Here is a 288,358-nt window from a genome sequence, read left to right as displayed (position 1 = left end):
ACCAGCAAGCTACAGTGCTGCACACCCTGTACCAAACAACTAGCAAGACAGGAATGCAAAATCACCCATTAGCAGGGAGGCTGCCTAAAATCATAATAAGTCCACAGACACCCCAAAACACACCACCAGATGTGGACCTGCCCACCAGAAAGACAAGACACACCCTCATTCACCAGAACACAAGCACTAGTCCCCTCCACCAGGAAGCCCACACAACCCACTGAACCAACTTTAGCCACTGGGGACATACATCAAAAATACCGTGAACTACGAACATGCAGCCTGCAAAAAGGAGACCCCAAACACAGTAAGATAAGCAAAATGAGAAGACAGAAAAAACACAGCAGATGAAGGAGCAAGATAAAAACCCACCAGACCTAACAAATGAAGAGGAAATAGGCAGTCTACCTGAAAAAGAATTCAGAATAATGATAGTAAAGATGATCCAAAATCTTGGAAATAGAATGGACAAAATGCAAGAAACAGTTAACAAGAACCTAGAAGAACTAAAGATGGAACAAACAATGATGAACAACACAATACATGAAATAAAAAATATTCTAGATGGGATCAATAGCAGAATAACTGAGGCAGAAGAACGGATAAGTGACCTGGAAGATAAAATAGTGGAAATAACTACTGCAGAGCAGAATAAAGAAGAAAGAATGAAAAGAACTGAGGACAGTCTCAGAGACCTCTGGGACAACATGAAACACACCAACATTCGAATTATAGGGGTTCCAGAAGAAGAAGAGAAAAAGAAAAGGACTGACAAAATATTTGAAGATTATAGTTGAGAAGTTCCCTAATATGGGAAAGGAAATAGTTAATCAAGTTCAGGAAGCACAGAGAGTCCCATACAGGATAAATCCAAGGAGAAATATGCCAGGACACGTATTAATCAAACTGTCAAAAATTAAATACAAAGAAAACATATTAAAAGCACAAAGGGAAAAACAACAAATAACACACAAGGGAATCCCCATAAGGTTAACAGCTGATCTTTCAGCAGAAACTCTGCAAGCCAGAAGGGACTGAAAGGACATATTTAAAGTGATGAAGGAGAAAAACCTGCAACCAAGGTTACTCTACTCAGCAAGGATCTCATTCAGATTTGATGGAGAAATTAAAACCTTTACAGACAAGCAAAAGCTGAGCGAGTTCAGCACCACCAAACCAGCTCTACAACAAATGCTAAAGGATCTTCTCTAGGCAAGAAACACAAGAGAAGGAAAAGACCTACAATAATGAATCCAAAACAATTAAGAAAATGGGAATAGGAACATACATATAATTACCTTAAATGTAGATGGACTAAATGATCCCACCAGACACAGACTGGCTGAATGGATACAAAAACAAGACCCATATATTTGCTGTCTACAAGAGACCCACTTCAGACCTAGAGACACATACAGACTGAAAGAAAGGGGATGGAAAAAGATATTCCATGCAAATGGAAATCAAAAGAAAGCTGGAGTAGCAATTCTCATATCAGGCAAAATAGACTTTAAAATAAAGACTATCAGAAGTGACAAAGAAGGACACTACATAATGACCAAGGGATCGATCCAAGAAGAAGATATAACAATTGTAAATATTTATGCACCCAACATAGGAGCACCTCAATACATAAGGCAAATACTAACAGCCATAAAAGGGGGAATCGACAGTAACACATTCATAGTAGGGGACTTTAACACCCCACTTTCACCCATGGACAGATCATCCAAAATGAAAATAAATAAGGAAACACAAGCTTTAAATGATACATTAAACAAGATGGACTTAATTGATATTTATAGGACACTCCATCCAAAAACAACAGAATACACATTTTTCTCAAGTGCTCATGGAACATTCTCCAGGATAGATCATATCTTGGGTCACAAATCAAGCCTTAGTAAATTTAAGAAAATTGAAATTGTATCAAGTATCTTTTCCGACCACAACGCTATGAGACTAGATATCAATTACAGGAAAAGATCTGTAAAAAATACAAACACATGGAGGCTAAACAATACACTACTTAATAACAAAATGATCACTGAAGAAATCAAAGAGGAAATCAAAAAATACCTAGAAACAAATGACAATAGAGACACGATGACCCAAAACCTATGGGATGCAGCAAAAGCAGTTCTAAGAGGGAAGTTTATAGCAATACAATCCTACCTTAAGAAACAGGAAATATCTCAAATAAACAACCTAACCTTGCACCTAAAGCAATTAGAGAAAGAAGAGCAAAAAAACCCCAAAGTTAGCAGAAGGAAAGAAATCATAAAAATCAGATCAGAAATAAATGAAAAAGAAATGAAGGAAATGATAGCAAAGATCAATAAAACTAAAAGCTGGTGCTTTGAGAAGATAAACAAAATTGATAAACCATTAGCCAGACTCATCAAGAAAAAAAGGGAGAAGACTCAAATCAATAGAGTTAGAAATGAAAAAGGAGAAGTAACAACTGACACTGCAGAAATACAAAAGAACACAAGAGTGTACTACAAGCAACTCCATGCCAATAAAATGGACAACCTGGAAAAATGGACACATTCTTAGAAATGCACAACCTGCCAAGACTGAATCAGGAAGAAATAGAAAATATGAACAGACCAATCACAAGCACTGAAATTGAAACTGATTAAAAATCTTCCAACAGGGCTTCCCTGGTAGCGCAGTGGTTGAGAGTCCGTCTGCCGATGCAGGGGACACGGGTTCGTGCCCTGGTCCGGGAAGATCCCACATGCCGCGGAGCGGCTGGGCCCGTGAGCCATGGCCGCTGAGCCTGCGCGTCCGGAGCCTGTGCTCCACAACGGGAGAGGCCACAACAGTGAGAGACCCACGTACCACAAAAAAAAAAAAAAAAAAAAAAAAACTTCCAACAAACAAAAGCCCAGGACCAGATGGTATTACAGGTGAATTCAATCAAACATTTAGAGAAGAACTAACACCTATCCTTCTCAAACTCTTCCAAAATATAGAAGAGGGAGGAACACTCCCAAACTCATTCTACTAGGCCACCATCACCTTGATACCAAAACCAGACAGGGTTGTCACAAAGAAAGAAAACTACAGGCCAATATCATTGATGAACATAGATGCAAAAATCCTCAACAAAATACTAGCAAACAGAATCCAACAGCACATTAAAAGGATCATACATCATGATCAAGTGCGATTTATTCCAGGAATGCAACGATTCTTCAATATACGCAAATCAATCAACGTGATACACCATATTAACCAACTGAAGGAGAAAAACCATATGATCATCTCAATAGATGCAGAGAAGGTTTCGACAAAATTCAACACCCATTTATGATAAAAACCCTGCAGAAAGTAGGCATAGAAGGAACTTTCCTCAACATAATAAAGGCCATATACGACAAACCCACAGCCAATATCGTCCTCAATGGTGAAAACCTGAAAGCATTTCCACTAAGATCAGGAACAAGACAAGGTTGCCCACTCTCACCACTCTTATTCAACATAGTTTTGGAAGTTTTAGCCACAGCAATCAGAGAAGAAAAGGAAATAAAAGGAATCCAAATTGGAAGATAAGAAGTAAAGCTGTCACTGTTTGCAGATGACATGATACTATACATAGAGAATCCTAAAGATGCTACCAGAAAACTACTAGAGCTAATCAATGAATTCGGTAAAGTAGCAGGATACAAAATTAATGCACAGAAATCTCTGGCATTCCTATACACTAATGATGAAAACTCTGAAAGTGAAATCAAGAAAACACTCCCATTTACCACTGCAACAAAAAGAATAAAATATCTAGGAATAAACCTACCTAAGGACACAAAAGACGTGTATGCAGAAAAGTATAAGATATTGATGAAAGAAATTAAAGATGATACAAATAGATGGAGAGATATACGATGTTCTTGGATTGGAAGAATCAACACTGTGAAAATGACTCTACCACCCAAAGCAATGTACAGATTCAATGCAATCACTATGAAACTACCACTGGCATTTTTCACAGAACTGGAACAAAAAATTTCACAATTCGTATGGAAACACAAAAGACCCCGAATAGCCAAGCAATCTTGAGAAAGAAAAATGGAGTTGGAGGAATCAGGCTCCCTGTCTTCAGACTATACTACAAAGCTACAGTAATCAAGGCAGTATGGTACTGGCACAAAAACAGAAAGACAGATCAATGGAACAGGATAGAAAGCCCAGAGATAAACCCAAGCACATATGGTCACCTTACTTTTGATAAAGGAGGCAGGAATGTACAGTGGAGAAAGGACAGCCTCTTCAATAAGTGGTGCTGGGAAAACTGGACAGGTGCATGTAAAAGTATGAGATTAGATCACTCCCGAACACCATACACAAAAATAAACTCAAAATGGATTAAAGACCTAAATGTAAGGCCAGAAACTATCAAACTCTTAGAGGAAAACATAGGCAGAACACTCTATGACACAAATCACAGCAAGATCCTTTTTGACCCACCTCCTAGAGGAATGGAAATAAAAACAAAAATAAACAAATGGGACGTAATGAAACTTCAAAGCTTTTGCACAACAAAGGAAACCATAAACAGGACAAGAAGACAACCCTCAGAATGGGAGAAAATCTTTGCAAATGAAGCAACTGACAAAGGATTAATTTCCAAAATTTACAAGCAGCTCATGCAGCTCAATAACAAAAAAACAAACAACCCAGTCCAAAAATGGCCAGAAGACCAAAATAGACATTTCTCCAAAGAAGATATACAGATTGCCAACAAACACATGAAAGAATGCTCAACATCATTAATCATTAGAGAAATGCAAATCAAAAGTACAATGAGGTATCACCTCACACCAGTCAGAATGGCCATCATCAAGAAATCTAGAAACAATAAATGCTGGAGAGGGTGTGGAGAAAAGGGAACATTCTTGCACTGCTGGTGGGAGTATGAATTGGTACAGCCACTATGGAGAACAGTATGGAGGTTTCTTAAAAAACTACAAATAGAAATACCATACAACCCAGCAATCCCACTACTGGGCATATACCCTGAGAAAACTATAATTCAAAAAGAGTCATGTACCACAATGTTCATTGCAGCTCTATTTCCAATAGCCCGGAGATGGAAACAACCTAAGTGTCCATCAACAGATGACTGGATGAAGAAGATGTGGCACATATATACAATGGAATATTACTCAGCCATAAAAAGAAGCGAAATTGAGCTATTTGCAATGAGGTGGATAGACCTAAAGTCTGTCATACAGCGTGAAGTCAGAAAGAGAAAGACAAATATTGTATGCTAACACATATATATGGAATTTAAGAAAAAAAATGTCATAAAGAACCTAGGGGTAAGACAGGAATAAAGACACAGACCTACTAGGGAACAGACTTGAGGATATGGGGAAGGGGAAGTGTGAGCTGTGGCACAGCAAGAGAGAGGCATGGACATATATACACTAACAAACGTAAGGTAGGTAGCTAGTGGGAAGCAGCCGCATAGCAGAGGGAGATCAGCTCAGTGCTTTGTGACCGCCTGAAGCGGTGGGATAGGGAGGGTGGGAGGGAGGGAGATGCAAGAGGGAAGAGATATGGGAACATATGTATATGTATAACTGATTCACTCTGTTATAAAGCAGAAACTAACACACCATTGTAAGGCAATTATAGTCCCATAAAGATGTAAAAAAAAATGTAAATGTCTTATTTCCTATCCATTCCTACTTTGAATCTATTTGCCTATCTGAAGTCAAGCAGCAGTTGGTGATGGTGAGCCACTGAGTATAAGTAAGATACTGAGTTCTGGAAAGGCCTTGGCAGAGGAAATAATGTTGGACCATTTCCAACATGGGGCAAGCATGAGTCTGAAAACCAAACTCAGAGACCCTCAAGATTAAGTTCACACTTGGTGAATGCTGGTGAAAGCTTCAAAGTTCTGTGCACCCCCTAGTATTTAAGGTTAACGTGGTCTCTTCTTACATTTCTTAGCCTGACTGAGGAATAGGCTAAACTTTCAATATTTCTGAGGGCAGAAAGTGTGAGTGGAAAGAGGAGCAGGAAAGATTCTCTCTGCTGTCTAGATAGAGTCTGGCTGTCTACCTGCTGTACAGTCCTTCAGGGAGTTAGACACAGGATGCCTTGCTTATCACTAATGAAACCATTGACACTCCAAGTTCTGTACTCAACTCCACAGCAAGAAAAATAACAACCTGAAAGAGAAAGATCAAAGAATAAAGGTTGCCAGTGAAACAGAGCTCCTGGGGAGATTAATGACAAGTTGAACAAAAAAACTTGAAGAGCACTTTAGTACAGCACAAACACACACACAATCTAAATATGTATTTAAATCTAAACAGATAATGGCAGGCTGTATGGGAATGTGTTTTTAAAAGTACTAAATGAGAATTCTTAAAATGATACTCTAATGAGTTTACAAGTGTTTACCTCAGCAAAACCTAGAAATTAGTGACAGGGGCAAGGTGGGATTGAGATGAAGAGATTGGGGAATAAAAACATTCCAAACTTCTCATCTGGTGGGATGCAGTGCAGAAGATAAGCAAGTGAAAAGTATGCTTACGGGCATATCTTGTTGGAGTGAGTGGGATAATAATTAGAAGTGGAATGCCTTCGTAGAAAAAAAGACTGGTCTCTCCTTTCACAACGTATACGTATATCAAAGAATCACACTGTACACTTTAAATATATTATAGCTTTGTTTGTCAATTATACCTCAATAAAGCTAAAAAAAGAGCGAGAGAAAGCAGAAAGGAGAGAGAGAAAGAAAACAAGAGTCTAGTGAAGTATTAATTTCTTCATCCTGCTGTACCTTTTGTACTTCCCTGTTCTATGAGTCAATATAGTTCCTCCTGTGCTTAAGTTTCGGGACAAAAATCCTAGGTATCTCGTTTTTAAACAATAGTAGCAGAGGAATATGTGTCTAACTTCAAGCAGCCAAATAGGGGTGCTTAAAGGGGTGAAGGGGAATGGAAAGAATAGCAACCTGAACAAACCAGGGAAATAAGAATAAATTGCAAATAATAAAGTAAAATAAGAGGAAAAATTACGGAAACAAATGAAAAGTATCAGATGATATGCACAATGTCAATGGACCATACACTTCCATTAAAAGATTCAGTCATGTAACCAGAGGGTAGACAGCAGAAGCAATAAGAACTACAACCCTGCAGCCTGTGCAAAAAAACGCACATTCACAGAAGGATAGACAAGATGAAAAGTCAGAGGGCTAAGTGCCAGATGAAGGAACAAGATAAAACCCCAGAAAAACAACTAAATGAAGTGGAGATAGGCAACCTTCCAGAAAAAGAATTCAGAATAATGATATTGAAGATGATCCAGGACCTCAGAAAAAGAATGGAGGCAAAGATCTAGAAGATACAAGAAATGTTTAACAAAGACCTAGAAGAATTAGAGAATAAACAAACAGAGATGAACAATACAATAACTGAAATGAAAACTACACTAGAAGGAATCAATAGCAGAATAAATGAGGCAGAAGAACAGATAAGTGACCTGGAAGACAGAATGGTGGAATTCACTGCCATGGGACAGTATAAAGAAAAAAGAATGAAAAGAAATGAAGACAGTCTAAGAGACCTCTGGGACAACATTAAACGCAACAACATTCACATTACAGGGGTCCCAGAAGAAGCAGAGAGAGAGAAAGGACCTGAGAAAATATTTGAAGAGATCATAGTCGAAAACTTCCCTAACATGGGAAAGGAAATAGCCACCCAATTCCAGGAAGCACAGAGTGTCCATACAGGATAAACCCAAGAAGAAACATGACAAGCCACATGGCAAAAATTAAAGACAAGAAAAATTATTGAAAGCAGCAAGGGAAAAATGACAAATAACACACAAGGGAACTCCCATAAGGTTAACAACTGATTTCTCAGCAGAAACTCTACAAGCCAGAAGGAAGTGGCATGATATACCTAAAGTGATGAAAGGGAAAAACCTACAACCAAGATTACTCTACCCGGCAAGGATCTCACCCAGATTCGATGGAGAAATCAAAAGCTTTACAGACAAGCAAAAGTTTAGAGAATTCAGCACCACCAAACCAACACTATAACAAATACTAAACGAACTTCTCTAAGTGGGAAACACAAGAGAAGAAAAGGACCTACAAAAACAAACCCAAAACAATTAAGAAAATAGTAATAGGAACATACATATCGATAATTACCTTAAATGTGAATGGATTAAATGCTCCAACCAAAAGACACAGGCTTGCTGAATGGATACAAAAACAAGACCCATATATATGCTGTATACAAGAGACCCACTCCTACCTAAGGACACATACAGAATGAAAGTGAGGGGATGAAAAAGATATTCCATGCAAATGGAAATCAAAAGAAAGCTGGAGTAGCAATTCTCCTATCAGACAAAATAGACTTCAAAACAAAGACTATTACAAGAGACAAAGAAGGACACTACATAATGATCAAGGGATCAATCCAAGGGGAAGATATAACAATTATAAATATACCTGCACCAAAATTAGGAGCACCTCAACACATAAGGCAACTGCTAATGGCTATAAAAGAGTAAATTGGGGGGGACCTTGAAGATGGCGGAAGAGTAAGACGCGGAGATCGCCTTCCTCCCCACGGATACACCAGAAATACATCCACACGTGGAACAACTCCTACAGAACTCCTACTGAAGGCTGGCAGAAGACCTCAGAACTCCCAAAAGGCAAGAAACTCCCCACGTACCTGGGTAGGGCAAAAGAAAAAACAGAGACAAAAGAATAAGGACGGCACCTGCACCAGTGGGAGGGAGCTGTGAAGGAGGAAAAGTTTCCACACACTAGGAAGCCCCTCCGCGGGCGGAGACTGCGGGAGGCGGAGGGGGGAGTTTCGGGACCGCGGAGTAGTGCACAGCGACGGGTGCGGAGGGCAAAGCGCGGAGATTCCTGCACAGACGATCGGTGCTGACCAGCACTCACCAACCCGAGAGGCTTGTCTGCTCACCCGCCGGGGCGGGCGGGGCTGCGAGCTGAGGCTCGGGATTTGGTTTTGGACAGAGCTCAGGGAGAGGACTGGGGTTGGCGGCTTGAACATAGCCTGAAGGGGTTAGTGCACCACAACTAGCCGGGAGGGAGTTCGGGGAAAAGCCTGCACCTGCCGAAGAGGCAAGAGACTTTTTCTTCCCTCTTTGTTTCCTGGTGCGCGAGGAGAGGGGTTTAAGAGCGCTGCTTAAAGGATCTCCAAAGACGGGCGCGAGCCGCGGCTAAAACCGCGGACCCCAGAGACGGGCGGGAGACGCTAAGGCTGCTGCTGCCGCCACCAAGGGGCCTGTGTGCGAACACAGGTCACTCTCCACACCCCTCTTCCGCGGAGCCTGTGCAGCCCGCCACTGCCAGGTTCCCAGGATCCAGGGACAACTTCCCCGGGACAACGCACGGCGCGCCTCAGGCTGGTGCAACGTCACGCCGGCCTCTGCCGCCGCAGGCCCGCCCCGCACGCAGTGCCCCTCCTTCCCCCATCCCCCAACCCCCGGCCTGAGTGAGCCGGAGGCCCCGAATCAGCGGCTCCTTTAACCCCGTCCTGTCTGAGCGAAAAAACAGACGCCCTCCAGCGACCTACACGCAGAGGCAGGGCCAAATCCAAAGCTGAGCTCCTGTGAGCTGTGAGAACAAAGAAGAGAAAGGGAAATCTCTCCCAGCAGCCACAGAAGCAGCGGATTAAAGCTCCACAATCAACTTGATGTACCCTGCATCTGTGGAATACCTGAATAGACAAGGAATGATCCCAAATTGAAGAGGGGGAATTTAGGAGCGAGATCTATGATTTTTTTCCCTTTTCCTCTTTTTGTGAATGTGTACGTGTATGCTTCTGTGTGAGATCTTGTCTGTATACTCTTGCTTCCACCATTTGTCCTAGGGCTCTATCCGTCCATGGTTTTTTTAAAAAATTCTTTTTCTTAATAATTAAGTTTAATTGTAATAACTTTATTACACTTTACCTTCGTTCTTTCTTTCTTTCCTTCCTTCCTTCCCTCCTTTAGACAACGAATCACCCCAAATTGAGGAGGTGGTCTCTGGGAGCAGGATTTATGATTTTTCCCCCTTTACCTCTTTTTGTGAAGGTGTATGTGTATGCTTCTGTGTAAGATTTTCTCTGTATAGCTTTGCTTCCAACATTTGTCCTAAGGTTCTATCCGTCCCTTTTTTTTTTTTTCTAAATATTTTTTAATTCAATAACTATATTATACTTTATTTTATTTTTACTGTATCATCTTTCTGTCTTTTTTCCTTCTTTCCCTCCTTCGTTCCTTCCTCCCTCCCTCCCTCCCTCCTTTCTTTCCTTCTTTGCTTCTTTCTTCCTTCCTTCCTTTCCTCCTTTCCTTCTTTCTTTACTCATACTTCTACTAATTCTCTCTACTTTTTCTCCCTTTTATTCTGAGCCGTGTGGATGAAAGGCTCTTGGTGCTCCAGCCAGAGTTCAGGGCTCTGCCTCTGAGGTAGGAGAGCCAACTTCAGGACACTGGTCAACAAGAGACCTCCCAGCTTCACATAATATTAAACGGTGGAAATCTCCCAGAGACCTCCATCTTAACACCAGCACCCAGCTTCACTCAACGACCAGCAAGCCACAGTGCTGGACAACCTATGCCAAACAACTAGCAAAACAGGAACACAACCCCACCCATTAGCAGAGAGGCTGCCTAAAATCATAATAAGGCCACAGACACCCCAAAACACACCACCAGACGTGAACCTGCCCACTAGAGAGACAAGATCCAGCCTCATCCAGCACAACACAGGCACTAGTCCCCTCCACCAGGAAGCCTACACAACCCACTGAAACAACCTTAGCCACTGGAGACAGACATCAAAAACAACGGGAACTACGAACCTGCAGCCTGCAAAAAGGAGACCCCAAACACAGTAAGATAAGCAAAATGAGAAGACACAAAAACACACAGCAGATGAAGGAGCAAGATAAAATCCCACCAGACCTAACAAATGAAGAGGAAATAGGCAATCTACCTGAAAAAGAATTCAGAATAATGATAGTAAGGATGATCCGAAATCTTGGAAGTAGAATGGACAAAATGCAAGAAACAGTTAACAAGGACCTACAAGAACTAAAGATGAAACAAGCAACGATGAACAACGCAATAAATGAAATTAAAAGTACTCTAGATAGGATCAATAGCAGAATAACTGAGGCAGAAGAACGGATAAGTGACCTGGAAGATAAAGTAGTGGAAATAACTACTGCAGAGCAGAATAAAGAAAAAAGAATGAAAAGAACTGAGGACAGTCTCAGAGACCTCTGGGACAACACGAAACGCACCAACATTCGAATTATAGGGGTTCCAGAAGAAGAAGAAAGAAAGAAAGGGACTGAGAAAATATTTGAAGAGATTATAGTTGAAAACTTCCCTAATATGGGAAAGGAAATAGTTAATCAAGTCCAGGAAGCACAGAGAGTCCCATACAGGATAAATACAAGGAGAAACACGCCAAGACACATACTAATCAAACTGTCAAAAATTAAATACAAAGAAAGCATATTAAAAGCAGCAAGGGAAAAACAACAAATAACACACAAGGGAATCCCCATAAGGTTAACAGCTGATCTCTCAGCAGAAACCCTACAAGCCAGAAGGGAGTGGCAGGACATACTGAAAGTGATGAAGGAGAAAAGCCTGCAACCAAGACTACTCTACCCAGCAAGGATCTCATTCAGATTTGATGGAGAAATTAAAACCTTTACAGACAAGCAAAAGCTGAGCGAGTTCAGCACCACCAAACCAGCTCTACAACAAATGCTAAAGGATCTTCTCTAGGCAAGAAACACAAGAGAAGGAAAAGACCTACAATAATGAATCCAAAACAATTAAGAAAATGGGAATAGGAACATACATATAATTACCTTAAATGTAGATGGACTAAATGATCCCACCAGACACAGACTGGCTGAATGGATACAAAAACAAGACCCATATATTTGCTGTCTACAAGAGACCCACTTCAGACCTAGAGACACATACAGACTGAAAGAAAGGGGATGGAAAAAGATATTCCATGCAAATGGAAATCAAAAGAAAGCTGGAGTAGCAATTCTCATATCAGGCAAAATAGACTTTAAAATAAAGACTATCAGAAGTGACAAAGAAGGACACTACATAATGACCAAGGGATCGATCCAAGAAGAAGATATAACAATTGTAAATATTTATGCACCCAACATAGGAGCACCTCAATACATAAGGCAAATACTAACAGCCATAAAAGGGGGAATCGACAGTAACACATTCATAGTAGGGGACTTTAACACCCCACTTTCACCCATGGACAGATCATCCAAAATGAAAATAAATAAGGAAACACAAGCTTTAAATGATACATTAAACAAGATGGACTTAATTGATATTTATAGGACACTCCATCCAAAAACAACAGAATACACATTTTTCTCAAGTGCTCATGGAACATTCTCCAGGATAGATCATATCTTGGGTCACAAATCAAGCCTTGGTAAATTTAAGAAAACTGAAATTGTATCAAGTATCTTTTCTGACCACAACGCCATGAGACTAGATATCAATTACAGGAAAAGATCTGTAAAAAATACAAACACATGGAGGCTAAACAATACACTACTTAATAATGAAGTGATCACTGAAGAAATCAAAGAGGAAATAAAAAAATACCTAGAAACAAATGACAATGGAGACACAACGACCCAAAACCTATGGGATGCAGCAAAAGCAGTTCTAAGGGGGAAGTTTATAGCAATACAAGCCCACCTTAAGAAGCAGGAAACATCTCGAATAAACAACCTAACCTTGCACCTCAAGCAATTAGAGAAAGAAGAACAAAAAAACCCCAAAGCTAGCAGAAGAAAAGAAATCATAAAAATCAGACCAGAAATAAATGAAAAAGAAATGAAGGAGACGATAGCAAAGATCAATAAAACTAAAAGCTGGTTCTTTGAGAAGATAAACAAAATAGATAAACCGCTAGCCAGACTCATCAAGAAAAAAAGGGAGAAGACTCAAATCAATAGAATTAGAAATGAAAAAGGAGAAGTAACAACTGACACTGCAGAAATAAAAAAAATCATGAGAGATTACTACAAGCAACTCTATGCCAATAAAATGGACAATCTGGAAGAAATGGACAAATTCTTAGAAATGCACAACCTGCCAAGACTGAATCAGGAAGAAATAGAAAATATGAACAGACCAATCACAAGCACTGAAATTGAAACTGTGATTAAAAACCTTCCAACAAACAAAAGCCCAGGACCAGATGGCTTCACAGGTGAATTCTATCAAACGTTTAGAGACGAGCTAACACCTATCCTTCTTGAACTCTTCCAAAATATAGCAGAGGGAGGAACACTCCCAAATTCCTTCTACGAGGCCACCATCACCTTGATACCAAAACCAGACAAGGATGTCACAAAGAAAGAAAACTACAGGCCAATATCACTGATGAACATAGATGCAAAAATCCTCAACAAAATACTAGCAAACAGAATCCAACAGCACATTAAAAGGATCATACACCATGATCAAGTGGGGTTTATTCCAGGAATGCAAGGATTCTTCAATATATGCAAATCTATCAATGTGATAAACCATATTAACAAATTGAAGGAGAAAAACCATATGATCATCTCAATGGATGCAGAGAAAGCTTTCGACAAAATTCAACACCCATTTATGATAAAAACCCTCCAGAAAGTAGGCATAGAGGGAACTTTCCTAAACATAATAAAAGCCATATATGACAAGCCCACAGCAAACATCATCCTCAATGGTGAAAAACTGAAAGCATTTCCACTAAGATCAGGAACAAGACAAGGTTGCCCACTCTCACCACTCTTATTCAACATAGTTTTGGAAGTTTTAGCCACAGCAATCAGAGAAGAAAAGGAAATAAAAGGAATCCAAATCGGAAAAGAAGAAGTAAAGCTGTCACTGTTTGCAGATGACATGATACTATACATAGAGAATCCTAAAGATGCTACCAGAAAACTACTAGAGCTAATCAATGAATTTGGTAAAGTAGCAGGATACAAAATTAATGCACAGAAATCTCTGGCATTCCTATATACTAATGATGAAAAATCTGAAAGTGAAATCAAGAAAACACTCCCATTTACCATTGCAACAAAAAGAATAAAATATCTAGGAATAAACCTACCTAAGGATACGAAAGACCTGTATGCAGAAAATTATAAGACACTGATGAAAGAAATTAAAGATGATACAAATAGATGGAGAGATATACCATGTTCTTGGATGGGAAGAATCAACATTGTGAAAATGACTCTACTACCCAAAGCAATCTACAGATTCAATGCAATCCCTATCAAACTACCACTGGCATTTTTCACAGAACTAGAACAAAAAAATTCGCAATTTGTATGGAAACACAAAAGACCCCGAATAGCCAAAGCAATCTTGAGAACGAAAAAAGGAGCTGGAGGAATCAGGCTCCCTGACTTCAGACTATATTACAAAGCAACAGTAATCAAGACAGTATGGTATTGGCACAAAAACAGAAAGATAGATCAGTGGAACAGGATAGAAAGCCCAGAGATAAACCCACGCACATATGGACACCTTATCTTTGATAAAGGAGGCAGGAATGTACAGTGGAGAAAGGACAGCCTCTTCAATAAATGGTGCTGGGAAAACTGGACAGGTACATGTAAAAGTATGAGATTAGATCACTCCCTAACACCATACACAAAAATAAGCTCAAAATGGATTAAAGACCTAAATGTAAGGCCAGAAACTATCAAACTCTTAGAAGAAAACATAGGAAGAACACTCTATGACATAAATCACAGCAAGATCCTTTCTGACCCACCTCCTAGAGTAATGGAAATAAAAAGAAAAATAAACAAATGGGACCTAATGAAACTTCAAAGCTTTTGCACAGCAAAGGAAACCATAACCAAGACCAAAAGACAACCCTCAGAATGGGAGAAAACATTTGCAAATGAAGCAATGGACAAAGGATTAATCTCCAAAATTTACAAGCAGCTCATGCAGCTCAATAACAAAAAAACAAACAACCCCATCCAAAAATGGGCAGAAGACCTAAATAGACATTTCTCCAAAGAAGATATACAGAATGCCAACAAACACATGAAAGAATGCTCTACATCATTAATCATTAGAGAAATGCAAATCAAAACTACAATGAGATATCATCTCACACCAGTCAGAATGGCCATCATCAAAAAATCTAGAAACAATAAATGCTGGAGAGGGTGTGGAGAAAAGGGGACACTCTTGCACTGCTGGTGGGAATGTGAAATGGTTCAGCCACTATGGAGAACAGTATGGAGGTTCCTTAAAAAACTACAAATAGAATTACCATATGACCCAGCAATCCCACTACTGGGCATATACCCTGAGAAAACCAAAATTCAAAAAGAGTCATGTACCAAAATGTTCATTGCAGCTCTATTTACAATAGCCCGGAGATGGAAACAACCTAAGCGCCCATCATCGGATGAATGGATAAAGAAGATGTGGCACATATACACAATGGAATATTACTCAGCCTTAAAAAGAAATGAAATTGAGCTATTTGTAATGAGATGGATAGACCTAGAGTCTGTCATACAGAGTGAAGTAAGTCAGAAAGAAAAGGACAAATACCGTATGCTAACACATATATATGGAATTTAAGGGAAAAAAATGTCATGAAGAACCTAGGGGTAAGACAGGAATAAAGACGCAGACCTACTGGAGAACGGACTTGAGGATATGGGGAGGGGGAAGGGTGAGTTTTGACAGGGCGAGAGAGAGTCATGGACATATACATACTAACAAACGTAGTAAGGTAGATAGCTGGGGGGAAGCAGCCGCAAGGCACAGGGATATTAGCTTGGTGCTTTGTGACAGCCTGGAAGGGTGGGATGGGGAGAGTGGGAGGGAGGGAGACGCAAGAGGGAAGACATATGGGAACATATGTATATGTATAGCTGATTCACTTTGTTATAAAGCAGAAACTAACACACCATTGTAAAGCAATTATACCCCAATAAAGATGTTTAAAAAAAAAAAAAAAAAGAGTAAATTGACAGTAACACAATAATAGTGGGGGACTTTGACACCTCACTTACACCAATGGACAGATCATCCAAACAGAAAATTAATAAGGAAACACAAGCTTTAAATGACACAATAGACCAGATAGATTTAATTGATATTTATAGGACATTCCATCCAAAAACAGCAGATTACACTTTCTTCTCAAGTGTACATGGAACATTCTCCAGGATAGATCATATCTTGGATCACAAATCAAGCCTCAGTAAATTTAAGAAAATTGAAATTATATCAAGCATCTTTTCTGACCACAACACAATGAGATTACAAATCAATCACAGGGATAAAAACGTAAAAAACACAAACACATGGAGGCTAAACAATACATCACTAAATAACCAAGAGATCACTGACAAAATCAAAGAGGAAATCAAAAAATACCTAGAGACAAATGACAATGAAAACACGACGATCCAAAACCTATGGGATGCCGCAAAAGTAGTTCTAAGAGGGAAGTTTATAGCAATACAATCCTACCTCAAGAAACAACAAACATCTAAAATAAACAATCTAAACTTACACCTAAAAGAACTAGAGAAACAAGAACATACAAAACCCCAAGTTAGTAGAAGGAAAGAAATCATAAAGATGAGAGCAGAAATAAATGAAATAGAAAAAAACACACAATAGCAAAGATCAAAAAAACTAAAAGCTGGTTCTTTGAGAAGATAAAATTTATAAACCATTAGCCAGATGCATTCAGAAAAAGAGGGAGAGGACTCAAATCAATAAAATTAGAAGTGAAAAAGGAGAAGTTATAACAGACACCGTAGAAATACAAATAATCCTAAGAGAGTATACAAGTTTCTGCTGACAAGCAACGCTATGCCAATAAAATGGACAACCTGGAAGAAATGGACAAATTCTTAGAAAAGTATAACCTTCCAAGACTGAACCAGAAAGAAATAGAAAATATGAACAGACCAATCACAAGTATTGAAATTGAAACTGTGATTAAAAATCTTCCAACAAACAAACATCCAGGAACAGATGGCTTCACAGGTGAATTCTATCAAACATTTAGAGAAGAGCTAACACCCATCCTTCTCAAACTCTTCCAAAAAATTTCAGAGGAAGGAACACTCCCAAACTCATTCTATGAGGCCACCATCACCCTGATACCAAAACCAGACAAAGATACTACAAAAAAGAAAATTACAGACCAATATCACTGATGAATATAGGTGCAAAAATCCTCAACAAAATACTAGCAAACAGAATCCAACAACACATTAAAAGGATCATACACCATGATCAAGTGGGATTTATCCCAGGGATGCAAGGATTCTTCAATATACGCAAGTCAATCAATGTGATACACCATACTAACAAACTGAAGAAGAAAACCATATGATCTCAACAGATGCAGAAAAAGCTTCTGACAAAATTCAACACACATTTGTGAGAAAAACTCTCCAGAAAGTGGGCATAGAGGAAACCTACCTCAACATAATAAAGGCCATATATGACAAACCCACAGCAAACATCATTCTCAATGGTGAAAAACTGAAAGCATCTCCTCTAAGATCAGGAACAAGTCAAGGATGTCCACTCTCACCACTATTATTCAACATAGTTTTGGAAGTCCTAACCACAGCAATCAGAGAAGAAAAAGAAATTAAAGGAATACAAACTGGAAAAGAAGAAGTAAAACTGTCACTGTTTGCAGATGACATGATACTATACATAGAGAATCCTAAAGATGCCACCAGAAAACTACTAGAGCTAATAAGTGAACCTGGTAAAGTTGCAGCATACAAAATGAATGCACAGAAATCTCTTACACTCCTAGACACTAATGATGAAAAATCTGAAAGACAAATTAAGGAAACACTCCCATTTACCATTGAAAAAAAAAGAATAAAATACCTAGGAATAAACCTACCTAGGGAGACAAAAGACCAGTATGCAGAAAACTATAAGACACTGATGAAAGAAATTAAAGATGATACAAACAGATGGAGAGATATACCATGTTCTTGGATTGGAAGAATCAATATTGTGAAAATGACTATACTACCCAAAGCAATCTACAGATTCAATGAAATCCCTATCAAATTACCAATGGCATTTTTTACAGAACTAGACCAAAACAATCTTAAAATGTGTATGGAGACCAAAAGACCCCAAATAGCCAAAGCGGTCATGAGGGAAAAAACAGAGCTGGAGGAATCAGACTTTCTGACTTCAGACTATACTACAAAGCTACAGTAATCAAGACAATATGGTACTGGTACAAAAACAGAAATATAGATCAGTGGAACAGGATAGAAAGCCCAGAGATAGACCCACACACCTATGGTCAACTAATCTATGACAAAGAAGGCAAGGATATACAATGGAGAAAAGACAGTGTCCTCAATAAGTGGTGCTGGGAAAATTGGACAGCTCCATGTAAAAGAATGAAATTAGAACACTCTCTAACACCATACACAAAAATAAGCTCAAAATGGATTAGAGACCTAAATGTAGGACCAGACCCTATAAAACTCTTAGAGAAAAACAGAGGAAGAATACTCTTTGAAATAAATCATAGCAAGATCTTTTTTGATCCACCTCCTAGAGTAATGGAAATAAAAACAAAAATAAACAAATGGGACCTAATGAAACTTAAAAGCTTTTGCACAGCAAAGGAAACTACAAACAGGATGAAAAGACAACCCTCAGAATGGGAGAAAATATTTGCAAAGGTAGCAACGGACAAAGGATTATCTCCAAAATATACAAACAGCTCAATACAAAAAAAACAAACAACCCAGTCAAAATATGGGCAGAAGGGGCTTCCCTGGTGGCACAGTGGTTGAGAGTCCGCCTGCTGATGCAGGGGACACGGGTTCATGCCCCGGTCCGGGAAGATCCCACATGCCACGGAGCGGCTGGGCCCATGAGCCATGGCTGCTGAGCCTGTGTGTCCGGAGCCTGTGCTCTGCAACGGGAGAGGCCACAACAGTGAAAGGCCCGCGTACCACACAAAAAAATAACGGGCAAAAGACCCAAATAGATATTTCTCCAAAGAAGACATACAGATGGCCAAGAAGCACATGAAAAGCTGCTCAACATCACTAATTATTAGAGAAATGCCAATCAAAACTACAATGAGCTATCACCTCACACCAGTTAGAATGGGCATCATCAGAAAATCTACAAACAACAAATGCTGGAGAGGGTGTGGAGAAAAGCAAACCCTCTTGCACTGCTGGTGGGAATGTAAATTGATACAGCCACTAAGGAGAACAGTATGGAGGTTCCTTAAAAAACTACAAATAGAGCTACCACATGACCCAGCAATCCCACTACTGGGCATATACCCTGAGAAAACCATAATTCAAAAAGAGTCATGTACCAAAATGTTTACTGCATCTCTATTTACAATAGCCAGGAGATGGAAGCAACCTAAGTGTCCATCATCGGATGAATGGATAAAGAAGATGTGGCACATATATACAATGGAATATTATTCAGCCATAAAAAGAAACGAAATTGAGTTATTTGTAGTGAGGTGGATGGACCTAGAGTCTGTCATACAGAGTGAAGTAAGTCAGAAGGAGAAAAACAAATACCGTATGCTAACACATACATTTGGAATCTAAGGCAAAAAAAAAAAGGTCATGAAGAACCTAGGGGTAAGACGGGAATAAAGACACAGACCTACTAGACAATGGACTTGAGGATATGGGGAGGTGGAAGGGTAAGCTGTGACAAAGTGAGAGAGTGGCATGGACATATATACACTACCAAATGTAAAACAGATAGCTAGTGGGAAGCAGCCGCATGGCACAGGGAGATCAGCTCGGTGCTTTGTGACCAGCTAGAGGGGTGGGATAGGGAGGGTTGGAGGGAGGGAGACGCAAGAGGGAAGAGATATGGGAACATATGTATATGTATAACTGATTCACTTTGTTATAAAGCAGAAACTAACACACCATTGTAAAGCAATTACACTCCAATAAAGATGTTAAAAAAAAAAAGGCACATGCACCCCAATGTTCATTGCAGCCCTATTTACAATAGCCAGGACATGGAAGCAAACTAAGTGTCCATTGACAGACGAATGGATAAAGAAGATGTGGTACATATATACAATGGAATATTACTCAGCCATAGAAAGGAACAAAATTGGGTCATTTGTAGCAGCGTGGATGGATCTAGAGACTGTCATACAGAGTGAAGCAAGTCAGAAAGAGAAAAACAAATATATATTAACACATATATGTGGAACCTAGTAAAATGGTACAGATGAACCGGTTTGCAGGGCAGAAAGAGAGACACAGATGTGGAGAACAAACGTATGGACACCAAGAGGGGAATGTGGCAGGGGGATGCGGGGTGGTGTTGTGATGAACTGGGAGATCGGGATTGACATGTATACACTAATATGTATGAAATGGATAACTAATAATAACCTGCTGTGTAAAACAATAAATAAAATAATTCAAAACTTATAAAAAAAAGCAAATAGCAACTGAAACGTATCACTGTTAAAATTTTGCTAACTATCCTTCCCCAAGTATCCCTGTTCATTTATTCATTCATTCCTTCATTCAGCAAATAATTTTTGAGTGCCTACTGTGTGCCCTGCAACTCACAGTCTGTGTCCGCAAGGTGCTTCTACTCTAGTCATATATCTGGTAGTAAAAGTTTCAATGAAGAAAAATAAAGAAGGGTATTAACGTTAGAGAGTGAAGATGTTATTTTAGATGAGATCATCAGGGAAATTCCTTTCTGATGTGGTAACATTTGAGCAAAGGTGTGGTGGTGAGAGCAGGAAGATGGGGACATCTGGACAAAGGGGTCGGCTGTGCTATTAAAGTTGTGAGACGGGACAGTATCTGACTAACAGTGAGGACAGAGGACCAGTGTCCCGAGGGAAGGGGAGAGTAGTGTGTCATGAGGTTAGAGAAGTTACAGGGGCCAGATTCTACTCTGACTGCAGTGGAATGCCACAGGAGAGTATTGATCAGAGGAGGCTCGCGATCTGATTTCTTTTCAAAGACCCACTCTGGCTGCTGCTTGGGGGATGGACCGTAAGAAGGAAAGTGTGGAATAGGGAGAAGACTGTGGTTGGAATCGAGGTGAGAGCTGATGGTGCTTGGACTAGAGTGGAGCAGTGGAAGAAGTATATATACATACAGGTATAGCCATATACTTACACCATTTTACAGAAATGGCACCATATCTATGCTGTACGTGTGGTTCATACTTTTCTTATTTACTCCTTTTTCTTTTGTTTGTCTCCCCATTACCTGATCTCCAGCCCACACCCCTCTGCTCCTCCCTTCCAGTAACTAACACAAGAAGCCAGCCAGATATGCAACCTTTCAAATTTATCTCCATTTTTAAAAATCACACATGGAGGACTTTTTGATAATATCTTTCTTTACAAAAACTGAATCATACTATCTTACTTTGCTGTGTGAATTGCCAATACTTTTGATAACTTTTCTATTTGGTTGTTTGCCTTTTTCTTACTTTGAAGGCACATTGTAAGTAAGTATTGACTCTTTTTGTATAATTTATTACAAACATTCTTTCTCATTTAGCATATGTATTCTGACTTTATGGTATTTTGCCATACTTTAACAATATTTTGCATAATAAATTATGTCTATCCATCTTGTAGTTTCTTGGCTTCCTTTCTTTCTTTAAATCATCTCACCTTAGCCATACATATATTCCAAATTTTCTTCTAAAATTTACTTGATTTTGCTGATTAAAGTGTGAAATAAAAGTCTAATCAATACCTGATTTAATTCTTTACACAAACTCCATTTTGAGTACCAAAAATCTTGTTTTTCAGTTGGTTTCAGTTGTTTTTTAATTAATCATGACACCCAGATGCCATTACCAAAGGTCAGCAATTTTTATGCCAGAAAGTGTTCTCTCTCCACTGAAAGTGGTCTCTCCTGTATAATGGTTACCTCTATGTATGTCTCCTTTCCTCTACTGCAATGTAAGCCCCTTGAGGACAGATTCTTGACATTTATCTTTATGTCCCTGTGCTGATTTTGAGTTTGTTTGCCCTCAGGTCCATTTCTTATCTCCAGACTAGGAGACTCAAGAGGAAGAGGGCTAATGTCTGCTGCCTGCAATTCCCTGTTCCCTCATCAACCGCCTCCAGCTGGGTTCCATTAATAGGAAACACTAGGTGAGATTAAAGAGTGGGAGGAAGGGAGAAGCCAGGGCATTCCTCTCCTTTTCTGAGTCAGCCAGCATCTCTGGAGACAGCAACTCTCCTCCATGATCCCAGTTCTGTAACCCTGGCCCCCAAACCCCTATATGATCACCCTCTCCTTTTGCATACCTAGACGGTAGCAGCTTCCTAATGTTGCCTTACTGTCCTCTGTCTGGCTTCTCAGCTCTTCCATCATCTAAGTAAATCAATTCTCAGCTTTAAATTCCCTATATTTACTTGATTCAGCCCTGATACATTCTCCAGTAATATTTAACTGTGCCTTAATCAGAAGAAAAGCTCAACTTTTTTTAAAGCAATGAATATCATGATGGCCTTCCACACAGTAACACAATTACTGGGAACTGCTCATTCTTACCGATTCAGCACCAAATGCAATTTAATTGACCACACATTGCTAATTGAGTGTCACATAGCCACCACCTCCAGAAATACAGCATCCCGTTTTTCCATCACCACAAGCAATGATACTATCTTCATTCACAGATTCTGCAGACTCTGGATTTAGTTCACAGTATCTCTGTTCTTCCTTGCCCCTCAATAGCATCTTTTCACTTATGATTCCACTAAATGTATAGATTATTAAAATCTTTCCTCTTTGGGCCTCCATGCTGTCAACTATCCAAACTGATCTGTCAAATTTATAAAGCAACTGATATCTCTTGAGAGCGCAGTATCTGCCAAACAGTATACAAACCAGAAGCTACAGGGTTACCATGATACAGTCTCTCTGAAATCTCAGTAAGCTGGTAATTATAATTCAGTGTGATAAAGGATGTTTTGGTAGGCAGAATTCTGAGATTCCCCAAGATCCCCTACCCCTGGTGTACACGCCTTGTACAATCCCTTCCCCTTAAGTATGGGCAGGATTTGTGAATATGAGGGGGAAGTCCCTCCCTTGTTTAGGTTACAGTATACGTCAAAGGTAATGGGTAGTCATTTCTGCTATTATGTAATGTTACGTAAGACTGAGTCTTAGAAGACTGAGAAGAAAGATTCTCCTGCCGGTCTTGAAGAAGCAAACTTCCGTGTTGTAGAGAGGGCCATGTGTCAAGGACCTGACCTGAGAGTGGGCCCAGTTAAGAGCTATTAAGAAAACAGGGACTTCTGTCCTACAGCTGTAAGGAAATGAATCCTGCCGACAACATGAGGGAGCTTGGAAGCCTAACTCTCCCTAGTCAAGCCTCCAGATGAGGACACAGCCAGCCAACATCTTGATTTTGGCCTTAGATCCTGACCCACAGAAACTGTGAGAAAATAAATTTTGATTCAAGTGCTACATTTGTGGTAATTTGTTACACAGCAATAAACAATGAAAATAGATTTGACAGAGGTAAGCAAAGGATATTAGGGTACAGAGGAAAAGACCTAGTCCAGCCCATGGCCAGGGATGACTTCCTGAAGGAAGACCAAAAGTTGAGACCTGAACACTCTGCCAGGTTTAGTCAAGCAAGGGGAGGGAAGCACAGAAAGGAGGGATCAAGAGATAATTCAGATAGAGAATCCTAGAAGTGTGTGTGTGCGTGTGTACGACAGAGAGAGAGAAGCACAGACTATAAAATCTTTCTCATTAGGTCTCTAGTAATTTTATCATAAATTTTACCATAATATCCTAGGTGCAGAGAACAGCTTCTTTGACTCACAGTAGGTCTTCTCCATCTGCTTCACATAACAACTGTTTCATCATCTCCAGGATGCCACCTTAAAGTACCTCCTCTTAGCCTCTACCCAGAATCTCACACCTCACCGCCAACAGTGCATTTGTGTAACAACCGTGTGAACCCCTGTTCATGGTATCCTTGGCTTCTCGAGGGCTGGGACCACGTCCAGTTTATGTTCTGTCCTGTTTTAGTTTCTGTTATCATATCATAAACACCTGCTGACTGGCTAATTTATTTTCTGGCTAGCAAGGCTTAATGATATCTGAGCTATTCAAAGTAGAAAGAAACCTCTCTCATCCCCAGCCCCCAGACCACCATTTAGGTCTCCTACTCTCATGGGATACTGAGGGGTTTGGAAAAATGGATAATGGGGTAGGAATTTCATTTTTATCTTTGTTACCCATCAAGTGTATGTATAGTTAAGCTTTTTTTGAGTGCACATTATGTGCCCAGCATTGTGTAAAGCACTTTACATGGATTACCTCATCCTGTGCTCACAACAAACCTACAGATAGATGTAGCAGTATATTCCCCATTACACAGACATGGAAACTAAAGGTTAGGGAGATTTAGTAAGTAGCAAAGCAGGGATACCAGCCCCAGCATTGTGCGTCTAGAGCGCAGGCTCTCAATCACTATAGTATAGTGTTTCTTCAGGTCTCAACTTGGATATTACTCCACCCAGGAAGTCCTCCCTGATCACAGATGTACCCAAATGATTTTGGACATGGGAAGCTGTCTCCTCCTCAGGGGATTTTATGTTCAGGCACAGAGCTGAATTGACACTGCTTGGATTTAATCACAGTTCTGCCATTTATCAACTTTGTAATCTTAATCCCTTGAGAAAATATGATTACTCTTATTCTGATCCCAAGAGAGCTGAAGCAGGTACGTATACTTAGAGTAGTGCATTTCCTACTATCTGGAGACAAATGAAAATGAAAACACAATGATCCAAAATCTATGGGATGCAGCAAAAGCAGTTCTAAGAGGGAAGTTTATAGCAATACAAGCTTACCCTGGGAAACAAGAAAAATCTCAAACAATCTAAACTTACACCTAAAGGAGCTAGAAAAAGAACAAACAAGACCCAAAGTTAGTAGAAGGAAAGAAATCATAAAAGTCTCAGCAGAAATAAATGAAATAGAGACTAAAAAATAATATAAAAGATCAATGAAACTAAGAGCTGGTTCTTGAACAAGATTAAAAAAAAATTGATAAACCTCTAGCCAGACTCATCAAGAAAAAAAGGGAGAGGGCCCAAATCAATAAAATCAGAAATGAAAAAGGATGAGTTACAATTGACACCACAGAAATACAAAGGATCGTAAGAGACTACCATGCCAATAAAATGGATAACCTAGAAGAAATGGACAAATTCCTACAAATCTACAATCTCCCAAGACTGAACCATGGAAAAATAGAGAATATGAACAGACCAACTACCACTAACAAAATTGCATCAATAATTTAAAAATTCCCAACAAACAAAAGTCCAGGACCGAATGGCTTCATAGGTGAACTCTACCAAACATTTAGAGAAGAGTTAACACCTACCTTCTCAAACTATTCCAAAAAATTGTAGAGGAAAGAATGCTTCTGAATTCATTCTATAAGGCCAGCATCTCCCTGATATCAAAACAAAACAAAGATATAATAAAAAGAGAAAATTATAGGCCAACATAACTAAATAACATAGATGCAAAAATCCTCAACATAGTTTTAGCAAACTGAACCCAGCAATACATCGAAAGCATCAAATACCATGATCAACTAGGATTTATCCCAGGAATGCAAGGATTTTTCAATATCCACAATCAATCAATGTGATACACCACATGAACAAATTGAAGAATAAAACCCATATGATCGGGGCTTCCCTGGTGGCGCAGTGGTTGAGAGTCCGCCTGCCGATGCAGGGGACACGGGTTCGTGCCCCAGTCTGGGAAGATCCCACATGCCGCGGAGCGGCTGGGCCTGTGAGCCATGGCCGCTGAGCCTGTGCGTCCGGAGCCTGTGCTCTGCAACGGGAGGGGCCGCAACGGTGAGAGGCCCTCGTACCGCAAAAAAAAAAAAAAAAAAAAAAAAAAACCCATATGATCATCTCAATAGATACAGAAAAAACTTTTGACAAAATTCAATATCCATTTATGATAAAACTCTCCAGAAAGCAGGCTTAGAGAGAACATACCTCAACCTGATAAGCCCACAGCTAACATCATACACAATGGTGAAAGCTGAAAGCATTTCCTCTAAGACCAGGAATAAGACAAGAATGCCCACTCTCGGCAATTTTATTCAACATAGTTTTGGAAGTCCTAGCCACAGCATCAGATAAGAAAAAGAAATAAAAGGAATCCAAATTTGAAAGGAAGAAGCAAAACTGTCACTGTAGATGGCATGATACTATATACACAGAAAATCCTAAAGACACCTCCAGAAACTAGTAAAGCTCATCAATGAATCTGGTAAAGTTTCAGGATACAAAATTAATATACAGAAATCTGTTGCATTTCTATACACTAATAACAAACGACCAGAAAGAGAATTTAAGGAAACAATCCCATTTACGATCGCATCAAAAAGAATAAAATACCTAGGAATAAAACTACCTAAGGAGTTAAAAGACCTGTACTCTGAAAACTATTACACTGATGAAAGAAACTGAAGACAACACAAACAGATGGAAAGATATACTGTGTTCATAGATTGGAAGAATTAATATTGTTAAAATGAACATACTACCCAAGGAAATCTACAGATTCAATGCAATCCCTTGGTACCCAAAATACCAAGGGTATTTTTCACAGAAATAGAACAAGTAATTTTAAAATTTGTATGGAAACACAGAAGACCCCAAATAACCCAAACAATCTTAAGAAAGAACAGAACTGGAGGAATCACACACCCTGATTTCAGACTGTGCTGCAAAGCTACAGTAAGGAAAAGAGTATGGTACTGGCACAAAACAGACACATGGATCAATGGAATAGAATAGAGAGCCCAGAAATAAACCCATGCACTTAAGGTCAATCTACAACAAAGAAGGCAAGAATATACAACGGAGTAAAGACAGTCTCTTCTAAAGTGGTGTTGGGAAAACTGGACAGCTCCATGTAAAAGAATGAAATTAGAACATTCTCTAACACCATATACAAAAATAAACTCAAAATGGATTAAAGACCTAAATGTAAGATTGGAAACCATACAACTCCTAGAAGAAAACCTAGGCAGAACACTCTTTGACATAAATGGCAGCAATATTCTTTGGATCTTGTCTCCTAAAACAAAGGAAATAAAAGCAAAAACAAACAAATGGGACCTCATTAAACCTGAACGTTTTTGCACAGCAAAGGAAACCACTGACAAAATGAAAAGACAACCTACTGAATGGAAGAAAATATTTACAAATGATATGACCAATAAGGGGTTAATATGCAAAATACATAAACAGCTAATAGGGATCAACATAAAACAACAATAACAACAACCCAATTTTAAAATGGGCAGAAGACCTGAATATATATTTTTCCAAAGAAGACATACAGATGGCCAATAGGCGCATGAAAAGGTGTTCAACATTGTTAATCATCAGAGAAATGCAAATTAAAGGTACAATCGGATGTCACCTCACATCTGCCAGAATGGCTATCATCAAAAAAAACATGAATAACAAATATTGGCAAGGATGTGGAGAAAAGGGAGCTCTCAAATACTGCTGGTGGGAATGTAAATTGGTGCAGCCACCATGGAAAACAGTATGGAGATTCATCAAAAAACTAAAAATAGAACTCCTGGGTACATATCTGAAAAAAACAAAAACACTAATTCAAAAAGATACACACACCCCAATGTTCACAGCAGCACTATTTACAATAGCCAAGACAGGGAAGCAACCTAAGAGGCCATCAACAGAGAATGGATAAAGAAGGTGTGGTGTGTGTGTGTGTGTGTGTATATATATATATATATATATATATATATATATATATATATATATATATATATATATATACATACATACACATATATATATATATACACACACACATATATATATATACACACACACATATACACAATGGAATACTACTCAGCCATTAAAAAGAATGAAATTTTGCCATTTACAACAACATGGATGGATGTGGAGGGTATTATGCTAACTGAAATAAGTCAGACAGAGAAAGACAAATACTTATGATATCTTTTATATGTGGAATCTAAAAATTAAAACAAACTAAAGAATATAACAACATAAAAAACAGACTTACAGATTCAGAAAACAAGCTAGTGGTTACTAGAAAGTGGGGAGGGACAAGATGGGGTAGGGGACTAAGAGGTACAAACTATTATGTATAAAATAAAAAAGCTACCAGGATGTATTGTACAACACAGGGAATATAGACAATATTTTATAACTACAAATGGAGTGTATCCTTTAAAAATCGTGAATCATTATGTTGTACATCTGTAACATATATTATACATTGACTATACCTCAATTTAAAAAAAAGAAAAATATGATTACTATTATTTTGATCCTCAAGGGGGTTAAAGCAGGCACATGTCCTTAGGATAGTGCATTTCCTACAGAGAAATAGAAAAATTCCTCTTAAGTCAAGCATTCCTTTCCAGGCATTAGGATGATAAATGTCAGGTATGTTGAAAGTTGAAATGTCCTTTGAAACATTACCTTAATGATACTTTTTAAACTATTTATAATAACCAGAGGGAGAAGGGACTATAAATGAGTATTTTTACATTTGTGATCTTTAACAGTGAACTTTAAATAACACTGTTGTAAACTATGAAAAATTTCAGCTGATTCCCAAATCCCCAATAACTTCGCAGTAAGGTAAAAAGGATGGTGTTCAGGAGAGAAGCTCTGAGCAGCTATATATGCAATATAGCAGAGGGTGAGTAGTATGTTCAAGACAGGAGGTCAAATTGGCTCTTTCACTATTTTCGATGCAGCCAATGAAGGGCAAATCTCAAAATGTTCAGCGCTCCATGACTTTTCAGATCAACATTGGAAGTTGTGAGTATAATTCATGTCAGATATTGATTTACTGAAAAATACAGATGTAGAGAGAAAATTTCAGCATTTTAATCTTTTCTAAATATGGTCTCCTTGAAATACAGCGGGAAAGGTCTCGACTGTGAGCCAAGACATGTGGGCTCCAATGCTGGCTCTGCCTTAACTAGCTGTGTGGTCTTGGCAAGTCCCACCGTCTCACTGGGCTTAGCATCCTTGTCTTTACAAATGAGAGGATGGGGAGCCTGACTGGAGGACCCCACAAGTTCCTTCCAGCTTTAATAGCAAGTGGAATAAACGACTTGGTATCTTTTATTTATTTTTGGTATCTTTTATTTTTAAAGCAGATGATCATCTTGGAGAGCATACACTTTAAATAAAGCAGTGGTTTAAGGCATCTTGGAAACGCATTTTCATGGCCACTGGCTAGAGGAAAATAGACTGCAATTAACATCTGGAGTCAAGACAAAATTAAGTGACATAAGAACAGTACTTAAATATTTTCCTGAGCATAGAAATGGAACTTTCAGGATTATCATTTTTAAAATTGTAACTTTTCAAAATGTACATGATTAGTAACCATGTGAAAAAATAAGTACAGCATAGTGTATATAAAACGTATTTTATAGAAACAGACTCACAGATTTCGAAAACAAACTTTCGGTTACCTAAGGGGAAATGTGTGGGGCGGGAATTAGGAATTTGGGATTAACATACACACACTACTATATATAAAATAGATAACCAACAAGGACCTACTGTATAGCACAGGGAACTCTCTCAATATTCTGTAATAACCTATATGGGTAAAGAATCTGAAAAAGAGTGAATGTATCTATATGCATAACTGAATCACTGCTGTACACCTGTAGCTAACACAACACTGTAAATCAACTATATGCCAATTAAAAATAAATAAAATGTATTTTACATGTAAATCTCAACTATAGAAAGCAAAGCCTTCTTACGAATTATTTTTGAACATTCAAATTAGATTTTAATTCATAACAGCCAAAATTTCCAATGAACTTACATATATTTGTATATTCACATACTAATATATATGAATTATTGCTAATCGGCTTAGTGAATTTCTAAGCATTACACATTTTTTTAAAACTAGGCTTCAATGTAATTATACTTCTTGTAACTCATCGGGACATTTTTGCTTCAGAGAGCTATGCAAGCCCAGAGAAACCCTTTATGTCTGAGTTTCACACATGAAATGGGAATAAAGTAATACCATATTTCCCTAAATCTTTACAGAGTAGTATATTCCACCAGAGTAAACTGGAAGTAGGGACTGAAAGTGCTTGTCAATGGTCTAACAGCTAATGGAAAGTCATTTCAAAACTGATGGAATGGCATTTCCCTTGGGAATTCGTGTGAATTTTACTGGCATGCTCCAAAATCTCTGACTGACTCCTGGTTTACGAATCAAGTTTTTGTTTTCTGTTGCTGTGTTGATACTTATTTGTCTTATTTATTTTTGTTTCAGTTTTCCCTCTCCCAGGAACTCTTATGAGCAAATGTGATGATTTGTAGGCATATTTTGAAACTGCATCTTTCGTATCACTGCCAGAAGATTATCTAATCCCTGATCTAAATTATAATACAAATGCCCAATCTTATTTTTGTCCTAGTGAAATCAAACAGCTCAGAGATATCTCTCAAATCCATTATCTATCCTCTCTGCATTCTTCAAGAGACATAAACTAAATTGCCAAACCTCTCCCTGAGAGTCGGTAAACAATGAACAGGAAGAAGGTACCCCAACAAATGAGAGGGGAAAAAATTAGAGAGATTCTACACACTGAGCACACATACACACACATATACACACACATGGATGCTTATCTATGTTTTGACCAAATGCCACATTTAGAAAGTATTAGAAAAATTTATGTACGCTATATCCCTGTTAAGCATGGGATTACTGTGAATAATTCTAATTCTGCAGTTACCATTAGTAAATGGCAATTGTGTGTCTTCCAGGTGGTCTTGACAAAGAATGGTCTTGGTCTCCTCTGAATGGAAGGAGCTGCCTTCCAACATGGGTGATCTGCTACTTCTGAGATTTTTACTCTGGTTGCTCTGGGACGTTTAATGGTCATTTAATCAACCGTAAAGTACTCCTTGAACTAGCTCTAACTAAACATTGTGATTTAAGTGGTGAGATTAGTGAGATATTGCTCCAGGGAAATTGATGTTTTGAACGTTTCTAGGGCAACAGTTAATCTCTCTCAGCAGCAAGTCTGTTGGAAAATAAGTGGATGGGAATATTCAAACCCTTTTAAATTAAAGGAAACACTATATTTGAAGATTAAGGTCGATGGAGAGATGCAAACACATGCTAAGGATACGAAGGCTCATGCTGTTTACGTAATGACACAGTTACTCAGGAAAGCAGAAATCAAGACAATTTCACTTGATTAGTTTTTTGTTTCGGTAATTTTGGTTTGCTTTGGTTTGCTTTTTGGTAAGTTACTTTCTGTGGTTTTTCAATACAGTTTAACTGCTGATCTGCCTAGAGGTTTGGCTCTAGGAGAATCTGAAATAACTGTGTAGCCCTTATAGCAATAGACAGGAATCTATGTGCAGAGCTGTAAAATAAGCAGATGCAGAGGAGAACAAAGGCAACTATTTATTTGCCTTTCTTTTTTTCGTTTTCTATGATCCTACCATTCTTTTTAGAACTACCTTTCCTCTCTATTATTTAATGTCCGTTATTGATGAACCTGGAAAACAGATATTCCTCTTCTGTAACAGAATATTTTCAATTATAGTATTTTTTTATTCCTTTCAAAATCTGCAAAGGCTGAATCAGGGACTAATAATCTCGAGTGTCATTTTTATATCTTTTTCCTCTCATTCATGTTGAGCAGGGGGTTGGGAAGTGGAAGACACAGTAGTTTTGGTTTCATATGCTTTACTGGGGGAGGAAGGAAGCCTTTCCACCTTCAGGAATCCTGCTGCATAATGCAGATATGGGTAAGAAGGATCAAACCTTTATCAACTGACATAATATTTCTCTAACTGATGACACTCCAGAGAGAAGAAGAAATTCAAAAAGGCTTTACAGAATAATGAGGGGTGCTAATGAAATGCCCACGGTCACGAGACCCCTCCACAAGACCACCAGAGACAAGAGTAAAGCCAAACGGCAAGGGTCATTTATTGCAGGTTCGAACCTGGACCTCTGCGCACTCGTTGCCGGTGACGCTAAGAGGTCCCGATGGAGTTTAGTACAGCTCTTTTATAGACAGGTACAAACAAGCTCGCGACCTTCAGGGGTGGGGGGTACTGATTGGCTAACTTTTAAACAAAGACACTAGTCACTGATTGGTTAACTTTTAAACAAAGACACTAGTCACCGTCTGATTGGTTGGATGGTTGCAAAAGGGGATTCAGCAAGCATAGTTACAGAAGCGAGAGCGGCTGGTTAAGTTTCGGTTTCCTGAGGCTTTGTTTTTCAATTAGGAATATTAAGACGGGGCCATAGTTACAAACAGTACAAACAGGAAGATCGATGCAATCCTAGCAGCGCTACGGCCTAATGGCAGGGCATCAATTCAGTCCTATTTCTACCAAAGTAGAACACAGCCCTTCACTACTAAAGGAAATCTGGGAAGAAAATTAAAGGGGAACAAAATCACACCTGTAATCATATAACCTGCTAACCACCTGATTAGTAACCTCCCTAGATGGGTAGTTTGTTTGTTTACTGTTTGTTTTGGTGGAGAGGGGTCAGACTGTGGAGAGGGTACAGTTCTAAGAACATGAGGTTCTCCATTCAAGGAAAAGAAGAGCTCACTGAACACTTAACACTTGTCCTTGTATACACTAGTTTAGTGTACCAGCTTACCCCACCTTCTTTCCTTTTAAACAAGTTCATGTTGTACCATGTTCTCTCCTCCAATATCCACCAAGAAATGATTTTCTTCCTTTCTTACCAAATTAGCTACAGAGAAGTGCTTTATTTTGTTTAATAGAGTAATTTGAAAAACAGGTCCCTGAAGAATCAGAGTAATCTCAATATACATAGAAAGAAAAATATAAGTGAATGGAAAATTCCCAACAGCGCATTGTGTGACTGGCTGACCTCAGCAAAATGTGTATTTGCTTGTTTTTAACAAATGTGCTATTTTAACACCTACTCACTAATGAGAGCTATCAATGTTTCCAACTGACAAACAGCCAATGCAGAAGGATTAAGAAGAACATGGATAATAATTTCCTTGTAGGTAGAAAGAAAAATTATCACTCATGGTGTGTTTAAAGGCGGTCTTTCTGCCAGTGTTAAGTTCCTTGGGGAAGGGAGAGCTCCCAGTGCTTTACAAAATAAAATTTAAAAAATCAATGTGTTCAACTTGTTTTACCTATCTGAGCACATTTTGATGACCTTCTCAAGAAAAGTGTCATTTTTCTAAGTTTTCTCTGATACAATATTTTTTTAGAACTACCTTTTCTTTTCATTCTTCTAGATATCACCATTTTGCTTCTCCTGTGTTAGAGCAAACACAAACAGATGAGAGAAGATTTAGCAAGTTAAAAGTAATAAGCACTTTAAAAAAAAAAAAGAAGACTTGGTAAGGATTATTTGATTATGTGTTCTTCAGTGAATCTATTTCTTGGCTACACCTATTAAAAAAAAAATCACACCCAAGGACGATGTTAGAGTACAACTATTGTGAAAGTACTCTTTATCAGCTGCCAATTGAAAAAAAAAATCTCGGCAGGCAATGAATTCAGTCAACATAGACCTTCTGAGTTTCAGACCTGACCTGCTGAAAGGAATGAATAAAGTTAAGATGCTTTTACGTATAACCTTTAATTCTGCCAGATTAAACACCTACATCTCTTTTCCCTAAATTATTAACATGTCTAGGTAGGGTGAGATTATTCAGAGGTTATTTTTCAAAAAATTTCCCAAACTCTGGCACAGGACTGGCAATATCCCTGTAACGTTCTTTCATTTAAAGAGTGGTGCTGAAGGAGAAAAAAATCATTTTAGTTACACATTGTAAACTGTCTAGCTGACAAAGAGCTTTCATAAGGATATTTGTTTCGGTGAAATAAATTGGTACTGATGCAGAGAAACTGATTCCAGAGAAAAGGATGCCAAAGAGGAAACAATGGAGGGATATAAATCAAAAAGTAATATAAGGAAGAGATTTAGTGACTAGCAGTAAATTGCTTATTCATGGCCATTTATTGATATTATACTTCCAACAAGATGCTATAAGTAATACTAAAATCTTTATATTTTAGAGGCACATTTAATATTTACTCAAAGTCTTAAGGAACTCTTCACTCTATTTAATATACTTTTTTGCATATCTGATATAAAATTATAGCAAATATAGTGTATCAACTGAAAAAAAATACACAACCTAAAAGTTGAGAATTATGTTTTATTCAGTGGACTTTCTGAGGACTTAAGCCCAGGAGTCACACTCTCAGATAGCTCTGAGGGACTGTTCGGAAGAGGTAAGGGAGGAACCAGGATATATAGGAGTTTTTACAACAAAAACCAGGTAGTCAAAACATCGAAAGATTACTGTTAATTAAAGAAAACCAGACATCTCAAGTTAATAAATTTAGCACTTTTCTGTATATGGGAAGATTCAAGAGTCTGGGTTCATTGAGATCATTCCTTTGATATGCACCTTAACTATCTAGGGCCAGCGTCCTGGTTTTTTCCATCCTGAATCCCCTCAAGGGTGCACAGTCAGGGCAGCTGCAGTAGCTGAGGGCTAGATGGCCCCAACATCCCTTGTTTACTGACATGGCAGGCGACATTCTTATTACACAAGCAAAACTATCCCATTCTTATCCCTACTGTTTTCCCTTCCCCTACAGGTATTTGGAGTGTCATAAGGCAGAGTGTTTAAGATTTCATGTCCACACTTGGTAACCAGTTTGACAACCTCTTAAGGTCCGAGGATTATTTTATGGTCAGTACAAATTTAGTCTTAGCCAGTATGCCAGAGCTGGCTCATCCTGTCTGTAAGACCCAATTATTAAACTTTCAGGAGGTTTTGGAGCCAACCAACAGCACCCTGGTAGTTTGAAATTGGCTATGTGGGAGTATTTACACCAGTTAATTGTCTCACACACACACACACCCAAGCCTGAGAGATGGTTAATAAACATTTACCAGTACACTACTGGCCAGAGCTATTCTTTGATTTTTTCATAAAACACCAAGGAAAATAAAACCAATTATATAATTCAGCTTTGACCAAAAAGCTCTCTAAAACATTTTATGTGTTTTTTTTAACCAATAATTTTAGAATTTCAGGAATTGGTACTATTAAATTTAAAGAATATAGGCCAATCAAATCATATTAGATTAGGCTTATCTGTAAATAATTCTATTTATTTTAAAGCTTGAAATAATGTATTTCAAAGAAATATATTCATTTTATGCAGATGCATTCAGTTAAGTGAGTTCCATGAACTCCAATCCCTTCCTTCTGTCCCTCGTCTGTTTTGAGGATTCAGCTCTATTGATTCCACAATTTGACATCCTCAGAATACATTTGTCTTATGAGTAACTTTATACATAAAAAAATATATTTACATTATTAGCCATTTGGGATTATTCCTCTTGAAGAAAGACCAAAAAAAGTCAGAAGACAATATAGTTGACCCTTGAACAACACAGGGGTTAGGGGCTCCAACCCCTGAGCAGTCAAAAATTCATTTATAACTTTATGTCAGCTCTTCATATCCATGGTTCCATATCCAGATCCAACCAGCCAAGGATTCAACCAACTGCAGATCATATAGTATTGTAGTACATATTCAGTGAAAAAAATCTGTGTAAAAGTGGACCCTCGTAGTTCAAATCCATGTGTTCAAAGGATAACTAATTGTAGTCAAATCGATAGAAATCAGAGTGACTGTAAATGTGAAATGTAAAATCCCCTGAGGAGGAGAGAAGGAGACAGCTTCCCAGGCTCAACATTATTTGGAGACAGCTGTGGTCAGGGAGGACTTCCTGGATGAAGTGATGACCAGATTGAGATCTGAAGGGACACCACACTATAATGATTGAGACACGAGCTCTCATAAATTCCTAATGGACAATAAAAAGATAGTAATACATCTGCACATGAACCTACTAAAATTTTCCCCAACTAAATTTTTATAGAAAAAACAAGGTTGTTTTATTCACTTTGGCTTTAGTTTCACATGTGAGGAAAGCACAATGCTGGTAAAGACATCTTCTCTTATTTCTCTGGTGAAAAATAGGCCCTGGATCTCTGCATAGTAAGTACTTAGCATCTTTGTGGCAGTGTCAATATAAACCAGATTCTGAGAGTATCGTCTACGTTTACAGGTGGACAGGGTTCACAGTGAGGTGAGAGAGCTTAAACTTTTCTTTTTTCCTGGGTTTGGCTCTTGCTTAGTATCCCTCAGGAAATGAGCTGTTAAGGGATGTGCTGCCACATCAAAATTCTGAAAGAAGATACCTTAAAACCATCGAAGTAAACCTTCCTTTGGATAATTCAGCAGGCTGATTATAGCACATTTCATCACTGACCAACAGAACAGAAATAAGTACTACAGCCAAAGGCTTGTTCCAGAAACATTTCTGACCAAATAGTTTTCTCGAGCTTTAGCTTTGTGGGTTCCTATTTAATCACTTCAGCACTTTGCTGGTTAAACTCTGATACGAAATGTGAATCCCAGAAAAGTGTTTCATCCCAAACAGCTGGAAAATTGGTAATTCCTTTTCCCCTACCACTTGCTGTAGATTCAAAAAGATCATTCCAAATTCCCACTATTTATTCTGCTCAATAAATTGTCTTGTTCTGTGGTTTTTCAGGAACTTTAACCAACAGTCCTAGTACCTTTTTGTAAATGTTGTCTCATTTTAGATAACTGCTTTAAACAAATGATCTAAGCTCAGAACCAAATTTATGGCAGCAGATTCAGACTCAAGCCCTCCAGAGCACTGGTATCTATACTCCACATAACACGTAAGGACAGAGTTTCCTAGGTCAGGTAGGACAAGACCTCCACACCAGTGAACTCCTACCTCCTCTCTGATTCACATCACCATTATGTACAATTTTTCTCTAAATCGGTTTCTTTTAAAATAAATCAAGTATCTTTGTAAAATTACAGATATTATAATACTACTGATTTTCTTTGTTAAAATATTACTTCAATGACACTAACGCTGAAAAGTTATAAATGGCAAATGGCTTTTTCTTAGAGCCTACAAGATACCAGATACACTGCTGCTTTCTGTGAACCAGTGATGTTCATGAACTTGATCAATGTATAATCATTTAAAAATCCATTAGGATAGAGTATGAGCCAGCTGGTGTGAATCTGGCTGTGTCCACCACTTTTTAACATCTGTTAGGGCAGTGGCCAAGTGTCACATACCACAGCTGGATTCTCTCTGAGTGAATGACAGTTGACCAGAGGGGAACTGAAATGCAAGGGTTCCCTGAACATATGCTCTTGACTCTAAATAATTTATTTGAGGCCCTTGTTTTATATCACTAAAACCAGAGTGTCCAGGTATGAGGGGGTCTAGCCCAGATGGAAGCCTAATCAAGTGAATCTCTGAGTGGGCCAAGCAGAACCAACCCCGTCCAGCCCTTTCCCCAGGATCTTAGAGCTGATGGTCTCAGAAAGTGCTTTAGCCCTACCTCTCCCTTTAGTTCTGGGCTCTATGTCCAGCTCCCTCATCTAGACTCATTTTTAAACTGCTAGGAAATTCTGGGTAGACGGCATATCCACGTGGAGCACACATCTGTATGATCATTCTCTGTATGTGTTTGGACCCTTTACTATGAAAAAGCCATCACAGGCCCCATTTAGCCATCTGATTCCAGGTTGGTTCCCTGTCAGACTCCAGGAATTTTGTTAAGCAAAGGAAGAAGCCTCTCCCAGTCAATCTTAACCTTCTGATGCAGGCATGTTAGCTCTAGATAGCCCCACAGACCTAAGCTACAGTAAGGCCATCAGAGCATTATATGATGCAGGGCCTTTCTTCACATTAGCAGCAATAGCTTAGATACTGAGAACAAGGACGGGTCTTTTTCCTCCTGTTGTATTACATATTTTATTAGTAATCTAATAATCACAATATTAATATGTTTGTGCTGCTTAGTCAATGCCAGTGAGTTTACACTGTCAGTATTTTGTATCACTATTTATCCTTAATATTTTTCTTTGGGAGTGCCTTTGAACTAAACAAAGAAGGATAATTCTTCCTGTTTTTCCATTTCCTTCTCCATCTCCCGTCCTTTGGGCTGCTGTTATACAGAACACTAATTTATAAAAAGAATGGTCTCTCAGAAGTGATGAAATACAAAAACGTTAAGCCCCTTAATTGCTATGTTTGTTTCAAGTCTTACAACACTGAATTCCAATTTAGTCTCAACATTCTAAATTAACATTCCAAGGATTCTTTTATCTAGCAATCATGCAAAATACCAAGTTGAGAGTCAATCACAAGAAGAAGACATACAATTTCTACATAATTTATGTTTGGCTCCGCATTCAGGCGCCTGGGAGAACACTAGAACAATAATGTTTGCCATTTTCAGGTAGCTTTAGTTTCCACTGTGCAATATAAAACCATTCGAGTAGGATTTTTAGCATTCTTTTCATTACTTATTAGACTCTCATTTAGTGAGACATAGTGTGTATATGAATATGTCAGCTTATTTCTCGTTTCCCCCAAATACATGATATTATACTTTCAAGTTACGGGCTAAAAGTAGAAAAAAGATTCACAAACATTGTTTGTTTGCTTTTGCCTGACTAATGGCAGTTGTATCACATGGCCCTGGCCAATGCTTGGGGAAGGCTGCCAAGTACACACAGACAGGCCAAACGTCACTAAAGATAAGCAAGTCACAATGCGTGGTTTGTGGTGGCACCAAACACCTGCTTAAAATAATTCATCAAAATAAAAGAAATTCACTTAAGGGAAACGCAGTTTATTTTAAGAAATTTTCCTCTGGTATATTTCTTCTTTTGAAATTTCAATAATATCTTGTTGGATAGTCATTTTTGTTTGGGCAGCTTCTCATATGAGGGCCATAAATCACAAGGAGACACAGACTTGATCTCCTCTGTCCCACACAAAGGCAACCTGGGACGCTTGATTAATGCTTTGCTTTCAAATTAATGCTAACTGTTGTTACATTAACTTGGGAATAAATTAAAACTATCAATAAGAAATAATAAATCTTAGAAACGAAACTGAGTTATTTGTAGTGAGGTGGACGGACATAGAGACTGTCATACAGAGTGAAGTAAGTCAGAAAGAGAAAAACAAATACCATATGCTAACACATATATATGGAATCTAAAAAAAAATGGTCTGATGAACCTAGGGGCACGACAGGAATAAAGACGCATACGTAGAGAATGGACTTGAGGACACGGGGAGGGGGAAGGGTAAGCTGGGACGAAGTGAGAGAGTGGCATGGACATATATACACTACCAAATGTAAAATAGATAGCTAGTGGGAAGCAGCCGCATAGCACAGGGAGATCAGCTTGGTGCTTTGAGACCACCTAGAAGGGTGGGACAGGGAGGGTGGGAGGGAGACGCAGAGGGAGGGGATATGGGGATATATGTATACATATAGCTGATTCACTTTGTTATACAGCAGCAACTGACACAACAATGTAAAGCAATTATACTCCAATAAAGATGTCAAAAAAAAAAGAAAGAATAGATCTTTAAAAATAACCATGCTCGCAAGGGGTAGGGGTTGTGGTGTGATGAACTGGGAGACTGGGATTGACATGCATACACTGATGTGTATAAAATGGATGACTAATAAGAAAAAATAATAATTAATTAATTAAAAAAATAATAATAACCACGCTTTAGTAGAATAAGCTGAGCTATCAAAGTGTGGCTATACCTAGAGCAACACTGCAGTGAATTTAACCCAAAGGAGTTACAACTTAATAAAGATATATGAGATGGCGTCAAAGCATTTTGGCAAAATATTTTCTGCCACTTTCATGTAGTTTATTTTAAAATATGTTAACTCAGTCTTCAGAATTTTAAAAAATATCTTAATATCTTCTATAATGTAACTGCTTAAATAGCATTAGCATTGGTACTTACTGGACTCTTTCCAACATTAGGGTTATGGGTTGAAATTATTGCTTTAATCTCTTGAGTTGAGACATCTCTACTTTCAGCACTTGAGGCAAAGGAGCAGGAATGGCGACACAACAGAGAGTACGCTGATTTTAGCGTTAACATGTGACTGATCTTAACCGACAAGTCTCTCTTGTCTATTATCACCGCTCTCACCCCATTATCTCTGTCTAGTTCCAACCTTCATTATTTCTAACATGGCCAGCGACAGTAGCTTCCTCTCAAGGCTCTGGGCCTCCAGTCTCCCTCTCCCCCAACCCACCCACTACTCTGCAGGAATCTGGCCATTTGATGCCTTTCCTTAAAGCTTTGGCAATTGTTCAACTGCCTATTGTACTTGACTCTATTAAGTAAACCAATTTTCTATTAGGTAAATCAAGTGATAAACCAATTTCTTCACAATTCATCTTTAACCTATTTCTTCAGCCTTATCTTTAACCATCCCTTATGCATTCTAAATACCCTGAACTGTAATTTTTACCACAATGGCTAAAACACAGACTGTGTGATCAGACTATCTCAGTTCTAATCCCAGTAGTACCACCTTCTAGACGTGCGAGCTAAAATTAAGCGCTTAATTTCTCTAAATTTCAGTTTTCTCATCTGCAAAATTGGTACCAAAAGGTTGTTGTTAATATTAAATGACACAATTACTCAATAAAGAGTAGCTAGTACTAATCACAGCAAATTAACACTTTATTCACTCTCACTTACACGTCTTTACCCAAAGCTATTTGCCTGATGTGACCCTCCCACCTGGCATCCTTTTTTCAATGAATTCCTATCTGTCCCTCAAAGTCTGGTTCAAATGGCAACTCTCTTTGAAAGCCTTCCTGTACCGTTTCACTTAGAAAAAGGTAGTTGCCCCCGCTGTGGTAATCTTACAGCATTTTGTGCATATTGCACTATTACAACATGCGTCTTCCTAGATCTATATATACCTTCTCCCCTACACTGTAAGATCTGCATGGGAAACAATAATATCTTTGCATCCTTGTATTATGGGTTGAACTGTGCCCTCAAAAAAAAAGATATATTTAAGTCCTAATACCCAGTACCTCAAAATGTGGCTTTATTTGGAAATAAGGTTGTTGCAGATATAATTAGTTAAGATGAGATAATACTGGAGTAGGACTGGCTCCAATCCAATATGATTGGTGTCCTTAGAAGAAGGCAGCAATATGAAGACAAAGAGACAGAGAAAACACCATGTGAAGGTGGATGCAGAGGTTGGAGTGACACATCTACAAGCCAAGGAATGCCAAGGATTGCTGGCCTTCACCAGAAGCTAAGAAGAAAGAAAGGATTCTGAGGGCCTTCAACCAACACCCTGGTCTCAGACTTCTAGCCTCCAGAACTGTGAGACAATAAATGCCTGTTGTTTTAAGCCACCCAGTTTGTGGTACTTTGTTATGACAGGCCTAGGAAACTAACACATATTCCCAGATTTAGGGAAAAAACTCCAATATATTTGTGTTGAAGAAACAAAAGGCTTTAAGAATTTCACTTAATCAATTTGGATTTACAAAGAAAAATAGGAGCACATGTAGATGGCTGTATTAGATCATCAAAAATTCTGGCTCTAAGAATCTATGATTCTGTGTGATTTCCTATTTTAGAGTCATATTTTAACTTCCCCATCTAAAAATTTCTAAGATGATAGATTCTTAGGACTTTGAAAACTTTGCTACATTCCTCCTTGCCCTGTAACCTACACTGATTACTCATAAAATGAAAATTATTATTAATCATCAAGGCAGAGATATAAAGTTTTTCAACAGATGATTCATAAAAGTCACATACTTATTCACCTTTATATGTTATCTGTAATCTAAGGATATTGCGTCTGAGATGCTAGAAAATTTTTCTCAAAGCATTTTTACTTACAACATATTTGCTCTTAGTGGTCTATTAATCTATTACAGTGTTATGCTGATATGTGCCCTACACCTAGAAATATTAACTTACACAGAAATAAGAGTGGAGTGTAAAGACAGATAAAACTAACCTTATATTTTAGGCCAGAATCAAGGTCTACTCTCTACTTTAGAAACTGTAGCTAAGAAAGAGGAAGAAAAAAACCTAGAAGAATTTGGAACGAGAAATGTAATTTCAGTCATTGTCGTTAGAAGGGATAGTCATTATATAACTAAAAATTCCAAAGTATACAAGGAAGGCAGAATGCCATACTATTTGTGCCTAAAATAACACATTATTATAAAGTAAAACAATTTCATTCTTAGAGCATCGAAAATCCAAGACTATGAAAATGTGCTTTCTGAGATCTCTCTAAGCCTTAACTTTAAGAATCTGCAGTGAAGGTGCTAAATCTGTCATAAAGTAGAAAGCTCTGCCCTCCCTGAGCCAAACAAATATCCAGTTTTCTGACACCTACATTTACTGCTGGCTCTAAATAAATATCTCATCTTTTATTGTTCAGGTCTGTGAGCACAAGAAGGAAGCCAGTTCAGCCAGCCGAAAGAAGAAAGCCAGAGTGACAGTCCAGTTCTCTGGCTTCTGGAATTCCTATGAGTGTACATGTTCTATTCAGTAATCCAATAATCCAACAGCCATGCAATAATCAATAATCACAGGTTATGTTTTATTCCAGGCCCACCATTAGTTTTCTGTGGCAGCTTTGGGTAAGTTGCTTTTTTTCTGAAGATCAGTTTCTTCGTTTGTAAGCCGGAATAATGACAGTGCCTGCTTCCCAGGATTTGTTGTGTGGATTAAATGAGAAAAAGCTCAGAGTGCTTAACATAGAGCCTGGCATATAATAATCACCCAATGAAAGTTAACTGTTATCTTCAACATCATTATTACTGGGGCGGGTAATAGAACCAGGAAGCAAGTTAAGGGTAGGACCATGCCTATTAATGGACACCTGATACTAACACTCTAGACCAGTGACTGGCAAACTAAGCCTGTGGTTCAAGTACAGTCCAAAGCCTGCCTCTGTAAATAATCGTTTATTGGAGCACAGTCACTCCTGCTCTTTTACATGTAGTCTATGTCCACCTTCCCCTGAAGGTTGAGTAGTTGTAAAAAAGACCATATAGCCTGCAGATCCTAAAATAGTTATTATTTGGTCCTTTCAAAAATAAATTTTCATGGCCTTCCCTGGTGGCGCAGTGGTTAAGAATCCGCCTGCCAATGCAGGGCACACAGGATCTAGCCCTGGTCCGGGAAGATCCCACATGCCACGGAGCAACTAAGCCCGTGCACCACAACTACTGAGCCTGCCCTCTACAACCCGCGAGCCACAACTACTGAACCCACGTGCCACACCTACTGAAGCCTGCGCACCTAGAGCCCGAGCTCCGCAACGAGAAGCCACCACAATGAGAAGCCCGCACACCTCAACTAAGAGTAGCTCCAGCTTGCTGCAACTAGAGAAAAGCTCTCGCGCAGCAACAAAGACCCAACACGGCCAAAGATAAATAAGTAAATAAAAATAAATAATAAATAAATACATTTGCTGATCCTGCACCAGGCCCTTGCTACCTCAGCATGTCAAAAATGTAGACATTCAGGTTCCCCAGACCTACTGAACCAGAATCTGCACATTTACACAACATCCCCAAGTAACTCACAGGCACATTAAAGGTTGAGATGCACTGGTCAAGGCCAGGAGTCAGCAAACTTTCTGTAAAGGCCCAATAGTAAATATTTTAACCCTTGGGGCGATGCATCTCTGTTGCACCTGTTCAACTCTGCCTTCCTAATTAGAGAGCAGCCATAAACAACATGTAAATAAATGGGCATGGTTCTATACCAATAAAACTATTTATGAAAACTGAAATTTTAATTGCATATAATTATCTTACGTCACAAAATATCATTTAAATTTTTTTCAAACATTTAAAAATGTTAAAACATTTTTTAGCTCATGGACCATACAAAAACAGGCAGCAGGCTGGATGTGGCCCATAGTCTGCATTCTTAGTCTAGGCTACTGGCATATCACCGCTGAGCCAATACTTTGCCCCTCCCCACTAATTCTCCCCAAGACTCTAAACACCTATTTACATTTTCTAGCTCATGTGGCTTTAAAGAAGTTACATGTTACTTATCTGACTTATCCTAGAATACATTTCTGTTCCTCCTATATAATTTCTAACTTGTAATATATTTCTGTAAATATTTCTGTCAAATGATGTGATGGTATACTGCATCTTTTTTTCATGAGCAGAATAGAACATAGCACAGAGAAGCTGAGCTAGGAAGAGATATTTATAGATCTATCTACCTATCAATAGATTTCATATATATGTGTGTGTGTATACACACACACACACACACACACACACACACACACACACACACACACCTGCCTCTGAAGGAATGAAAAATTGATCTTGATGAAGAACTCTTTGGCCCTAAATTTGAATCAACCACATTAAGCATTTCTAAATATGCCGTCAGGCTTCAAGAGTCCTTATTTTTTTTTTTTTTTTTTTTTTTTTTGCGGTACGCGGGCCTCTCACTGTTGTGGCCTCTCCCGTTGCGGGGCACAGGCTCCGGACGCGCAGACTCAGCGGCCATGGCTCACGGGCCCAGCCGCTCCGCGGCACGTGGGATCCCCCCGGACCGGGGCACGAACCCGTGTCCCCCGCATCGGCAGGCGGACTCTCAACCACTGCGCCACCAGGGAAGCCCAAGAGTCCTTATTTGATATGCAAACCTTATGATATACTGAGATTTTAAACAAATCAGTATCATAAAAGAAGCTTAATTCATAGAAGCCTTTAATTAATGTTTAAAGCTTACTGAAGTTGAGTTCAATAGAGACCTGTCACTAATAATGGGTAGATAAGAGGTCTTGGTTGAATTAACATAATATTAATAATTTAGGATCAGCAATTTAAGGAATGAAAGTACTCAAAGTTCATCAAGAGCACAATCTATACGAACTATTTGAACAACCTTAGAGGAAACATTTATATCTAAAATTTTTAACCTGAATGAATGTTAGAATAGGTTCTGACTCCTGGTCTAGGCTAGTGCCACATCTTTATATATACTTTTGTTTTTACCTTATTGACTCTTTTTTATCTTTCTACCATCATTCAGTTTTCTCTCTCCTTTCATTTGTTCTGTGAGACAGGCTAAGATAAAGACCTTTTTACTTAATCTGACAAATCCTTTAACTGTAAATCATTCACTAATGAAGTATTTCTCCCAGTGTATTAATTAGGAAGACTTCAGCTACAAGAAACAGAAAATCCTCGCCTAACAAGCTGAAGCCTTATGAAATTTATTATTTTATATAAGAAATTCTGAGATGAGGCAGCTTGGGGGTTGCTAAATTCAATGTCTCAACAACATCATGAAGTACTCAGGATCTTTCCATAGTTCTATACTGCATTCTTCAGGATGCAGGCTTGTCCTTAGGCCAACTACCTTATATCATAACCACACAAAATAACATCTAGTAAAAATAGTGTCTTTTTTTGTGTGTCTCCTTTTAATTGTGACAAAAATTTTCCCAAAGTTCCCCAGAAGATTTCACTTCTTGCACTAACCAGAAATGCATCATACCTATTGCTAAAATATGAACAGCCAAGAAGAATGGGAAAGCATATGGCCATATTGAAGAGGTTAAATTGTCTGCACAAAAATCCCATATTGGAAAGAAGGAAGGAGGAAGGGTGCAGGAGTTATTGAGTAGTCAAACAACACTAATACTGCAACTGGAATTTGTACTTAGCAAGTTGTCACTAATAAAGCATAACCCATTCATCAGCCAGAGTTAAGCTGAAGGTAGCTAATTAATTTTCAAGAAACAGATAACACTGGGAGAGTCTGACTGTGACCGTATAACCCAAACATTGGCGTAATATAGATCTGAAGCAGCCAAAATGTAATTACAGAATTAAAGGCACATACCACAGTCTGAGAACAGCTATAGAGTTTGGCAAAACCTAACCCTAAAACCTTTCATAGATCAACGTCCATCATGTGATTCAGCCAGCTGGTATCTGTAACCACCACTCTGGCTCCAGCCAACTTTCTCAACGATATGATCAGTTCCAATTAAAATAATTGCTAACCGATTAGAATCTGCATTTTTTTTAGATTCCTTTCCATCCAGCTCAGTCAAATGTTTGTATTTTAATAATATTCCATTGGTTCCTGAATTCCCCTCACATTTTTGTTGGCTCTTGATCATAAATTTACACTCGTCAAGAGCAACCAACACTTGCTTTTACAGGTGGGATATTAGGGAGCAGTAGGGGCTGTGGAAAAAATGAAGAGCATATGCTCCACTTATGGGACCAGCTGCTTCTCTGCTTAGGTCTCTTAGCTGATGCTAGTGATTTTCTATATGGTGAGATTTTCCAATTTTTCAAGAGAAATCAGGAATCTAGATGTTTAGGTAGCAATCTCCCAATTTGTCAGTGTTGGCAATTAATTGCTGGGTACTGATTACACAAAGATATTCATTTTGTGAAAATTCCTTGAGCTATACACTTTGATTTGTATATTATTCTGCATTAAAGTATAATATGTACTTGATCACAAAGTTTACTTTAAAACAAGCAAAAGCGAAAAACCAAAATAAAGCAAAGTTAAGTTAAAAACACTCCAATATGATCTACAGGCTATCAGTCCGTGACCACTGGGGAAGCTATCTCCTACAGCTTCATTTCAGGGTGCCCCAGGTGGGAAGAAACAAGGATTGGTCAATTCAGTGGCTGATGGGCGATAAGAGGACTAAAATAAAAAGAGAAGTTAGTGTATTCTCTTCCTTCTGTCTCTCACTGTCCATCCTTAGTGTCTACCCAGCAGCAGAAAGTACAGAAAGCTTGGTGAGAACAGAGCACTGTTTCTGAGACCCAGCTGGTGAAGGGGTAGCTATGCAGACTGTTACTGTTTATTTTTCCCAACTATTTCCTCAAACCAGGAAACAAAAACCTATTCTAAATATAACCTATTCTAAAACTACTCTAAAATTTCCAAATATAACATAGAAAGTTCTCAAACAAATTTCCTTTTGTGTAATTTAAAAGTCTAAATTAGAAACTGACTGATATTTGTTAATATACAGTAGGACCTGACATGTTTCAGAGATACTTATCTTACTTTCCTGTTATATTTTGCTCTTTTTCATAGGAATATAGTTATATGTTGGGTAATTTAGGATGGGGGTATCTCTCAGTGGGCTTCACAACAAGTAGTTTTGCTGACCTGCTTATTTTAAGTATTTTGCTGCTAAAAATGTGACATTTATACTTTCTTTTTCCCATGAATGTGGGAAGACACATTTAAACATTTCAACTTGTGAGAATCTGCTTACTTCCTCTGCAGAACATTGAAGAAAAGAAAGTTGCTACTTGAACAGAAAGATTGAAGCATTTAAATATGATCAGATATCTAGAAATAACACACTCCATAAAGAAATTGTGAGAAATCACAACATAAATATATTGTAAATGAACAACTCAGAAATGTAATATAAGAGAATAGGAACATAAGTGATGCTACTAAAGCAACCTTATTAGAATAAGCAAAACACCACCAGACAAATTCTATTGGCTTTTTTTTTCACAAAGACTAGAGGAAAAAATAAGATAAAAACTGGTGGTATTAGAGTTTGCCATTCTTTAAACTTAAGGGTGAATTGTAGCTTGAGAATTTTCTAAAGGTTTAATGAATAATTACTTCCCTTTAAATCCAAAGTTTTTCCCTAATAGCTTTTTGGAGAACTATCTGATCCTTGACAGTACACAGCCCTGGCTTATGAATAAGGCAAAAATAGTTTTGAGGGAAGGAGTCTTCTATGTATAGACTTGTGTGTGTGTACATGCTTAAACTGTTTACAATGGAAACGTAACCAGAATAAAGATAAAATTACCGACTGGATTCTTAAATGACATAACTACTGCCTCAGAGTCTTGGGAAAACTATTGCTCAGAAGCTTCCAGGATTCCAAGAAATCAACCAGGAAGTCTAAGAGAAAATGTAGGAAGATTTTAATTAAAAGTTCATTATCTAATCTAAGGTGATTTGAGTGCTTCTATAGATGTTTATAAGATTTTATCACCTGTCGTTAAGGTTCATAAAACACATCATTTATACACACAACAACCATATAAGTCAAACTCTCTAAACTTTCAAGTTACCATCTAGCTTAAGAACATCATTCACCTTGATTTAGTACATTGCTCTAGATTCTTCCTAGATGGAATAGACTAGATATTGGGAAAGCAGCTAAAGACACAGACAAGCTACTGACCTTTATCTTTTCTCTCTAAAAGGCATTTAAGGGCTTCCCTGGCAGCTCAGTGGTTAAGAATCTGCCTACCAATGCAAGGGACACAGGTTTGAGCCCTGGTCCGGGAAGATCTCACATGCTGCAGAGCAACTAAGCCCGTGCACCACAACTACTGAACCTGCTCTCTGCAGCCCGCGAGCCACAACTACTGAAGCCCGTGTGCCACACCTACTGAGGATCACGTGCCTAGAGCCCGTGCTCCACAACAAGAGAAGCCACCGCAGTGAGAAGCCCGCGCACCACAACCAAGAGTAAGCCCCGCTCGCCGCAACTAGAGAAAGCCCACGCGCAGCAACGAAGACCCAAAGCAGCCATAAATAAATAAATTTATAAAAAATTAAAAAATAAAAAATAAATACAAGGCATCTAACAGAACTTCCTGTTTCAGACAGGTAAGATGTTGGTTTATGTATATTTTCATCTATACTAAGTATTGAGGCTTTGGAATCGGAAAGATCATTTTGGTCTTTCAAAAAATGAAGGGAAAGTGAGGCAAAAGACATTTTGCGTGTGTGTACTAATCTGTTACTTTTGCTACTTTGGTTTTTGGAATGAAAGGTGAGATCCTATTGGAGACCAGACCCTAGCTTACTTCTTGAAGGCCCTTCCGATCCTGTGAAGTACATGACTCCATGAATACCTGCACAGACTCTAACAACAGCAAATTCAAATTGTCCCATAATAAGATGCCCTTCAGACAAACGATGACTCTTGTAGTCTATCTGACTTTTACTTCAAAACAAAATACAGGGTAGGAAATTTTCCAAGTTCTCATGCTAAAATTTATTGTCTGCTATTCACCAATGTTCCACATACCTTTATTTAAATCTTTCTTCTTATATTGAGAAAAGTTGAAACCTCCCCATCACCAGTATCAGCTGCTGTCATGAAGCTATAGTGAACAGCCTCCTGTGTTCACAAAGCACCTTACAGATCCCAGCATTCTTAAGCACTCCTGGTTCTTCGGCCTCAGACTCTTGTCCAAAGAGGTCACGAAGAAGCAAATTCACTGATCAACATTTAGTTTGTTGGTTTAAAAAGAAGACATTTTGTGATTTATAGAGAGCATTTCACCAACACTATAAACCATGCATGTGGAGTTCCAGAATACATAAAACAAAATCTGTCTTATTTTTATAATTCCAAATATCAACATGTGATAGAACAAACAGTAATAACAAATACCTATCCTGTGAAACGCAAATCAACACATACTCTCTCACTTCATGCACACTTCTGAAATTACTTCCATACTATCTAGTTCTGTAACCTTAAGCCCAATGGATGGGGGTGGGGGAAAAGCACAAACACGAAACCATCACTCAAGCAACAGAAAGAACATACCCCAGACTTACTTGTTGGTAAGATTTCTAAAAGCTAAGAATGGAAAGCGTAACAGGAAATAATAGTTTGTTTATAAACAGCTTGTTTATGGACCAAACGAGTCAGTCCATGAAAGTACTAATGTGGTCAAATCCATTGTTAAAATATCCCCTTATCTTACACAGCTTACAATTACTTCTAAATGTCACTCGCCTTAGTGACATTTCCCTTTCCTTGTTCTCTATCGCAACATGGTAAGTAATAATGAACTGAACCAGGACTGGAGGCGCCTAGTGACCCAGATGGTTTTCCCACTGGCTATGCCGGGGCACGGCTTCTGCTCCTTCTGCGACCCTCCTAGTTTTTGAGAGTGAGCCTGTCCCTTTAACCACCCCCCCATGCCCCCCATAACCAGGTCATCTTTTAAGTCCTGAAGCTCCTCCGTTTTCTTGATTCCTGCCCTTTTTTGGGGGGGCGGGTACGCGGGCCTCTCACTGTTGTGGCCTCTCCCGTTGCGGAGCACAGGCTCTGGACTCGCAGGCTCAGCGGCCATGGCTCACGGGCCCAGCTGCTCCGCGGCATGTGGGATCTTCCCGGACCGGGGCACGGACCCGTGTCCTCTGCATCGGCAGGCGGACTCTCAACCACTGCGCCACCAAGGAAGCCCATTTCTGCCTTTTTGAAGGAACTCTGGGTCCCAGTTTTTTGTTGCTGTTGTTTTGTTCTGTTTGGTTTTTGTTTGTTTGGTCCTCCTGGTCTCTGTGAATTTTCTTCGTATTTGACCCCAGGAATCTGAACTTCCCGCCCCCCCCCCCAGCGCCCCCCCTCCTTCCCACTTCAGGAGTGACTTAAATGACGGAAGGCAAAGTCCGAAAACGATCAAATTCCAACAGAGTCAGGGACCATTACAGACAGCGTTACAGCGGCCACACACCTGTGACTGTATCCGAGGGCACCGAAAGGGAGGAGGATGCCCTCGAATGCACCGTTGTTTGGAGGAGTTGCTTAAGAATGGCCAACTGGTGTTTTGCCAGAAATTCGGTTTTCCCTTCTATTTTCCTCAACGTGCGAAGGACTTAAGGGGTGAACTTACTCCTTCTAAAACATGTATGCCCTTTTTATCTCAACTAACTCTTCAAGCCTGAACTTGTCAAAGTCTTTTGCAAAAACACATATCCCCATCACGGTACCCCTTACCCACCTCCCCTGGAACATTCCGTCACCGAGCTGGCTGTGTTGCTCCCTAGACTCGTCTGATATCCACCCCTCCCCCACCCCCCGGGGGCAGGCAGGGCTAGGACACCAGACTTACCTTGGTCACAGGAAGCACGGGGCAGGTGAGGGTGGCAGGGACAGAGGTTTCTGAGTGCTCAGGAGCGGGTGGTGTTTGGAGGGAGCCGTCCTCGGTTAAGCGGCATGAAGAGGAGACGGAGAGCAGCGTCCTGGCTCCGCAGCGGGAGGGCTGTAAAAGCAGACAGCGCCGGCACTTGCAGGCGGGCCATTCCGGTGGCCTCCTGCCCCACAGCCCCTAAGTTTCTGATATTGGGAAGGAACGGTGGCCTTCCCATTGCTGAGACCTTCCTCGCTCCTTGACGGGCGCATGTGGGCGCCTGACCCGCTCTCTGCCCACAGGGGGCGCAGGGACTACGGGCTGCTGAGCGCCTTCAGCTTGCGCATGTGCAGTCTGCTTCCCGGAACTGGCCTGTGCCGGTCTGATCCTGTCACGGCCTGTTGGACCAGAGTCTGGCTCGGCACAGGTGAGCCTCATCCAGGAGGTAGACCCCACCCCGTAAGCCCCTTCTACCCATTGACTGGCGCAGCTGGCAGGATAGCTTGAGCCAGACCCCTGCTTGCCCTATCTGGGATGTAGAGAAATTGGAACCCATTTGGATGTGTGTGTGGCGGCCACTGCCCTAAACATCAAATTTACTGTGCTGTCCCCGCTTTCACTGGGGCCCAGCAGAGGGAACGGTTTTCACAGTACTTGGCGTGCCTCCCTCTCTATCAAGATTCTTTCTCATACCGTCAGTCCGTCAAACCTGTGGTCCATGGAAATGCAGACAGGGACAAGCACCGAGGAGAAATGGGAATCTCTCCTTGGGAGAACAGGAGGAAAAGGCTAGAGAACTTGGTACCCGCGATGTCTCATGCCCTAGGAGAACAGAGGTCAGGAAGCGGTCAATGCTGTCTGGCCCAGCGGGCTACGGGAGAGGAGGAGGATGGTGACTCCAGCACAGCTGGGCTTGCTGCTTAGGGGCAGAGATGTAGGGAAGAGGCTGGGGCGGTATCAAAGGAGAAGCTTTCCCTGCAGATCCAAGAAAGGAAATTATTTTGGGAACTGGAAAGGAAAGACCTGGGATCCTTTCTTCTTTTCCAAGGTCCTTAGGAGCAGTCATTTTTAAATTAATATAGTCGTCCTTCCAACGGTATTATACGAATTCAATATGATATATGAATTTTAAGAATATAATTCCATTTTTCTCTCTCATTCCTTGTGCCATAATTTTCATGCAATTTATTTCTACTATATGTTACTAATTATTCAGACACAGTAGCTCCTATGGTAAGTTTTTATTTAACTTTTTAAGAAACTGCTGAACTGTTACCCAAAATGAGTGTGACATTTTACATTCAGCAATACGAGGGTTCCAGTTTCTCTACGTCCCTGCCAACACTTGGAATTGTTAGCATTTTCAGTGTAAGCCATTTCAATGGGTGTATAGTGATGTTTAATGGTGATTTTAATTTGCATTTTCCAAATGATTAATGATGTTGGGTATTTTTTCTGGAGCTTGTTAGCCATGAAGTGTCCAAATCTTTTTCTTTTGTCCATTTCTTAATTGGGATGGTCTTATTATTGAGTTATGAGAGTTCTTCATATATTCTGTGTATACATGTGCGTTTACACACTTTGTCAGATATATGTTTTGCAAATATTTTCTCCCATTTTGCAGCTTGCCTTTTCATTAGCAGTCTTTTGACAAGTGGGAGTTTTGGTTTCGATGAAATCCAATTTATCAAATTTTTCATGTATTGCTTATGATTGTTTTATCTAAGAAGTCTTTGGCGAACCCAAGATCATAATGATTTTCTCACATGTTTTCCTATAAAAGATTTATGGTTTTAGCTCCTATAGTTACATAAATGACCTATTTTGAAATATTTGTGTGTGTGTGTATGGTTTAATGAAAGAGCTGAGATTCATTTTTTTCCATACAGATACCCAGTTATACTAGTACAGTTTTTGGAAAAGACTATCCATTCCCCCTCTGATTTTTTGATACCTTTGTTGAAAATCAGTTGATTATGTGTATTGCTCTGTTTCTGCATTATCATTTCTGTTCCATTGATCCGTGTCTATTCTTCACCATTATTATATTGCCTTGATTACAATAGCTTTGTAAGCCTTGAAATCAGATGATATAAATCCTCCAGTTTTGTTACAGTTGTCCATTGGTATCCACAGGGAATTGGTTCCAGGACCCCTGCCCCCCCACAGATATCAAAAGCCATGCATGCTCAAGGTGCTTAGATAAAATGGCATAGTATTTGCATATAACCTTCACAATCCTCCCGTATACTTTAAATCATTTTTAGGTTAATTGTAATACCTAATACAGTGAAATGCTATGTAAATGATTGTAAATGCTATGTAAGTAGTTGCGTCGCTAGTGCACGTCAAATTCAAGTTTTGCTTTTTGGAACTTTCTGGATTTTTTGGGGGGCACAGATATTTTTGATCCACAATTGGTTGAATCAGTGGTTGTGGAACCCATGGATACAGAGGGTCAACTGTATTTTTAAAAATCATTTGGAAATTCTAGATCCTTTGAATTTTCCTAAAAATTATTCAATAAGCTTGTCAATTTCTACTTTCACTCATTTATGAAAGATATATTTACTGGATATAGAATTTTAAGTTGACACTTTTCTGTCACCATTTTAGAGAGATAAGTCCAGTATCTTTAGAATTGCAAATTTATGACAAGAAGTCTGCTGTTATTTTTATCTTTGTTTTTCTGGATGCAGTGTATCTTTCCTTCCTTGATGCCTTTAAGATTCCCTCTTTAACACCTTTTCAGCAGTTTGATTATAATGAAACTTGGAGAGATTTTATTATGTTTATTTCACTCGGGCTTCATTTTGCCTTTTGGATCTGAGGGTTTATAGTTTTTTTTAATCAAATTTGAAAAGCTTTTGGCCATTGTTTCTTCAAATATTTTTCTCTTCCTTCCCTTCTTCCCTGGAAATTCAGTTGCAAATATGTTAAATCATTTGTTATTGTCTCACAGGTCACTGAGAACTAACTTTTTTTAATCTTTTTTTTTCTCTGTGCTTCATTCTGAATACTTTCTACCACTGTTCAATATGTATGTTGGATTTGTGCTGTTTAAAAGTTCTTGTCTGTTAATTAATTTTACTATCTTTTTCATTTTGGATCTGTTGTGTTGACGTTTCTCCAAGTTATGGGTCATGTTTTTCTGCTTCTTCAAATATGCGGTAATTTTGTCTGGATGCTGGACATCATGGTTTTATGTTTTTGAGTGCTGCATTTTGTTATATCTTTTAGGGTGAATCTGAATTACCTATAGTGCTTATTTAGCCCCACTCTTAAGATGAGGCTCTTCTGGGGTCTCTACTAAACGCATCATATATTCACGAAGGTCTCTTTACTTTTGATTATGGGAACTTGAATGATTCTCAGACCTGAACTCCAGAAATTTTTACAGCTTACAGCTCCCTGATAATTGTTCTGTCCTCTGATATTGTTTGTGTCCAATGATATATTTTTAGATTGATATTCAACCAAAGATTCAGTGGGACTCCTCTGAAGATATCTGGAGCACTTCTCCATAGCTCCCTCCTCCTAGGCAGTCTGTTCCACAAATTCTAGTTGCCTTGGCTTCCCAAGTGATAATTTCTGTCTCTTCAATTCACTGACATACCCAAGTTTTGTTTGTATTCCCCCCTTCTTCCTGTACTTCAGTGGAAGTTACTTCCAGGCAGAAAGCCTGGGGAACAGTAGGGCTCACCTAACCCATTTCTTTCTCTTTCATCCAGGATTACTGTCCTGTGTTGCCTACCATCAAGTATCTTAAAATAGTTATTTACTAAAATTTGTCCAGTTTTCTAATTGTTTTTGAATGGAGGGTGATTACATATCCTTGTTATCTCTCATGGCCAAAATCTGACATAACTTAGAATGGGGTTTGCTTTTAGAAAATTCTGAGATTTAGTACCTTTGAAATAGAATTAAAACATACATTTGGCTGTTTAAAAAAAAAATGCAGCTACCTTTATTATTTAATCTCACACATCCTCTGAAGTCTAATTCCTTCTACAAGCAGGAAAAGATAAAAATAAAATTGGACTAATAAAATTAAGTCAACTTCTTTTCATTTTAAAATATTTTGGGGAAAAAAATAAGTCAATTACAGGTTAGTCACAACCGTTTCTCCCCTCTTACAGAGACTTCTCTAAATCTCTTTCCTCTACAACTGGCTTGTGGGTCCAGGCCAACATGGTGGTATAGAGAAAGCTCTTTGGTCCACATGCTGTCTTTTTTTTGGGGGGGGGGCGGTACTCGGGCCTCTCACCGTTGTGGCCTCTCCCGTTGCAGAGCACAGGCTCTGGACGCGCAGGCTCAACAGCCATGGCTCATGGGCCCAGCCGCTCAGCGGCAGGGAAGCCCCCACATGCTGTCTTAAGCAATTTTTCCTTTCCTCCCTTATCACTGAATAGCCCACACCAATGCCTGCTGATGTATGACTGGTCTGGTCTTTTTCCATGGTTTCATCTGCCACTGCTGCCTCTGGATCTTATTATGTTCCCTCATCCTAAAGTCCTTATAGTGATTCTTTTCTGTTTTACGGATGGTCTCAATCTGTGACCTTTGTGGGAGGCCCAGGAGCCATCAGCAGATTTTCCTCACCATTTCACAATATGCAGAATTCTTTGAAGCAGTCTTCAAACATTGCCTCAGACATTGCTCTTCTTCCCAGAGACTACATAGCACCAGCACAATGCTAAATGTAGGGTTTGCTATAGAGCTTACAGCATTTCTTCTTCCCTCTCCCCAGGGCATTAGCACCCAAGCAGGTGAGTATGTCACTCATATCTATACTCTCCCACTTCTCTTTCTCTAGTTTTCAATTCCTGTTCTTAGTGAAAAGGAACTCCCCATCCTGTTATAAGGAAACTTTCCTTGCAGTATAGTCCTTGTTCTCTTCATGCTGTGGCTTATAAATACAATACTATAGGGTTGAGTGAACCAAACCCAGACTTTTACTTGTAAAGAGAAGCTTTTGAGCCTTATAAAACACTCTTGTTCTTTAACAAAGCATGACTTCATGAATAAAGTCTTGCAGTCGTTTAAAAAATGTCAGCTCTTAGACTCAAAAGAGTAATAAAAGACCTCTTTGTTCTGCACCTACTCTCTGAAGCAATAAATGCCATTGATTCAACAGATAGGGCAGGCATTAAACACCCAGGGACTAGGGAACAAAAAAATAAACACTGATTTAATACCTGAAAAAATATTATCCCTTTTACCTTCTTTATAGTAAATCTTTGCATGAGGATTGGCTTTCCTCATATCCTCTTCCTCTCTTCTAGCATCCACATGTTGTAATAATAGTGAGAGCTTAAATGTACTGATTGCATAAGTTACGTCAGGCACTTCTCTAAGTGTTTTAACTTCACTTAATCCCCATAACAATCCTATGTGGTATGTATTATCATTACCTCTATTTTACAGAAAGGAAAGCTGAGGCACAGAGAGGTAAAGTATCTTGCCCAAGATGACATAGACACTTTATCTTGGATAAAATTATGTAACCTTTAATTTTCAGAATTTTCATCTGTAGAATGAGGATAACAATTATAATAATATAAATGAGGCAGTATGTATAGCAATTAAGCAAAAGCTTCCCAGATCCAGACTACCTGAGTTCAAATTCTGTCTGAGTTACTAGCTGGTACCCTTGGGTTCCTTGAGCTCTCTGTACTTTAGTTGCCTCAACTATAAAGCAGGAAGGATGGTAAATGTATCTGCCTCTGAGGATTATTATGAGGATAAATGCATTAACATAAGTAGAGACTTGGACCCAAACATGGCACATTACAAGTTCTCAATAAATGTTAGCTTTTTTCAAAGGCTCACCCTACCTTATCTGAAATCCTGGAGACGAGGCAAATTTTAGAATTTGGAGACATTTTTTAGAATGGCAATATGGAACATTACCCTAGTAGGGTCTGAGAAACACCCCTTGACCAAACATTAAGACTTCTATAGCAAAATGCACAAATATTTGCTTTTAATGGGATAAATAAAAACTGAAAATATCCTCATGTCAGTTCAGGTCAGATTTTGCTGTTGAATCAATTATTTCAAGATTTTAGTTTTCAGAGATTTTTATTTTAGACTTCAGATGAGGTATTATGGACTGTATTATTTCATATTGTTCTGAGGATTAAATGAGGTGGTCTACGTAAGCTAAGTCAAGCACAAGGCCTGGCACATAGTAAGTTCTCTGTAAGTGTGCATTTGTCATTGTTATTGAAATTAATACCGTTAGTATTACTATTATAGTAAATCCACAAAATATTTACATCTAGAGCAGCAGCTTCATAGTTCCTTTACAGTATTCTCCTAGACAGTCTCACAGATAACTTCCTATGAAGTTCCTTGATTTCCTTATTCTATCATATTTTATGCCTGGGCATGAAACTCGGCTATCCTCTTTATCTCCTCCACCTTCCTTGGTGAACAGTCCCTTATTTGATCCCCCAGCCTTGTCACTGTCTCATCAAGTCACAGTGAATGAAAGAACACAGCCTCCTAGAAAAAGGAAGAAAGAAAGAATAAAATAATGCCTGTCGGGCTTCCCTGGTGGCGCAGTGGTTGAGAGTCCGCCTGCCGAAGCAGGGGACACGGGTTCATGCCCCGGTCCAGGAAGATCCCACATGCGGCGGAGCAGCTGGGCCCGTGAGCCATGGCCACTGAGCCTGCGCGTCCGGAGCCTGTGCTCCACAACGGGAGAGGCCACAACAGTGAGAGGCCAGCGTACTGCAAAAAAAAAATAATAATAAATAATGCCTGTCATTTGTTGAGTATTTGCTCTGGAATCAGTGCTAAGTACTTTATATAATTATTTTTTTATTGAAGAATAGTTGATTTACAAGGTTGTGTTAGTTTTAGGTATACAGCAAAGTAATTCAGTTATATATATATATATATATATATATATATATTCTCTTTCAGATTCTTTTCCTTTATAGGTTATTAAAAAATATTGAGTATAGTTCCCTGTGCTATACAGTAGGTCCCTGTTGGTTATCTATTTTATATATAGTAGTGTGTATATGTTAATCCCAAACTCCTAATTTATACTCCCTCCCCCCCTTTCCCCTTTGGTAACCATAAGTTTGTTTTCTGTGTATGTGTGTCTGTTTCTGTTTTGTATGTAACTTCATTTGTATCTTTGTTTTTAGATTCCACATATAAGTGATATCATATGATATTTGTCTTCCTCTGTCTGACTTCCTTCACTAAGTATGGTGATCTCTAAGTCTGTCTATGCTGCTGTAAATGATATTATTTCATTCTTTTTATTTATGGCTGAGCAATATTCCATTGTGTATATATACCATATCGTTTTTACCCATTCATCTGTCGATGGACGTTTAGGTTGCTTCCATGTCTTGGTTATTGTAAATAGTGCTGCAGTGAACATTGGGTGCATGTACTTTTTGGATTATAATTTTCTCCAGATATATGCCCAGGAGTGGGATTGCATGATTATATGGTGGCTCTGTTTTTAGTTTTTTTAAGGAACCTCCATACTGCTCTCCATAGTGGCTGTACCAATTTACATTCCCCCCAACAGGATAGAAGGGTTCCTTTTTCTCCACACCCTCTCCAGCATTTGTTATTCGTAGCCTTTTTGATGATGACAGTTCTGACCTGTGTGAAGTGCAAATCATTGTAGTTTTGATTTGCATTTCTCTAATAATTAGCAATGTTGAGCATCTTTTTATGTGCCTGCTGGCCATCCATATGTCTTCTTTGGAGAAATGTCAATTTAGATCTTCTGCCCATTTTTTGATTGGGTTGTTTGGTTTTTTTGATCTTGAGCGGTGTGAGCTGTTTGTATATTTTGGATATTAATCCTTGTCTGTCGCATCATTTGCGAATATTTTCTCCCAGTCTGTGGATTGTCTTTTCATTTTGTTTATGGTTTCCTTTGCTTTGCAAAAGCTTTTAAGTTTAATTAGGTCCCATTCATTTATTTTTGCTTTTATTTCTGTTACTCTAGGAGACAGATCCAGAAAGCTATTGCTGCAATTTATATCAAAGAGTGTCCTGCCTATGTTTTCCTCTAGGAGTTTTATAGTATTGGGCTTTACATTTAGATCTTTAGTCCATTTTGAGTTTTTTGTGTGTGTATGGTATTAGATAATGTTCTAACTTCATTCTTTTACATGTGGCTGTCCTTTTTTCCCAGCACCACTTATTGAAGAGACTTTTTCTCCATTGTATATTCTTGCCTCCTTTTTCATAAATTAATTGACCACAGGTGCATGGTATATAATTATCTTATTTAACTCTCTCAAGTACTTTATGGAGTAGGTCTTGTCATTCCCTCTTTACAGACTGAGAAACTGAGACATGGAGAGGTTAAATGATTGCCCAATACTTTAGAAAGAAGTTCCTGAAATTTTTCTTGTGCTTCCTCCTCCCCTCCTCCCCTGTGGGAAAGAATCATAGTTTAGTCATGTTTTCTAAAGGATGCAAACTGTTCCAAAGTATAAGAACCACTGAGATTATAGATATTATTAAAATAGTAGATATTATGGGTAGGATTAATGAGTGCAATCAGCTTCTAGATTCAAGTGAGATATATTTGCGAGTCCACCTTCCAACCTAGGTGGTGTAACATTGTTGACTCTGTGAAATGGGGATTAAAAGACGTCTCCAACAACATACAAGGCTGTAACCCTTTCTTCTCAGCTCACCTTCAGCATTTTCCCCACAACCTCTATCTTATTCCCTCCCTAAATCCTTTTTGTGTATTCTTTCCAGTCTGTCACCCTCACCAGATTAAAATCTCCTTTGAAACCAAGGGCCATGTCTAATTCTTCTTTCTATCCATCCCCAAACTACAATGTTTTACACATAGTGACTTCTTGATATGCTTTTGATGAAACAGAAACTAAAGCAATACCTCAGGGGAAATCTCAGACTGGCATTTCAGCCTCAACTGTGTCCTTATTTTACACATATACATCAGTCTCAAAATCAGCTACAGCCCTTACATTCCTTTGAGTTCCCAGAAACAGAAGAATCTGAGGTTCTTGTCAAATAACTATAAAAGAACATTTTAAACAGTATAGTATTTCTCCAGGCAAACATCCTCTTAATTATTCCTGTTCTCCAGTCTCAGAAATTATAAAATGCACTCCCCTTTTCCTCCAGTTTTGTGTGTATGATGCAGATGTGTAGAAATAGGCTGTGGATGGAAACCCTCAAAAATTAAGCCCAAATCAATTCAAGAATTAAAAAAGAAAAGAAATCCACAAACAATCCCTGTCATTTCTTTATTTTTCAGTATAGCTTTCCTATAAAACACACCTATATAAAAATGATACAATAAAAGATGTTTAAATGATACGACTTCATTCCAGTCATCTATGGAGCATATGCTATATAGCCATTTAATCTGAGTCTTTCTGTTCTCCAGAAAACCATCTTTGTCTCTTTTCATTTAGTAAGGACTTTATTTGCATGACAGTTTGGGTATTTGTGGGATACTGGCAATATTCTAGGATAGTGAACACTCAAATTTATGTTTCCATATTCACTTAAATATCTGCTGGGATCAGCATGTTCACATGGGGGATTGAGGGGCAGCAGGAAGTGGGGGGTGGGAAAATTAGGAGGCTTGGCTCATTTGTTTTTATCTAAATTACGTATCACAGATCAATGAAAATAAAAACTTTTTCAAAAGATGATTTTCATACAATTAAGAGAATGGTAATTGTTTAGCTGGTAAACATATTAATAAATTTGTGGAGGTAACTGGAGGGAGGGTTAGGGCACTAAAAGATGGTTCCCCAAGCCTCTTTTTGGCGTAGCCACCATTCATATGCTACTTTATATGTTAAACCACATGATTCCGCCTCTGAAAATGTAAATAAAATTTGAATTTTAAATTAATAAGCATTGAGAAGTAGAAGGCATTTCTTTTCTTTCTTCTTTCTATTTTTTTCAAGGGCATATCCATTGACCATGCTACATATTCTGGGTAATACGAAGATACCAGAGATTTCAGGGTAGAAAGTATATGCCTAGCCCAAACTTTGGCCCATAAAAGTCTTTAAATTGCATCTTATAACTGTTGTCAAATGAATTTATTCAAACAGCAAAATCAATTTAATCATATATTGTTTTAGTTTTTTGTTTTGTTTTTTTCTAATTTCTTTTTGGCTGTGCTGGATCTTCGTTTCTGTGTGAGGGCTTTCTCTAGTTGCGGCGAGCAGGGGCCACTCTTCATCACAGTGCGCGGGCCTCTCACTATCGCGGCCTCTCTTGTTGCGGAGCACAAGGACAAAAGTTTTGAGGAAAAGGAAAGTTTCTTTTCACCTTATTAATAGTAAATCCAAATCAACTGAATAAGTTAAGAAATTAAAAAATTCAATAAAGAGTTTCAGTTTTCATTTCATCTTGTATGCAATAAACATTAAATTCTAATTTAGAGAATTTAATTTAATCTAATCATCTACTATTTAATATTTGTAGATGACATTTATTTCTCATTTAAAAAAATTTTAAATAAAATATATCTAAATTAGATTTTTTTTTTTTTCTGTACGCGGGCCTCTCACTGTTGTGGCCTCTCCCGTTGTGGAGCACAGGCTCCGGACGCGCAGGCTCAGCGGCCATGGCTCACGGGCCCAGCCGCTCCGTGGCATGTGGGATCTTCCCAGACCGGGGCACGAACCCGTGTCCCATGCATTGGCAGGCGGACCCTCAACCACTGCACCACCACGGAAGCCCAGTAGATGATTTTTAAGCACTTCTATTTTGTATAATCAATTTTTAAATTAAAATTTTATAAAAAAGAGAAGAGAGCATTTTTAAAAAAATAAGGAAGACGGGTGAGACATTTTACAGTTTCTCAGTTGCAAGGAACAGCACTTCCTTTTCTCATGATGCCAAAAGCTCCCTGCGTGGTGTACTGTGTTTTATTAGATAGAATGTGTCTCTCCCTACAGCAGAGCAGTGATGTTACTTTCCCAACAGCTGATGGGGTCAGTCAGCCTCAGGGCACTCAGTGGACCACAGGTTATTACATTCCCAAGACTGAAGACCCTCCTTTTCTTTCCCCAGCACTTAATGCATCGTTTCTCTCTTTAGAAATTCAGGCTTCTTCCTCTGAGAAGTAATATGAAAGTCTGCTGAATTATGGCTCTTTCAAACTGGAGCTTGATCTATTTTTTCTTTTTTAATTCCTGGAGAGTAGATGGAAAAAATATGTTTAATTCCCAATGTAACTCTGACCTCCATTTAATAGAATGGACATTTGAAATTTTGCACTGAAAAAATTTGTTACACAGTTATTTTAACTTTGTTTCAAGAAGACTAGACTTCTGTTGGATTGAAAGTTATGGGTAAAATTGGGGAATAAACGATTCATTAACCAGGAATTGTCATTAACCTAGTTTATTTTAAATACTGTAGATTCTACAAGAGAAAAACATTCTCCTCCAGTTTACACAGTAATGAATGGAATTATGTATGGTGAGGGATCATTTTTGTGGCTCACAACTCTGGAGCCTGTGGAGCCAGAATGGACAAATGAAGTGAAGGTGCTTTGATGTCTAAATTCCATTGATAACTTTTAAACAAAAATAACAGTAGAGTGAGTTGTGGAAATAGCAGTGGAAGAGAGTGGATGTCTCAAGAAAAATATTCACACAATTGTTTAACATTGAACTGATCAAACAAAATAAAATTGTGAGCCATTTTCTTCTAAGGAAAATAGGATGTTTACATTCTTAATTTTTCTTTTTATCTGAGTCCAAGTATGGAGAATCTAAGAGTCTAAGGCTGGCTGGATCTCCCTATAATTCTCCTTCAGAGAAGCCTTCAGTGAGGAATTAAGAAAACCAATATTAGGGAAAGGGAGCTGTTTTAGTGGGAATGTGGAAAGCTGGGAGAAGGGGCTAAGAATATAAAACAATAAAGTCTAAAAGGGAAATACATCCAAAAATCTAAATTCTTTCTCTTTTGCTAGCTACTTGACTAGCGTCAAATGACTCAACTCTAGTAAATTTAAGGCAGTAGTTTATAATCAGGCATAAGCATCAGAATTACAGAGCTTTTTCATAACACAGTTGCCAAGATGCCACCCTAGGCTTTCTGAAACAGAAACCCTGCAAGTGGGACATGGGCAGAGATCTTTTTTTGAAAAGTTCCCCCAGTTACTCGGAAGCATACTTCAGTTTAAGAACTACTTTTCTCATATAGTCCATATTTCCCCCAGGCCTCACCACTCTGTGCTTACAAACAAAACCACAATAACAACTCTGATCACCCTCCAGGTGTAATTGAGGGTCTCATCCACCCATTTCCATAGTCCCTAAATGCATAGCACAGGGTTGAAGAGCACTCCTCCAAGATTTTTCTGCCTGTCCTCCCTTGCTGAGGTCCTGGCTAGCAGAGTCACTTGAGAGTGGTACTTAACACTGGCTCCCTACTCAGAGTGCTGACTCCCATCCTGGTTCTTGCAAAGTAAAACCCCTCAAACCCAAACAGGCTTTGTTATCTCAGAACAAGGCTGTGTTATGCCTAGACATGGTGAAAGGATGCTCCTTCACAGTCCAGAGGCACCGGCTCACTGAAAGACTGATACCTAATCACAGAACTAGAGAACTACTCCCCTCCCCACACACCTCACCACCATATTAATAAAGGTCTATTTACAGCAGTTACTTTTACCACTAAATCACGTTCAGCTCTCAAGAAAAATTACAAGGCATACCAAATGGCAAGAAAACAGTCTGAAGAGACAGAACAAGCACCAGAACCAGATATGGGGGGGATGTTGGAATTATCAGACCAGGAATTTAAAACACCTATGAGTAATGTGCTAAGGGTTGTAATGAATAAAGAAGACAGCATGCAAGAACAGATGAGCAGTCCTCAAAAACCAAAACAAAGAGAACAAAGAGTGAACAAAACAGAACAGAATATCCAGGGACTTAGGACAACTACAAAAAGTGTAACATGCATAATGGAAATACCAGAAGGAGAAGAAAGAAAGGAACAGAAGAAATATTTGAAATAATAATGACTGGGCATTTCCCCAAATTAATGTAATATGCCAAGCCACAGATCTAGGAAGCTCAGAGAACACTCAGCAGGATAAATGCAAAAAACAAAAAACGAAAACAAAAACCCTACACCTTGGCGTATCATTTGCAAATTATGAAAAACCATAGATGAAGAAAAAATTCCTGAAAAAAGCCAGAGGGGAAAAAACACCTTATCTGTAGAGGAACAAAGATAAGAATCACAGCCGACTTCTCCGAAGCCATGCAAGAAAGAAGAGAATGGAGCATAATATTTACAGTGTTGAGAGAAAATGATGTTTTTCCCTAACCTCTAACCTGCTTCATCACCTTGGCCCCTAAGCCACATGATAGGTGCCTTGGTGCCAGTGGAAACAGATTCATCTTGCAGTCCATGTCACCATCAGGATTCATACTAATTCCATAGGACCCATTAATAGAAGAGACAGCCTCCTGTCCACCCATATCCCTTTCCATTTCTGTCTCCAGACACCCTCCTCTTTGAAGATACTTTCCTTCTATGTAAACTACCTCACCAAAATAGCCTCTTTGAAATTTTAGCTGTACCTTTTCATCAAACACATACCAAAATTCCAAATCCCAGTTTAGGTTGAGATGAGATCCCTATTACACTACTAATTCTTTTACGACAATACCCTTTCTCTCAAGTTACCTAAAATCTAGCTAAGTCCAAGGGGATCGCAAGGTCTTAGATTAAGTGAGTTGTTAAACCTCTGTGGTTACCCAGAAAATGCAGTTAACATCTGTATTTTCAAACCCAAGGACCAAGTGTCTTTCGGATTGCCCCATGGATAAGGGGAGGGAAAAAGATTGAGAAGGCATTGGGTAGAAAATGTATACTCAGGTCTCCAATCTTAAAAACTATTTGAAAAAGTCTTTAAAAAATGATACAATGACTTTATCTACAAAACAGAAATAGGCTCACAGACATAGAAAACAAACTTATGGTTACCAAAGGGGAAAGGAGGGGGGAGGGCTAAATTAGGGATTTGGGATTAATAGATACTACTATATATAAAAGAGATAAACAACAAGGACCTACTGTATAGCGCAGGGAACTATGTTCAATATCTTGTAATAACCTATAATAGAACAGAATCTGAAAAAGAATATATATATATATATGAATCACTTTGCTGTACACCTGAAACATTGTAAATCAACTATATTTCAATAAAAAAATAAATTACAGAAACAGAAAAAATATTAAAAAAACAGAAAACAAAAAATTGCCTGTATCATATCATCAGTTCCTGATCTCCTTGCCCCCTGCAAGCCTCCTCTGCTCCCTGCTTCACCCCCACTTCCCAAATCTTCTTGTCAGGGTTTTTTACCTTTGCAAGTGTCTCCACCATCAGCCAGGTGTTCAAGTTAAAAGCTAGTTGTCAAATCTGGCTCTTCCTTCTCCTTCCTCTCACCTCCCACAATGGATCTATCACCAACTCCCATTATACTCTGAATTTCTATTGACTCTATTGTCTCTTTTTCTCCATCCCCACCATCTCTAGTCCAGACTTGACATCATGAAACTAATGCAATAAGCCACAACTGATTTCCTCAAGTCCACTTTCATACCCTGAAAATTTTTCTGTGGTACAAATGGAGTAATTTCTTTAAATGTCTGCTTCCCTCCCTATTAAAAATCTTAAAATCTTTTTTGAACGTCAGAGTCTTCAAATATAAATTGAGTATAATGATTTCTACACTGATGGTTATTATAGTAATTTGAGAGAATGTAAAATATATGTATAGACAACATGTATATTAAAAGCCTGATACTTTACTTGGCATGTATCAGAAGTTATTATTTTTTTCTCTCTAAGGTAATTGAGGGCATTGGATTAAATGGAAAAACAAAAGTCCTTTTCAGCTCTAAACTTCTATGATTGTATGTTACTAAAAGAAGCTGGATGTACCTAAATTTTAAATTTGATGCCATACTCTTGAGATTTTCTATTGGTAATAAAATACTGAACCAGATGGATACAGATATGACTCATAATAGGCTATGTCAAAGATGATAAAAATCACTCTTGTCTACATATTACACTTTGCCAGCCCCAGCTCTGTCATCATTTTTCTCCTGGGTCATAGGTTGCTGAAGGATTGCTCAGGCTAGGGAGTCAAAAGGAAAGAGTCAGAGCTTCAGATAAGTCAAGCCTTAAAACAAACTGAAATAAGAGATTTAATATAAGCACCACTCATCTTATCTTTGTCTCAAATGGGCAGGGGTTAGAGGGGACAAGTTTCCAAAAGTGGAAGTGATGGATCATGTTTTTCATGTTAACCCTGAAGAAAGGAGAAAGGAACAGTCATAGGCATAACAGATGGTCTTCTTAGAAAGCTTATACTTTATAATTTAATCGAACTGAATTGAATTTAACCCCCACTCCCATTCCAGGTTCTCCTCCACAGGAATCTGAGGGTCAAGACACTGGGGAATGAGAAATTTGTAGTATTTCCTCTGGTTCCTAGAACTATTTCATGTCTTCTGAACCTGTATGTATATATATGGTAGCTGGTGAATGGGTTGGCTCCTAAGTGTGGAGTAACTACTAGGCAAGGGATATGGATAAAGAATACAGAAGGAAAACGGTGTTTCTCGGCACCTTGAGATTCAAAATGGAGCTGTGAAACATACATCTATATGTATATATATAGTAGCTTCTTCCAAATGCATAAGTCTATGTTCTGCTCTTTCCCTGATCGTCTTCTCCACATTCTAAACTCCTGCTTCATCATTCGTTTCTTGAAAGGGACCCCTTGGATCAATGACCTATCACATACTCAGTCATTCCTGGAATTTCCGCAGACTTGGGAATCACACCATTTCCTTTTCAATCTGTAGTAGATAAACATATCTCTCTCAATGAATGAAGCATGAGTTTATTTGCTTAAGATAAATAAATAAATGAATGAATGAAGTTTGAGAACTCCCCCAAAAAGTTGGTTCTTACAGCTTGAATCTCAGAGTCTTCATCTGTAAATTGTGGGTAGAATGCCTACCTTGTTGATTGTCACAGGAAACTGAGAGTTAGAAATGAAAAACCTTATACTCTGCTTGGCAGAGAGTAGGCAGTTATCTTTTCGCTTAATAAAGCTCAGCGATATCCCAAATTTGGAAATTAAATTTGCACACAAATCCCTAGGACTAGCATCGTAAGGATTTTTTAAATAGTTCATAGCTCATGGTTCCAATATACATGTTTAAAAATGTCACATAATTGATGACATCCATTAGACTTCCAAGGACATACTTGGCTTTCTATTATGAATTCCAATACTTGAAAACCTTGGGGGAAAGTCTTCTGTAATAGGGTATGTCAAATACAAGCTCTGTTTTTGCTTATTTATACTAAATAGCCTGTAACCTCCGGTTCACTATGCTGTACGAGATTTATTTACAAAGTCTTCAGCCGGAGCTAGAGTTCCATGAGTTCTGAGTATACATGAACTTCCCTTTAGCAAATTATTTTGGGTCAGTTTCTCTGACGTGACTTTGATTTCAGCATGTTTGTCCACTTATGTTTAGAAACTACATAGTTATGAACAATTTTTTTCCAATGAGAGCTATTTTCTTTTAAGAGTATACTATTTACAACAAAAACTAAATTTATTGAATACATTCCCACTTGGGTTATAAATTAAATTCTGTAGACAATGATCATTACATCTTAAGCAAGTCAGGAAGTTATATAATTTTCAAAATGTGTAGTGAACTCAGTTGACCCATATTTTGAAAAGCATTCAGATTTCTCCCTGTGGAATAATATGAATCACACACAAACCCACATTTACCTAGCTTTTTTAAAATGTAGGAAAACTCAGGTTTCTTTTGCTAAGTAAATTACATGTTATTCTTCAAGATAATTGTCGTGTGACTGCTTTAGTTGGCTAACCTTGTGTTCTCACCCAGATATAATATTATTTTAAAAGAAATTGTTTTTATATGAGGTATGGGGTGGGAGATTCTGAAAGTACAAAAATCCGTACCCAAATCTTTAATATTTAATCAGGTTTTTTCAGCACATTCACAAATAAAGCAAGGTAAGCATATTTGAAAGTTACATTCATTCTTATAATTCATTTTGATACTATTCTTTGTAGAGCATTTATAATATTATTTCCAAAGTGACATGTTCACATATGAAACTTCATATACTGAAAATGCTACCTCCTGCAGAAATCTAACTCAACTACAGATTTAGTGATAAGCTGAGACATTGGCTTATCTTGAGACTATCAGGTGTGTGTAATGATAATGTAACCATAAGCACCTGTAGAACACTTTACACTATTGAAAGTGCTTTTACATTATCATTTAATCACAAATAGTTACAGACTTCAACAAATCTTTTTGGATTGGTCAAAATGTAGAAAAAAACCCTAAATTTATATCTCAAATAACTTCTATTAGTATTTTACTGATAAGGAGATAGAGCATTTAATCAGAAGAAATAAATACGGGTTATGAACAAATATGTCGGAAAAACGGTTTTTCATTTAACTATAAAAATGCATATACCATGACTACTTTCAATTCTACTGAGTTTACTCTTTTTAATATATAACTACATTATAACTTGAATGGGTTCAACAAGGGCACTGGCCAGATGCCACAAAGCTTAGGGACTAGAGCCTGACGTGTTAAAGCTCAGTTAGGAATTCAACAAGAAGGAGCCAAAATCCAGAGAGGAAATGGAGGGTGCAAATCATTGTTCTTAAGAAGCACAGTAGTCATAGCTGGGGAAACCAAGTATGTGTAATAGAACCACAGACTAGAGCAGGGCTGACCATGAGAGGCTGATCCAAGGGGGCAACAAACAGATCCAACTGGAATGGAACGGGATCCAAAGTCCTGGGATTACTGGGTGTGGAGTTGGAGTGTGAATTGTATGCCCTCATGGGTCAGCTGGTACTCAGTCAGGTACAGGAGGTAGAACTTACTTAAAGGTGCACATTAGGGAAGACGGATAAAATAGATCAAGTCTTGTTGGTCTTCACTTTGTGGTTATGAAACAGTAGGAATAGTGATGCAATTGCTGACTTCTTATTGATTTGGAATATTATTCAGACTGAATTTTTAGGAATCAGTTTCTGTAATTAACATTTATAAGTAATTAGAGAAATTAGAATGACTATTAAATATCTACTAAATTCCCAATAAAATTACTTTTAGGTCATTTTGAAGAGGATAAAGCTTAAATCCTCCATCCTGATTAATAGGAAGAATAAAAGTATTTCATAAAAGCTTTAGGCCTAGCACATTGACATGGTAGATATTAAAAATTATTTGTTGATTGAGCCTGCATTATTTCTGATTTGTTGCAGTTTGGGGTGACTCCTTTAATAGTCTTTTAGTAAGTGAAAATAAATACTGCAATTCAATATTGTTGTTTTTTTTTTTTTTTTTTTTTGCGGTACGTGGGCCTCTCACCGCCGTGGCCTCTCCCGCTGCAGAGCACAGGCTCCGGACACGCAGGCTCAGCAGCCATGGCTCACGGGCCCAGCCGCTCCGCGGCATGTGGGATCCTCCCGGGCCAGGGCACGAACCCGTGTCCCCTGCATTGGCAGGCGGACTCTCAACCACTGCGCCACCAGGGAAGCCCAATATTGTTTTGTTTTGTTTTCCTATTTACCTATGTGATTATATAATTCCAGCAAAGCCATTTGCAGGATTTTGAATTCTGATTTTAATTATACATATAGGGTCTTTTTTTGACTAAAAACTGTACTTAATTATCCCCTCTTTTGTTTTCACAGAGGATGTTTCTGCCTTATGTTAGTTTTGATCTTTAATACATACATTTTTCTGAAAAATGTTCTGAGACATTTTTGTGTCTCATGAGGTTAAGGGAAATAAGTCTCCATCAGAGGATGTTGGTTGATACAGGGAAAATAACATGGTAAAATAGCAGGTCAAAGGTAAGTTTTCAAAATGCACACCTCCATTGACTCCATGTGAATTTGTGTGATCCACAGAATCAAACTCTGGAACTGCTGGGAAGCAAAGAAACTACAGAGCAGGCAAAGGAGCAGAAATATGCCAAGGACTCAAGGGAAATTTCAGGCATAAAGAATAATGACATCTAAGGGCCTAAATAAAAAATCAAAAGTTGCACCTTATTGCATTTTGGCACCAGTGTGTGCCTTGAATTAAATATTTGAAATAGCATTTTATTCAGAGACAAGTATATAAATTAAAAAGTGAAATTAAAATGCCCGCAACTAATACCAATATAGAAAATCCATTTCTTCTCCTCTTCTCCTGACCCCTACCCCACAGTAGGAGGTTGACCTTCACTATTTGTTGGCTCAGGAAGAGAAATCACACATCACCCCCAGAAGTTGACCTGACCAGGGCAGGAAACATTTCTCCTGGGAATCATACAGCATTTATAAGTCTCTTGATAACTGCATCAATGGTGTCTAGGTTTGCCTCTTTTAGCTCCTATTTTTCTATGCCCTCCAAACCAGTGCAAGCAGAGAGGCTTTTTTCCTAGTCCCAGTGCGGCCCCAGAATGGCTGCTGTAGAAGTGAGAGATTGGGGGACATGATGTTGATTCAGTTAAGTCTGATAAGACTGGATTTGTGAGAGGATTTGGGGAGGTAGATTTCTCTTCTGTGCCCAGAACAATATGTTTTTGCACTCTTAGATGCCGCACAGTAAATTTAATGGTAACTGTGTGTTTATTTGTATGTGGCTAGGTGTTTTCCAATATCCTGAGAGAGTGCTGAAAAATACACACCCACATAAACCCATACACACTTAGTGGAGAGGCAGAAAGACCAACTGAACTGTAGTAAAGCTTAGCTTAATCTTCAAACTAGAGAAATGGCATCACCATCAATTTAAAACAAAAAACGTTCACAGTCAGACTGCCAGAAACCTCACCCAGGCCAAGGGTCCTCATCATGGCAGCCTTGGAGATCATCAGGAAAATCCTCTTAGAGACTTCGGCTGCTTAGCTCCAAGCGTCAACAGGGACAGTGATGTTATTTTTTAATATTTTTTTAAAATATATTTTTTGCATTTGCTTTATTTATTTATTTTTTTGCTGCGTTTGTCTTCGTTGCTGTGCGGGCTTTCTCTAGTTGCGGCCAGTGGGAAGAACTCTTCGTTGCGGTGCGCGGGCTTCTCACTGAGGTGGCTTCTCCTGTTGCGGAGCACGGGCTCTAGAGCGCCGGCTCAGTAGTTGTGGCGCACGGGCTTAGTGGCTCCGCGGTATGTGGGATCTTCCCAGACCAGGGCTCAAACCTGTGTCCCCTGCACTGGCAGATGGATTCTTAACCACTGCGCCACCAGGGATGCCCCAGGGACAGTGATGTTAATCAACAGTTAGCTGTCCCGCCTTTGCCTCACCTTCACCTGCCACCACACCCACACATATACCCACGTGTATTCATGAATAGGAACTGTTTCTCTACAATCCTTAACACCTTCTGTATTGAGGTGAGTGGTCCCACATTTGTCTCCTTTCTGCTCTTTCCTCAGACCAGAGTGTCAAGATATGAGCATATGTACACAGAAACACATGGCAATCTCCTAAATATTCATTTGGCTAACAGTCCAGCAAATTCCAGTACTCTGAGGATTAACTAGTCACTTTATTTCTTTTGGAAAGCTCTACTATAACTGAAGCCCAACATTTTGTTTATGTTCCACTGTTTATCTTCCAAGGAACATGCTCAAATGTACTCATCATGACAAAGTACCTGCTGTGGAAATACATTTTACAATTGTGAGACATGAAGACTTTTTTTGGAGGAAGAAGGGTTATTATCGAATTTTTTAAGATTTTTGATCCCTTGTACGAGTGAACAAAATATAAGATTCTTAGAGATTTTAAACAACCTAACTTTAAGTAGTGTTTCCAGCCCCTCTTTAAAGTTAAGCAGATCCACCTTTATGTTAAATGGATTATTTGAAACCTGTAAATACAAACAAGTTTCATTTAATTGTTTTGACCTCCTCCTCCTGCAACAGCACTTTTTGAAGAACTGCTAACAAACAGTAAAAGAAAGATTTGCATTTCAGAGCCCTTTCTTTCCCCAACCGTGCACTAGTGTGGGTTCTAATGAATAATGCAAAAAAATTCAGTGGCAGTAAGTCAAAAGAGAATAAAGAAAAGCAAAGATGGAGATAAAAAAACAACTCCACAAACTATCCCATTAATCCTTGAATGACTGGGAATTGATTATTAGTGAGCTCATTTTTTTTGTTTCAATTATTGACTAGAGAAGGCTGGCTTTGCCGAGCATCATAAAGCATGACTGAACAGAGGCTCTCTCAAAGGCTCAAGTCCCTATTTTTTCCCTAAATGGATGTTAACACTAGAACTATACAAGTCATATAACGTTGAGAAAAGAAATTAAGATTTTAGTTTCTTCTCTAAATATATTTTCATGAAAGTAAATTGGAAATAAAAGAACTCAGGGACTTTATTGCTTGTCTCAATGGCTAGATTTGGGGCATTTATATTTAAACAAATAACTCTAATACGATGTAAGTGCTATATTCAAAATATGTGCTATGGAAGACAGGCAATAAATTATATCAGTAGTAATTAAGATGTGTATTCTTAGCCTTTTTGACCCACATTTTATTCAATTATCAGCATTCAACAAATATTTGTTGAGCACATATTATATGCCAAACATATCCATCTAACAATGCCAACTATTATCTCCAATTCTCTTTTAAAACAAAGATTATTAAATAAATGGGGATTAATAGAGAGAGCAGATGATTTATTTGTCTTAGGAACATGAGAGGGAGAAAGAATTTAGAGACCTGGCTGGACCAGAGGTGTGATGATAAATGTTTAACAACTGGCTGTCCAGGGTTTAAAAAAAAAAAGGAAGCCCCGTTTGTAGTGTTTGTTAATTAATGTGGTGTTAATACCACCACCACATTTGATTTCAGTCTACCAACCTGACATCACTGAATGTGGAGTTGGGAAGAGACAAACCTAATCCATTCTCCTGATCCCTTATGAGCCCACTCTAGCACATCATTGTTAGTACTCAACAATGACTTTCCGGGGTCACCCTGAGAGCCTATCTATGACTATATAACAGGAAGAACTGGGAGGTTAAATAGCTTTGCAAAGTGACTCATACATGCCCATAGATATATTTATATTTGCCTACATTGTCTTTATCTGTCTTCTGTTAGAGCATCCAGTCTCAACAGCTGTCTTTCTTTAGCCCTCTGCTACACTGAGCAACTGACCTCTGCTACCACAAACAGAAAAACAGCTTCTGCTATGGGAAGCTGGCAGTAACTTTGAGCTACTTCTGCAATATGTTCCACCGTTTTGTCACACAATATTAAAAAGAGGTGTACTAGGGGATGAGATTTAATAAAATCAGTAAACGTTTCTGCTTCATCAAGGAAATTCTTAAATAAAACTTGCAGTTTTCAATGAGAATATGTTAAAATAAAGAATTCAATGACTATAAGCCTTAATTAGAGCTAAATTTCCAGAAGTTTACCCACTATTGCTTTTGTACCATCAGTACAAATGTCAAAACAATTTAAAGGGCCAATAATATCTTAGTTTTATCATGAAAATAATTTTTACCTTGCAGGCCTCATAAAAGCATCTCTGGGCCTGCTAGGGGTCCATGGACAGCACTTTGAGAACTACCACTCTAGTCTAAAGTCACAAATGTCTCTTGGTTTGGTTATTGCAGTAGGCTCCCCACATCCATTCTGGCTACCTTGTAATCTATTCACCAACAAACAGCCAAAGTGGACTTGTGATATGGCAAATCTAATCATGTCACTTCCTACTCAAAACCCTCTTATGACTTCCCATCACTCTTAGGATTAAATGAAAACCCTTATCATGGTTGACAGAGCCCTCTATGATTTGGTTCCTGCCTTACCGCTGCAGCCTCATCTCCCTCTGTTCTCCTCTTCAATCTGTTTGCAACAGCTACGTTAGCTTCTTTCTGTTCTTCAAACACAGTAGATTCATTCTAGCCCCCAGAGTCTGCATGTGCTCTTCTCTGTATTTGTAATGCTTTCTCCACTCTCCATTGACCTGATTAACTGGACTTATCTTGCAGCTATCAACTTAAATCTCACTCTTAAGAGGATTTCCTTACCTGTCCCTTGTTGGATCCCCTGTCGTAAAAGCTCACCTTCTTGTAACAGTATAATTACTGATGTACTTGTTTTTGAGATCTGCCTCTTCCAAGACCATAACTGTTCTCAAGGAAGAGACTATGTCTGTCACGCTCTCCATAGCAGATTAAGGGCTTTGAACGTTGTCTGATTTGATTGAAGGATGTTACCTAGTATGAAAAAGAAGGAATTGGAACTTTATCTACACATAAATGTCAGTCTTTCTGCTCCTTTCACTGTGTATAGCACTGACGGACCCTTTGGACCTCAACTGAGGGAGCAACAACCTTGAAAAGACTTTTATTATTTAAAAAACATGCAATCTGGAGGTGCAGAGAACATGTCCCTCATTGCCCCTAGGAATTAAGTTAGAGCCAGACCAGCATGGTTGTATTCAAAACTGAAACTCCAATAGTGAAGATTTTGTTATAGGGATAATTTTGTCATACCTAAATTTCTCTTTCCTTTAAGATAATGTCTTTCCAAGGAGATTTCTAAATTCTTCATTGAAAGAGACTTCAAACAATCTATAGATGTGTTCCAGCAAATATCTGAACTCTGGCAGTAAGCATAGCTCAAATGTGGACTTCCACTACACATTATCCAGTCATTTTATTATCTCATCCATTCCTCCATTTTAGTAAAAATATTGAAGTATGTACTAGCTCTGAGTCAAGTCTATAACTTTCTGACTTTCCGGAAAAATTATCATACTCCCAAGCTTAACACCACAGTAAGTCTTACCTCTAGAAAATATTGTAGCTCTCCTTCTATTAAAGAAAAGTGTGCCAGAAATTAACTCTAGGAGACTCAAAGTTCTTCTTTGGAGTATGCCCACTGTGACTTGCATGTGTCTTATGCCAGGTGGATGACCAGCAGGTGACTGTAAACAGCAGCCTAGGAAGGTACAATTAGAAGTTAAAAGTTTTAATTATTTTTGGTTGGTTCAAAATAAGGCACCAAAATAAGACTTCCCAAAATATACCTGTAAATATTCTTTATTAATTCTAGTCAAAATGAAATTGATGCATCTTACACAATGCAATGTATGAACAATTCATATTATCAGAATTCCTTGGTGATGAAAAGTGAAAGTTGTGGTTAAATGGCTAAATATTTTATTTAAAATGTCTCAACTACATTTAGAAGCATGTGAGACATTGTTTCCTTTTTCTGTTTCCTGCAGTATTCCTCCCAAAGCTAGAGTTTGTTTTAAAAAGATAAAGATTAAACACTGCAGTGAATTACGTCTGCGCTCATGTGCAAACATCTTTTTCTTTTTGCTTGTCTTTGTGAATATTTGAAATCTAATATTTATTACATTGTGTTTGAAAAAGAGACAGGTTAAAATGCAGCTTGAAAAAGAGAAGTTGGTAACTGTAAGAGATCTAATTACAACGAACCTCCCATAACTGGGTCAGCAAGAGGCTAGGAAATGAATTTATCTGTAATGGAAATAGGAACTTTTCTGGAACATTTAAATAGCTGATACTGTGCCATTGCCTTGGATGTAATCAGTCATTTTTTTAGATTAAGTTTGAGAAAGGAATCCCAGGTTGAAAAGTTCAGAGCAGAAGGATAGTATCTAGAGACGAGCTAGGAGTTGTGCTTGGAAAAGTAGACATCGCTGATTGCTGAAAGGAAGAAAGCAGCAGGAACCCCAATCCTGTAAGTGTGGAAGCATCAAGGAAAATTTCCATCCCCTGCAGCAGTTGGATGACATTGTTCCTGAATGGTTTGGAATTTACCTATGTCCTTTTATATTTACTGTTTCTAATTTCTTTTTCTATTTGTACTATTTGATTTTAGGCTGTTCACCCAACTGATGAGTCACATAGTGCTCCATAGTTCTCTTAGGTCTCCTCTAAGGAAATTTTTGCTCACAATAGCTGTAAGACTAAATGACTTATCTATGGTGTATTATACACAGATTTCTTGATCTCAAAAAAGCTGATGGCACAATTTGTACATTATCCTGCTTCTTGCTTTTGATTTTCTCCTTGCTTCCTTTAGGCATACTTTTCCCATGGTTAATGCCTTCTCCAGAGCTAGAGCAAGACTTCAAATTCATGCCAGTTATGTTATTAGATGAACACTTTGAGAAAGATATGGAAAATAAGAAAGTACCAGCAAAAGTGAGGTTTTTAAATAATCTATGAAGATAATTGATTCATATTATACATTCTTTCTCTAGAATAGCACTGTCCGGTAGAACTTTCTCTGACGGTACAAATGTTCTGTATCTGTGCTGTTCAGTGCAGTTACCATTGGTGCAACTGAGTAACTAAATTTTTAATTGTATTTCATTTTAATTATTTTAAATTTCAATAGTCACTATATATATAACTGATTCACTTTGCTGTACACCTGAAACTAACATAACATTGTGAGTCAACTATACTCCAATAAAAATTTAAACAAAATTTAAATAGCCACATGTAGCTAATAGCTACTGTACTAGTCAGCACAGCTCTCAAATATACCTTTCAGTTATCATGCTCAGCTATACAATGTCATTTCATTAATTCCCAAACTACCAATTTAGGAACCATGATTATTTGACTTGAACTAGTATATCACTGACTTTTTGAACTATGAAGAAAATGGCTGATAATCAGATTAATAATGTAAAAAATTTATAGATCAAAAGGTCAACTTTTATAGGGACAGGAACTCATTACAAGACCTAGTTTAGAACTATTAAAACTATTTATAAATTAATATAGATAATAAATTTGTTAGATGATGAATCACTTTTAGTATTCATTGATGTGAAGCAGGTCTAAATGGACCTTTACTTGGAAACACTCTTGTGATGGTTAATTTTATGTGTCAACTTGACTAGGCTAAGGGAAAGCCAGGTAAAACTTATTTCTGGGTGTGTCTGTGAGGGTGTTTCCGGAAGAGGTTAGCATTTGAATTAGTAGACTGAGAAAAGAGATCCTCCCTCACCAAAGCAGGTGGGAATCATCCCATCAGTTGAGGGCCTGAATAGCACAAAAAGGTAAAGGGAAGGCATCATTCTCTCTTCTTGAGCTGGGACATCCATCTTCTCCTGCTCTTGGACATCAGAGCTCCTGATTCTTGGACCTTATGACTCTGGGACTTAAACTATCAGCTCCACTAGTTCTCAGGCCGTTGGGCTCAGACAGAATTATACCACCAGCTTTCCTGTCTCTCCATAACTGCGTAAAGCCGATTCCTATAATAAATCTCCTATATATATATCTGTATATATTCTGTTGGTTCTGTTTTTCTGGAGAACCCTGCCTAATACAACTCTTTAATAGTTATTCATTTATTTGAACTGTATGCCAGACACTGGACTAGCGCTGGAGATTTTTAAAAAGACTTGCCTTCAAGAAGCTCATTTTTGTCCTAGAAATTAAATATGTATCTTTGACTTATTATAGTTTAATATTAACATAAATATAATATATTTACCACCTTGAAGATATGCAAGGACATTAAGCCATTTAATGTCCCCCCAAAAAAAGCTCATTTTTAAAGATGTCACCAGCACTTTATCTACTGTATGTCATATGTTTCTGAGCTTTTTCCAGATTAGTACAAAGTAATGTTTTCTAATATTTCATTTAATTGTATTTCATACTGATTATTATTTATATGATTTATAGTTTCTTTAATATATTAGCATATAGTATAGTATATATGTGTGTATAATATATATCTCCAATATTTAAAGTTTTGGCTACATTTTTAGGTAGCAATAAATTTAAAACTTTCCAATATTTAAACCGTGATTTAGTTTTATATATAGTATATAGCACTAATGTACTAGTGTAAGTACCATATTCCTCATAATAAGTACTATAAGTTTAACTATACTTATCTAACCATAAGAATAACTACATGTATTAAAATAGAGATAAGTAATAGTAATTTCACCTTTTAATTTCTTGCATTATTATTTTAACACCCTATATGTGCTATCATTAATAAAAATGATGAATTGATTTGCATTTAATGAAAGGGACTTAATATGTTAGCCTTTTCAGGAATATTGAGCATTGGCTATGGGGCCAGACTGCCAAATTGTTCGGTTCCTAGCTCTCTCACGTACTAAATAAAACCTTGAGCAAGTCATTAAGCTTATCCGTGCTTCAGCTTCCTCACTGGGAAAGTAGAAAATAATATTTGCCTCTTCATGGAGTCCTTGTGAGAATTACCTTAAAAGATTCATAAAAAGTGCTTTACATAGTCCCTGACACATGATAGTGCTCAATAAAACTTTATCTTTATTATTATTTTTTTTACTGCTACTACTATTGGGAGTATTGCAAGACATAGATACATTTGAGACCCTGTGTCACCTACTTAGAGGAGATATTTGAGGAAGGGGAGCTTGCCAATATTCATGTATTATTATAGTATACCAGGTAGTATCTGTCTTCACAGAAACTAAGCCAGAGTTTAAATATCAGAAGATTTTTACTCTAGGTATCTAAATTTGTAGATAAAATCTTCAAATATTTTCATTTCCTTATAGAAAGTTAATTTACTTATATTTTTCCTCTCAGTACGAGGTTAGAAATTCCACACTTTTGTAATTTTGTACTTTATTTTAAAGAATGTATGTTTAACATGGAGTCATTGCAGAAGATGTCTCCCATGTTGAAAACAAATTTATTTTTCTCTTAAGGACATGTGTAAATGAAGTTTGAAAATGTAGTATTTACCCTTATGCCTCTAAAGCCAAGGAATGGATATATTAAAAATGTGAAAAACTTCTAAGAAAACTTTTCCATAATAAATACTGTCCTAGAAAGGATGTAATACTTGAGAAAGGCTATGATCCAAAAGCATGATCAGAAATTTTCAAATAGAGCATTGAATTAGATCTCTAAATGCCACCATGCACTCAGTAAACAGATTTAGCTGGCGATGCAAATCAAATTGGGAAAACTGAATACCTCAGTAATGCTTGCCAATTTCTCAAGCCTCAAAGATTTGTATCTTTAAATTCATGCTTAAGTCAGTATTATAGTATATGGAATGTTCCATTAGCTTAGTTTAAGCCCTACATTACAAGGTATGTACTTGTAATTCCACTCCTCAAACTATATAGGCTTATAGGACATTTGAAGGAAATAATTGGCTCCAGATATAATCTATTTGCCCTGATTGATCTTAACTGTTTAAAAGTACATGCATAGAAAATAAATGGAAAGTAAATTTAAAAAAATATAATAATAATAATTGGCTACAAACTGGAGAGCTAAATAGGGAAATGTGAGCAGTAAGTGTGCTTTTGAACCCCTGTTTCTCTCTTTGCATTAATTTTGAGACCATTAGCTGCTATAACAAATAAACTTACAAATGTATGATAGCTCAAATACAGTAAACATTTATTTCCCACTCATGTTAAGTCCAAAATGGGAATTCTTGGTTGACAGATGGTCTTCTTTGAGCAGAATTCAGAGACCCAGGTTTCTTCCAGCTTTGGATCCATTATTTTCAACATGTTGTTTCAATATGTCAGGCTAGTCTTCAGCTAATCAAAATGGGATGGAATAGATATCATCAAGTGGAGTGGTTTCCTGGACCAGGCCTGGACGTAGACCAGGCCACTCCTACTCATATTCCACTGGTTGGAACTCAGTTACATGGCCACACCTCACTTCAAAGGAAGCTGGGAAATATAGCCCAAGATATGCCCAGGATGACAGGCAACAGTGCCACCCTCCTCTGGGTAATCTGTACCCTGCAGACTATAGTTTCCTCTCCTCAGTCACTAGTGCTCTCCTGGTTGTTTCCATCACCTCTTCAATTGCTGGAGGAAACTAGTCTATTTAATTCACAGTTATGTGTCAGCCCTGGAGGTGCATTTTAAAAGCAGAAGACTGGAGAATGATAACTCCATAAGAAGACAAATGGAGGAGTTTTGTTGTTTTCTTTGTTTTGCTTTTGGTTGTTATTTTGTGGGCTGGGTTGGTTGGTTGGTTGGTAAAACAGGATCAAAAAATAAGCAAGCACCTTAGTCTACAAAAAAAAGACAAATTCTAAAAACCAGTCAATTTTTTTGGAAAATTGTGGAGGGGAGGATACAAATGAAAGAATAGGTAGTATAAATAGCATCTATTTAATTCTGGCTTTTTTCTCATGTCTTTAGCTATTCACAATGTAAAGTACTGGCACATTGGTGTCTCTACTGGTATTAAGTAAAAGATGTACCTCATCAAGTCAACAATAGAGACCATGTGTCTTAATTCCTACACTGAGTTAGCATATATAAAAGTAGAAATTGTAAGTGCAGTATGTTCCAAAACTGAAATCTTGACTTTCTTTCACAAACTTGCTCAGCCCATAAACTTTCCCTTCTCTGTATTTTTTTTTAAATAAGTTTATTTATTTACTTATTTTTGGCTGCATTGGGTCTTCGTTGCTGCGTGCAGGCTTTCTCTAATTGCGGCGAGTGGGGGCTACTCTTCGTTGCAGTGCACAGGCTTCTCATTGCAGTGGCTTCTCTTGTTGTGGAGCATGGGCTCTAGGCGTGCCAGCTTCAGTACTTATGGCACGTGGGCTCAGTAGTTGTGGCTCGTGGGCTCTAGAGTGCAGGCTCAGTAGTTGTGGTGCATGGACTTAGTTGCTCCAAGGCATATGGGATCTTCCTGGACCAGGGCTTGAACCCGTGTCCCCTGCATTGGCAGGCGGATTCTTAACCACTGCACCACGGGAAGTCTTCCCTTCTCTGTTGATGAAACTTTATCCCAAAGTTGCACAAGACCAAAACTTTAGAGTTATTTTTGACTTCTCTCCTTCTCTCATACCTCTTATCCAAGCTTCTCTCTTCTCTTATCCAGGAAATCCTGTTGACTCTATATTCAAAATACCCAGAATATGAACACTTCACTGCTGGTTTGAGCCTCCATCCTCTCTCACCTGGATTACTGAAATAGACCCCTAACTAATTTCACTGCTTTTACTTTTGCCTACTCCCCATCATCTAGACCTCCATCTCCCCTACACACACTCAGAGACTACTGTCAGCCCATGGGGTGGGGGAAAGAAGCAAAAGTTGAAGGAGTGAGATTAGTTAGGATCTGCTGCAGTAATCCAGATAAGAGGCAATGAATGCTCCTACCACCTTCCCTCTCAATCAGTCCACTTTAGCCTGAATGTCCTATAAATATTTCATTGTGTTTCCCATCCTCCTACACAGAATTTCCAAAACCTCTTAAGCCAATTTTTCATTTTCTTTTTTTTAAATTGAGGTGTAATTTACATATAAAATTATGTTAGTTTCAGGTATAAAACATAATGATTTGATATTTGTATATATTGCAAAATGATCACTACAAGAAGTCTATTAACATCCATTACTACACGTAGCTACCAATTTTTTTTTCTTGTGATGAGTGCTTTTAAGATCTACTCTCTCAGCAACTGTCAAATATGGAACACACTATTTTTAACTACAGTCCCCATGCTGTGCATTACATCCCCGTGATTTATTTGTTTTATAACTGGAAGTCTGTATTTGTGCCTTTTGAGCCCTTTCACCCATTTGCCAGCCCCCACCCCCCACCTCTGACAAACACAAATCTGTTCTCTGTGTCTATGAGCTTGTGTTTTTAAATATTCCACATATGAAATCATATTGTGTTTGTCTTTCTCCGTCTGACTTACCTCACTTAGCGTAATTCACTCAAGGTCCATCCATGTTGTAGCAAATGGCAGGATTCCATTTTTTTAATGACTGAATAATATTCCATTGTATGTATAATACCATATATTCTTTATCCATTTATCTGTCAATTAACATTTAAGTTGTTTCCATGTCTTGGCTATTGTAAATGCTGCAGTGAACATGAGGGTGCACATATTTTTTTGAATTGGTGCTATTGTTTTCTTCAGGTAAATACCGGAGAAATGGAAATGCTGGATCACGTGGTAGTTCTATGTCTAAGTTTAGGAGGACCCCTCCATACTTTTTTCCACAGTGGCTGCACTAACTTACATTCCCACCAATGGTGCACAAGGTTTCTCTTTTCTCCACATACTCGCCAACACTTGCTATTTCCACGTCCGGTAGTTTCTTCGTAACCATCTTTGCTGTAGACGTGTTTGCCACAAGCATTCTTGCTGGAAACATTTTCGCCACATAACTACTTAGCCACAAGGCAGTTTTGCCATAATAGTTAAAATAACAAAAAATAAAAGAGGGACATTAAAAGGGACATAAACAGGAAACATCAAAAATGAATAATAAAATTAAAAAGACTCGCAAAATACAAAATACTTGAACACATTTAAAATCTGTGAAGATTCTTGGCAATACTGTGCAAATAACTTATTTTATTTTGTGGTTTGTACCTAAGCACTTGTCTTCAAAGTCTTTTTTTTCATAGTACTTTGTATCTTTTTTCTTTTTTTTTTTTTTTGCTTGTTGATCCTTCTCCTTGTTGAGCACCACACTTTTTCTTTTTCACTAAAATTTCTTCCTTCATTAAGATAGACTTTCCAAATACTAGAATGCATATTTATAACTGAGCTTTGTATTGTGTTGTGAAAGCCTTCCACACTGTTGTTTGTTCTTGGAATATTATGTCACATGTCCATTGAGAGACATTACAAAATTCTATGGGAAATGTGGACCTGGCCTCTTTCTCCTCCCATGTAGTGTGTTTCAAAATAAAAAACCAATTCTTGGTGTAAAATCATCATCATCTGTCATGCTTTTTGTATGTCAAACCAAGCTATCAACCAGTTATTTTATCTTTTACAGCAAAATTGCCTTACAGCCAACTAGTTATGCAGCAAAAGTGCTTGTGGCAAAGATGCTTATGGCAAAAGTACCTAGAAACATTATTTCTTGGTTTTTAAATAATAACCATTCTAACAGGTGTAAGGTGATATCTCTTTGTGGTTTTGGTTTGCATTTTCCTGATAATTGGTGAAGTTGCATTTTCCTGATAATTGGTGAACTTTTCATGTACCTGTTCGGCATCTGTATGTCTTCTTGGAAAAATATCTATTCAGATCATCCTTCCCCCCACCCCATTTTTAAATCAGATTGTTTGGGGTTTTTTGCTGTTGAGTTGTATGAGTTATATATTTGGGATATTAACCCTTTATCAGATACATGATTTGCAAATATTTTCTGTCATTCAGTAAGCTGCCTTTTCGTTTTATTGATGGTTTCCTTTGCTGTGCAGAAGTCTTTTAGTTTGATGTAGTTCCATTTGATTATTTTTGCTTTTGTTGCTTTTGCTTTCGTTGTCAAATCCAGGAAGTCATCATCAAGACTGGTGTCAAGGAGCTTACTTGATTTTTCTTTTTTATGTAATATATAGTACTCTCTAACATACCTTATGATTTGCATAATTTTTATGTTCATTGTTTGCCTCTCTTCCAGAATGTACACTCCACAGAGCAGAGATTTCTTTTGTCATTTTTTCCTATTTCTACCTTTCCAGTGCCTAGAAGAGTACCTGGCACATAATAGACACTCTGTGAATACTTATTGTATGTTGAATGAATTTTTCTAGACAGCAATATATAATTTTAAAAATTGATGATCCTGTCAGTTTTAAGTTTTTCTAGGTCACTATTACATGCTAAAGAAATTTAATCAAACTTTTTAGGACCGGGACTTCCCTGGTGGCGCAGTGGTTAAGACTCCATGCTCCCAATGCAGGGGGCCCAGGTTCGATCCCTGCTCAGGGAACTAGTTCCCACGTGCATGCCACAACTAAGAGTTTGCATGCCACAACTAAGGAGCCCATGATCCGCAACTAAGGAGCCCACCTCCCACAACTAAGGAGCCTGCCTGCCACAACTAAGAGACCTGGTGCAACCAAATAAATAAATTTTTTTTGAAAAAGAGAGACACCTAGTTCTAAAAAAAACCAACTAAAAAATTCTTGGGACCAATATTTCTCAAGATGTATTTGATGGAAAATTAATTTCACAAAGTGCTCTTGCCAGACAAGTTTATAAAACATGGCATACCATACCTCCCTCTTGGAGATTTGCAAAGTCTATTAGTATATTATAGTCTCTGAGATAGTATGCTGTAAAGAAACCTATTTAACTCTAATGCAGCTTTTCTCAAATTTACTTAATGTAACTCTTTTTTCATGGAGCAGCTATTAACATCCAATGGAATTATTGCTCTGAAGCTTATATTGGGGAAATATTGCTCTAGACCAATGGTTTAAAAATAAAAATATCCAAATAGGATTTAACCCAGAAATGAAAGATGGACTCAACATATGAAAATCAATCATTGTAATATACTATATTAACTAAATAAAAGATAAAAGCCACATGATCATCTCAATAGAGTCACAGAAAGCATTTGACAAAATCCACAATTCTTTCATGATAAAAACACTCAACAAATGAGGAATAGAAGGGAACTTCCTCAACCTGATAAAGGACATTTACAAAAAAACAAAAACAAAATCAAAACCTCAGCTTACATCATACTCAATGGTGAAAGACTGGATGTTTTCTCTCAATGATCAAAAATAAGAATGTTCACTCTTAACACTTCTGTATAACATTAAACTGGAGGTATTAGCCTGGGAAGTTAGATAAGAGAAAGAAATAGAAGCATCCAGATTGGAAAGGAAGAAGTAAAACCATCTCTATTTGAAAGTTACATGATTTTTATGTCACACAATTAGAACTAATAACCAAATTCAGCATGGTTGCAGGATACAAAACCAGTTTACAAAAATGATCATTTATATTAATATACACTATTAATTAACTAGGAAATGAACTTAAGAAAACAATTCTATTGATAATAGTATCAAAAAGAATACTTAGGAATAAATCTAACAAAATAAGTGCAATGTGAGTAGGCTGAAAACAACAAAATATCATTAAAAGAAACCAATGAATACCTAAATAAATGGAAAGACCTGTTCATGGATGGAAAGACTCAATGTTGTTAAGATGGCAGTACTCCCCAAATTGACCTACAGATTCAACACAATTCCTATCAAAAATATTAGTTGACATTTTATTCAGAAATTAACATGCTCATTCTAAAATTCATATGGAGATTCAAGGGAACCAAAATAGCAAAAAAAAAAAAAGGCTAGAAAACTCACACTTCCGGATTTCAGTACTACAAAGCTACAGTGTAACTAAGGCAGTGTGGAACTGGCGTGAGGATAGACAAACAGATTAAAGGAAAATAATTGAGAATTTTACAACAAATTAATTATGGAGCTGAGATTCAAACCCAGATCAGGCATGAAAATCCATGTTTTCCCCACTACCATTTAATTTTTGTTGTTGTTCTCTGTATTCTCCAAAATACCTACCCCAGGATCATGTACCTAGGAATCAGTCAATAAGTAACCAATGCGTGAATGAACAATGCTTCTGGTGATGACAGCTATCTTATAAAGGAGTGAGTGGCATGTAAGGAAGGATAATTATATCTTTAAGTACAACCCACCAGTTACCCTGAAGTCAAAGAAAGAAATTAAAAGCTATAGTTGTCTGTGTGCTGAATACAAAACACAGATTGGGTTTCTATGCTCTAACATCCTTCACCCTTCAGAATGGATTGGTAAGAATATAAGTAAAAATTATCAGCCTGAAATATAAGACACTAAAACTTAAGATCAAAACTAAAATTAGGATAACCAGGAGACTTTCACCTCAGATTCTAACTTTTCCTGCCAACCTATCATTTTCAGCGAGATTAAGATCAGTGTTGGCTGTCTGGGAGGGGGAACATTACATATACACTAATACACATGAATTCTCCTGGGAAGTCCTGGGAGGCACCGTAACTTTTAAGATCCCTGGAAATTTTTAGTCTTGAAATAGTTTCACCAAGAAAACAATCCTGAAGAGTTTAACATCGTCAGTAACTAATGTGCACTATCTCAAACCTGGCTCCTCTGTCACAGAGAATGAAATGCTACCGCAATCAAGCCTGACAGTAATAGTGTTGAAACACTAAGTGGCTTTCTAACAAATTTAGACTTGACAGTTATTTTCTCTTTCTCTTGTCTTAGTGGATTAGTCCGCAAGAACTCTGCACATTTTCTGGCTGCTGAGGGAAACACACACTAACCTATCTGCCTGCAGGCAGCCATCCAGGATGGATGCCCTGCAGATGGGGCTGTAGGGTGTACTTGTGACAGCTGTTTGACAACAGTGGGGAAGGATGTCCAGAGGAGATTGTGGGTGACTGCTAGGCCAAACTTCTCAACTTCTCATTAGTCTCCTTTTATAGACTTAAGAGCTAACCACAAGCAGTTGCATGCTTTGATAAAAGTAGGTCATAGAAATGGAAATAAATGCCATATTTGACACACATTTTAAGCTCATTTCTCTGGACAGTTGAATGTGCACCATTGTCTTCTATGGGGCAGTAATGTCTAACAGGTATTTTTAAAGGCTTTATATTTTATCTAACATTATTATATAAATTAAGCCATTTTAGGTAAAACAAATAGCATCTGAATATTGGTATTTCAGTGTTTCTAACCTATAAAATCATCTAGAATAATTTGCTTCGTTTTTAGAGCCTAAATTTTCCTGCTTATGAAAATAGCAATAATAAAAATCGTCTTTCTGTTTCTTGTGTTACCAGGAAAGCTATTGTGCAGATAGTGTAAAATATCCGTCTGGTATGAATTTAGCCTTGAATGAATGATGTGGGCCTGAACTAAAAGAGTACAGGACCCTTATAGGGTGCCTTCTTGGGAGCCAAACTTAAAAGGTTAATTTGTCTTCCTCTGCTTTTAGCTTGTTATGTCATATATGTATTTTATAAGAACCTGCCCAAGCCCTTTTGGAATAAAGTGAGGGTATAAATAATCAAATTTTAATTAAATAGTATAATCGTTTAGTTGGATTTTCTTAAGCACATACTAAGTGATTACAGGGATGAAACAAGGAAACAGTAGAAAATTTTAGTGTTTTATTTAGGAACAGCAGATTGTGTACCACTTAAAATACATAGACCACGTACACATAAATAAGGCTCTCCTTAACATTTGGGAGAAATTTTAAAATGAAAAAAATACTGGGAGTGAGAATCAAATATTTATTAATACACTTTTATACTACATGTTATTGCCAGACACTATGCTGGTTGTTTTACATGTATGATGTATGTTCTATTATTACCACTATCCACATTTTACAAATGAGGAAACTGAGGATCAGAATGGCTAAGGACCTTGCCTGAAGTCACACTGGGAAAACGTAGCAGCCAGGGTTTGAAGCCAGACAGATTGGCTATGGGGTCTATTACACAATTAGGCTACATTACCCCTCCAAACAGCACAAGACAGTTGTGTAAATAGCTCTGTGATTCTCAGTCCGGAAGGCTCAGTAGCATCACCCTGGAGAGGGGTGAGGGAAGATTAATACACATTCTGATATATGGGCCCCATTCAGAAATCATCACATATATTTTCTAAAATCCCTACAGGTGATTCTATTCTTGCACCCTATGTTAAGAACTACTGAAATAGATGAACCATCAATTTCAGTTTATAAACTAAAGAGCAGCAAGGACTTTGAAGGGATAGTCTATGTTCTGAGCAGGCTTTTTTTTTTTTTCAACAAACCTTTTCCAAATATTTATTTTCACTATTTCTTTTTTTAAAATTTTTATTGGAGTATAGTTGCTTTACAATATTATGTTAGTTTCTACTGTACAGCAAAGTGAATCAGCCATATGTATATATATGTCCCCTCTTTTTTGGATTTCCTTCCCATTTAGGTCACCACAGAGCAGTGAATAGAGTTCCCTGTGCTATACAGTAGGTTCTCATTAGTTGTCTATTTTATACATAGTATCAATAGTGTACATATGTCAATCCCAATCTCCCAATTCATCCCACCCCCCCCTTTCCCCCCATAGTATCCATACGTTTGTTCTCTACGTCCATGTCTCTATTTCTGCTTTGCAAATAAGATCATCTATACCATTTTTCTAGATCCCACGTGTATGTGTTAAAGTATGATATTTTTCTGGCTTACTTCACTCTGTATGACACTCTCTAAGTCCATCCATGTCTCTGAAAATGACCCAATTTTTTTTTTTTTTTTTTTTTTTTTTTTTTTTGCGGTACACGGGCCTCTCACTGTTGTGGCCTCTCCCGTTGTGGAGCACAGGCTCCGGACGCGCAGGCTTAGCTGCCATGGCTCATGGGCCCAGCCGCTCTGCGGCATGTGGGATCCTCCCAGACCGGGGCACGAACCCGTGTCCCCTGCATCGGCAGGCAGACTCTCAACCACTGTGCCACCAGGGAAGCCCCAAATGACCCAGTTTTGTTCCTTTTTATGGCTGAGTAATATTCCATTGTATATATGTACCACATCTTCTTTATCCATTCCTCTGTTGATGGACATTTACATTGTTTTCATGTCCTGGCTATTGTAAATAGTGCTGCAGTGAACAATGGGGTGCATGTGTCTTTTTGAATTATGGTTTTCTCTGGGTATATGCCCAGGAGTGGGATTGCTGGGTCATATGGTAATTCTATTTTTAGGTTTTTAAGGAACTTCCATACTGTTCTCCATAGTGGCTGTATCAATTTACATTCCCACCAACAATGCAAGAAGGTTCCCTTTTCTCCACACCCTCCAACATCTATTGTCTGTAGATTTCTTGATGATGGCCATTCTGACTGGTGTGAGGTGATACCTCACTGTAGTTTTGATTTGCATTTCTCTAATGATTAGTGATGTTGAGCATCTTTTCATGTGTTTGTTAGCTGTCTGTATGTCTTCTTTGGAGAAATGTCTATTTAGGTCTTCCACCCATTTTTGGATTGGGTTGTTTGTTTTTGTGATATTGAGCTGCATGAGCTGTTTGTATATTTTGAATATTAATTCTTTGTCAGTTGCTTCATTTGCAAATATTTTCTCCCACTCTGACGGTTGTCTTTTCATTTTGTTTATGGTTTCTTTTGCTGTGCAAAAGCTTTTTAAGTTTAATTAGGTCCCACTTGTTTATTTTTGTTTTTATTCTCATTACTCTATCTGAGCAGGCTTTTCAAAATCTTTGGAATATAGGAATGATTTAAATGAGTGCAGTGTCACAGTGATAAATACAGTAAAACAGTTTGAGAATAATCACGACCCAAAGAAACCAAGCCACATACATACAGGTCCCAAGCTGTCACTCTTCTGTCAACAAAAGACATCACAGTTGCAGCAGTAGGAGTTAGATTCTATATTCAAGAGAATACAGAAATTTAAGTCCAGAGGTGAAGGAAGGCAGACCAAGGAATACCTCTCTTACAGCATGTGTAGGTTGCACTTTCCATTAATAGAAATGGAAAGAAGTACCATTGTAAGGTAGCCACCCACCAAGCTAAATATACAGCTGCATACTCCATGTTTACTACATGAAAAAGAATATCCTTTTTAACCTATGTTTTATGGTCAAAACTCTGTGAAATATCTTTAAATTTGTGATAGAAGATCACAGAGATTGAAGGTTAATTTATTAAGTTCATTTATTCTGTACTTAAAAACAAGACTTTATTTGGAGGAGGAGAGAGTAAGAGTAAAGGAGCAAGGAAGAGATTAAGTGAAAGAGGCTAAGTAAAGTAGTAAATTAAAACTAACGTGTGTATTTACCTTGAGAGTTGTTGATTCCTCATGGAGACATATGATGCAGTGCCTTTCAGTGTCAACCCTCAAACCCTTTCAGTTATTTTAGTTCCTGGAGTTTTCCAGAGGCACAGAGGATTTAACAAATTACAGAGACTACATATGTGAATTATTCACTGGGTGTTTTTGGTGTATTTCATTCATATCCGCACTGCTAAATGCAATTGTGTTAGGTGCCAAATTCCTGAAAAAAAAGGTAGTTATTTTCTCAATAATGTTTAGACGCTTCAGATCTTTGGGGCCATGGTGGGGGTATAAAGAAGTAAATTAATATCTGTGCTCAAAGGCTCCCGTGTTTATTCCTGCACTGATATCAACCTGATTTGCTAATGAGGTGACAATAAAATGGTAGTTATAGTTCCCTACTTATATTTCACTATGAGGTTCTTAACTTAAGGGAATAAACTGCTATTTGTGCCCAGAAACTCATTCTTTCACCTAATTTTATCTTGACTGCCATGTAGTAAAAAAATCCTTAGCCTTTATGTGGCTGATTTTTTCCTTTCTTTCTCTTCAGGCTTTACAGTTTTTTGGAGCAGTTTTACTGTTTGAAACTATAAAAGAGTTCCTTGAGAATTTGGAGGACTAGCTCCATATCAACATGAATAAGCCAAAGGACAACATTCTGCATCATCCTTCAAAGACTTCTATTTGCGAGGTATTATACCAAGTTGTTTGATGCTAAGGGGAGAATCTACCAAATGATAAGAAAAGCGATAGCCAAAATAATAATAATAATAATCTGTCATTAATGATCATTTGGGCAGGTTCTAGGTTGTCATTTTCCCTAGCCTAAGTAGTTTGAAGAGGCAGGCTAAACAAATTAATACTCTGGGTAAGATTACAGGGCAAATAGTATTTCAAATAAATATTTGCTGGCGTGGTAAAAGCATCTGGTGATCTACAAGGCATTGTTCGGGGGGGAGTGTTATCTGAGGAGGGTCATTGCACAGAAATCACGAGGGCTCATCTTTCCCTCTTAACCTGCACTCCGCAGTGTCTGAGCTTGCGCGGAAGACCTAGACTCCTCCGTGAGGCAGGTGGGCGAGTGTAGGTGGAGTCAGCTTTGCCAAGCCAACACCACCTGCAGAAGGGCTCCAAGGTGTCCATTTTGAGTCAAAGCTACGGAACACTGCCTTGGGTCTCAGCTCCATTTTCGAATTCAGCTTTAGCAGCCATTAGTACACTAACTCTTTCTCAACATTTGTGTCTACTTTCTACCACTTGGAACTCAGAGAAGAGAGGGTGTGACTCATTGACTCCTAACTTTTTTGTTTTTTGAGTCCTAACTTTCAATGGCCACCTTAGGCAAGTTGCTTCACCTCCCTATATTTTTTAGGAATAAAATGCTCAATACTAAGAGTCCCTTCAGCTATTTCAACTTTACTAAGTAACACATTTTTTAAAGCCAGCTGCATCTGGCCGTAATCAATAGTCGAATGTGCATGGATGTTGAGAAAAGGGAACCCTTGTGTACTATCAGTGAGACTGTAAATTGGTACAGCCACTATGGAAAACAAAATGAAAGACCCTCAAAAAATTAAAAATAGAACTACCACATGATCCAGCAATTCCACTTCTGGGAATATATTCAAAGGAAACAAAAACACTAACTCAAAAAGATATCTGTGCAGCACCCTCTGCCCGCCCCCCCCCCATTCATAGCAACACTACTTACAACAGCCAAGACATGGAAATATCCTAAGTGTCCATTGTTGGATGAATGGATAAAGGAGATGTGGTGTATATATGCAATGGAATATTATTCAGCCATTAAAAAAACAAGAAAATCCTACCGTTTTGTGAAAGCACAGATGGATCCTGAACACATTGTGCTAAGTGAAATAAGTCAGATAGAGAAAGACAAATACTGTATGATCTCACTTATAATCTTAAAAAACAAACAGAAAACGAAACTTATAGAAAAAGAGATCAGACCTGCGGTTACCAGAGGCAGAGGGTGAGGGAGGGGGAATTGGAGGAAGATGGTCAAAAGGTACAAACCTCCAGTTACAAGATACGGACTAGAGATGTAATGTACAACATGATGACTATGGCTAACACTGAAGAATGATATACAGGCATATTGTATTATTGTGCTTGGCTTTACTGCACTTCAAAGGTATTGTGTTTTTCACAAATTGAAGGTTTGTGGCAACCCTGCATTATCAGATGATGGTTAGCGTTTTTTAAAATTTTTATTTATTTATTTTATATTTATTTTTGGCTGCGTTGTGTCTTCATTGCTGCGCACAGGCTTTCTCTAGTTGCGGCGAGTGGGGGCTACTCTTCGTTGCGGTACACGGGCTTCTCATTGCGGTGGCTTCTCCTGTTGCAGAGCACAGGCTGTAGGTGCACAGGCTTCAGTAGTTTTGGCACGCAGGCTCAGTAGTTGTGGCTCACGGGCTGTAGAGCACAGGCTCAGTAGTTGTGGTGCACGGGCTTAGTTGCTCCACAGCATGTGGGATCTTCCCGGATCAGGGCTCAAACCTGTGTCCCCTGCATTGGCAGGCGGATTCTTAACCGCTGCGCCACCAGGGAAGTCCCTGGTTAGCATTTTTTAGTAATAAAGACTTTTTAATTAAGATATGTACATTTTTTTAGACATAATGCTATTGCTCACTTAATAGACTGCAGTATAGTGTAAATATACTTTTACACGCACTGGGAAACCAAAAAATTCGAGTGACTCACCTTATTGTGATATTCGCTTTATTGCAGTGGTCTGGAACCAAACCTGCAATATCTCCAAGGTGTGCCTGTGTAGGCAAGTTGTTGTGAGAGTAAATCCTAAGAGTTTGCATCACAAGGAGAAATTTTTCCCCCTTTTTTTCTTTTTTTGTTTCTCTTCTTGTTTTATCTATATGGATGTTAGCTGAACCTATTGTGATATCCATTTCACAATGTATGTAAATCAAACCATCATGCTGTATGCCTTAAACTTATACAGTGATGTATGTCAGTTATTTCTCAATAAAACTGGGGGGAAAAAGTAGCCAAATGTGCATTTCTCTAAAAACACCACACTTACGTTCAGGTCTACAAATCTGTGAGACTTTAAAATAGGAATTAAAGATACAAAATAAATTCTCATCTATACTATTTCCTTCTATTCCTTTAAGATAATAAATCAAATATTAAAATATCTTCTTTTCCATTAAAGGAATTTTACAATTATTATTTTCTTATCCCATTTAGGGTAAAGATTGCATCTAGAAAATTTAAAAGGTAAAAAAAAAAAACTTTATGAAAAGATATATGGATCCAGCATGTATTCATGAAATAAATACTCCAGGGCCTATCATCTCCAAAGCCAAATTGCTGTGAATCAAAAACTCAAATATGATTGCAAACCATTGCAGTGACATATTTTTGCCTAGAAAGGAAAAGGATAGAAAAGAGAATAATTTCGTCTTTTGAACATCTAGATGTGCTAAATACTATGTTAGAGACATTTATATGTTTATGTAATTGAAACCCCTGCAACAGTTTTGTGATGTTGATATTTTTATCCCCATTTTTATAGAGAAGTCAATTGAAGTCCAGAGAGATTGAACACTTGCTCAAAAACACACTGTTAGTAAGATCTAGAGTTTGAATCCCTATCTGATGACCCCAGAACTCAAGTCTCTTCCAAATCATTCTCACAGTGTGCTGGCATGAGTTACACTGGGTGGTGGCAGTGGAAAGTGTGTGTGCACAGCTATGATGACAGCGTGGTTTTTCACTTCTGACAGGATAAACTCCCTTTATACTCCCATCATCTATGTTCTTTTTCAAAGAGCATCTATTCAGTCATAAGGCTCACATCCTCAGGAAGCAATTGTCCCATCATTCTTAGAGGAGTGTTATTTCCTTAAATGTTAGGTGGAATGAGGTCACACATCAGGCCCATGGCAACCAGTCTTTGTTTAATGTTTTATAATGCATTTGTCTTAAGGTCAAATGGGATTATTACCAGAACTGTACTGAAACATAAAAGCAAATGGAAAAGGGACACAAAACAGGGTTGGGTCAGAACTCAAAAAAAAAAAGAAAGAAAAAAAAACCATCACAGAATGGATTTGATATTGAAGAGACAAAACCTGGGGAACAAAAAAGCAGTAATAGAAATATATTTTACAAATGTCATAAAAATTTGTTTAAAAGACAGATTTCAGTTTTGCAAGGCAAAGGAATGAAATCAAGAAAATGCTTGCTTCTTTGCTGTAGAGGGAAAAAAACTAGTAACAGATGACATCAAAAACACAGACTTCAATTTTACTCCTTCATATATTACATTTTATTGAAAAAAATAACATACATATAGGAAAGTATATGCATTAGCCTACATATACATAAGTATACATCTCAGAGAATTTTCATAAAATGAGCATACCTGGATAACCACCACCCAGATCAAGAAATAGTACATTTCCAGGATTCCACAAGTCCTCCTCCAGCCCCTGGCAGTACCCTGCCCTGCAAAAGTAACTCTCCTGATTTATAACACTATAGATCAGTTTTGCCTGTTTTTGACCTTCATGTAAAGAGATCATAGGGGCTTCCCTGGTGGTGCAGTGGTTGGGAGTCCGCCTGCCGATGCAAGGGACACGGGTTTGTGCCCCGGTCCGGGAGGGTCCCACATGCCGCGGAGCGGCTGGGCCCATGAGCCATAGCCGCTGAGCCTGCGCGTCCGGAGCCTGTGCTCCGCAACGGGAGAGGACACAACAGTGAGAGGCCCGCGTACCGCAAAAAAAAAAGAAAACAGAAATCATACAACGTGTACTTCTCTGTGTCTGACTTCTTTTGCTGGACACTATGAGATTTCACCCTTATTGTTACATGTAGCAGTTGTTCATGTTCATTGCTAAATAGTATGTCATTGAATACATAAAGTGCAGTTTACTTATCCATTCAATATTTATAGATATTTGAATCGTTCCCAGTTGTGGCTATTATGAATACTTAAGAATATGCATATTCATGTACCTGACTTTCTGTAGTTCACATATCTGCCATATATGTACCAACGAGTGGAATTGCTGAGTCATTGGCTGTGCATTTGTTCAGTTTTAATACTACGAAAAGTTATTCTGAAGTTGCTGTATCAATGTACATTCCTGCTAATGGTATGAGAGTTCTGGTTGCTCCAAACCATTGCCTGAGATTGGTATTGTCAGTCTTGTTCATTTTAGACATTCTGGAGGGCGTGCAGTGATATCTTAGTGTGGTTTTAATTTGTATTTCCCTGATGACAAATGAGGTTGAGAACATTTTCACATGTTACCGGCAATTTGGATACACTTTTTTTTTTGTCAAGTGTCTCTCCGTGTAAGTCTTCTGCAACATTTTCTAATATGTTTTCTATCTTTTACTGATCTGTTGAAATATTTTTTTGTATTCTAATTCTGTTGGTTTGTGTATTGCAAATATCCTCTGCTTTGTGGCTTGCCTTCCTTAATATTATATTTTATCAACATAAGTTTTAATATAGTATGATTTATCAGTATTTTCCTTTTTGATTAGTGTTTTCTGTATCCTGCTTAGAAAGTCTTTCCCTACTCCAAGTTCATGAAGTTATTCTCCTGGGTTATCTGTGTAAACTTTTTTGTATTACCTTTCACATTTAAATCTTAACATCACTTTGAATTGATTTCTGTGTGTGGTAGGAGTTTCCTTTCTGAAAAAATACCTGTTCTAGTCAGTCATCCAGGACAAGAGGTAGCACAACAGGAAAATCACACTAAAGTGAAAAAAACAATTTAATTGTAAAGCAGTCTTAAAATATTGTATATGTTTAGATTACTTGTGCTTGAAGATGGGATCCTTATTTATGAAATATATTGGCAGCTGTCACTATAGAGTCAGCAGCTTTATTCTGAAAGGATAAGAAAGAAAAATAAAGTGACTTTTTTTGGACACTAAAGAATACAAGGCCCCTAGTTATTTATGGTGGTGAGGGGGTAGGCAACTCCCTATTCAGGATGAGTTCAGGATCTTTAGCAAGGGTTTTACAGTCAAAAAGAACTAGGTTTATATTTCACTCCTACCACTTACCAGCTGTAACTGCTGCAGTTATCTAACTCAGTGTGTGTTCTCATCTGCACAATTAGTCATACCCATCTCCCTGGGTTAAAGGGAGGAGACAATTAGATACCATATATGTTTTATTCATTGTTGTGTCTCCAGCACTTACCACAGCATATGTCACACAGTAGGAGCTTAATATTGCACTCCCACCTGTTTACACTGTCATTATCAGTTATCTACACTCTATTTAGAATAAATAGAGGGGCTCCCCTGTGGGTAAAAAAGCAAGAGGTCATGAAGCAACTTCGAAAACATGAGACTATCTACTTCCGTAATTTGGTCAAAGCAAAATTAGTAAAACAGCTTAATGTTGATACTCAAGAAGAAAGTAGAATATCATTATTTTGAAATGTCCTTGAAAGGCCAGAAATAGAGTAATTAGCATGACTTTGCAAACCCAAGTAGTGCTGGAAAGACCAATTTAATTTCGTTTCCTTATATATAGCAATGCTGATAAAGGGAAAACTCTTTAATCACTAAGGGCTTTCATTTCATCCTACCCAACATTCCTGGGAATATACTAAATTCTTGCTCCGCAGAGTGTGGGCCTTAGCCCTGTATCAGCAGTGTAAATATCACCTGGGAGCTTGCTAGAAATGCAGACTCTCAGACCTACTGAGTCAGAACCTGCATGTTTAGCAAAATCCCCAGGGGATTCTTAAGCACCCTAACTTTGAGAAGCGCTGGACCAGACAGCAGATTAAAGTGTCTACTGATCTGATAACCCACACTTAAAAAATAAAGCTGGGAATGGAAGCAAGGATAGAAAGGAGGCGGGGGGCGGGTGTCAAGCTGAAGAAATGGTAACCATCCTGTATTATAAGGTCAGTTTATTTGTTAGCAAGGTCATTTTGACTGCAAGTCCCAGGAACTGGGCACTGCATGCTCTCAGCCAGGGCTATTTATCACCATTTTTTGGTTCTTTTCTCCACATACACAAAAAAATCAAAATGATTGGATCTTACTTTTACTTTTGATTTCTATCTTAGCTTAAAGAGGACTGCAGGCAAACTGAAGGGAAATAAAATGGAGGAAAGGAAGGAAGCAAAGTCTCTAAAAGAAATTGCAGCTGACATGCTTCATGGTCTCTCATTCAGACTGATTTGGCCAAAAACTATTCTTCTCATTCTCTGACTTAGAGTCCTAAACTCAGAGTCCTAAACTCTTTATCTATACTTAGAGTTCTAAACTCAGAGTCCTAAACTCTTTATCTATACTTTCTATGTCCTCCCTTTGAAGAGAAAAACAGCACGAATGGATTGGACTAAAGAGTTTCTACAAAAGTTTTTTTTTTTTTTTGCGGTACGTGGGTCTCTCACTGTTGTGGCCTCTCCCGTTGCGGAGCACAGGCTCCGGACGCGCAGGCTCAGCGGCCATGACTCACGGGCCCAGCCGCTCCGCGGCATGTGGGATCTTCCCGGACCGGGGCACAAACCCGTGTCCCCTGCATCGGCAGGCGGACTCTCAACTACTGCGCCACCAGGGAAGCCCCTGCAAAAGTATTTTTTGTTAGTTCGTTTGTAGAAGTAAACTCTGGTGAACTAAATAAAAGAAATGGGTGGCCCAGATCACTGTAGTGGTCTAAGAACCTAAATGTTTGTGAATTGCTAGGTGGTTAAGTCCATTCTATTAGTGGGTACCCCAAAGACTTACTGTTTACGGTTTAACTATCTTTCTTAAAGAATGTTGGTAAAAATAATGATAATAGTAACAATCACTAGTATGTATGGATTGGTTAATGTATGCCTGGCACTGTGCTAAGTGTTTTGGATATAGTCCCACATTTAGTTTTCTCAATAAGGTAGATGAGTTAGGGAGATTTTATATCAGTATTCATTTACTGAGTCCCAGAAGGTAAGAGGAAAGTAAAAGTCACAATAACACAAAATATTCACTAATAAGTTGACCACTTATAGAACGAATTCCCACTCAAACAAGCATCACTTCTATTTAATGCCAGCATCCCAGTCCAGGAGCCAAAGTTTTTGTCTCTCACTTTCTTGTTAATTGTATCACACATCCAGCACCACAGTGAAAACCAAAAACAAAGTATAATTGTAGATTTTGGAAAAGATGAAGTTGATAAAAAAAATATGTTGGGGGCTTCCCTGGTGGCGCAGTGGTTGAGAGTCCGCCTGCCAATGCAGGAGACACGGGTTCGTGCCCAGGTCTGGGAAGGTCCCACATGCCGCAGAGTGGCTGTGCCGGTGAGCCATGGCCGCTGAGCCTGTGCGTCCGGAGCCTGTGCTCCACAACGGGAGAGGCCACAACAGTGAGAGGCCCGCCTAATGCAAACAAACAAACAAAAAAAAAAAATGTTGGAACACTGTTCAGATCACAGGCAAAGACATTAACAACTGAGGACCTGGCAGAATTTAGAATAGTTAACAACTGAAAAAGAGAAAATAAGCAAACTTTTAGCAGGTTATGTTCTTCATAAAAGAAGAATTAATCAAAAGATTATGATCCTGCTAAAAAGCCAAATGTGAAGTAAAGATTGTCTATCATGATATTATATAATTTTATCCCCAAAAGTATACCAAAAATTAATAACTGATTCATTCTTTATGCAAAGAAATAACTTTTTGAAATGTTAACTATGAATCAAGAGGAATTCATTTTCATATAGTTGAGCTTGAATTTTTAAAGATGAATTTGCAAACTGCATGCAATTTGCTATGAATAATATAAAATGATATTTGAAGTGTATTCATTTTAAGTGGGTTTTCCTTTCAGTATCAATCCTGCTCAGGATTATTATTATTATATTATTATCCTTTTTTTAAAAATTGAAGTATAGCTGATTTACAGTGTTGTGTTAGTTTCTGGTGTATAGCAAAGTGATTCAGTTATACATATATATATATACATATACATATTCTTTTTCATGTTCTTTTCCATTACAGTTTATTACAGGGTATTGAATATAGTTCCCTGTGCTATACAGTAGGACCTTGTTGTTCATCTATTTTATATATATTAGTTTGTATCTGCTAATCCCAAACTCCTACTTTATCCCACTCCCATCCCCTTTTCCCGTTGGTAACCATTAGTTTGTTTTCTATGTCTGTGAGTCTGTTTCAGTTTTGTAAATAAGTTCATTTGTACACTTTTTTTAGATTCCACATGTAAGTGATATCATATGATATTTTTTGTTCTCTGTCTGGCTTACTCCACTTAGTGTGATAATCTTTAGGTCCATCCATGTTGCTGCAGATGGCATTATTTCATTCTTTTTAATGGCTGAGTAATATTCCATTGTGTATATATACCCCATCTTCTTTATCCATTCATCTGTTGATGGACATCTAGGTTGCTTCCATGTTTGGGCTATTGTAAATAGTGCTGCTATGAACATTGAGGTGCATGTACCTTTTCGAATTAGTGTTTTCATTTTTTCCAGATATATACCCAGGACTGTGATTGCTGGATCATATGATAGCTCTATTTTTTAGTTTTCTAAGGAACTTCTACACTGTTCTCCATAGTGGCTGCACCAATTTACATTCCCACCAACAGTGCAAGAGGGTTCCCTTTTCTCCACACCCTCTCTAGCGTTTATTATTTGTAGACCATTTTTTTAATAATTTTTAAAATTTTATTTATTTATGGCTGTGTTGGGTCTTCGCTTCTGTGCGAGGGCTTTCTCTATTTGTGGCAAGCGGGGACCACTCTTCATTGCGGTGCACGGGCCTCTCACTATCACGGCCTCTCTTGTTGCGGAACACAGGCTTCAGATGCGCAGGCTCAGTAATTGTGGCTCACGGGCCCAGGTGCTCTGCGGCATGTGGGATCTTCCCAGACCAGGGCTCAAACCCGTGTCCCCTGCATTGGCAGGCAGATTCTCAACCACTGCGCCACCAGGGAAGCCCCTATTTGTAGACCTTTTGATGATAGCCATTCTGACCAGAGTGAGGTGATACCTCATTGTAGTTTTGATTTGCATTTCTCTAATAATTAATTAGTGATATTGAGCATCTTTTCATGTGCCCATTGGCCATCTGTATGTCTTCTTTGGAGGATGTCTCTTTAGGTCTTCTGCCCATTTTTTGGTTGGGTTGTTTGTTTTTTCAATATTTATTTGTATGGGCTGTTTGTATATTTTGGAAATTAAGCCCTTGTCAGTTGCATCATTTGCAAATATTTTCTCCCAGTCCATAGGTTGTCTTTTTGTTTTGTCTATGGTTTCCTATGTTGTGCAAAAGCTTGTAAGTTTGATAGGTCCCATTTGTCTTTTTGCTTTTATTTCTATTGCCTTGGAAGACTGACCTAAGAAAACATTGGTACAATTTATGTCAGAGAATGTTTTGCCTATGTTCTCTTCTAGGAATTTTATGATGTCATGTCTTATTTATTTATTTATTTTTGGCTGTGTTGGGTCTTCATTGCTGCGCGTGGGCTCTCTCCAGTTGTGGTGAGCGGGGGACGCTCCTCGTTGTGGTGCGCAGGCCTCTCACCGCAGTGGCTTCTCTTGTTGCAGGGCACAGGCTCTAGGTGCTCAGGCTTCAGTAGTTGTGGCACGTGGGCTTAGTAGTTGCGGCTTGCAGTCTCTAGAGTGCAGGCTCAGTAGTTGTGGCGCACGGGCTTAGTTGCTCAGCGGCATGTAGGATCTTCCCAGACCATGGTTCAAACCCACGTCCCCTGCATTGGCAGGCAGATTCTTAACCACTGCGCCACCATGGAAGTCCCATGTCTTTTTTTTTTTTTTTTAATTTAATTAATTAATTTATTTTTTTGGCTGCGCTGGGTCTTCATTGCTGCGCGTGGACCTTCTCTAGTTGTGGCAAGCGGGGGCTACTCTTTGTTGCAGTGCATGGACTTCTCATTATGGTGGCTTCTCTTGTTGCAGAGCACAGGCTCTAGGCACGTGGGCTTCAGTAGTTGTGGCACGCGGGCTCAGTAGTTGTGGCTCGCGGGCTCTAGAGCACAGGCTCAGTAGTTGTGGCACACGGGCTTAGTTGCTCCGTGGCATGTGGGATCTTCCCGGACCAGGGCTTGAACCTGTGTCCCTCGCATTGGTGGGCGGATTCTTAACCACTGCACCACCAGGGAAGCCCCCCCATGTCTTATATTTAAATCTTTAAGCCATTTTGAATTTATTTTTGTGTACGGTGTGAGATTATGTTCTAACCTCACTGATTTATGTGTAGCTTTCCCAATACCACTTGCCAAAGAGACTGTCTTTTTTCCATCGTATATTTTTGCCTCCTTTGTCCAAGATTAATTGACCTTAGGTGTGTGGGCTTATTTCTGGGCTCCATAGTCTGTTCCATTAATCCATATGTCTGTTTTTGTGCCAGTACCATGCTGTTTTGATTACTGTAGCCTTGTAGTATTGTCTGAAGTCTGGGAGGGTTATTCCTCCAGCTTTGTTCTTTTTCCTCAGGATTGCTTTGGCAATTCTGGGTCTTTTAGGGTCCATATAAATTTTAGGATTATTTCTTCTAGTTCTGTGAAAAGTATCATGGGTAATTTGATAGGGATCACATTATCTAACATCACAAATCTAATAGATTTCTTTGGGTAGTGTGGCCATTTTAACAATATTAATTCTTCCAATGCAAGAGCATATGATATCTCTGAATCATCTTCAGTGTTTTATAGTTTTCCCCATATAGGTCTTTTCACCTCCTTGGTCAGGTTTATTCCTAAGAATTTTTTTTTGGGTGGAATTTTAAAAGGGATTGTTTTTTTACTTTTCCTTTTTGATATTTCATTGTCAGTGTAAAAAAATGCAACCAATTTCTGTATGTTTCTCTTGTCTCCTGCTACGTTGCTGAATTTGTTTATTAGTTCTAATAGTTTTTGTGTGGAAGCTTTAGGGTTTTCTATATGTAGTATCATGTCATCTGCATATGACAGGTTTAACTCTTTTCTTCCAATTTGGATACATTTTATTTCTTTTTCTTGTCTGATTGCTGTGGTTAGGACTTCCAATACTATGTTGAATACAAGTGGTGAGAGTGGGCAAACTTGTCTTGTTCCAGATTTTAGCAGGAAGGCTTTTAGCTTTTCACCATTGAGTATTATGTTAGCTGTGGGTTTGTCATAAATAGCTTTTATTATGTTGAGATGTGCTCCCTCTATACCCACTTTGGTAAGAATTTTTATCATGAATCGATGTTGAATTTTATCAGATGCTTTGTCTGCATCTATTGAGATGATCATGTGGTTTTTGTCTTTTCTTTTGTTGATGTGGTGTATCACATTGATTGATTTGTGTAAGTTGAACAATCCTTGTGACCCTGGGATGAGTCCAACTTGATTGTGGTGAATGATTTTTTTTTATGTGTTGTTGGATTCAGTTTGCTAAATTTTTTTGAAAATTTTTGCATCTACATTCATCAAAGATATTGGCCTGTAATTTTCTCTTTTGGTATTATCTTTGTCTGGTTTTGGTATCAGGGTGTTGGTGGCTTCATAGCATGACTTGGGGAGTGTTCCCTTCTCTTCAATCTTTTGGAAGAGCTTGAGAAGTATCAGTATAAATTCTTCTTCATATGTTTGAGAATTCTCCAGTGAAGCCATCTGGTCCCAGACTTTTGTTTGCAGGGAGATTTTTTCATTTTGTTTGTTTGTTTTTAATTACAGATTCTATTTCACTTCTAGCGATTGGTCTGTTCAAATTATCTATTTCTTCTTGATTCAGTTTTGATGGGCTATATGTTTCTAGGAACTTGTCCATTTCTTCTAGGTTGTCCAATTTGTGGGCATGTAATTGTTCATAGTATGGTCTTAATGGATTTTTGTATTTGTGTTGTATCAGTTGTTAGTTTTCCTCTTTCATTTCTTATTTTGTTTATTTGGTGGTGCTCTCCCTTTTCTTCTTGGTGAGCCTGGCCAGGAATTTGTCGATTTCGTTTACCTTTCCAAAGAACCAGCTCTTGGTGTTATTGATTTTTTCAAAAATTTTTTTAAGTTTCTATTTTGTTTATTTTCTCTCTGATCTTTATTATTTACTTCCTTCTGCTGACTTTTGGTTTTGTTTGTTTTTCTTTTTCTAATTCTTTAAGGTGGGAGGTTTAAGTTGTCTATTTGAGATTTTTCTTTTCTTTTTTCCTTTTTTTTTTTTTTTGAGGAAGTCCTATATTGCTATGAACTTCCCTCTAAGAACTTCTTTTGCTGCATCCCATAGATTTTGTATGGTTGTGTTTTCATTGCCATTTGTCTCAAGGTATTTTTTAATTTCCTCTTTGATTTCATTGTTGACCCATTGGATTTTTTTTAGTAGCATGTTGTTTAGTCTCCATGTAATAGTTTTTTTTCTCATTTCTCTTTCTGTGGTTGATTTCTAGTTTCATGCTGTGTGGTCAGAAAAGATGCTTAAAATAACTTCTGTCTCCTTAAGTTTGTTGAGGTTTGTTTTGTGTCCTGCTATGTGGCCAATCCTAGAGACTATATCATGCACTCTTGAAAAGAATGTGTAGTCTGGGTTTTGTTTTCTTTTTTTGGATGTAATGTCCTGAAAATATCAGTTAAGTCTAACTGTTCTATTGTATCATTTAGGATCTCTGTTGCCTTATTGATTTTCTGTCTGGGAGATCTGTCCACTGATGCGAGTGAGGTGGTAAAGTCTACTATTATTGCATTCTCATCAACTTCTCCCTTTATATCTGTTAATATTTGTTTTCTGTATTTAGGTACTCCTATATTGGGTGCATATATGTTAATGAATATAATATCCTCTTCTTGTATTGATCCTTTTTTCATTGTATAGTGTCCTTCTTCATCTTTCTTGATGGCCTTTGTTTTTAAAGTCTATTTTGTCTGATTTGAGTGTTGCTACCCCGCTTTCTTGTCATTTCCATTTGCATGAAATATCTTTTCCATCCCATCACTTTCAATCTATGTGTGTCCTTTGTCCTAAAGTGGGTCTCTTATAGGCAGCATATTGTAGGCTCTTATTTTCTTATCCAATCTGCCACTCTGTGTCTTTTGATTAGAGCATTTAATCTATTGCCATTTAAGGTAATTATTTATAGATAGGTATTTATTGCCATTTTAAACCTTGTTTTCCTGTTGATTTTATATTTCTTCTTTGTCCCTTTTTCTTTTTGTTTTTCCTTTTGTGGTTTGATGGTTTTCTTTTGTATTATACTTATGTTCTCTTCTTTTTGGTTTTTGTGGCTCTGTTTTGTTTTTGATTTGTGGTTACCCTGTTTTTCAAGTATGTTAATTCCTTCCTATCTCTATTTGCCTTAGACTGGTAGTCATATAGGCTCAAACACATTCTAGGGGAAAAAAGTCTACATTTTCTTACTTTCCTCCCCTACTACATTTTATGATTTTGATGTCCTCCTTTACATCTTCATGTTCATCCTTTTGCTGTTCATTGTGGTCATCACTTTCACAGAAATTTTTTTAATTCTTTTTATTTTTTTAATCTGAGTACTGGCTTATTTAAGTGATTTACTTTCCAAATGTGATTTTCTCTTTCCTATAGATTCTTACTTCTTTTCTCTTTAGAAAAGACCTTTCACTATTTCCTTTAGGATAGGTTTAGTATTGCTGTATTTTTTTAGTTTTTGCTTGTCTGAGAAAACTTTTCTCTCTCCGTATATTCTAAATGATAATCTTGCTGGTAGAGTATCCTAGGTTGCAGGTTTCTCCCTTTCAGGACTTTGAATATATCTTGCCACTCCCTTCTGGCCTTCAATGTTTTGGTAGGGAAATCAGCCTTTTGGGGGTTCTCTTATAATTACCTCTTTATTTTTCTCTTGCTGCCTTTAGAATCCTCTTTATTTTTAACTTTTGCCATTTTAATTATAATATGTCTTTGGTATAGGTCTGTTTAGGTTCATCTTGTTTGGGACCCTCTGTGCTTCTTGTAACTGGATATCTGTTTCCTTCTTTAGGTTTTGGAAGTTTTCAGCCATAATTTCTTCAAGTACTTTTTTGATCCCCTTTTCTCTTTCTTTCCTTCTGGGATCCCTATTATGTATAGATTATAGTGCTTTATATTATCCCCTAGGTCTTGTATATTGCTTTCATTTTTTTCATTTGTTTTTCTGTCTGCTGTTCTGATTAGGTGATTTCCATTATCCTATCTTCCAGATCACTTATTCGCTCTTCTGTATTATCCAGTTTTCTATTGATTGCCTTTAGCTCAGCTTTTGTCTCAGCAAATGGGTTTTCTAATTTTAACTGGCTTCTCTTTATAGTTTCTACTTCCTTTTTCCAGTAATCTGCATTTCTATCAATAGCCTTTCTCAATTCCTTCAGTATTTTCATTACCTCCTTTTTGAACTCGGGATCTGGTAGACTGGAGATGTCTGTTTCACTGTTTGTTCTTTCAGGGGAATTCTCTTTATCTTTTAATTGGGAGTGGTCCTTCTGCTTCTTCATTTTACTTATATTTCTCTGAATCTATGAGTTTAGGAGAAATAATTTTCTACTGTGGTCTTGAAGGGCTATTTTTATGTGGGAGTATTGCCTGCCACGTCTTTCCTCAGTGTGTGTTGGCCGTTATCCCCCTGATAAGGGATATTTTTGCTGTTGTGGTGACCAGAGCCTGCACTGGATGTTGAGTGGGGCCTCATCTTTGCTCTGTGGTTGTCACAGCCCTGTCAGGAGCAGGTTCTGCTCCCCGGTTGTTGGAATAGACACCCCCCGATCCATTTCTGGACTGCAGTATGAGGTAAGCAGGACTAGAGCATTCCTGCTGGGGGAAGAGTCACTGAGTATTCCTCTGTAGGAGCTGTTCACCGGGAAGTGCACTCCGTGGTGTCACCTGTCACCCATTGTGTGGACTCACAAAGTACATTGTGTTTGGCACTGCCCTCAGCCCGTGGTCAGGCACTGGGACTGCCATAGTTGCACACCTGGACCTGCCTTGGGAGCTACTGAGTCAGTCCAGGCCCTGGCCCTGCCTCTGCATACTTGACTGCAGTAATCCACTCAGATGTCCCACAGGCACTGAGTTTACAAAGCTGCCTGTGGTACGTAAATCCACAGATCACACAGCTGCTGAGACACTCAGATTTCAGCCCTGCTTCTGAAGTCATGCGGCCCCTGGGAATCCACTAGGATTTCAGCCTTGCCTCTGTGTGCAACTTGATGGTGCTTGCATGCTCCCAGATCTGGTAGAGGTGGAGCTTCACCCAGCGTGTGCACACCAAGAATGAGACTGCTGTGGCTGTCCCTGCCCCTCCATTTGAGCGCACAACTTAACAATGGGGCTTCAATGGTGGAGCCAGGCTCCTTCCTGATCACACCCCCAGTTGTGGCTTGGACCACACTCCAGCCCCTTCAGGCTGTCTTCATGCAGCCAAGCCCAGTTCTCTCTCCAGGTCTGTTCTCTGAAGCTTGAGTTTCAGCACCCAGGCCCTGCGCTCACCAGCCACCGTGGGGCCTCAGGCTGGGGACTGCAGTGAGATGGTCAGGACCTTCTGTGCAGGTCTCTCTCTGTTCTTCCCACTATAATCCAGCTGCTTCACTCTCCTCTGAGGCTCTGAAGCTCCCTTTCTGTCCCAGCTCATCTTACTGCTGGTGAAGGGCCTCCCCAGGGTGAGTGAAACTTTTCTCTTTCACAGCTCTCTCCTAGGGGCGCAGGTCCCACCCTGATCCTACCCAGTTACGTTGTGATCTGTCTTGCAATTTTGGTTGTATGAGATCTTGTGCCAGTGTTCAGTAGGTATTCTGTGAGACCTGTTCCACATGTAGATGTATTTTTTATGTATTTGTGGAAGGAGGTGAGGTCCACATCCTTCTATTCTGCCGTCTTGATCTGGCTCTTATCCATTTTTTATACAGGAAAACTGAGGCTTTATATGGCTTTATAAATTGACTAAGATCACAGCCAGACATCCATTCTGCAAGATCCAGTCTTAGTCCTTCAGAGTATTACTACTAAAATTAGGATTCTAAAATCATTTCTAATAATAAGAAGTTGAACAATGAAGCCAACAAAATGAGACAGAAGAACTTTAAATTCCTAACCTCTAAAGTTGTTGAAAATAATATGATGATTTAAGACATAGAATAGGACCTGGGGAACTCACTGATTTTATTATTTGGGGGTCAAGATGCATCTTCTTCCTTAGAGAAAGTGAATGCAACTGGTAACGAGAGAAAAAGTTTTCTTAAGATATGGTATTTGGTGGATAATTTAGTACAAAGCAAATCTGAAAGATGAGAGAACATCTATAACCATAAAACCATGTCATCCAAACCCAATGCTACATTCTGCTCAAGTTTATGGACTGTGACCATGTCATTGATTGCACATCCAAATTGAAACAAACGATGCAGTACCTATGGGAACTCTGGATACAACCTTTCATTTATGTACATAACTGTAGGTCCCAGACTACACAGGTGTACATGCTAATTGCAGCAGTGACAAATCCCCTCATGATATAAACTACATGATAAATGGAATATCTGCTGGGCACCACATCTTTTAATTCCAGTTGCTAGAATACATAGCCTTGTCTATTCTTACTTTTCATATATTTGAGGAAATTTAATCTGCTCAAATTTTTAGTTAGATAAACATGATATCCTTGGGGGAGAGGGGAGAGAGAACAGTTTTTTATGGTTCATTATCAGAGCTCCCACTGGCTCAAATTAAATGTAATTTTATTAAAGATGTAAACAATAAAAAGCAAGAAAGTTTAATGGTGAGAAAGATGTACTTGAACTGGGGAAGTTGGATGCTTTCCAATATCAATCTCAACTTGAAAACAATCTCAATCCTCTTAGTATAACAAAGAAATCGCAAGACACAAAATGCATACATAATTTGCTTTACTTTTTTTTTAAAAAAGTCACTGTATCTTAACAGACAGAAATATGAATGCTTATTACTTTAGACTTCTAGGACAAAATAAAATAATTGTGTATAGTTGGTAAGATGAATTACATGGTGATTAATGTTTAGTTGTACACATTTGCAAGGGTGAAGTGACACTAAACTGAATGTTCCAGCATGCACTCACATGAGGGTAAAGTTGTAATATTTAAGCTAGGATATCTAAGGTAAGGTTGCATAGAATGGGTGGATTAGGCTTTATGCAACTATACAAACGTATGATAGCTTGAAGGAAAAGTCAGGGAGGTTTTTGAGAATATAACGCTTTAATAATAATAATAATGAAAATCATAGGCACACCACTATGGATCCAGGGTGAATTAATTGTGAATGAATGAATAAATGAATGAATGAAGTATTTAGTCAATGACTAAGCTAAAAGCCTACAACCAAAACTGAGAAATGCTTAAAGTGTATGAATGCAAGATCACTGGATGAATATTTATGTAAGCATGGGAAAAACAGAGCAGTCACCCCAACAGAATATATTTGAACATGTCAACAGAAGTCTCTCAAAAGCCCTAACACTGCAGAAAATGGCCTGCAGCAACTGGCCCTAACTTATCAGCTTGGAATATCCATCTGGGCAAATCATTGTCACCATTTTTTTGTGTAAACTAAAATAATTGTCTCCTCAACTAGAGACTAGAGTCCTGGCCACAGTCACAGTCACCTCATTTGAAAGACTCAACCAAAGGAATGTGTGTGTAAAGGTACAAACAGGCACCATAGCAAATGTCACTTCACCCTACCATATGTTCAAATAAATCATCCAATTTGTAAAACCCACTATCTATATTGAATACCATGTTAGGCAACAGAAAGGACTTTATAGTATGTTTATGAAAGTTTTCAAATAATACTAAGACAGGTGGGTTAATTACAGACAAAAACAAGGTGATAGCTAGTTACCAGGAGAGACTGGTTAAGAAAAGGAAAAAAATCTAAAGCGTCACAAAGGACAACAAATTAAACGTGCTATCTCAATCCTTAGCCCTACACTGTCATATAACGCTTACATATAGGATAAATAGGTAGATGGGAGCTAGAAAGTATTTTTCCCTCAAAGTTAATCTGTGTCAAATCAAGAGCTTTGTATTTGGGGGCCTTATATTGCCCCCAAAATTGGGAAACAGGAGAGAGTCTTGGAAGAATCTTAGGAATAATAAATAATTTAAAATATGCTAAGTCCTGTGAAACGTTAAAGATGTTTAGATAAGAGAAAAGAATAGCTGTCTTCTGAGAGTCTTAACCTCACATTTATTTCAGTGTAGTATAAAACAAAATATTTGTTTACTGATTTTAGATAGAATGGAACTCTTTATAACTCTTTTACAGGAGGATGATATCAAACCCTTATAACCACAATGAGCTACTACTTCATAACCCACTAAGAAGGCTGTAATAAAAAAAGATGGACAATAACAAGTATTAATGAGGATGTAGGGAAATTGGAATCCTCATATATAGATCATGGAAAAGTAAAATTGTGCATCACTTTGGAAGACAATTTGTCAGTCCCTTAAAAAGGTAAACAGAGTTATCATGTGCCCCAACAGTTCCATTCCTTATATATACCTAAGAGTATTGAAAACGTATGGCCACATAAAAACTTGTACATTAATATTCACAGAAGCATGATTTCACAGTAGCCAAAAGTATCAAAACCCAAATGTCCATCGATTAAAGAATGGGTAAACAAGAAATGATATATCCATACAGTGGAATATTATTCGCTCATAAAAAGGAATGATATGTGCTACAACCTGGGTGAACCTTGAAAACATTATGCTAAGTGAAAGAAGCCAGACATGAAAGACCACATATTATATATTTCCACTTATATTAAATGGTCAGAATAGGCAAACCTATAGAGGTGGAAAATAGATTAGTTGATCTGGAGAAGGGATGGGGTTGGGGAGTGACAGGGAATGGGGTCAGAATTTCTTTTGGGGGTAATGAAAGTGTTCTAGGATTAGAAACTTTTGGAATCATATAGTGGTGATGGTTGTACAACTTTGTGAATATAGTAAAAACCAGTGAATTGTACACTTTAAAAGGGTAAATTTTATGATAGGTGAATTATATTTCAATGTAAAAACTGTATATGTGAGTAACTAATATTAGGAAAATAGTTATTATATTTTATAAAAATAATGTTTTATCTAAACTAAACTAAACTTCTGCAGTTTAAAAATATTCATTAAAAGGATAGTGCACATCAGCTGTTCCCTCTTCTTTAGAAAAGATGAAATAAAAATAGTGGACTGAAATGATAAGATGAATTATACAAGGTCACTGCCTACATAGACTTCCCTGTACAGTGGAATAGACAACATGCAGACAAATAATTACACTACATGAAATACATGGGGGAAAAAATGAGAGATCTATACAAAGTAATATAACATACAAGAGAGAAGGTCTATCTCTTGGTGGCATCAGTGCTTAAGGAGCTTCAAAGTCAGTATAAATTGATCTGCGTCTTGATGGAAGTGCATCTTCCCCAGACACACAGGGTGTGCAAACACATGCAGATACAAAGAGCATGTCGGCTTCATGGGTCTGCAAGTCATTCTGTTGGGACAGAACTTATAGTTTTTGCAGAAGAGCTGATGTGGCTCAAAAGGTTTTGTGTTTACAAGGAATGAAACTATGAGCTTTATTCCATAGGAGATGGAGAGCCATCAAAGATAATACTCAGGGGCTTCCCTGGTGGCGCAGTGGTTGAGAGTCCGCCTGCCAATGCAGGGGACACAGGTTCGTGCCCGGGTCTGGGAAGATCCCACATGCCGCGGTGCGGCTAGACTCGTGAGCCATGGCCACTGAGCCTGTGCGTCCGGAGCCTGTGCTACATAATGGGAGAGACCACAACAGTGAGAGGGCCGTGTACCGCAAAAAAAAAAAAAAAAAAAAAAAAGATAATACTCAAGGAAGTCAATTATTCAGATTTAATTTTAAGCAGATCATGCTGGCAGCAATGTGGGTCAAGGATTGGAGGACTACAAGGCTAGAGGCTGAGATATTCTTAGAGAGTAAATGGTTAAGGCAAGTAAATGATGAAGCACTATTGGCAGGAATAGAGATAAGGTGACCAGGTATGGAGATACTTAGAAAGGCACAGTGAGCTGAGGGAAGAGGAGGAATTGAGAATGACTCATTCCTGACTCAGGCAGGAAGATGTTTGTTTGTGTTGTTTCCATTTCTAATAAAATAACATTTAAATTGTAATGTTGAATTTGAAGTGTTTGCTCCAGGATTAGAAATCTAGTTGGTAGAACTTTTGAGTTTTCAGCGAGGGGGAGAATGTCTGGGCTGGAGATATATATTTGAGGGGTCATTAGAACATTCCTGAACTAATGGGGGTGGATAAGATTGAGCAAGAAGAACTGATAGGAAAAAGAAAAGAGGGCAAAGGCCAGAAACCATTAGAAGCCTAGATTATGGATAAGGCAGCACAGAGCCTGGCACACATTGCTCAGTAAGTATTTGTCAGATGAGTGGACAAGTGAACATCACATTTGCTCCCAAGGATAGCAGGTAGGAGGAGGGATTGAATATGGAATCAAGAAAGAAGGATGCCACAGAATCTTCTTTCCTAGTTGTTAGTAGGTCACAATAAGAAATAACAATCAGTGCTCTACATTGGTTGGGCATAAAATTTTGGAAATTTTAAGCAAAGAGATGAGATTGCTGAGGAAATAAGTATGAATAAAAAGAAGGCTGAAGACTGAGTTCTAATCAGGAAGAGAAGGTAGATCCAGCAACTAAGAGAGACAAGCAGCCAGTGAGATGGGGGTAAAGGGAGATGGGAGTGGTGTCTTGGAAACCAAATGAAGAAAACAGAGAAGGGGTAGTCATTGCTCCAAATGCTGCCGATAAGTCAAGATGAGACTGAGAATTTTATGTTGGATATGGCAGGGTAGAGGTCATTAGTGACCTTAACAAGTGCTCTTCCATGAAGCTGAAATGGCAGAAAACCTAACTGCCGTGGGTTTAAGAGAGAGTGCTGTGAAGGAGTCAAATATGTGGGTTCAAATAAAAGATCCAGGCAGAGAATGAGGAAGTGAAGAAAATAGAAACAGGTATGGAGTTCTAGCACACAAGTGAGTAGAGAAATGGCAGAGCTGGTGTGGGATGAGGAGTTCTTTTTAATGAGATGGGAGATATTCCACATGCTTTTAGCTGGTGGGGATAATTTAGTGCAGAAAGAAAGGATGATGCAGAAGAAAGAAGAGATCAGCCTAGCCTCAGAGAGGTTAAGGAGGAACAGGACCCAGTACACAAGCTGGGGTGTTGGGGGGAGGTGGTTGGTAAGAGCCATGCTACTGCAGGAAAAGCAGAGGATGTGGATCCAGATGTAGGAAACTCAGTAGATTTGGTAGAATTTAATTTTGCAGATAAGAAAAAAAAATAGTAATAAATAACTTCCCAAGAACCAGGAAGCCAGGATAGTTAATTTAATTTCTGTCTAAAAATTGTGACATGTTAAATGTTGGCCTAAAGGAGACATAGTATTATTCCTTAAAAATAATACTATTATTTTCATAAAGTAATTTGTCTCTTAGTAAATGTAAGAATAAAATGCTATAAAAGTTTGAATATAGGAGGTAGCTGGTTTTTACATATCAAATAATATGACAGCAATTATATTGGAATCCATGTAAAGGAAACTTTAACACAACTGGAAGATTTCTAGGGTCACTTAACTATCCTGACATTAAACAGGAAGCCATCAATAGCAATATTTACTTTAGGAACACATATCTAAATCAAACTCAGAGGGGTACATTTCCTTGTAAAATAAACAGAAAATAAATGCCCTAATAGCTATCTTCCCAGTAATAGTGTATTTTCACAAAACACTTTTAAATAATTAGAATTTATTAACGTACCTTCACAAAACACTTACAAATAATTAGAATTTATTTTACATAGTAGGCATTCAAAAAAAATCCTTTTTAATGAATACACAGATGGATGAAGAAACATCGAGGAGTTTTCTGGATCCTATGAATAGTCCAGTTATTGTTCAAAACATGAGTTACCTTCCCTTATATTGGGCAATAGAGCATTGCCTATTTGGGTCCTAAAGCAAAAGAAAAAAAGTATTATAAGCTCTAAGTCAATTAGCTTTTGTAGAACTAATTAATATAAGGGATAAATTTATCTGAATAGAGTCGTATTTTTATCAGATAGTGGAAAAAGCCTTGAGCAGGCAAGGTAATAGAGATTTCAGAAGGCACTAGGAAACATTTATTTTCTAAATTCAATGCTCAACGAATGTTGGATATGATTATAATTATCACTATTCATGTTTTCACTAACTTGTTTTGCAACTAAAGTTTCTTTACAGTTAGTGATTAGTTTTTCTTTACTGTAAATAAAGCAGTTGGGATACTGTCTGCACCTTATCAGGTGACAATGTGACTTAAACAATCTGGATTTTTATGTCCAACAGGGAAAATAATACTATTTAAATATTACACTTTGCATATATATATATTCAATAAATATTAATTTGGTTTAAAGATTGTACCTATTTCACATGAAGTAATAAATGTTTAACATAATAAACCATCAATCCAAGAAAAGGTTAGAAAATAGTTACTATAAAATCAATTGGAGGACTTCCCTGGTGGTGCAGTGGTTGAGAGTCCGCCTGCGGATGCAGGGGACATGGGTTCGTGCCCGGGTTTGGGAGGATCCCACATGCTGCGGAGAGGCTGGGCCCGTGAGCCGTGGCCACTGAGCCTGCGTGTCCGGAGCCTGTGCTCCGCAACCGGAGAGGCCACAACAGTGAGAGGCCCGCGTACCGTAAAAAAAAAAAAAAAAAAAAAAAGATCAATTGGACGATACTGTGATTATAGACGAACAAATTCTGACCAACAGAACAGATGTCCTGCTACGTAAAAACATAGAATTATTGCTTTTTGCAAAATACATAAATACAAAGTAAATGTATAATGCAAAGAAGAAATCTCTCTGGGATGCCAAAAGTCAGTTCTCTAGCTTACATAAGAGCTGGATTGTTTTTACCCCTTTATACCAAATAAATGTACCATAAATGCTAGTTGGGAAGGAAAGCAAGCAAACTTAATCTTTTTTTACACAAAAAGTAAATGCTTTTTTTAAAAAGTTAATAATTTGATTATAGACCATAAATAATCACTTAAAACAAGTTCATTTAAATTTTAAAAGTACATCTGGTTCCTATTTTTATACTCAAGAGCATTATTCAAGGCACAAGCGTACTTTTAAATTTGAGTGTAAATGAAATGGTATTTCATAAGTGCCAATTAGGCTTCTCTGCTAGATCTTTAAACAACATAGACACATAATTTTAGGTTAATTGCTTGAGTCAGTCTCACTTTGAAATCCCATATTGATAGTTCTGTGATCATTTCAATTCAGAATGCTTGCTAAAAATTATATGTATTGCTGTCATCTTCTCAAGGATCAAATGTTCTTTTTAAGGTACCATAACAACTTGAAACAAATTTTAATGGCTCTGATTCAATGATTCTTTTTAACTGTACCTGAAAAGGAACTCATGGCCTTTTCTTAATTTGTTGGATTTTTAAAAATCAGCTAATTTTTTAAAAATTTTAATCATGTCATGTGTTAAAAATATGCAGAGGTTCTACAGCAATTCATACACAAATATATACCCATCTTCACTCTTCACCTTCGTTTGCCAGGTAAATTATTACTTGGGCTTCTTGCTATCACAGGAAACTTGTAATTTCACAAAACACACAATGTACAATGTTAGGGAACTGAAACTTGATGACGTAAGATGAACGGGTATATTTGAACTGGCAAGTTTTTAAACTATTGCGGTCCTTAGGAGATGTTTATTTGGCTTGGTGGGCCCCTAAGTATAGACTTCTGGGTTTGCATAGGTCTTACCATTTTGATACAACGAGCAAGGACTATCTTTCTTACTTGTGTTATTGACTCAGCACCAGAATAAAGTGTTGACAGTACATAGATTAGGATACTTTCAGCAGCAAATGACAGAAAACCCAACTCAAACTAACTTAATCAGATATTTATTGGCTTACTTAGCCAGAACATGAGAAGAAGGAGAGATGTTTTGGTTTCTTTAAACACTCCCACTCTTTTAAACATAGGAGGAGACTGCAGATTTCTTTGTGACAGGGATGGGGTGGGGGGTAGAACTAACTCCCCAGAGATCAGGCAAGGTTAAGGGAGGGCTTGGCTGCTGTTTTTTTTTGGGGGGGGGTGGAGGGGGTACGCGGGCCTCTCACTGTTGCGGCCTCTCCCGTTGTGGAACACAGGCTCTGGACGCGCAGGCTCAGTGGCCATGGCTCACGGGCCCAGCTGCTCCGCGCCATGTGGGATCTTCCCGGACCGGGGCACGAACCCATGTCCCCTGCATCGGCAGGCTGACTCTCAACCACTGCACCACCAGGGAAGCCCGGCTGCTGTTTTTAAATGCAGTGTTTTTTGTTCCCTTTCTAGAAACCAGCTGCAGCTTTAGGCCAGAGCACATTAAAATGAGCCACTTTTGAACAAGCAGCGCCCAGGCCCCAGGCCCTGCTGTGAAGGCCCCGGCAAAGGTCAGGGCTTCGTCCACATGACGTTCCTTCCCGTGCACGTCCAAGTGGTGCTCTGCCTCAGAGTTCAACTTGCATCAGGTCACCTAGCAGAGATCAGCCATTCCTGGGCTCAGTGAGGAGGTTTGTTCATTTCTGGTGCCCTTAGCAAAAGACTCCCAAGACATTTAGTGGCCAAAGCTCATTGATTAACGAGGAGAGGTATGCCATGTATAACAGAGTTACGCAGTTCCTGGATCAGGAGCGAAGTTTGCTTAAGCAAAGCTTTTGTTACCATTAGCCTGTCACATCCGGATTTCAAGACTGGAAAGGATTTGCCTCAAAGGGCACTCCAAAAATTGAACTGAGAAATCCCAAGGAAGCTGCCTGAATCTCCCTGTATATTCTTATTCAACATCATGTAAGGGACCAGACAAATCAAATTGGTGGTTTTTGCCATGTGGCTGACAGGGTCTTGGTGCCCCGGCTGGGTGTCAGGCCTGTGCCTCTGAGGTGGGAGAACCGAGTTCAGGACATTGGTCCACCAGAGACCTCCCAGCTCCACATAATATGAAATGGCGAAAGCTGTCCCAGAGATTTCCATCTCAATTCTAAGACCAAGCTCCAAGCTGGACACCCTATGCCAAACAACTAGTAAGACAGGAACACAACCCCACCCATTAGCAGAGAGGCTGCCTAAAATCATATATAAGGTCACAGATACCCCAAAACACACCACCGGACTCAGTCCTGCCCACCAGAAAGACAAGATCCAGCCTCATGCACCAGAACAGAGGCACTAGTCCCCTCCACCAGTAAGCCTACACAACCCACTGAACCAACCTTAGTCCCTGGGGGCAGACACCAAAAACAACAGGACCTATGAACCTGCAGCCTGTGAAAAGGAGACCCCAAACACAGTAAGTTAAGCAAAATGACAAGACAGAGAAACACACAACAGATGAAGGAGCAACGTAAAAACCCACCAGACCAAACAAATCAAGAGGAAATAGGCAGTCTCTCTGAAAAAGAATTCAGAGCAATGATAGTAAAGATGATGCAAAATCTTGGAAATAGAATGGAGAAAATACAAGAAACGTTTAACAAGGACCTAGAAGAACTAAAGAGCAAACAAACAATGATGAACAACACAATAAATGAAATTAAAAATTCTCTAGAAGGAATCAATAGCAGAATAACTGAGGCAGAAGAACAGATAACTGACCTACCTGGAAGATAAAATAGTGGAAATAACTACTGCAGAGGAGCATAAAGAAAAAAGAATTAAGGACAGTCTTAGAGACCTCTGGGACAACATTAAATGCACCAACATTTGAATTATAGGGGTCCCAGAAGAAGAAGAGAAAAAGAAAGGGACTGAGAAAATATTTGAAGAGATTATAGTTGAAAACTTCCCTAATATGGGAAAGGAAATAGTCAATCAAGTCCAGGAAGCACAGAGAATCCTATACAGGATAAATCCAAGGAGAAACACACCAAGACACATATTAATCAGACTATCAAAAATTAAATACAAAGAAAAAATATTAAAAGCAGCAAGGGTAAAACACAAATAACATACAAAGGAATCCCCATAAGGTTAACGGCTGATCTTTCAGCAGAAACTCTGCAAGCCAGAAGGGAGTGGCAGGATATATTTATAGTGATGAAAGGGAAAAACCTACAACCAAGATTACTCTACCCAGCAAGGATCTCATTCAGATTTGACAGAGACATGAAAACCTTTACAAACAAGCAAAAGCTGAGAGAATTCAACACCACCAAACCAGCTTTAAAAATAAATGCTAAAGGAACTTCTCTAGGCAGGAAACACAAGAGAAGAAAAAGACCTACAACAACAAACCCAGAACAATTAAGAAAATGGTAATAGGAACATACATATCGATAACTACCTTAAATGTAAATGGATTAAATGCTCCAACCAAAAGACATAGACTGGCTGAATGGATACAAAAACAAGACCTGCATATATGCTGTCTACAAGAGACCCACTTCAGACCTAGGGACACATACAGACTAAAAGTGAGGGGATGGAAAAAGATATTCCATGCAAATGGAAATCAAAAGAAATCAAATATCAGACAAAATAGACTTTAAAATAAAGACAAAATAGACTTTAAAATAAAGACAAAGAAGGACACTACATAATGATCAGGGGATCAATCCAACAAGAATATATAACAATTGTAAATATTTAGGCACCCAACATAGGAGCACCTCAATACATAAGACAAATGCTAACAGCCATGAAGGGGGAAATCGACAGTAACACAATCATAGTAGGGGACTTTAACACCCCACTTTCACCAATGGACAGATCATCCAAAATGAAAATAAATAAGGAAACATAAGCTTCAAATGATACCTTAAGCAAGATGGACTTAATTGATATTTATAGGACATTCCATCCAAAACAACAGAATACACTTTCTTCTTAAGTGCTCATGGAACATTCTCCAGGATGGATCATATCTTGGGTCACAAATCAAGGCTTGGTAAATTTAAGAAAATTGAAATTGTATCAAGTATCTTTTCTGACCACAATGCTATGAGACTAGATATCAATTACAGGAAAAAATCTGTAAAAAATACAAACACATGGAGGCTAAGCAACACACTACATAATAACCAAGAGATCACTGAAAAAATCAAAGAGGAAATCAAAAAATACCTAGAAACAAATGACAATGAAAACACAATGACCCAAAACCTATGGGATGCAGCAAAAGCAGTTCTAAGAGGGAAGTTTATAGCTATACAAGCCTACCTTAAGAAACAAGAAACATCTCAAACAACCTAACCTTACACCTAAAGCAATTAGAGAAAGAAGAAACAAAAAACCCCAAAGTTAGCAGAAGGAAAGAAATCATAAAGATCAGATCAGAAATAAATGAAAAAGAAACAAAGGAAACAGTGGCAAAGATCAATAAAACTAAAAGCTTGTTCTTTGAGAAGATAAACAAAATTGATAAACCATTAGCCAGACTCATCAAGAAAAAAAGGAAGAAGACTCAAATCAACACAATTAGAAATGAAAAAGAACAAGTAACAACTGACATTGCAGAAATACAAAGGATCATGAGAGATTTCTGCAAGCAACTATATGGCAATAAAATGGACAACCTGGAAGAAATGGACAAATTCTTAGAAAAGCACAACCTTCCAAGACGGAACCAGGAAGAAATAGAAAATATAAACAGACCAATCACAAGCACAGAAATTGAGACTGTGATTTATAATTTTGCAACAAACAAAAGCCCAGGACCAAATGGCTTCATGGGCGAATTCTATCAAACATTTAGAGAAGAGCTAACACCTATCCTTTGCAAACTCTTCCAAAATATAGCAGAGGGAGGAACACTCCCAAACTCATTCTGCGAGGGCACCATCAACCTGATACCACAACCAAACACAGATATCACAAAGAAAGAAAACTACAGGCCAATATCACTGATGAACATAGATGCAAAAATCCTCAACAAAATACTAGCAAACAGAATCCAACAGCACACTAGAAGGATCAAACACCATGATCAAGTGGCGTTTGTGAACCCAGGAATGCAAGGATTCTTCAATATACACAAATCAAACAATGTGATAAACCATATTAACAAATTGGAGGGGAAAAACCATATGATCATCTCAATAGAGGCAGAAAAAGCTTTTGACAAAATTCAACACCCGTTTATGATAAAAAACCCTCCAGAAAGTAGGCATAGAGGGAACTTACCTCAACATAATAAAGGCCATATATGACAAACCCACAGCCAACATCATTCTCAATGGTGAAAAACTGAAACCATTTCCTGTAAGATCAGGAACAAGACAAGGTTGTCCACTCTCATGACTATTATTCAACATAGTTTTGGAAGTTTTAGCCACAGCAATCAGAGAAGAAAAAGAAATAAAAGGAATACAAATTGGAAACGAAGAAGTAAATCTGTCACTGTTTGCAGATGACATGATACTATACATAGAGAATCCTAAAGATGCTACCAGAAAACTAGTAGAGCTAATCAATGAATTTGGTAAACTAGTAGGATACAAAATTAATGTACAGAAATCTCTTGCATTCCTATACACTAATGATGAAAAATCTGTAAGAGAAATTAAGGAAACACTCCCATTTCCCACTGCAACAAAAAGAATAAAATACCTAGGAATAAGCCTACCTAGGGAGACAAAAAAAGACATGTATGCAGAAAACTATAAGACACTGATGAATGAAATTAAAGATGATACCAACAGATGGAGAGATATACCATGTCCTTGGATTGGAAGAATCAACACTGTGAAAATGACTCTACTGCCCAAAGCAATCTACAGATTCATTGCAATCCCATCAAACTACCACTGGCATTTTTCACAGAACTAGAACAAAAAAATTCCCAAGTTGTATGGAAACACAAAAGACCCCGAATAGGCAAAGCAATCTTGAGAAAGAAAAACAGAGCTGGAGGAATCATGCTCCTGGACTTCAGGCTATACTACAAACTACAGTAATCAAGACAGTATGTTACTGGCACAAAAACCATAAATATAGATCAATGGAACAGGATAGAAAGCCCAGAGATAAACCCACGCACCTGTGGTCACCTCATTTTTGATAAAAGAGGCAAGAATATACAATGGAGAAGAGACAGCCTCTTCAATAAGTGGTGCGGGGAAAACTGGACAACTACATGTAAAAGAATGTAGTCAGAACACTCCCTAACACCATACACAAAAATAAGCTCAAAATGGGTTAAAGAACTAGATGTAAGGCCAGACACTATAAAACTCTTAGAGGAAAACATAGGCAGAACACTGTATGACATAAGTCACAGCAAGATTCTTTTTGACCCACCTCTTAGGGAAATGGAAATAAAAACAAAATAAACAAATGGGACGTAATGAAACTTCAAAGCTTTTGCACAGCAAAGGAAACTATAAATAAACAAGACCAAAAGACAACCCTCAGAATGGGAGAAAATATTTGCAAATGAAGCAACTAACAAAGGATTAATCTCCAAAATTTACAAGCAGCTCATGCAGCTCAATATCAAAAAAACAAACATTGCAATCCAAAAATGGGCAGAAGACCTAAATAGACATTTCTCCAAAGGAGATAAACAGATTGCCAACAAACATATGAAAGGATGCTCAACATCATTAAACATTAGAGAAATGCAAATCAAAACTACGGTGAGGTATCATCTCACACCAGTCTGAATGGCCATCATCAAAATATCTGCAAACAATAAATGCTGGAAAGGGTGTGGAGGAAAGGGAACCCACTTGCACTCTTGGTGGGAATGTAAATTGATACAGCCACTGTGCAGAACAGCATGGAGGTTCCTTAGAAAACTAAAAATAGAACTACCATATGACCCAGTAATCCCACTACTGGGCATATACCCTGAGAAAACCATAATTTAAAAAGAGTCATGTACCACAATGTTCATTGCAGCTCTATTTACAATAGCCAGGACATGGAAGCAACCCAAGTGTCCATCGACAGATGAATGGATAAAGAAGATGTGGCACATATATACCATGGAATATTACTCAGCCATAAAAAGAAACAAAATTGAGTTATTTGTAGTGAGGTGGATGGACCTAGAGACTGTCATACAGAGTGAAGTAAGAAAAAGAATAATGAAAACCGTATGCTAACACATATATATGGAATCTAAAAAAAAAAATTGTTCTGAAGAACCTAGGGGCAGGACAGGAATAAGACGCAGACGTAGTGAATGGACTTGAGGACACAGGGAAGGGGAAGGGCAAGCTGTGAGAAAGTGGCATGGACTTATATATACTACCAAATGTAAAATAGATAGCTAGTGGGAAGCAGCCACATAGCACAGGGAGATCAGTTCCGTGCTTTGTGACCCCCTAGAGTGGTGGGATAGGGAGGGTGGGAGGGAGACCAAGAAGGAGGAGATATGGGGATATATGTATACGTATAGCTGATTCACTTTGTTATACAGCAGAAACTAACACACCATTGTAAAGCAATTATACTCCAATAAAGATGTTAAAAAAATAAAATAAAAATAAGGGACTTCCCTGGTGGCGCAGTCGTTAAGACTCCGCCTGCCAATGCAAGGGACACAGGTTCAAGCCCTGGTCCAGGAAGATCCCACATGCCGCAGAGATACTAAGCCTGTGCTCCACAACTACTGAGCCAGCGCTCTAGAACCCGCGAACCACAACTACTGAGCCCGTGTGCCACAACTACTGAAGCCCACCTGTGTAGAGCCCGTGCTCCACAACAAGAGAAGCCATGGCAGTGAGAAGCCTGCACACTGCAATGAAGAGTAGCCTCCGCTCGCCACAACTAGAGAAAGCCTGTGCGTAGCAATGAAGACCCAACACAGCCAAAAATAAATTTTAAAAAAAATTTTTTAATAATAATCCTTTTAATCAGTTTGAGTTTACCCTCTATTTTCTTCAGAGATCCTGACTAAAACAATTGTAAATAATCATGCAAGCCAGGTTCTCCAAAATAGTAACTCCTACAGGTAAAACCACATTTCATTTTGTGGGTAACCTTTCCTCTAAGCACTTCTGGAATCAGAAAGAGGGTAGGGGGCTGTGAGGGGTTTTCCAGACTACAGACCCAGCTAGGCCCACGTAGGAGTGAATGAGCCTTCACATGGTTCCAACCCCAGCCTGCATGGCTTCCACCTGAGACTCCAGGTGTAGTGAATTAACAACCCTGATGTACCCCATCTGAATTCCTGACCCACAGAAACCATGAGACATAAAAACTTATTATTGTTGCTTTAAGCCACTACATTTTAAGGCACCTTGTTACACAGCAACAGATAACTAGTATATTTGTCCTCTCCAGTGTCTGTCCACTGAGGAACTCCCAACTTCTTTCTCTTTTTCGCTGTCCATCATCTCTGACACCTGTGAGAAGAGGCGGTACCAGCACTCACTGACCCTAATCACACAGCAGAGCAGGGTGACTCATTTCTCCCATTTCCTAAGTCTTTCCTGGCAAGACTTCACAGCATAGCACAGTGGTAAAGAGTGTACACCCTCTAGCTGAACTGTGTGGCTTCAAGTACTAGCCTAGCTCTGCCACTTACTAGCTGTGAGCCCTTGAACTAGTAATATAATCTCTACATGCCCCAGCGTCTTCATTTGTAAAATGGCTGATAGGGTTATTAGGAGGATCAAATGAATTATTATTTGTATATTGTTCCAGAGCGCCTTAAATATAGAAAGTGTGACATAACTGTTTGTTAAATAAAATAAGACAGTATGCCAGAAAATGACCACTTTCCTCACAAAGCAAAAGAATGGGTAAGAGTCACTGAATTCAGAAAACGTAAAGGATGGCATTAAAAACCTAGTCTCTTCTAAAGTATTCTAAAGTATTTCATTAAGGGTAACATACTAATTACCTGATACGACTATATACACATACTGTTTTGCTAATTTGTCTCTGGCTTTCTAAAGCATAATTTTGAACCTCCTTACATAGACTGTATATAGCTTTCTCCCCTGCTCTTTAATAAATCTTGAGACCTGTATATCAGGTCTGGCATATAAGCCAAGATCCTGACAGGAAACAGATGACACTCGGAGAATTTAATTGACTTTTTTTTTGAAAGGTGGAGAAGATTTTTAAAAGGCAATAACAAAGGATAGTACAGCTAGAGATGGCAGGGAGCCGTTAGCTCCCACAGGCTGTAAGGCAAGTGTAGTTATATGGAGAGGGTTGTCTGGAAGGGACTTTGGCAGAGGGACACTTCCAACCAGGGCTGACCCAGTTGGGAGGTTACCAGGTGTTTGGTTACTTATTGCTGTGAAACAATAATCACGTATTGTGCTCACAATTTTGTGGGTCACTAACTCTGGCAAGGGCACGGCAGAGATGGATTATTTTTGCTTCACAAAAGCCTGGAGTCTCGGCTGGGGTGGTTTGAACAGCTGGAGATGTTTGAGACAGCTTGACAGGGGTCATATATCTGGGGCCTCAGTACGGTTGTTGGCTGGGTTCCTTGGTTCTTCTCCATGATATGTCTGCTGGGATTGCAATATCCTCCAAGATATTGTCTTCACTCACATGTCTGCCTCGGAAGGCTGGAACAGCTAGGGGATGGCCAGCATTGCTCTCTCTCCTCCAGCTCTCCTTATGTCTCCCTCCAGCAGGGAAGTCTCAGGGTAGTTGACTTCTTACAAGACAGCACAGAGCTCCAAGAGTGAGTGTTCCAAGAGAGACCTAGGTAGTGGGGGCTTTAAGGCTTCTTGTGATGCCATAGCCTCAGAAGTCTCAAAATGTCACTGCCACTGCATTCAATTGTTCAAGCAGGCTACTTAGGCCAGCCCTGATTAAAGGGGAGAGGGGAATTGGACTCCACACTTCCATGGGAGAAATAGCAAAAAAAATTGACGTCATGTTGAGTTTACCATATCAGGTTATTAAAGATTCTGAGCTCATTTTCCTCCATGCCTGCCGTCTCTTTCTTTCTTTTTTTTTTTTTTTTGCGGTATGCGGGCCTCTCACTGTTGCGGCCTCTCCCGTTGCGGAGCACAGGCTCCGGACGCGCAGGCTCAGCGGCCATGGCTCACGGGCCCAGCCGCTCCGCCGCATGTGGGATCTTCCCGGACTGGGGCACGAACCCGTATCCCCTGCATCGGCAGGCGGACTCTCAACCACTGTGCCACCAGGGAAGCCCTGCCGTCTCTTTCTGATGCTCCCTATAAACCAAGGCAGCCAATAGCGAGAGGGCAAAAGAGCTTGTTTTTTTTTTTTTTTTAATTCTGCTAAAATCTAATAAACTGAGAAAATTTACATATTTATAAATATACAAATTTATATTATACTTTTATAATCACATATATTATTAATATCAATACAGTCATATTCATATTATTTTTTAAAATTGAAGTATAGTTGATTTACAATGTTGTGTTAGTTTCAGGTATACAGCAAAGTGATTCAGTTTTATATATATATGTGTGTGTGTGTGTGTGTATATATATATATATATATATATATATACACACATACACACACACATATATATATATTCTTTTTTCAGATTCTTTTCCCTTATAGGTTATTATAAAATATTGAGTATAGTTCCCTGTGCTATACAGTAGGTCCTTGTTGGTTATCTCTTTTATATACAGTAGTGTGTATATGTTAATCCCAAATTCCTAATTTATCCCTCCCTCCCCCTTTCCCATTTGGTAACCATCTGTTTATTTTCTATGTCTGTGGGTCTATTTCTGTTTTGTAAATAAGTTCATTTGTACCTTTTTTTTTTTTAGAATCCACATATAAGTGATAGCATATATGTCTTTCTCTGTCTGACTTCAGTTAGTATGATAATCTCTGGGTCCATCCATCTTGCTGCAAATGGCATTATTTCATTCTTTTTTATGGCTAATATTCCACTGTATGTATATATATATATATATATATATATATACCACATCTTCTTTATCCATTCATCTGTCGATGGACATTTAGGTAGTTTCCATGTCTTGGCTATTATAAATAGTGCTGCAATGAACATTGGGGTGCATGTATCTTTTTGGATTATAGTTTTCTCCGGATATATGCCCAGGAGTGAGATTGCAGGATCATATGGTAACTCTATTGTTAGTTTTTAAAGGAAACTCCATACTGTTCTCCATGGTGGCTATACCAATTTACATTCCCACCTATAGTGTAGGAGGGTTCCTTTTTCTCCACACTGTCTCCAGCATGTATTGTTTGTAGACTTTTTGATGATGACCATTCTTCCTGGAGTGAAGTGATACCTCATTGTACTTTTGATTTGCATTTCTCTAATAATTAGCGATGTTGAGCATGCTTTCATGTGCCTGTTGGCCATCTGTATGTCTTCTTTGGAGAATTGTCTATTTAGGCCTTCTGCCCACTGTTTGATTGGGTTGTTTTTTTTGATATTGAGCTGTGTGAGCTGTCTGTATATTTTGGAAATTAATTCCTTGTTGGTTGCATCATTTGCAAATATTTTCTCCCATTCTGTAAGTTGTCTTTTCATTTTGTTTATGGTTTCCTTTGCTGTGCAAAAGCTTTTAAGTTTAATTACATCCCATTTGTTTATTTTTGTTTTTATTTCCATTACTCTAGGAGATGGATCCAAAAAGATATTGCTGCAATTTATGTTAAAGAGTGTCCTGCCTATGTTTTCCTCTAGGAGTTTTATAGTATCCTGTCTTACATTTAGGTCTTTGATCCATTTTGAGTTTATTTTTGTATATGGTGTCAGAGAATGTTCTAATTTCATTCTTTTACATGTAACTGTCCAGTTTTCCCAGCATCACTTATTGAAGAGACTGTCTTTTCTCCAGTGTATATTCTTGCCTCCAAAGGAACTTGTTTATATGGTCCTTATAGGTCAGCCTTGTGGGGAACAGAGTAGGACCTGGAGGAACAAACAGAAGATATCCAGCATACCCAATGAGTCTCTTAATCCTCAAATACTTGTTTTAAGGGTTTCAAGCACTGTGCTAGAGTTATATAGGAGTGTGTTCTTGAGAACATAGGAATGACCAAGAGGAGAGGATCATATAAGCCCTTCATTACCTACATTTGTATTTCCTATTATTGTACCTTTCATTCTTGCAGTCTTAATCTGTGTTCATATAGAACAGTGTTCTTTGGTTTGGGCTAGAATTTCATTCCCTACATACCCTCAATTTCTGGTGCTTCAATATCCCCTCCAGTTAGACTCCCCTCCAACTGGAATCCCACCATTGGAATATTCCTGGCAAATCGTTCTTACACAGGGTGGGTAGCAACATGTTAGTCTGTGTGTGCTAGCATGCTGGGGCTTGGGATGCGGTGCATTTGTACCCCAAGAGTCTAGCAATGTCAGATACTATGTCCCCTTCCATCATGAGGTTCTATTTAAAAAAAAAAATTTCTTTTTGATGGAAGGCATGGAATGGTAGAGTATCAGGTGAAGGCCTTAAAATCATACTCTACATCCTTTTCTGTTTGGTTTATCATCGGAATCAAATAGTTAATACCTTTTTCAGCAAAGACTAGGAAAGTAGCATTCTTCTTCTATATCTTCCAGAATTTTTTGCTATCCAGTAATTTTAAAACATATTACAGTTTCTGTTTTTTTTTTTTTTTGCGGTGCGCGGGCCTCTCACTGTTGTGGACTCTCCCGTTGCGGAGCACAGGCTCCAGAGGCACAGGCTTAGCGGCCATGGCTCACGGGCCCAGCCGCTCCGTGGCATGTGGGATCTTCCCGGACCGGGGCACGAACCCGTGTACCCTGCATCGGCCGACTCTCAACCACTGCGCCACCAGGGAAGCCCTACAGTTTCATTTTAAACTAAGTCTCATCACAATTTTCCAGATTCCCCAAGTCAGAAAGAGCTTTTTTCTCCTGAACTATCCATGTACTTCTAGTGACAGGTGGTGTAAGACACATTCATATTTCAACAGGATGTCTGACCATTCTTGTCCTGAGATTAGGTGATTCTGAAGAATGGGTGGTAGGAATATTCTTATAATTCATTCGTCCAGCAGGGCAGCTAGCAAAAACTTAACAATAAAAAGAATTGACTTTGAATCAGATAAAGATATCCCCCTTAAACCAAACTAAATGTATACCTATGAACTTCCTCTTAGCTGGATCCCCAAAACGCCTTCAGCCACTCCAGTGATATTACTGAAGAAGTCCGAGGAGGAATTTTGGGTGGAAAGAGTCAGTTGTCTCAATCAGTCAGCAGTTCAATAGTTGCAATGATGTGGTCACATTGCTAGGGGCCCACTCAGAGACTCAGAAGGGGTCCTGTAAATGAATGATCCTGGAAGCTTCTGTAACTTCGGGATAAATCCACCTCTGCCCCTTTTGCAGATGATTTTTCCTCAGGGGGAACCATTGCTCTTCTCTGCCTTTGTACCTAGATCAGGGGCATCCTGATTCAGCTTGGCACACTGTACCCCTCAAAGTCCCACCGCCCCCAGCCGCCTCCCAATGCTAAATCACAGGTAATAAAGATACATGTTTTAGTTCCTCTCTTCCAGATGTTCCAAATTCCTTATACGAATTCATTCCATCCTAGGGACCTTTTTTACTCAAGGGGTCCTAGGGCATGGCAGCCTTTTGTTTCAACTGTCATTCCCCTTTCAAACAAAGGAAACCTTCCTATACCACATGTACATAACTAAAGGCAAAATATCCCGTGATTTTTAGCAGAAGACCTGATTCAAAGAAACTGTCTGCCTCCTTTCTTACAGGTTGGAAGTGCTCACTTAATTTTTAATTTCCCCCCCTCAAAGTTTACCTACAGGTATTGCCTGCCTCAACAGGCACCCTGTTACTTTTTTTTAGGTGACTACAGCAAATACATGTACATATATTTATCAATTACATACTATAATATTTTAGGTTATTATGTGGAGCATACACAATTTACTGTTCTCAAGGACCTTATAATCTGGTATTCAATACTTTACTTAACATTAAGCACCCAGCATGTGCCAGACAGTATTGTGGGAGCTGGGACCCAGTGGTGAATAAAACAAACTCAGCTTTACGGAGCTTACAGACATCAGGAATAAACAAACAAATAATAAATATAGAATATAATGTCAGAGTAGATAAGTGTATCAAGAAAAATATAGCTGTGTTTGACAATGGTCTGATCGTGTGTCCTATTTACTTACTCAGAAGACCCTTCCGAGGTGATATGTGAGCAAAGATCCACATTAAGTGAGAAGTTGAGCTATGCAGCTCTGGGTTTTTTCAAGTCAGAGAGGGCAGGTGTGAAAGCCCAAATTTGGGAGATTTATTTTATCTTAATAACAATAAAAATCGTTAATGAGCTACAAGAGCAGTGAGTAAGACATCAGAAACATTATTCGTTAATTCAATAAATGATTACTGAGCCCTATTATGTTCCTAGGGATATAAATATGAACACAAGGTCCCAGGGGTGTTCAACTAAGACTAGCATGAATAAGACACAGGGCCTGCCCTCCAGAAGCTCATGTCTTGATGTGGAAATAAATTTCAATTAGAGGATTACAATACAGGGCAATGGTTGAGCAGGTGCTATGAGATTACTTAAGAGGTATACCTAAATGAGCCTTGGGTGGGAAGTGGGACCCGTAGAGGGCCTGGGAGTGTGAGTTTCCTGGAGAACTTAATCTCTAAATTAAATCCAGAGGGAACAGTAGGAGTTACCCAGAAGCCAAAGAGAGCAAATTTCAGCCTCTTGCAAAGTCCTGGGAAAGTGAGAATATGCTTCATTTAAAGAAATGTGGCACTGATGTTTCTAGAATAAACCAGGTTCAGATCACAAATGGCTTTATATGTCCCACTGAGAAGACTGTCCTCTATCCAGAGGATAATGGAGAAACACTAAAATGTTTTAAGAGGGAAGTGACTCCATCAGGCTTACACTTTGGAAAGATCACTCTGCCTGCAACATGGAGAATGCATGGCTTCAAGGATAGAAGACAGGAAGTGGGCTGGAGAAAAGGGGATGGATTTAAGAGTCATGATGTATGATCAATCTTCAGGACTCCGTGATTGTTGGAAAAAGAGAAAATTACGAAATGATTTATTTACACCAAAAAGGTGACTTCAGAGAACAGATTTGGAGTCAGTTTTGAAACTGACTGTGCTGGATTTGAATAGATGGAGTAAGGAGTTTAATAGAAAGGAGAGGGCTAGAAATCCCTTCATGTAGCTATTCTCCAGGTAAGAACTATTGAGCTCTAACTGTGTGCTGGGCACTCTGACTACTAAAGTATATTTATTATATCCCACAATGGAACAAGTCTATGTGAGCCATTGTTACTACTGTTACAGAGAAGGAAACTGAGGCATTGGGCAGTCACACAGCTGGCAAACAGGGTTGTGTAAATTTCCAATCTGGATGACAAAAAGCAGTGCCACTACTTTATAAACATTTCTCATTTTACCAAAAAGAAAAAATGTGTTTCCCACCAGATCATAGATGAAGTAATTTTGGCTATTTAAAATACACGACAAAACAGGGCTTCCCTGGTGGCACCTTGGTTTAGAATCCGCCCGCCAATGCGGGGGACACGGGTTCGAGCCCTGGTCCAGGAGGATCCCACATGCCGCAGAACAACTAAGCCTGTGCGCCACAACTACTGGGCCTGCGCTGTAGAGCCCGCGAGCCACAACTACTGAGCCCACGTGCCACAACTACTGAAGCCCTCGCGCCTAGAGCCCGTGCTCCACAATGAGAAGCCACCGCAATGAGAAGCCTGGGCACCGCAACCAAGAGTGGCCCCTGCTCACCACAACTAGAGAAAAGCCCGCATACAGCAATGAAGACCCAACACAGCCAAAAATAAAATAAATAAATTTATTTTTAAAAAACATAGTAAAATATACAAAAAAACAAATTCACTCTCAGCATAAAATAAAAACACCAAAATAATGTCACTACTGAAGAGATGCAAAAAGTCTAATGCAGACTCTGAAAGCATTCAAAGAGGAATTTCCCAAAATGTTTTGAGCAATGGCAACACAGTTCATAAAAACATATGGCTGGGCTTCCCTGGTGGCACAGTGGTTAAGAATCTGCCTGCCAATGCAGGGGACACAGGTTCGAGCCCCTGTCCGGGAAGATCCCACATGCCGCAGAGCAACTAAGCCCGTGCGCCACAACTACTGAGCCTGTGCTCTAGACCCGGTGAGCTACAACTACTGAGCCCGCGTGCCACAACTACTGAAGCCCGTGCACCTAGAACCCATGCTCTGCAACAAGAGAAGCCACCGCAATGAGAAGCCCATGCACCACAAGGAAGGGTAGCCCCCGATCACTGCAACTAGAGAGAGCCTGTGCCCAGGAACGAAGACCCAATGCAGCCAAAGATAAATAAATAAATAAATATTAGAAAAAAACAACATATGGCCTTCCAAGGTAACTATTGCAAAGAGAAAATCACTTGCATTGATCAATTCTAGAGTTTTAAGACATTATTGAAATGTTTTTCAGGTTCCCAGACCTAATATGAAAGAAATTTTGCAGGCTTTACTCTCATGCTGGAATATCTTGCACAATACTTCTAATATATGCACCACCTCAGTGATTTCATTGACAGAGAAGAATGAAAACAAACTGAAGGAATTGGGGCCTGTTCTGTGGGGTATCTCCTTCTTTCGACTGACTTACTGATTAGCCTTCTTGGAAGTGCTATTATTTAAAGACAACATTTTATGTAAGCATAGCTGGAAATTTTATCCTAGAACTTCCAAATATTATGACTGCATGTTATCACCTTTAAATATATTTTTCATTTCCCTATAAGAAAGGAATGGGAAAATTGAGTCACTGTGACTATATCTATCAATAAAAGGACTGAACTTCTAGCTTCATCTAGATCTCTGTACAACCTTTGTTTATTTAAAAAATGGAGTATTTTCAAGGCATGTATCAAAGTGGAGTGAAAATTTTTGTACACCTTAAGTATCCCTAATTTGGCGGTCTTGTGTGAGTTTTAATTGATTTTACTAAATTGTAAAATGTTGATTTTTGTTTTCAAAGAATTGAGTCAAAGAAGTTTATCCAAAAGTTACTCCTAAAAGATGAATGTTATCTCCAGTCATGAGGTTCTTTCTTTTTCTCTGGCATAATAATTAAGTCACACTTTTTCTTATATATTTGGAAAGAGGCAGGCTTCACAATGGTGTCTATGCAGCCATCTGAGATTTTTTTAAATGAGGCTGAGCATCAACTAAAAAGTTTTTATCTATAACTTATAAAGGAAAGACAAATGATTCTCTAAGCTAGAATCAAGATCAACAAACCTGTATCTCTTGGCTTTCTTGTAAAAATACACATTTTTGTTCCTTTAACCTTCAAAGAGTTTATTTTAAATGACCTACTTTTAAACTGGTTTTTAGTTAAGTGTGTCACACCTGGATACAGTTAACTTAAAAGTGTTTCACTCCTTGCTATTTCTTTCTAAACTAATTATTTTATTTTTAGTCATTCTGACTAGCACAGGATATTTTCTCTAGAGAATGAAATCTTTTCTTTAGTAGGAAAGTGGATGAAAAAAATATAGATTTGTTCTGGATGTAGGTGTTTTAGGTTATTTCGTGTTTCTGTGAATGGTTAATATTATATATCAATTAAAACAGTATCATTCCTCTGTTTTAACATATTCTCCACATGCCAGTGAAAGGGCAGTGAGGAACCTCCAGGTTCCCCTCTAGGGAAAAAGTCCACAGTTGTTTTTCATCATGAATCCATCTGTGTTGCATCCCTCTGTCAGGAAAGTGTGTCTAGTATCTGTCCAAAATCTCTCCTGTTTTAATGGAAGTCCATTTCCTCTATGTGTGACCTTCCTTGATATGAAGAACAGCTGCTCGCCATCCTCTGTGTAATGTCTTTTCACATGGATCAGCCTTTGTATATCAAAGTGAATTCTTGGCTGCTTCAAGAGGCTTCGGTAGAAAACCCTATGTTTGATTTGAGGGGAAAATACTGTGTACTGATTGGAATCATGGCACTGCACTATAACACGGTTTTATTATTCATCGGTTGGCTCTGTCTTTGAAATTGAGAATTATGGTCTGATTTAAATTCACGCATTTAAAATATTAGGCTGAGCCCTACTGTGCAACAACTTGAAACATGTGCTCCAACACTGTCCTCAGAAAACTGCTATATCACATGAGCCTAGTGCTGCTAAGAGTAAGCTGATCTTATTAAGTGTGATACGACTTCTAAAGACCACTAAAAGAAATAACCCTTCCCCAGAGATCAACTGCTGACATATTTACATACATACAATAAGCAAAAGTACTGCCAAAGTACTCTAAGAAAAATCCCACATTTCTTTTTAAATTGACCCAGCAAATATCTACTGAACACATGCTATGTCCCAATCATGGTGCTTTATTATACAGTATTATTCTAGTTGGATTCCTGAGGGGGCCTCCACGACCCCCTCATCCTGCTGTTTACACCCTGGTATGATCCCCTCCCCTTATGTGAGGGCAAAACCTTGACTTGCTTCTTTCAACTGAAAAAAATGTACAACCTGAAAGTTGAGAGTTATGTTTTATTTGGTGGCCTTACTGAGGACTATATCCCAGGATACACCCTCTCAAACAGCTCTGAGGAACTATTCCATAGATGTAAGGGAGGAACCAGGACATAGAAGAGTTTCTGCTGGGAAACAAAACAAAACAACAACAACAACAACAAAAACCACGTAGTCGAACATCAAAAGACTACTGGTAACTAATCACATACACACACAAAAACAACAACAACAAAAAACAGACAAAACCCAGACATTTCATCTTAATGATTTTTAGTGCTTTTCTGTTTATGGGAAGATGCAAGAGTCTGGGCTCACAGAAATTGTTCCTTTGTTATGCATCTTAACTATCAATATCTAGGGCCAGTATCCTGCTTTTCTCCATCCTGTATTCCCCTCTGGGCACACTGTTGAGGCAGCTGCAGTGGCTGATGGCTTGATGGCAGGCAACATTCATTGTTTACTGAAATGGCAGGGAACTTGTTTTTGTCCACATTTCCAACAAATAGAATATGGCAAAGGTATGTATGTATTTATGTGATTATGGGTATGTGACTGTTTGATTACATTATTATAAGCTTATACTGCCCATCTTGATGGAGGCTGCCTCCCTTGCCGGCTTTGAGGAAGCAACTGGCCATGTTTGGAAAATCCATGTGGCAAGGCACTGACAGTGGCTTTGAGAAGCAAGAGATTGGCCTCCAACCAATAACCTGTAAAGGTCTTCAGCCAGAACCCAGCAAGAAAAAGAATTTCTCAGTTCTATAATCACAAGAAATTGAATTCTGCCAACAGCCTGAGTGATCTTAGCTGAGGATCCTTCTCCAGTTGAGCCTCAGATGAGACTGAAGCTCTGGCTGATACCCCAACTGCCTTGTGAGACACCTCTGAGCGGAGGATCCAGCTTAACCAACCTAGACTCCTAATTCACAGAAACAGAGGTAACGAACGTGTGTCGCTTTAAGCCACTAACGTTGTGGTAATATCATTGCATAGCAATAAATAATGAAGAGCTCCTCGGTCTTTGTCTTTCTTGACCTTGAAATCTTTGAAGCATACAGGCCAGTTATTTTGTAGAATTTCTCAATCTAGGTGTGTTTTATGTAAATCCCTCAATCTCATCCTCGTGATTAGATTCATGATTTTGGCAGTAATGACACAGAAGTAACATTGTGTCCTTCTCAGGATATTCTATTAAAAGGTGTACACTGTTGGTTTGTCCCAGTATAAGTGATAATAAATCGAATCACTTGGTTAGAGAGGCATCCACAAAGTCTCTTTGTTGTAAAGATACTATTTTCCCACAGTAAGTAATAAGAAACCTGTGAGGAGATACTTTCATTTTATTTTATTTTACTTATTTTTTATTTTTTATTGGAGTGTAATTGATTTACAATGTTGTATTAGTTTCTGCTGTACAGCAAAGTGAATCAGTTATACGTATACATTTATCCACTCTTTTTAAGATTCTTTTCCCATGTAGGTCATTACTGAGTATTAAGCAGAGTTCCCTGTGCTATGCAGTAGGTCCTTATTAGTTATCTATTTTATATATAGTAGTATGTATATGTCAATCCCAATCTCCCAGTTTATCCCTTCCCGCCTTACCCCCGGTAACCATAAGTTTGTTTTATACATCTGTGACTTTATTTCTGTTTTGTAGATAAGTTCATTTGTACTGTTTTTTTTAGATTCCACATATAAGTGATATCATATGATATTTGTCTTTCTCTAGAAGTCTGACTTACTTCACTCAGTATGACAATCTCTAGGTCCATCCATGTTGCTGCAAATGACATTATTTTGTTCTTTTTTGTGGCTGAGTAATATTCCATTGTATATATGTACCACATCTTTACCCATTCCTCTGTTGTTGGGCATTTAGGTTGCTTCCATGTCCTGGCTATTGTAAATAGTGCTGCATTGAACACTGGGGTGCATGTATATTTTCAAATTATGGTTTTCTCCAGATATATGCCCAGGAGTGGGATTGCTGGATCATATGGTAGCTCTGTTTTTAGTTTTTTTAGTAACCTCCATACTGTTCGCCATAATGGTTTTACCAATTTACATCCCCACCAACAGTGTAGGAGGGTTCCCTTTTCTCCACACCCTCTCCAGCATTTGTGTGTAGACTTTTTGATGATGGCCATTCTGACTGGTGTGAAGTGATACCTCATTGTAGTTTTGATTTGCATTTCTCTAATGATTAGTGACGTTGAGCATCTTTTCATGTGTTTGTTAGCCATCTGTATGTCTTCTTTGGAGAAATGTCTGTTTAGGTCTTCCACCCATTTTTGGATTGGGTAGTTTTGTGATATTGAGCTGCATGAGCTGTTTGTATAATTTGGAGATCAATCCCTTGTCAGTCACTTTGTTTGCAAATATTTTCTCCCTGTCTGTGGGTTATCTTTTTGTTTTGTTTATGGTTTCCTTTGCTGTTCAAACCTTTTAATTAGGTCCCATTTGTTTATTTTTGTTTTCATTTTCATTAGTCTAGAAGGTGGATCAAAAACGATCTTGCTGCAATTTATGTCAAAGAGTGTTCTGCCTATGTTTTTCTCTAAGAGTTTTATAGTATCTGGTGTTATATTTAGATCTTTAATCCACTTTGAGTTTATTTTTGGGTATGGTGTTAGGGAGTGTCATTCTTTTACATGTAGCTGTCCAGTATTCCCAGCACCACTTTTTGAAGTGACTGTCTTTTCTCCATTATATATTCTTGCCTCCTTTATCATAGATTAGGTGACCATGGGTGTGTGGGCTTATTGCTGGACTTTCTATCCTGTTCCACTGATCTATATTTCTGTTTTTGTGCCAGTACCATACTATTTTGATTACTGTAGCTTTGTAGTATAGTCTAAAGTCAGGGAGTATGATTCCTCCAGCTCCATTTTTTCTTTCTCAAGATTGCTTTGGCTGTTTGGGGTTTTTTGTGTTTCCATACAAATTGTAAAAATTTTTGTTCTAATTCTGTGAAAAATGCTATTGGTAATTTGATAGGGATTGCATTGAATCTGTAGATTGCTCTGGGTAGTATAGTCATTTTGACAATATTGATTCTTATGTGAGGAGATACTTTAAGCTATGTAGATATCCCACCCATCATCACAGTCTCATTAATTAGTTTTAGCAACTATTAATAATTTTCTAATTACTTGATTCCTTTTATATTTATTAGTTGGCATTCTACTGTAAGGAACATTCCTTTCTCTTCTATTTATTTGCTTATCTAGTTATTTATTTATATCAGTATGGAATCACAGTTTCTTGTTTTAGCCAATGGTTTAAAATTTGCTGCTATCAGTATATATTTTGATATTCCAATTGCTTCAGACTTGTACATTTGAAGCCCCTTTCATATATGTCCTCTGTTCTGATATGTTGGTATCATATTTAAGTCTTTCTTATTTTCTGTCAAAACAAGATTTTCCAGGCATATTTTGTACTTTCCCTGTCACAAACCTGGAATCTTTTCTCCAAAGACTCCTGGTTTCTTTTAAAGTGAAGAGTGGTATTTAGAAACCAAAATCTGGGACTAAGTGTACTCATTGTTACATGAATGTCATTGCTTCTAGTATCTCTCAGTGACAGTGGAATATATACTGAGATAAGTTTATTAAAATATGTGCAAGACATGTACACTAAAAACTGTAAGACATTGCTGGGAGAAATTTAAAAGATCAGAATAAATGGATAAATATACTATGTTAACAGATTCTAGGACTCAGTGTTATTAAGATGTCAGTTATGAAGATGTCTTCTGCTTAGCATCTCACAAGGCTGCAATCAGTTTATTGGCTGGGATCATGGTCTCATCTGAAGCTTGACTGGGGAAATATCTGCTTCTGCGCTCACTCCAGTTGTTGGTGGCATTCAGTTCCTTGCCGTTATAAGAGTGAGGAATTCATTTTTCTTTCTGGATAGAGCTCCTTGTAGGCAGTCAGCTGGAGGCTGCCAACAGCTCTTAAAAGCTGCCTGCATTTCCTTGTCATGTGGGATTTCCCCACATGACACACACACACCGACACACATTTAATTTTTAACCTCCAATTCCATTTCAACACCACAATGTACCTTCTAGGCTTCCTGTTCAACAATGGGAAACCTAGATCCCATTATATGTGCAAATGTATTTACTCAATTTTTTCAAGCCTGGAACATATAGGTTTGCTGCAAGGAAACAGAAGATATTATGTGGTATTTGAAAAAAAAAAAGGCAGGAAAGATGTCATGATTTTTATAATTCTTGTTCTCTTTTTTGGAAAAGGAATTTGATCATCTGTGGTTTTGTTTGTTTTTTCTAGTTGTTTGAATAAAACCTTTAGCAGTAGAGGTCAGTAAAAATCATGCAGAAGCTTGTAAGCCATGTTAGAGAGTTTGGATTTTATTCAATGGGAATACATTGGAGGGCTTTCTGTTAAGTCATTGCATGTTTGTTTGTTGTAAGTAGCATTCACATCATTTTCCAAGTTATTTCCTGATAATGTTTATTATTTACTCATTCTTCAACTTATTCTAAAACAAGAGTTGAGATGGTTAGAGCAATCCATACCAAAAAGTTAGAACATACATAAAATAATGGGGCAAATCGGAATAAAGAATAAATGGAGCTGGAGAACAAAAGGCCAGGGTGAGCCGGTTCAAAATATGCTTAACTTAAAGTACTTTAAAGTCACAAGAGGTATTGTTTTGTCTGAGTTTTCTAGAGACTAGAACATTTTGAAATGCCTCATCCCCCATCCCTTGAGATATACTCACTCAGGTTAACAGGCCTTCACAGTAACCCTCAACCCAACATCTACACCACACAGAAATGAGACTCATGATGGGATAGTCCACAGATTGTTTCTCTTGCACAAACTTTTCGGAAGCCTTCCTGATTTCTGATAATTTAACCCTTTGAAGTTAGGAGAGAAAATGGACATTTGGATAATGCCTGTTTATTTAATCATGGTAGCCAGCCAAGGCAAGCAATTCAAGCCAAAAATCCACTCCATCTTTAGTAGGACGTAGAGTTTTAAATTATAATTGACCTCTTGAGAGGAGAAACGCATGGCTTTCCACAAGGAAAAACTGAGCACTTTTGTTCATGAGCACTGCAATCACTATCATAGTAACAAATTAGAAGAGAACTCTCATTTTAAAATCTGATATAATTTATTATACATTACTTCATTCTCTACTCCCTTGCTTGGTTTTTAATGGTTTGTGGCTACTTGCATACAACAATGAAGTTTCAAAGAAACTGAAGTTACAAAAGGACAATTATTTAATGCAGGAAGTATAAACCATTGCATTGGGGGATTGGAAGACATTTTTTAAAGTTCTCATATTATCTGTTTAATGATGTGTTTCTATGTGGTGAGTAATGTCTTACATTCTTGCCAAGAATATTTTGAAAGGAGTTTGTAAAAAGTATGTCGGCTAGATCACTTTTGGTATATCACTGCTAATGGTGTCATTCGCACGTTGTGAAACACAGCTCCAGTTTAATTTTGCCAAAAAAATTAGGTCATGGCAAAATACCATACTAAAACTGCATGGAGATGGGGATGAGGATAAAGCAAAGGAAGACACCAATTCTTTTTTGTAAAGCATGATAGGGATTGGACAAAACAGGGTAGTAAGGCTGAGCCCTTTTAAACAGATACTTTTTTCGTGGTGTGTGTGTATTAATTCCAGTTCAGTATAAATGATGAATTAACTTAAAATTGGGCTAACTGGCTGCTCTGGTACCTGGGTAGTGCCCGTACTCTCAAGTTAACCTAATTGTACGGAGACGCCCTTGTTTTCTGACTTCATACACAAACCATCGTGATTATTGTATTTCAATCTACCTTTTTCTTTTTCCAGTCAGGAAAAGGGGCTTAATGCAAATTAAGCCTTTGATGAGAAGGCACTCAATTTATAATTATTATTGTTGTTATTATTAACATTAAATCACGGGAATGGTATTGTTGGAAGTTACCCACCAGGACCTGCAAATCTATTGAGGTGACACACACCCCAACTCTCCTTACCCAGGAGTGGTCCTTGGCTGGGGCGCTTTGAGCCACTGCGCTGGCAGAGCTCCGAGGAAGGTGCGTCCCCGCTCCTCCCAGACCCATGCGCTGGGCTGATGGAAAGCGAGGCGGGACAGTCATTGTTCTCCCAGGCCTGAGGAAAAGTGCCCGGGCTACCACCACCTCTCATTTTCGGGCGAAAATAACCCCAGCTACCGCTCTCTGGGCTTGGGATGGTTCTCCACAGCGCGACCTTCCCTTTCCTAGAGTGGGACGCCCAGCGAACACACCCAGAGTCACCTTTGCGCGCTCCTCTGGAGCCGGCTCGGCACACAGCGCACCCCAGCGGCCGCCTTGGCTTCCTTCTAGTCCTGGCCATTAGGCTTCCGGAGAGCTCGCCAGTCGCCGCCGCGGCCGCCTCGTAATCTTGGGACTGGAGAGACTGCGAGAGCTAGTCTCAGCCAGAACCCAGGGAAAGCGCGGGGCTGCTGCACCCCGCCACACCTGGGAGCGGTGAGGACCGGGAGAGGCAGGGCATGGCAGGAGGGTGGCCCGGTGCCTGAGCAGCTTCGCCGAAAGCCGGCCGGACTGGAGCAGGGCGAACGGGGAGGGTCTCGAGGCAGAGTCCAGCTCCTCCAAGGGAGGGACCCCAGCTGGGGTGGAAAACCAGCACCAGCAAGCCGCAGAGACGCGCCGCGCCGATCATGGAGCGGAGCGGCCCCGGCTCCGCGCGGCCGCAGCAGCAGTGGGACCAGGACTCGGTCGAAGCGTGGCTGGACGATCACTGGGACTTTACCTTCTCTTACTTTGTTAGGAAAGGCACCAGGTAAGAAGAGGACCCACGGAAGACCCTGCCGGGGCCTGGAGCGTGACCTGGGGCTGATCTCTCTCCCCTATTGAATTTTCCCCTTCGTTGACCATTAAACCGTCTCCACTCTCAGGCCCTTTGCTTTTGAAGTAGGGCCATGATCCTGTTATGGTGTTGAGACCTCGACTTTAAGGCCAGTACAGTCGAAAAACCGTCGGATTCGATCCAACTTGCTCACAAAGTTCAAATACAAAAATGAACGTGCCGACTTCCCCCCCCCGCCATACACACACACACACACACACACACACACACACACACACACACGCTGGCAGCCCTGGTATTCCCTGGGAGCAAGATTATTTTCATATATCTGCGCTCACAGGCCTTCCTCTAGCCCTTCTCTAGCCTCCTGGTTCCCCCAAATCTCCTTAGCGAAACCAAAACAGTTTTTAAGCCCCTTCCCTGCAGCTCCGGAAGCACCGTTTCCAACGCGTTCCCTGTGGCTCCGCTCCTCCCCCGTCTCTCTTCGCCCCTGCCCTGGCGGGGCGGGGAAGCCAGGGTAGGGGCGAGACCACGAAGAAGCCCAAAGGCAGCAACATGCCGGAACCTTCCCAAAGTGAGTGCTGTCGCCTTTTGCCCCCTTCCAGTCCCCTGGTTGTTCCGCGCTCTCCTTTTCCTTCGCTTTTGCGCGCAAGGCGGCGCCGCCGAACGGGCTCCGCGGAGGGGTTCGTGGCGTGCACACAAAGGGCGGTGGGGAGGCGCGGCGGTGAGCGGACCTCGGCGGGTGACAGGTCCCGCGGCCCGAGGCGACCCCAGAGGCCAGCTCTTCCTGGTCCGGAGCCAACCGCTGGGGCGCCTGCTGCGGAGGGCGGGGAGGAGGGAGCCTGTCCTTTGGGAGGCGGGGTCCTGTCCTTTGGGAGGCGGCTGCTTAGCGAGCAGTCGGGGCGCGCGTGGGAAACGCTCGCGGGAGACTTAGGAATTGAGGCTGAAGCCGAGGGGCTAGGAGGGTGGAACGGATAGTGCGTGGCGGGCTGGTGCCCCGAAGCCGGAGGAGTTGGTGCGAAGCCGGGGCGCGGGCAAGGTTGCTGCGCTCGGACTCGGGCTGACTCCCAGACGCACCCCTTTGGAGAAGGGGCCCGAACCTCGCCGTCGCCGGCTCCCGGCAGCGGCCTTCGGGCAGCTGACGCTGGCCGCCTTGCCGGGAGGGAGACGCACGCGGGGCGGTGATGGTGAAAGGGCCGGCCGGGGCTGGGCGCTGGGCTCCCACTCGCCGGCGCACCGCTGCGACTCGGCCGGGCGCTCCCAGCCAGGGGGCGGCGCAGCGCTGGGCGAACGGGCGGCCGCGGGCGGTGGCGCGACCGCGGAGGCTGTAGGGGAGCCGGCTTCGCGTTACCGGCCTCACCTGGGCACGTCGTCGCCCCCCGGCGCCTCCTGGAGTCCAGGGTCCGTCGAGGCCGCCTGATCTGCACCTCCAACTCACCACGTTTGCTATGTTGCCTTTTGGGGACAAAACAAGGTACTTCCTTCAGCATCTCCCCGTCTTTCCCACTTTCCCCGGGGGCGCGGTGGGGGCCGGGTGCTGGGGGGGTGGCCCCCGGGTCACACCGGCGGGCGACGCTTCACTGAAAATGGACTCTATGAGATTTTTGTCTTCCTTTACTTTCCCGTGGATGTAATACTTTTAGATGGGGCTCTTTTTAACTCTACGTCTTATAACGAACGTTCAGAGTTGGTGTCGATTTGATCACTTTCGGAGGTTTTTAGTAAGAGGCGGTGGCTTCGGCGCAAATCTTATCTCTTCTGTTTAATTACTCCGCTCTCCTTTTAAAATCCTGTTCGCCGCTTTCGCCTTCTATCAAAATCCTAAATCTGGAGCGACCAGAGGATAAACCCTGAATGGAAAGTGGTTTCTTTTCGAAGAGGACTTTTCTGCGAGTTTGGGGTGAGGCACTAAGACCATCTAGGTCTGGAATTATCGATTTCTGGGAGCCAACAGTTTTTAGAGGTCACCTTCTCGTAGGCCATCTGTCCCCGGTTTGCTTTCACCCTTGCACACTTCCACTCTTCCGCCCTTAATGAACTAGCGCATAGAATGGGGAATGGGCAGGAGAACTGGGCTGATATTTTAAATGTGTAGGGGGATGTTCTTTAGAGATGTTCTTCAGGCAGATTATTAAGAAAGAACAAAATTACTTATTTTAAAATCAGCGTAAATGTCCTTTGTCTCCCCCCCCCCTTTTAAAGACATAAACTTGGGGTTGTTTGGCGGTAGGTTTTAACTCATACGTAAAAACACTTCACTTTGAGAGCCTGCCAGAACTTTGAGTTACTTTTTTTTGGAAAATAAATTGAATGAGTTAAGTTACATTTCTTTTCACATTACTTTTTTTCCCAAGTAGCATAGGATTAAAATCCCAGTTCTCAAAAGTACACTGCTTAGTGTAAAATTTAGACCTTCAGTTACGGTTTTTATATTACAGTTGATGTTGACAAGAGGCTGAACCCTTTCTGTGATATATATGTGTGTGTATACAATCTTGAGAGAAGAGTTTATGTTGAGTGTAAGCCGGAAAATGAAAGTGTAAGACATTCAAGAGTAGGGCAGGCCCTCAGTTTTAGGAGTTGCAAGGCGCTGAAAGTTGTCAGTGTGAAGAATATAATCTAAGTCTTATGCGTAGCCAGAGGTTTTTCAAGAAACAGTATTCCAGTTTGGGCTTATATTTGATGGCATTAACTGGAAACTTAAAATAAGAATCAGAGATTGGGCACTAGTTGATTATAAAAAGGCCAACCTGCTGAACACGGTGTGATTCACATGGTTGTGGTCAAATCTTATTACAGACACCTTAACTTTACAGCTAAGTCGTTTGTTTGTTTGTTTGCTTTAACAAGAAGATCACATTACTTTGCTTTTTTCCCTTTTGTTACACAATGTAAAAAATGAATACTGTATGTGATTCAGGAAACCCATGCAACAGAATAGCTCTGTAGAGGCATTTGGCGAGTTTTAAGATTTTAAATAAATTTGAATTCACTGAGATTGGCCATCTGTGCCTGTGAACAGTCTCATTGATAGAACTGTTTCTACCTTATTTGATTTAATTGTTGTTTGACATTCATGCATGCTTCTCTATTCTCTCCCCAGACTGAATGGTCTGCACTCAATAGTAGTCACTGAATAGAAGGAAGGTTCTGGCACTAACTTCTCATTTAAACACCTGTGAATTTTGGTTGACCTTGAAAGCAATTATTGCTGCTGTATTACATTGTTTCCTATAATTATCTTCAAATACAGAGCTAAGCACCTCCTTAAAAGCTATAGCTTAAAAAAAAAAAAAAAAAAAAAAAAAAAGCTATAGCTTGCAGCACACAAATAGATGCTTTTCAGCAATCAAAACCTGTTTAAGTGAATTTTGAGAGTGTCAGTTGAACTATTCATAACATAATCTATAGGCATAAAAATTACTTGGAGACTAGTAACTAAAACCTATGGAAAACCTCCACCCTCACTATCATAGAAAACTTTGCAGTCCTACGAGTTTGAGATGCTGCGTTCATTAAGGGCTTTAATGCTTGTGCATTCACAGATGAAGCCTTTCTGGTGCTAATGCCACTTTAACAGCTGTTGTTATTCTTGACAGCTTATTAGAATAACTTACCTTTCATTAGTTACTAATCAGCTCTGTGACTGTGCACGATGTTTTAGATCATTTAGAATTATAGGGGTAATATGATTGACTTTTTATTGCTTTGTTTTGTACTAGACAAAAGCTTGAGAATATTTGGCATATACTGGAAATAGGAGATACTAATAAGTGAGGACACCTTTTTATGACCACTTGGATCAAAGTCCAGAAACAGAAGTTTTACACTCGCATGTAGTTTTCTATGATAGACCTTTTATTTGACACTGCAAAGCTGTGGTGAATTAGTTGATGTTCCAGGTCCTGAGTTTGGGATTCTTTCTTTCTCTCTCTTTTCTTTCTTTCTTTTCTTTCTTTCTTTCTTTCTTTCTTTCTTTCTTTCTTTCTTTGGGATTCTTTCTTTCTCTCTCTTTTCTTTCTTTTCTTTCTTTCTTTCTTTCTGTCTGTCTGTCTTTTATTTTTTCTCATCTCTAAAAGCTGTAACTTTTTTTTGCAAGATATTATCTTAAAGTCAGATAATAGGTGTAAAATAAATATTGCTATTCAATCTTAAAAATGATTGTTTCTGTGATCATATAGGAATATAAACTCACAATTTTCAGACACGTTTTGTTAAGCATATTTTGTTAAGCAGTCACTAGTGTTGAAGATAATAAAATCCTGTGGGTATTGACTCAGTCTGGCTTTGATATTATTTCTAATATTTTCATTATGGTAATTCTAGTGTAATAATGTCCTTTTATCCTTGTATTGCTTGTAACCAGGGTCCTTATAGCCAGCTCGAAGGTACCTTTTAGTGGCCTAAAAGTACTCATGTGGATTGAATTTGGATAGGATTGAATCTGGAAGAATCTGTAGGAGCCCCTGAAATGATGTTTCTCATTGCTCTTCTATGAGTGTTCTCAAGGTTTCATATTCAGTTCCATTTTTAAAGCCCCCAATACAAGATCATGATTCCTAAAACTGTGGTACAACTAATGCATTGCAATTAGTCATTCAAAATAAATCTATTTGCTTAGTATAACACTTAAATAGGCTTGTGGTACAATTCAGTAGCTTTTTTTTTCAGTTTGTGATCTGAAGATCTATTGGAATTGCCAATATTTTCTTAATATCATCTTCAGTACCTAAAGATGAGCAGTTTTTGGCATTTTGATTATGTTGTACAACAAAATTTCCTTTTTAAATAGTTCCACCTAAAGAAATGACTTGAGTCTGGTCTCTGATATCATTTCTTTTAAAATATTTGAAAGTGCTTCCAAATTGTATGGGTAAAGTTTGTACCTTCACGCTCATCTGATTACAGAGAGTATGTCTTACTAAGTTGCTTCCCTTCCTCTATATTTGAAAATATGAATTAACTTAAAACTGATTGAACTTCCTGCTACATTTTAATAATGCTTGGAAAAGAGTTCTTTCATACTTGAAAAGGCTTAAAAAAAAAGTGCTTGGTATTTATTAGTTTGTCCCCCAAATATTTTTCAAACTAACAGTTTATTAAACCTGTAACTGTTGTGTTGAGTTAGATTTTTTTCTTTGTTCTCAGGGCTAATTGTAGGATAAAAACTCATCTTAGGATAAAAGCCTGTGGTAAGGACTGCAGGGCAATTAAATAAATCACCGAGTTGATTGATATTGGAGGGTTGAAAAATGACTAAGTTTTGAGTTTAGAATGCAGACTAGCTACTGACTTTGCAGGACTTCCTGTGAGATTACTTTAGCTGGACAGATGTAGATTCAGTTGACCAATGTTATAACTGATTGATGTGGCCTTGGAAATATCTGTTAAATCAGGTTCTCAGTAAAAAAAAAAAAGTGCCTGTGAATTACAACATAAGAATAAAAATTGAAGAAAGTCTTTCCACTTGAGTCATTCATTTGATATTTAGTTCTGTAATCTTATTTACCGACTTGGTATTCTCATTTTATTTTGAATCATATTTTTTTTCATGGTGTGAGTGCTTTATTCATTTTCTCTAACTGGTAGGAATTTATACTTATTGCCAGCTAAATATTTAAGGCAGGTAAAGAAAACTGAGTGTTAAGTTCATAAGAGTCATTCCGATGAATATTCTAAAAAGCTTTAAAAAAGCCATATATATGGAGATATAGATATCCATGTGCCCCATTTGTAGTTTGTAGTGAACATGCTTTATGAAGTCTTAGGTGCCATTGTTAGCTTCTGTGTTCTTTGAGACCTTTCTCTTGATTCTGAATTGTAAAGTAAGATTAACATTTTGCAAATTGTCTTCTCTGAATAATTTTGTTATTATATTTTGTAATAATAAGTATACTGAGGTCATAAGAAGAGAAAAGCTCCTGATTTTTTTTTCTTTTTAACGTCTTTATTGGAGTATAATTGCTTTACAGTGGTGTGTTAGTTTCTGCTTTATAACAAAGTGAATCAGCCATACATATACAGATCCTGATTTTTTAAGCTGATGAAATAATTAAAACACATACACAGGATCTTTGAACTTTAGAGTTGGAGGAGATCATGTAGTTCAGTGTCTTTCAAATTTTTTTTTTTTTTTTGCTCGGGCCTCTCACTGTTGTGACCTCTCCCGTTGCGGAGCGCAGGCTCAGCGGCCATGGCTCACAGGCCCAGCCGCTGCGCGGCATGTGGGATCCTCCTGGACCGGGGCACGAACCCGTGTCCCCTGCATCGGCAGGCGGACTCTCAACCACTGCGTCACCAGGGAAGCCCAAGAAAGACATTCTTATTGATCCCCAGTATCTTAGTTAAAAAGCTTTTGGTCACAAGTGACAAAAACTCAACTTGAACTCGTACATAATTAACTCACATGATTGACGTTCCTGGAGATTGGTTTGGGTGTGAAATAATCTTGTCAACATTCTTTTTGTCTGTATGTCTATCTAGTCAATCTGTCTTCTTTCCTTCCTTTCTCCCTTCCTTTCTCCCTTCCTTCCTTCCTTCCTTCCTTCCTTCCTTCCTTCCTCCCTCCCTCCCACCCTCCCACCCTCCCTCCCTCCCTCCCACCCTCCCTCCCTCCCTCCCTCCCTCCCACCCTCCCACCCTCCCTTCCTCCCTCCATCTGTCCTTTTGGCCCTATGCTGCATTGGCTTTATTCTCCGGTAGACTTTCTTCGTGAGCTGGAAAAGTTTCTTCTTGGCAAGTTTATGTGGGTCTTAAATTTCTCATGTGTGAAAAGTACCTTCTTACCCATATCAGCCCTCTCAAAATTATTTGGCCTTGCTTGCATCACTTGCCTGCTCTGGGCCAGTCATTGTGTTGGGAAGAATAGGGTTGTCTCACTGTTGGGGCAGGTAACGCATAGTGTGATATGTCAGTGGGGGGCGGGGGAGGGGAACTCCCCAAAGAAAGTGATGTGAGTGCATCCAGAAGTTCCAGATATCTGCCATACCTAGTATTGACTTTCTCTCATTTTAATGTGAGTTAAATGAGGAATTCTTAAGAGTAGGTATAATTTAATCATAGCATTTATGCAACTGTAATACCAAAATAAATGTATAAGTTAATTATGAATAAAATGATAAAACTCTAGCCAAATGCAAATTGACAACATTCATACTTGTAGAGTGAATGTGGCCCTGATTGGGATGCAGGGGGGTCTGGTAAGGTCAGCTTGCCTTTGCTACAGTTGCCTTGTGATGATTCATTTCTCCCACTGGGTCTCTCATAACAATCATGCAACTTTTAGTCCTATAGCACAATACACCAGCTTTTGGTTTTTATTTGGCTTGAAAGTACATTTACATATTAAATCTACCTCTTTTCTTTTCTCTTTATCCCAGAACCATTGGGCGGCAGTGTGATTGTAAATACAAATATAAACTTGACTGCTAAAATTGCAGGATAGTATTTGATTATAAGGTGGTCATCCCAGTAATTTAAAGTATACATCTTTTACTCTTTTTCTTTGGTTTTAATTGTCATTAGTGTGAAAACACAAAATTGAAGCATTTCCATAGACAAACTACAGATCTTCAAAACATAATTGCTCTGGACTCTCAGGGCTTCTCATACCGCATATTGGGCCATGCCAATCTAGTCCAATCTTTCCCGTCTCTAAGTTGCTAAACAAATCGGTTTACATATTTACGGCATAGATTTTGGTTATTAGGTTTTCTTTCAGATGCAAGTAAGTTTTCCTTTAAGGAACATTTTCCATACATGTGATTGTGAATGCATGGAAAATTACAAAACATTTCTCTTCCAACTCTTGGTCAAATTTGAATGTAAAACCATGTGAAGCAGTTCTGCATTTTATTTATATTTGGTCCCAGTAAGCTTCTCAGATGTTTTCATAGCTGGAGAAAACTTGGGAACATTAAATAACTTTAGACAGCATTTGTTTCTAATCCATGCCAGAAGCAAGGGAACTACTCACTGTAACATCTGAGTAGAGATTATTGGAGGAATCACTTGGAGGTGTCCCAGATAGCCCCTGTTTCATTTGATACACTGTTATAGTAGGTTAATCTTTTATTCTCCTAAACTGTTGCTTTCTTTCTTTTTTTTTAAATTGAAGTATAGTTGATTTACAATGTTGTGTTAGTTTCAGGTTTACAGCAAAGTGATTAATATTTTTCATATTCTTTTCCATTATAGTAAACCATTGCTTCTTAAAGGGGATGCTGTTTGGCTTTGGTAGTGATACTTTTTGTTGTTGTGAGAAACTGTTCAGCGTATTGCAGGATGTTTAACATCCCTGGGCCCCAGACACTACATTTCAGGAGCACCTGATTATTGTGACACACACTTCCAAATGCCCCCAAAAGCTGGCACCACAACTTGGTTGGGAGCCACTGTTCTGAACTCTTTAAAATTTACTTCAATTTATGGTGGTTAAGGGCCCCAGATAGGACAGATTTAAGCTTCAACCCCAGAACTACCTCTTTCTTAAAAGTATGACCTTTAGGTACTTTATTTGCTTTCTCTGTGAAATGGGAATAATAGCATTTACTTCTAGGGTTCTTAAGAAATTTAAAGGAATTAATACATATTTCCTTATCTTTTATAGAGTGATTTTCAGTAGTTTACTATTTATTTTACCTTGAGAATCATCAGTACCTTAATTATAATTGCAAACTTTGAGAGTCATCCCCTTATTCTGATAAGTGGGGATTAGAACAACAGAAAAGGGATTTAATAGACTTTGTGTCCTTCTCATTTTTTAGAAGAATTTTTGTTAATGGTTTAAACAGAACCTTTTGTGGATTGTGTAAGGTACTGGAAAGGGAATTGGAATGGGAGTCCAGACCTCCCGACTGTGTCCCAAGCTTTGTGACTGGCCCAGGTTAATAAATCTTGGCTTTAAAATGGGAGGTAGGAGGGGATGAGAAATCAAGGCAGAGAAATTCATAAATGAGTTTAAAAATCTCTTTCAGCTCTAAGCATTCTTGATTCTCACCAGAGGAGCAGAGTATCAACTTCTTAGATTGAATAGTTTCCTTTAAGTATTTTCCAAGTATGAGTGGTGGATCTAGGTCAAATTTTACAAACAACGCAGCTAGAACTGTGTAAAATAAGGATCCAAGAGCAGGCGAAATATCTAACATTATATTTTATGTGAGTTATTTTTATGTTTTTCCTACAGATAAAGCACATTTCCATATAAATTATCAACCATCCCTTTTTAGACAGGAAACTAACACATTCTTTGTAATTCTGGTTTTAGTGGTTAATTCATATGAATGATGAAAAAAGCACTGGAGATAAAGAGAAAGGGGTGAAGTTTTAATAGGAGACTTAAAAAACACGACCATGCATTGTGTTTTGTGGGTCATTCAGGGCTTGCAACTTTTTCCTCTGTTTTGTTTGAGGCACTCTGTAAATCTCCCCAAATGTTACTGTTCCTGGGTAACCTCCTTGAGACCCAGGCATCAACCTACTTACAGAATTCCCCCAAGTAAGCCCCCTTGAGTAGGAACTAAAATGGATCGGCTTTAATCCCCAGATCTCTTGTAGCAGAGTGTTGAAGCATTGTTTTATCAAGTATTAAAATCATTCTCCAGTTTAGAATTATGGTTATTATGAAATATTGCTATGGTTTTTATTATAGATAATTAGTTGTATATCACATTTGTTGTCAAACAGTTTTATTGTATCTGTGATATTTTGAAAAAATTGTCCCCCAAATTCTATAACTTATTTTTAAAAATTAAGTTCTGAGTAGTAATAGAAAGTGATTTTTCTCAACTACATGTTCAGCTCTTAATCTTTATGTGTTATTCAGAAAATTTGTTATATGTAAGTGTGGTTATTGGTCTAGGGAGTCTATGTTTTTTCAATTCTAATTTGAGAAAATACCAACATTAAAACAATTTTTTTTTTGCACAAGTGTTTCTATAGAGAAATTAGTGCTTTTAAACTAGGAGCTTAAAAACAAATAATGGCTAACATCATTATTCTGTAGAAACCCATGAATAAATTCTTTTTATTTTTACAAAAAAATTAATTGCTTTTGAAAATATATTCCAGTTAATGTTCGATTAACTTGGGAATTCCCTGGTGGCCCAGTGTTTAGAACTCAGTGCTTTCACTGCCAAGGACCCAGGTTCAATCCCCAGTCTAGGAAGTAAGATCTTGCAGTCCCTGTGGCACGGCCAAAAAAACAATGTTCAATTAACTTAAAAACAGTAACTATCACATATTAAACACTGTGTACCAGACTCTATGCTATCACTGTATAGGCATGATTTCCCTTAATTTTCTTAAGAAGCCTGTGAGGGTTAATGCCATTATCTCCATCTTACAGAGAGAGTAAATAATGCACCTGAGGTCTTATCTTAGAAGCAGCTCTGGAGTTGAAGCCTAAGTCTGTCCCACCTAGGGCCCTTACCCACCATTTTCTACTGAAGTTCAGTATCACTGTTAATGGAAGCAATGCAAAGACTCGTGGATTTAATGTCATGAGGAATTTAACTCAGGAAGAGGCTAAAGACCCTGGTCTAAAGACCCCAAATGTCTGACAATGGAAATGTCGAGCTCAGCCTTTTCCTGCAGCAGCTGCTAGGACCTGGCCGCCTGGCCTTTTGAGTGCATGCACTCATTTAGTTTCGTAGTGTGCTCTACCCACATTGAAGCACTGTCTTGGAGAATGCAGTGCTGTTAGTGCTATAAAGAAGCCTCATGAAATCAAAATGCGTTCAATGTTATTCCTCGTGACACTGACTTTTATATTAAATCATCATTGCATGGACAGTTTGAGCTGCAAGAGTCTTCAGTAAAGTAGAATATTAAGACAGTAAACTTCTGATTGGATTCATTGTTTTAAAAGAGTTGAGATTTAAAATCCAAGTCACATTTATGGTAAACTCATGACAAGTTTTTATCTTGGCTTTATTTCCTGGTGTCTAATTAATATCAATCTTTTGGGTTCGTTACTTGCTCAGTATGGGAAAGGGTTCCTTAGTGAGCGCTGAGCAGCAGCTGTGATACCCACAAGTTGAAACCACAGATGGTTTTCACGTGAGTGTTACCTGAGAGCAATAACTCCCAGCATTGATTCTGGTACCCTCCAGGGTTTCTCTAGTTATTTTAAGACATATTGTAAAAGTTTAAAAACAAAACTAAATTGAATTTACCCATTTTAAAAAGATATATAATACATCTCATTTTTGAGGTAAGCAGTTTTTTGTGTAATAAAATATGGAAGGAAATAAATGACTGGAGGATAGTAAAACAGATTTTGGTGAGGAGAGAAGGAATGATTTGGATGGGATGTTAAACATCAGGATCTTGTCATCGATTATAAATTCTCAGCATTAATTTTTATTGTATTTCTCTTGGCTGTGGCTTTATTTCAAGGGTCCAGGGCCTATTGTTTTTCATTAACAGCCTTGTAAAAGTTAAATCAACTCAAAGACTTCAAGAGGGCCACTCTGCTTGTGATTGCAGGACAGTTAACAAGGACTTGCTTATACATGAAAGCAGAGTCTCTAAGTTATTAGCGCTTGGAGCAGAGGGTAAAATACCTTTGTGGAACTTGCATGCATTTCATTCTTTCTGCTCACATAGCTAGGATGTAACTTATGGGGAGTTATGGTGTAACTCTTCTATTTAGGGGGAGAACTTAGTGGGATTCTATAATAAATGACAATCTGCAGTATCTGCTTTGGACAAGGACTTTGAATGCTCAGGATGCATGTAGCCAGCCGATTTCCAAATGCCATTAGACCCACTCGGCCTGTGGACCCATACCACCTGGAACACGACCTCTTTCCCCCTCACTTCCTCTGATTCTCTTGGCTGAACTTTATGAGGAAATGAACAGCCATTGCTCTTTACCCCAGCCCTACGTCTCCACTGGAATGAGTACTAAGGGTCTAGGAGATAGCAACATCTTAAAAATATGGAAGAGATTTTGAAATGCTTCCACATGCATTTTCTTTTCCTTTTTTAAAAATTTTATTTATCTATTTATTTATTTTTGGCTGTGTTGGGTCTTCGTTGCTGCTCGTGGGCTTTTCTCTAGTTGCGTCGAGCAGGGGCTACTCTTCATTGCGGTGTGCGGGCTTCCCATTGCGGTGGCTTCTCTTGTTGCGGAGCACAGGCTCTAGGCACGTGGGGTTTGGTAGTTGTGGCGCACAGGCTCAGTAGTTGTGGCTTGCAGGCTCTAGAGCACAGGCTCAGTAGTTGTGGCGCACGTGCTTAGTTGCTCCGTGGCATGTGGGATCTTCCTGGACCAGGGCTCAAATCCTTGTCCCCTGCATTGGCAGGTGGACTCTTAACCACTGCACCACCAGGGAAGCCCCACATGCATTTTATAACTTGTCTCAGACATGTGAGTGAAGCAGTAAGAAGTCTTTCCCCTGTTTGAAAATGGGGAAGCTAAGGGGCAAAAGGAGATGACCGGAGTTGACCAAACTAATAATCATCACCTACTGGCCTATTGATAACATAAGAAGTTGTGGGAGTCTTCATGACCTGTTCATACAGCTGACCATTTTTATAATGAAGGACTTGTACTCTGGGGAAAACGGCCTCCAGCGAAGTTGTGATTGGTTCAGCCTCACATCTGTGTATTCTTATAGTTGGAACTAGAGTTGTTTCCTGATGGCCAGTTTGGTATTCTTGACTTTATACTGTGCTGAAGACAGTCAGCACCTTGCACTTCATGAAGAAGGTAGAACAGGCAGTATTTCCCGTATTATGTAGAGGATGAAATTGAAACTCAGAAGAAGAAAATTGTTTGCCACTGGTCACAAATCCCATTGGCAGCAAATGCTAGAATAATGATTGGAATCTTGGATTTATGGCTGAAAAACACAACTTCTCGGGGTGCTTTGTAAGTCCCAAGAATTTTTAGCAATTAGTCAACCTCCGTTTTATAAGTAGATTGCAGTTTGTTTTTTTCTCTGTTAAATATATGGTATGGTTTGGACAGTAAAATGAAAAGGCTTGATTTAAGGAAGAACTTTATGCCACAAATTATTAATCCAAGAGCTTTCAAAAGGTTCCGTTATCAAGCACAGGATCACAATGTGGTGCACAGGATCCTTTGTGCTCTTTAAATGATAAAATTAGTATTAGTGGTTTAATAGCCTGGAGCTCATTAGTATGCTCCACAGAACCTACCTTTTCTTTGTTGTCTATCTGCCAATAATTTCAGTTGGGAAAAACAGAATATCGAACGACTAGTGTGGCCAGCTAAAATACAGGACACCCCGTACAATTTGAATTTTAGATTCTACTTATATTAAAAAATTATTCATTGTTTATCTGAAACTCAGTTTTAACTGGGTATCCAGTATTTTTATTTGCTAAATCTAGCAGCCCTGAGAATTACTCTTCTCTTGAACACATTTATTATACATTCTTTTCAGTGCATCATTTTAGGTTTATAAACCATGACCTGTTTTCAGAGAAACATAGGCATTGGATTCAGTTAGATTTTTTCAGGACACAATCCTTAAGAACATTTGTTCTCTGAGTCCCTTGGGGCAGTGTTTTTACCTCAGTGGTTTAGTGTGCCATCCTTTTACGATCTGGATGGAAAGAATTAAGTTAGAGAATGTGTATTATAAGTGATTTTATTCTCTCTATTCCTTGTGTGTTTAAATTTGATTTTTGATTCTTTCAGATGCAGCTAGACATTATGAAGTGTCTTCATGACAAACATTGGTGTTCTGGGAACTTTTATAGTCTTACAGGCTGTAAGACTGGGAATAGGAGACCTAGATTTGATTCCTGATTTTGCTGCCAGCTAGCAGAATGTGTGTGGTTCAGCCATTTAATTTAGCTGCATAATTGAGAAAGTAGGATTGTTAGTGCCTGCCTCACCAGGTTGAAATAAAATGGTGCTTTTTTTCCTTTCAGTATCACTAATGTAAATACTTTTCAAAATCTCATAGACTCAAGGAAGAGAAAGAAGGGAAAATAGAGATCCTGTCTCAGGCCATAGAGGTGATTTGCTCCAGTCAGAGCTACCAGCCAGGTTTCTTGAATCTCATCTGGTATATTTACCCTTGTATTTGACATGTTCATCTCTCCATCTTTCTTCATTCACATGCAGTTACGTATAACTTCATATGACAGCGAATACAGTACGTGTATAAATTAACTTCTGGACACAATATAAGCCTCAGTTTAGGGAGGAGAGGTCTGGGCTTGCTCACTCCTGTATCCCTGGTGCCCAGCCTAGTTAGTGCTAGTTAGTGACACTCTCAAGGACCTTCATGAGAATAATCCATTCTAGAGAAAAAAGACACTTAAAAGTGAATCCAGTTAAAAGCGAAAAATATCACTGAAAAGGTTTTGATTGGAACTTTATCTTGAAAAATGGAACCACAGGTAATGAAAGTAAATTTACCTTATTTTGGACTTAGTAAAATTTAGATTATAATGAAAACTCCAAGCTAATTTGTAAAATACACAATTTTCTGGCAAGACTATGCCATAAACCAATATCTTTACTTCTTATTTGACATTTGCAGCAGAATCATAGAGTCTTTTTCCCCAAATACAGGTTTTTAAAATTAATATTTGAAGATGTCATCAGTTCTTCCAGCAGCCCTTCTTAATCTAGAATGCAGTTATTTGAATAGAATTCTCTTTTCAGGTATTTGTTATGTCATGATCCTTGCTGTTGTTTAATTTTTTGATTGTTAACAGTTTTTTTATTGAGCTTAACCCTTAATTATCAGTGGTTTTATGTAATATTAGAATAGTTCTCCAACATCACTTTGGTTTACTTCTAGAAATTCTGTATCTTACATAAGAGTTTAAATTTCAGTCTGCAGGTGATTTGTATTTGCAGAGATTGAAGTATTAAAAAACAATCAGGGCTTCCCTGGTGGCGCAGTGATTGAGAGTCTGCCTGCTAATGCAGGGGACGTGGGTTCGTGCCCCGGTCCGTGAAGATCCCACATGCCGCGGAGCGGCTGGGCCCGTGAGCCATGGCCGCTGAGCCTGTGCGTCTGGAGAGACCACAGCAGTGAGAGGCCCGCGTACCGCAAAAAAAAAAAAAAAAAAAAAAATCAACAGGAAATGATAGATATTAGTCTTAGGAAGGACGGCCCACTTCATACAGCCACATAGGTCATGCACTGCAAAACGTCAAGGGATGCCTGAAGGGAGAGAGGTGTGAGAGATGATTTAATTTTATTTACGGTTGGTTTATAAGTGATTGTTTTGATGTTATGATAACATATGTTTTCCATACACAGGGATATATCTACAGGGACTCAGATAATCAATAATGTGGTCATGAGAAAACCCTTTCCCCCATGACTGGTGATTAATAAAAATGGTTGATTGAATCACTGAATATACCAGATCTACTGTTCCTGTGTCATTTAATACTGAGTTAATCTCTCCAAGAGAATATCTAGAAATACAACACTTGTGAGACTATTAAATATAATAATACAAAACACCTAACGAAGAATTTTTGGACACTGGCTCTGTTTAAGACATATATTAGGCCCTACAGGATATATGAGGGTAAATTAGCCGTGGTCAGTTATGAGGCTTACATCCAAGGGGTGATGAACATTAATAGCTAAAACACAATGTTGATTTTCTGTAACAAACATGTCAGCATTCACATTTTCAAAAGACTGTTGTCCCCTTTAATGCAGGTGATTTAGGAGTCGTCATTTATTCATTCTCTTCACTCAAATATTTATCAAGGACTCAGTATGTGACAGGCGCTTTCTAAGTACAGGAATGCAGTCGTGAAGAAGACAGACAAGTATGAAATTTACATCTCATCGGAGGAGGCAATAAACCAACAGATTAATAAACCAGAAGAATAGATGATAGTAAGAATTCAGATAGCGTGGGGGGAGAACATAACGTGTCGGCACCACCTGAGGTGGAGTGATCAGGGAAGACCTGTCTGCACGGGAGGTGAGGAAGCTGTGATCAACCAGGTGCAGGTGAGGAGAGCTTTCCAGACTGGGAGCTGTCTGACGTGCTTAAGGAACGTCAGGGAGGCATGGGTGAGAGGGACTATGGTAAGGGATTGCAAGAGTTTGAATTTTATTCTCAATTCAGTGAGAAGCCAAGTAGGGTAGTTAAGATGTTAAGGTTTACTTTGTTCGAAGATGACTCTGGCTACTGTGTGGAGAGTGGATTGAAGGGAGGCTAGTATAATATCAGAGAGACCAGTTAAGGGGCAGTGGCCGCAGTCCGAGGTGAGAGATTATGGGGTTTGGACCAGGGAAGTGGTACAAGAGATAGAAATGAGCAGATTGGACTATAGGGTTTTAGAAGTCAAGGTGACAGGACTTGGCTGCTGGATTAGAAGAGAGAGTTGAAGGAAACAGAAATCCAGAATAATTCCTAGATGTTTGGTTGAATAACTAGGGAGATGATGGTGCTACTTACTAATACGAAGAAACCTGGCAGGGAGTGAGGCTGGTGCAAGATGAAGGATGGGGCATTAGGAATTCTGATTTCACCATGTTAAGTTGTCTGTTTAGACATTCACATGGAGCTGTCAAGTAGGTGGTTGGATTAAAAAGTTGATCACCATTTTCCAATGAGAAGGTAAGAAATAAGAGGAGGCTGTGTTTCAGGTTTGTAACTGAAGTAGTTAAAATGCCTCTTTTTATATTGATTTGAGAATTTAAGTTGCATGTACATATTTTTAAATAACGATATGTTAATTTAAATGTATCACTTTTTTCCTGTCTTACATTTTACAAAACAGTTTATTCAAATGCTTCCTGTACATTTTTCACATGCATGTCTGACATCAGTGTCTTTGGCACTACTACTGTGATTTTGGAGGTTATGTAAGCATTTCCCAAAGTATGTTCCCCTCATTTCTATCGAAGTTTTTGAGATACAGCATTATTTTAATATCAATGTATGTTCTCATCACTGGAAGTTTTGTCTCAAGCCATGGCATGCATTTATAAAACATTAGGCAATTGTATTTTAAACGACTCTGTGCTAGAGGTATACACCGGAGATGTGTACAATATACTTACTGCATTGCTTTTTAAAAAACTTTTGTTTATTATTATTATTATTTTGGCCGTGGTGCATGGCATGCAGGATCTTAGTTCCCCGACCAGGGATCAAACCCATGCCCCTGGCAGTGGGGACACAGAGTCTTGACCACTGGACCACCAGGGAAGTCCCTACATAGGTTTTTAAAGAGAGCTTTAAAATTTATAACTATATCTAACACTTGGAATTATGAGGTAATCCTGATAGTATCTGTGTCATCTCTTTTTGACCCATTTCATTCTAGACCGGTGCCATTTCTGGGTAATATATATTTACCAAACAATAGAGTGTTGTTCAAACTAAAATAATTAAGGGAACATTCTATAAGTGAAAGACTTAGTAGAGACTCTGAAAAAAGGCTAACTCTTCTTTCCCCCTTCTGGATCTTCTTTTTTCACTTAATAAATTGTTGTGATTATTCATATCAGTATCCATGACCATTTTTAAATCTTTGTCTAGTGTTACATTTATAAATGTGCCATGATGTGTTTTCCAGGCTTCTGTTTGTGGTATTAGGTTTCTTCTCATCTTTGCTGTAACAAACAGTACCACAGTAAATAAATACCCTGGTACTTCCTTTGCCACATGTGTAAAATCTGGGGAACAAAGGATAAATGCATTTTAAAACTTGTTAGATATTGCCTACTGGCCCTCTGAAGAGGTGTTATCAATTTCTACTGCATCCAAAAGGATGAGAGAGTGTCTGTATCCCTACACTGTCCAAAATAGTACACTGTCAGACTCGTTTATCCCAGCTCTTTGGTGAAAATAATCAGTAAGTCATTGTAGAGTGGAGATTGCATTGCTCTTATAGGCCAGTTCTTTTAAATATCCTCAGTGGTAGCAAGTTTTTGTCTTTTGAAAGTAAATTTGAGTTTTGGAAAAAGTCAAGTCTAATGCATAAGCTATATATGAAGTTAGCCATCACTCTAGGTTTTTTGTGGTTTTATTTGCTTGTTTTGAGAGGAAGGCTCAGTGAAAAAGAAGATGTAACTTTCAGATAAAACTAATATTCTTATATGGCTTATGAAAATTTTTAGAAGTTAGTTTCAAAAGAAGAGTTTCAAAAATGTCTAAAGTAATGGCACCATCAGTTGGCATAAGATTACAGCTGCCCAAGAGGAATTATTTCAGTTGAACAACAATCATTTGGTTATATATGATCCGGTATATTTGTTTTAAAAAATCACCCACTGTGAAGGCTTTATCTCAGACAGGTTTCTTCATGGGATGGCACATTCACAACATAAATAACTTAAGTTTTCTCGGGCTGAATTTTTTATACTAGTTATGCTTACTTTTTTGTTTTCCTCCTTTATACGAGGGATAGATAATCTAGAAGAAGAGATCATTTTTACCATTATCTGAACAAACATTATCAGGATGATATTAATGAAAATATACAATCTTTTTACTACATACCAGATCAAATTGTTTATATTTTTCATTTTCCTTTCTAAATCTAAAGTATATATAGCAATATAGATAACAATTATCTAAAATTAAGCATATTAGCTAGCCAAATTCAGATAAATTTTTTAAAATATTTAACTTCGGAACAAGACGTGCGTTTTAAATAGCAAATTAATTTCCATATCTATGTTTTCCTAAGACTATTGTTAAATTTAGTGTCTTTTACTTGAATACAAATTGATTTTGAGAGGAATAGACTTGACACTTGATGTGTGGTAAATCAGATATCTGAAAATACATGTATATAGGAGTCAGACTTTATCAAAGTGTTCATTGAAGCAACTGTCCTCTACAGATTTTCAGAATAAAACTGTCTTAAATAAACCATCTTGTTTTTATTTTCTATGACAGATTGAACCATTACTGCCTCAGTTTACCATGAGAGGATTTTTAGAAGCTTTCAGGGCTAGCAATATTTAAGGAGGGGTGTTCTTCCTTAAGTATTTACTGTGTCTACATGTTCTTTTCTGCAGAGAAATGGTCAATGCATGGTTTGCTGAGAGAGTTCACACCATCCCTGTGTGCAAGGAAGGCATCAGAGGCCCCGTGGAGTCTTGCTCTTTACCCTCGGAGCAGAGTCCCCGTGCAGAGAGCAGTGTCCCTGGAACACCAACCAGGAAGATCTCTGCCTCCGAATTTGATCGACCTCTTAGACCCATCGTTGTCAAGGATTCTGAGGGAACTGTGAGCTTCCTCTCTGACTCAGAAAAGAAGGAACAGATGCCTCTAAACCCGCCACGGTTTGATAATGATGAAGGGGACCAGTGCTCGAGACTCTTGGAATTAGTGAAAGATATTTCTAGCCACTTGGATGTCACAGCCTTATGTCACAAAATTTTCTTGCATATCCATGGCCTCATCTCCGCTGACCGCTATTCCCTGTTCCTCGTCTGTGAGGACAGCGCCAACGACAAGTTTCTTATTAGCCGCCTCTTTGACGTTGCAGAAGGTTCAACACTGGAAGAAGCTTCAAATAATTGTATCCGCTTAGAGTGGAATAAAGGCATCGTGGGACACGTGGCAGCTCTTGGTGAGCCCTTGAACATCAAAGATGCATATGAGGTAAATAAACTGTTGGAACAGAGGCGGGGTGAGGGGTGGAACACAGTTGGGGCATTGGACAACTACTGTGAATCGTGGGGATATTTGACACTGAGATGTAATAATGTGTGTACTTATTTAAAATGGGAATATATGGCAAGAACTTTCCCATCTTTTAAATGTCAGAGTTTCTTCGCTAATGTCTGGGTCAAGGATAGAGGCCCGAGAGAATTCTTGTCCTGTTTTTCTCCTTAATGATAATTTAACATAGGTCATCTCATAGTTGTATTCTTTCATCTTTTTACCTGATCACCCTACATATCCCCTATCTATGTTATCTCCATGTGAACTTCTGAGAATTTACTAATATTCTAAAATGATAGTTCCAAAAGCCATCAGAAAACCAAATCCATAGTCTTTTTAAATTCATTCATTCAGTTAATCATATTCATTCCTTTGAACTCCCATTGACAGCAAAGTCTGATTTTCTTTCTTTCCACTCTTTCATTTGTTTTATTAAACAAATAAATTTACGGATAGCTTCAAAAAATGGAAATTTTTGCCCTACAGTATTTCGATGGAAAGATTTGATATTTATTCCACTTTTACTTCAGTTATGGACTTAAAGATTACACTATATGATTCTTGAAATTTCCCAGTTAAAATTAATCTTTTATTACTAGAAATAGAGGTTTTAAACAAAGCATCTTAATTGAATGATACTTACTATGTTTATGAATTATGTTCTAGCTACTTATCACGTGGTACACTATGAAGTTTCCATAGTAATACTAGCTTGAGGCTCCTCTGTGTAATTTGAGGGGTCACAGATGTTTTAGTCACCCCTGTATTCCTGATGCCTAAGACAGTGCCTGGAACATAGATAAGTCTTAATAAATAGTGATTGGGAGAAAATTATAGTAGATGAGATAAATAAGTAGAATGGAAAGCAGGTCATAATATATCCAGGGAAAATGTGTTAGGTTCAGGGAAGCAGGAGATCACATATAATTGGGGAGACGGAGAGAGGTTTCTTTGAGGAAGCAGTGATTGATGTGGACCCTGGAAGATGGGTGAGATTGGAGTAGATTGAGTTGTGTGCATAGTGAGATCCAGATGTAAAGAGAAGTTTGCAGAAGAGACAGGAAGTTGGACCATGTGGTGCTCGTATGGAAATGTGTGGGTGATAGTATAGATGTTGAGGAGCTGCTGGAGATTACTGGGGTCTTGAATGCCAAGCTGAGGAGTATATGTTTGATTCAGAGCTATGAGGAATAACTGAAGATGGTTTGAAAGGGGAACCGGCATGATTCAGACTGTGATTTATTTTATTTTTATTTTTTTTGCGGTACACGGGCCTCTCACTGTTGTGGCCTCTCCCGTTGCGGAGCACAGGCTCCGGACGTGCAGGCTCAGCGGCCATGGCTCGCGGGCCCAGCTGCTCCACGGCATGTGGGATCCTCCCAGACCGGGGCACGAACCCGTGTCCCCTGCAACGGCAGGCGGACTCTCAACCACTGCGCCACCAGGGAAGCCCCAGACTGTGATTTAGAAAGATGAATAATATGGTGGTCATAAAAGGAATTGGGGAAAAATACTGGAAACTGGGAGGATAGGTTATTTTAAGTCTGAGGAAGTAAGGACCTGAACCAGGGCACTGGCCTTCAGGACCAAAAGGAGGGAATGGATTAACGATGAAGAAGCTGAATCTGCTAGACTTGGCTGGCAGCTAACAGGAGATGGAAGTGAGGAGAAGAGAGGAGTTGGAGAAGACTCGGGTTTTGAAGTTGGTTGAATAAATAATGGTAACTGGTGGGGAATACTGAGGGCAGGGATCTGGGGAGAGATGTGATAGTTCGGATAGATTAGATCCTGAGATAGGTGTCAGAATCCACTCTATACCAGCAGTCTTTTCCATTTTGATTCTTCACGGAGCTATCTCCATGACCTCTTTGAGCTCTGTGAGTAACATCACACCATGGCAAACTCCAAGAGGGGTATTAAGGACACAGCTGCAGAATCGCTGCCAAGTTTGCAGAATTCCCTTCCTGTCTTAGGTGACAGCTGGGTTTCCGCTTTTCAATGGCACTATAGTCCCAAGTACAGTAGGACCATAAATATGCTTCAGCTTTGCTGAGAAAGCCTCCATTTGTCTGCGTGATCCTAAGTTTCTCCAGCCCTGAGGATTTCTTCATTTATATACAATTTATTTAATCTGTTTACCATCTTTAGAGTTTTGATGGTGTAGTTTTTGTCTTGCAGTTAGTAATAATTTAATTCTTGTACTGCCATCTGAAATAGGCCCAGTGTCCTTGATTTGCAGTGACCCCACGGTGAAGCCTCTTAGCCTGTGGATTTCTCCTGTTGCTGCTTCACCCTTGACACCCTTGATCTGTGTTTAATAGAGGCCTTGCAGAAGTTATTCCTGTCCCAGGAATTTCATTAGAAGTTGTGGGATTGATCTGTGACATAATTTACATTGGTATTAACAGTGGAAGTCAGTTGGCTAGTGGCTAATTCATTACTTAGCTCACTCATAGCTTGAATAGTCAAAATACTGTCTCATAGCCTTTTGTGAAAATAATCAGAATATCAAAGTATATTCTATGTTTTCTGAGTCCTATTTCTTTAAATATGTGTCTGTAAAAATGACACATTTCTTTAGCTTATGTGACCGTAGAACACTTAAAAGTTATGATGTAGCAGTAGAAAACCAAGAAGTGGCCACGAAATAAGAGTAGTGCTCAGATTGAAGCTCAGAGTGAAATAATAGTCTCCTAGATAGATTAATTGTAAGAAATGGTCAACATTTGATTCACTTTTTAAAACTTTGTAACAGAATGATATAAACTTGGAGATTCAGCTGTTTTATTACTAATAAAATAACACATCCATATTTTAAAATATAAGACAAGATCAACACCGTAGACCAGTGAGTCTCAATTAGATCACAAATACCAGTGATGTTCAGTCACACATCATCTCCTCCTTCCTCAGCCCATCCTTCACGCAACTTCCTTGAATATGGCAGAGCATTTCATAATAATAAAATATTAACACATAATAATCAGAGCAACTGTATAAATGTGTTGGCATTGTCCTCATATATAAAAACTAGATATCATCCAGTATCTAGATTGGATTGTGTATTAGTCAGTGTTCTTCAGAGAAACAGAGCCAGTGGGATAAATAGAGATAAATAAGAAGTGATGTACTCTAGGAATTAGCCACTTGGATATGGAGGCCTAGAAGTTCCACAGTCTGCCTGCCATCTGCACGCTGGAGAATCAGGAAAGTTGATGGTGGAATTCAGAGTCTGAAGGCCTAAGAATGAGGGGGGCCAAGAGTATAACTCTGGTCTGTGTCTGAGGCCAAAAGCTTTAGAACCAGGAGCTCTGATGGACAGCAAGAGGGCAAGAGAAGATGGATATCTTAGAGAGCAAATTTGTCCTTCCTCTGCCTTTTTTGTTCTATTCAGGTACTCAAGGGATTGGCTGATGCCCACTGGCATTGATGAAGATCTTCTTTACTCATTCTACTGATTCAAATGTTCATCTCTTCTGGAGACATCCTCACAGGCACACCTGGAAGTAATGTTTTATCAGCTATTTGGGTATCCCTTAGCCTAGTCAAGTTGACACATAAAATTAACCATCACAGATTGCCTGAACCCCTGGTTCCACGTCTTATGGAAGCCTTAAGACTCCGCAAGATTTCCTATGTCAGATTTCTATTGTCTACACAGCCCTCTTTTTCCTAAGTCAACTGGAATGCAAAACCTGGGCTCTTCTCCTGCTTCCATGGGACAGCCTCTCCATGGATACTATGATTGCTAGGGAGAAAACTTGGAGGATCTTAGGGAAGGGTCACATTGTCACTCATGTGGCCTTCACCGTGGAGCCGCTACTCCTCCCACTCGCACTTCATTCCTTCCTTTTCAGTCCTTTTCCAGGTAAATAAATCTTCACCATCTCTCATCCTGCAGGTCTCACTTGCTGCTCAAGTGAATTTCTGGTGAATAAAATTATTTCCAAAATGAATTTCAGAGGAAAGAGATAACAATAGCAACTGTTCTAATTTTGATAAATTCTTTAGTTTTGATAAATTATTAAATTTGATAATTTTGTCATGGTGTAATTGTGCCCCAGGGAACACAGTTTGGGAACTGCTATATCTTTGTTCAATGTTCTAATAATCTCTAGGTATTCCACTTTGTGGAAGAAAACCAGTGCATATAATTTGGCAAGTCTACTGTATTATTTCCTTTTTGTTTCCTGTTATTCTTATACCATTTCAAGCTTAAAGAAAAGTTGCAAGACCAGCATCAGAAACTTGTGTATACGCTTTACCCAGATTCTCCAATCGTTTATATTTTGCCCCATTTGCTTTATTCTTTTCCTATATATAATACATATAAGTAATATATGCAGATTATTTTTTTCTGAACCATTTGGAGACATTTTTACTAAATATTTCAGTGTATAGTTTATAACAAGAATATTCTCTTACACAACTGTGATACATTTATCAAAATCTGGAAATTTTATGATACTGTACTATTATCAAACATTCCATAGTCAAATTTGGTCAGTTGTTCCATGAATGTCCTTTATAGTTATTCTTTTCACTCTGATCAAGGCTGTAATTCAGGATTACATATTGCACATACTTGTCCTATCTCTTTGGTCTCCATTAAATCTGGAATAGTTTCTCAGTGTTTCTTTATCTTTCTTTACATGTAGTTTGGAAGAATACAGGCCAGTTATCTTGTAGAATGTTTTTCTTGAATTGATTCAAGTCAGGCAGTTTTGGCAGGAATACGACAGATGTTGATCTTGAGACCTAGTTTGGTTTTACAAACAGCAATCAATTCTTTACTTCTCCTACACCAGCTGGGGTGTCCTACAATCCAGCTCAATTCTGACACTAGCTCCTGGAGTTCATGCAGACCCCACAGGTTAAGGACTCAGTCCCACAGTGCCGTCCCCACTTCAGATACCAGCCCTAAATAGGATACCCAGGCTAGCCACACTTATGTCTGGCTGACTACAAATTCCGGGGCTCCCTGCTCCAGTTTAATAATGTCCTAAAATGACTCAGAACTCAGGAAAGCACTAAAGCACTACTTAAAATTACAGTTTTATTATAGAGGATGCAATTCAGAAATAGCCAGATAGAAGAGATGCATAGGGCAAGGAGCAAGGCAGGCGGGGGACACAAAACTTCCATGACCTCTCGGCGGGGGCCGGGGAAGGGAGAGGTGCACCACCATCCCAGCACACAGTTATCTCCACCAACCCAAAAGTTCCCTCAGATCTGATGGCACGGTTGATTAAATCATGGCCACTGGTGATTGGACTCAAGCTTCAGCCCCCTCTCTCCTATCCAGAAGTCAGTGGTGGGGCTGAAAGTTCTAATCCTCTAATCACTTGGCAGCCAGCCCCCATCCTGAAGCTATTTGAGGCCATCTCCCCCGCCCCCCCGCACCCCCGTGGGTCTTCTCATTAGCATGAACTCAGGTATGGTTGTAAGGGGTTTGTTATGAATATAAAAAGAATCTCCTATCACTCAGGAAATGCCAAGGGTTTGAGGAGCTCTATGCTAGACCAATGTATTTTTTATTATACCACAGACCTTCTTAGCATATGTTACCAGGTAGCATATGATGTTACTCTACCCCAGTATTAATGATGTTAAATTTGATAACTTGGTTAAAGCGGTATCCACTAGGTTTTTTCACTATAAAGTTATAATTTTCCCATTGTAATTAAGTATCTTAAGAGGAGATACTTTGATATTGTGTAGATATTCTATTCCTCATCAGTACCTTTACCAGTTTTGTCATCCACTGATTTTCCAACTTCATAATACCTTATATATATATTAGTCGGCATTCCAATGTAAAGAAGAGCTTTGCCTTCTTTATTCATTCATTATTTATTTATTTCTATCATTATGGACATTTTTATTTTGTTTAATGAGTTATGCTCTGTTACTATCTTAATTTATTCAAATTCTCAGATTATATCAGATTTACCGGCTCCTATGTCTTTTTGATATGTCCCCATCACTCTTGGCATTTTCTTGCTTTCTAGGGGAGCTGAAAGTTTTAACTGCTTGACAAGATGTTCCAGACTCATCTTTTACTTTCCCTGCCCTAGCCCTATGATCATTCTTTTTCCCAAGGAGCCCTGGTTCCTTTCAGTGGAGGGGATGGTATTTAGAAACCAGGATCTAGGCAGTAGGTGTGCTCACTGCTACTAGTTTATCAGCAGACAGAGCTAGGAAAAAAATATATACACAGACACTTATATTTTATTTATTCCTATATGTAACTACTCACTATATGATAAACAATGAATTCTTACCTCCAACTTCAATCTAACACCTCAAGGTATATTTTTTCTTCCTCTTTTCTTAATATATATAATATAATATTATATATATTATATATGTAATATATATATATGTTCTTTCTCAGATTCTTTTCTCTTATAGGTTATTAGAAAATATTGAATATAGTTCCCTGTGCTACACAGCAGGTCCTTGTTGATTATCTGTTTTATATATAGTAATGTGTATATGTTAATCCCAGACTCCTAATTTATTACCCTCCCCTTTCCATAAGTTTGTTTTCTATGTCTGAGGGACTGTTTCTGTCTTGTAAATAAGTTCATTTATGTCTTTTTTTTTTCTTTTTTAGATTCCACACATAAGTGATATCATATAATATTTGTCTTTCTATGTCTGGCTTACTTCACGTAGTATGGTAATCTGTAGGTCCATCCATGTTGCTGCAAATGACATTATTTCATTCTTTTTTATGGCTGAGTAATATTCCATAACACACACACACACACACACACACACACACACACATAACAAATCTCTGACAAAAGAGGCAAGAATACACAATGGATAAAAGACAGTCTCTTCAATAAGTGGTGCTGGGAAAACTGAACAGCTACATGTAAAAGAATGAAATTAGAACATTTTCTAAGACCATACACAAAAATAAACTCAAAATGGATTAAAGACCTAAATGTAAGACCAGATACTATAAAACTCCTAGAGGAAAACATAGGCAGTACACTCATTGACATAAATCATAGCAATATCTTTGTGGATTCGTTTCTTTATTCTTCATATATTTGTGCATGTGCTTAAGCCATGTTCCAAGCTCTTTACTCCCTTCTGTAGAATCTCTTATCTTTCTCTTCAAGCTGAAGAACTCTCATTAACATTTCTTTAGTACTGGTCTGGTGGTGACGAATTCTCTGATTTTGTTTATCTGAAAATGGCTTTATTTTGCCTGTAATCTTGAAAGATATTTTCACTGTCTAGAAGATTCTCACTTAATAGTAGTTTTCTTTTAACACTTAAAAAGTTCTCCCACATTTTTCTGATTTTCACTTTTCTTATGAGAAGTCTGCTCGGCTTCATTTTTCACCTTATATGTTTCATAGTATATATCATTTTCACACTGTGTATATATTTAAGGTTTTCACTAACTTTGGGAAATTTTTGGTCATGTGTTTAAATATTTTTTCTGCTCCATTCTCTTCTCTTTGGACTCCAGTTGTATATATGTTAGACTATTTGATGTTGTCCCACAGAACACTGAGGCTCTGTTAACTTTTTACAGGTTGTTTTTTTTTTTTTTTTTGTCCTCTCAGTCCTTTGGATTGGATACTTTCTGTCCATCTGTCTTCAGGTTCACTGATGCTTCCGTTGTTTCCAATCTGCTGTTAAATCCGTCAGTGAACTCTTGGTTTTAGACTTTGTACTTTTCAGTTCTAGAATTTACATTTGGCTTTTTAAAAATACTTTTTCTTTCTGCAGAGATTTCCATCTGTTCATTATTACCATATTTTCTCTTCAGTCCTTAAATACATTTATAATAGCTGCTTTGAGGTCCCTGTTTATTAATTCCAACATCTGAATCATCTTGGGGTCATTTTCTATTGACTGCTTTTTTTCTTCACTGTGGGTTTCAATTTCCTGTTTCTTCACATGCATTGTGATTTTCTTTATTGTATGCTGGACATTGCAAATGTTTTGTTGTAGGGCATTTGGATTATATCAACTTCCTTTAAAACAGAGCTGACCTTTGTTCTTGTAGACAGTGGAGTTACTGGAAGATCCTTTCAGTCCTGTCAGGTTTGGTGTTATTATTTGTTAGGATGGATCTACTTTAGTTTTAAATTTAGTCTTAGGGAATGCTGCTCAGGTCCTTACCCCCCAAGGAGTAGCCTTTCTGTGTCTCAACTGAATGCCTGAGGTGCCTAGTGAGGTATCTCCTCTGGTGGGTAGAACCCCAGTGTCTTCAAACATTTTTAGAATTGGTTATCACCATTCACTTTCAGCCTTCAACAGGTAATCTTTGCTAGGTCTCTTAGAGTCTTGCCAAATACATGTCTGTGAAATGACTAGCCACTCACTCTTCTGCCACTCCTCCTTTATACCCCTAACCCCACCCAAAGCACAGCCTCTCTTATCAGGTACTTTGCCTTGCACATACCAGCCACTTTAGAAGCCCTGAATTCAGTTCTATTTGGAACTGTTACTCTGCCTGCCCCCAGGATACCACCTGCCTGCCCCCAGGAGGAACCGGATTATTGCAAGGCCATCATGTGTATTCCCTTCTTCACTGTGTGTAGTTTAGTTATCGCATGTATTTTGTCTAATCTTGTATTTTTCAGCAGGAGGGCAAGTCTGGTACTAGTTGTTTTAGTATGGGAGATGGATATCTAAGCTTTGTGGGTTTTTTTACACTGTCATGTTCTCATAAACAGTGAAAGAAATAATCACAATAATAATGAAATAATAGTGCTCCATTTTTCTTTCAATGTTTACTTGGACCTAGAGGGGTTAGAAGTTCTCTATGTGTTTATAGCCCCTGCACTGGGTACATTATTAAAGGAAAAATTCTTTGAGATGCCAAAATTCACTTAAAGTGATTTTGAAGTATACATTACTCCTACCTCCTTCAATGAAGAATGAAATCCAGGGCTGCTGTTTATTTTAAACTTCCAGTATGCACAAAAAAATTCTATGAAAGTGCTACTAATTTCAGACTCTTGCTTTGATTAGATAGTTGGGTTTAATCCTCTTTTTTATAAATTGGTCTTGTAATTCAGATATTCGTTAACAAAATAATTGCTGAGGATACATTTCTATTCGTAATTTGATTATTAGCTTGTAGAATAATTCACTATATAAATTCATAATTTTTATCTTCTTTTAATTTGTCCGTGTCAGTATCCTGTCTGCTTTCTTTAGATACCTTGCAATATAGTATGCTATTTAAGAACTGTTTTTTGGAAACATTGAGCCAAGGTTTTCTCTGTCTTTCAGTATAACTTTGAGCATGTTTGCAGAAAAACTAAAAATGCAGTCGTGTATATTTATAATATAAAATATTTGTATTGATTTTCTACCATTTTATAACTCTTCTTTTGAAATTGCCTTTAATGCCATGTTTGATCCTCCCATGGGGAAAATCGGCCTCATTTCTGACCCGAGTTGATGGAATCGTTTACTTCATTCACAGCTTTGGCTTTGCATGACTTTAGACTAATTAAAAAAAAAAAAAAAAGGAAATGACCTTCAAAGATGAGGATTTTTCCAGTGTGACTATTCCATATTTTCTGAAGGGAATTCCAAAAGCAGAGTTTTTAGAACAATAATGCTATTATTAGGTCGAGCATGTAAGTTCCCAAGGCTATTGCTTTGAAGGGAACAATATTCATTCAGATGTTTATGTTCTGGTATGTTTGCTTCCCTTCTAATTGTATCTCATGTGCTGGTCTGTGTCCATTTCCTTGAGTATATTTTTCCTCCTACCTATAAGGTTTGCTTTAAACTATAGTAAGCTAAAAGTGATCATGTTGGATAACTGTGATATCATTTGTTAATGAATTTGTTTAACAGATGTTTTTGAGTTCCTATGCTAATCTTGGGAATACAGTGTGGTGAACCAAAAAAAGACCCTCATAGAATTTACAGCCTACCTTTGATCTTCTCAATCTGGTTTAATGGAAGATAGCCTGTATCTTTCTTTCTTTAACCCACATTTAGAACTTTTACACCTTTCAGCAGTCCTTTGTGATTATTGGATGTGGGAAGATGTACTTTGTAAAGGGGAAAGAGATTCAGAAGACTGAGGAATTGTTTGTAGTCTGATGAAGGCCATGCAGTTTTATTATATACAAAAAGAAAGATAAGATTTTAATTCTTACGAAACAACAAGGGAAGTCAAGTCAGTATTGAAAAGGTCATTTTGGAGGTGGTGGGTTTTACAGGAAAAGTTTCAGACCAAAGATGCTTTTCTTTTTCAGAAGAATCAGTGCGATGGGAATAGGCAAATTGTATTACAGAGGAGGAGAGTTGCCACTTTTTCCTGAGTTTAAGTGAGGCTATCTAAATTGGTTAATATTTTGAATTTCCTTTATTTCTTAACATTTGTTTACATCTGTATTTTTTTCATAAATACTAGCTGCTAAAAAACCCTTAAATTTATCTTTGTCAAAGACGATATGTACTTGTATGCTTCGATGCCTTTTACAATGATGAAATTGCCATTCAGAGCAACAAGGTGAGTCGACAATTAGATTTCTCTAATCCTATAAATCAGAAAAATCAAATCAGTCTTTGAACAGGTCAGTCACTAAATTGAATTTCTTCTTCCTTACTAGGATCCTCGGTTCAATGCAGAAGTTGACCAAATTACAGGCTACAAGACACAAAGTATTCTTTGTATGCCAATTAAGAATCATAGGGAAGAGGTAAGCCAATTTTCCATTTTATTCTAAAAGGTCATTTAGAAACATTTTTCTTTTTGAAAACAATTTTTCACTTTGCACACTTACGAAATAATGCTGTAGTGACAAGTTAACTATAAAGTGCTTAAATGTTCTGCTTGATGTTTTTTATTTAGACTTTAGTAATAGGGTTGACTCCTGATACTTTACTTTGACTTAGAAATAAATTTTAGACATGTCATTTCTTTTTATTTAATAAATGTATGTATTTATTTATTTATGGCTGTGTTGGGTCTTAATTGCTGTACATGGGGTTTCTCTAGTTGCGTTGAATGGGGGCTACTCTTTGTTGCTGTGCACGGGCTTCTCAATGAGGTAGCTTCTCTTGTGGAGCACGGGCTCTAGGCTCGTGGGCTTCAGTAGTTGTGGCACACGGGCTCAGTAGTTGTGGCTCACGGGCTCTAGAGCGCAGGCTCAGTAGTTGTGGCACATGGGCTTAGTTGCTCCACGGCGTGTGGGATCTTCCCGGACCAGGGTTCAAACCCATGTCCCCTGCGTTGGCAGGCAGATTCTTAACCACTGCGCCACCAGGGAAGTCCCTAGACATGTCATTTCTTTACCCCTCTTTCCTGAGGACCTTACTGAATCCTAGGATGTATAATTGTGGTTGTAATTAATTTATTTCATGTTATATTTTACACATCTGAATAACGCTTATTTCATAAATGGTTATCCAGTGGCAGTGGTAATCAGCTGATTTTTTTGTTTGGGTTCAAAATGAGGTTTTGAAAAAATAGAAATTGTATATAACACCAAGCAAAATTTATTGTGAAATTGTAACAAGCAAATGAAAATAGGTTGGTTTATATTTCACCTAACTAGAAGGTTTGGATTCTGTAAGCACTGAATTCTCTCTTCATTTTACATTTATTTGAGAAAAAAAAATAGTTAATCATCATTTAAACTGAATGCTTCAATTGAGTGTCCTCAGCCCTGTCTACACATTACAATCAACTGTGAGACTCTAAAATATTACCAATTAAATTAGAATCTCGAAGGGCAGGGTCTAGATACGGATACATTTTTAAAGATCCCCCAATAATTCTAAAGCGTAACCAGGGTTGAATCATTTTCCTAAGTGAAAACAAATAGGTTGAAAGAGCCCATATTTGTGGTTCTTAACCTTGGCTGCACATAAAATCACCTGGGGAGCATTTTGAAATTCTAATGCCCAGGTTTCACCTTAAATCAGAATCTCTGGTGTTGGGACCTAGGCATCGGTATCTCTTAAAGCTCCCAGGTGGTTATCATGTGCTGCTAAGGTTGAGAACCACTGCCAGGGATACAGGAAACACTTTGCTGGTTCTACTTGATTTATATTCAGATTCTGACATCTTTCCTCTCCGTCCTCCATCCAGTCCTTTACCAAGTCCCATTGATTTTTTTTTTTTTTTTTTGTCTGTTACTGTTTCTCATTTTGATCCCTTTCTTTTCATTCCTGCTGCCTGTACCATAATTCAGATCTTGAAGTAATGCCTGAACTTTTAAAATATTCTTGTGAGGGGTTTCTGTACTTTAAGTCAATTTCCCTTTAATCCACCCTGCATATGCCCTTGGGAATTTTCCTAAAACACGGTTTTCTAAATCAGTGCTTCTAAAACAATAATGTGCATATGGATGTTAAAATGCAGATTCTGAATTCAGTAGGTCTAGGTGAGACCTGAGTGAGATTCTTTTCTAACAAGCAACAAGTTGATGCTGATGCACTGGGTCTACAGATATTTTGATGAACAGGATCCTAAATCAGTCACTTATCAGTAGTCTAAGATACGTTCTCAGTGCCTTAGAGTCGCTACATGGTTTTTTAAGAGGGTAGTTACAGCCACAGTTACTAAAAATTCCTGCAGCTACAACATGCATATGAGATTCAGTAATTAATTAGCTAATTAATTGTGAATGAATAAATAAAATTGAAAAGCCCATGCATGGACCAGTGGTGTTCTTAAGCAGACTGCTAGATAAAGCAAATAAAAGACATGTCTTATGCGATATTGGGGACATAGTTATACTAAAAAATTATTTGTTGTTCATCTAAAATTAAATTTGACTGGACATCCTATATTTTATCTGGCTGCCCTAGTTATAAACCAAGGATTATGATTGTGTGCACTTAAAAAGATGATGTTCAGCTTTTAATTTGTAAGTATGTTTTAAAACCATGGCCTGAAAAACAACTTTGTACTGGGTGAGAGATTCAGCTTGAATCATGCTCTGGTTAAATATCTCTTTTTAAATAGCATGAACAATGGGGATTGGGGGAACCCATGAGGATGTGTAGCAAAATCAACAGGGTGAAGTAGGTGAGACTGCCCTTCTGTAAGAGAGCGTCCTCTGGGTACACGCGTTTCTGTCTTTATGACTACCAGTGAGGATGATTTAAACTAAAACAACAATAACAAAAATCCCCACTGTATTGAGGTATAAATTACGTACCATAAAATTCACCCATTTTAAGTGTATAATTTGATGAATTTTTGACAAATGCATGTACAGTTATATAACCACCACTGTAATCAAGATACAGAACATTTCTGTCCCCTCAGATATTTCCCATGTAGTTGACCTCCTCCTCCCTCAACCCCCAGCCCCTGAGAATCACTGATCTGTTTTCTGTCACTGTTGTTTTGCCTTTTCTAGAGTGTCATATAAATCATATAAGTGGAGTCATACAGTATGTAGTCTTGTGTGTCTGGCTTCTTTCACTTAGCATAATGCTTGTGAGATTCATCCATGTTATTGCGTGTCAGTAGTGTGTTCCTTTTTATTGCTGAGTGATTATTGCTTGGTATGGATCTGCCACAATTTGATAATCCATTCATCTGTCGATAGACATTTGAGTTGTTTCCAGTTTTTGTCTGTTAGAAGAAAAGCCACTGTTTGCATACAGGTCTTTTTGTGGACGTGTTTTCGTTTCTCCTTGGTAAATATATAGGAGGGGAATTTCCAGGTCAAATGGTGGGTGTATGTTTAATTTTATAAGAAACTTCCAAGCTCCTTTCCAAAGTGGCTGTACCATATTGCTTTTTTACCAGCAATGTATGAGAGTTGCAGTTGCTTCACATCCGAGGCAACGCATGGTATGGTCAATTTTTTTAAAATCTTAGCCATTAAATTTGATTGCATGAATGAATAACCCCACTCTCAGTCGGGGGTCGTCTGCTCATTAACAGACCTGATTAAAGTGGGTTCAGCTGCAGGTCCCCAGATTGTGATTGTCCAGAGCTCTCCTTAAGATTTCTGCTGGGCTCCTCAGCATCCTCAGGGCGATCTTCCTCCATGCTCCTTCATCCTCTCCTACTGTCTGTTTCACCCTATGATAACTTGATATGAAGGCTGAGCTCTTCACTGGTTTCCACAAAAGTTTTTTCACATGAAGCATTTCATGAGATAAACAACCTTCCGTAACTTCACTGGAGTCTTAGTAACTTTACTGATGGGAAGGTTTCCAAACAGCTTTTTAAACATCTTGCTGACCCTCCCTATTCTCTGTCCTCTCCCCCTTGTTCCCTCTCCTCCCACGCTCACCCTGCCTGGTTTGAAATTATTTCCTGTGAGAATTATTTCTTCAGAAAAAAAGGAATGAAGAGAAACAGTCAGAAAAACAGGCATACACTCAGCATGGCTGTTGAAGTATAAAAAGTACTTTGGCTGACCGAGAACCAAGGCCCCTAAGAAGATGCCATATACGACTTCCAGAATTATCCTTAAATTTATAGCTATATAAACAAACTCAGGGCAATGTTTGCTGTTGTGTACACGTAATAGAAAGTACTCTTTCTCCCACGAAGCTTTTGAAATCAAAATGGAGAGTCACAGTAAGGCTTTGGGGAGTAATTGTTAAGATTGCTTGCTCTGGGCTTGAATCCCTCACCACTTACATGATGAGTAACCAGGAGGGAGCTGGTTAATCCCCTTGATCCTCAGTTTCCTCATCTGCAAAATGAGGGTTATGAAAGGACCTGCCTCACAGGGTTGTTGTAAAGGTTGAATGTGTTCGTGCATGCAAAGGGCTTCCCATACTTTCTGGCACACTGGGAGTGATCAATGAATGTCAGCTGTTATTTTTTAAAGGAGACATAGAACTAACTGAACTCTTATGAGAAACAAGGAATGATAAAGTTGTATGCAGAGGTCATCAGCCACATAATAACCAAACAGCTGGGAGCAAATGACAAGCAGCTCGGTCCCTGACTTAACTGGTCTGTTACCCTGTAACAAACTTTAAGCGTAAAAGAAAAGTACTTTTCATTGTTTTTCCTCATAATATGAATGAGGCAAAGTAAATTTGGTTTCTTCTCTTTGTATTCGTCCAGTTGTATTGAGTAAGCCAACACTGATTCCAACTAATTTACCAAGGAACCTAAGAAGAAATGTCATTACTGACTGTTTATAAAACAGTCCTTGGTACCTTTTAGTGACCCCAGTTACTTAAGGTACCAACTCTGGAGAGCTGCCTGAAGGGAGCAGTTGAATATTGAACACTAAAGTCTGAACTACAACATAGTCCAGAAAATTCAGGAAGATTTTTAAGATTCAGTAAAATGTATAATCACTTCATCCGCCTCTAGTGAAGTATCTCAACCAATTAAAATTTTTCAGGAGTTATTTTCATTAGTGTTATAAGCATAATAGTGCAATGCTTTTTTAGAAGTCAGGATCATAGATATTCCTAAAACTTCTGTGACAGATTTTTTTTTTTAAATGACAGAGGATAAGTTTTTGCAATTTTCCCCTCTCCGTACTCCCTTCTAAGACAATGGTGTTAACTGGCAAAGTGTGTGTGTGTGTGTGTGTGTGTGTGTGTGTGTGTGTGTGTGTGGGAGTGGGGACTGAAGAAGCTAGAGGAAGCTAAAATAATTTATTTTGGAAAGGTCAGAGAGCTACTGGCTAGAGAAGATGAATGAAGACAAAAAGTAAAGGGGTCTGGGGAGAGAAGAGAGCCAGCCCAGGCTCTATGACAGAATGGCTTGAGGGACGACAGAGTAGGACTTTGGAAATAACTGCCTATCCTGTGGAAACTATTCTAGGGACTTGACATATATTAATTCATTTAATCTTCATAACAACCATAGGAGGTAGTCATTATTTTATTCCCACTTAACAGATGATGAAACTGAGACACGGGACATTTAGGGAACTTGGCCAAAGTCACATAACTAAAAACTGGCAAAGCTGAGATTTAAATCTAGGCAAGAGGGTTTCTTAAAATTCTGCCGTGGATGATGACTACACTCTCCTTTCTTCCCCCTCAGTGTTTTCTTGAGCCGCTGCAGTAAACATTTAGGTTACTGTTGATTTGGGGGTGGGAGGTGCACTGATGTGAGATGTGGCTCCGTGTAGAAGCAGGGCTTGAAGGTGGAGACAAGGAGACCTGGCTATATTCTGATGGCTCTTCAAAGTTCAGTGTTGCAACCACCCTGCAGAAGGACTCTTTAAAATGAGACAGAGTGGTGGCGGGGAGAAAGAAGGGCAGGGAGCAGGGGCGGGGGAGAGAAAGAGGGGTCAGAGTCACATCCTCTATAATGTCTTAAGAGGAGTCCATCCAGTAAACAAGAAATCTTTACCAGGGATGAAAGGGTTACAGGAGCATGTTTGATGTTAATCTGGGCCAGTGTGCTCTGTGATATGCACAGGAAGCATCATGAAAAAAACGTGCAGCAAGTGTGTGAATTTTTAGAGCTGCTGTTAAATTTCTTTCAGGCTTAACACTGGATTTTTCAGACCTGGGCACTTGGATCAGTTTTTTTATTTTTGTCACATGCATTAGTTATTTCCATAATCAGATGGTTCTTTTATGTTTAGTAAAGAAGTGCAGGGAAACTCAACTCTTTCTCTCTAAGCTCAGATGACCTATTTCTGAAATACTGCCCTCTCTTGAAGTATTGCTTGTTATGACATGGTGGAGATGAGTGCTTTTTTTTTTTTTTTTTAATTTATAGGGGCTGCACCAATGAGGTAGAAGCCAGGACATTGTGAAATAGTGCAAATTCTGTGAAAATTTCATATTGATCTGAGGTAGAGATTATATCCAATAATGTCAGGCTAGGCTGATACCTGTTTTCTCTTGATTGAATGTCAACTCCAGTTATTAAGTAAAAATCTAATTTGGAATCAGAGCTCTTATCCTCCTTCTCTGTTTTTATCATTTTGATTTTATTTTATCATATTTGATGATATAATTCTTTGATGCAAATATAGCAGTTGTAATAAAAGAATTATGATAAGTTTTTTTTACAGTGTAATAAAGGAGCATTTTTATCTAACTATCCAATTGTTTATATCTTCTTTTAAAAGAACAGTGAAAAACTTCAAAAAATATCAGCGAATTTTATGAGATTTTTATGAAATAAATATAATGCTTTGATGAATCAATGAGATTTAATGCCTGCCAAAAATCATAAAGTAAAGCATTAATGGAAGCAAATGTGTAATTCCAACTTATATAAAAGTAAATGTTTTCTAGAATTTAAGCTACATAACATTTTTTTAATTTTTATTTATTTTTTTAAGCTACATAATTTTATCTGCTCATCCCCCGCCTAAGTTAAAAATATTCTCATCCCCCCCCCCCCCACAAATTATCTTGTTTTGAAAGTAATTGTTGAATCACTGCACTGCAATATGTAGAGTCCTGGTCTAGGCAGTGAGGATATTAAAAAAATGAAGCACGGAAGATACTTAGAAACTTTTTTTTCAATTTCAATAAGAGGGAGATCTTATATACCAAAAAGCAAATATCAATACAAGGTAACAAAACAAATGTTAAATGAGTTAAATATTCAGCACCCAATTTCAAAGGAAAGTCTGTGAATTTCAAGAACTGGAGGAATCGCAGGAAGAATGAAAGCTGTGGTTTCATACAGCAGATCCCTGCTGTGTTTATCCCACAGGCTTAAGAGAGGAAGCTTGAACATGCTTTCTGTGAGAGGGCGGAGACAGGGTAGATGCTTGCTTATGGTATTCTGCTCTCACTACTGACTAGGGCTTTTCTTAAACTTGTCATGTAAGCTTGGAACAGATGAAGAACATTACAGCTTTATACATAATCCTACAATTGCAAGTCAGACTGGATGAGAATACAGCTATAAGAATAAGCAGAGTTTAATTGCAGACTGTCAGCTGATCTAGATCTATTTTAGTCTTAAAGAATTGGCTAGTTACGTGTTTTTTGAAAACTTATAAATTGTCCATTGCATTTATTCCCCTGTGATATTTTCTCATAGCTTTGTTTTAGCAACAAAACTAAAATACTCCGAAAAGTTTCCGTCGGTTCTGGACTTGATATGGTGATGGTGAAGATCTTTTCTTTTTCTTTTTCCACATTACCCTTTAAATAATAAGTGTATTTTACAAAGAAGACAGTAACCGCTTTCCTAAGGGAAAAAACATTTCTCAAGAGCATCAGATGAAAAACATAATGCTAGTAGGTTCAATCCCTGAGGTTACACTACTGATCCAGGAGAAGAAGAAAGAGTGAATAAAAGCTTGAGGCTGAAGATTAAGTTAATGGTAGGCTATATTTACCCAAATCTCATTTTGAATGCTCAGAAAATTTGGTTCAGACTGAATGCTCTGATTTATTCAATATGGGGTTTATCTTCATTGGCAGTTTTAGAATAACCATTCCAGCACTTGTTGGAATGCATTGCATTTTTAATTTGATAGAGCATTTGTAAGTTTAATTTTGAGAATTTTTATATAGATCCTGAATTATGACTAGTAGAGGTCTGGAACCAGTTGCAGATAAGCATAAACGATTTCTTTGTATAATATCTGACCCAGAACCACATAATTAGACCTGGGGATGGATTTTGATTATTAAATAATTTTCATGCATTCCTAAAGAGTTAAGGTGGTTGTCAGTGAAACTGCTGCGCTCTCTCTCTCTCTCTCTCTCTCTCTATATATATATATATATATATATGCAAACATCTACATTCATCTAAGAGCCAAGATTATATAGGTAAAGTGCTTTATAAACTATGTACTCTGTATTCCTTCTTATTAAATCCTCATCTAAAAGTTCCTACTTGTTTCTCATCTACCATAGAGTGGAAATTAATATTCTAGGCAGAATTTAAATAAAAGTATAAATGTTATCTTATAAAATTTTTGAATCATAATTTTCTTTTTTTTTTTTGGTGTCACTTGGTAGCAGTGATAAAATGAAAATGACCTGGATTTAGAATTCCAGATCCATTTGATTATTACAGATTATTTGATGATCGTAAGTATATTAGTGATCTCTTGCAGCATAACAAATTACCCTAAGCTTAGTGATTCTGAACAACAGCCTTCATTATCTCAGTTTCTGTGGTTCAGAAATGCCAGAGCGGCCCAGCTGGCTGGGTGCTTCTGGCCCAGGTTCCCTGCCTGTGGCCGCACTCAGGAGGCAGCAGGGGGCGCCTGACTCACGCTCGAGCGTTCACTTCTCAGAGGGCTCACTCGCGTGGCTTTTGGCAGGAGGCCTCAGTTCCTGGCCAAGCGGGTCTCTCCACAAGTCACTCCGTGTACTCAGCACGTGGCAGAGTGAGCAAGCAGGAAGAGGCACTGCCTTGTATGACCAAGTCCCCAGACCTGTTCACCTTCGCCTCACGATAACCATTCATCAGAAGCCAGGCATCAGGTCCAGCCCGAACCCGGGGAGGGCAGTTAGGCTCCACCTCTTGAAGAGAAGAGTATCAAAGAATGTGTGGAGATGTTGTGAAACCACCAAAAGTACTATGCGCATTTTGAGGCTTTAGTCTCTTTCCTTAAAAAACTGTTCAGATGATAAATGAGGAACTCTGCTTGTTAATTAAAATAATATCTTAAACAAAGGCCTACTGTATAGCACAGGAAACTATATTCAGTATCTTCTAATAACCTATAATGGAAAGAATCTGAAAAAGAATAGTGTGTGTGTATGTGTGTGTGTGTGTATAAACGGAGTCACTTTGCTGTACACCTGAAACTTTATAAATCAGCCATACTTCAATAAAAAAATCTTAAAACTTAGTACTTCTCAACCTTTCATATACTAAAAATAATATGAACTACCAGAGGTAACACAGACTAGGTTTAAATAAGGTGGCAAGTTGGGGTATGTGCTCTGCCAGATTGGCTTGATATCAAAGGGAAAAGAGGAAGTAGAATTGAAAGAGGAGGGCTGAGGAGAAGAAGAGGAAGATGCTTGCTGTTTGAGCTGCAGCAAACCATCGAGGTATTAAAAGTCTTCTAAAATGTTATGTCGCAAATGCAGGTCTTCATGAGATCAATGTTTGTGTGTAGCTTAGGTACTTTGCTTCTTTTTTTTTTTTTTTTGCGGTATGCGGGGCTCTCACTGTTGTGGCCTCTCCCTTTGCGGAGCACAGGCTCCGGACGCGCAGGCTCAGCGGCCATGGCTCACGGGCCCAGCCGCTCCGCGGTATGTGAGATCTTCCCGGACCGGGGCACGAACCCGTGTCCCCTGCATCGGCAGGCGGACTCTCAACCACTGCGCCACCAGGGAAGCCTGGTACCTTGCTTCTTAATGCCCATGGAAAATGCTCACTGGTGCATCCTTATTATTTCTCGGCACCATTGTTTTCTGCCTCCCTCATGGATCAAGATTGGAGGGAACGTGTCTAGTAAATACCTTAGCACTGGAGGCGAGGCTGTGCAGCCAAGCTGAGGCAAGATCACGAAGCGTCCTCAAGCTGCATGCGAAGGACGTGCTGGTTTTTTGTTTTTGTTTTTTGTTTTAAGCCAAGAAACATTTGCTGTCATTTAAAGATCTGTGTGGCCATAGCATTAAGGGTGAAGAGTTTTCTTTGTTTAATCTCTAACCAGAGCCACATAATTTGATACTTGATAGGTTTTGATTTCCATATTTGTTCATACATGGAGAAAGCCCTGGGTCTGGAAGCAGGGAAGTTGGTAAGGAGACTTTTGCATAATCCAGACTAGGAGTGGATTTGTTACACTTCTGTTTAGGTGGTTGAGGGATTGATTTGGTGGAGGGTTAAGTAGAAGGAAGAATCTAGAATACTTTCTAGTGGGGAGAATTGTGATATTCCCTAAAATAAAACATGCAACGGAGAGAATTGGTTTGTGGGGATCAAAACCATTTTTGTGGGGGGTGTTATTTTACTGTCTGTTCCTTTCTCCTCTCTCCTCAAGTCTCGGTGTTGCATCACCATCTCCACTTTCATCCGGTGGTCTTGCTCACTCTTCCAGTGAAAAATAAAGCAGTTACGGGAAGAATTCCACAGGAGAACTTCCCCATTGTCTTTCCCCCTGCTCTTGCGTCTGAGTTTACATCCTCTGGTTTCCCTTTTACATTAACCATCTGTGAAATAGCCAAAGTCAGTCTCGCACTTGTGCACCAGATCACATCCCATCTCATGTGCTCCAAGACACGGCTCAGCAGCTCTCCCCTCTGTGACCAGAGTCACCAAAATTCCCCTCTCTACCAAACTGGTTTATCAGCATACAGACACGCTGTTATTTCTCCCATCTTAAAAACAAAAGCAAACGCTCATTGGACTGCATATCTCCTTTCAGAGATCACCATTTCTCTGATTACCATCAGAGCTAAACTCTTTGAAAGAGTTGTCCACGTTTGCCATTTCCATTTCCTCCCACCCTCCGGAGCATAATCCACCCAAGCCTTCACCCTCACCGCTCTGTGAAAACCACTCTTGGCAGGGTCGCGTGGCGTCCACAGGGCAGGAACTTACGATCATTTCTCAGTACTCACTTTACCAGGCAGGGCGGCAGCACGTGGCCTTGTTGATCACTCATTCCTCCAGGACAGATTGTCTTCAGTTGCTCTCCAGGACCTCAGACTCCCCAGTTTTTTCCTTCCATCTCTCTGACTGCCTCTCTGTCTCCTTAGCTGGGGCCCACTCATCACAACACTGCTAAATGTCTCAGCCCTGGACCTTCACTCACTGCTTATGTGATCTTATTTACTCTCACAGTTTTAAATACCATTTGTGTGCCAACTGAACTTACATTGCAACTGTGTTGTTTCTTCAATTTAAACTCATATATTCAACTGCTTACTGGACTACCTATATGTGTCTAGTGGGCATCGTGAACTTAATATGTCTGAAACATCACTGCTAATCTCCCTTCCCACTAAACCTGCTCTATACTCAGCCCCACCACACTTAACTTCTCTGTCATCCCAGCTGTTCAGGCTAAATTCCTTCTTTCTTTCTCCCCCAGTAGATATCCAGCTGATCAGGAAACACTCTTGACTTTCCCTTCAATCACTGCTCTCCACCTGTACTTCTACCACACTGGAGCTTCAGTGTGGAGCCATCAGTATGGAGCACCTGAATTATTATAGTAGCCTCCCTAACTAGTGTCCCTGCTTCAAGCCTTTAACGCCCTTCAGTCTATTCTCAACACAAATTTTAGAAAACATGCTAGATCTCATCCCTCCCCTGCTCAGAACCCTGCAATGGATTTCCACTTCACTCTCTAAGAAAGGTCCCCCATGACCTGGCTCCCGAAGCCCCTCTGATATCACCTATTGTCTCCCCCTGCTAATCCTCTCTAGCACACTGTTGTTGTTTTCTCTGCACCCCAGGGCCTTTGCACTTGCTGTTTCCTTGTCTGAAGTTCCGTTGCCTAGTTCTCCACATGGCTCAGTCTGTCACCTCCTTCAGGTTTTTACTCAAATGACATCTCAGGAAGAATTTCTTCCGCCGTCCTTATTGACTATCTACCATTATGTCTATCCCTGCTGTTTTCTTCATGACACTTAAGCACTTAATCACCATATTAACTTACGGGTTGATTTCTGTTTCCGCTCCCTAGACTGTAGGCTGCCATGAGAGCAAGGTGAAACAAGAATGCTTCACAGAGGAGGTGACATTTAAACTGCATCTGCGATATGCAATAATGCTAGCTGACCTGAGAACTTCTTTTTCAAAAATGTTTCTCTGCCATCTTGAAGCATGGAAACCAAAGTAGATTGACAAATTAAGGGATTTCAGGTAGAAATTTAATCAAGGCTATGTGGTAAATAGTAGTAGGACTAGGATCTTCCTGCCAACCCTTAGAGATCAGTAACAACTATTCTGTATTGATGTTATCCTCCCCATTTTAGATGAAGAAATGTGGACTTCATCAAGTTAAGGAAACTTCCTGATATTCCATCTCTATTAAGTAGCAGAGCTGGAATTGATACCCATGTCATCTTATTCTAAGGCTGCATTTTTCTCACTGTGAAATAATTACCTTCTTTCATCTTTATTCATGATTGGACCTGAAAAGCTACCAGCCAACTCCTTACTGTTTTAGTTTTTGAAAATGCAAATTATGGACTGGAATAATAGAATGACAAAATCTAGAGTTGCCAACAATGATTCCAAATTAATTGCTTGTATATTATCTGGCATAGCTGTGTGGAGGAGGGCATGTCTTTTTGTGCTGGTAACACCTACAAGCTAGGAGTTCTGCTAGTGAGACTGGTGTCTGTCTGCATCTGAGCTTTCATATGTGATTATCTTTTCAGGCTCATCTTCCATTTGGAGGAAAAAGCACTTAGAGGTAAAATATTATAAGTTATATTCTCTATACGAAGGATTTGTTGAGTGTAAAACAATTATAAACACACATTTTTCCCCTGGATCTCTGAAGTTAAATGTTAGGAATATCTAGCTTCTATGATGTGAATATCTAACTGGCTAGGATGCAGTTAGATGGTCCAGTAGAGGCAAGAACACTGATCTGAACATTTAGTTCAACTCCCACTGAGATGGCATTCCTTTGATACCAACTTTAATTTGCAAGTGAGATTCAGCCTATTCAGTGTTTTGATGCATGAAACTTGCTTTTTGCCACTTTTGCTGTGTTATTTCTCCTCTGTTTGTATTAGGCCCACATTTATGAGCACACCCTTTTACCCTGTAATTATCAGGAAGCTTTACTAGCACAGCACCTGGCCAGGGTATAGAGGCATGGACCTGTTGTAAGTGCAGGCAGTACTGGAACAAACTCAATCCTGGGTTAACAGAGTCCAAGTCCAACAACACTGTCCAGGGTGTGCTTTGCAGGCCAGCATCTGGCGGAACGCAGGACACCACCCTGAAAATAAATCATAGTTATTAAATAGATCCAAGGCTCTGAAGTCATTTTTGGCAATGTCATGTGTAGTGGTGGGCATAACAGTGATAGAGTTATTCTGATACAAAGTGCAATTTGTACAATATATATTGAGGACACATTTTTTTTAATTGTTATTTTGGACTTATTCCCGAATAGGCAGAGAGATAGAGTTTGAAAGAAAGAGTTCCAACTCTAGCAAAACAACTGTCTTGAGTGCTGGTTTAAGATCAGTGATTCCTTGAGCAACTTTCTTCACCAATCTGTGCTTAAGGTGACTTGTCTGTGAAGCTTCAACATGAGGTACAGACACACAGTGGGGGGTTTGACAGTGGTCATAGTGAGACAAGAAACGTGACAGTGTCCACCACAGAGCTCGTCACCTAGTGGAGGTTCAGAAAATGGCTGTTCCCTCCCTTTGCAGTGTTGCAAGGCCAGACAAACGGAGGAATGGAAAGTTAAATAAAAATGGTGAACACTGAGCGCACCCTGCCGTGGGAAAGACAGCAGGCTCCTGTCTGCTATGTACCCTTTGTGTCTCTGCAGTTTTTAAAGGGCATAGGAGGAGACTCTGCTCACCATGGTTATGTGCTGCTCTGTCTCAGGCCTGAATCTCTGTATCCCAATGGACAGAAAGATCTGATTAGAAGGCAGCAGGTCCCTGTGGTTCTAAGACCTTTACACCTCATTGCTTAAAAGCTGGTGTGGCAGAGAGTTTGGTATTTGGCAGGGAAGAGGAAATTGTGTGTGTGTGTGTGTGTGTGTGTGTGTGTGTGTGTGTGCGCGCGCGCACGCACGTGTGCAAAGGGATAAGAATAAACGCTAGGATTGAGAATTATACCCAGCTTCCCCTTGTCTGGAAGGAATGCAGTCTCAGGTTGGCACCTCTCCCACTCGACATTCCCAGGGCAGGACAGCTACTGACCCCCAGCGGTGGATTTGTCCTGGTGCCATCTGGGGAGCATCCGTCCTGTCTGATAGCACAGAGCAGATGGTCAGGACCTCAGCACGCTCCAGGACAGCTGAGGGCTCAGCACATGGACCACCACTTTCAAATGTCATCAGCAATTACAAATTTACTTTTAAGACTTTCAAATACTTTTTGAAAAACAAGGTAAAGTTGACATACAGTGAAATATGCAGATCTTCATGTACAGTTTGATGAGTTTGACAAATGTTTATTCATCTGTATAACACCCCAGTCAAGACAGAGAACACTTTCATCACCTCTGTCAATGCCCACAACCCATGGGCAGCACAGTTCTGATTTTTATCATCATAGACTAATTCTGCTTTTTCTTGAATAATCTGCTTATTTTTGAAACTGCATTATTACCTGTTTTCCCCTGAAACATAGGATTCTTTATGTTACGTAAGTAGTTCTTGGCTATAAAAATGTGTCTTTAAGGTTTATTATAGAAGTCAAAGAAAGCAGAACTTTTAGCAGCCACTTTGGATTTGTCTTTGTTTCCTTCTTTCTTTTTTTTAAAAAAATTTATTTTATTTATTTATTTTTGGCTGAGTTGGGTCTTCATCGCTGCTCATGGGCTTTCTCTAGTTGCAGTGAGCAGGGGCTACTCTTCGTTGCAGTGTGCGGGGTCTAGGCACGCGGACTTCAGTAGTTGTGGCACGCAGGCTCAGTAGTTGTGGCACACAGGCTTAGTTGCTCCGCTACATGTGGGATCTTCCTGGACCAGGGCTCGAACCTGTGTCCCCTGCATTGGCAGGCGGCCGGGAAGCGCTGTCTTTGTTTCTTAAAGTTATAGTTTTGAAATTGTTCCATTCCCTTTGATGAAAGCATGCCTTAAAAAGATAAGCGTATGGGGCTTCCCTGGTGGCGCAGTGGTTGAGAGTCTGCCTGCCGATGCAGGGGACACGGGTTCATGCCCCGGTCCGGGAAGATCCCACATGCCGCAGAGCGGCTAGGCCTGTGAGCCATGGCCGCTGAGCCTGCGCGTCCGGAGCCTGTGCTCCGCAACAGGAGAGGCCACAACAGTGAGAGGCCCACGTACCGCCAAAACAAAAAAAGATAAGCGTATGTATGGGGTCTGAAGACAGTCTTGGATGTACTGGGAAACCGGTGGTCATCATGATTCCTCTAGTTTAAACAATAGTGCTTACAAACCTGTATTTTATATACATAGTGCTGGTTTCACTTTCCCCTGCGGGGGAGTAGCAGGAAAAACACAAGCTTTGGGATCAGACCTGGAGAGCATCTGGGTCTGTACATTCTTGCACTGCCTATTTAACTTTTCTGAACATCAGCTGCCCTTGTGATAAAATGGGAATAATAATATCTACCTGAAAGGGTTGTGACAAAGGTTAGATGGATTAACAGACAAAGTGCCTGTTACATAAGAGGCCCTCCCTTTTCCTTTTTTTAAGTGGCAAACTTCTTGACATTATAAGTTTTTTTTTCTTTCTTTTTTATTTTTGGCTGTGAATAGGTTTATTAATTAAGGCCACTGGCCATCGGTCATGTATTTCTGATGCCAGTCATCTTCAGAGCATTGCTCTTTATATCCTTCAACTTCCTAGAAGCTTCCCTTCACCTTGGCTCCCTCTTCCTGGCCACCCAGGCTGTGAGAATAAACTAAAATCATCCACTTCTATACGTGTTCCTGTCTTGTCTTCCAATCCTGGAAGATCGATAGACATACTCCTGAGAGAAATAGGTGTAGCGGTGCCTGTGCATACAGAGGGATAAAATGAGTCCCAACCAAGTAAAGTCAGTCTTACCATTTAAAGCAATATCAAACCTTGATTCTCAAACTCATTAACGAAAGCCAGACAACCCAAAACAACAAAAAGGTCAAAATTGGCAAACGTACACATAGGCAACACAGAAGAAGAAAACCAATGTAGCCAATAATAATTAAAAAGCTCTCTAGTAATCAGGAAAATGCAAATTAAAGCAATAATGAGATACATTTTTATACCCAACAGATAGACAGAGGTTAGAAATTTAGCCTCATAATACTAGGGGTTGGTTAGGATGTGAGGTTAGCAGGAACCCTTATACATTGCTGATAAATATAAATTTCTGTAATCCTTTGAAGATTTCATCAAAGAAACTCTCGCACTTGTGCACGAGGAGACCTATACAGAGACGTTCAATGTGGATTATCTGTAATAGCAAAAAATTGCAAACAACCCAAACATTTGGGGATCAAATGAGCAAAATTTGGCATGGAATACAATGAGACTGGGAAGGAAAAAGTCCAGTTTGTTGTTATCTTAATTGAACTTAAAAAAAAAGAGGAAACATTAACAAATATTAATGCTTAGTAGTTCTATATCAATGGCTCTCAAAGTTTTTTCTCCCTACACCAGCAGCCTTTGGCATCACCTGAGAACTTTTAGTAAAACAAGTTCTCAGGCGCCAACCCAGATCTCTGACTCTGAAACTCTGGGGGTGGAATCCAGCAAGCTGTGTTTTAACAAGCCCCGTTTTACCACTGTTCTAGATGACAAAGACATGGATACTTACTGTACTTTTAAAATTAAAAATTAAAACTAACAATCTCAAGCTTTTCTTTCCCACTCTCCCAAAGCCGTTTTAGGCTATAAGTTTCAACTCCATAAGTAAAGGCTTATTAAGAGTATGTATTTCTTACTCACACACAAAGTTTTTGTATGTGGACAGATCTCTTAATATCAAGCAAAGAGCAGAGAAAAAAATGGGCAAAAAAAATTTTTAACATCTTTACTGGAGTATAATTGCTTTACAGTGTTGTGTTAGTTTCTGGTGTATAACAAAGTGAATCAGTTATATGTATACATATATCCCCATATCCCCTCCCTCTTGCTTCTCCCTCCCACCCTCCCTATCCCACCCCTCTAGGTGGTGACAAAGCACCAAGCTGATCTCCCTGTGCTATGCAGTTGTTTCCCACTAGCTATCTATTTTACATTTCGTAGTGTGTATATGTCAGTGCTACTCTCTCACTTTGTCCCTGCTTACCCTTCCCCCTCCCCGTGTCCTCAAGTCCATTCTCTACGTCTGTGTCTTTATTCCTGTCCTGCCCCTACGTTCATCAGAACTTTTTTTTTTTTTTTAGATTCCATATATATGTGTTAGCATATGGTATTTGTTTTTCTCTTTCTGACTTACTTCACTCTGTATAACAGACTCTAGGTCCATCCACCTCACTACAAATAACTCAATTTTGTTACTTTTTATGGCAAAATAATATTCCATTGTATATATGTGTCACATCTTCTTTATCCATTCATCTGTCGACGGACACTTAGGTTGCTTCCATGTCCTGGCTATTGTAAATAGAGCTACAATGAACATTGTGGCACATGACTCTTTTTGAATTATGGTTTTCTCAGGGTATATGCCCAGTAGTGGGATTGCTGGGTGGTATGGTAGTTCTATTTTTAGTCTTTTAAGGAACCTCCATACTGTTCTCCATAGTGGCTGTATCAATTTTCATTCACACCAACAGTGCAAGAGGGTTCTCTTTTCTCCACACCCTCTCCAGCATTTATTGTTTGTAGATTTTTTGATGATGGCCATTCTGACTGGTATAAAGTGATACCTCAGAGTAGTTTTGATTTGCATTTCTCTAATGATTAGTGATGTTGAGCATCCTTTCATGTGTTTGTTGGCAATCTGTATATCTTCTTTAGAGAAATGTCTATTTAGGTCTTCTGCCCATTTTTGGATTGGGTTGTTTGTTTTTGTGATATTGAGCTGCATGTGCTGTTTGTATATTTTGGAGATTAATCCTTTGTCAGTTGCTTCATTTGCAAATATTTTCTCCCATTCTGAGGGTTGTCTTTTCGTCTTGTTTATGGTTTCCTTTGCTGTGCAAAAGCTTTGAAGTTTCATTAGGTCCCATTTGTTTATTTTTGGCTTTTTTTCCCATTTCTCTCAGAGGTGGGTCAAAAAGGATCTTGCTGTGATTTATGTCATAGAGTGTCCTGCCTGTGTTTTCCTCTAAGAGTTTTATAGTGTCTGGCCTTATATTTAGGTCTTTAATCCATTTTGAGTTTATTTTTCTGTATGGTGTTAGGAAGTGTTCTAATTTCATTCTTTCACATGTAGCTGTTCAGTTTTCCCAGCACTGCTTATTGAAGAGGCTGTCTTTTCTCCATTGCATATTCTTGTCTCCTTTATCAAAGATAAAGGTGACCATATGTGCGTGGGTTTCTCTCTGAGCTTTGTATCCTGTTCCATCCATTGATTTTTCCTGGTTTTGTGCCAGTATCATACTGTCTTGATTACTGTAGCTTAGTGGTATAGTCTGAAGTCAAGGAGCCTGATTCCTCCAGCTCCATTTTTCTTTCTCAAGATTGCTTTGGCTATTCGGGGTCTTCTGTGTTTCCATAGAAATTGTGAAATTTTTTGTCCTACTTCTGTGAAAAGTGCCATTGGTAATTTGATAGGGATTGCACTGAAACTGTAGATTGCTTTGGGTAGTATAGTCATTTTCACAATGTTGATTCTTCTAATCCAAGAACATGGTACATCTCTCCATCTGTTTGTATCATCTTTAATTTCTTTCATCAGTGTCTTATAGTTTTCTGCATACAGGCATACAGGTTTTTTGTCTCCTTAGGTAGGTTTACTCCTAGGTATTTTATTCTTTTTGCTGCAGTGGTAAATGGGAGTGTTTCCCTAATTTCTCTTTCAGATTTTTCATCATTAGTGTATAGGAATGCAAGAGATTTCTGTACGTTAATTTTGTGTCCTGCTACTCTACCAAATTTATTCAGTAGCTCTAGTAGTTTTCTGGTATCATCTTTAGGATTCTCTATGTATAGTATCATGTCATCTGCAAACAGTGACAGCTTTACTTCTTCTTTTCCGATTTGGATTCCTTTTATTTCTTTTTCTTCTCTAATTGCTGTGGCTAAAACTTCCAAAACTATGTTGAATAATAGTGGTGAGAGTGGGCAACCTTGTCTTGTTCCTGATCTTAGAGGAAATGGTTTCAGTTTTTCACGCTTGAGAACGATGTTGGCTGTGGGCTTGTCATATATGGCCTTTATTATGTTGAGGTAGGTTCCCTCTATGCCTACTTTCTGGAGCATTTTTATCATAAATGGGTGTTGAATTTTGTCGAAATGTTTTTCTGCATCTATTGAGATTATAGTATGGTTTTTCTCCTTCAGTTTGTTAATATGGAGTATCACGCTGATTGAATTGCATATATTGGAGAATCCTTGCATTCCTGGGAAAAACCCCACTTGATCATGGTGTATGATCCTTTTAATGTGCTGTTGGATTCTGTTTGCTAGTATTTTGTTGAGGATTTTTGCATCTGTGTTCATCAGTGATACTGGCCTGTAGTTTTCTTTCTTTGTGACAACTTTGTGTGGTTTTGGTATCAGGGTGATGGTGGCCTCGTAGAATGAGTTAGGGAGTGTTCCTCCCCCCTATTATATTTGGAAGAGTTTGAGAAGGATAGGTGTTAGCTCTTCTCTAAATGTTTGATAGAATTTGCTTGTGAAGCCATCTGGTCCTGGGCTTTTGTTTGTTGGAAGATTTTTAATCACAGTTTCAATTTCAGTGCTTGTGATTTGTCTGTTCATATTTTCTATTTCTTCCTGGTTCAGTCCCAGAAAGTTGTACTTTTCTAAGAATTTGTCCATTTCATCCAGGTTGTCCATTTTATTGGTATATAGTTGCTTGTAGTAATGTCTCACGATCCTTTGTATTTCTGCAGTGTTAGTTGTTACTTCTCCTTTTTCATTTATAATTCTATTGATTTGAGTCTTCTCCCTTTTTTTCTTGATGAGTCTGGCCAATGGTTTATCTATTTTGTTTATCTTCTCAAAGAACCAGCTTTTAGTTTTATTGATCTTTGCTATCTATCATTTCCTTCATTCATTTTCCTTTATTTCTGATCTGATCTTTATGATTTCTTTCCGTCTGCTAACTTTGGGGTTTTTTGCTTTTTATGTCTCCAGTTGCTTTAGGTGTAAGGTTAGGTTGTTTATTTGAGATTTTTCTTGTTTCTTGAGGTAAGATTGTATTGCTGTAAACTTCCCTCTTAGAACTGCTTTTGCTGCATCCCATAGGTTTTGCGTCATCATGTTTTCATTGTCATTTTTTTCTAGGTAATTTTTGATTTCCTCTTTGATTTCTTCAGTGATCTCTTGGTTATTTAGTAGTGTATTATTTAACCTCCATGTGTTTGTATTTTTCACAGCTTTTTTCCTGTAATTGATATCTGGTCTCATAGCATTGTGGTCAGAAAAGGTACTTGATATGATTTCAATATTCTTATATTTACCAAGGCTTGATTTGTGACCCGAGATATGCTCTATCCTGGAGAATGTTCCATGAGCACTTGATAAGAAAGTGTATTCTGTTGTTTATGGATGGAATGTCCTATAAATATCAATTAAGTCCATGTTGTTTAATGTGTCATTTAAAGCTTGTGTTTCCTTATTTATTTTCATTTTGGATGATCTGTCCATTGGTGGACCTGGGGTGTTAAAGTCCCCTACTATGGTTGTGTTACTGTCGAATTCCCCTTTTATGGCTGTTAGCATTTGCCTTATGTATTGAGGTGCTCCTATGTTGGGTGCATAAATATTTACAATTGTTATATCTTCTTCTTGGATTGATCCCTTGATCATTAGGTAGTGGCCTTCTTTGCCTCTTGTAATAGTCTTTATTTTAAAGTCTGTTTTGTCTGATATGAGAATTGCTACTCCAGCTTTCTTTTGATTTCCATTTGCATGGAATATCTTTTTCTATCCCTTCACTTTTAGTCTGTGTGTGTCCCTGGTCTGAAGTGGGTCTCTTGTAGACAGCATATATACGGGTCTTGTTTTTGTATCCATTCAGCCAGTCTATGTCTTTTGGTTGGAGCATTTAATCCATTTACATTTAAGGTAGGTATTGATATGTATGTTCCTATTACCGTTTTCTTAATTGTTTTGGGTTTGTTATGGTAGGTCTTTTCCTTCTCTCGTGTTTCCTGCCTAGAGAAGTTCCTTTAGCATTTGCTGTAAAACCGATTTGGTGGTGCTGAATTTTCTTAACTTTTGCTTGTCTGTAAAGGTTTTAATTTCTCTGTCGAATCTGAATGAGATTCTTGCCGGGTAGAGTAATTTTGGTTGTAGATTTTTCCCTTTCATCACTTTAAATATGTCCTGCCACTCCCTTCTGGCTTGCAGAGTTTCTGCTGAAAGATCAGCCGTTAACTTTATGGGGATTCCCTTGTATATTATTTGTTGTTTTTCCCTTGCTGTTCTTAATGATTGTTCTTTCTTTGTATTTAATTTTTGATAGTTTGATTAATATGTGTCTCAGCGTGTTTCTCTTTGGGTTTATCCTATATGGGACTCTCTGCGCTTCCTGGACTTGATTGACTCTTTCCTTTCCCATGTCAGAGTGACTATAATCTCTTCAAATATTTTCACAGTTCTTTTTTTTTCTCTTCTTCTTCTGGGACCCCTATAATTAGAATGTTCCTGCATTTAATGTTGTCCCAGAGGTCTCTGAGACTGTCCTCAGTTCTTTTCATTCTTTTTTCTTTACTCTGCTCTGCAGTAGTTATTTCCACCATTTTATCTTCCAGCTCACATATCCGTTCTTCTGCCTCAGTTATTCCACTATTGATTCCTTCTAGAGTATTTTTAAGTTCATTTATTGTGTATGCATCACTGTTTGTTTACTCTTTAGTTCTTCTAGATCCTTGTTAAATGTTTCTTGTATTTTGTTCATTCTGTTTCTGAGATTTTGGATCATCTTTACTATCATTACTCTGAATTCTTTTTCAGGTAGGTTGCCTATTTCATCTTCATTTGTTTGGTCATGTAGGTTTTTACCTTGCTCCTTCGTCTGTAACATATACTTTTTTGTCGTTTCATTTTTTTTTTTTTTTGATGGGTGGGGCTGTATTCCTGCCTTACTGGTTGTTTGGCCTTAGGTGTCCAGCGCTGGAGTTTGCAGGCAGTTAGATAGAGCTGGGTCTAGGTGCTGAGATTAGGACCTCTGGGAGGCCTCGGTCTGATTAATATTCCCTGAGGTCTGAGGTTCTCTGTTAGTCCAGCGGTTTGGACTCGGAGCTCCCAGCACAGGAGCTGGAACCAAGATCCCGCAAATCGGTGGCTGGGAGTTCCTCCCGTCCCCTTAGGTGTCCGTGGTCCCCCACTCGTGCCTGGTAGGTGCTCTAGTTGTACAGAGACACGCATTCTACATCCTGCTAGTCCGCCAGTTTGACTCCGCCCTTTGTAACAACTTTAAATGGAGTATAATCTAATGCATACAGATCAGGAAGCTGTCTTAGAGAACAGCATTCTCTGGCCCATTTCAGTTCCTCCTAGATCAACAAGCAGGGTGACGGCTCTGGCCCAGACCAAAGAAATCTACCACCTCGCTGAAGGCGGGGGCTCAGGTCCGGGCGACCGTGAGAGGAGGGGCCAGACCTGTCCAAGGCAACCCCTCTGAAAGCCTGAGCCAAACCTGTCCTTTAGTGGGCTCCGTACATCCCAGAGCCCTCCCTTAACATAGGCCTCACCAAGCACACCGAAATGGGCAATTTTTATTAACTATTATTCAGATGTGAATTGTCCAGTAAGTACATCACCTAAATAAAACTTTGATATCTGACACTTCTCCCATTATCATCAAGAACAAATATCTGTGAAGCATTGAGTACATTCAGAGTCTGATGCTTCCTTAAGACATAAGATATAAATCATGTCCTTAGGAAACAATTGAGTTGGATGTGAACAGAGAAAATGAGGTTAAAAATGAGAATAGCTCACTGTCAGATCATAGCACCCTCAGATGTAACACAGAATTTCAGAGGGCTTTGGAGGGAGGCTTTCTGGAGGCAGCCTCAGCCGAGAAGCTAGAAGGTAGTATTTCAAGGAATGACGTGAGCAAAGGTCTTTGTAGCGTTCTACTTCAAAGGCCCATGTAAGTGATTTTAGTTCAAGTTGAGCCTATGGAATGAGAGTCTTCAGTTTTTGTCCTATAGATGGACGCATGGAAGTATTAAAAGCTATGAGCAATGAGATGACTTGTATGTGCAAAGTAGTGTTCCAGGAAGGGAAATTTGGACTTAAGTGTCATAGACGGACTGAGGCAAGAAAACAATTAGCCATGAGATGCCAGGGCTTTCAAAGAAAGTGAGGATTTAGGTGGTGAAACACAAGATATAATGTGGGGTCAGGAAGAGCGAACAAGGAATGGGGGCATGTTAATGGAACATATTAGTTTCTTATTGCTGCTGCCAAAAACTACTGGAAATTTAGTGGCTTAAAACAACACAAATGTATTATCTTATAGTTTTGGAGGTCAGAGTCCAAAATAGTTGTCACTGGGCTGACACAAAGGGTCGGCAGGGCTGTCTTTCTATGTGGAATCTCTAGAGAAGAATCTATTCTCTTGCCTTTTGCTGCTTCCACGGGCTGCCCACATCACTTAGCTTGTGGCCCCTTTCTATCTTCATAACCTGCAGCCGCAGGACTTCCCTGGCGGCCCAGTGGTTAAGACTCCACGCTTCGAATGCAGGGGGTGTAGGTTCAGTTCAATCCCTGGTCGGGGAACTATGATCCCACATGCCTCGAGGTCAAAAAAAACAAAAAAAAAACATAAAACAGAAGCAATATTGTAACAAATTCAATAAAGACTCTAAAAATGGTCAACATCAAAATAACAAAAAAGATCTTATAAAAAAACCCCAAAAAACCCTGCAGCTGCATCTTAAAATCTGTCTGACTCTCCTGCCTCCCACTTTCCATCATAAGGATTCTTGTGATTGCATTGGGCCCACTCAGACGATTCAGGATAATCTCCCTGTCTCCACATCCTTAACTTACTCACATCTGCAAAGTCCCTTTTGTCATTAAGGCAGCGTAGTCATAGGTTCCAGGGATTGGGATGAGGACGTCTTTGGAGGCCATTCTTTTGCCTGTACCACAAGGAATATGACCATAATTTGCTGATTGCCTAGGATTTGGAAGAGAGGTGGAAAAGCCTGGATTGGTCCTGTCAACCCTCTCAGTTTCATTTTACCTGTAAAACAGGGGTGGGCAAGAGGATGGGGGTGGGATTCCCTTCCAAGCCTAACACTCTGACTAGAATGTCAGCTCCATGAGTATAGGGATTTGTGTCTGTCTTGTTCACTACTGAGTCATCTTCATTGTCTAGAAAGTGACTGGTATATTAAAGGTACGTATTAATTATTTGTTGAGTAAAATATTTGTTGCTGAATGAATGACCGAGTCAAGAGAAAGTTTGAAAAGAGCACTGGGAAGAATTCTCCACTGGCTCCTGTCTACGTTAAGTTCTTGTTTTCCTGGTGAAGTAAGGTTTTCAGCTTAGGTTACAGATGGTCTAGAATCCTGTCATTATAATAGAGACATTCTGCAGGTGGGACAGAGGGATAGCTAAGATTTGTAGAGTTTGTTCCTTTTCTCCCTGGCTTTTAGCCTCCATGCTGAGCATCCCCTGGAACTAGGAACAGGGAAATGTATAGTAGGGATTGATGTATGGCCTCAGTAAGGGTCGGGGCAGCTGCTGACTGAAGAAGAAATTGCTCGCTGTGGCAGTGATCACTTGTCCCTGAAGCGACCAGCTGTCACGTTCCTCACTGATCACCCAGCGAGAGTCAAGTCTTGCCCTTTGCATTCCTAAAAGAACACTTGACCCTGTGAGGACATAATATTCATTTATGCTCTCAAAAGTGCCAGTGAAATAGAAAACAGAGAAGCTCCTTTGTGCTTTAAAAAAAAAAAAAAAGCATAAAGTATTGGTGTTTGAGAGTACTGCAGGTAGATAGCAAGTAGGCAGAAGTGATTGGGCTTCTGATATGGAAGCTAAAATTTGTAGGGGCTTTGCCTCTCAGATATGAGGTCTGACAAATTCTTGCCATAAAAGCTGTCTTTGAAAACTGACATTTAAAAACCTTGTCTTGAAGAAAATTAATTTGTTTAAAGGAGCAATAGATGGTAGAAGGAGGAAAGACTTTTTCTCAACATAAGGAGGTCAGGGGGTGCAGGTTTTGCTAGGCTCCTTGAAATTTGGAGAATCAAAGTCTTTTTGTCTTTTACTGTCTTATGTTACCTTGAACAAACACTATACCTTTTCTCTGATTTTTATCTGTTGTTTTTATCAGTGGTATTTTTAAAATGTCATCCAGCTAAGTATTGAGGCACATGTGAGTACCATATTTATTTTCCTGATCTAATAGTCCCTTGAAAGAACTTGCCTGGCTTTTAAAAAAATAATTAATTATATTTAAATAATCATCCCTTAAACAAATTAACCTCTAATGTCTAAATCTATAACATTACTAGCGAGAGAAATAATTGGTCACCGAAAAGGGTGAAAAATTCTTCACTGGAAGTCTTCATTCCATGAAGTTGCCTAATGATTAATATCTTGCTCTAATGTTAGGGGGACAAAATTAAATATAGTAAAGAGCTGGTGTTCAGGGGGTACAAAGTAGGGTTTAAAGCCTGTGAACAAGACTTCTGATCAGTTTGCCAGACTGAACAGGTGCAGAACACCACCCACCTCCCCATTCTGCCAACAAGTAGAGAATAAAGTTTCACCAAAAGCGATTTTAAAAATTACAGATGAGCTCAAGAAAGGGAAATCCCCAGGTATCAGAAACAAAGAGGGGAACCCAAGGTAAGCAGCGTGAATGACCGAAGTCCAGATGGGCTTCGGAGATGTGAGATTCAGGATGGTAGGGTGAATGCCTGCGGGTAACATCTGCAGGCAGGGGTGATGCGTCCCCTCCACAGGCACGGGTGAGGGCAGGGAGGGGAAACTAAACTCCCAGGGGAAGCCTAGGTCTGTAAAGTTTCCATCCGTGGAACCAGGCCTGGAAAACTTTTCAGCAACGAGGAAAGCTTGCCTCTGCCTGCAGCTGTGAGACAAAGAAGAGACACCAGTGAGCCACGAGAGCAGGGCTTGTGCCCCACAGGGTATGGAGTTCAAGTTCATGCCACCAGTGCAGTGCCAGACAAGCAGCAAGTCGCTATGCCTGACACTTCATGACTCAGGGGACTAAGGCTCCCATGGAAAACAGTCCCTGCTACGGGTGAACGTACACTCAAAGCTCAGTATGTTCTAAGAGACGAAGGACAGCTGGCACTAGTATTTAAAGGAAAAAAAGAAAGAGGAAGAGGGGAAGGAGGAGGAAGAGGCGGGTCTGAGAAAAGAATCAAATAGAAATTCTCGAAATGGAGAACGGTTATTGAACTACGTGAGCAGTGTTGTATTGGTTGAAAATCGTCTTGCTTGTAGTACATTGACTCACACGGCTCCAGGTACCAAGAGCACATCAATACATGCTTCTTTTAATACTGTATAATTATCTGAGAAGGTTTGCATAACAGTCTCTTTATCTGTTTTAATCTCTTCTTCCTTAAAATGAAGATTTAAAAATTTAACTCTTTTATCAAACCATGTATTAAAGACAAATAAAAACTCAAATGTCATCATTTCTGAGAAACCTTCTCTTTTATGCATATTTGGTCTCCCTTCTGTGCTCTTAACAATCTGTGAGCGCCTGTATTATCAAAGTGATCATATGTGTGCTGTAAATATATGTTTATGTATCACCCATTCTTGATTCTTGAGCTCCTTCTGGGTAGTCTTTCTCCCAGTTTTTATCACTCCTTGGTGCACGGTGGTCACCACAATATTTGTTGAGTAGATGAATGAATGCTTAAAATGAAATCACCGAGTTATACTGGTAGCACTATGTATTAGACCCCAGTGACCCTCAAGAGGCTCCCATCAGTTATATTCAAGTGAATGTGCCTGGCTGCAGTCCAGACGTTTTGACCTCAGACAAAAGCTTTTGTAGGCATTTTGTCATTGAGATTGGAGCATCGAGAAATCTGTTAGCCAAGAGCTAAAGAGTGTAAAATAGGTACAGGATAATTGGATGATTCTGCTTTTTAAAATCAACATCTCTTTACTCTGTCGTAGGGTGGGGAGGAAACGTGTTAAGAACAGAAAACTACATCAGACAAGAATGTATTTCTCTGTCCTTGCTCTGCTATCTTGGAAGGCCATTTTTTTATATCCATTTCTTAAAGCTATGGGCTAGAGTGAGCTGAGAAAAAACGATGGACCATTCACACAAAACTCAGGACTTTAAAGTATAACCATTTAGAGGATAATAGCTTTTTACACTGATATTATATTGTAGAAGGAGGAAACAAGTAGAATTTATAACTAGTAAAGAGGAAGCAAAAGTAAGTTGAAGGTCTTTAAAAGACTAACAAAGTAATAACACAAACTTCAAGTTGGAACTAAATGGGTAAGTAAAATATACTTTTAAGTAGGAAGATGAGAAGGTTCTTAAAAGTCTTGCTAAATGTGTTGTGGAAACTTAAGACATATTCCCAGAGTTTAGCTCAGTCTTCTTAAGATGTAGTTTATCTTTCAAACACCTTCTGATTTGAAATAAGGCTCAGTCTGTTTTTCAATAAAACTTCTTTCCACCAAAGTAAGTCTATTGAAGGTAAGATAATTTTCAAGTTCAGAAATTCCAAACGAAGTTGGACAACATCCCTACATTAAGAATTATTTTTACCCTAATTGGTCCTCCTGCATTTTCAATTCTGTGACTGGCCATTGGTCCTATTTCATTTTTAGTAAAAGATCATTTAGCCCACTTGAAATATTATATTTAAAACCAGTATAAAATGTTCGTTTAATCATATATTCTGTTTGAAATGTGATATAAATTTAATGTTTATTTTTTATTCAAAAGCCATGAAAAATATTCACATAAAACGTGATTGCCAATAATTTCTTTCACAGGGCAGCATGAAATCCCAGAATGAAATACAGTTTGGGACGCAAGAAGTTAGAAACATTTGAACTCTTATTAGGAAAAAAGAATGTACAAAATGATACAGGACTAGTTCAGATGCTATGGGGTTGGTTTTGATTTTGTAGCTTATCGTTATTGTAAAGCACATGTAGAAATTATTCTGTAAACACGCTTTGGTGAATTTATACCAATAATTTCAGTCAGCGAAATTACCAATGTTCTCTTCTTATACCAGGTTGTTGGTGTAGCCCAGGCCATCAACAAGAAATCGGGAAATGGTGGGACATTCACCGAAAAAGATGAAAAGGTACCAAAACTTGGGTCTGGTATGATCTCAATTTAGGAAGGTGCTTTCTCTTTAGAGTTGTATAGACCTCTGGTATTAGTGATTGCTGAAATTGTTGACCACAAAAACATTATGGTTTAAAATGATCTGAAATGTTCAAAAGTGTCTCTTGCCTCTGACTAAATCAGTGCTGACCTGAGTTGTGGAGTAGTTGTGGTCTTCAGTCAACAGAACCCCATCCCCACTGCCTCCTCACCATGCCACCAGGCCTCCCCCGGGGCTGTGTGCATGTTGCGGCCATCCGGAGGGTGATACGGTGTTCTAACTCTCTCATTTACCTTTCATCACTGCTATAAAGAAATTCAACCTTACGTAAAATCCCTAAAGCACTGCTCCAAGTTCAGTGCTCCAGGTCAGCTTAAAATTAGAATTGCCTCCTGGTGAAGCAAATGCGGAATGCTTTATAAGCTTTGCACGCAGACGGTGGGGTGCCAAGGTGTGAATTCAGGCTAAATGATGTGAATTTAGCTTCAGAAAGAGTGCAGTCAGCATTATTTTATTACCCTTCTCGTCCAACTCTGAAGGAACACATTCCTCATACCACATCAACATGCTTTCCTTTTAAGGACAGAAGCCCTTAAACCTGTGTATAACTTCATTCTGTCAGTAGGTCTTGTTATTTCTCTCCTTGAATATGCAATTATATGTATATCATGGAGCCCACTGAGTTCTTCCTATTCAAGCCCATTGCTATTTCTGTCACTCCCCTGAAAATTAGTAGGAGCTTTTGGAAGACATTCCAACAAGACAGGGTTATTTTTGTCTCATGTTGTAGGCTGTGTTGGCACTAGTGTTGGTCCCTGTGTCTTAATTGCTTCAGAACATAGCAAGTACCTTTTTAAATCAGTGTAATAGACATCTAGTCTCCTATTCCGTTAATGACACCTGAGGATATTTGGCGGGGAACATGGTTCTAGATTGGCTGTTTATTCCACTATTTGTTTATAGTCCATTAATGTAAACCCCTCTTGAAAGATTTGAATTCTTAGGCTGTATCATCTCTTGGCAAAATAAATTCATGATTGTGAATAAAGTATGCCATGTAAGGATTTCCTTTCATCAATAATTAGTATAATTGTGAGCACATCACCTTCATATAGTATAATGAGGGTGATAGATCATCTTTAAAATGACATATTTAAACTAATACTAAATTTGCAATTTAGTATGGGACTAATATTGGCAATATTATTGCCAGTATTCTCCTAACAAGATTGTGAGCTTTCAGTTTGCCCCAGTAATAAGTTACAGGCTATTTTTATGGTCTTAGCTGAAACCCAAGTCTTAATATCATTTAGAGACTACACCAAATTTTGCATAGACTGAATTTCAGTTTCACATGGTGTAAAGAGATCTGTGTCTCCTCTCTTTCTCTTTGCTAATTTCCAACTACTGTATGACTTTAGGAGACTGTGTTAACAGTTGTCATCTACTGGTTGTACCATTTAGCTAACAGTTGCTTTGCATCGGTTCCTAATTTTATGCAGAATAAACATCTGCACTGTTGGTTTCCAGATATTTATTTGAACTGTAAACATTTTTGAATGTTGTTTGCGTTTCAAGCAATCTAACAAGACAGGTTATTGACAGTTCTTATGTGGCTGTTGTCTTGCCTGTTTTCTAGGACTTTGCTGCTTACTTGGCATTTTGTGGAATTGTTCTTCATAATGCTCAACTCTATGAGACTTCACTGCTGGAGAACAAGAGAAATCAGGCAAGTCTGATTACTAAAGAGAGAGTGTAGAAATTCTTTTTTAAAAAATGGTTAAATTGTTATCCAAGTTTTATATATATATATATAATATATATATATCATATGTATATTATATATATATATATATATCATTAGAAATCCAAACCGTGCAGATTCAATTTCTAAATATTTTAACTGTTTCTTCTAATAGTTATTTTTTCCATTTTGTATTTTCCATGAGCTGTGGCTTTATCACTGTTAACAGATGAAGATTTATTTAACTTATACCACCCTTTACTTTGCCGTTATGGTACCAGTATTTTTATGTCACTGTTTAAAGTTATTGGATGAGTTGTGCGTGTAATAGTAAGAGTTTTAGTTCTTATTCTATCAATTAGAGACATCATCTCTTTTTTTTTTCAGAATATGCTTCTGTATTTTATTATTCATATTAAAACAAAAGGTACAAAATGTGACCATTATTGTAGAGAACTTCTAGAAGCATGGGAATAAGCTCAGGAAACACTGTAGAACACTGTTAGACATCATTTCTTATTTCATGCTTTATAAAATGATGATCTTAGCATCCCTCATCTCTCCTTCCCAATTACTACTCCTTACCTCTGCTTTTCCTATCTGGACTTCTTCATTTATATTGCCCACATTGATAACATATTTACAGATGGCCCTCAACTTACACTGGTTAAACTTACAATTTTCCTACTTTACGGTGGTGTGAAAGCTATACACATTCAGTAGAAACCATACTTGGAGTTTTTAATATTGATCTTTTCCTGGGATGGTGATATATGTCATGGCACTCTCTCATGATGCTGGGCAGTGGCAGTAGCCACAGCTCCCAGCAGCCACGCCATCACGAGGGTAAACAACCGATACACTTAAAACCACTCTGTCCCCACACAACCATTCTGGTTTTCACTTTCAGTACAGTATTCAATAATTACATGAGATATTCAACACTTTATTATAAAATAGGCTTTGTGTTAGATGATTTTGCCCAACTGTAGGCTAATATAAGTGTTCTGAGTATGTTTAAGGTAGGCTGGGCTAAGCTGTGATGTTCAGTAGGTTGGGTGTATTAAACAGATTTTCACATTTAAATATTTTCAACTTAACAATGGATTCATCAAGATGTAACCCCATCATAAATCGAGGAAGATCTGGTATTGTGCTACAACCATGTTTGACTTTTCTAAAGCTTTGTCTAGGTTAATTCTAAAGTTGCAGTTTAAAATAAAGTGTTTATAAGTACCATGATGTAAATGTTGTTCTTACTAATTATGTAAATGTTGTTGTTCATATTACCCTTGTTATATAACTTAGCTTTTCTTGTTGTTTCTGAAATCTCTTCTTTTTTCCTTGAACTGTTTGCTCTAGTGTAGCCTCATGTTGTTGGTCCCCCTCCCCCTGCAAACTCTCCATTATTTAGGCATTCTCTTGAGTTCTTTTTCATGGAGAATCCTCAAATTGAGATTCTCTCTCTTTCTTCTTTCAAGCAAAACTATTTTTCCCCATGCCTGCTGCAGAGGGGTCATCACAGAACTTTCCTTCAGTGCTTTCTTAGAAAGACTCCACTGGTTATCCACTGGATCCCAGAACTTTTTTTCTCAGTTTACTCCCTTGTTCTAGTGTAGCACATTCTCAGTTAACTGTTTGAGAACCTGTATTGGGGAGGTAAGCTCTCTGAGTCCTTGCATGTATGAAAATATCTATTGTACCATCCTACCAATTTGGCTGGGTATAGAATTCTGCATTGAAAAATTAGTTTCTCAGAATTTAAAGGTAGTACTGTCTTCTATTAGCATTCATATTGTTCTGATTCTTAGTGCTTTTTTTTTTCTATAAGCTTTTTGGATTATTTATTTATTGTTGTTTTGTAACTGAATTTCGCCATTTGAAATTTTTCATTCATTTTCATTTTTCATTCATCATGCTGGTACCTGGTCATTCCTTTCAGTCTGAAGACTCAAGCCCTTGGGTTTTATGTAATTCTTTTTCATTATCTCTTTTTTTTTTTTTTTTTTTTTTTTTTTTTGCGGTACGCAGGCCTGTCACTGTTGTGGCCTCTCCCATTGCAGAGTGCAGGCCCATGGCTCACCGGCCCAGCCGCTCTGCGGCATGTGGGATCTTCCCAGACCGGGGCACGAACCCGTGTCCCCTGCATCGGCAGGCGGACTCTCAACCACTGTGCCACCAGGGAAGCCCTTCATTATCTCTTTGATAATTCATCTCCCCCACCCTTTAATTTCTCTGTTTAGAACTTATGTTAGATTGTGGACCTTCCGCGGACTTCAACTTCAGCATATTCCTGACGTCTCCCTGCTCCATTTTTGCCACCCATTAATCCAGTCCTCATTTTTACAAACATACTTGTGATTCTTGTCACTTCTCTCCTGCAATCCATCACAGTCCAAACTGCTTGAAAAGAAGATAGGACTTTTGAGGTTCTTTCTTCACTTACCTCTGCAATTTCATCTCCCTAGTTCTCCTCTTTACACTCTATATTCTCATAAAATTTGATCAAAACTTGCAATATGCTACTTTCTCTCAATTCAGCTCTTTTTGATTGAGATATTTTCCTTCCCCACTTAACCTGAACAATTCCTGCTCATCTTTCAGGCCTCAGCAAGGATAGTATCACCTCCAATAAATTTTCCATAATACCCTTTCACCCCCGCTCCTTGTACAAATACCTTGTGAGACTAGATGAAATCCTGTGTAAGTAAAGAAAAGAGAAATTATCAGGAAGAACACAAAAGGAACTCTTAAAACTTCGTTTATTTTGGACAATATTTGCTGTGCTCTTTGAAAATGTTGGCAATGTTGATAAATGTTGATCTCAGAAGTTTGGATCACCAAAAACAACAGTATATTTTATGTATCAGACACTGTTCAAAATGCTTTATAGATGTTAACTTATTTAGTCCTCACAACAGCTCCACGATTTTGGTACTATTATTATCCCCATTTTCAAGAAACTTGCCCTAGATCACAAAGCTAGCAGGAGAGGAAGCCGGGATTGGAAACGGTTGGCTTTGGCTTCAGAGTCTGTGATCGTAGCCAGTGTACTAACTGTACTAACAACAGGGAAATTTCGTTAGTAAGCAGAGACTTACGTACTTAACACTTGAATGGGAACTTGGTTGTAACTTGTTAGATTATATGGAAACAACTTACAGCCCATATAAATCATTGTATTGCTTTAACAATCACAAACAATTACTAATAGTAAGCTCTTAATTGTTTTGTCTAGGTGCTGCTTGACCTTGCTAGCCTAATTTTTGAAGAACAACAATCATTAGAAGTAATTCTAAAGAAAATAGCTGCCACTATTATCTCTTTCATGCAGGTGCAGAAATGCACCATTTTCATAGTGGATGAAGATTGCTCCGTGAGTACAGAGTATGACTTTTTTATTTTTAGAAAGACAAAAATTTATATTCCTTAAAACACTGCTTTAAACCTCAGGTTGGCCTCAGAACCCTCTCTCAAATCCAACTGAATATGGTTGTTTATGTAAAGCCAATCCAAGTATGAGCTGTTCTGGTTGAAAAGGGGTAGAGGTGAGGTTGGAGGATGCCTTCAGTGCACCCTTTCACCTTGTTGACCCTCCACTAAGTATTACAGTTACCATTGGTAATGTCAGTGTGTTGCTTTTGTCAGTGGCTACACTACCTTGATGGAGAAATACATTGTCATTACAGTGTGCAGACCTTTTTTGGTTGAGAATAGTTGTGCTCTATTGCTATGAACAGGTAGACCACCTTCTGAATGGGTTGGGTTGGCTATAAAAATTTCTTTTCACCAGCGATTATGTAGAAACCAAAAGGCATGGCCCAATGGAGGCAATGCTGCTAAAGGTACCTATTAGTCCCAAATTCTTTTTTTTTTTTTTTTGCGGTACGCGGGCCTCTCACCGCTGTGGCCTCTCCCGTTGCGGAGCACAGGCTCCAGACGCGCAGGCCCAGCGGCCATGGCCCACGAGCCCAGCCGCTCCGCGGCACGTGGGATCCTCCCAGACCGGGGCATGAACCCGCGTCCCCTGCATCGGCAGGCGGACCCTCAACCACTGCACCACCAGGGAAGCCCAGTCCCAAATTCTTTACCCACCGTGGAAAGCCACTAAACTGTTCTGATTGGTAGATTTCAAGCCATTGATTTGTAACGTAAAGAGACAGGATGTGTGTGTAAAGATGGAGTGTTCTCATACAGTGCTGGTTACTTCTAGACAGGCCAACTGAGTTTGCTGTTAGCATCAGGGCCTTTAGCCCAAGGTTGTTTTCTTTTATGCAGTTTCTTTTCCTTCACAACCAATGAACCACTGTTTCTGGTATATTTCTTTTTGATGTAGTTGTTTGCTTCCTTTTTCATTTAGACCCTGAGAACAGGCTCTTCATTGGTGGGTTAGGAAAAAGAATGGGAATTCTCAAGTGTATAAAGTCAATTACAGTCCACATATGATATCTGAATTGATGGTTTTTTGGGAAGTAGAATAATAAAAGATATTTAAAACTTATATTTTTAATTATTTTATTAGATAGTAAGATCGTACTGTGTGATGCAACATTATCTGAATCATCGTGTGTGTGTGTGTGTGAGAGAGAGATTCTCATTAATAGGAAATCAAATAAGAATTCACTATGCTATGAGATAGTATTCTCATGGATATTATTTAATATTTTCAATCAGTTATAAGCTCCTTAATATAGAGATAATTACAAGATTGGAACTATCCTTTTACAGTTCAGGTCATAACTCTTTAATGCAGTATGTCAGTTTATCATTTTTGCTCTGTGACCTGCTCTTTGGCATTTAATTTTTGAAAGTTATACATAGGGCACTCCTTTTTTTTAGACAATTTAAATATCACTTTAATTAACATTCAGCTCATCCAGTTAACCCCTATCACGGCAGCAGTTGACTGGTATCAGTGTTGCTTTAAAATATAGCTCAGCAGTATTGCCCATTAATATTTTTGCTCACTTTTTAATGACTTAATTTGGTGGGTGTAGCAATTAAGTGACTTGATGTTCATTTATACTGTAATTATTTTTTGATTAAAAATATTTCAACACATAAGCAAAAGTCCAAATGTGAACAAGAAAAGAAATGTACTTAGTTCTTCTGTCCCCAAATTAAACTGATATCATTGTTTTCTTTGTGTTTCCTTCTAATTTTTTATTCAGTTATAAATATAGTATGGGTTCAAATGTGTATTTTGCTTTTTAATTTAACTTCAAAAATACTTCTCTATGTTGTTAAAATCCTCATAATTTAATGATCTCATAAAATATTACTGAATTAGGTGTCTTTTCAAAAGACCCAACAATAGCAATCAATGTATGCATAAAAGCTTGAGGATTTTGAATAAATATAGAGAAAATCTGAAGCTAATTATTTATTAACAGCTGGCAGAAGAACAAAAACTCAAATAAGCATTTTTGCAAGTCAGTATCAGAAACAACAGCAGCATGTTCTAAGTAATAGGAGGTAGACTTGAGGATGTTGTGAGCACTTAGGTCAGTTTTGTCTGAAAAAGTGAAAAGAAATTGCGAGGATTGGTGTCTTCAGTCAGTTCCACAGGCTCATATGTCTGTATTTAGATAGTTTTCATTATATTCTCAAACTTATTTCTCAGTCTGTGTCGTTGCTCTGTTTTCAGGATTCTTTTTCTAGTGTGTTTCACATGGAGTGTGAGGAATTAGAAAAATCGTCAGATACTTTAACAAGGTAAGAAAACTTAATTATCTGTCTGTCTTTATCACAAGTGTGTAATTCTGGCTACATAGTTATTTCACGACCTATTTAACTTAAGGCATAGAAGCTACACCTGCTTTTTTCCTCCCACAAATAATTTCATTTGTGAAAATACTTTACTATTTGATGTTATATGTCCAGGGTTTTTTCCACTGCATTTGACATGTTGGAGAATTCTTTCACAGAGTGAGTGGTGTCACAATTAGTATAGGCCTGGGTACAGTGTGTTTTGTGAACTGACTCATTTAAGACCCACAAGTACTATATTTCAATTATATTTTTTCATTGCATATTAGACCCTCACTGGAAATTTGACAGGCTTCTGAACACATTTTTTTCTATGAGTCTATTCTGCTTTGGAATCAGCCATAGGATTTAACTAACACCAGAAGGAAGCCTGTGATCTCAGTCACACCAATACATGTACCCTATGGCTAGAATCAGACCAGATCTCTATTGTAGTTCATTTCTTTTTCATGTTTTCTTTTTTAATTTTAAAATTAGTATTCACTTTTTGGTGGTTGTTAACTGGTACACAGGAACAATAGAAAGTATTAACATATCAAGGTTATACTTGTTACTGGCCCAATTGTATATTTGCTTTCTGAAGAATTTTAAAAAGGATTTAGAGTAAATTACCAAGTGTCCTTGTCATATTTCCTTTTGCACCCTTAGCAAAACAGTGGTGGTTTTTGCTTAAGCAATAAAATAGTCTAAGGAATATAAGTCTGCCAGGGTAAAGCGTCAGGAATTCTTGGGCATAATGCTGGTTTTATCACATTATTCCTTATTCATTTGTTTCAAATTATTTCACTCCCTAAAATAATTTGTGTCAATTTATATTACTCCTAATTATTGATATTATAACCGAAAAGCCTCATATGATCATGGAAATAGAACATTATTTTAGCTTTACTATTTGACATTAAAGTTCCAGATTTTTTACTCTTCATTGACTTGTCAGAGAATTATTTCATATAGGTGAGTGATGCCACAGTTAGTACTGTCCTCAGTAACCAAGCTCCTTGGTGGTGATACTTCAAAAATAACCTCTGTGCAAATCTAAACTATAGAACATTCTATAGGATAACTGGCCTGGTCTCTTCAAAAAGTCCATGTCATTGAATAAAATGGAGGCAGGGACTGTTCCCAGACCTAACAGCCAAATGCAGTATGTGAACCTTGATTAGATCCTGGTTAAAAACAAATAGCTATCAAAGACATTTGTTAAGCCAGTTGGAAATCTGAATATGGACTGGATACTAGGTGTTGGTGGGGAATTATGCGTACCTTTTCTTTGGAATTAGGAAGATATTGTGGTTAGTAGGAGAATGTTCTTATTTTTAGGAGATTCAGGCTGGTGTATTTAAGGATGAAGTGTTATGATGTCTGCACCTTAGTTTAAGATGGTCTGCCGGGGCGGGGGTGGGGGTGATAAATTAGAATGTCAAGGCTAACATATACACACTACTAAATATAAAATAGATAACCAGCAAGGATCTACTGCATAACACAGGGGCCTATACTCAATATTTTGTCATAAACTATAAGGGAAAAGAATCTGAAAAAGGGAAAAGAATCAGTTATACATATATATGTATATGTATAACTGAATCACTGTGCTGTACACCTCAAACTAACATGACATTGTAAATCAACTATACTTCAATTAAAAATTCCCAACAAAAAATAAAATGAAATACGGTTCAGCCAAAAATAAATAAGTATATCTAAATTAATGTATTTAAACAAATAAATGTTTGCACATGCATATATAGATATAGCAAATGTGGCAAAACATTAAAAATTGTTGAATTTAGGAATAGGATATTCATTTTACTTTCAACTTTCTTATGTATTTCAAAAGTTCATCATAAAAAACTGGAAGAAAATGTTTGTGATAAAAACTTGGAAACAAAGTAAAATGAAAATCACCTCTGTAGATCATATAAAGTGCCTGAGTTTGCAACTGCAAGAACAAAATCCTTAAGTGCACAGCCTGGTTTTGTTCCGACCCTCCTAATTAAGACTGACCCCATGGATCAGTGTGAGGTCTGCAGAAGCTGTCTTCTGCCCTCTGTACCCTTTCCTTTCTTCTCTTAACTTTTCTCGCATTTCCTGTCCTCTTCCGTGTTCCCCATCAAGATGGAGAAACTGTTGACTACAGTGATTTAGAGTTGTTCGTTTAAGTGATTATATTTAAATCAAAACTCATTTCAAGACTGTTATTTTAACAATATGATTATTTTAACAATATGAAAGACCTTTTCTTCTATTAAAAGAATTTCAGGAATTAGCAAAGGAGCAAGTGTAACTTGGGGGCAGGTGAGGAATGGGTTTGACTCAGAAGGTACACCTAACTTAGGCCTTGACTGGTGACTTGGGCGTGGGATGGGTAGTCAGGGTACATAAACCATGGTATCTGTACCCAGAGATTTTCTGCTACGCTGGAGTTTTTGGTTCACAAAGTTAGAACAGAATAGCTGATCTTTATTTCCCTCTTGGCATTGCTGGTAGTGAACTGAAGTTTATATCCTGTCTCCACATCTATTCTTTTCTAAGCTTCTGTGTGTATATTTTCTGGCATATTTGACATTGTTTTAGTTGAAATCGAATCCTTTTTGAATATGTGATAATATGCACATGTCCTGGAGAGTGTGTATGTATCTTTCTTAAATACTGGTATTGGGCTGTACTGCCTAGGTCAGTTATGAAGTCTTATTCTTAGGAGGAGCATTAATAGATACTGTTTTGATTTTATGATACCATACATTTTTGTTGCTTTTTATAAAGAACATTTTAGAAAGCTTCTAAACCTGTAAATATTTGATTATTTTACTATTTGGCTTGAATAATAAATTGCTATATAGACAAATAAAAAAAGAAATATATACATGTATATTTATGAATTTACATATATCCAGAGGACAGTAGGAAAATCAGTATGATAATGCATATTAAATGTATAAAATGATGGGAATTCCCCGGCGGTCCAGTGGTTAGGACTCAGCACTTTCACTGTTGGGGCCTGGGTTTGATCCCTGGTCAGGGAGCTAAGATCCTGCAAGCCGTGCAGCATGGCCAAAAAGAAAAATATTTATATAAAATGATGAATCATCTACATTTACCTTTGAATATTTGTATAGCAGCATATGCCTGTGTAGTTTTATTTTATGTATTCACATTTGATTTTTGTTGTGAAGTCAGACGAGTCCTCTTATTTCTCTGATAGCTGAACAAGCCTGTGACTTGGTATGATAGTGACCTCTACTGGTCAATATGCATTAAAAAAAAACTGAGGTCCTACTATATATATATTTAAGTCTTAGTATTTATTTATTTATTTATTTCATCTTGATCTTTTGTTAGCACTTTTACTTTGTTTCTGATGAATATCACGTTCCTTCTCTGTAGGAAAAATGGAAGATATCTTTCCACTTTTAAAAATTATACCAAGACAGTCTTAGTATAAAGATTGTTTTATAAAGGATAAATAGGTCAGTGTGGTTACCTTAAAAGAGACTAATTTACATGGATCATTTAAACTGATTCATTAACTGATTTTACAGTAATGAAAATTATTCAACACCAGTGCCTTACATTAGCTAATAGTTAGCCTTTATTATAATGATGCAATAAAAGTCCTCTTAGTGATGTAAATATGGTTTTATTTTAATAAAATTAGATTTCAGGCTTAATTTTGTGAAAATTCCGAATTAAAATGGTGTTTAGTAACTTCAGCTTTTTGAAGGACTAACTGGTATTGACACTTGACCAGCAGATTCTGTGTTATGTTTCTAAAATTGCTTATTGATAGAATTTAGGCCTCTCCAATTCTCACTATTAAACACTTTGTCAATCCAACCACTCTTCCATGAGATGAAGTGCTAGGCAATTTGATGATGTTAGCAGTAAGCAAATCATCCTTTTTAGGCAGTTATGTATCAGTTAGGTACTTTTCCAGCCAACCCACTAATTGCCTTTTATAAATTAAAATAATGTATTGAAGACAGTTTTGAAAGAACTGTTTACACTTAATATTTTGAAATGTTAAGTGTAAAAATAAAAAATATTTAGGGTGAACATTACACATAATTGTTAGAATCATATCATCACTGGGATAAAGCACAGTAAACTGTTGGAGTTTGGGTCACCCAGGAATTCAGAAGGGAAGCTCATTTCCAGATGGTGGGAGGTTTTAGAGTTTCTATGCTTCGATTCAAAGGAAAAAGTGAGTGTGATGGGGTACAGTTTATGTTAGCTCTTAATTTTAAGAAATAGGTATTTTAGTGCTATAATTCCATATCAGTTAACTTCATGTTAATTTTAAATGCACATTTTGTCATAAAATGACAAATACATAGAATTACTCCTTTAAACTCACTTTCTTGGAATACATATACTAGTTAATACTTATTAGTTATAACTATATTGGAAAACAATTATAGTTAAATACAGTAACACCTACTATTTTTAAAATAGTAGAAAGGTTTTTACTACTTTAAAAACTCGTAGATACAGAGTGTAAGAGTATAGACTCTGAAATCAGACTGATTGTATTTAAACTTAAGTTCCACCACTTACTAGCTGTAGTGCTTTGTGTGAATTATTTAACCTCTCAAAGCCTCAGTTTCTTCATCTGTAAAATGGAGATACTGATGGCAGGATTGTAGAAAGGACCAAATGAGTTAATGCACATAAAATGCTTCAGAAAATTTCCAGCACATAGTAAGTAGTCAGTAAGTGTTAGTATTTCTGTGTCTCTTTGATGTGTTTTTTCTGTCTTTGGTTCACATAACCTGAAGTGATTCCCATTTACATCTAAAAGCACAGAAGTTTCTCAGTGTTTCCAAGCTTCGTGTCCCTGACTGTCTTCCCAAGGATGTACTCACGTACACCTCCCTCGATATCCACTGTGCAAAAAACCTTAGAGGTCTGAGTTAGCCCAGGCCTTCCAAGAAGCAGATGCCAAGACTAGATTAAATGTGTAAGACATTTATTAGGGGAACCCCATGTGAGAGTAAAGGGGGAGGGAGCTGGGAGGGGATGAGAGAGCCGTGAGCTCCCCACACAAGTCTGACCCAGAGTGAAAGAGAGGGTAAAGAAGGAAAGAGCATTGTGTGGAAGTATCTTAGGCAGCCGAGCAGTTCTAAGGAAAGTTTGGCCAGGCTGTTGGGGAGTTCTATAGCCAAAGCCTCCTGTCAGAAGCATCCTGGGTCTCCCAAGCCTGGGCTACCTTAGTGCCCCTGCTGTGTGTGCTCCATCTTTTTCCAGGAGCAGCCCTGGGAAGTGTGTCTGCAGTACAAACACAGTCCGGGGTTTCAGAGCACAGTGACTAGAGACACTGGTCATTTAGGTCTCCTGCAGTTGTAGGTCTGAGAGGCACATTTGCAAGACTACCAGAATATTCCTGTTATTTAAAGGAAGATCCTATCCCTTTGCATTGCACTTTCAAAATCATCCACTACCTGTCCTAACATCTTCAGCCTGAAACCATCACTTTATTCCTAACAATCTGTAGCTGTTTAATGTTTCCCAAATATACCTAGAACTCTTCCATTTCAGCAATGTTTTTATACTGTTTTTCACCCTCCTTTTCATTCTTGACGTCTTTCTGTGCATCCTTAAATCTTACCAGCCTTTTGCGCATTTCCCTAATACCCCGTCTTCTCCAACCCACTCCACCAAGGGGTTATCTGTCCATCTTCTCCACATGTGGTGCTTTCATTGTTACCAATTGTATTAGTCAGGATTAGGTTTGAGTGTGAATCATAAAAACCCAAAGTAAAAATAGCTTAAATAAGAATGCAATATTATTACTCTCTCCTGTAAAGACCCAGAGGCAGGCAGCTCAGGCTCTGTGTTGCTGCTCTGTTCTACAAAGGCCTCAGGGACCCAGGTACCTGCAAGCTTTCTACTCTGCATCTCTAGGGAGTGGCCCTTCCCTTCCAGGGTCCAGGATGCAGCTCCAGCCTTCATATCCACGTTTCAAATGGTAGGATGGGGGGCAGGGAAAGAAGGGGCAGAGAGCATACATCAGCTGCCTTTTAGGTAAGCTTTCTAGAAGCAGTCACATTTCCTGTTGCCTAGACCTTACATGTCCCATGATGATCCCAAGCCACTAGGGCGGCTGATAAATGTAGTCTTTGTCCTCAGCGGCCGTGTGTCTAGATAAAGAGAAAGGGAGAAGAGCTAGGGACAGCTGGGGGCTTCTGCACTAGACTCTGCTCAAAGAGGACATGCAACTAGACACTGTATTATTATTCATTCTCTGACACAGTCCTCTACGAGATTACAAGCGCCTTATGACAGCTACTGACCTCTAGAAGTTTGTCTCCCCGTGATGCTAAGGGTGCCTCTCATGGACGAAGTGCTCAGTCTTTTGTTATTGAGGGGAGGAAGTAAGAATTTATTAGCACTTTTTACAGAGTAAGAAATAAGATGCGATCACATAACCTTAACAAATCTCATACTAATTTTTCACTAAAGTAACCATCAGGAAAACTTAAAATTTTCAGGGAATTGAAAAAAGAGTTAGGTTTCTGTTGATTTAAAAGTAATTTTAATACTCCTGCTTCTCTGTATCAATGCCTATACATATGAATTTATGACCTCTGGCAAGTTGCTTAACTATTTGGGTTTCATCTGTCTCCCACTGTTGACATAACGATGATGATAAGAACAATAAAAGTCGTCATCATCATCATTTTAAAAGAGGTTTGGACAAAGATACCCTCTCCAGTGTATTTCTTTCTCTCTTTAACTACCTTTTCATTTTTCTTATCTTTACTGCAGTTTCTTGTTCTCTTTTCGTGAGACTTTTGCTGTCCATGAAATATTTGTGGTTTTAAAATAGTTTTGTTAACCTACATCCTACACTTATAACCTTTTCTTGGGATTCTACCCGAATAATATGTATGAAATAGAAACCCAGGAATGTCCTAGGTCTGATGTGTCTGACATTTTGCATGCCTTCCCACATTATCAATCTAGGCTCAGAAAATGTTAAGTCTGAAGTTCATGTATTCCTGTGTTACTATTATCATTTCCCTTTCATTCTTTATCACTTGTATATAATACTGGACATACGGTCAGTACCTGATTTGACCAAATTACTATTAACCTAAAATGTACAGCAAAGAAAAGAAAGACTCAATTATCTTGGCTAGGAATGAGGCCACGGCTTCAGGAATCTTTGTGGAATCACGGTGATTGAGAACATCATTTGAAACCACTGTCCTAGAAGCAGTTTGGCAGGCTGAGTGAGAAGGATGGAAGACAGGAAAAGATTAGCACTTGGAGAACTCAGACCAAGTGGACATTTTTCCTGAGGCACATATTTTATTTTGAAATGCCTCCCACTATTAGACTTTCCTATTTTCTTCAGTTAGTGATCTTACAGTTAATACAGGCACATACTTATAGCTGGGGTAAATTTCTATAACTTGACCCTCTTTGCGGAATTCATCCCCATCACCAAGGAACATAGGAAGTTTCCTGATGAAAAGATGCGTTCTGTTCTGTTTTCCCAACTCCATTACTGGCACTGCACTTGTGAACCCTGTGACATCAGGTTAACCTTTTATGATCAACCTATTAAGCAAGAAACTGGGAAAATGTTGTAAGTTCAAAAATTTTTTTTTCAATTTAAAGCAGAAAAAAGAAGAGAGAAGAGCTTAATAAAATTATTCTAGGCCTGCTCGATTTTTCCCTTGGTCTGAAATGTGTAAAAGATTGTTTTATTGGAATGTATAGACTAAATAAATAACTGAGGAAGTAAAAACAGACACTAGACTTTAGTCATTCTATAATCTGATGAGAAAATAAGACATAGGGAAAATTCATATGGATTTTAAACAGCACAAAAATCGACATGCCCATTAACAGTGGTAATAAGATTACTTAATGACATTTTAAACTTGTTTTAGATAGCTGAAAAATTGTGGGTCTTTGTTTTTTCAAAGCATTTCAGTTATAGTAACTACCAAAGTTGTAAATCATCAAATATGTTTAAAGCTGCATTTTCCAACTAAGATATACACTTTGCTCTATAATTTAAGACTGGTATGTTTCCCTTATAATCATCTATTTGACTCTGTTTTGCCTGCGTTTTTTCACTGCACGGAAAGAACTCATCTCTGTTATCTCCACAGGGAACGTGATGCGAACAGAATCAATTACATGTATGCTCAGTATGTCAAAAATACTATGGAACCACTTAATATCCCAGATGTCAGTAAAGATAAAAGATTTCCCTGGACAGTAAGTAACCCAATTTTAGACTTGGAGCTTGAAGGCTGTTTTCCTATCAGATCTGCACTTAAACTAGTTACTCTTTTTTTTTTTTTTTTTTTTTTTTTTTTATGTGGTACACGGGCCTCTCACTGTTGTGGCCTCTCCCGTTGTGGAGCACAGGCTCCGGACGCGCAGGCTCAGCAGCCATGGCTCACGGGCCCAGCTGCTCCGCGGCATGTGGGATCTTCCCAGACGGGGGCACGAACCCGCGTCCCCTGCACCGGCAGGCGGACTCCCAACCACTGCGCCACCAGGGAAGCCCTAGTTACTCTTTTTTTTTTTAATTTTTAAAATTTATTTATTTATTGATTTTTGGCTGCATTGGGTCTTCATTGCTTTGTGTGAGCTTTCTCTAGTTGCAGTGAGCAGGGGCTATTCCTCGTTGCGGTGTGTGGGCTTCTCATTGTTGTGGCTTTTCTTGTTGCAGAGCACGGGCTCTAGGCACGTGGGCTTCAGTAGTTGCAGCATGTGGGCTCAGTAGTTGTGGCTCACAGGCTCTAGAGCACAGGCTCAGTAGTTGTGGCGCACGGGCTTAGTTGCTCCGAGGCATGTGGTATCCTCCCGGGCCAGGGCTCGAACCCGTGTCCCCTGTATTGGCAGGTGGACTCTTAACCACTGCGCCACCAGGGAAGTCCCAAACTAGTTACTCGTAACTGAAGGACTGGCCCTAGAATTGGCTCTTTGGGAGTGATCTGTGCTTTCCGTGATCTGAGGAAAGAGAATAAAACAGCTTATAATATCTGTTGAGAGGTTATCAGGTGTACTTGAGTATTTTTCTCTGTACTTTTATTAGTTTTTTAAACATGTATTAATGAACTATCATAAACTAATTTTGAGGTAATTTAACTATTACCTACTTAATGACATTCTTTAGATAGTATGGCTGGAGTTCCTGAGTTTACCCTCGACGGTTAAGTTTCATATGGCTTAAATGCCTATAATTGGTAATCTACCGCAGTGAACAGCTCTGTGGAAAACTGAGTATCTGTTTTCCTCGAGAGCAAAGCTACAAGGGTCAGTTTCTCAGACACTGAAAACTTTGAATTCTAGTATTTTTTCTCATCTAACTTCAGAAAAGCATTGCAGTTTGAGGCAGCTGCCTTGACTTTGTTATTTGCCTACCTAGGAGACCTTTTTAGAACGTTAGCGATATGGGCAATAGATAACAGTGGGAAAACTAAACAAGGACAAATTTGTAACATGTAGAATCCTAGGTGGTGTAATGCTTTTGACTTCTGCCCCTCTTGTTAAGTTATTTCAGACATCCACTACACAGGGATAGTAGAAACTGAATAAATACTTTGCTTACTATTACTGTAAGCTGCTTGGAGAGTTTAAAATGGAAAATAAAAGAAATACAGGTAAATAAAATGGAAAATATGGAAAAAAAATTTTAAAGAAAATAGGATATTTAGTATTTTTAATAATGTAAAGACTAATTGCTTTATAGTACATTTATGTGAACTTCATTATAATTTGTACATTTTCTGCACTCTGATGTTATCTCCAGCTAATAAAAGATGAATATATTAGTGGCTTCCGAGGTCCAATATAGTTTCTATAGCATCTAATGGACAAACAGTCTTCTCATAATATTTAGCTGTCTTGTTTTTGTTTTTGTTTAGAATGAAAACACAGGAAATGTAAAACAGCAGTGCATTAGAAGTTTGCTTTGTACGCCTATAAAAAATGGAAAGAAGAATAAAGTGATAGGTAAAGCCTTTTTGTTGACCTCTACTCTGCACTTATTAAAGAAAAACATGTATTCTCAGAAACTTCTTTCAAGTGTAAATTTAAAGACTAAAATGTTTGAAAAAAGATAAAAATTGGAATGATAAAAGAATTTTGAAATAATTTTATATTGATAAATGTCAACAGACATTTCTTAAATATCTTATTAACTATGATGTATTTTGGTAATTGTAATCCTGTTTCAATAGAAGTTTGGTTTAAGAATGACATGTTGAAAGTTAGCAAACAGAGAGATCAAGTCGATGATGTATATTGTTTTAGGGCCTTACTTCTGGGTTTCTGGTTTTTCTTTTTTGAATACATGGTTTAGATTGTAGGTTGTATTCATTGAACACTCCGCTGCTTTAGGCACTTGGGATAAGTCAGTGAACAAGCAAAAACCCCTGCCTCAGGGAGTTTACATTCTTACATGAAGGTTAGTAAAATATGTCTACTGTAGGAATGATGGAAGGAGGCATTCTCAGAAAAATGAGATGATGTTTCCTATTATCGACATATTTATTTCTTGGCATTGCAGGTTATATTAAACGTAGAACAGAAAATGTGAGGTTTTATATGCCAATCGTGCATGATTGACACTGTGAAAACAGTCTGAACTGTTAAATATTCTCCCAAGAACTTGGAACAGAGGCTAAACTTTTAAATAAAAACCCTAACGGAGCAAGGCTTAGCTATATAAATTTACCTTAAAAATTCTGATGAGTTTCCAGGTTGTAAGATTTGACTGTAATTTTATTAAAGAAGAGTGTTGGTCAGAAAGGTGCGGGGGTGGGGGGGGAATCGTTCATGAAAATGGGAGGAAAAAAGGACAAATATTGAAAGTGCCTCTCCAGTTGTGTGCAGTAGTCAGGGAACCTTTGCCTCTCACATGGAGATGGATGAAGAAGGTTGTAGCAGTGTATAGGGTATGCTGACCACTTGGCAAGGCCAGCACTTGCGTGGCGATGGATGCAGCAGGTTGTAGCTGGTACTGCTCGGTGATTCCAGTCCGTCTGCTGGCATGCGTCCTCACTGTGAGATGGATACACGGGCTTATGCCATTAAATAACCCACCAGTCTGACTTCCCTTGTTCTGATTATTTTCTTTCCAAGATATGTTAACTCATAGGAAGAGAATGCATTCTTCATATCCTCTCGAATACATTGCTCGCTTTGCCAGTTGTTTCTTATTGTAAATCGGTGAACTGGGCTTGAGGCAATGGGCTGAGTTGCTGGTGCGCGTACTCGGGTTCCTGGGACAGATCTACTTCTTGTTGGACATTGATACTATTCTGGTTTTATAAATCAGTCTTGTGAACTTAGGTACTGTTCTCTACCCCAGAGAGTGGGATCTGTCCTCAGTATGGTAAGCTAGTTTGTAACCCTTCAGGGCTGGGCTTGCTGACTCCAGTGCATTGCCTCATAAAGCCTCTTGGAAGCCAGCCTGGCGATTCCCTGAAGGCTGTTCATCACCTGCACGCTTCTCAGCTCTCAGAGAAAAAAGTAGAGCTTAGTGAATCCGTATGTCAGCTCTCTTTTCAAGATTATCACCGATCAGATCTCTAACATAAACAACAGAAGAAAACTGACAAGGGTGCCCTACAATATGAAACTACATAAATGTTTAGGATATAAAATTTTATATTCTAGGAGTTAGGTAGGTGAAAACTACATTATATATGTTATGCTTCCTTTTTTTAACATTTTTTTTGAATTTTATTTTATTTTTTTACAGCAGGTTCTTACTAGTTATCTATTTTATACATATTAGTGTATTTATGTCAATCCCAATCTCCCATGTTATACTTCTTTAAAATGCTTTTTGATATAAATATAGAGCTTACCACAAGCTGCCTTTGACCTTTGAAAATGTGAAATGGATTCCAGAAGCGATGCATCATTTACTAATAAGTTCTGATAAGAAGGAGGACAGAGTGGCAACTTGCCACATCAAGGCACATCATCGCTTTTTCTCAGCAGCATCTCTTTGGAATAACTGGGAATGGGGAGTGGCCGAAGGAAGTTATACATCAGGCTTTTTCATCACTTTACACATGTGATAAGTAAGAGGATTTGGGGGGAGTGCAAAGGTCCCTGGATGGGAATAGGGCTCACAACATCCGGCTGGCTCCACTCTCCCTTTAAGCATTTAAAAGGTTATGGGTGCTTCTCTGGTGGCGCAGTGGTTGAGAGTCCGCCTGCCAGTGCGGGGGACGCGGGTTCGTGCCCCGGTCCGGGGGGATCCCACGTGCCGCAGAGCGGCTGGGCCCGTGAGCCATGGCCGCTGGGCCTGCGCGTCCGGAGCCTGTGCTCCGCAACGGGAGAGGCCACAACAGTGAGAGGCCCGCGTACCACAAAAAAAAAAAAAAAAAAAAGGTTATGGGCTTCGAGCCCTGGTTCGGGAAGATCCCACATGCTGCAGAGCTACTGAGCCTGTGCGTCACAGCTACTGAGCCTGTGCGTCACAACTACTGAGCCTGCACTCTAGACCCCGCGAGCCACAACTGCTGAGCCCCTGTGCCACAACTACTGAAGCCCACACGCCTAGGGCCCATGCTCCACAACACGAGAAGCCACCACAGTGAGAAGCCCGCGTACCTCAAGGGAGAATAGCCCCCGCTTGCCGCAGTTAGAGAAAGCCCGTGCGCAGCAAGAGCCATCACAGCCATAAATAAATAAATTTATTTTAAAAAATAAAAAGGTTATGGCCACATTATTCAACTAACTAACCTTTCAGATCCCTTCAGAATCCACATTCTGTGTTCCTGTCACTGTTTCAGACAAGTGAACAAAGAAAAAAATACCAGTTGAAATAATCAGACTTCTCTTGGCATACATTTTGTGTCACCCTGCTTGATAACAGACTCAAAAGTAAGTAAATGTTGTCTTTGGAAAGGAAAAATTCCCTGCCAATAAAAAGAAAGAAAGAAAAAATGATTTCCCTGGTGGGGTTTCTGGGGGGGCATTTTCAGGTTAATTTCAAGAGGGAATATTTCCAGTGTTCCTTGCTGTCTTTATAAGTGTGACAAAACAGAGAATTTGAATTCTCAACTATACTTTGTACTCACAGATGCAGCATGGAAAATATCATGGCCATAGATCATTTTTCTTACATGTCACACAGACCAGATTCTGCTAGTATGTAATTCTAATACAGAATCCCCACAGAGTTTCCATGCAGAAAGACAGACGGGCCCATGTGTTCTTGGTAATCTTCTTTCCCTTCCTTTTTTTTCCCATTACTGACAATTAGATGAAATTATAGACGTTAGACCAGTATGGGGCCTGTTGTATCACCACATGTATTCCCTGAGGTATTTTTTCATATCAAATGTTTTCTCAGTGCTCTGGCTAACACAGAGTGTTTCCACCACTTTGTTTTCAACACTATTAAGAAAATACTTCCTCATTCAAATTCACTTATTTTAACCAATTATATCCCCTATTTATTAGACTAAATTTTCCATGTCAATTTCAGGGCATATTTTGAAGAAATTAGTTCCATTCCCATCCAAAAAATATTGTTGAGAACATCTCCACTTTAAATAGCTTACATTTTCATCTTTTTTTTTTTTTTTAGTGAAAAAGTAATAAAAATCATAGTGTTATACCACACGTTGTTTGACAGTGAAGTATGAGAGGGGAATATGTATTTCTTACTGAATATATTTTCTAAACTGATTTCCGTCCTAACGCTCTGCTCATCTATGTGTTGCAGTATGATCCCAAGGCATAAGTAAATATTGTAAAATTATGTAAGTTTAAATTTGACTTCTTAATTTTATTTTTCATATTAAATTATATCATTTGGCAATATCACTAACTATTCATTTGTTTTTAAAAATATTTGCTGGGATTTTCCTAATGCAAATATTACACTGTGCAGTGTCGTCCATGGTACATACTGCTTATATTGCTTCAAGTATACAGTTTTTCCCAATTAAAGAATTGTTAATTATGATTAGTGATAAGAAGTGCCAGGAAATAAGGCTGTAGGGGCAGTAATAATGGGAAGAAAATGAGAAAAAAATAAAACTAGGAGATTATAGCTTGAAATTATAAAAGTGAAAATCTATAAAATAAAAATAAATATAAGGATTATAGTTTCAAGAATTGATTGAAGAAATAGAAAAATAAGAGAAACCTCATAGTAGCCCTGGAAAACAGAGACGCTTACCTTTATTGGACCAGAAACATTGAGGAATTTCTAGACGATAGGAAGAATATACTATTTGTAAGAATACATTTTACACAGAATGGGAAAAATTTGAGTAGAGATATCAATATCAGACGATGTAAATTTTAAGGTAAAAACATATAATATACAGAATCACTTTGCATTGATTAAGTTAAATTCACAGAGGAAAGTGTAATTGTCATAAATGCTTCTATAAAGTAAATAACATCATTGACATACAAAACCCAAAGCTATTAAAAATACAAGGAGAAATGGACAAAATGGTGATCATAGTGAGAGTCTTTAGTACCCTTTTCATAGAATGTTAAAGTACAGGAAAATATAAGGAAACATTAGAATTGATTAATACAGAAAATGAAATGGATTTAACTGGCATATAAATATTTACTTTTATATTTCATAATTTAAAAACACAAATTCCTATCAAAATATTCATCAGAAATTTACAAATATTAGTGATACACACACATGCAACACAAACTTAGTCATTTCTGAAAAGTAGAATTGACAACCACTGTCATGGATCACAGTGCATTAAAACTAGAAATGTGTAATAAAAGGATAAATTGGAAGGAAAAAGCTCACTTAGAAACTGAAAAACATTCTTCCAAATGACAAAGAAGAAATCAAAAGTCAAAATGAAAGTATAGCATTTTAGAAAATTAGTGGTTGTATCAATTTAACATAAAAACTCAAGGTACAAGGTCAAAGCTATATATATAGGAGTTATATAGCTTTAAATATTTTGCCATTATTAATTAGGACATAATGAAGTTATTTGAACTAAGTGTTCAACTGAAGAAATTAGAAAGACAGCACCTTTCTCTTTCTCACCCTCTGTGCTGCCCCCAAAGTAAACAAATAAATAGGAAGAAAGTGAGCAAAGAAATTGAAAAGATAAATTTATGAAATGAGAGGGGACAGTAAAACGAGATAATGGGCAAACACAATAATAATAAACACAGATAATGAGGGAAATAAAAGAAACACAAATAGGAATGAGAAAGGAAATGTAATTACAGATACAGAAGAAACTTTAAAAGATGTTAGATAATACAATGTACCAAAAAAATAATATGTTTTGATGAAATGGAGAAATTCTATAAAAATTGGTAATAACCAATACTAACAGAAGGAGAGTTTAAAATTTTTCATAGAAGAGGGTGTGGGGAAAAGGGAACCCTCTTGCACTGTTGGTGGGAATGTAAATCGATACAGCCACTATGGAGAACGGTATGGAGGTTCCTTAAAAACCGAAAAATAGAACTACCGTATGACCCAGCAATCCCACTCCTGGGCATATACCCAGAGAAAACCATAATTCAAAAAGACACATGCACCCCAATGTTCATTGCAGCAATAGTTACAATAGCCAGGTCATGGAAACAACCTAAGTATCCATCAACAGATGAATGGATAAAGAATATGTGGCACATATACACAATGGAATATTACTCAGCCATAAAAAGAAACGAAGTGAGGTGGATGGACCTAGAATCTGTCATACAGAGTGAAGTAAGTCAGAAAGAGAAAAACGAATACCGTATGCTAACACATATATATGGAATCTAAAAAAAAAAAAAAATGGTTCTGACGAACTTAGGGGCAGGACAGGAATAAAGATGCAGGTGTAGAGAATGGACTTGAGGACATGGGGAGGGGGGAAGTGTAAGCTGGGACGAAGTGAGAGAGTAGCATTGACATGTACACTACCAAATATAAAATAGATAGCTAGTAGGAAGCAGCCGCATAGCACAGGGAGGTCAGCTCGGTGCTTTGTGACCACCTAGAGGGGTGGGATAGGGAGAGTGGGAGGGAGACGCAAGAGGGAGGGGATATGGGGATATATGTATACATATAGCTGATTCACTTTGTTATACAGCAGAAACTAACACAACATTGTAAAGCAATTATACTCCAATAAAGATGTTAATTTTTTTTTTCATGGAAGTAGTTGAGAAAGTTATATTTTTAAAGTCACTAACAAAACAAAACAAAACAACTCTTGCCCAAAGTAAATTGTTACCAAAGCAATCAGAGGACAGGAAAGGATGAAATAAGGTGAGGCATGGAAAACGCAAAGGCAAAATAACTTACAAAATGATATGATTGTTGAATGAAAAAACCTAAAAGAATCAGCTGAAAGTACCTATCTAAAAAGAGACTTGCGGAAGTTCCTGGCTATCAAATTATTAAAAGAAAATAACTTTTTACAAGCCAAGACAAATTTGTTAGAAAATAATAATGGAAAAATCATCCTGTTTACAATAGTAACAAGGAGTAAACTTGGTCAGAAATAGGAACATCTATATGAGGAAAACTATAAAAGTCTACTAGATAACTTGAAAGTCTTTAAGTTATCTTTAAGTAAGTGAACTGATATAACACTTCCTGACAATAAGAATCTATTATTTAAGATGTTAACTTTTTGCAGATCAGATTTAGATCAATTTTAATACATGTCCTCATAAGATATTTTTTTCAGGGGGTAGAGGAGTTCTTGACCAACATATATAAAATTCATCTGGAAGAATAGCATAAAAATAAATAATCAGAGTTGATGGATAGACAATTGCCTTGTCAGAAATTAAAATAATGCTGTATAAGTAACATTATTAAAAGTATTACATGTGTGCTAGAAGAGATGGCAAGATTGATGGAACACGGTAGAAAGTCTAAATGCAGACTCACGTCTGATATAACAGTTGTGTTATTGTGTATAATAGAGTATATTTCATTGTTTCTAAGGAGCCATTGGTTGAAAGACACCATTTTATATATCTTTAAGAAAGAGAAAAGTGATTTCAATTACATAATGACAAGCAATTGATGAGGATGCATACTGATTTCATAACATTTAAACGTGAAAAAAGTACATAGTTGAAATAAGTATGAATTTATTATTTAAGGTGACAATTCAAATTACTAAAGAATGGATAACTGTTTATGTTTTGCAAGAATCCAGTAGCAATTTAGGGAAAAAATTAAAAGATTAAACGTGATGGAATGAATCTGTAAAAGTGCCAGAGGAAAATATAGGTTTGTATGTAATTTTAAGATGGGGAGGCTTCTTTTAAAAGCAAGACACTGTAGTTGAAAACTTAAAAGATAACTGTTTTAGTTACTTGAGAAATGAAATCTTTTCTACAACCAAAAAACTCCCTAAGTTAAGATAATTGACAAATAACAAGTGCGAAAAAATTATTTGCAAGGTAGGTGACAAGGGTAGAAGGGTAAGTCTTACACATTAACAAGACAGGATGCTAATTTTGGAGCCCATGTTGTGCAGGAGAGAGGACAGGAGACCACAAGCAGGATGTAAGAATTGACCCCCTGCTCTGCCAAGAGGCCAAAAGGAAAACTGTGGTTGGTAACAACATCTGATCCCTGGAATTATAGAAAAGGAAACATAAGTGTGTGTTTAGAAACTGTCTAGTCCCTTCAGCATAATTTCCAGAGATGCCTTCAGTGCCATCTAGCTCTCAGAGCTGCTGTGATGACCGTGTGAAATAATGTCTAGACGAGTACTTTGTGAACTCTAATATTAACACTGATAGTTTGCTATCTAACTGTACTGCTTCTTGGTTTTCTCCTAATATATTTTTGAATGTTTTATTTTATTTTTGTATACAGTTATTGGTTTTTGTTGAGTGATTTTGTTTTGTTTTTGGTTCTGCAATAACTACTTTGTTTTTATATATAAGTGATTCTGATTTTATATGGCTTACTAGTAGATGAGGCATTTCAAATGACCAGTTTTAAATTTCATTATTGTATTCTTCATCCACTCTTCCAGATCTTTAATGAATAAGCTGTGAAAACCATCTGTAAACGGGCCCAAGCTTTACATTTTCTCAAAGAACCCTATTTGTTTGTTATGAACCTTTTCTTCTTCATAGCTATTTTTTTTTTTTTCCGACTTGGGTATTTTTGTTTGATAGAATTAAATTTTATGAAGGGTGTAAAGAGATCAACAGGATTGTCTTGAATGCTGTATAAATGTGACTGCTTTCAAAGAAGGATTAAATTATATTCCTAAAGGGATAATTTGTCTTTACCCATTTTCTCGCCCTGAGCGTAACTCTGTGTCTGCGTGTGTATCTATAGAGGTGGATTGTGACACAGACACACTTTAGCTGTTCTGCCCTGAGCTGTGGTTGTTACAGCCAACTCTTCCTACTTGGACACTTAACATGCCATTTTAGTAACTTTCAATTCCTGAGGTATTAGTTAATACCGCTTAATATATTCATTCAATGACTGTTGGCTGAGGCCCAGATTTGAACCACTGTCCAGGAAAGAGTTCCTTACCTCGGTCCCAGGCCCAGCAGACTGCCTGATGGCCACGTCTCAACCCCTCCGGGTTGTCTTTTCCTTCCCATACATGCAATCAATCTTATGCAGTGATAAAAAGAAAAATCTTGGTTATGAAAAATGGCCATCAACTAGGAGAAAACTTTAGTAAAAATTGAAAGGCAGTCACATTGTGATGTGAGGATAAGGCACAGAATGCGTGACCCTCAAGAAAATGTGATTTGGGAGATAGCCAGAAGCCTATAGAAACAGTTCCATATTTATAATTTGGGGATTCACAAAGGTTGGAGGATATAACCCAGGCGTTTTTACCGTACATGGGACATGGTCTTTTAAGATAATGAATACCGGTTGCCATATTTACTCACAGTTTTTACTTGCAGTGTCCAGATTCATTATGTCTTGTTTAAAATTTTTCTTGATAATGGAATGTGTTAGAGAAGTAATCTCTGCTGTACTAATACAGATAGATAAGGATGCCTTTACTGTCTAAAGTAGAAAAACTCCCACAAACAAAAAAGAGCAACATGAGAATACAGATAATTTGTAGGGTTAAAGATAAAGTGCACACCAGTTGTATTTCATTTACTAGAGAGGATAGCTTTTGTCTTAGCCTGGGATGCCCAGGAAACAGAGCCTAAGAAGCTTACACGTTAAAATTGTTTAAAATTTTTCTTGATAATGGAATGTGTTAGAGAAGTAATCTCTGCCGTACTAATACAGATAGATAAGGATGCCTTTACTGTCTAAAGTAGAAAAACTCCCACAAACAAAAAAGAGCAACATGAGAATACAGATAATTTGTAGGGTTAAAGATAAAGTACACACCAGTGGTAATAAAGGGATTTCACGTGCAACCATGCATCATCACGGACGCTATAAAATCCTTTTGTGCTCCAGGAAAAATAAGAGATAACAGAATATAGTCTTCATGGGAAAGTGGTTTGGGTCAGAGACGCAATCCTTCATTCTTTCATTAACTCAGTAAACATTTTTTGAGTCCTGCTATATGCCAGGCATTGCTGGCTGAGGAAGTGGAACTGAAAAAATAAAATCTCTAAGCCCAAGATATGTACGTCCAGAAAGAAAGACAGAAATAAAATCCCCCGCGATACTCCAAATGATAAAGTTAAGGAGATAGAAAGGAGAAGTGCCTGCCTCACCCGGGAAGTGGGAGGCCTGTGGGAGCTCGCTGTGAAGGGCATGTAGGGATCTATTGGACAACAGGAAAGAGAGCAGTGGGGAGCAGTATAGGCCAGCGGAAAAGCATAGGCAAAGGTGTGGGCAAGCAAAATGCAGCCAGGGAACTGCTAGCAATGACCTGACGGGGGTGAAAAGGCACAGAGCAGCAGTGTGGTAATAAACTAGCCTTTGGGGCCAGGCTGAGCTGGGGTTTCAATTTTAGACATAAGCATACTAGCTAAGTGACCTGGAGCATATGACTTAACCTTCCTGAGACTCAGTTTCTTCATCTGTAAAATGGGCGTGGGCACACCTTTCTCCCAGTATAAACTGTACAGACTAGAGTTCATGTGTGTGTTAAAGCACTGTACCTACATGCACGTGACGGAAGTCTGTATTACATATGCAGAGACAGAAGAGATGAGGACTTCAACAACAGTGTGTTACCCAGAGGTAGGAGGTCATCAAACTCCTCACAGAGACCACTAGGCTCAGAGTCCCATAGAACAACTAGTTCAATAAAGATTTGATGTAATCTTCCATTCATATCGACTACGTGTTTGACTTTCTAAGAAAGGCCAGGATTTGGGAGGTTAGGTTACGATTGTCTCCAAAGATTAGTTCTGCTTTTATTTCTAACTAAATAGACATTTCTATGTGCATTTATTTGTAGTATCAAAAATGATTGGAAATATGATTCTCCTGGATGCAGAGGTGCATATTTGAAACTTTAGACTGTCTATGTAAATTGTCTGTTTCATCCATTCCATTTTGTATGTAATTGTGCTGTTTAACTTCTGGTTTCTCAGTAAGGAAAGGCAGTCTGTGTGACCCAAAATTCTGATGTGCATCAAAATTGCTCTCTTGGCAAATGTACAAAAATCCAATCAGTCTCCAAAGGACAAATTGTCTTTGGGGACTCAGCTGATCTGAAATTCGCGACCGAGTCTGGAAGAAAATAGTACTCTAGGATTTTTTGAACACAGACAACATACATTTAGGGCTATGTGAAACAAGTTCTCATGTAAATTGATTCAGATGACTTTTCTAGCTTATATTTGTGAGGATTCATTTACTTATTTGGAGATACCAAGCATTCCTAAGAGAAAAGTGTAAGACAGTCTTGGTGGGGGGGGGGTCTTAAAGTCAGTGAGAGCTGCGATGATGAATAGTAACATTTGCTTGATTTCTTGGATTCTTACAGGGGTTTGCCAACTTGTTAATAAGATGGAGGAGACCACTGGCAAAATTAAGCCTTTCAACCGAAATGATGAACAGTTTCTGGAAGCTTTTGTCATCTTTTGTGGCTTGGGGATCCAGAACACACAGATGTACGAAGCAGTGGAGAGAGCTATGGCCAAGCAGATGGTCACATTAGAGGTGGGCTGACACTTACAGGACTTCTCAGTCTCTATGGCCAAACTCTCAACTTACACCTCTCCCTGTAACAGCTCTTGGTGTCTGTTATATCACTGTATCCTTACGACAGTCATGTGCTTTAGATGATCAGATCCTTCTCTCATTTAAACAGCTGAGGAAACTGAGACCCAGAATATTTTAGAAACTTGTCAGGGGCCTTATGACCAAACCAAAGCTCCAGCCGTTGGTCCCTTCATTCCTCTGCTTTTTCGGCCAGAGGCAGTCCTTGACCTTAATAATCCATTCACACAGATGTCTACTGCCACTGCACGCCGTCTGTCCCTTCCCCATTGCCTGAGCCTCCCCATCTCTCCTTGTGAGCAGTTGTATTCACACATTTTAAAAAACAGAAACAGAAATCCTAAGCACTCAGAATCAGAAATGAGGAAAAGTGAAAGTCTTTCAAATTACAGATTTGTGGATCCCACTTCTGAAAATTCTGATTCAATAAGTCTTGGGTAGAGGCTGGGAATCTGCATTATTACAGAGCTCCCCCAGGTGACTGTGAATGTGAACCACTGGCTTGGGGCACTGACCTCAGGCAGACTCCCTCCCAAGCAGGACAAGCCTACCCAAGTGGGCCAGCCCTTTCCAGATGTACTTCACTAACTGCCTAAAGATGTTCACTTCGTGTAACATGGAAATTTCTTACATCATAGACCAACTTAGGGAAATAGACTTCATAAAGGGCATTACTTAGTCCTTCATACACTGGTATGAAATATACTTTAATGTTTGCCTACTCTTAGCTAGTAGAGATCAGTGGAAATCAATGTTTGGGATATGGATCATTAACTTTTCCTCCAACCCCTAATAAACAGATACCTAACCTAAAGAGCTAGAAGGATATATAAGTCAAGATTTACCAATAACCAAGATGGTATGCTTTACTTTCTAATGTGAATATATAACACTAATAGTTTTGCTGTAGTGTTACATAAGAGACCTTGGCTTAGAAACCGGTAGAAATCTGTTTCAAATACACACCCACATATGTATGTGTGTGTATATATACAAACAAATATACATATATTTCAAATTACATATATGCACACGTACATATATGTACGTGTGTGTGCATGTGTACATACAATTTTTAAGCAAATTTTTTTTTTACTGTTTCCATGGCTTTGCACTGAAGAATTGAATCTAAGCCAGCTATCAATTAGAAGTTATCTCTTTTTAAAAAAACTTCCTATTTGGGAAATTTCAAACATAATGCTAAAGTAGAGAGAATAGCTTAAGGAGCCCCCATGTGTTCATTAGCTGTCTTCAGTAATTACTGACCTGTGGTTACTATTATTCCGTCCATACCCTTGCTCACTTCTCTGCACTCTTCTTCCCTATTAATCCATTGATTATTTTGAAGCAAATCCCACATATCATTTTATTCAAAATCTCTGAATATTTTCCTGATTGAGATTTATTTCTATTTTTACACTATGGTTTTACTTCAGTTAAATATGAGTCATTAGGCTTTCACTTAATATATACATTTCAATTTCAATTCATTATAGGAAGGCATATGTACAATCACAGGTTTAACCTTGAAAACATTTTTTCTTCTGATGTATTGGATAAAAGCTAAGGACATGAACCCCTCATGTTTTCTTATGACAGGGAATTACTTTGACCTGGAAAACATCATTATAATGACAGTAAAACAACAACAATAATAGCTAACCTTTATCAAATGCTTACTCTGTGTTCTCACTTGTGTTAACAAAATTAATCCATACAACCCTACGAGTAAGGTGCTATTTTTATCTTCAGTGTGTGATGAAATTAATTTTTTTTAACTTAGAATGTCATGTTATTCCTTTATTCACTTATCCATGTTGCATTGCACTGATTTATATTAGACGAATTCATGGTCATAGCCTTAGCCTTTCTCAACAGACCACCTCTGTGGTGTCAGCGGCAGCTTAGCCATGACCTGTCCATTCCACAGGAGCAGGAGACAGCAACTCCAAGGTTCCTGAGGTTTCCTAGTGATTAATGGTTCAAACACTAAGACACATCAGGTGTATCATAGTATTCTAACATTCTGAATCACAAGATAGTAGATGTATGTACCATTTGGCTTTAGAGTTTGAATTGCTTAAAATTTTAAAAACTAGCTCAAGGGAAACTAGTTTGGGCTGCTGAATTACTTGGCTCACCATTTAAAGTCTGAACATGGGATACCTTTTTATCACTGATTTTAAAACTTTGAGGGATTTTAGTAAATCTGTGTTGACTGTCAAAAATGAAGTTTTAAAAATGTGTTTTTAAAATATGATAGTTTAAAATGCAATCACTACCTTGGCTTAAAAGAATGTCTAAAATATTATTCCATTACTTAAAAGTTATCACTTTTGAAAATGGGAATGAATGATTCTCATGTTAAGTTATAAGAAGACAGTAAACCTGCCTTACCATCTTCTTACAACTTAACTCACTAGGGTGATGGGAAGTGTACTAGATTGGGAGTTGAAAGCTGGGTTCTAGGCCCTCTTGTCTTCTCACTGGGTGTGAGCTCGCAGCCAAGTCATGAGGATCCCTGAGCCTAGGTGTCCTCAGCTGCTAATGGATAGATTTATAGACCAGCCCTACTCTTCTCAGTTCTTGAATCATATGAGTGTAAAAGGATCCTTGAGTCTGTGTGACATTATATCTCTGCTCTGCAGTTTTTCCTTATGAATTCTGTAGTGGTTACATACTTCATCTGAGAGCCACTTCTAGGCTACTTTCTTTCCAAATATCAACGTTAAAATGTCAGTTTATGCAGAGGTCTTTTATCTTGATTCTGTACACAAGTAAAAATAACTGAAGTCAGTTTTTTTTAAAAGAAAGTGACCCAAAATTTTCTGCCAAGTTTGACCTAATCGTGTGGCTTATAAATAATGTGTTTGTTATATCAACAATGTCAGAGGAAGAGTGACAGTTTTCTTTGAACATAGGGAGTATAACTTTCTGTTTCCGTAATAAGCATTTGAATCAAAGTCTGGGATTTTCTCTCTGTTGAAGAAAGCAGCAAACAAGATATGATGTTCTGAGGAGTCTAGCTGTCTCTGCAGGAAGTTTTAGCAGAATCTCAGGCTTGAAATTGTGGTCTGTGTTTGGTAGTCCTCTCTTGTATAACCTGCATTCCTTCTTTTCTCGCCCTGTAGGTTCTGTCATATCATGCTTCAGCTGCAGAGGAAGAAACACGAGAGCTCCAATACTTAGCGGTAATCCTCTTCCTCTTTCTTTGTAGAAATGACTAACTAGAGGCATCTAATTAATACATAAATATGCTTCTCTTAGGACAACTGCTTCTACTGGTAATGGTCCCCTAGACATTTAATTAAATGTGGTACATATTTATATGGACATTTATAAAAATATCTAATCAAATCTACTTTCTTGCAGGGCTAGAAACGCACTAATAACACAGAGCAAAGGATAGCATCATATTGATTTTGTAATACATTATATGATTCTGATATTTTCCCAGTAATTGTTATAATCTTTACATCTTTCTTAAGCCAAAATTAAATTTAGTTTTCAGTTCATGGGGAAGTGTGGACAGGCGACTGCAAGGTGGTTGGTTGGTTAGAGTAATAACAGCAAAGATTTTATAGCTTGTAACTGATAATGTACTCTGTGTTATTAAGAATTGAGAGTGATTTTAATTTCTGATCATATGGCTTACAGAATGTTATTTGAAATTGGGTTCAAATAAGGTCAGTCGCTGGATTCTCACTACATTCTTATTTAGGATACGATGAGAGAAAACCACATTGATATGTAAGTGGAATATCACGTGTTCTAGGTCTTGATTGAGATTGCCTTGGATGAGATTAATGAAAATCCGAGCCACTTACACATTGACAACCAAGACTGACCCTCTGAGTTTAAATTTACTTGAGACAACATAAAGTCTATATGAGATTTGATGAGAGTCACGTAAGGAATGAGAAGGGTCACTGAGATCATTGAGATTCTTTTTCTTTGTCGTCATCATCATGGCTTGCCAAATGTTCACCCTCCGTGCCCTTACATACATTTTCTCATGTAAACAGGACAGCTGTGCTATGAAGCAAGGGACGTGCTCACAGTCGCAGTGGCAGGAAGTGGAGAGTCAGGATACAAACTCACACTGTCTCTCTCCAGAATGCATGCATATAATCACTGTCTTATCTGTGATGGGCTGTTAGGGAGAGAGAAGGCTAAAGATGATTCAGATGTCCTGACCTTGGTAATTCAGAGAGTGATCATCCCATTCATTAACAAAAGTGGAAATATTAAGAAAGAAAACGGATAGATTTGATTTAGAACATGGTAAGTTTGAGGTAAGTGAACAACCAAATAGACATCTTCAACAACCAGGAAGGGCAGGTCTAGAGTGGGGAGGGGCTGGTGGGCAGAACTAGAGGCGGTGATTTGGAAGTTAAATCATGGGATCTGGGGGAGTCCCGTGGTAGTGAAAGACTGGGAATGGAGCAAGTTGGGGAGAGTGCAGAAAGATATGCAAGGCTGCAGGCAGAACTCTTGTGGGTATAGGTTTAGATGGAAGGTGTAGGAAAAGAAACCAGCTAAAGCAGCGAAGTGGGAGTTAAACTGGGAGGAAGGTTTAGGCTAGGCAGTGGCACAGAAGGCTAGTAGAACAGTTTTTACAAGAAAGGAGATCCCATCATTTGTTATAAGAAGGTTGAGAAATAGGACTGAGAAGGCTGCTGGATTCAGTGATTAGGTGATTGTTTAGAAGGCAACTTCAGGAGTGAAACTGCAAAGGGTATGAGTAAATGGTGAGAAAATGGAGGAAATGAATACAGACTATTTTTAAAAATATGGTTTGTATGAAAGAGAGTGAAATAGCTAAGACAGGTGTTGGCTGCATCATGTGAAGTTTTTTACTTGTTTTGTTTTGTGTTTGTGAGCAGGGTTTGCTCACAAGCAGGAAAGCCAGCATGTTCTTGGACAAAGGCGTAAGGTCCAGGGTGAGTGTGAGACTAAGAAATTTAGTCAGTTTCTTTCAAGAAATTGAAAGAGGTCTGGACCTTGAAGTGGCCTAGATATTAAAGAGACACTTCTCTGGCCAAGACGAGAGAAAAGGGATAATAATAGTAATAGTAGTAGTAATAGTAAATAATAATAGCTACACTTAATTGAGCACTTACTATATACATGGCATGTTTGAAGTTCTTTGTGTGTGTTAACTTAAGTGTATTAAATCCACAGCCATACTATAAGGTCGGTTTTAGCATTTTGAAGATGGAATTTGAGGTTGAGAGGGTTTAGATTGTCCTCCTCAGGATCTCCCAGATCGTGAGTGATGGTGCCGGGACTAAATCCAGGCAGTCCAGACCCAAAGCCCACACGTCATTGCACAGCACTGGAGAGAATGCGCTAGGAAAGAAGGAAAGAGAATCAGGACTTGTAGATGTTCTTGATTAAATCACCGAGTAGGAAGCTGAGTCATCTGCCAAGAACAGTTGAAGGAACTTGAGATGATTTCATCTGAAAGATTAAGCTTCTCTAGGGGTTAGCCTCATTCGAATTGGCTGTATTTCTTTTGTTCACGGTGATGTTTGAAGGAATGAGACGTTTTTCAATTATTTACAAAGGTTTAGAGGTTTAAAGTATCTCTCACATCAGACTTAATTGCCCGTTTGTGTAATCCTCGTAGAGTGATAAAGTTTTGAACTAACTGCATACTGTGAGCTGGAAATGATCGCATGGAGAGATACATTTTGAAGTGCTTGCAGGCTTTGTGGGATTATTAAGTTAGCTCTAAAATGAGGGCAAGGGTACACTTCGTTGTTTTAGATAAATAAAAACTAGCAAATAGAGTCATTTCTAAAGATAATGCTTAAAAAAATCCATTAGGATATTAAACTTTGCTTTTTACTTTGAAAATAGCATAGTCTTTCAGAAAAATTTGAAAATTATTTTCTCAATTATGTTAATAATTTTAGCCAGAGAAAAACACTTTGGAAAAACTGAGAATTGCTATATTGCAGTATTGTTCAAAACCATCTGTTGTTCCGTTTGGAAAATAGATTTCTGGCAGCTGCATTGAGAAATTTAGGATAACATAGCTTGTAGGTCAAATAATTCATTTGAATTGGTTGGAATTCAGCAACTGATTTCAATTCCGTTTTCTATCATCCTAATAAAAATTCCTTTGCAGCCCCAAATACACAGGTGTCTGCATCATCCAGAAATTACCAAAATTGCTGTCTTAGTCATGTGTCTGATGGTTTATCTCAATTTAAAACCTAAAATAAATTGAAAAGCTGTCAAATGCTTCTCAATTTTTATTTTTAGAAATCAGTTCTTGAAAGAATTAAATAATGTGCTTAAGTATACTAAATATTTATGCCTATGTTCAGAAAAGTTTTCTAGTCATAAAAGTATAACAAAGTTGATAGGAAATTCAGAATCCTTTTTTTCTCTTGCTTAACTTGAGTTTTTATCCCATTTTTTATCTTATTTTCTCTTGGCTTAAAATTGGGTGTAGCAGAAATAGGGCCTCAAACAAGCATTTTGCCGTATACCTTTTAATGATCCTTACAAGTTACCGAGCTAAAAATAAAAGGACCCCAGCTGACCTGGTTATGGTTATTAGAAAGTTGTTAGTTAAGATATCAGAATGAAATAAATGTTTCTGTATTACAAGTAACTGAATATTTGATTGATTGATTGCCTTTTCTGCCTTCTCTTGCTAGAAGAACAGTAAATAAATACGTTTTAGAGTTTAGTTTTTTAAAATAAACTTCTCAGTTTTGTCATGGAGTCAGTGCTGATTCAGTTCCAATCCCTACAGCTTCTGCTTTACAGCAGTTTCTTTAATCACACGTAATGTATCTCAAAGCAAACTGAGACCCTGTTGTGATCCTGAAAGGTCTTCTGTATCAAAATAGAGAGAGAGGGAAAAGCTGGCCACTTAGGCAGGATTTCCTAGGACAGAATTTATACCTCATCTTGACCTTAACCTTTCAGAGCCAGAAACTTCAAGTGAACCCTCTTGATCAGGCATGTGTGTGAATGCTGCAGGTAACAGCAGTAAGGGGCAGAGCCAGATACCTGACCCAAATCTCTATTGCCTGAGGCAGCGTTAGAGTATAGAGCCACTTCCTTATGTCAAGATGATCATCACATTCCTTCACTTTGGGGGAAAATCTCTATGGATAGTCAAATTATAAATGGAAAATTTTGAGCAGATAATAATAAAGAAGAGTTGACCCTATGATCTAGATAACTAGTGTCACTGAACTGTAGCCAACAAGGCATCCAGTAAGGCATCTTCTTCCTTAAAAAGTGCTAGAAATACTCTGGAACAATTTGGGTCCTTTGGACTTCCTGTACACTGTCAGTTGATGCATTCATTTTCATAGACGTCTATAACATGAATATATCTTTTCCACGTTGCAAGATTTAATAGATTGTTTGGTTCTTCCTACTTTCATTTGACAAGCAAATCTTACCTATTTTGCTTTGATTTTACTAGTGGATTACTTCCAGTGGTAGTCTTAGCTCCAAAGTATGGTGGCACTGTTCTTGAGCTTCTTATATACTAATTAGATGCTAACCAAATCTGAGTGTATTAGTCCCAATTGTAGTCACACATTTTCTCTGAGGTTTTACTTATAAGCATATATGTATTTTATTGGAATCTTGACATTATGTGCCTTCATTACATGGTTTTGAAAAACCTTATGCTCATTATTCAAGTTGTTTTTATAGTCTGTGCCTCTTCCCTATTGAGATTTAAAGGAATCCATTTATATAATGTTAGAAAGAAGGAAAAATAATAAAATATGTTAATATAGTTATTGAAGAAAATATGCTAATCTAGTCCTGCTAGGCCTTATTCACGTCTTTATTCTCGTTAAGATTTGGTTCCACATGCAGAGTTGGAATATTCACCTCTCTTTGTATTAGTAGGTTTCTTTCTCATTCATATTTGGATCCAATTCCTTCTTAGAGAAAGATATATTCTAACAGCCTTGTAAACTAATTGTGTGGGGTTTTTTTTTTGAAAACACATTTTCTGTGCATGTTAAACATGGGGAAGAGAGACATTAGCCTTCTGTAAAGAGACCCAGACCCAAACTGCTCTGCATAAAAGAGTGCCCCAAGAGGCAGGCTAGTGATGGGGACTGATAAGGAGAACTTAAAATACCTGACTGAGCATCTCTCCTTGTGGCTACCAATAAACTCATCAAATACCTACATTAATTTTATTCCTGAAAATAATTTCCTTAAAGAATGGATCCTTGAGGAAAATCTCCTTCCCTCTTAACATCTGTATCGAATAAACATCAAGGAGTAATGTAACAATGCCTTCATAAAACACTGAAGCTAATTGGAAGAATTTGACATTTTATGGAAGACCAAGTTCAGTGGCTGCCTTTCTTTCAGACTGAATTTAATAAATAACTTTCTGAATAAGGGCCTTTCTTAAGAGTTGACAATTAGGAGTTGTTTCTGTCATTTCTATTTTAGCTCTTGAGATTTGATACTTCAGACCTCAGGCAGGCAGAATGCCTTTGATTGCAGTGTGACCTTTTTTGTGTAAAGATTATACAGTTGAGCAAATTGTGTAGCCACATGTCTTTATTTTCCTCCAAGGTTACCGGAGACTTTGCCACAGGCTAAATATATAAACCTTTTTCACGAGACATCCGCCAAAAATATGAAACTCGATAATTTTTAAATGACCCTTATATTTACCATACCCAAGTGTATTATTTTCCATGAACATGTGATTTATAGGCTTCAAGGAGACTATACATTTTATAAACGTATTATTTCCTATAAAGTTTCATTTCCACACTTGTGTAAAAGGGACCCCAGTGTGTCCCTTTTTGTTGTGTAAATGGACTTATTTCATAATAAGAAATAGTTGAATAAAAGAAGGGCTGTCATTTGTCTTAAGTAAGGTACTGATAAAGCTCAGGAACAATTCTCTTTGACTTTAGAAAAATAGGTGACCTTACTAGTCAGGATTCTCCAGAGAAAAAGAAGCAGAAGGAGATTTTATATATGCGTAAATGAGAGAGCGAGAGATTCTGAGGAGTTGGCTCACATGCTTGTGCGGGCTGAGAAGTCCACAGTCTGCTGTCTGCAGACTGGAGACCCAGGAAGACCAGTGGTGTCATTGAGTTGAGTCTAAAGGCCTGAGAGCAGGGGAGCTGATTGTTGAAATCCCAGGCCCAGTGCCTGAGAAGATAGGAGATGCCCCCATTCCAGTGGACTTGGAGGAAGCAAGGAGGGGCACGTTCCTCCTTCTTCCACCTTTTGTTCTGTCGGGCCCTCAGTGGATTGGATGATGCCCTCGCACGTTGGGGAGTACAGTCTCCTTTACTGAGTCCACAGATTCCAATGCTCGTCTTATCCAGGAACACCCTCACAGACACACCCAGAAATCATGTTTCATTTGGGCACCCTGTGGCCAGTCAAGTTGCGACATAAAATTAACTATTACAAGTGACTAAAAAAGGTAGTTAAATGTGTACTTACATTCTCTGTCATTGTGTTGTTAGGGATCACTTACGCAAACTTATTAGCATCCTTGTGTTGTTGCACTTAAACGATATATTTCAATTTTTTGTGTGTCTGTCTTCTCCATCAGACTGTTAGTTCTTGAGTCATAATAATGATAGCTACTATTTAGTGATTGCTTAACAGGAACCTGGTTTACATGTTTTGTTGAGTAACTGAGTGAATGATTCTGGAAAATTCAGACTTTTAGGAAGCCTATAATCTAGCATGAAATAACACAATTCACGATCCTTCAATGCATTCCACAAGATTATGCTTTCTTTTTTCTTAAAGTGATTATGAAGCTAGAAATAATTTAATAGTTGTTGAAATGAATAAAACAGCGGCTAACTGGTCATAGAGCTTTCATTTTCATGAATATAGCATGATGGTTAAGAACGTGAGTCTAGAGGGAGATGTCTAGGTTCAGATTCCAGCTCCGTGATCTCGGGTAAATCTGTGACTTCTCTGAGCCTCAGTTTCTTCATTTGTAAAAAGAGAATAATGAAAGAACTTACCTCAGAGAGTTGTAGTGACCAGAGTTCCTGGTACATACGCCTCCCCCGCCTATTATGTGTCAGTTATTATTAGTAGTGGTGATAGTGAGAGGAAAAGCAGTTCTCCTAATGTAGTAGGAGCAACATTGAGGCCTTCATCTTCTCCGTCATGTTCCAAGCCTTTTCCAAGCCATTCTAATTATGCACCATCAAGAAAGTTGTTGGGGGATGGAGGGAATGAAAAGTGCCCACCAAACTGAGAAGGTATCTTGAGACTGAAAAACAAGGCAGGCAGCTCCATACAATCAATGGATCAGTTCATCGTAGTGTAACTTACAGGGTAGGATCACATGGACAACAATTTGGAAGCATTCTCAGCGGCACTCCACACCACCGAGGGGCCGCTGGGACAATTTTATGGTTAATCTAGGGTATATGGGTATGTGCTTGGAAACAGGGAGTGCATTCCTAAGTCAAGATTTATGAATGGGTAGCTAGTCTCAGGGGCACTGGGAATTCATCAGTGAAGGTCTTCATCATTGTTTGGAGCTAACAGAGCATAGAGGCCACCTGGACCTAATGATTGTTAAAAATATCTATTAACTACAAAGCCCTTGATGATTGAGAAATGATTTACCATAGAGTACAGTCCTGGGGAGGGTCAGTGGAAGGACAGGAGGAACTGTATGGGCCCAAGATGGTGTCAGTTATGCTAACAACCGTACAAAAGTATGCACTCATTTTTGAATTAGCCAAAAAAGAACAACAGGTGGGTGGAAAACAGGAAGAAAAAAGCACCATGTGTTCTAAAATAAATGTAAACCTGTTGTTTGTGAAGTGTAACCAATTCTCTACTTGAGGGGAGTTATCTAGAGTTGACCATTTTAAGTAACATCCTACCCAGAGCTGCTAAAAAGTAGAAAACTTTTGGTCATTGCTTTCCCATCCTGAGTTTCCAGTGTTCTTGCAAGTGAATCAGTCAAAATGTAATGACACTTAAAACAAGCTGAAGCTGAGTTTTTAAAATTACAGTAGCGAAGTATTCATTGTGCAGATGAAAGAGGGAATTCAGCTATAAAAGAATTTTCAAAAGTGAGTAATTGAACTGTAAGAGAAGAAGGCATAGTCTATAATTTATCCATTGTGTCTCACTCAGCATGGTTCATTACTAATGTTTGTATTATAGCTTTTTGCCAAATTAAAGTAAATATGAAGAACTGATTAGGTACTGGATGATCACAAAACGTTTTTCATTTATACATTCACATTTATCTCCTATTTTATGTGGGTATTATATTAGGTGTTCCAAATATAACAATAAGTAACCAATCTCTGTCCTCTTGGAGCTTAAAGAATAGTGAAGGACTATATGTATAACTTAATTATATAATATTATATAATTATCAGAAAAAAAGCTGTGACTGTAAAGTATAGGCATCATGAAATTATATACTATAGACACATATTCTAGAGTGAATGGTTTGGGATATGTGTAGTTATCCACATCTTCTTAAATGTCTCGGTTCCATTCTTGGTGCCCCACTTGCTCCTGATCAATGCTCTAACGTTCACATAAGAGATACGGCAAGTCGGTGATTTCATCCTACACCGTCATTCAGCAGCCCACAGGATAAGATTGTGTGTGGGTTTCGAGATCTGGCTCACTTTGGAAACTTTCATGTAAGCCAGAATCAGAAAGCCACTAGGCCATCTCCTTCCAGAATCAACCATCGCAGCATATTTTGGGAGTGAGAAAGCTGCTGCCAGAACTGAAGTCTCCACAGCTGCATAACACCCGCTGGAACCACATTTTAGAAAAACGGGTTCCTCATGTGGTAGGCACTGTGTTAGTTTGAAATTCAAGTATAACTCATTGAAGAAACCAAATTTCATCTGGAACCCTAGCTGAAAGGGAGTCAGGGAAATGTATTTTTGAGCTTTCTTACCTCTTCAGAAAATGAAGGCTCACTAGGAAAAGGTTGAAATAGATGTTATGTTAATGGAATCTTGCTACAGTATCTACCACAGAGACCCGGAAGTGAAAGAGACAGCATTAATTAACCTTGAAAACAAATGGCAAAAACATAGACACCTCTCCCCACCTTGCATAAAAAAATCAAATGATGGCAATTTCCAAAAACTCAATTTTTCATTTAGAGCATTATTGCAGTAAGTATAGAGGCTACCACGTACCCATGAAAAGCATAGTATAACCGTAACAGCTAAGGAGCACCATCCATTTACCTTAAATGGTGAGAGTCAGAGATGGAGCTTGGGCCTGTACAGGAAGGTCACTGGCAAGATTTAGATGCCACTCACAGGGTGGCCTTGGATTCCAAAGTGAGAAGGCAGTTATAGATCCTGGAGTCCTGTGGACACAGAGATAAATTAAACCTTAGAGACAACCCCCTCATTTTACAGGTGAGAAAATGGGCAGAGGTTGAACATCTTGTTCAGGGTGACAAAGTCAGTGGGACATCAGGACTAGAACCCTTAATAGCAAACATTCCTTTACCATGTGCTTCACCTTGCGTTCAGGTTTCTCTTTTTATGATCATTATCTAATGCCAAATGCAGATGTGGTAGCTGATCTAGGATAATGCCGGCTGGTGATCAGTTTATTATATAGATCCTCATCAGTCAGATGGTACTCAGAACAGCTGGTTTTAATTAAAGATCACTGAGCAGTTAAAGTATTTTTATAGCTCTGAATACTGCTTCCTTTAACCCAATCCAGTCCTACTCCCGGGGATATGTCCAGTTCCACCCTTAGTGAATTTCACTTCCACAGTTTTGTTTTGTTTAATTTTTGCAAGAATGGTGAAAAGGGATCAAGACTTTAGAAAAAAGAGTCATAAAAAAGGAACTTGAATGAAGAATTTCCTCTAAAGAGTCACGAGAGGTAACTAGTTTCTTTATGAGTTTGAGTGGCAGATATAATTAAAGAACTCAGAAGAAAAATGACTTTGTACTACCAAACGGTTTGCCAGGTTGAATCTTTAACCCAGGGAGCTTTGTATATCCTTTATATTCCGTATTTGGTTAATTTCACACAAATTAGAACTCCCGACCCTAGAAAGGCTTAACTATATTCAGACGAAGCACTAAAATGTCGAATTGCTGTTGCCTGAGCGTTCACAGGCGCTGTGCTTTCACGTGGGGAAATAAGCAGTATTGTGCAGTGTTAGGTGGTATCGTAGTTCCAGAAGTTCAGATTGGATTTGTCAACCATAATACATATCACATTTATAGCTTTACAGAATCTATAAAATATGTTACTTGTTTGTCTTCAGCATCATGATGCAATAAGTTATATTATCCCCCAAAGAAAAACCAAGTCAGAAGTCTCACTTTGCAAATTCTAACAAATCAAACGGTCAGTGAAGGAAGCTATAAAAATCCAGAATTGTATATACATAACCTCTCCCAGAAATACCACATATTTTTTCCCTGCTATTAGTAAGATGTAGACTATTTCGTTTTATAAAATGGTAAGTTAGAATGACAGGCAATATGTTTTACTTAAAATCCCCTTTATCCCAAGCCCTTTCAGGGCAGACAGAAAGTTGAATTCTCTTGTGATGGTCAGAGAAGCAGTTTACGAGAGCTTTAAATGGTGTGTGACTTTCTCATGGCTTATTAGCAATCGATCCCAAGAATTCCGAACCTCTGTATCACTGACCACAAGGTTCTGAAGGAAAATGTCTGCACATCCCCCCAGGTCAGCTTAGAAAGGTTGAGTCGTGGTGTGACGTGGCTGAACAAGCAGAAGAGAAGTGTCTTTGCTCTCAGGAGAGAGCTGTCGAGAGTTAGAGTGTACAATGGAGCGAGGCACAAGCCATGTTGGCCGTCTTCATCCCGTAGTGTTTAGAATATCCTTTGTGGAAGGAAAGAGGGAAAACTTCCTGCTCTAAGAATAATGATGCCCTAAGGAACAAACATCTGTTCTCTTGTGCAATGTTTAAGGGAAGCAGCTGTCATCTGCTCTGAGTTAAAAGGTGGGCCTACTCCCACCTCCACACTTCCCCGGTCCCCTCAAGCTGTCTGCTCCGTCTTGATGTTGGAGGCTGGTGTAAACAGCGCTACCCTTTCTCGGTGCATTTTCAGCCCTCCTTTCTTTCCCTAGTTCAGCCCACGCATTAGGCTGTCGAATTGACTGAACAGAAGGCTTATTTCCTCGTGAATTTTGGGCTTGGGCAAAAGAGTCTTGGTTTGGAGTATGAAGAGGGTGACATTCTTTTAAAGTTTAATCAGGTCTGGTATATGTACGTAAAACACGAGGGTCCCGATGAGCAGAGAATGTGCGCGCGCCCTCAGGCTGGTAGGGAAAGTTCTAGATTGCTCCATAAGGTTTTAGTAGTTTTGACCTTTTTACTTCACAAAAGATGGAGGGAAGGCAGAGAAGTGATATACCAGATTCTCAGAAGAAATTTAAGGGGTTTGGAGGGAATCAAGGAAAAAACATTGGAAAGAACCTGATTTTCTTCCCTCTGCCCCACACCAAGTTAAAGCCTCTTTTCATCATGTCAATCTCAGCCACATCTGGCTAAGGCAGTTACAGTGCTGGCAGAGTGAATAGTCAAGGGGATGGAGGAGTGGGGTTCTTACAAGTTATGCCGGCAGAGGCGCGGCAGGAAATCTAGGAGAGAAGCCTGACAGCTTTGCTCAGTGTGAGGGAGCCGGGGGGCCTCGGCTGTGGCCAGCATTGCTTCATGGGAATTGGGGCTCAACGTGGCCGGATTTTCCAGGAGACGCCAGAAATCCTGTTTTATTGTTAAAACTCTCCCAATTTTTAAATAGTATAACAAATTCGGTGGTTTTTAAAAAATATTCAGTACCAAACCAAACAAATTGGAATGCATTTGCCAGGTCTGCTAGTTTTCTAACTCAAGTTCATGGGCTCCACTCTCCTAAGAAGTTTTGGGACCTTAAAACCAGAACTTAAAACTCAAATTAAGTGAAGGGAATAAGATTTTTTCCCTTCCATTCATTTAATAAATATTCATATTAACAAATATCAAAACTGTATCCATCAGTAGACACAATGGATACAAAGACGTGTAAGGTACAGCCCCACCTGTCAGTCGCAGTGTACTTAGGAGACAAAACAAGAAATTACATTATAGTGAACTTCGTGTAATTAAACAGGCATTCCCAAGGTGGGCTTAGCTCTGAAGGGCATTTAACTCTTTTTTGGATGGGAACTGTGTCTTAAGTCCTTTAGTTAAAGAAAGTAGGAGAAGCAGGAGGTAAAAGGAACATTGATTTAAAAAAAAAAGAGCAAGGTGTATTTGAAGAAATTGCAAGTGTTTTACTACAATTAAATGACTAACAAATCAAAACTGAGGATGTTAATTAAAAAACAGATCCCCCTCCAAAAAACCAGTTTCTTAACCCATCCCAGACCTACTGAATCAGAATCACTAATTCTATTTTTTTTTTTTTTTTTTGCGGTATGCGGGGCTCTCACTGTCGTGGCCTCTCCCGTTGCGGAGCACAGGCTCCGGACGTGCAGGCTCAGCGGCCATGGCTCACGGGCGCAGCTGCTCCGCAGCATGTGGGATCCTCCCGGACCGGGGCACGAACCCGTGTCCCCTGCATCGTCAGGCGGACTCTCAACCACTGCGCCACCAGGGAAGCCTGCTAATTCTATTTTTAATAGGCACCCTAGGTGATTCTTGTGGTCAGGCTTGGGTAAAGTAGGTTCTGTTGGTCTCTAGATAAGAGATTGTGTCAAATCTGAGAGCAGCATAGTCTGTCTGCATTGGAAGCCAGGCTCCAGTCCTTACCTGGCTGTGCTACCATGGGTAAGGAAGTGTTCATCCATGCTCACGTTTCTGTACTTGAAAAATGGAGCTAGAGTATTGATTTCATAAGGTTGTCTTGAGAATTAAATGTAAAATGCTTAGAACATTATCATTATCCTGCTCACCACTTATCCTCTGGGACGGGGCCAATAATTACTCAATAAGTATCTGTTGAACGAATAACACTGAGGAGGTATAAAGGGGCAGGATCACTGGAGTCCTTAGTTCTGCCTACTGTTCTAGGTACAGTTACTCTCTCTCCTCCACCTGGCCTACCTGGAACCATATTAGTTACCCACATGTGGCTCAGTTTAAAAAAAAAAAAAAGGAGTAACTTCTACATTAAAAGATTTCTAGTATATGACATTAAAAGGAAAAAAAAATAAACACAGTGTGCTGTTTCCCCACAGCAAAGCAAGAAAACTTTGTGAATCGCTGCTGCTTTAACAGCTTTATCTCACTTTCTTCTTCTCCCCTTACCTAAGGCTGCCATGGTACCATCTGCCCAGACCCTTAAAATCACCGACTTCAGCTTCAGCGACTTTGAGCTATCTGACCTGGAAACGGCACTGTGCACAATCCGGATGTTCACTGACCTCAACCTTGTGCAGAACTTCCAGATGAAACATGAGGTAGGAATGCAGTGATGTCCTCTGGAAAGCATGTGTGTGTGTGTGTGCGTGTGTGTGTGTAAGGGAGAGAATTAGTTCTGGACGCTAGTATGGAATAAGGATTTTTAAGTTTCAGAGATTCATATACTGTCACCTAATGCATACCCAGGGTGTTTAAAGAAAAGTTATCAACCATTAAAAAGACATGTATTGGGTTCCCACATGTATCAAGCACCAGGTTGAAGAATAGGGGAGAATATTCCCAACAGTGAGAGCAGCATGTGCAAAGGCAGGATGGCGAGAGCGGGGCTGGAGGCATAGAGCACTGGTGAGGGGGTGAGAGTGGTGAGAAAAGCAACCAAGAAGCAGATTCTGTAGAACCTTGTACACTGTTCAGAGGAATTTGGATTTTATCCTGAAAACAATGGTGAGTCACTGAGGAATTTTAAGTAGGGAAGTAACGTGATCTGATTGTGGAGGTTACGATAACACAGTAGAAAGAAGGACCAAAACAGCGTGAACTCCTTTGGAAATGAGGGAGTGAAGAGGTTGATGTGAAGCCAAGCTCTTGGTTCAAACAGGGTCACCCATATGGAGTGAAGATGAAAACTGATTTTAACCCCCGTCGATTACCTTATTCACCTCTCAGAAAATAGCAAGACTGAAATCAATACCTTCTAATACCAGTTGGGAGATATCAGGGAATTCTATTGTTTCATAATGGCTACGTGTATCTCATCAAAGAATAAGGGAGAATAGAAAGGCCGATATGAAAAAAAAATTAGTAATTTGCCTTTAAAACTACTTTTTTTCAGGTCAGTTGAATGTCTAGTCTCCTTGTACAGATTTCCTATCTGGAAATGTAAATATCTTGGAGGCCTCCACTATCCAGCAATCCATTCATTCATAAAATGAAAATTTATTAACAGTAAGCAGTGTATCCTGTACTGTGCTAGGTACACATTTCAGTGATGATTCGTCCCTGCTCTCAAAGCCTCACTGGGGCATGAAAACTGAGGGCTAATATAGCTAAGGTTAGTACAGTGTCATTTCTGGTATTACTGGGGGCCCGAATCTAGTTCTTTCTTTAATTTAACCGGTTTATATTACTCTTGGGTGAAAACAAAGACCAACTGTCTGTAGACTCTTCTCTAGTAATACTTCACTCCTATAAGAGCGTGTTGATTAAGAGATCATATCATTTAATTATTTTAAGAAGCTCTCAAGAAAGGTTCTTTGGTTATTATTGTCCCTGTTTTACAAATGAAGAAATTGACATAGCATGGTGGAGTAGAAAGTTCATGGATTTTGAGTCATAGCTCGACTAGTGATTACCTCTAATTTCTTTGGGCAGTTAATCTCTCACATTCTGAGTTTTGTAATCTGTTAATTGGGAATAGTGGTATGACCTCCCCAACGGGAGTCCTGTGAGAATTACACATGCATTTGTGAGATTGTCTATTTGCATGCATGTGTATGTGTGCACACTTGTATATTTCGGTTAATACACAGGTGTAGAGTACATGTCAGTTATCCCTTCCTTAGACCAAATTTGACCATGGTTATATTTCCCTATCAGATTTCTCTGTTGTAGGTTATAGGGCTCATTTTAAAAAGCCTTTTCTATTAATGGAATGAAGATCTCATTTAGAGCCAGAAGTTCTAAATGCAAATCTCAGTTCTGCTTCTTGCTAGTCACGGGACTTATAAACCTAGATAGCGACTCAAATCCCTTTCCAGTCCTGAGATCGCCCATACTTTACACTAGTGCTGATTCTGTTGAAAGGGCCTGGACAGAACAGGAATAACCTATTTATGAAATTCTTATATAAGTTGATTTATTTCTTATTTCTTAAAAACATAAGCTTTTAGATAGCATTTGAGTGTTGGGTATGAAGATAGTCACTAAGAATTTCTTTTACAGTCTTTATTTGTACCTTTCCTTGAATGTTTATCCATTAGGCAGATATTTCTCCTCGATGTCTCATTCATCCACTCTCCTTTTCTGTTTGAATAACTACTATTCTAATTCCGGCCAACATCAACACGAACATTGCTATTATTCTGGTTGGCCTTCCTGCCTTAGTGACTCTTCTGTTTTGTTTATTTGAGATATTATTGTCACTGTACATTTCAGATATAATTTTAGGATGATAAAATTAAAATGTTACTGCTAGAGAGGATGTTAAGCACCATGAAGTGCCCCGACAAAGAATATTTCCTACTGAAAGTTATGTCAGATCTTCCTGTCTCTGCTTGGCTTCCAAATCTTGAGTTACTCTCCTATAATTCTTGCTGATCTCTGAAGCAGGTTCTTCAACTCTACTCCAACAAATCTGCGTGTGCTGTACTTGTTTTCCTTGACCTCCTGTCTTTTACGTGTCATTCCTCCCCTGAATGGACAGGATGGCTCCACTTCCAAGTCTGCTCCAAGTATGTTGTGCCATAACATACTTTTCCTCAGAGCCTGACTTAAAAATCTCTATTTCTGGGAGAACCCTAGGATTGACTTCATGCCACTTGGAATGCTATTGACAGTTTATACATTTGTGCTCTCATTTTTATGTGAATTTATTTCCGTTATATGTGCGCTTTTGTTACTTTCAGTCACTACTGATTGAAATTCTTGAAGGCAGGAGCTGAGCTGTGTTTTTTCTTTCTTCGCTTTCTCCCATAGCATCTTAAGGATGCCGTGCAGGACTTAGGAAGCCTTTGTAATGTTGGAGACTGATTCAGTGTATTGAGCATGCTCCCTAGGGTCTTCCACAGTGCACATAATTACTCAGTAGTCCTGTACAAAAGATTGTACTACAGATTTGAACACGCCAGGCATATCCACCAAGCATTAAGCAGATCTGACCATAATTTTCCTAAACGCTGTTAAGAACATTTGATAACAGAATCCAAAACTGTACTTGAGTCTAGTTACTAATTAGATACAGTTGGGTATCCATTGGGTTACCTAGTTCAATAGGCCCATTTCCATAGAAGCAGTATAGGGAGTTCCCTGGCGGTCCAGTGGTTAGGACTCAGCGCTTTCACTGCCATGGCCCGGGTTTAATCCCTGTTCGGGGAACTAAGATCCCACAAGCCGCGCAGTGTGGCCAGATAATAAAAAGAAGCAGAATAGAGTAGTCCATCAGGAATTAGGTTTCATAAAGTCATTTTGGTCATTATTTCACATTATATGCATAAGTGCCTATTTAATTATATCTACAGATTTATGATTAGTAAAGAGATATGTCCATAGGTTAAATTTCTGGGTTTTCCTGCTTATTTTCCTTGACTCTTTAATTAGTCACCAGTAATTTTCCATGACACTTCACTTTCTAAGCATATCAAAGAAAATTAATTGCTCTTACTTAAAATTCTCCTAATAAGATAAATCTATCATCTTCGGGGTCGACTTTGTTGAGAAATGGTCATGCTGCAGTGTACTTCAGGTTAGCATGTCAACCTTAGGCATACGGAAATCCTCTGGGAAATATGGTTATTCGGGGGTGAAAGAGCTAGGGGACATTTGGGTTCTTTTTATCAGAATTCCCTGTGAACTGCGTCATAGAACAGGAACAAAGAGACCTGAAAAGAAAAGGGAGGATATGAAAGCATTGATTTTTCTGCCAAATCCTCTATAAACAATTTCTACCAACAAAGAAGAAACCTTGTTTTTGGCCTACTTTTGCAGCCAACCAAACTGTGTTGAATATTGTTAAAGCAACATTCGTTTCCCTGGTACTTTTTCTATTCCCCAGGGCAATGCCCTTTGTGTTTGAAATATCTCCAGTGATACACGTAGGGAGAAGCACATATTTATTTTTAGAGATCCCCAAAAGTATAGTAAATCATGCAGTATTGAAGAGAGGCAGACTCTGATGCTAACACAAACACAAAATTATCAAGCTTACAGCCCATGAGTCCCTGGGGATTTTACTGAATACACCACTTAGGAGTTGAATTAAACCCAGCTTGTGAGATTTTTCTGAAATCTATCCTTTTTTTCCCCATCTTTTAAAATATGTGTATAACACACACACACACACACACACACCCCAGGGCTTTATGTTGCATATATTATTTTTTGTTAATTACTTCTTGGTAACCAAGCAGTAACTCTGCCTGCATATTTAAGCATAGTTTCAAAGGGACAAAGATTGGCACTTGGAGCTCCAGTTTGTCCTTGGACATGTGCTGTGTGCCTTGCCCCCAAGCCATCCCCAGAGCCTCGCACAATTACCTTTGCAGACATACAGAATGGGAGCATGAGAAGAACTGGAGACTGGCTGCTTGCACGGCTCCCTGAGAGTGAGTTCATGCACGTGTGACTGCCTACTTGGACTCTCCTAATTGATGACACGTGGACATAATATCTTTTAAAAAGCTAGTCTGTGCCCTACCCATGACAAAAGTACCTTTCTTCCAGCTGCCTTGCATTTCACATCTAATTTAGTTAGCATGGTGGTTTGCGTGGTAGGCTCTGAAGTCAAACTGCTGAGGTTTGACTTTTGGGCCCACCCTTTACAAGCACTGTGACCTTGGGCAAGTCTCTGAATGTCACTTTCCTCATCTGTACAATAATCAAAATGGTAGTGCCTCCCTCAGAGTCCCGGGAGTTAGATGTAAATGTACATTGCGTGAAGATTAATAAATGTGTGATAAACGTCAGCAGTTATTTTTACTACTTACGCTTTATTTCCTAAAGGTTCTTTGCAGGTGGATTTTAAGTGTTAAGAAGAACTATCGGAAGAATGTGGCCTATCATAATTGGAGACATGCCTTTAATACAGCTCAGTGCATGTTTGCCGCCCTAAAAGCAGGCAAAATTCAGGTACTTCTTAGAGCCATTTATATATTTAAGACATTCTGTTGTTTGCTGCAAGAATACAGCATGTTCTTTCAAGCGTTTTTAATGTGCACTAATGACGACTGAGAATAATATTTAACGCCATTTACAAAATAAATTACACTTTGTTAATTAAGGAAGACTGGTATGGCAAAATGATTTCTAATTTTCTTTCATATATAATATATATGGCCTATTTTTAAAAATCTTTAAAATAGCTTCATGTTAAACTTAATAGTCTTTGGGCAAATAAATGCTTCCTTCAGAAGAAAACTCTACAATATAAGAAAAGTATCAAATTTCTCATGTTCACATTCAACCTGCTCTGTAGTAGAATAACTCAAAAACCACTCAGGTCCTGAACTTGGCTCCATGGGTGAGTCCAGGGTTCTCTGTCACATTTTCTCTGGAGCCCTCTGTTAATTTTATAAGTACTATTTCATGGAAAAGGTTTTGGTTTCACATACATTGACCAGAGACTGTTTACAGGAAGATCAGTGCAGAAAACGTTCAAGTAATTCGTTCTTTTCTGGGCCAAATTTTTCATATCTCTGTCTTTAGATTCTAACTTCAATGGGAATCGACAAGTTATTCTATGTCAGTGATTCCAGGCATACATCATAAAACTGTTTTTAATTCAGAGCTTCCATGCTCTTTTTTATTTAATAAATTCTAAAAATGTTATTCTCTGTCTACTTTCATAGAGTGCACATTTTAGCTGGCTAGAGCTAAAAAAAAGTGATTGTTGTCCAAGAAGCCATATCAGATACCATAGTAGTACCTTCCTGCCATAGCAAACATTTATAAGAAATAGGGTGGGGCTTCCCTGGTGGCGCAGTGGTTGAGAATCTGCCTGCCAATGCAGGGGACACAGGTTTGAGCCCTGGTCTGGGAAGATCCCACATGCCGCAGAGCAACTAGGCCCGTGAGCCACTATTACTGAGCCTGCGCGTCTGGAGGCTGTGCTCCGCAACGAGAGGCCGCGATAGTGAGAGGCCCGCGCACCGCGATGAAGAGAGTGGACCCTGCTTGCCACAACTAGAGAAAGCCCTCGCACAGAAAACGAAGACCCAACACAGCAAAAATAATTAATTGATAAACTACTACCCCCAACATCTTCTTTAAAAAATATATATAGACTATAGGTGGACAGGTTATTGATTATTTGAGGCATTTGAACTTTTTCTGTTGATAATGATAGTCCCATTCTGAAAACCAAGTACGACTGATTGCCTGCAGAATAGGATTCTAGCGTGAGTCCTATGTGACTAGAAAGCACATATGTAAAGCACTAAGGAGAAAACCACGTGACTGGTGGAAAGAGGTGGTATAATGCGCTTTACCAAATTGTTCTTTCTCTTTCTTTCTTCTGCTCTTCGGTCGTGCAGAACAGGCTGACTGACCTGGAGATACTCGCACTGCTGATTGCTGCCTTAAGCCACGATTTGGATCACCGCGGTGTGAATAACTCTTACATACAGCGGTAAGGCATTCACCCCAGCAACAGAAGAGATTGTTTCTTTTAAATTGTAGTTTTAAAAGTAAAAGCCACAGCATAATTTGATGGTACAAAATTTCAGTTGGTCAAGGTCCCATAACATACTCTGGTTTTATTTAAGGGAAATGGAAAAAATAATGCAAGTCCAATATTGTGTTGGTAACATCTCCGGCCTGAAGTTCAAGAACTATTTATGTTGAGAATCTTATTTCATTAGATAATTACCAAGCGTTTTGCTTTTGTTTATATACACCCAGCTTAGGAGCTTCATTGGAAAACTGTTAAGAGTAGATCAGAAAAGGTAGAATTTCACCCTGGAATAAAAGATAATAGTTAAAAAGTGCTTAGCTCTATCCTAAGTACTTAGTAAATGCTGCCTAGAAAGAGGCTTTTGGTCTTAGCAAAGGCAGTGGAACACAGTGTTGGAGACTCTGGGCTCTGGGGTCAGACTTGGATTCAGATCCTACCTCTGCCACAGAGTTCCTGTGTGACCATGGGCAGGACACTCCTCTCTACACCTCCATTTCCTGGCTTGTGAAATCGAGATAACAGCATTCCTACCTCATAGGGTTCATGTAAGTTTTAAGACAACACACATCACTACCAGGTAGAATGCCTGGTACATACCTAAGTGTTAAATAAATCTTAGGAGCAGAAGCCTGCATTTTGGCTGATTTTGTGAGTAAGATACTAACTCTTCAGACAAGCTTTTCAGGCTCCCTTCTGAACCACGCTTAAGTAACATTTGCAATGACAAATGAGATAATAAAGGTGATATCACTTTTCATCAGATTTTGGAGCCACTGTGACATTTTTATTTTCTTGAAGCAAGTTAGTTGAAAGGCATACGTTTTAATGGTGAAATCTCTTACTACAGAGCATTTTTAAGGTATGCAAGTGATTCAACTAATGCATAGATCTCTCTAGGAAATTCCACATGTCTGATATCTTGAGGGAATTTCAGAAAGCTCTCTAATCACATTCCCTTTATCTAAATACAGTAAACGGAAAACTTCATGTAAAAAGAATTGTAGCGATGTAGCAACCGTGTCCTCTGCTGACCTTTGATGGGAAAAGATAGCAAGCTCTTGCCTGACTATCAGAGGCTTGCTGTCTCCTCTTTAAAGTCTAATGTTTTGGAGAACTGACTGGGTGACATGTCCTTCGTACCCTGTGCTTTGTCATGTGATTGTGGTCCTGAGCCTCACATCAACACAGGAGTAATTATGGAAGGAAACAACGACGTGAAAAGATTTACAGCGCAGAGTCAAGCACTGCCTAAGGATAAGAGCCAGCGGTGCTGCCTTCTCTTCCTGCCTCAGCACTGAACATCATATCATTAGGATATGGGTTATTAGTGTATGGATTGCCATAGTGCCCTGCTTTGGAGTGAAAAAAACCACTAAGCTATTTTTTCCTTTGTTTATTTAAAATTAATTACCCGGAAAAACATCTGGAGAAACGTCATCCTCTCTTTGAAAAAAAAAAAAGTCCTGGGAAAAAGTCAGACCGCACAATCTTGCTTTCACATACACCGCAGAGCAGACTTACACTAAGTAATAATAACTTTTAAAAAAATTAAAGGAGTTTCAGAGATATTTATTTCTTCCTACATCCTTGTGGTTTGAGTAAAGGAAACCAAGAATTTCCCAGGGATGTTTCTTTTTTTTCTTTCCCTAGTGGTAAACGAGTGATACCTCCAGTAGGATTTTCTTAACCAGGGGACTCTTTGGAGACTAAGAGTATCAGAAACATTTCCATATAAAGAACTAACTTCTAAAAAGGTGTACTGTGTCCAGACCTCATCAGATATTCAAACACTCTATAAAGAAAACCCAAACAGTAAGACACAAAAATAAAAGTAATATATCAAAAAGACAAAAAAGCCCTCATATGGTAGCAAAGTTAGAAACTGAACTCTGTCATTTGTGCTTGTTGAACATCTTTTCAGAAAATTAAATTGAAGTAAGATATTCCTTGTTTAGGAAACTGTGTTTTGATTCATTATCTGATTCTTTGATTCCTTCTTGGCTTAGGAAGATTGCCATTATGAAGAGTGCTTCAAGTACGCCAGTGAAATATTTGAGAGAAGAGTTCACTTCTTGTGCTTTCTTCTCCCACATGGGTGGATGGAGGCAAGAGTGATTCCAGATAGTTATTGAATTATTCTTTTAAAAATAGGCAGTCATAGGAACAAAATGGCTGAAGCGCAGACATCTGCTTATGTAGAGAAATTTCCCCACGTTAGGCCTGCCTTCAATATAAGAGGACTCTTGTAGATGCATTTATTTGGTTAGATTCAGGATTGGTGTTTTATAAATATAGTGAAATTATCCTACATTTTAGGCAAAGAGATAATGTGCAGTTACTGGGGCCTGGTACTTTGCTAGGCAGAAAGAGAGCTATAAAAGTATAAAATTCAGCTTCTGTTATCAAGGAATTTGCACAGTTTCATGAAACAATGGTGATTAATGCCAGAAAGTATCTAGTAAGTCCTGTGTTGTTTGATAACGTGAGCTATAAGTGGTCAGTAGAGGAGACTGACGATGATCAGTGTAGCCCATCCTTACTGTTAATGGAGGAGGTGAGACGACAGCCGGATCTCTGAAGTGTGTAGGATTTGGAGAGGGGAGAGCATGAAGGTACTGCAGGAACACCATGAAGTGGGCATATTCATGGAACAGACATGATGGCTAGTCTGACTGGTCAGAAGGCTCACTGACTAGGGATGGGAAGTAAGAGGATGAACAAGTGGAAGTTAGAAGACCCTTCCGAGGGAGAGCTGGAAAACCAAGCCGTGCATTTTATATTCGGTGTAGTGAAAAGACAAGGAGCCATTGCTGCAGTGGGTAATGAAGACATTGTTCAGGAAGAAAAGTCTGTAAGTAAGGTACAAGGTAAATGGGTAATAATTAGAACCACAGAGTTCCAGCCAGAAAGCTGTTAGGTAGGGGAAGCCAGGTGTATGTGAACATCACATATTAGCTAGAGAAAGGAAGAGACTGAAGGAGAAAATTGTTTAAATATTGAACAGCTAGTTATATGCAGGAACGAAGGGGTAAAATCATGACTCTGGGTCCAAGAAGTTAAAAATGATGGTGCCATTGACAACAATGAAGAGCTGAGAAGTGTGTCTGCACGTGTGTGTCCTTTGGGAGGGAGGATGGAGGGGAAAGGAGTTGTGGCAATGAGGAGAAAGTAATGCATAGTATGGAGGTTAGAAGAGGTAGAATGACCAAATGAATGTTTTTTTCAAGATTAGAGATTCAGCAAAATCAATAAAAAATTTCCTGGTACCGACAATCAGATCATGTATAGTTGTCCTGGAAGAACTTGCCCTGCACCATGGTCCTCTCTGCTCTGTGACAGAGGAACAGGAGTGAGCTAAGGTCGTGAATAGGCACGGTGGTAACAGGGTCAGCAGGCTCCTAGAGGCTTAAAAGAGCAGTAAAGACAGCACCGGAATCACAATTTGTGAAGTGCACACTGAGGAGAGTCTATTTTAGCCAGTGAGATCATCCTTGGTAAGGTCGGAGGGCTTGAGAGACTAGAGATCTGAATATGAATAAAGTGCAAGTTCAGTTAATCGCTAATAATAATAGTAATAATAATAATAGAAGCTAACACTTAATATAGGTCTTATCCCATGGCATTTGGAACTCCTTCTAGCACTTATGTACATGAGCTCATTTGGTCCTTAGACGACCACGCAGGAGCTGTGATGGTTATGGTGCAAATTCGAATCCTGACTCCTCTCACCTTGTGACCTTGGGCAAGTCATTTAAACTCCCTCTCTATGTTTCCTTCTCTGTGTAGTAGAATAATGACAGTGCCTGTCTCACAGGGTTTCTTATAAGGATTAAGGAGTATAAGTAGATGTAAAGTGCTTGGAACAGTACCTGGCACAGACTACATGCTCAACACGTTTTAGCTATTTTCTCAGGGGGATACTGTTAAGGACAGATGGGAGTTGAAGATCTTGCTTTTTTTTCCCGAGGGAGGGACAGGGAGTAGCAAAGAGACTATGCCTGGTAGCAGCTAGGAGCTGTGGAACAAAGAAGGGACTGTCTATTGTTGATGTGAAAAAAGGGCCATCAGCAGAGTCAAGAAGGTCCAAGAACTGGGGTCACAAGGTCAAATGAATCATCAACGTGAATATCTGTGATCACAGAGAACAGGAACATAAAATAACCCCTGACTCATAGAAGGCAATAGTGATGATTTGCATAGAAATGGTCAAGTTAAGAATTAAATGGGTTGGGACTTCCCTGGTGGCGCAGTGGTTGGGAATCCGCCTGCCAATGCAGGGGACATGGGTTCGATCCCTGGTCCAGGAAGATCCCACATGCCGCGGAGCAACTAAGCCACAACTACTGAGCCCGCATGCTGCGACTGCTGAAGTCCATGCACCTAAAGCCCGTGCTCTGCAATGAGAAGCAACAAAGAGTAGCCCCCCGCTCACTGCAACTAGAGAAAAGCCCGTGTGCAGCAACAAAGACCCAATGCAGCCAAAAAATAAAAAAAGAATTTTTAATGCCAAATTTAAAAATAAATACATTACCAAAAAAAAAGAATTAAATGGGTTGACATGGGTCACAAAGAGTAGCTAAGAGATTTGAGCCCAGAGCAATATATATGGATGAGAAGCCAGATTAAGGACCGTTGTCAGAATCAGTGAAAAGGAGTACTGTGCTGGGGTGGCTGTGTTTTTCTCACAACTTTCATTTTCTATTGATTTCTAAGATTCTGTACTCCTGAGACATTGGTTTGATTTCTGCATTGGCATCCTTATGCCACTCTCAGAGATGGACCAACAACTGCAGGACAAGAGGAGATGCAGGGAGGGCGTGCTAGCCCATGACTGCTCACTGACGTGTGGGAATAACCGAGCAGCAGGAGTGGTTTAATGGGTCCTTGTGACACACCCTCAAATAAAGAGGCAACGAAGCCTTGTGTTTGAAAGAGTAAAAAGTAGCAGGATATAGAATGCATTGGCTTCCATGAATATCTTTGTAAATGGGAAATTTGGGGAATTTGTCACCCTTCCATTGATTCATAAATCCATATTTTTAGAAGTAAAGGCAAACACATAATTTGCATTCATCTATCCCACAAGCCAAGAATTTTCTCTAATGTGAAACTGTCCTTTCTGCACTGCCTAAAAATGTAATGTGCGTTAGAAGTTTTAAACGTGTGTTATATCCACCTAATCGCATTTCTAGTCCAGCTTCTAACTGGGTTGGTGGGTGGATACTGTGTGCAGAGTGCTGGGGTCACAAGCCAGTGTGATGCAGTGAAAAGGATGCGTGTGAATCCCGGCTCTGCCTTTTCTGTTGACCTTGAACAAGTTAGATAATCTCTCTGTACCTTTGGTCATCTAAAAAACAAATGCTAAAATGCCAGTTTTAGAGCTCTCAGCCTGGGTCACCCAGGAGGCACAGCCTGAGACAAAAGCTGGCGTGCATATAGCTTATTAGTGCGTGCGATCCCAGGGAGCAGGAATGCAGGCCTGGGAGTGGGAAACAGAGAAGGGAAAGCCAGGAGAAGGACGAGGTATCCAGCTGTCCACCCATGCAGGCAGCTGGTGCTCAGTCCCACCAGGAGCTTTTGAGAAGTCTTACGACATGAGACCCAGAACTGTTCGCAAAAGGACAGAGACTGCAGGGGGAGGGGCAGCTCCACAGCCAGCTCCACAGGCTGCCATACCCCACTGGTCACAGGGGACCTCCAGAGGCCTTAACTCCACACGCTCCAGGCTGAGTGAGTGTGAGTGCAGAGAGCCCTCCTGTGGGCAGAAGTGAGAGGTATTCTCGGCGGGCCAGGGCAGGCGCCTTCTGACGGGCTCCTCGTGCAGTTTGTTAGAGCAGGCGTGAAGCTGGACACTACATCAATGGCTGCAGTGTGAGGTGGGACCGAAGATTCTGATGTGGTGAGCTGAAGTGTCCTACAGAGGACTGTTGTAAAAATTAAATGTAAACTACTAAGCACAGTGCTGGACAGGGCATAGGCTCTCAGTAAATAGTAATTGGTAGATTCGTTTTCCCTAATGATAACAAACTCAAAAGGAATACAGGCTAACGGGTAACAGACTTATAAACACCTAGCAGAATAAAACTGATACTAAGCTAATACTGGATGTGCTTGGATTCCTCGTATAAACGACAATAACAGATACTCTAGAAGCTTTTCCTTTTCTAAGCGAAGGGAATGAGGAAGGCGGTAGCTGTACTGAAGTTGACTTGAGCTTATCCGGTCTGAGTGATGAGAAAATGCTATTGCCAAAATAGAGACTAAATACAGGCAGGATTTGGAGGGAGATCATCGATTCTGTTTATGCTAGGCCCTCTCTTATCCCGGGCCATCTCCCTGGAGCACCTCATCCACTCCTGTGGCTTGGATTTCCAAGCATGTTGATGTGATCCACATCTCTCTCTCCAGCCCAGACCCGAGTTCAGACCGTTATACCCATTTGGTTGTACCTCAGGCACCTTAAAATTAATAGATCCAACACTCAACTAGTCCATCTTCCCCTCCTTCATCCCCCATCTCTAATCATCTTCTCCCTTTTTTCCTATGTCAGAAATGATGAAGCAGAAGCTTAGCCTCCATACTTTCCCCCTTCACCTCCCGCATCCCCACTAGCTCCCAACATCAGGATTCATTGCCAACTCCTAACTAATCTACCTCCTAAGCAGCTCTTTTTATTTGGGATTCCACCACTCTAACCCAGGCTGTCTCTTACCTGGGTTACTAGAACGGTTTCCCACTAGTCTCCTAACTAAATCCCAGTAGTCTCCATGCATCTCCAGTCTTGGTTCCAGCAAATTTATCTTTTCTTACAAATCTGCTCATTTTAGTCCACCCATTGCCTTCCCACTGTCCAGTGATAAGCACAGTATCTGACCCATGGTACAACTCACTAAATACGGAAGGAACAAAGAAGACAAGGCAGGAGTTCACTTGGGAAAGGTTACAACAACAAAACATGGCAGTTTGGAAGTCAGCAATATCCGTGGTGGGTTAAACACTAGTAGGTGAGATCACCCATTCTCTTACCTTTATTTTCATTTTACTGTTTTTGTTTTCCCTTAAGCTTCTCTCACTCCAACTCATTTTTTCCTGTGTTACATTTCTTGTCTTGGGTAGGTTCTCTATCTTCAGCAAATTAAGTGCAAAGTAAAATAATGATTCATGTACTAGTACAGAGGAATAACAAATCAATTGTATTATCTAACACTTGTATCGTGCTTTACAATTCATAAACCCCTGTCCTATTAATTCAAGAAACAGAGACTTTCAGGAGCTATAACTTCCTGTCTTCCTTTTAAAGAACAAAGAGTGCAAATGGTGCTTTATGTTCACATGTGAAGGGTCATGAGAAATAGGTGGAGGACTCTGCTTGTCATGCTTTAGAACTTGATTTGTGACTCTGTTACATATAATGAATTGACTATAATATTCCTCCCCTCACTTCACTCAGCCAAGCGGTCTTTACCATTTTCCCCAAGTTCATTTTAGAGCACCGCCAGGATGTCCTGCATTGAAATAACCTGGATCCCACGTTGGGAACTTTTTCTGACTCAGCTGTCTCCTTCCTTCCTCCAGAAGGGGATGTGCACCCACTGTCCCCCATTTCCTTGCCTCTCATCACTCACACCTCAGCTAATTCCATCTCAGTTGACTCTTTTCTTATATACAGGCACACATAGGGACGCTGACCTTCAGCCTTATTTCAGAAGAAAGGCTTGCATGGAAATTTATTTCAGATTTTAAATTAATTGCACTTTTGAAATTGAAAACTATTATTGGCACAGCTATTTCAGAGATTTTTTTCGTGTGTAGAGAAAGTAATCCTTTGTCCTTATTCCTTCTACTATTTTAATAAATATTAAAACCAATCAAATTGTTCATACTTTGAACCGGCATCCGTTAACATTGGTATTTGAAAACAATTTGACTCTTTATATGTATTTCCCAGAGATTCCCTCACTCTTCTTAGCAAAAGGAGAGAAAATTGTTAGCTGGATTAATTTTTGTGAAGTAGCCTCTTTTTCAGTTAACCAATAAGAAGAAGAAATTGATAACTGATATACTGGGGAAACTGATAATTTTTTTAAACTTTCTTCAACAAACCCAGAAGTGAACACCCACTCGCTCAGCTCTACTGCCATTCAATCATGGAGCATCATCATTTTGACCAGTGCCTGATGATCCTTAATAGTCCTGTAAGTACCTAATTTATGGTTGTAGAATTTTAACAGAGCGCTTTATAAATTCAGTTTTATTTTTAAGTTTTGGATTTATTCCCAGCAACATAAATTCTTGAGCATGCTTTATTCCTTTTTGGGTAAGAAAGGCAAAGCCAAAACATTTGAGATCTTCGCAGCCTCACTTCTCTAGAAACCAAAACTGTCTAAATGTTGCCTGAAAAGGGAAAACTGGTTACTCACCTCCATTTGGTTATTCCAAATTAGAAACAAACAAAACTGGTATTTTATGGCTCTCAGTTCTGTTTTTGTTTTTGTTTTTGTCAAATGAAGTGGTTTATACTACTCTCAAAGGTTTTCTTTCATAAGGCAGTACCTTTTCCTCTTTTTATGGAAACTTCTGACCACTAATAAACATTTTCATTAAGGAATAAAGCTATTCAACAATTTGGCTAAATGAATATTTATCAATGTAAGAAAGCATATAGTATGTTACTCTAGTCATATTTATGTTAAGGAAAATAAGGTTAAAATGATATATGCCAAAATGTTCACAACGGCTTTGTCTAGTTAAACTATTAATACTTTTTTTATTTTCTGGTTTTGATTTGTTGTTCATTATTCACATTACCCACTGTATGCGTGTATTACCTTTATAATAAGAAAACAGTGAAAGCTGTAGACGATTACGTTGAACAAGCACAAACGCATGGTATATAATTTTAAAGCAATTTTACCTCCATCTCTTCACATTTGCCCAGTGGCACTAGTTCTTCCCTGAGCCCCAGAAAACACAGGCGGCCCATGACTTTTGTGGTCACTCTTTGATAAGTTTTACCCTCTAGTTACTACTTCAGGTCCTAAAATATAGCATACAGTTCTCAATTTAGAAACCAAAATGTGCAGCCCTATGTAGTAGTCCAGATGTGGGGCTTGATTTAGTATCAGGTTCTCTCTCCCCACCCTGGTTGGCTCCTTTCGTCCCTCCCTTATGTTTCTTCTGACTCCTTCCTCACCCCCAAACCCCCATGTCCCTTCCTACTCCCCCAGACTTGGAGAATAGGAAACAAGAGACGGGTAGTGTGATGAGTGTCCCCGTTTGTGCCTGGTAGGTGTTTAAACCTACTTCTTTTCTTACGAGTAATTCCATGATCCTGGCCGAGCGCCTTAACTGTGTGGCTTTTCCACTGACGTCGCCTTAATATGAGTGATCGTCTCTGTCCAGTTTATCACCTTACGGCTCCTTCCTCAGCTCCTGGAACTCTGATTGTTGGCTTTCAGCTCCTTTCTGCTAAGGTTCTTTTGCCTTCTTTGTGGTCCTCTTGAACAGGACAGGACTTAAACCAACCCCATGCCTCCAAAACTCAGAGAAGGCAGCCCCGTCCTGTTTGGTAGCAACCTCTCCTTCACTGCTGCATCAGAGCATCTAGCCAGCTTGTGCCTTGCCTTGTAGATTTTCCAGACAGGAATCAGACACAAGGGTACTGGAGCCCACCCCACCCAGTAGACTCCAGCAGGCATACGCCGTGACTTCAAGCCACTCTCTCTTACTTGAGTGAAAGGGAACGCAATCACACCTCTTGGTGCGGGTGAAGGGATAAGAGTTATGTGGCCAGTTTGGGCACCTCCTTATAAATTCTGCACATGCTCTAGTACAGACTGCTACAGATGTGACTGTTTAACGTGAATTAGTTGATGTATGATTGGGAGGTAGGGGAATGATGTCAGTAAAATGTATAAGTTGTACTGTTTCATGAACAAGTTCTCTTGGGTGAGGTGCCAGAATTATGGGAGTTGAATTTTGACTTTCAGCAAGGAAGGAAGAAGCCCTCTGCTTGGCTCCTGCATGAGCAACCCTTTCGGTTGTTTTAGGAATATTGAAAATGGGCACTTAGCCCTGAGGCGCTCTCCCTCGCCTTGGGCTGCTCTGGGCCCACGGGAAGGAGGTTGCTCTTCCGTCAGCACCTCCCTTAGTACAGCCCCATTGTCTCCGCCATCCAGTTCCCCCTGTGCTGCCTCTGGGCTTCCACAAACCACCATTTCCACTCAGCTGTTTCTGTGCTTCTTTAATGTCCTCAGAGGCAGCCCCCAGACTTGCTAGCCTGGCCTGTCCAAGTTACCTCCAGAGGTGCCAGTTCTTGATTTGGTTTGTGCTCTGGTTATAAAGTTACATAGGCTTTGAGTGGTCTGCCCTAACACTGTTTCTCCCAAAAACCATGTTATTTTTAGTGTGGGGTTTTTCTGAACTGAGACTTCTCAGGAATGTGTGTGTCAAGTTATAGCAGCAACATCTGTACCTTCATTGGAATTTGCTGTCTTTGCCCTTCAGCTCAAACTTCAGTTTAATATCCTATTTAGTTTTAAACAAAATATGCTAACCTTTTATAAAAAAACATATTTTACAGTATGCCTATCATAGCTCTCTCTGTTATTAGATAACATAAAACTTATGTAATATATTATTACTTAACATAAAAGGAATCTGGTTGTATATATGGCTGGCCTCACATTATAAGGCCCATCTATATTCTGTCTTTGTAAGCACCAATACACAAAAATTTACAGCCTTTGTTTTTGGAAGGGAAAATAAAAATACAATACCAATAGACATTTCTACTTTTCTACTTGAAATAGTTTTGTCTTAAAATAAATAAAAGTATCAGAATATAGTTTTGTTTTGCCCAGAATCTAAAGTGCCTTAATATTTAAAAATAATGTTTCTTGTGTAATCACATATTCATTAATTAGACGTATACCACAATTTCAACATCAGTTATCCTCTAACCAATGTTTGAACCTGGCTCAGCAGTTTCCTTTCTTCAGAACAAATCCTTGACCTCCAGACCCTATTTCTAAGCTTCTGGGGTTTTTTCTCAGCCCTGAGGTTTAGGAAGCACATCTGACTCAATTTAAAGATGTTGTTTTGAGTATATTCTGGGTACCCAAGGTATGTTTTACTTAGTTCAAGATTAGAGAGTCACTGTGCTTTAAATTACAGCCAAGAAATAAAAAATGATTACATAGCAAAAACTTTAGATAACTTGCACATGGATTAGCCACCTTTGAAATATTCCTTATAGATATTTCAACTCTTGCTTTCTTTATACCACCAGTAAGCACATCGTTGCTCACACCCTCTACCCATCTGTATTGGCATGTTCCTGAGGAATACACACTGTTCTCAATATGAAATTAAAATTATATGAATCTGCACCAGAAATGTTATTGGATTTATTACAGAAGCCATAGAGAAATGATTTTTAAAATAATCAATTGTTTATAATTTCCTCACCCTGTTCTTCACATCTATTAATACAGTTTTTGATTTTTCAAAGTTTTACTTGTTCTCAGATCATAGCAGTTACCCTGCCCAAAGGAAAAAGGTATATAATTATTAGATTTGGGGCCTGGACTAAAGCCTAAGGAGTAGAAGAGTTGGAGAAACATGCATACTTCGGCCCGTGAACCATCATGAAGCTGTTTTTTCTTGTATGACAAGGCGATGAGGGTGGGTGCATAGAGAGGAAACATTATTTCACGGTATTTACTTTATGTAAGCAGGTGTCCTCTATCTTCCTGAGTTCAGAATACTAGGCATGTGTTTAAGAGATGTGACTATTTTTTCAGATTTTGTTCTTAACAGCAGCTTCTCCAGGTGGAATGCTAATGATGGTTTTCTTTTTTTTATAAAGGGCAATCAGATTCTCAGTGGCCTCTCCATTGAAGGATATAAGACCACGCTGAAAATAATCAAGCAAGCTATTTTAGCTACAGACCTAGCACTGTACATTAAGTAAGTTTTAAGAAATATGTTGATAAATAGGTCTTGGATGTGTTTGCATTGTTTCAAACTTTAAAAATCCACACTGGGGTATTTTTAGATTATAAGGACAAATGTCCTGGCAAAGCTGTCTATCAAACTATGGAACAGTTTCTCAAAGGAAGCCAGAAAAGTCTACTTCTTCTGCTTACTTAATGCTATAGAAATTACAGAATACAGAGTTATTTCTGATGTTTGTCTCTGAAATAATGTGCAAAGCAAATAACCATCTCAAGGTCATTCCAAGCTGGGTTGGCCAACCTAAAGATTATGTAGGCCATTTGCTTTTCCTCCTTTCCTTCTCTCCCCCAACTTCTGACCATTTCACAATTCCTTTATACTGTCATCCAAGCTTACGTGGGCTGGAAAAGGAGCTGAGTGCCAGACAAGTACATTTTGTTTCTTTTTATTGGATTTTGGCAAAAGAAGGATATTAATGCAGAACTTCAATGAAGTTAATGATTCAAAAATTAAAGTATGCATTAGAGTGTATTAGGGATGTAGGTATGTTTGCATCATTAAACTGCCTTTCTAAAAGCAAGGAAAGATGTTGCTGCCTTTGGGCAAGCATTCGTTTCCCACACAGAGACTGAGGTCTTTGCTGCAAGTTTGGGAGTGAGGGGAGTCCGGCAATCACACTCAAGGGATTTCCCAGGAACACAGGCCTCTCTCCCTCTGTACAAGGATGTGCATTATGGTTTTAGCCACTCTTTAAAGAAGTAAAAACAAACAGAAGAAACACACAAAACCATATACCAGATATCCACTGCTGTGCATCTGAAAGTAACTACATCTAAGAGTCTGTTTCCTTGGATTTTGGAGCACTTTAAAGTTAATTAGGGTAAAAGAAAATATAGTAAATTTCAGTGTATTCAAAATGATTGCAGAATAAAGATTATCAAATTACCAAGAATCTGAAAAATACCTGTAACCACAAAGGCTTCCCGACCCTTGTGGAGACCCACATGGGTCTCCCCTCTGAACCCTTTTGAAACCTCTTTTCATTTTTGGTACTTACTCACAGACGGGCAGTTTTGTTATGTAAGTTTCTCTTATGTTTGTGTCTTTGACTAGATTTTAAACACTGAAAGGAACTCATGTCTAATAATTTCCCAAGACACCTAACAATGTTGAGCACATAGAGGTACTCACTATACAGTGAATGAATATTAGTTTATACTTTACTTGGTCATTCTTTGCTTCAGAAGGACTTCACAACTTTATAGTGAAAGAGTAATTATTATGAACATTTTTTACGCTATACCATAATATATGTGAATGAGGTATAAGAAATTAAACTGAAAGCATATAGATCTTATTATGCCATACGCAAAATTTCTTAAATCATTCTTGGCATCAGACTTCTAACTCATATTGGTTCATTTTCTTAAAATCATGTTCAAGAATTGAAATTTCAATTATTTGTGATTCGTAGTTAAAAACGAGGTGAGATTTAATGTTTCAACCAAAGAATATGGTAGAAGAGAAGGTAAGGTATTTAAGATTTTTAAATGATAATTTTTATTCTAAGATGAGAAAAAACCATTAGAGATTTTTTCCCCCTAAATTTTACTCCATGAGTCTTTCTAGACCAAAGGGATAAGAGCCTGGGGGACTCATCATAACTACGAAATATTTTTCTTTATTTTAAAGGAGGAGAGGAGAATTTTTTGAACTTATAAGAAAAAATCAATTCAACTTGGAAGATCCTCATCAAAAGGAATTGTTTTTGTAAGTAGGATTACTATCCTTAAAGCTGAAGTTTTGCTACCTAATTAATTTTATTGCAATTATTTGTTACAATGTGATGATCTTAGAGGCTGTCAGAATTCTTGAGTGTTGTACAGAAATGAATATTTACTTGAAAAGAAATGCATTTGCAAATTTAAGTGAATGAATCACTTTTGTCCTAGAAGGACCTTTAAAATGTGGTAGAGTATCAGTACCAGGCTATAGAGTTCCCTTGTTCATACTCACAATTCTTTGGAATTGAAGACCTGAAAATAGCATCCTAAAGGATGCAGGAGCGGGAACATGGCTGTGAAGTGTTTACTTCCCTTACGTGATAGCAGAGTAGCACTGTCAGAACTTAAGGGTTTCTGTTTTTCCTCACCTGTTCCTCTGTCCCTCCCTCCCATCCTTTGCTATTACTATCACTGCCTTTGTCATGACAAGAACTGGATCAATAAAAAAGAGCTAAGTGTCAATAATAAAGAAAAGACAGAGGTGGTAATACTAAGGATATTGCTGTATTACAGTTTTATAACCAACATTTCTTTAAATAGATTGGTATTACTTCACATGCAAACAAAGATGCAAATTATAAGGAAACGTACAAACGCCCAGCTGTCTGTTCTCTCTAGTCATGCTTCACCTAAGAGTCTCAACGTGTTTTTAGAACAGTGCCTTAGAAAAGTACAGACACGCTACTGTGATTCGTGAACAGTTTTTCTCAATGACAAAAGTGGAATCTGACCACAATCCAAGACTGTGCCACAGTTTTCACTGCTCCACTCTCCTAACTTCTGACCTCTCGGCAGACAAGCACTCAGGACATCTAGTGCTTGCGTTGCCTCTTCCACTCTTCACAGTCCAGATTGTAGTTAAGCTCACACAGGTGCATAGTCTTCTTTGGGGGAGGCAGTTTGTTACTGGCAAGTATTATTGAAATCCTTCATGATTAAAGATTTCTCTGGTGCACTCATTACTTGCGAGGGAGTTGGTATAAGAGATAGAATTAGAGGCAGAAAACTATTTTCTTTGTGGCCTAATATGGTTAGGGAGAACTTTTAGGTTGGGTTTCCCTAGAGGGACAAGTGATACAGTCCTTTACCTTAAGTGCTTCTATATGACAGTGATGGCCTTTTTGCCTATGTCTTCAAACAAATTAAAAGGATTAGATGGCAGATATTTGGACCTGACATGGGAAAACACTGCACTAAAGAGAGAACTATTTTCATACAGTAGTTTTATATAGTATTGAGTTGTAGAGCACCTTGTCACAGACTCCAGACTCCAGTATGGTTTTCAACTTCTCTAACAAGCGAAGGAATAACCAGCATCATCCTTTCATTTCCCTCTTTTCTCCAGCAGATACTGTTCAATAATTCAAAGGCTTTTCACATAGGAGTCACTACATGTGTTCAGTGAATTAGGATGACCCACCATAGTTCTTGCTGTCATGGAACTTTTATCAGTAGGACAGCTGAAGTTATCCTTTAATGGTTAATTATTAGTAATCAGTGTGTTTTCATCATACTGTCACTGAGATTGGAAGACCAAAGTAAAAAAAATAATAATAGCAGGCAAGTTTTTGCTCAAAGGTTAATAACTTCTCTCCTGCTGCTAATCTGGAGATAAATGAGGCAGTGTGAAGGCAAATACCAGTAGTTCACTGGGTAACCAAAACAATGACACTGTGATATCACTGTATCAGCCCTGCTTCTATGTAAATTCTATTTCTGTTTCTTTAGTCTATAAACTGCCATCCTCATAGTTCAGAGGGTTTTAACTTTTTTATTAGTAACTATTTACTAGGGTTTATATTCACATAAAAGTAAACAGGAGTATTGGGCTTCTTCTTCCCTTAACAGAGCGATGCTGATGACAGCTTGTGATCTTTCTGCAATTACAAAACCCTGGCCTATCCAACAACGGGTATGTTGCTTAGTGATGATAAAAGTAATAATTAAAAAGTCAAAATAAGAAAAATCTTTGCTCTTAAATATAGTTTTTGAAGTATTTGGGGAACTTTTTATCTAAATTTTAAGTAGTATTAAAAGCAGATAATTGGACATAAACAGGTTTTCTTTTTTAGAGGACTCATTAGCACTTAATAATATTTGTAAGATATATTAAGAAAGAAAGCATCTATATTAACACAGCAAAACCTAGCTGTTGATAAAGCTTAATTCCAATACTACTGCTGGCTTAGTTGGGGATTTTATTTTTAACACATCCCTTTAATAATATTAAAGTTTAGAAGAAGCAAACTTAATTTTCTTACGGTTAGCGTATTAGGCTATACCTCAACTCTAAATAGGCATTAACAAGTAGAACTTAAACACTTCTGGTGCTTAGAAGTATAGAACGTGTTGATATAAGATCTCAGGAAGGATCTGATCAGGGCCTGTGGCTAGGAGGCTAGAAATACATCCTCTCTCTAAATAAGTAACTGCTGTAACATTTTGCAGTGGCGATAAAGGCCCTAAGCTAAAAGAAGGGGTGGGTATATATGCAGTGATGTGTATGTTGTAGTTTTATTTTTTGAGATTACATCTTGAATCCTAAATGTACTACCTGAGATTATCGACCACTGCTGTTGGTCACAGCTCTGGGCTGCATAGTCATGGAGCCCAGTAATGACAGGCTCATCTCATGAAACAAATGCTGAGAAAACAGTATCAGGAATGCACTCTCCAATGTCCCAAAGCTGACATGCCACAAGCACTCAAGAAATGTCTTTATAGACCTTCCTGCTCCATAATAAATAAGACTATATGCCCATTTCCAAATAGGAAAGAGAATGGAAGAGGGAACAATTTGTCTTTTCATTTACTCTTTCTTTTTTCTGAATGAAACCCTGAAAAAGTACAGCAGTGAAGTTGGGGTCCAGACATAAAAAGCAACACTATAAAGCCTCTATAATTAAAACAGTTTGGTATTGGTGTCAGACCAGTAGAACATAATAGAACATTTAGAATTGCATAGAACGTTTAATATATAATAAAGATAGCATTTCAAATAACTGGGGGGAAAACAGACTTTACTAAATAAGGTTAGGATGATTTTCCCATCTTCCATAGCCAGATGGCAAAAGACGAAATTGGATCTATTCTGCATACTTCCAAATGGGGCATAGAGCTCAGTGCAGAGAATTAAACCATACAAGTACTAAATAAAAACGTTTATGGATTCTTTTATAAACAAGGAGTGAGAAAAGTTTCCTAACCATGGCTCAACATGTAGAATCAATAAAGGAAAAGACTGACAAATTTGATTACAAGAAAATTAAAAAATTAAGAAAATTTTTGCATGGCAAAGACACTATAAGCAAAGAAAGACAATGAAAAACAGGTAAAAATATTTGCAACTTTTATCTGATAGATAGTTAGTATCCCTAATATTAAAGAACTTCTTAAAAATAGAGAAGAAAAAGGCCAACAACCCTACCGGAAAATGGGCCAAAGATTTGACAAAAAGTTGATAGAAAAAGAAATGTGAATGGCTCTTACTCATTTGAAAAGGTTCTCAGAACCTCAATCATAAGGAAAGATGCAAGTTAAAACTACACTGACACATGGAACTTCCCTGGCAGTCCAGTGGTTAAGATTCTGTGCTTCCACTGCCGGGGGCAGGGGTTCGATCCCTGGTCAGGGAACTAAGATCCTGCATGCCACGTGGTGTGGCCTTAAAAAAATGAAACAAAACAAAAAAACAAACAATCAAAAACTACACTGACACAAAAGAACTTGTACAGAATCTCATTACAATAACAGCGTTACTCCCAATAGTCAGAAACTAGAAACAATCCAAAAGTCTCAACAGGAGCGTGGATAAATGTATTGTAATACACTACTCCTTCACACAGTGGAGTACTGCTCAACAGTGAAGAGAAACTGAAACTGATACAGGCAACTACATGGATTAGTCTCATCAACAGTAAACTGAGCAAAAGAAGCCAGATACAAAAGAATACTGTTATGTCATTTATGTGGTGTTCTGGAAGAGGCAAAAGTAATTGATAGGATAGCGGTTGGCTGGGGAGGGAGGGAAGAAGGTGCAGGGATTCACTGTGCAAGGGCCTGAGGGCACCTTCTGGGTGACAGAAATATTCTGTTTCTTGGATGGGGTGTGTGTTACCTAGTTACATGCATTTATTAATATACTGAACTGTATACCCATGGTCTATGCAATTCACAGTATGTAAATTCTACTTCATTTAAAAAAAGCACTGAGACACCATTTCTCAATTGTCCAATTGGCAAACACCCAAAGGTTTCACAACATACTCTGTTGGGGAAGCTGTGGGAAAAAAAGGAATGCAAAATACTATAACCCTTTGGAAGTATATGAATACACAAATTCATTTACCATTACTCCTAAGAATGTTATCCCAAAGATGTACTGGCAAGAATATAAAAAGACATTTACACAGGCCTATTCATTTTAGTTCTATTTGTAATAGCAAACACTGGAAATAACCCAAATGTTCATTAATAGGTTACTGATTGAATAAACTGTAGTACATTTACATGATGAATCCTTTGCAACAGCAAAAAGAAATGAGAATTCTCTATATACTACTAGGGAGTGATTACAAAGATATAAGTAAAAAAAAAAAAAAAAGCAAGGCAGAGAAAAATTGGTATGGTATCCTACCATTTATCTGAGAAGGAGATGAAATAATATATGTACATATTTGCTTATATTTTAAAAAAACAGAAGGATTAATCACAAAAAAGTTAATTTTTTCCCTCAGGGGAAGGAGGGAATAAGATAGAGGGAACAGAGATATAAGCTAGAGTTGCTTGCATGTACTTGTTTTGTAGATTTAATTTAGAACCATGTAAATTGCTCTTATAGTTATAAAATAAATTGAATTTTTAAAAAATCACTTAACCTTGAAAGTAAAATGAAACAAAATGATTTTGGTTGCAGAAACACACTGAGAGGGACTGTTTTATTCCAAGTGACATTAAAACAGTAATTTGACCATATAACTCTGGTGAGATGTACACTGAGAACAAAAAGAACTCCAAAGAAAAGAAACCTTTAAAACTGTTTTTAATCATGTTAGTGGTAATTTTGTATAGATATTCAGTCATCATTGTGGGTGATGTGGGATAAATGCAAATGAAAAATTATATTGGTATTGTTGAGAAGTAGGATTTTCAGCATGAGTAGAAAAAGATCTAAGGTGGATAAGGTTTTGCAGAAATCCTGTAGTTCTGAATTTGAATAGGAAATACTGTATGAACTTACGTTGTATCTTAGAGCTCCATCCATTAAAAGGGCTTAAAAAATAATGATCACCCTGGTAGTAATGAATGAACCTAGTGCCCAGATTGAGGTCTCCAAATACTTCATTTTAAAGGAATTAGGCCTCCACAATGAAATGGCTGATTGTGGTTCCAAAGCAGGCAATGTACAAGATGAGCCTAGAACATCTTGTTATAGCAGAAAGCAAGGACACTATCAAAGACTGATGAAGCCATGTCAAAAGAACAAAGAAGCTAACTTAATATGCTCTCAACTGGCCCAAATGGAACAATGTCTGAATGTCAGTGAGGATTGAAATACATTATAATGTTTAAATCCAAGAGTTCAAAATAATAATAAGAACAATAAAACAAAACCTTCCATAGCCATCTTTGGTGGATGCTTGAGAACCAAGTTATTTTTTTTTTTAATAGTAACTAAAGTAGAGAAAAATCAAGTATTTCTCGTGCTTTACTTATACAAACTGTACTTTAGGGCAGGGGTCCCCAACCCTCAGGCCAAGGACTGGTACTGGTCCATGGCTTGTTAGGAACTGGGCCTCACAGCAGGAGGTGAGCGGTGGGTGAGCGACTGAAGCTTCATCTGTATTTACAGCCGCTCCCCATCGCTCCCATTACCGCCTGAGCTCTGCCTCCTGTCAGATCAGTGGTGACATTAGATTTTCATAGGAGTGCGAACCCTACTATGCTCTGCGCATGTGAGGGATCTAAGTTGCATGCTCCTTATGAGAATCTAATGCCTGATGATCTGAGGTGGAGCTGAGGTGATGCTAGCGCTGGGGAGTGGCTGCAAATACAGATTATCGTTAGCACAGAGGTCTGACTGCACAGAGACCATAATAAATCAGTTGCTTGCAGACTCATATCAGAACCCTATCAGTGAGTGGCAAGTGAAAACAAGCTCAGGGCTCCCACTGATTCTGCATTATGGTGAGTTGTATAATTACTTCATTATATATTACAATGTAATAATAATAGAAATAAAGGGCACAATAAATGTAACGCACTTGAGTCATCCCAAACCATCCCCCCCGACCCTGGTCCGTGGGAAAATTGTCTTCCACGAAACTGGTCCCTGGTGCCAAAAAGGTTGGGGACTGCTGCTTTAGGGTAACTAAATAATTGATATGGGGAACTTTATTTCAGCTATAAAGGAAAAAGTAATGATTGCTTTGCATATTACCTTTTTGCAGCCTCTTAATTAGTGAATCTAGACAAAGATCATGAAGGGTTGTTAATCTCACAAAGAGAAGCAACCAGGCATTATACAGCCCTTGAGAGAAGTACAGGGCAGTGCCTGTGAAACAGTCATGGCAAAAAAAAAGAAAAATTCAAGTCTCAATCTAATCAAGTGTCTAGATCTCATTACTGGTGTATGGAAATACAGGGTACAGAGAAACATTAAATTTCATCATGCGAACACAATCAACAAAATCCAGACAGTGGAATACTGCAGGATTAACAACCCAGTTTATTCAACAACAACCAAAATTATAAGGAATATTTTTAAAAGGAGAAGAGGAGGAACTGGTAGATTAAAAGAAACCTAAAAGGCATATCAATCAGTCTCAGTATATGGACCTGTTTGATACTGTGTTTTACACAGCACCGCATACAACAGATGCTTAATAAATATATCGTTGATTATGCATACAGATGGGCACACGGTACTTTTTTTCCACTGATTGATGAAGTTGAAATAATGTTGCTTTTTTCTGTGTAATTATAGAAGATTACAAACTCTAGCCTTTGTGATTAGGTACACATTAAAACAAATAAAATTTCTATTAGTTGTTACTGCTTTATTCTAATTTTACTGATGTGGTTGAAAGCTACAGCTTTGATAGATTTTATCTTCATTTAAAGTCTCTGTTTTACAGAGTAATATGCTTTTATTTACCCAAACTTAGTCTGTTATTGATTTCAGATAGCAGAACTTGTTGCCACTGAATTTTTTGACCAAGGAGACAGAGAGAGAAAAGAACTCAACATAGAGCCTGCTGTAAGTATGAGACCTTGCTGGTAGGAATTATTCATATACATTTTTTATTGTAGACTCTTTTTATGCTTCTATGAGATCTTAGGAACAGAATTTCTCGTTATTTTTAAAAACTTTTCTTACTAGAAGATTATACATGTTTGCTACAGAAAACAAGCAAATAACAAGTCATCATATTGTACCTATATTTTGTAATTTACTTTTTGCATTTAAATATCATAAGCCATTTTTCATTCTAACAGATGCTGTCTTATATATCATATATAATGGTTACATGAAATAGATGTAACCATAATTTACTTTTTGGTACAATGTTTGCCGAATTCACTATTACAAACAGCACTTTGATAAACATCTTTGTTGCTAAACATCTGTGGGCCATTTTTCATTACCTTGTTAGGATAAATTCCAGAATTGCTGTGTTGTAGGGCACACAGATTTTAAAGATTTTTTGATACATACTGCCTTTTTGTATAGTGTAGGGAATCTCGAATACAAGAAGATTCTTCTTAAACCACTGGAGAAGTTTTTCCTGGAAATGAAGCATAGAGTCTTTTTTTTCAATTCAAATGAACATTTACTGAGCATTAAATGGGACATGGTTACGAGATGCCCCTCCTCTGTCTGTGTACCATTCCTTCCACTCTGCTTTTGCTTTTTTTTTTTTCTGTGGTACGCGGGCCTCTCACTGCTGTGGCCTCCCCCGCCGTGGAGCACAGGCTCCGGACGCACAGGCCCAGCGGCCATGGCCCACAGGCCCAGCCACTCCACAGCATGTGGGATCCTCCCAGACCGGGGCACGAACCCACGTCCCCTGCATCGGCAGGCGGACCCTCAACCACTGCGCCACCAGGGAAGCCCTCCACTCTGCTTTTTATCTTCCACTGGGTACATCCTATGTCTCATTAGTCTTTTGCAGTTATTCAGTCTCCTATTATGTAGTAGTGGGCTTGTTCAGAAGCTCAGAATCTTCTCAGAAAATGGTGGGTAGCAGAGTGATGGTCGCAGCTAATGGAGAATTTGCTTCATTTTAAACAAGCACTGACACGTACTTTTTGCTCCCCATGGAGGTGCTGGGCTCGTCCGCTGCACCAGTCATGAGCTCCTGGGAATAAGCAGCAGTGACATCTGCATAATCTTCACTCAAAAAGCTCTCTGTGTGAATTGTATTGTAATCAACTGTGGCCTCAGTGGCTTTCCCACAAAGCTGAGAGTGTTTGATTCCACATCAGTAGACAGTTTGAAAGCATGTGTGTTCTCCAAATACATGTCAGCAGTGGACTCTAGGTCAGTGCCTGACTGTAGGTCAGCAGTTGATTCTAGGTCAGTGATCAACTCTGGGGGTCATGTGGGGAAAGTCACAGCCGGGGCGAACACGGGAGAGAGGACCAGGGCCTTCCTGAGTGTGGTAAGAAGGCAGGTAGGCAGGTATCTAGCCTTCCTCAGCTAACCCAGTGATTCATCTTTTTAGAGCCAACTTGCACTGTGTTCTTTAAGTAAATGCAGATCTGTGTGTGTCTGTGTTTTCAGGACCTAATGAACAGGGAGAAGAAAAACAAAATCCCAAGTATGCAAGTTGGATTCATAGATGCCATCTGCTTGCAACTGTATGAGGTATTTATTATGAAAACTACTAGACTTGCTAAAATTTGACCATGTTATGAATTAAAACCTAAAGTAAATTGAAGCGACTAACACCAGGAGTATATTTTTTGCGTCTTAATCAACAAACTAAAAATAAAATTATCAGGATAATTCCTTTTGCTAATGAACATGCTGTTTGTACTGAATAAGGAACACATTTTATATTTACTGTTTCTCAAAAATGTTAATTCATTAATGTATAACTACCTAGCGAGTGCCTACCACGTGCTGGGATCCAGCAAATTCGTGTAGGGAACGCTAAGAAAAATCATGTGCGAGCGCTACTGCCCTCAAGGAGGTATACTGTGCATACTCTATGTTCTTTTTAAGAGCATATTATTTTTAAGTCTGACTTTTGGCCTAAATAAGGAAAAATAGTTATCTAACTTTTTCTCATTGTCATAGTGTGGCTTAAGAAAATTTTTATGATGAGTAAAAGGCAGCGGCTAGAAGAATATTGCAGGTTCCCATTTCCATATACGTGCTGGCTTGGGTTTCGTTTTGGGTTTTTTTTTTTGCTTATTTATTTATCTTTTGGGTAAAGATATTCTCCCTAAAACATCCAATTTACTAGTTTTGATGTTCGTGCCCAAATATAGAAAGTAGATGCTGTCCTTGTCTTTAGAAGTTTAAACAGGAAACTGTCTTAAGTTTTAAGTATTTGGGAAAAGAACATTTATCATGGTATAATCATAGACTGTCAAGACCAGAAGAAACCCTAGAAATCTTCTAATCCAGACATTTTCACAGATTCCGTCATTGAATCTGTTAAAAGGCCAACTTGCAGGGAGATGAAATGTTTGTCCCAAACAGGTAGTTAGTGGGAGAACTGTATTTAGAATCCAGTTCTCAGCCTGAGTCCAGGGTTCTAGCCAGTGGATGAATTTAAGAAAGAAGCTGTGGCTGAGGAGGGAAGGACAGGAGAGACAGCAAAAGAAAACAGGACAGAAGAACACTGGGTGTCAGGCCTCTGCACTACTGTCTCCCCACCTTTCTCGGCAATCTGTGCAGAAGTGTGTTCAGAGCAGTGTCTCCAACATCCCTGAATATCTCATTCTTTCTATAACAGATGCTTTTCTTGTGGATTGGATTAATAGTTCCTCAGTTGTAGACACTAATGTCTCTCTTGATTTTTTTTCCCCATGCCTGTAAATATAGTCAAACTAACAGTCAAATCACCCATTATAGATTTCATCCTTCTACATTTCCTATTTGTGCAAAGATTGATTTTATTTGACTCTCCTGTTGAATTCTATTTGATAAAGACATGCATTTTTACCATTATTACAGAAGTAATATGTTGTTATAGAAAAATCAGAATACGAAGAAGCAAAAAGATAAAATCACTTATAATTCTACTACTCTGAGATAACCACTGTTATCTCCTTTCAGTGCATATGCTTTATGACATTTTCACAAATTTTTCATTTAACAAAAATTGCTCTTTGCAATCCATAATATAAGATACATCTTTCTGTTTCAAATGTGTTTCTATGACATTTTTAATGGCTGCCAAATAGTAACACGATATTCCTAACCCCGTTGTTGGGTATTTAAGTCATTTTCAATGTTTGTCTATTACAAAGAAATCTGCAGTGAACATTCCTGTAGCTAAATATTTATGGTACTGTAGTTGGTAAATAATAATGTTGTTACATTAAACATATACACATAGTTATAAATTAACCTTTATTATAATCTTGGATAAAAATCTACTTAAGTACATTGAATAAAGTCATTTTATAGAAAAACAGAAAAACTAAGCAGCTCTCAAGGCAGTCAACACTTAGGGAGAACCATTTGCACTACATAAAAGCAAATGGATTATTTCTCTGCAGAGCCGATTCCACACAGATCTGCCTCCATAGCTCAATAATGTTATTTTGGAATGTGTGTTTGCTCTCTCTCTCTCTCAGCATGTACTCCCTGTCTGTATAGCTTAAGAGGAGTCATTCATAAATGATCTGTGCTCACACAGTTTGTGAGAATCCCAGCAGTGGGCCTGCTTATGAAGTGAGTGTACAGTGTGGCCCTTTGCGTCAGGCCTGGGGAGAGGGCTTATTTCCTAGCTGCCATCTAGTTGTTGGCTTTCTTTTCTTTCTTTAGGCCCTGACCCACGTATCGGAGGACTGTTTCCCTTTGCTGGATGGCTGCAGAAAGAACAGGCAAAAATGGCAGGCTCTTGCAGAACAGCAGGAGAAGACATTGATTAATGGGGAAAGCAGCCAGGCCAAGCGGAACTGAGTGGCCTATTCATGCAGAGTTGAAGTTTACAGATGGCGTATTCTGCAGTATGCCTAGTTTTGCTATACACTGTACAGATTTGGTGTATACTTTGCCACTGCTGTATTTTTATTTTTGCACAACTTTTGACAACACAGCATGAAATGTTTTTAGAGGACTATTGCATATTTTCTGTATATTTGTTTTATGCCACTGAACTGAGATTATCCGTGACACCTACTCTTAGCACATGGATAAGAGCCCTGTTTGTGATATTTTGTGTACTGCGAGGTACAAGTTGCATTCTTGCACTGAGGCTGGTTTTTTTGGTTTTTTTGTTTTTTCTTGCTGGGGATTTTAAATAATTGGTTTTGTGTTTTCTGAATTACCAATCTTTCAAGAATGTTTGGAATCGTTTTTCTTAAAAACAGGCTAGGAGCAAAGTGAATATATTCTGTGACATTTAAAACCTTCATAGAATAGAGAAAAATATTGGCTGAGTGGATTTTAAGAGGAATGGGGTATATTTGTCAACACTGTATTACCTTAACAAAAAAAGTTAAAACTCTAAACAAATGGAAAGTACTATAAGGTAGTACTGTAAAGAAAAGGCATTATTTAATTATTTTGCTTTTTTTGTTGTTAGAGAACAGGCAGGAGAGAAATTTCTCATTTCAATGCAATAAATCTATCCAAAGGCTACCCATAAACTCGCTTTGATCTAACCTACCTGATGGAAAGCAGGGGAAACCTTGGGAGAAGATCCAGTCACTGACTTTGAGGGATGAGTGTGACGCAGAAATGGAACAGCCGAGGATGGCTGCCAGTGAAGAGAACGTTCTGCTGGAAGACACTCCTGACAGTCAGTGAGTGTTCTGAATACTGAACTTCCTTTTTTAAATAAATTCCTTATCATTCACCTTATAAGCCACAGCTTGTAAGTCAACGCTTTAAAACTCAACAGGAGAGCGAGAAAAAGTGATCATGGGAGCATTAGCCTGAAGTGAGAGATGACTGTATAAGATAAGAGGGTACAAACTGAATCATATTCTTTTCTGTTTGTTAAATGGAGTACAGAGAAAAGTACAAACAGCAAAGGGCTGTCCTTGATATTAGGGTCAAAAATTAAATCGACGGAACAATATGGTAAGAGTAGCTTACCATATTGAGTAAACTTAGCAGTATTGAGTTTGTGACTGAGAAACTGCCATATCTTGGTTTACAGGACTAGTCAACCCAGAATCACAGAAGTTTGGGTATGCACCCTAAACACTGGCCCTGAGCTTGTAGTTAGTGGTATCTACTTCTCACAGCTTTTAGTACATTTAGAAAATGTTAACATTTTCTTAGAATTTGAGCCCACTTAATTGTATTCCCACTGTACATGTGTGCCCCTAAAGACACTTTTATTACATATTGGAGAAGTAGATAATGGACTGACAACCTAGTTCAGGAAAAGAAAATCTGCTCTAAATATGCAATAATGTTTGTGGGCAAGAGTAGGAAGAGAGGTATTTGTTTGATCTGTTCACCCCCCTCCCCACCCCTGAATAAAGTTTTTGAGTTTCTATAACTAGTTTGTATAGAAAAGCTCTTGGGGATATGATAATGCAGCATTCTCAAAGACTTTTCATTAAAACATGTTTTCCATTCATAACCATTTGTTCCCTAAACTACCTAAAATTCAACATATTCGTTAAGTTTTTAAAATTCTGAGTGTGTATACGTATCTTGACATAACGTGGCTTTATTCTTACCCTTCAGGTTTTAAAAAGAAAGCAGAACAAATTGTATTGCCATTACTTTGTAGTGGTAAGGGCTATGTATTACTGTTGTGACACCTGTATTTTCAAGATGTTATTCTGTTTTATGTAATATACATGAGGTCTGTGAGGTTGCCTCTTGGTGGCACTGGTGTGTAACTTACAAAGACTGTCACTAAAATAATGTATCTACATACTGGTATACACCTATGCATGCAGACACAATTCCTTAGTACAGAAAAATTGTCTGAAGAATAGCAGTCTTTAATAACCTATCTTTTTGCCGTACACATTGTGATTTAGCAGTTATGCTAAAATCTGTAGTCAAATACTTTAGTAGTTGGTTTAGAGCCCTCTAATATATGTCACTGAGATTTTTAAAGACACAGTAGACTATGTGCGGAGGATTTGTATGTGTGTCATTTTAAAAAGCAAGAAAGTGTATTTAGATTATAAATTTTTGGTTTACTTTTAGATAATGGCTTATTTTACCTTACTAGTTTAGAAACTGAAAGAAGTGGAGCAGTGACATACCTATTTCATTTTGGGGTATTTTAGTTCATACAGAAGAAGAATGCTTCTTTAGGACTGGTTACTTGGTTCAAATAATTCTTAATTTTTTAGGAAAATCACTCCATACATGGATTATTACCTGGTACATGGGCACAAATTTTCTTCTTATGTGGATATTTCCTTTCCAGTATCTTCTCAAGTTGGAAAAAATATATATATGTAGTCTTCTCTCACCCTACCCTATATTTATATTACCTGTAACCTAGCAAGAAGTTGTTTTTGCTCTAGATTAGTTTGTTTGTTTTCATTATAGCTGAGTACCATGATACCATTTCATTTCAATTTTCAGCCCCAAAAGTTCCCACAGTTTTACTAAGTTGTGAGAAGATGTCTATAAAATTGCCTGGTCTTGTACTTTTCACAGGATTGGCCTTTGCCAGCCACAATCCCGTGTGAACTTGTGTAAGTCTCTTTAACCTCTGTGAGTGTGAACAAGTTGTGCTGTTGAAGGAGTTATGTTTGGGCTAAGCCTTGTCTCAGAGGAGGATGTCACAGAAGGCAGCTACTGTGTAAGCCCTAATGGGCCCTGGAGACCACTGTCAGAAATGGGATAGCAGGCCAAAGAGCAAGGTATCTAATCCCTTAAGTCATTTCCTGTGTTGAGTTTCCAAGACTGAGAAAAAGATAGTACATTTCTTTGGCTTCTCATGCAGATCACTAGATGCGTGAGATTTAGAGCTGTTTGAGCACCTCATCTCACGGTACAAACCCTGGACGATGATGTTTCACCACTGATCTCTTTACTATGAAGAATGGTTTCCTTCCATAGGAGTGTTGGAGAAAAGAAAGTGTATGAAAGTGTACTGGAAATAATGGATTGCGGGAGGAAACCGGTTACAGATATATTCTTGCCTAGCAGTGAAGTGCCTTTATTTTCAGCACAGAGCACAAATGTTAGACCTACTCCAATGTGATGTTCAATTTTCCTGTGTTTTCCACCTGATTGTACTCCTAAAGCTTTACAGGCCATCAAAAGAAATGCTGCTTGTTTTGTTTTACAAGATTGATTTAAGAAGGCGGGGTGGGGGGAGGGATGTAACTGCTCTCCTCTCCTGGGAACAACTACAGTTAAAACAAGGTGGTATAATGTAACTGCTCAGTGTTAGACATGCCTCGATCCACCTTTTATTAAGTTCCTGCTACATGTCAGGCACTGTGCTCCACTGGGGAAAGAGAGCAGTGACCTCAAGGAGCTCACAGTCTCTGCAGGGAGTGCTGGATAAGAGACTTACCAGCTTCTGATCCTGCCGATTTAACATGAAAATATAGGGTACAGTTATCACTTTCATTTCCATCTATAACATGTATTACGTAGTTTTCCAAGGACCTTCTTTACCTGGAACTTATTAAGGATCTGTCAGTCAGTGAACATCTTGTCTTGCAAGCATGAATCACTTAGCCTGCTGATAGCTTAGAGGACACCTTATGTAAGTAAGGAGTCATATATCCCACTGTGTAGGTTATTTTTCCCTATGCTAGCCAGGTAGAGATTGCTCAAGAGTTCTCTTAGACTTAAACTACACACAGTTTTGGACCCCTTCTGCTCCAGCGTAGGGAGTGAGGAAGAAAGTATTAAAGCTCACTATGCCCTTCCATATGCTTCTCAAAAGTCTGTGTAAACATATCTTAACAGATGTTAAACACCATGTAAATAGATGAAAATACAAATTTCTATTTCAGTTTAAGAAAAAGCTTATGAATCATCACTAGCCACTGTTAATATCTATTTGTATTCTTACACCTTTTCAATACATTTGAACAAATATATAGTTTCTGGCACTATTTTTGTACTAGGATAAAGGAGTTACTATGTATATTATGTTTAGCTTTTAAGTCATTTTAAATAATTGTGAATGTTGATTTCTTGTCTTTCCTCTCCCCCCACCATGAGAACCATTTCATGTGACTGTCCTATGACAAAATCACTTTAAAGGAACACTTACCCACCTACGATCCCTGTAAAGTCAAGAGACGGTCAGGGTGGTTCTCCACTGCGCAAACTCTTCGCTTGTTAGTTGCCTCCTCATTTTGCCATGCTTTGTAAGAATAAAAAGAAGAGTGAACAAGCAGGTATGAGTGTTGTGTGATTATTAGGGACTCTGAATTTTAGGCAGGGAGAATGGGCCCAATAGTTTGAGAGACTTTAATCAAGCTAACCTGTGGTCCTGTTAGCTGAAAAAGATGTGTGAAAAAGACTCCTTTCTTTCCTCAGCCTAGACACCTCAGTAATAGTCTTCTTGTTAATATTCTTTGCTACCAGTTTGAGGGCAACATTTTCCATACACCTCACCACTTCTCAAGTCCCTAACAATTCTATACAGGGTGATGATTGTTACCATCCTCAGGTTGCGTGCGGAGCTAAGGCTTAGGAATTAAATACTTGCCAAATGGCATGAGCTGCATTCGATCCCAGATCTGTCTAGTTTGAAAGCAGGTATTTATTCCACTTAATTCTCTTTTTGAATTTTAATAGTAAAAGGTCCCAAATCCACTCTTAGTGGATCAAATGGGCTACCTAGAAGCATTAGGTACAAGATTTCCCACACCCAGCAGATCTGGTTTTGTTCGGGATTTTAGAGTTGTTATCGTTCCTTTAGTTCATCTAGTAATAGCTAATGCCGTGCCATCACAGGATCCCAGGGACCACCGTGCTTCAGTGCTGCTAGTCTAGAGGCATGGAGGTATAATTAGATGCAAGATTTCTGACTCGTTATTTACTTTTGCCACTAGACAAGCCCTCTTCACGTGGAGCAGAATATCTAGGCTATGCCTAAATCACAAAGCTAAACGCAAAAGTCAAATGAAAGCTCATGTAAAGCAATATTTTAGATCTTCTGATCACTAGAGTGCGCCAGTTTCAGCTGTATTTAAAGAAGTAATCTTACTGGGTACAAACAATGAATAAAACTGCTTTTTTAAAGATTTTTACCAGCTAAAGAAAAACAAATGGAAAAAATCAATGGGGAATTAAGATTTGCTTACTTTCCTTTGTCCAGGATCATTTCTTTAAGATTTTCCCCAAACAGTAACTGATCACCTGAAGTCTCTCTGATTGATACTCAATATTCCATCCACAGAGACATCATCCCTTCTTGTAGAAAAGGGAGGCATTTGACAACTCTCTTGAACCCACATTCTTGCTATCCGCCGTGCTGCCTTCTCAGCAAACAGGGATATATTTGATATATGCAAATGTCAGTATATAATTTTCTGTTCTTTTAAGGCATATAACAAATTAACAGAAACACTTTGAACCTGCAGAGAATATTCCTTGATTTTAAGCTATATTCAGCCTTAGCAGGAGAAAGACTCTATGTTTCTAATTTACAACCCATTTTTTCAAAATAAACATCCACAAGAATTATGAATGGCATCAAAATAATTATTTGAATCAAAAGAAATCTAATTAAATGGCATGTTTGCCTCATTTTAAGTGTACGTATGAGCGTGCGTGTGCGTGTATGTGTGTGGTGTGTAAGTATTCAGGAACTGAGTTGACTCAGTCATATCTGACAGAATCCCAATGGCACATTTTAGGATTCATCTTTCTAAGTGAATTTAAGGGACAAGATTGCATGGCTAAGGGGGAGAAAAAAGGAATGAACATGAACTATCACAATAGCTTTAAACGTTAATACCCCCTGTATTACTTTTAGAGCCATATTTCACTTCATATCACTGTTTCCCCTACCCAACAGGAGTGTTTTTTAGGCTTTATATGACGCCAATCCAGCATATATTCCTCTAAGACACTAACTTCCCCCTTTACCAACCAGCTCTCTGAAAGTCACGAATTCCCTGATCTCGCTGATGCACCCTGACCAAGGAGAAAAAGCATAAAATATGCTTAACAACTACCTCGGCTACAGCTGCTCTCTCTCCGGAAAAGCCAACAGAAGTAGTTACTAAGGGTGCTCTACCAAGTCTGTTAGAATGAGTAATGCACTTGGAGGAGTGTATGAAGGCAGGACCATGTCCTATCATTATTTCCTCTGTTTCTTAAACCTCTGCTTCTCTTTTTCTGTTCTGGCTCCATTCATAAGGGCTTCAAACATACTTGATTCTCCCCTGCCCTAAGAACACCTACCTGAATCACACAGCCCTCCCACCAGCATCTCTGTACTCTGTCTTGTACTTTGAAGGTACTCAACAAACTCTGAAAGACTAGACTTCTCTCCTTTCCCATTTGACATAAAATTGAATTTTTTATAAAGAAAGGAGAAGGTAATTCCAATGAAGGACAACAGAAAACTCAATACAGCATTTTTAGAAATTCTCAGTTGGAAAAGAGCTGAATTTTAAGATGAAAAAAAAACTGAATAAAACAATTTGGGGTAAGAATATTTGTTTTCTATTGTGAAAAATTAGTTACCAGGCTTTAATTCATAAATTGATAACCATTGGTGAAGTTACTCCCAGGGAGTTTTACCATATTGCTAGGACCCAAGGAAAATTCACAAAGGCTAGAGGCCAATGATCTTGCAGAAAAGACAAGATTTACATTTAAAAATAAAAATAAGCAAACAGAAGACGTTCATTCATTCATAAATACTTGATTCTCTCCTGAGTGTCAGGCTGGGGTAAACTAATAGGCATGGTCTCACAAAGCATCTAGTCCAGAGGAGGCTACACACCAGGGCAAAGAGACAGCCATGTCTATGCACTGAGGATGGGAGTGGAGGGTTTACAGATGGTTCTTTAAGTGTGTGACAACTGGTTTATAGCTAAGTGAAAAGGAAGAAGAGTATTCCTAGGCAGAAGAAAACATGTGAAGACCTAGGAGTAGCAAACTTGAGAACTTGAAAGCCTTCTCACAATTTATTTAAATAATTATAAATTTTATATTTTTAAATGATAAGGGTTAAAAATATATTTACAAATATTATGAATACTTATGAATGTTATATAAAATAAAGCAAATGTCATTTTTTTATATTGAAGTGTAGTTGATTTACAGTATTATTACAGTTAGTTTCAGGTGTACAACATGATGATTCAGTATTTTTATATATTATACTCCAGCTAATGTCCTTTAAATGTATATTTGAGCTTTTAAGAAAATAAGAGAAATCCCCACAGGCCAAAATAAAGCAAATTAAAAATCCAATCAGCAAGCATGTGAGCTGATACTATGTCAGGCCTGGGAATATTTGCAGATCTATATAATGAAGGGGTTTTAAATCAGACCAGGAAATATGGTCTTGAGATCCAGTGAAGCACTTGGGGAATGGCCCTCCAAGAAAGACTGAAAACTCTGAAAGCTGTGCTCTCAACATGTAGAAAGGGGAGGGGGGAAAATTCACTCAGAGACACAGGACAACTGAAGGAAGCATGCCTGTCTTAATCTGAGCTCTGGTTAAAAAAAAAAAATTGTAACATTGAGTCCATCCTCATATTAACACAGATTTGGGGTTTGAGTGTGATGCAGGACTACCCAAGTTATTGATAAATAGCAGAAAAAGAAGTCTCAGGCAGGTAATATCCCTGAACTGGCAAAAGCAAAGGCAAAATGTCTTTGGAAGAACACAGCCTCAAATAGGCCCATGAAATTTCCACAGAAATAATGCCACTAAAGAAAAATTCATAATTGCAAAATACATGAGGAAACAATTCACAGTGTACAAAGTCAGAAGCCACAAGACTGTACGATCAGATACCCAAGAACTTCAGGCAACAGAACTCTTTGATAGAGGTGGTTGGGAGGAATCATTGACTCCTCACTCTTGTGTTTCCAAATGAAGGGAGACCCCTAAAATGGCACTCTTGGTCTCCTGTTCCACCCTTAACCCAGTCAGATATGTGATTGGAGGGTGACAGCCATCAGTCCACAGTCCTAAAACGGGTGTGATTAATCTAATAAAAACAGTAAACACTGGGGATTTGTTTCTTTCTACCCTGATCCAGTGCAAGTTGAAAATCCTAGGTAAGTGTGTTCAGTATGTGCGCTGTCCCAAGGTATAGCCTACAGAGGGGTGGGGGTCAAGGCAGGGAGTGTCAGTAAACCCATCTGACCACAGCATGCTCTCCAAAGGAACTTATTTACAGGACCACCTCCACAAAGCTCCATACAAGCCAGTGTCGCCACGGTTTTCTTGGAGTGCTATGCCTACCTCCTGTTAGGGTTTAGAGACTTGCTCATACCAATGGGTCTTTTCAATCAATGTCCTCTCCTGTGTCTGATGAATGTGGTAAATCAGCGCTTTCCTGGGTCTGCTTGTAAGCTGTGCCCTTTGAGAGCACAGAGAATGTGCAAATAAGAACATCTTCCTCCTCTCTCCTTCCTGCTGGTGGCTGTATAGAAGGCAGGAGTGAAGTCAACACTGAAAGAGATCCCATTTTAGGAATGCAGTGGATTCACTAAAGAATTCAAGAGAAGCATAGTTGGAAGATATGTTGTTCTATTTTATATTAGAAAATTCTGAAAAGTAAATTTCACAAGACCAGAACTTATCGTTCACATTTTTTTCCTGCCTATCCTGTTTAAGACTTGCATCTGTGATAATCAGCACTGAAGCACACGAACAAACGTTGAGTCATTGGAAGCGAGTATTCACAGGCAGCACAATGAATGAGGCAGCGTCATGAGTAATCATATAACCAATATAAATAAATGGTATTAGGGAACTGCAGAGGCAAGAAGATCTACATTATTTTTGTACAAACTGGTTTTAAAGACCACAGCATTGTGAGTATAACAGTCACTATTTTCTTCTGTCAGTGGGAGTTATGAAGTTAGAGACAAAGAACACATGTGACAGTAAAGAATACAAGCAGGTGGTTCCTGAAATTGAACACTATCAACATGAATTGATTTTTACATTGTAATGAAATATGTACATATCTCTTCTGTATTCAATTTCCTAAATTTTCATTGAAAAAAACATGATATTAGTTTCCTACTGCTGGTGTAGCAAATTACCACAAATGTACTGACTTAACACAGATTTATTATCTTATAGTTCAGGCGATCAAAAGTCTAAAATGTGTCAGCAAGGCTACATTCCATCTAGAGCCCATTTCCTTGCCTTTTTGAGCTTTCAGAGGCTGCCTGCACTGCTTAGTTGATGACCTCTTTCTCCATCTTCAAAGCCAACAGCATAACATCTTCAAACACACACACTCTTCAAAAACACACACTCCCCCTGACCCCCGCTTCCATCCTCACATTGTCTTCTCTAACACTGCTGTCTCCCTCTTATAAGGATCCTTATGATTACATTTGGCCCACCCAGATAATCCAGGATGAGCTTCCTATTTGAAAATGCTTAACAATCATATCTGCAAAGCTCCATTAGCCATGCAAAGTGGCATAGTACAGGTTCCAGGGGTTAGGATGTGAACATCCTTGGGGGCCATTATTCTGTCTAACACAGTCACTCTCACATGGACTCACGAATTATGTAATACATTTTTGGTGTGTTCTTTTAATAGACCATTTTTCAGAGCAGTTTTGGGTTGGAAGAGGATTGGCCAAGATAGCAGAGTAGAAAGACCCTGAGATCACCTCTCATGAGCACACAAAAACACACACCAACTAATTGCAGAACAATCACTGATGAAAAAGACTGCACCTACCAAAAAAGATCTTCTACAGCTGAAGACATAAAGCAGGGACCACAATGAGACAGGTAGGAGGGGTGGACTCATGATATAACCAAGTCCCATAGCCCTAGGTGGGCAACCCACAAACTGGAGAATAATTATACAGCAGAGGTTGTCCCACAGGAGTGAGAGTTCTGTTGGGCTCACCAGCCCAGGGATCCTGCACTGGAAAAATGAGCCCCCAGCGGATTTGGTGTTGAAGGTCAGTGGGGCTTAATTTCAGGAGCCCCACAGGACTGGGGGAAATAGAGACTTCATTCTTAAAAGGTACACATAAAATCTCACACCAGGACCCAAGGTAAAAGCAGTAATTTGATAGGATCCAGGGCCAGACCTACCTGCTGGTCTTGGAGAATCTCCCGGATAGGCAGGGGTGGCTGAGGCTCACCCTGGGGACACAGACATTGGCGGCAGCCACACTGGGGAGCTCCTTCTACCACACGGACCTGCCTGCTGGTGGCCGCCATTTTGGGATCCTCCCTCTAGCTCATTAGTGCCAAAACCTGGCCTTACCCAACAGCCTTTAGGGCACCAGTGCTTGGACACCTCAGGTCAAACAACTAACAGGGCAGGAACACAGCCCCACCCATCAGCAGACAGGCTTCCTAAAGACTTCCTGAGCCCATAGCCATCTCTTGACACTCCCCTACACATGGCCCTGCCCATCAGAGGGCCAAGACCCAGCTCCATCCACCAGTGGGCAGGTACTGACCATGCCCTCCAGGAAGCCTGTATTAGCCTCTAGACCAGCCTCAACCATCAGGGGGCAGACATGAGACACAAGAAAACCACACTCACACAACCTGTGGACACAGCCTACCCACAGCAGGCCAGACCCCACCCTGGGACAAGCCAGGCCCTGGCTGTGCCCACTAGCAGGCCAGCACAAGCTTCCCCAGACCCCATACCCAACTGTGTCAGGAACTGGTGTCCCCTGCCACCACCACTCCCGCCTCTGCCCCAGTGACCTGACACCAGCTCCAGGATTTCTGGGCCCTGCAGCAACTTCAGGACCTGGCTCTGCCTGCCAGTAATCTGGCACTAACCCCAGGACCTGGCTTTATCCACCAATGAGTTGGCACCAGCCCTGGAGTCTTCTGGACCCAGACTCCACCCATCAGTGAGCCAGGACTAGCCCCAGGGCCTCCTAGGGTTCTGCAGCCAGCCGCCTCATGACCAGGCCACACGAACTAGCAGCCAGCAACATCCACATGAAACAGGGCCTGGCAACCAACCAGGCTAGGGGTCACCCAAACCTGTAAGACCACCCACATAGTCAGCCCATCAAAACAGAAGGACCCACGCAGCCCTCTTAGGGGCAACCCCTAGAGCATATAGCTTGAGTGACAAGAGGGGAGTGTGCTGTTGTGAGGTGTAGGGCATTTCCTACAGAAGGCCACTTCTCCAAGGTTGAGAAACATAACTAACCTACCACATACATAAAAATATAAATAGCAACTTAAACAAAATGAGGCAGCAGAGGACTATGTTCCAGATGAATGAACAAGATAAAACCCCAGAAGAAGAACTAAGTGAAGTGGAGACAGACAACCTACCCAAGAAAGAGTTCAGATGTAAAGATGATCAAAGAACTTGGGAGAAGAATGGATGCACAGAGCAAGAAGTTAGAAAATTTTAACAAAGAGTTAGAAAATATAAAGAACAACCAAACAGAGGTGAAGAATACAATAATAGAAATGAAAAATACACTAGAAGGAATCAACAGTAGACTAAATGATACAGAGGAACACATCAGCAAGTTGGAAGACAGAGTAGAGGAAATCACTGCCACTGAACAGAAAAAAGAAAAAAGAATGAAGAAATGAGGACAATTTAAGAGACCTCTGGGACAACATCAAGCCCACTGATGTCTATATTATAGGACTCCAAGGAGAAGAGAAAGAGAAAGGTGCTGAGAATATAGAAGACATAATAGCTGAAAACTTCCCTAATCTGGGAATGGACACAGTTGCCCAAAACCAGAAAGCGCAGAGAGTCCCATACAGGATTAACATGAAGAGGAATAGAGCAAGACACAACATAACTAAAATGACAAAAATTAAAGATAAGGAGAGAATATTAAAAGCAGCAAGGGACAAAAAAAGACAACAAATAACATAAAGGGAACTCCCATAAGGCTATCAGCTGATTTTTCAGCAGAAACTCTGCAGACCAGAAGGGAGTGGCATGATATATTTAAAGTGATGACAGGGGAAAACCTACAACCAAGAATACTCTACCCAGCAAGGTTCTCCTTCAAATTTGAGGAAGAAATCAAAAGCTTTACAGACAAGCAAAAGCTAAAAGAGTTCAGAACTACCAAACCAGCTCTACAACCAATTAAAGGAAATTTTATAGGTGAAAAAGAAAAGGCCACAACTAGAAACAAGAAAATTACAAAATGAGAAAGCTCACTGGTAAAGGCAAACACACAGTAAAGCTAGGAAATCATCTACACACAAAGCTAGTAGGGAGGTTAAGACAAAAGTAGTAAAATCATCTATATCCACAATAAGCAATTAAGGGATATACAGAACAATGAGATGTAAAATATGATATCAAAAACAGTAATCATGAAGGGAGGAGAATACAAATGCAGGGTTTTAAAATGCATTTGATGTTAAAAAAAAAAAAAACTGAAACCTGGGGATATATGTATACATATAGCTGATTCACTTTGTTATACAGCAGAAACTAACACAACACTGTAAAGCAATTATACTCCAGTAAAGATGTAAAAATGAAAAAAAAGAACACATGCTATGCCTCAGGCTCTAGACCTCTTTCATTTTCACTAGTTGCTTTGTTCTTAGCCAGCTTGCTTTGAAATTAAGAGATCAGCAACTTAAAACAATCATGTATATATATATATATATATATATATAGAGAGAGAGAGAGAGAGAGAGAGAGAGAGAGAGAGAGAGAGAGAGAGAGAGAGAGAGATTACTATACAAAAACCTCACAGTAAACACAAACCAAACATCTATAATTATATATGCACACAAAAAAGAAAAAGGAATCCAAAATAACACTGAAGATAGTCATCAAATCCCTAGAGAAGAGGAAAATAAGGGAAAAAAAAGACCTACAAAAACAAATCTAAAACAATTAACAAAAAGGCAATAATGACTACATATCGATCATTATCTTAAATGTAAATGAACTAAATACTCCAACCAAAAGACACAGAGTGGCTGAATGGGTACAAAAACAAGACCCATATACATGTTGCCTACAAGAGACTCACTTCAGATCTAGAGACATACACAGACTGAAAGTGAGGGAATGGAAAAGGTATTCCATGCAAATGGAAATCAACAGAAAGCCAGAGTGGCAATACTTATATCAGACAAAAGAGACTTTAAAATAAAGACTGCTACAAGAGACAAAGGACACTACATCATGATCAAGGGATCAATCCAAGAAGAAGATACAACAATTGTAAATACATATGCACCCAAGAGAGGAGCACCCAAATATATAAGGCAAATATTAATGGACATAAAGGAGAAACTGACAGTAACACAAGAATAGTAGGGGACATTAATACTCCACTTATATCAAGGAAAGATCATGCAGACAGAAAATCAGTAAGGAAGCACAGTCCTTAAATGACACATTAGACCAAATGAACTTAACTGATATATAGACAGCATTCCATCCAAAAGCAACAGAATACACACTCTTTCCAAGTGCACATGGAACATTCTCCAGGATAGATCACATGCTGGGCAACAAAACAAGCCTTGGTAAAATTGAAGAAAACTGAAATCTTATCAAGCATCTTTTCCAATCACAACACTATGAGACTAGAAATCAACTACAAGAAAAAAAACTGCAAAACAGCCACAGACACATGGAGGCTAAACAATATGCCACTAAACAAGCAATGGATCAAAGAAATCAAACAGGAAATTTAAAAATACCAAGAGAGGGGGCTTCCGTGGTGACACACTGGTTAAGAATCCGCCTGCCAATGCAGGGGACATGGGTTTGAGCCCTGGTCTGGGAAGATCCCACATGCTGTGGAGCAACTAAACCCCTGCGCCACAACTACTGAGGCTGTGCTCTAGAGCCCATGAGCCACAACAAGAGAAGCCACCACGATGAGAAGCCCATGCACTGCAACAAAGAGTAGCCCCCACTCACCGCAACTAGAGAAAGCCTGCGCACAGCAATGAAGAACCAACACAGTCAAAAATAAAATATATAAAATAAATAAATTTTTAAAAAATACCAACAGACAAATGAAAATGAAAACACAACAATTCAAAACCTATGGGACGCAGCAAAAGCAGTCTAAGAGGGAAGTTTATAGCA

The 288,358-nt window shown here is 38.6% G+C and overlaps 1 protein-coding gene across 1 annotated transcript; it reads left to right on the top strand.

The window, feature by feature from the left end:
* The first annotated feature begins 138,996 nt into the window (after positions 1-138,996).
* Positions 138,997-274,336, top strand: PDE5A (phosphodiesterase 5A). Its single transcript, XM_065877153.1, has 21 exons — positions 138,997-139,211; positions 158,237-158,825; positions 169,502-169,591; positions 197,720-197,791; positions 199,455-199,544; positions 202,798-202,935; positions 205,207-205,274; positions 213,455-213,563; positions 215,222-215,309; positions 226,226-226,401; positions 229,593-229,652; positions 242,743-242,889; positions 247,568-247,693; positions 249,097-249,191; positions 257,344-257,431; positions 261,106-261,206; positions 262,887-262,964; positions 264,827-264,890; positions 270,162-270,236; positions 271,764-271,847; positions 273,984-274,336. The coding sequence occupies exons 1-21, from the start codon at positions 139,090-139,092 to the stop codon at positions 274,119-274,121; spliced, it is 2,598 nt and encodes an 865-aa protein (XP_065733225.1). The 5' UTR covers positions 138,997-139,089; the 3' UTR covers positions 274,122-274,336.
* The last annotated feature ends 14,022 nt before the right edge of the window (positions 274,337-288,358 follow it).

The sequence above is a fragment of the Phocoena phocoena genome, chromosome 5 (assembly GCF_963924675.1).
Source record: "Phocoena phocoena chromosome 5, mPhoPho1.1, whole genome shotgun sequence".
In the NCBI taxonomy this organism is placed as follows: Eukaryota; Metazoa; Chordata; class Mammalia; order Artiodactyla; family Phocoenidae; genus Phocoena; species Phocoena phocoena.
The sequence above is the reverse complement of the archived record's forward strand: the minus strand, read 5'-3'. Positions and strand labels throughout refer to the sequence as shown.

Coding starts and splice junctions, on each gene's coding strand:
- PDE5A (XM_065877153.1), top strand. CDS start 139,090: ATGGAGCGGAGCGGCCCCGGCTCCGCGCGGCCGCAGCAGCAGTGGGAC. Junction 199,545..202,797: donor TGGAGAACAAGAGAAATCAG/GCAAGTCTGATT, acceptor TGTTTTGTCTAG/GTGCTGCTTGACCTTGCTAG. Junction 257,432..261,105: donor TGATGATCCTTAATAGTCCT/GTAAGTACCTAA, acceptor TTTTTTATAAAG/GGCAATCAGATTCTCAGTGG.